Genomic DNA, 259,098 nt, shown 5'->3' with positions numbered 1-259,098 from the left:
GACCCACAGTTCTAGACCGCTTGTTTTACCGACTGAAATAAAAAATATTTTTGCCCACACAAATAAATATAAAGAAATTCCCTTTGGGTATCAATAGGGTACTTTTGATTTCAATTTAGCCTGAGGTCTTTATTCAGCAACAGCTATTAAAGCTAATTAAAGCACTGATTGTAATAGTTTAGAGATTTAGTGCACCCCGATACCAAACAGTTTGAAAGTTTATTACATTAAACTACTAAATAGTAATAAATGCTTTATACTTACAGAGAAAAGTGTATTATGTAATGATGTATACATGAAAATATTCACATGCTTCAGGTGACAGCAGGAAAGTCAAGTCCTGAGAGGTCAGAAATTCAGCAAACCATTTTAATAATACATGTATACCGATCTATTACAGTACATGTATACACATCTATTAGATGTAGAGACATCCACAGCTAATACAAGTCCTGATGAACTTTGTATTATAATAACATCATGACTTCATGAAATTCAAACATGACAAACATGTGTCCCAGATGGATTCAGAGGGAGGTTATGGCGAGAATGATCAATCTCAGGTCATCTGTTTCATGGCACCTTGATGGATCAGAACATGGTGGTAGACGGCTCCTCTCTGTTCAGTGCAGGAAAGAGAGATTTGAAGATCATTCAGCCAAAATGTGCCTGAGTAAATTCAAACAGAATCAGGATCAATCTGGTTTGAGATTATATTGGCTAATATGGAAATGCTTATTTGAGTGGATATTTAATTAGGAAAAAATTAGGCAGAAATGTAATTTCCATGTGGATAAGTCTCTATTGACACATGGTCCTGGTCAAAGCATTTTGAAATGATCAGAGTCCCTGATCAAACTCAGCTATACAGTAAGCTTAATTACTCAATAAAACATCGGCATCATTTTTGTTACCTTTTCAAACTTTTTTCACAACAGACATTTTGACTTGTCACAGCATGGAAAGCAAAGATGTAATAAATGATAATAACATAAGCTGAGTTCCCTTTAGTGTTCTGATAAACCATGAAAATGAACCAGCGTGAACAAAAGCAGGACCTTCCTTGCATGTTTAATGAAACGATCATCAGTACGCCCGTTTATTTCCACTGCTGTGACATTTCTACTGTAAAAGACATATCCATTATGCCAAGTTAGGAGTTTGAGACGCAATGTGCTGGTTTAACTCAATCATCCTGACAAAGAGTGAAGTCCAAAACAATAAAGTCCTTCAAGTACTTCATAATCCGAGTTCGATGTCTTGCATATCCCTAAAACTTCACAATTTGTCATGTTATAACCACATAATTCAGTGAGTTTTATGAGAATGTATTGTGATAGACCAACACAGTGGTTTATAATTTTATAATGAAAGGAAAAACATAAGTTTTAAAAATATGTTCAATAAATCAAAAATCTTAAAGATAACGACATTACACTTTGTGGTTGTAATGTGCAAAATGTGAACACGTACAAGAAGTAAGAAAACGTTTACAAGGCATTGCAATAAAACGTAAACAGAGAATATTTAATTTTACCTCTGGGTAATTTAGCCTGTTTTACTATTTTTCAAAGCATTTAGCTTGATTCAGAATAAACCTTTACAACCCCTATCTAAGGCAGATTATACATTTCCAGTGAGCCTTTAGTTTGTCCAGTGGCAGTAATGATTAAGTATGATAATTTCAGTACAGATTTATTTAATGATTAGGTAATGCTAAGGCTTTGTCTCTGAAATAGATGCGTCTGATGCTGGTGAAAACAACACTGAGAGCAGTGAGTGTATGTTTAGCTAGGGGAATCTGTAGCCTGGGCTCCATAGTGAGCTGTAAAGATGCTTAGAGAAAGGTGGGGCAGAATATTTCTCATTCAGTCATAAATATTCTTGAACATATATTTCCACAATGTCATTTAAAGGTGATTGGAGTACTGATTATATGACAGTGTTGTTTAAGAGAGCATTGTAATGTAATATGTGTACTTTAGATAAAATATAAGACTATATATCTTACATATTTAAGCGACATTGTAAAAAATGCCTTGAAAACAAAACTATTCATTATATGATGCAAAGAAAACAGAAAATGAATGAAACAAAAATAATTACAAACAAACAAGAATACCAAGAACTACAGATGCACCAATCGATTGGCAAGTAATTGAAACGGAAGAATTTATAGTTTATTGGCTTTGTCTCACAGTCTGAAAATTCTGACTTTTTCCCCTCTTTTCTTTCAACACATCAAAACTAATAACTCAGACAAAAAATGTTGTCACTGTTGCCTACTGTCATCCACTGCTGCCCCTGTTGACCACTAGTGCCACTGTTACCACTGTCGCCAACTGTTACCACAATCGTCCACTGTTGCCATTGTCACCCACTGTTACCACTGTGGCTCACTGTGGTCCACTGTTGCCACTGTCGCCCACTGTCGCCCACTGTGGCCCACTGTGGCCAACTGTTATCATTGTCACCCACTGTCATCCACTGTTGCCACTGTCGCCACTATTGCCCATACTACTTTAGTTGGTAAACACACCCACCCATGCACGTTGATGTACAGGTCCTTCTCAAAATATTAGCATATTGTGATAAAGTTCATTATTTTCCATAATGTCATGATGAAAATTTAACATTCATATATTTTAGATTCATTGCACACTAACTGAAATATTTCAGGTCTTTTATTGTCTTAATACGGATGATTTTGGCATACAGCTCATGAAAACCCAAAATTCCTATCTCACAAAATTAGCATATCATTAAAAGGGTCTCTAAACGAGCTATGAACCTAATCATCTGTTGGGAGTATGATTATTGATTGAATAATCTTGATCAATAATTATAATTACAAATCATAATCTGACAAAATCAATTTCTTAACCATAAATCCTCATTTACGAATCGAGACCAGAGATATTTCTGGTGTTGTAATTGTGGCTCAACACCTCTGACAATTACAACCGTTGAATACTCCGTAATAGTTAATAACTATTGCCGGAGATGTCACTGTTTAATCGACCGTTTCTGCCGAAACGTGTGGAACTTGAACCTTATTTTGACTGACACATCACTTTTTGCACACAATGAAACACCAAACGCTCTCTCTTTATCTATGTGAATATTTATTAATTTTCACCTACTCAACATGCAAAATTCTACATACACAGGGGTAAACACATCTAAATAAGCAAAATCAACAAACGGTAGTGGGTATGTATGGAGTCAACCAGCAGTTTATGGCACAACAGAGGAAAGGAGAGGATATGAAAAGGGGGGTGTGGTGATGACTGGTGGGGGGTTGGAGCGCAGCTTAGAGTGTCTTTTATGATCTTCTGATCATAAAACTTCCCCCCTTTACTCCTGAAACATAGGATTGATAACTTTTGGCGGCAAGCTAGCACAGTGAGATTGAAGACAAAGGTAAAATGGAGAATTTTACCATGAGGTCGTTTTAACAGTCCAGTTTTGCAACGCACCTGCGTTCAGATAGTAAACACAGACAGCTCTGGGGAACACGGCGGATCCCGATATTACATAACACATCAAAGTTTCAACAAGCAAGGTTACATGCACATATTATTCAGAACACATGAGATCCTAACCAGCGATTCTGATCGCTTCTACAACCTCTGACCCTGCCCAGGACTTGAATAAAGAAATAAAAAAAAAGAAATGGGTTTTACTTGTGTCGTCTTCTTCCAAGTGAGGGAATTCAAGCGAGGAAAAGTGGGGTTAAGTTAATGTGCGTCCACAATTAACTTCAGGGGAACAGTCAGTCTTTGTCCTTTGGTCTTCTTGACAAAAAGGAAAAATATGATCTGACCATCAAAGTCGACTTGAAAATGAAACACGGTAGCGGTTCGTCTCTCCAAAACTCCGTGTCTCCAGTTACGTGTTAACTCACGTCTTCGATCGGCAAAAGTGAAATCTCTGGCCTTCTTAGTCCAAAAACTTCAGTTATGAATAGTTCGTTGTCCAACGAGAGAGAATGAATGAAACTCTTCACAGAGTTCTTCTCTTAAAGTGACGCGCTTCAATCACCAGATCTGGTTTCCAGCGGAAGGCAGTTTTTCAAACATGAGCACCTCCTATATAGCATCCTGTGACGTCAGACTGGGGACGCCCAGTCATATCAGTCGCAATGCTTGATGGGATATGTAGGAGCGGGCTGTCCTGGGTACAAAATGGCCGATGCCATTGGAGGGGCACAGTGACGTCCAACAACGGGCAGATAATCCAATACTCAGCAAACAAGTGGTCCAACACATCTGAATCAACGGGTTAACTCTAAACACCGGCAAAAGATTCCTGAGGCCTTTAAAACTCCCAGCCTGGTTCATCACTCAAAACCCCAATCATGGGTAAGACTGCCGACCTGACTGCTGTCCAGAAGGCCACTATTGACAACCTCAAGCAAGAGGGTAAGACACAGAAAGAAATTTCTGAACGAATAGGTTGTTCCCAGAGTGCTGTATCAAGGCACCTCAGTGGGAAGTCTGTGGGAAGGAAAAAGTGTTGCAGAAAACGCTGTACAACGAGAAGAGGTGACCGGACCCTGAGGAAGATTGTGGAGAAGGGCCGATTCCAGCCCTTGGGGGACCTGCGGAAGCCGTGGACTGAGTCTGGAGTAGAAACATCCAGAGCCACCGTGCACAGGTGTGTGCAGGAAATGGGCTACAGGTGCCGCATTCCCCAGGTCAAGCCACTTTTGAACCAGAAACAGCGGCAGAAGCGCATGACCTGGGCTACAGAGAAGCAGCACTGGACTGTTGCTCAGTGGTCCAAAGTACTTTTTTCGGATGAAAGCAAATTCTGCATGTCATTTGGAAATCAAGGTGCCAGAGTCTGGAGGAAGACTGGGGAGAAGGAAATGCCAAAATCCCAGAAGTCCAGTGTCAAGTACCCACAGTCAGTGATGGTCTGGGGTGCCGTGTCAGCTGCTGGTGTTGGTCCACTGTGTTTTATCAAGGGCACGGTCAATGCAGCTAGCTATCAGAAGATTTTGGAGCACTTCATGCTTCCATCTGCTGAAAAGCTTTATGGAGATGAAGATTTCATTTTTCAGCACGACCTGGCACCTGCTCACAGTGCCAAAACCACTGACCATGGTATCACTGTGCTCAATTGGCCTGCCAACTCTCCTGACCTGAACCCCATAGAGAATCTGTGGGATATTGTGAAGAGAACGTTGAGAGACTCAAGACCCAACACTCTGGATGAGCTAAAGGCAGCTATCGAAGCATCCTGGGCCTCCATAAGACCTCAGCAGTGCCACAGGCTGATTGCCTCCATGCCACGCCGCATTGAAGCAGTCATTTCTGCAAAAGGATTCCCGACCAAGTATTGAGTGCATAACTGTACATGATTATTTGAAGGTTGACGTTTTTTGTATTAAAAACACTTTTCTTTTTTTGGTCGGATGAAATATGCTAATTTTGTGAGATAGGAATTTTGGGGATTCATGAGCTGTATGCCAAAATCATCCGTATTAAGACAATAAAAGACCTGAAATATTTCAGTTAGTGTGCAATGAATCTAAAATATATGAATGTTAAATTTTCATCATGACATTATGGAAAATAATGAACTTTATCACAATATGCTAATATTTTGAGAAGGACCTGTAGTTTTCTGAGTTCCATTAGATTTAGATAAAGGTTGGGGACATATGCTTTGATTTTGTAGTATCAGAATTGATTTTGGCACATCTCTATATTATTACATTTTCTGTTAAATTTGTTATGGACTACTGGTTTGTTGCTGGAGCAATGTGCAGACAAGGGTGTGGCAATCACATGATGAGTAGAAACATCTTTTAATAATATTAACTGGCTAATCAGGTGAAATGTGGAGCAGTTGGTGGCAGGGAGAATGCAGAGCAACTGAAAGGGGGGGAAATAATTCACACCGACGAGCAGGAATACAGAAAAGTACAAGGAAGTAACATGAATACCTAAACACAAGAATGAACCATGAACCTAATCTAATAGGAATAACTGAAATAACAGCAACTAAACAGGGAAGTGCTGAGAAACAGACAAGAAACTCAAAACTCAAACACCTAACACATTAATGTGATCTAGACAGGATTTAAATCTTCTACTTTTAACAAATAACCTTGCTCACATTTTGTCACTCTCCTTTCACGTTATAGTGAAAAAAAAAGAAGAAAAATTGGTCAAACAAATTGGAAATCAGGATTGGCCAGAAAATGCCTGATTGGTGCATCTCTACCAAGAGTTACTGTTACTTTCCAGCTGAAGACATTTACTTCATTAGGTACATTAGATTCTGCTCACAGAACAAGAGAAGTGATTAGTAGAAAAGGCTTTTTCTTGATGGATTACAGCAACGACTGAGACAAGATGTTTAGGGTTCCGGTAACAGCTACCGGCAGGCTCTCATTTGAAACAGGCTTGACAGCTATTCTCTCTATTCCTTCGTGGCTCCAGCATTCACCTTCCGGAAATCCAACAGACCAGTGGCAGGATACATTGATACTGATCTAATAAATTAAACTCAATTAATTACCATGTTTAACATCATTCTTGAGTTTAGCGGGGCCTTTTGTGGTGGATGTATGCCTTGCAACAATAATTCATTTTGATGAGCAGGGATTATAAATTAGGCAATTAACACACTGTCAGGCTGGAAGGGAAAGGGCTCCACTGCTCATTCTCAGAATCCATTTTTTTTTTTCACTGAAACCCCAGAGTTGCTACAGCTGGTGTTGGCTGTTAAACAGGGAGGACTGAAGGTCAGCCACTTGCTGGAGTGACCAGGGCAGTAGTGGATGTTCGCCCCATTAAAAACAAAGCGTTTCAGTTAACAAAAGAAGCTGCATCTTTCCCTCTTCTCAGGTTAACCGGATTTAGCACAATAACACACGTGAAAACACAAATGCTCAGACACATCCAGACTCATGCACACGCTGCCAGCAAGTTAAGTCCCCAGGCGAGAACTGGGGCTGCAGAAAGGGGGAACACATTAGCCTAATAAGGGCCATCTGGTGGCCATTCATTAACTTGCCCATCCTTGAAGTCCCCGACCATAAATGTCATTTTTCACTTTGCTGACGAATCTGTTAGGTGTTGAGATGAACTCGGGCCAAATTACCCAAAGATGGAAAACGGGAGGGAGGCGAGAAGACGAAAAAGAGAGGTGGAAGTGAGAGAAAGGAGACTGGGTAGGAGTGGGGCTCGGAAAGGAAGGTAATTAGCTGACAGTGTGTACACTGAGGGCCTGTCCAAACCCCAACACTGTTCTTACCACAGTACTGGGGGAAAATGTTCAAAAATTTTTTATCCTTTTATTATTGTGAGTTTTCTTAGTTAAACATAAACATGTGTGGTATTCACAGAGATGTTAGAATCTTGGCGAAAAGCTAATATAACCATTTCTACAAACACCAAACAAAACTCGGTCTCAGCCAGTGACATGCAGTGGGCTTCATGACTGGTGAGCCACAGACTCCTCAAGATGTACAAATATATGAACCCAAAATAGAGGCTTATATTTAAATTTTTACCTAAATTGAAACATTTAATTATTTTAAAAGCGTTTAATTATTCAATTCAAAATTCAGTTCAAAAGTACTTTATTAATCCCAAAGGGAAATTAAATGTTATTGTAGCTCATATTATGCAGATTTCTTCAAAGAGCCGTTGTAGATGCTGATGGCTGTGGGCAGGAAGGATCTCCTGTGGCGCTCCGTCTTACAGCAGATCTGAAGAAGCCTCTGACTGAAGACACTCTGTTGTTGTAGGACAGTCTCATGAAGAGGATGCTCAGGGTTCTCCATAATGTTCTTCATTTTATGAAGAATCCTTCTTTGTACAATGATCTCCAGAGGTTCCAGAGGAGTCCCCAGAACAGATCCAGCCTTTTTTATCAGCTTGTTGAGCTTTTTTAGTCCCTGGCTCTGATGCTGCTTCCCCAGCAGATGATGGTAGAAGAGATCACACTCTCCATAACAGACTTATAGAAGATATGCAGCATCTTGCTGCAAACACCAAAGGACCTAAGCTTTCTCAATAAGTACAGTCTGCTCTGTCCCTTCTTGTAGATGGCTTCACAGTTGCATCTCCACTCTAGTCTGTTGTCCAGGTGAACACCGAGGTATTTATACTCCTCCACCACCTCCACCTCTTCTTCCATGATGGAAATAGTTTTTGACTTATTCCTGTTTCTCTTCAAATCTACAATCATCTCTTTTGTTTTAGTCACGTTCAAAATAAGATGATTGTTTCCACACCATGCCACAAAGCGGTCCACCACCTTCCTGTACTCAGCTTCTTGTCCATCTCTGATCCACCCCACAACTGCAGAATCATCTGAGTATTTCTGCAGATGACAGAAGTATGTCTTGTACTGGAAGTCTGAGGTGTACAGAGTGAAAAGGAATGGTGAGAGTACAGTCCCCTGTGGTGCTCCTGTGCTGCTGACTACCTGGTTAGACTCACAACCCTTCAGTCTCACAAACTGTGGTCTGTTTGTCAGGTAGTCTTTGATCCAGAAGATTGTTGAGGCCTCCACCTGAGTCTTCTGGAGTTTCTGACATAGCAAATCAGGTTGGATTGTATTAAATGCACTGGATAAATCAAAGAACATGATCCTCACAGTCCTACTGCATTTGTCCAGATGACAGTGGGTTTGTCGAAGCAGGTGTATGATGGCATCTTCAACTCCAACTCCACAGCGATAAGCAAACTGAAGGAGGTCCTGATGGTTTACTGTTTGCTTACTCAGGTGGGCCAACAGGAGTCTCTCTAGGACCTTCATGATGTGAGATGTCAGGGCAACAGGTCTATAGTCATTGAGGACTCATGGGTGAGTTTTCTTTGGTACCAGAACAAGACAGGAGGTCTTCCACAAGACAGGAACCTTCTTCTGGTCCAGGCTAAGATTGAAGAGGTGCTGCAGAATCCCACAGAGCTGCCATGCACAGGCCTTCAAGACTCTAGGGCTGACATGATCTGGACCTGCAGCCTTATTCCTATTCAGTCTCTCCAGTTGTCTCTTCACCTGACTTCTTGAGACACACAGGTGGAAGGGGGAAGCAAAGGAAGCATCAGCATCTTCTGATATGGTTGAAGGTAAACATGTAGAAGCAGAAGGGTCTAGGGCTGAGGTGGAAGATAAAAAATTTGAGGTGTTACTGGACAGCTGTGGGCCCTGTGGGTCAAAGGAGGGTGAGATGTCTGTTTGGCTGTGAGCAGGAGAGGAGGATGCTGAGCTTGTTTCTGAACTGAACCTATATCTTAATGGAAGGATTAACAAAAAGATGTTCCAATAAATACAATTTTGGTCCATCCTAGACTTGAATTGACACTTATTTACTGTGATAAGTACTTTCTTAATGAAGGTATCCCTGCACTTGTGAGCAGCTACGCTTTCATACAACACGGGGTCTTCAAGGGCTGAATCACACTGTCACATTACACGCTTGCACTTAAAATAGGCTCTCTTTCACATAAAAACATACTCCACAAGGTCATATGCAAATACATCTCTGTTCAAGTGTTCATGTGAGAGATTTGCATATTTATTTTCAGTTATTCCAAGTCATTATTTTCCTCTGCAAACTAAGTATTTTTATTGCAAACACTCACCGGTATTAGTGTTCAAGGTTGCTCTTGTACAGGCGGTAACAAAGTGTAGGACAGGGCTACATCAAAAACATAAACTACAAAAACTCTTCGCAAGAAAAAATGGTTAATGTTTTTTTTTCTCTGAGACCACTCCAGCATGTGGGAACACGCTATCCTTCAATCTGTCCTAAGATAATTGTTTTAAAACATAGCAGATGTTAGACTGAATCTGACAGGGTTAGTTTAATATTTTCTTGTGGAAGTTTAGATGCTAATTAGGACAAAGCAGTCCTGGTAATGGTTACCAGGATAATTACAGTCTTAGAAAGTCTGAAATTTTATTTTTTTGTATTATTTCACCTGTCTGGAAAAATATGGAAAATAAATGGAGAATGAAAAAAGCTTTCCAGTGTTTGTTCCTGATTCCAAATATTTTGAAGATAACAGGGAATTTCTGAAAAAAAGGCATTTAACATTGTTATTTATATTTAGATAATGTCCTTTATCTTTGTTGTCGCTGTATCAAAACCTTTGTACAATTCATTGATCCTTTTAGTGTTCGTGTTTTAGTGTTTTTCCTCCTTTTTCAAAATTGAAAATGCGATTTTGCTTCATTTTGGTCTCTGGACCAGATATCATCAGTGTTTCAAACTCCACATGTGGACATGTATTTAATGTAGATGACCATTACAGATTTTAAAACAGTGCCAATCTACATTTGACCAGATGCAATAAAGCTGTGAAACAACCCTTTACTACTTCACCGACTCTGAAGGCAGCCTCAAATTTGTGTCTTTTTTTGGTTTTTGGAAAAAAAGATGAAAACTTAAGTAATCAAATGGTTTATATGGAAATCCGTAAAGTTAGAAATAACTGGACAGTTCTAGAAATGTGTTTAAAAAGTATTGAAGTATAAAGTATATTAGAGTTTCGAAATATAAAGTTTTTAGGAATCCTGAACCATAGATTATGGGGTAAAATGCTTACATGCAGCAGTTCAGTTAGAGTTCACAAGAAACAAATAGGCATTGTTGTCCCTTACACTGTCCAAATGCAAGATCCTCAACATTTATCTGGCTCTGAGAAAATATCATTCAATGTTTTGAAGAAGACTGAATTGTCTTTCTAAAGACCATAAAGAAATATATGGTCAAGCAGTCAGCAGGATCGGTTCTAGCTAGCTGGTTAGCCTACTTTATCAATTGTAAGGCAGTTTAAAAGGTGTATTTGGAACATAAGTAGGTCCTATTTCATTATTCCACCTACTTTGTGTAATGCACATGTACCACTGGCAGAAAAACAGATCCTCAGCATAATGTTACCACCAACATGCTTAAAAACTGGTGAAGTATCCTTAGGTTTGAAAGCTTCACCTTGATACCTCCAAATGCACCTCTTGTGGCCACATAAAATCAATCATTGTGTTATCTGACATTAAAAGAGGTACAAAAATCGGTTTTTAGAAGGTAGTCTGTTTATGTGCGAAGCTGCTGTTCTGCTGCTGCTTGAAAGTGTAAATTTTGCAACAGGAGCATCTTACTTGGTCTGTAACACCTCAGTCCAAGATTGTCAATGTGGACAGTAGCACTAATTTTGAAGTAGTTTCCAGTTTATGGTAGGCTTGGGCCTTGGTGGTTCTTGGAAGAGGGGGAGCCCTGAACTGGGCCCCCAACTATCAAACAGTATGAAGATAGCTAAGGTCATACCGAGGTCAAGTCTGGCAGCAAGCAACATTTAACCAACTATAGACCGGTATCCGTATTACCACAATTTTCAACAATATTAGGAAAACTTTACTGCAATAGACTGGATACATTTGTGGAAAATATAAATTATTACATGAAAGTCAGCATGGTTTCAGGGCAAACAGGTCTACAACAGATGCTTTAATGGACTGTGTTAAGAAGTTACAAACAGTATTGATAAAAAAATAACTGTTGGGCTGTTTGTAGATTTAAAAAAAGCATTTGATACAATAAATCATAACGTATTAATAGAAATATTGGAAAGAGACAGGATAAGGGGTAGTAAGGGGTATTGCATTACAATGGATAAGAAATTATTTACAAAATAGGAAACAGCTTGTAACACTTAAACATTGTTGTTCTTCATATGTGGAGATTGCTGGAGGCATCACCAGGGGGGAGCAGTGGGGCCAAATTACTTATTTTACATATTAATGACCCGTGCTATGTTTGTTCAGTCTTCTCAAGTCTCATAGTGTTGTTTGCTGATAATACGAATTGTTTTGCACGAGTCACAACCTAAACGAATTAAGAAACAACATTAAAATTAGTAAATTAACACAGTGACTCACTCAAAATAAATTATCATTAAATTTAAATAAAACAAAAATAATGCTTTTTTGAAAACTCTATAGAGGCAAATGACGTAAACTTAAAATACAGGGTGTTGATATTGAAAGAATAAGAGAAAATTAATTTCTTGGAGTCATAATTGATGAAAAACCAAATTGGATGTCAAGATCTGGGTTGTGTTTGTGTTTTGTGCTTGCTACATGTGTTCAGTGTTTTCAGATGGTGCTGGAGTTCTCAGGTGTGCTGGGTGACAGGTGCGACTTATTCTACTGATTACTTTGAGGAGTACTTAAGCAGGAGGCTGCCAGCACTTCGATGCCAGAGTGTTTTGCCCTCAGTGGTAAGAAGCTCTGCCAAACACAAGTCTATGCTTTGTTCTTTGACCTCGTGTAACTTTGTTTATGCTCCTTTGCAGGCTAGGTAAACCTGAATCCAGAATCTATGTCACTAAATACTGACTACGTGTCCGGAGTTCTTTCTAGATGATCAAGACTATCTATGTTCTGAGGATTTCATCTCCTCTCTACCGTCTTCGTTTGGATTCGAATCTAGCTGGCAGTTTTCCTGCTACCTTCGCCTCCTGGACCAAGACGTAAGCGTACCCTAGCCACCCTCCAACGTAAACATCTCCACACCAAACTCATTCCTGTTTGCTCCGAGCTCACACTGAACAGCACCTAAAGAACCTTCTACAAACCTGGATCCTGAATGCCTCTTCCCCTGGCGACCTGACCACACCTATTTAGTGAGCTGTTCTCTTGATTGCATTAATTTATTGTTCTTAGTTCAAAATCATTCAGTTCCCTATTTTCACCAGTTCTCTTCCTTTCTTCCCAACAGTTGGAAAATCATCCGTTCCTGATTATCTTTGTCACAATAAACATCCTTTACATATTCTGTTCTCCGGAGTGTTCTCTGTATGTGGGTCAGATCTATTGCAAACAAAATGACAATGGAAAAGTTATAGAAAACATATACAAAATAAAGTATCAAAAAGCTTGGCGATTTTATACAAAGTAAAAATATTTATTGGATCAAAAATCACTACATACATTATACTGCTCATTAATATTAAAACATTTGAATTACTGTGTGAAGGTTTGGGGGAATTACAAAACTACTCTAAATCCAATAGTCAGCTTGTAAAAAAAAAAAAAAAAGGCAATAAGAATAATTAATGCTGGATATTGAGTTCACACCAACCCACTATTCAATCAACAATGCAAAAAAAAAAAAAAAATCACAATTTGTTGGACTTTCAAACACTGCAAATTCTATTCAAGGCCAGAAAGAAACAATTACCTGCAAATATAAAAAAATAGTTTAACTCCAAGATTATTGTGTTTTCAAATCAAAAAAGGTTGTACAACATTAACCCTTGTGTGGTGTTCGGGTCTGTGGGACCCATTTTCATTATTTACTCAAGAAGAAATTATACAATTAATGTGAAGTAATTGTAAATTTGTTTCCACTCATGTCATGATTTTTATTAAATGTTTGTGGCATTAAAAATCACAAAATGCAACAGGTCCACTAGACCCAGAAACATTGGCTGAGTAAAAACAATATAAACACCACACAAAGGTTAAAAAGCTTTTGTGTTAGTGGAGTAAAGAAATGGAACAACTTGGATCAAGAACTAAAACAATGTGAAACAATTCACCAGCTCAAAAAGATATACAAAGAAATGATTTTTGCAAAATATGTGAGCGATAAGAATTCAAAAATCTGAGGTTCATACACACAAATTATTTATTTAGGTTTTTGAGTGCAGCCTTTGAAGGAAGCTGATATTTGTGTATTGAGGACAGAGTTGTATGAAGGGGTGGGATTATATAAGTTATTTACTTCTACCCACCTCTATTCGGATATGTATTTTTGTTGATTTTGTACATTGGCGCAATGGATGTATGTATGTTATTAATATCTGACTAAACTGAACTAAACAAAAATATGGGCAAATACTTTTATTTTTCAAAGCGCAGCTGTTTACGAAGGAAAGATAAGGACTCAGTTCATTACGCCGCTTGTTTCGGGTAAAAATGTTTCACGTCTTGTTAAATTGTTTTCTGAAATGTGAATTTGTCTTATGCTCTGTAAAAGTGTTTCAGATTTTGTAATGTTGGTTTGTACCTCCTGTTCACCGTAGCTACAGGCATAAAGAGGAAAATCCACAGCTTAAATCTGTCCCTCCGCTCTGGGTCAAGCATCTGCTCCATTACTTTGGTATAAAGAAATGTTGACGTGGCTGTCACCTGAGTGACACTCCTCAAGCCAAGGTACAGCCTACCGCTGGTTTGCTCTCCAATCCACTCTGCTCTAATGGCAGTAACAAACTCAACAGTTTCTGTTCAGACATACTGTGTATTTTTGCTAGTGGAAGTTATAATTAGAAGAGGTGGGATGTGTTCTGTTTAAAAGCAGTGAACGTGAAAGGCTGAGATGTTTGGTAATTTGCTCTGGATTGACGTTGCTACCAGGCATGTTCTCACTGCTGCACACAGGTTCTGGACTGGAGGTAAGTGGCAACAAATGGGATGAAGCTACCGCTGTAGAACGTCAACTGCTAAAGGAAGGTTCAGCCTAGCCTTTGGAGCTCAAATGTACGTTACACAAGCAGAAGCCTAAAACACGAAGAATTTGGACCACCCAGCATAAATAGCAAGCCAAGAATGTCACAGTTCAATAAAGTCCAGAAATTCATATTTATACATGGGAAAATTTAACATTTTAAATCTAGAGATGCATGCATCCAATGAATTTATGTCTCTTTATCCTAAATAAAAAAAGGCAAAAAAAATTATTTTTTAACGTATTAGTTATTATTTGATAAATATGTTACTTAATGGTGCTGCATCACGTCGTAAATTATTTAATCTCAGCCTTACAAATCAAAATCACTTAAAAGTGCAATGGAAAAGGTGATTGATTTGCAGCTGAGTTGCTGTGCAGATTAACCAATCAGATGTAAGAGTTTGTTAACACATACTAGCAGTTTAAATTATTTCATGCAAAAAAGCTATGTAAAAAATGTTTTTATTTATGATTTTAACATATATTTGAATAAAATTGTACTTAGATTTCCAAATTTTGTTACTTCTTAAAGTAGGAATTATACCTTTAAAATATATTGAACATTATGTATATACTTATGTGATCTATCTATTTCTGTTTGATTCAAATGATAAAATATAACAATGCATTTTTTTACTTTTTAATGTTGGGGAATTTGTGGAAAGGAAAACTGAATAAAGATCAAGTTTGGAGCAGATAGGAGATGAATGGAGGGATGGATGGATTCTAAATATAAATCTAAACTCAACATGTTCAATTTGAATATGGATGGCACAAGTACAGTGGCACAACTAGTAATACCTTTATAGGTAAATTTTAAGCACACAAACACACAATCCTGGTCTAGTTGCCACTTTCAGACACTGAAACCTAAAAAAACAAAGTCACTAAAGTTGCGTGAAACCAAAGCCATGTGGACAGTTATTGTGCAAATGTAGCAAAGCACAGTTACTTTGCACCTTTATGTGTCCTTGGGGATCCACACACTAATGAATTTCCTCCTAGGCAACAACCTGGGTCGCTGAATGCATTTGCTCATCAGTGGAAACCATGGGAGGGTGAGATTCTTGGGTGGTTGGACTTGAGTTTCAGGAAAAAGAAACAAACAGTAATGAGGCATTTTCCACTATTTTCAAAGGCAACTTCAAAGATAACAGTGTCACTCCTTTCATATTTTGTGTCTAATCTAAGTTTCATGCTGATACTTTCAACATCTTATTTTGTGTTAAGTTATGACCTTGTAAATACAGCAGATATTTGCATAGTAGCTGGGTCTATCGCTGTAAAACTTTAAGTTTTGCTGCAAAACATCTGCCGTTTTGCAGGTCGGCAGATGTTTTGCAGCGATAGACCCAGCTACTATGCTGGACAGTCCTGTCATGTCCACAGGTCTGTGTGCCGGTTAGTGTTTGTGTGTGTGTGTCTACCTCCTCTGATTGCAGGGTGTGACCGGCAGGTGCATCCTCACAGCTGGAGCTCGTCAAGCCCAATCAGGAGGAGGGGATTCCCAGAGGCAGATGGCAGATTGTTTTGCTCCATGAGTGGTAATAAGACCTTCTACACCTCAGTTCCTGTGGTTTTTGGCATTTCTGTGCTTACCTCTTTGTTGTCCTCCTTTCAGGAAACCAGTTTTCCCATTTACATTCTGTGCTTGGATTCCAGTGCTCTGCCTCCTTGCTCTCAGAGTTAATTGGAGAGCTCACCTCAAGAGTCACTCTGTGAATCTCCTCACAGCTCCTCTTGCTGCTCCCCTGTTTCATGCTGTCAGGGCCCCTCAACTACAATCCGCCAATACTCACCTGTCTCTCCACCCTTCACAGATCCACTTGGAAGAAAGAACAAAGAAATCATCACCATCAAGCTCAATCACCACATGTGAATCTCAGCCTCTGTAGGTATACTCGTCTTCCTCCCTTGGAACTCCATCATCTCTTCAGCAGTAAGCTAACAGTCTCACCCATCATATCTGAACCATATTCCACTTCTCACAACAATAATAGGTTCCCTAGTGCTTTAGACGCTCCACTATCACCCTGGTTCACAAGAAATGCACCACCATAGGATTAAATGAATACAGGCCTGTTGCTGTGACGTCTGTGGTCATAAAATCCTTTGAGTGACTGGTGTTGAAGCATCTGAAGGACATAACAGGTCCCCTGCTGGACCCCTGTAGTTTGCTTACCAGAAGAACAGGTCAGAAGATGATTCAGTCAATTTGGGACTACCAGCACTGCCATCATTCAGTCTGTTATGTGTTTTTTTTAAGTGTATTTTAGCTCATCCACAAAACAACACAGGTTCAGACTGCAATGAACAATTAGATTTGCAGAGAGGACCACCGAGGCCGACCTTCGCCTTATCCAAGACTTGTGCTGGTCTAGGGTCAGGAAAAGAGCAACATGTTACCAGTGGGGTCGTAAGGTGCTGTTTTTTCTTAATATGCAAATTTCAGTGTGCAGGTGCCTATCCGTGATTGATGGATCCAGAAGACCGATGAACGTCGATTGGTTACCTGGATGGAGATGACGCATAAAAAGACACTGCTGCGGTGCCCATCATTCATCATCTGCTTATCCCAACCAGCCACACCTTTGTCTGTGCACCTGTGTATCCATGTGAATACTTTAAATCTTTGTTGTATTGGAGTGAGCTGCCATTTTAGTTTGTTCTCTGTTTTCTCCCATTTATGTTAGTTTGGGAGGTAATTGTCATGTTTTTTTTAAATATTAATTAGGTCAGTTTGGGTTAATATTTTAGATTAGTTTCATTTTGTTTGTTGTGAAGCTCACCCGGAAGTTAAACCCAGCTCCTTCTCTTTATGTAAAAAACCTGAAACAAAATAACACATTGTAAATAAATCATTTCATACTTTGTCCTGTGGCTTGCTTGAGGTCTGTTGAAGATGAATCACCTTCATGTTGTGATCTGGCCACCCCTAGACAGGTCATAATATTACATCTCCATAGACCCCACACATCCTGGACACATAATTTTTAGACTTTTACCTTCAGGTACGCGCTATAGAGCAATATTTTCGAAGATCAGTCACCACAGAGACAAGTTCTTCCCCCAGACTGTCTCTCTGATGATCATAATTAACCTCTTTTAACTGGAGTTGTCAGCTACTCTGCTCAGAAAGAAAGTAGGCAAATTTGCACTACCACAACTTTCCTTTCTTTATGTATTATAAAATGGCTGTACATGCACAAACATATACATACTGTTCCTATATCTTATTTTAGTTTATGTATTTTAAATGTCTCTACACTGTAAGCACTTGAAACTGAAGTCAAATTCATTAATTGTACACACACTCTTGGCCAATAAAGCTGATTTTGATTCTTACCTCTCCTGCTTAGTGCTGTCCTGGATTTCTCCCATTAATTCCCTTAGTGTCGATAATTGTAGCCTGCACGGGGGTCTCAAACAAAACCAACATGACAGTGAGAGGAAGGTCTCCATTTACCACTCCTAGCTGGCGAGCTTAGCTGCCAAACAACACAGTGCTATCCAAATCCTAGAGGCTTTGCTCCAGATGCCAGGTTCACGGACTTTTAGTCGCGTGTGCCTTTACTTGCCAATAAACAGTTTTTTTTTCAGCCAGAGACGTAGCAGAGTCACATCTTTTAGTAGAGCTGGATCACAATGCAGCTGATTATTTTTTCCTCATTAAAGCTGCAGAGATGGCACCACCGGAGAGAAAAAACTGCATTTGCAGCACCAGAGAGAGAATTTTGTTCTTCCCATTAAAAGGAACAAGCAAGCATGTTGGTCAGAAGCACTAAAAAATATCTCCGTCTCCGCCTCATTTGTAAAAACCACAGTGACTTGCAAAAGTATTCACACCTTTAAACTTTTTCACGTTTTGCCACCTTACAGCCACAGACTACAATGTATTTTGCTTGAATTTAGTATGATGGACAGATAAAGTAATGCATAATTGTGAAATTAAAACAATAGCGATGTGTTTTTCATAAGTGTGACATTTGTTTAACCTCTTAATTCTTGTTACCCTTAAGAAAATATTATGAAATGTATTTGCATTTTTGCATTGTGAACATGAAGTTTAATGTCTTGTGACAGAATCTGCATTGGATTTAGGTCTGAACATCAAATGAGCTATAACACATAAAGTGCTTTGACCTAAACCATTCCATTGTAGCTCTGGCTGTATGTTTTAGGATGTGGTCTTGCTGGTAGATTAATCTTTGTTACAGCCTCAAATGTTGGGCAGCCTCTTTCAGGTTTTTGTTTCAGGATCGCCCTGTAGCTCCATCCAATCAACTCTGATCAGCTTCATTTTTCCTGCTAAAAAAACATCCCCACAGCATGTTGCTGACACTGCTATGTTTTGCTCTGGGAATGACATGTTCGGTGCAGAGAATGTGTGAAGACATGTTGCCCTTTAACACCAGGCACTGTGCATGTTTGCAAAAAGCTTAATTTTGGTCCTGTCTGACCCCAGCATCTTTTTCTACATATTTGCAGCACTCCCTACTAGGCTTGTGACAAACTGCAAATGAAACCTCTTATGCTTTCTAACAACAGTGGCTTTCTTGATGCCATTTTTTCTTAAAGGTCAGATTTGTGGTAGTTGTCCTGTTGACAGTTTCACCCATATGAGCTGTGAAGTCTGCATTTCCTCTACAGTTACCATGTGGTCAGTCTAGGTGGATGACTGTCTTGGTAGGTTTGTAGTTGTTCTATGCTGTTTCCATTTTCAGATGATGAATTGAACATTGTTCAGTGAGATGTTGAAAGCTTGTTTAATTTCCTAACCCTGCTTTAAAATGATCACTGACCTGTCTGCTGTGTATTCATGATGCTAGTTGTTCACTAAAAAACAAAACAATCTAATTAAGTGACCTCTGAAGGCCATTGGTTGCACTTGGTTTTGCTTAGGGTTATAGAGTAATGAAGAATGAACACAAATGCATGCTGCAATTCTTTAGATGTTTACTTGTTAGATAAATCTAAACTTCGTGTCATTTTTCGGCCTCTTCTATTATGTGTTGGTCTATCAATAAAACACACGGAACTTTGTGGTTGTCGTGTCACAAAATGTGAAAAACTTCACGGGGTGTGGATACTTTTGTTTATCACTATATAGCACAAAAGACATCATTCTCTCCTTTAAAATGTCAACCTCCTAAACCCATCATTTTTTTCTACACGCTGCTGCTGCAGTAACATCAAAGACATGTAGGAGTTAGCAGGCCTTTTAGAAGTGAACAATGCAAGAATGATGCTAATTCCTTAACCCCTAGCTCGGCATCTTAAAAGTGACAGAAACTTCAGATGAACATTTCAGAATCTGTCACGCATGACCTCATTTCTCTCAGAACCCAGAAAAACAAACAGTAAAGGAGGGAAGTGTGCAGTTTGTGTGCCTCTGAAACAAGAAGAGGCCAAAACAGGACTGATGGTGTCTCTGGCTGATTCACAAAAACAAACAGCAAGTCCAGATGTTGCTTTTGTTCCGCAGATAGAGGCTAATATAGATAAAGCTGCGCGTCTCACATGTCAGAACATGTTTTGCACATCAGGTGTCTTGCTGCAGGCATGTTGCAGAATCAGTTCTATTTCTGACCCAACGGACACCTCTGGCCTTATTAGTGCAACAGAGAGAACATCATTAGCAACGGCTTGTGGAGAGAATGTGTGAAGACCTGTTGCACTTACAAATCATATCGAAAAATTAAGTGGCAGTGCAGTCAATAACATTTTGTCACATTAAAATCACAAGCTTCAGTATATTTTTATGAGATTTCATGTGACAGACCAACACAAACTAGTGCATAAGTGAGGTGTGTGTATATACAGGTCCTTCTCAAAATATTAGCATATTGTGATAAAGTTCATTATTTTCCATAATGTAATGATGAAAATTTAACATTCATATATTTTAGATTCATTGCACACTAACTGAAATATTTCAGGTCTTTTATTGTCTTAATACGGATGATTGTGGCATACAGCTCATGAAAACCCAAAATTCCTATCTCACGAAATTAGCATATTTCATCCGACCAATAAAAGAAAAGTGTTTTTAATACAAAAAACGTCAACCTTCAAATAATCATGTACAGTTATGCACTCAATACTTGGTCGGGAATCCTTTTGCAGAAATGACTGCTTCAATGCGGCGTGGCATGGAGGCAATCAGCCTGTGGCACTGCTGAGGTCTTATGGAGGCCCAGGATGCTTCGATAGCGGCCTTTAGCTCATCCAGAGTGTTGGGTCTTGAGTCTCTCAACGTTCTCTTCACAATATCCCACAGATTCTCTATGGGGTTCAGGTCAGGAGAGTTGGCAGGCCAATTGAGCACAGTGATACCATGGTCAGTAAACCATTTACCAGTGGTTTTGGCACTGTAAGCAGGTGCCAGGTCATGCTGAAAAATTAAATCTTCATCTCCATAAAGCTTTTCAGCAGATGGAAGCATGAAGTGCTCCAAAATCTCCTGATAGCTAGCTGCATTGACCCTGCCCTTGATAAAACACAGTGGACCAACACCAGCAGCTGACACGGCACCCCAGACCATCACTGACTGTGGGTACTTGACACTGGACTTCTGGCATTTTGGCATTTCCTTCTCCCCAGTCTTCCTCCAGACGCTGGCACCTTGATTTCCGAATGACATGCAGAATTTGCTTTCATCCGAAAAAAGTACTTCGGACCACGGAGCAACAGTCCAGTGCTGCTTTTCTGTAGCCCAGGTCAGGCGCTTCTGCCGCTGTTTCTAGTTCAAAAGTGGCTTGACCTGGGGAATGCGGCACCTGTAGCCTATTTCCTGCACACGCCTGTGCACGGTGGCTCTGGATGTTTCTACTCCAGACTCAGTCCACTGCTTCCGCAGGTCCCCCAAGGGCTGGAATCGGCCCTTCTCCACAATCTTCCTCAGGGTCCGGTCACCTCTTCTCGTTGTGCAGTGTTTTCTGCCACACTTTTTCCTTCCCACAGACTTCCCACTGAGGTGCCTTGATACAGCACTCTGGGAACAGTCTATTCGTTCAGAAATTTATTTCTGTGTCTTACCCTCTTGCTTGAGCGTGTCAATAGTGGCCTTCTGGACAGCTGTCAAGTCGACAGTCTTACCCATGATTGGGGTTTTGAGTGATGAACCAGGCTGGGAGTTTTAAAGGCCTCAGGAATCTTTTGCAGGTGTTTAGAGTTAACTCGTTGATTCAGATGATTAGGTTCATAGCTCGTTTAGAGACCCTTTTAATGATATGCAAATTTTGTGAGATAGGAATTTTGGGTTTTCATGAGCTGTATGCCAAAATCATCCGTATTAAGACAATAAAAGACCTGAAATATTTCAGTTAGTGTGCAATGAATCTAAAATATATGAATGTTAAATTTTCATCATGACATTATGGAAAATAATGAACGTTATCACAATATGCTAATATTTTGAGAAGGACCTGTACACTGCTCAAAAAAATAAAGGGAACACTTAAACAACACAATATAACTCCAAGTAAATCAAACTTCTGTGAAATCAAACTGTCCACTTAGGAAGCAACACTGATTGACAATCAATTTCACATGTTGTTGTTCAAATGGAATAGACAACATCTTTGGCGATTATCAAGACACACTCAATAAAGGAGTGGTTCTGCAGGTGTGGACCACAGACCACTTCTCAGTACCTATGCTTTCTGGCTGATGTTTTGGTCACTTTTGAATGTTGGTGGTGCTTTCAAACTCGTGGTAGCATGAGACGGACTCTACAACCCACACAAGTGGCTCAGGTAGTGCAGCTCATCCAGGATGGCACATCAATGTGAGCTGTGGCAAGAAGGTTTGCTGTGTCGGTCAGCAGTGTCCAGAGCCTGGAGGCGCTACCAGGAGACAGGCCAGTACACCAGGAGACGTGGAGGAGGCCGTAGGAGGGCAACAACCCAGCAGCAGGATCACTACCTCCGTTTTTGTGCAAGGAGGAACAGGAGGAGAACTGCCAGAGCCCTGCAAAATGACCTCCAGCAGGCCACAACTGTGCATGTGTCTGCACAAACGGTTAGAAACCCACTCCATGAGGATGGTATGAGGGCCCGACATCCACAAATGGGGGTTGTGCTCACAGCCCAACACCGTGCAGGACTCTTGGCATTTGCCAGAGAACACCAGGATTGGCAAATTCGCCACTGGCGCCCTGTGCTCTTCACAGATGAAAGCAGGCTCACACTGAGCAGATGTGACAGACGTGACAGAGTCTGGAGACACCGTGGAGAGCGATCTGCTGCCTGCAATATTCTTCAGCATGACCGGTTTGGCAGTGGGTCAGTAATGGTGTGGGGTGGCATTTCTTTGGAGGGGCGCACGGCCCTCCATGTGCCCGCCAGAGGTAGCCTGACTGCCATTAGGTACCAAGATGAGATCCTCAGACCCCTTGTGAGACCATATGCTGGTGCAGTTGGCCCTGGGTTCCTCCTAATGCAGGACAATGCTAGACCTCATGTGGCTGGAGTGTGTCAGCAGTTCCTGCAAGATGAAGACATTGAAGCTATGGACTGGCCCGCCCGTTCCCCAGATGTGAATCCGATTGAGCACATCTGGGACATCATGTCTCGCTCCATCCACCAACGTCATGTTACACCACAGACTGTCCAGGAGTTGGCGGATGCTTTAGTCCAGGTCTGGGAGGAGATCCCTCAGGAGACCATTCGCCGTCTCATCAGGAGCATGCCCAGGCGTTGTAGGGAGGTCATACAGGCACGTGGAGGCCACACACAATACTGAGCCTCATTTTGACTTGTTTTAAGGACATTACATCAAAGTTGGATCAGCCTGTAGTGTGTTTTTTTAGAGTATTACAGAACAGTTGATGAAAGCAAATGTTAAGGTTTCAAGAAGGTTTAGGTTATAAAAAATATTTTCAAGCTTTAAATATCTCACAGAGCACTGCTCAAACCATCATCATCCAGAAATGATAAGATGTGAGCCTTCTAAAAACAACTGCAGGCCAGAAAAGGAGAGCATTATTCAGAGAAGCAGCCATGAGTCCCATGGTAACTCTGGAGGATCTGCAGCATTCCACCGCTCAGGTGGAAGAATCTCTTACCAGTACAACTATTAGTCATTGGTCATACGCCAAAACACTGCCTTAATGGCAGAGTAACAAGAAGAAAGCTATTGTTGAAAGGAAGCGCTGAGACGTCCTGTTTTTAAAGCTTGCCTCAAGCCATGTAGAGACACAGCAAACATGTGGAAGATGTTGCTTTTTGCCCTTCTTTCAAATCACTATGACCCTCATGTATCAAACATTTGTACAGAGAAAAAATGGGTATGTTGGTATTTTTAGCCTTATGTTTTGGGATTTATCAATATGGGCATAAGGATAGGATATGCTGAAATTACATCAGGTCTCTCTCAGATCTCTTAGGCCTATAACCACGTTTACAATGGCGAGGACTTGTAATTGGACAAAGGAAATCAAGCTGTGTATTAGTAGTCCATAGTGAAAAATTATGTTTAGCAGTGCAAGATTTCAGAGAAAATTTATATTGTGAGTTTTATTTGGTTACTGATTTTTATTAACCAATTTAATTAGAAGAGAACAGAGACTGTTCAAGAAAAAATTAATAAATTAAAATAACATGTACATTATGAAATAGATAATATTTTAAAAGCTTTGATTTCAGGATTTCTCATGAGGAAGGCTGTTTTACTCATGGACTGTATGTTGACAGTTTGAACAGAACATTTGATTGCTGTGATACAAAATCATGACTACCTTGTAAGGAGGTGTGGCGTTTGCAGTTTACATAAGTGATGGATTGACATGTTTTCATTGAATAAGGAGATAGGGAGTCTTTTGTCCGAATGATAAACAGATCTCAAACTGCTTCTAGGAGACCTAACCCTTTGCAATAACACAGGAAATCTTGAGGTCCCAAGTTTGACCTTGGCAGGATTATATTTGTCTGAGCAAGGAGCGGATGTCTGACTGCACATGGAGATTATGGGTCTTTGTGACAACACTTCCTGGGGCACATGGTGGACCCGGGCATTCCAACTCAGGCACTGTCTCCTGAGTGATAATAAAGAATGGATGTAGGAGACATATGTATTATCCAGAATGTTTATAAGAAAGGGGCTGTGCCACACTTTTCAGTTTAATTCAGTTCAATCTTTAAATAATGTTTAATGTATCATTTTCCTTCCACCTCACAATCATGTTGGTCTATCACATAAAATAACACAAAAATATACAGAAGAAGGTTGTAACATGCCAAAATGTGGAACACAAAAAAGTGAGACACAATACAATTCAGTTGGAGAAGTTGTTTTTATTCTTAGCAAAGAAGCTTTGTGACTTTTTTGACCCTTCATTTGTTCAGTTTGTCAGCAGAGAGTGTTCACATTGAGATTGCACATGCTGTTTGTCCATAGCACACACTACATCTGTGGAAAACAGCCAGTGTGTACTCAGGTTGATACTATACACTCTGCGGAGAGAAGCGAGACAGAGTTAACAAATATGTAACTCCAAATCTCTGCAATCCTATATTCAGAGCATTTGATTTAGTTTTAAATTTGACATGCAGCTGAGGTGAAGCATGACAGGAGATTTTTATCTCCAGAGCAGGTTTGACAAAGCATTTGGAGCACCGAAAGTTAGAAAAATTCCTTTGATGAGCCGGGCTGTGAATACAGTATGTGATACTCTGGAGAATCACATACATTGACCGTGTGTACTGTACTGATTATGATTGTTGCTCCAAACTGGCTTGTATATTGCTTCTGAGTGGTTTTCAAAGGGGAACTGTAAATGCAGAGTAGCTCTATAGAATATATAAAAGGCTCAACAATATTCAGGAGAACAAATTTACCATTGCCCTGCGATGGACTGGCGACCTGTCCAGGTTGTACCCGCCTCCCACCCATAGACTGCTGGAGATAGGCACCAGCTTCCCTGCGACTCACTATGGAAGAAGCAGTATAGAAAATGACTGACTGATTGACATTTACCATTGGCTGAACTCTGTTAGTCCAGTATTTCTTTCCCTTATTGCATTATGCAGATACTATTCTAGAGAGTTTATTCTGAACTACTCTTTCAGAGCAACAAGAAGCATTAGACAAAGTCTGCACCTATTTCTCCAGATACTGTAGGATTTGCATGTGAATGTCAGGAGAATAAGGTGTGTGTAAGTGACTCCTTAATGGCTTTTCCCCTAACAGTGTGAGGACATATGCTTGACTGACATTTCCCTTACTCTCCTGTTACACATGATGTCACACTTGGGTCTTAGCACTGGGACACTGGGACAGCTCTGTCTAACTCCCCCACTCAGGGTTTCACAACCTGCTACTCTGGTCCTTTATTCAAGTGTTTCCTGCAACCTCCTGTCCTGAATGTTTTAGAAATCATGCCGTTAGGAGCTCAATTTGACATTTGTGAGGTTACAAATACACATCTTTGTCCTGTTCTGTCACGCCAGTACTGTGGCTACCAAACAATATTTCTTCGACTTTCCACCTCACTCACCAACACTTTGTTGGTATCACTCTGCGATAGAGTGAAGCTATTCAGTCAGTACAGCTATTTCTTGTACTTTTTTCAGAGTCAGAGATGTATATACAAAATAACTTTGTGAATTTGCCCGTAAGGCGTTTCACACCATTACCCAAGGTTCTCACTCAGACGAGAAGTGAACCTAATCTATTGCGCAGCAAATGTTTCACACTGAAACATGGAATTATTCACACTTAAAATAAAACATCTTAACAATGAATTGACATTAAAAGAATGTGAAGAAACTTTGAGAAGAAGACGAAAACATGTCAAGTATAGTAAAAAAAGAAAGATGTTGAGAACTGACAAGAATTATAGCAGAAAGACCTTAATGGTCGAATTGAAGCACAAACCAGGAGACCTACAAAGAAAACTTTGTGAAAATTAGGTAACAAGGACCAGATGTGATGTGAGAACAGTGAGCGCCTCTAAATGACACAAACCAGAGAAGAAAATTGCTAATTTATATATGAAAGAAAACTACAATGATATAAAAACAAATCTTAGCAAGCAGAAATATAATATGCGACTAAAAAAGAGCATTACCATGTTGTCTCATTTTAACATCTTTCCATGGTTCGCTCTTTTTACCGTATTTCCCTCCTACGTGAAGACCAGTTCCAAATATTGTCTTCAATCTCTTTACTCTTAAACTGCACACTTATTTGAGATTCAAAGGATAGCCAGATGTAAAATGGGAGGTGGAGCCCTCAAAAATCTTTTCCTCTTCTGTGGAACTAGGTCACACTGTTGGTTTAGAGAATAACTTTCATAAACATTTTTTTAATAAAAGTCTTGTCAAGACCAGCCTGGGCAACCCTGAGGCCGACAGTTATACTGCTATGGAAAACATGTCTACACGCACCATTGGTGTGTAGAAATTTTTTCCATCCATGTGCCAGTTTTTGAAAACAATTAGGCCACAAGGAATCATTTCAGGAACACTTTATTGCCAGGCACCATTAAAACGAAACATTACTAGGAAATTTCTGTGGTGAACACAAAACACAAAGGGTGTCAGCTGAGGGTAGGTTGAGCCACTGTTCATAGCTGTTACACCCGAGAAGGTTTAGAATTGGTTGATGTTAATTTCTATCAAGAAGAGAGATGTCAAACTGTCCTCTAGGGGTAGTGTCGTTAGATACATCCATTGTCCAATGCATCTGAATCAAATGGCTGAATTGCATTCTCAACATGAAATTAAGTTCGACAAAGTCTTGCTTGTGAGCTAATGACTAGAGCAAGCCTCCTTTAACATCTCATTGACTTTTCTTTAAGTCACTGGATTTGATGCTGCCACCCTCCGAGTAAGACTCAAACAAGCCAAGTGCAGTTCCAGAAAGACTGACCCAGATCTCCAGTTGCTCCAGTAATATACCATGATCAACAGTGTCGAATGCTACGCAAAGGTCCAATAATACCAGCACTGTAATTCTTCCACATTCTGCATTTATGCAGATGTCATTGAACACCTTGACAAGGGCAGTATCGGTACCATGATGAGTATGGAAAAATGCCTGGGAAAACACTTGACAAGAGGAAGTCCGTTATTTGAATAAAATAAGACGCTATGACGTTATTAAAAAAGCTGTTGGTAAAATATAGAAGCACCAGGTAGAGAAGCTTAGTTGATGTTTAGTTGCTTCTGAATTTTTGTAGTTGATTTGGTGGAATTGTGTCATTTTGTCAAAATGTTTTCGGTTAGACAGAGCATTGGTGCTGAACTTGATATTGATGTACAGACTACTCTAATCTTTGGAGGTTTCTCAGGAAAGAAATGAGCAAATTCATTGCAGGCCTTGTTAGAGTGGATTTCAGATGGTTACAGACACAAGATGGTTTGATAACTTGTCAACCATAGCAAACAAGGCACGCACATCCTTCATGGTTTTGTTGATGATTTCAGAAAAGAAAGATTATGGGGAAGATAACTGTCAAAAAAACGTATGCGTAGGTGTCGAAATTTGTAAATGTAAGTAAAAAAACATGAATAGATTTAAGATTTGTATTTGTACCTTGTTGTCAACTTATATATACATGTGACATCAGATGTTTCATCTGTTAGAATACAAGTTTAGAAGTTACGAATACAACAACTTGCAAAGTTACTACTTTGCAACAATACAAGTACAAATCAAAAATGTATGTGTATGAATTACAAATAACAAGTAAGAATCAAAAATCTCTGATAAAGCTGTTACACTCCTTACCAATTGGTGGCAGTTGTTGGTGGTAAAGAGAGCGTTTTGACACACCTTTTTTTCACTTCTCACAGGTGGAGCATTTCTCCACTGAGATTTCTTCTTACCAGAGACAACCTTAATGGGAGCAATAGAATCAATGATGTCTGAAATTTGTGAATGGAAATTATCTACCAGCTCATTTACTGAGTCACAGGTCAAAGTGGAAAAGGAAGAGTAAACATGGTTAAAGGTTATAGTTGCATTGTCCTTAAGCGTTTTCTTATAATATCTCTTTGGCTAATTGAGTCAATGGAAATTATACTGTCATAGGTAACAGAAAAGTGGTCAGATAGGGCAACATCAGTGACAAAAGACCTTGGAAATGTTTAAACACTTACTGATGATTAAGTCAATGTCTGTTGGCTGTGTAACAGATAGAGTCAAACCAAAATGTTTAAGTGTATCACAAAGTTTTTTTGCCCATTTGTCTTGAGTATTGTTAAAATGAACGTTGATGTCTCTCACAATGATTAAACAGTCATAAGTAACACATAACACAGAAATGAGGTAATTGAAAACACTGAAATAGTTTGCTTTGGATTTCGGAAGTGTGTAAATGTTCATCAACATAGCTTGAGCAGGGGCCCTTTGCCTCAGATATTCAAAAGAGTCAAATTTGCCCAGGAACACCTTTTAACACTTTTGTGAATAATGTAAGAAGGTGGTCACCCCTCCTCTTCTCTTATGCTCCCTGCTCTCACTTAGAAAATTGTAATTGGGAGGCACTGACTCTGTCAGGGTACGTGTCTCATTATTTTCATCTAACTGCGGTTCTGTTAAAACATCAAGATTTTTATCAGTAAGTGATTAAAAATGATCTATCAATGTGTTTCTGGAACATCATAAACACAAACAGGCTTGCTATCCTTGAAATGCAGAAGAGACTGATTGGGAGGGCTGGCCAACTTTTGGTAGAACCTCGACGATGATGGGGGTTTTGGGGAGAAAATGTCAGATTTGGGCGTGAAGTAAGTTGCATTACAATCTTGACAAGATTTTTAATGTTTTCAGTTAAATCCAGGCGAGGGGAGTCTGGGCTAAATGTAGACAAGTGTTGGACCACTTGTTGCTGAATATTGGACTACTTGCACAGACACCAGGCCTCCTGATGCTTTCGGCCATTTTGTATCCAGGACAGTCCGCTCCTCCATATCCCGTCAAGCATCACGACTGATATGATGGGGCGTCCCAAGTCTGACGTCACAAGATGCTATATAGGAAGGCGGACATTTTTGAAAACTCGCTTTCAGCTGGGAATCCTGACACGGTTACCACGCAACTGGAGCATCCTCTGGAGAAGAAGAGATCCCACGTGGAGTCTTCATTTATTTCTCTCTCTCGTTGGCCAACGAACAATTCATAACTGAGGTTTCTGGACTAGGAAGGCCAGAAATTTCACTTTGCCGATCAAAGACGTGAGTTTAACACGTAACTAAAAACACGGAGTTCGAGGAAACGAACAGCCATCGTGTTTCATCCCTAGTCGACTGCTGATGGTCAAATCCTATTTTTTCCTTTTTGTCAAGAAGACCAAAGGACGGGACTGACCGCTGTCTTGGAGTGTAACTGCGGATGCGCAAAACGCTTCAACCCCCCCCCCCCCGTTTTCCCTCTCACTCGCTGCCCCAGAAGGAAACTTCAACAAGTAAGACCCATCTTTTATTTAATCTTTTATTTCTTTATTAGAAGGCCTGGGCAGGGTCAGAGGTGTAGAGCGATCAGAATCGCTGGTTAGGATCTCATGTGCTCTGAATGATATGTGCATGTAACTTTGTTATTGAAACTTTGATGTGTTGATGTCTGGAGCCGCTGTGTTCCTAGTTTTGTGCGTGTTTCACCATCTGAGAGTCAACGCAACCCAAGACTGGACTGTTAAAATAACCTCGTGGTGAATTTGACCATTTTCCTTTGTCTTCAACCTCACTGTGCTAGCTTGCCGCCAAAAGTTAGAATCCTTTGTACTCAGGAGTTGGGGGGAAGTTTTATGATCGGACATCACTGAGTACAGTCGGAGCTGTGCTATGGAACAAAATTAAATAAATAAATGAAACATTATGAAATAAGTATCTACATCAATAAATAATAGATAAACATATAATGTGAAAATGAAATTGTGAAGGAACTGAATGCATATTAAATTCTCAGTTCATTATTGTGAAATATATTTCATTTTCCATTGAGAAACATCGTTATAATATAAAAGAACTTTCATATAAAATGTTTGCCTAATAATTGAAATGATTGCTGAGGCTATTTTTATGTAATTCCAGCAGTTTTTTATTTTTATTTCAAAATGTCCTTTTTTTATAAGTCAGCTTTTATTTACCTTATGGTAACCAAGGTGAAAGAATGGGATGGCAGCAACATAGTGTGGGGATGCTGGTCAGATTACATTGGATTACATTGGAAAGGGATAAAGCTAAATAGTAGACAATCCTAGAAGAAAACCTGATCAAAGCATATTCATGTCTTAGAATGGCCTAGTTAATTCCTAAATCCAATAAACAAATGATGTGGTAATATTTAATAATTGATGCTACCACTGAACATGAGAACCTGAGATACAGTACAAACAAGGATGGGAATAAATTAGAGTTTCTAGATATGCAAAGCTGGTAGAGAGAAACCCTGGAAGGCTTGCAGCAGTAGTTGCAGCAAAGTTTAACTCTAGGTGACTAAACAGAAATTAACTCCACACTTTCAGATTTTTGTTTGTAATACCAGTTACAAACAATGTATTTTATTAGTTTAATTGAAATTCAATTCAAAAAGCCTTTTGCGTCTTCCACTACTGCCCTGTATTTATCTCTGTTCATCTTCTCATCAACTCTAACTAGTTTCACTGACCTCGCTAAAAAAAGCATCCCCATGGCATGATGGTGCCACCGCCGTCAGTCTAATTGTGGTTTCATTTTGGCCAGAACATCTTCTTCCAAATGTTTACTGTGTTCTCTATGTGTCTTGTGGTAAACTACAAACAGGAATACATATGGCTTTTTAAAAAGAGAAAATGTTTAAAGCCATTAATCAATTTCTTCCTATTTTACAATTCATTAGTGCCCTGTGTTTTTCTATCACAAAATAAATACCAATAAAATACATTGAAGCTTGTGTTTTGTTAAAGGACATTTAATAGGTATGAATATTTTGTCAAAGCAAAATACTTTTTTTTTTTTTTACAGTTTTTAATGAATTAGATCTCAATCTGAAAACTTAAAAAGAAAGTTATCATCTCATGATTTCTGAGCAAAAGCATTTACAAAAAGATAGTACTGTGTACTGATACTGTGTTGTTAAAATCATACTTAGAGGCCATGTTTCTGAGCTGAGCTCTAAGTCTGAAAAATAGACTAGAACATCCGCTGAAGTCAGAATCCCAGCATTTCAAGTTGAAGCTTCATCAAGCCCACCCCTAAAATCAATATGGCTGCCACATGTATAAAAAGTACTTATAAGTGTGGTAATAAACTATATTTTTGGACTCCTGATGGTTTATATGTTAATAAATCAGTCACCTCCACATCCTTTAGTTGTAAACTGATTGCTACAGTGTGTTAGCATATCCACTACATACATTTCTTTTGCATCTTATGGATGCAGAACAAAATTTTTTGGGGATGTAGAAAGCAGAAGATTAGTCAACTGATTCAAAATTGCACTTCTTAGAAATCCAAATAGTAACTGTGCTGAAAACACAGCTTGGTTTTAAAGGCACTTGTACAGTTCTGTACACAAATAAGACATAAAGGCTTGCTCACTGAGTGACAGTTTACATGTCTGGGTTTCTTGTTAATCAAATCACACTTCAAAAAATATTGCCTATATTACAAAAATGTCTTTGATGAGTTACTGAGTCCCCACATGAAGATTCCACACTGTTGTTTGTTAAAAACACACCAACCCATTGTGCCTTTTAACACTCTAGACCAGTCATTTCTGCTAAGCACATTATACAGGGGAAAATCCAGAGGCGAGAAATGGTTTGTTCCAAGGAATTCTGGTGATGCTTCACGACTGGGTCATCCAACAGCTGCTCAGGGTGAAATATCTTGGATGCAGTCCTCTCCCCAAACGAGAAAACTCTATTTTAATTCACCATGCAGCATGGTGCATTGCCACCTGAGCTGAGCACATGGTTAAAATTGGGGCCACTATAGGGGACCTTGACAAACAAGTGACTTTGACTGAATTTATCAGGCTGTCCCTGGAGTAACATGCTTCACACACAAACACAACAGTGTTTGAAAAAACTTTGGTTTGTGTTATCTTTATGGCTCAATTCAGATATTTGTCCAATATTTGTCTTATTCTTAATTGGCCTCATTTGACTTCATGTGGATATGATTACATGAATACATTTAATAAATCCCAGCCTCAAATTTAGACATTGAAATTTGTTAAATTCAGAGACCTCAGACTCTAAGTCTGTACAGGATTTCTGAGAGGCTATCACTTTAAATTAAATTTTGAGCTTTAAGTTAATTTAGTGTCTCAGCCTCTGAGACAAACAATATGAAAGATCTTCTTCAATTGATTTGGCATGTATGAGTCAATGTGGCAGAAAACAGGAGTTTTCTTATTTTTCCTGAGGCATTAGGGGTTTTATGAATAGTCTTTCCCATGAGTTACTATCCTCTGATGGAATCATAAAAAATATATCAAAGAATGAAGGCTGGAGCTAGGAGTAAATATTTCAGGTTATGAATGACCAACCTGTTAACTGTCTAACAAGACACACTACGTCTGCATCTAAGTGAATTATTACTTAAAAGTTCATTTCTTTCAGTAATTCAATCTAAAAAGTGAGGAAAATATTTTATTTAGATTTATTACACACAGAATAATATATTTCAATCATGCAGTACAGACCAAAAGCTTGGACACACCTTCTCATTCAAAGAGTTGTCTTTATTTTTGATAGGTATTATTTAGTCAACTCAGAGGTAAGGAAACGACACAGTCAGTTATACTTGCGGCAAGGGTTGGTCACACTCTTCAGTGCAAAACTACAAAGTGTGGGCACCCATCTCTCTTTATTTATACATGCTTGGTCTCACACAGTTCAACAAACATTCAGGGTGGGTGTGTGTGTGTGTGTGGGGTCAGAAAGGTTAGGGTTCATTTGTCTTGATTATAAACAAACAGAGGAAGTGGGAAGTGGGCACCTGGTGTATAGCCCCCAGATGCTGCTAGTAAAATAATAAAATAATAAAATAATAAAAGCATAACTCATTCTTGTGACCATCTCCCTTCCTGCAACATGTAAGGAGGGAAAAGCACTTAGATGAGTGATGAACAATACAAAAAGTCATAAAAACCCAAACAGTTCCCCCCTGTTTTATCACGAATAAGTCATGAGTAAATACATGTAAAATGAAACACTCTGTGTAAGCACAAACCCACAGGACGGAAACAGATTATTTTGTGGGCAACACTTACACGGTTCCTCTGCCCCTAGGCAACCACCAATCATGGCAGAGTGAAACAATATAATAAAGCAAAGAAACAAAATGTAATAATACAAAATAAAAGAATTAAAACAAGCCTCGTTCATATCATCATTGCACTTTTTCTCATTTCACTTAAACAGCAACTTCTTTCGATTTTCTGCTATAAGGTCATTTTATGAAGTACAAGTATGAATACACTCAGGCATTGAAGATATATTCATTTACAACATGTCATCATAATCATCTGCTTTTTGGGTCCAGTGTCCATCTTGTCCATCTCTTCTTGTGTGATGTTACATCCTGTGGATCCTGTCTTAAACAGAGAAAGAGCCCTGCTACCAGGTTTAAGCTCAGGCTTATCAGTCCTGTCCACACGTTACAAAAAGCCATGCTAAATTGGGCACAGGTCAGTTGTTTTCTTCGCCGGTTTGAGATGTTGGACCATATGGATCAAACCCCTTTGTATCCGGTCATTCCCCTGTTACCCCGTCGGTTGGTTTGGCTCCTGTAACGGTGATATTAGCTTACAGTGGCTCTTGTGGATCCAGGATGGTCTCTCTGCGATTTTCAGAGCTGTCGGTGTGGTCAGGAGAACACGGTATGGCCCTTTCCAGCAGGGGGTGCTCCAGTCCTTTCTGTGAAGTGTCTTAATCAGGACCAGGTCCCCAGGCCTCAGGTTGTTCTGTGAAATCGGAGCAGAATTTACTGGCAGACTACTGGACAACTGTACTTCTTTTGTTTGTAACATCTTATTCATCCATTCAGCTAATGATGTTTCCTGCTGTGCTTTTCCTATGTCATCCATTTCTGATGGCAATGGAAAAGGTCTGCCATGTACTATTTCAAATGGATTGAGACCAGTTTGATTTGGAGTTATTCTCATCCATAATTTAACCAGAGATAGACATTCAGGCCATGGTCTCTGTTTCTTCCATTGTTTTCCTTAATCTATTTCTTATTGTTCCATTTGTTCGTTCAACCAGCCCAGCAGATTGTGGGTGGTAAGAACAATGGTTTTTTAACTGAAACCCTAATGCTTTAGAGCACAGTTCTATTACATTATTTACAAAATGAGTCCCATTATCTGATCTTATGATTTGTGGGATACCATATGTAGGGAAGTAATGTGTCACTAAACTCTTCACCACTGTGAGCGCATCAGTGTTTTGCAGGGTACATTTCTACCCACTTTGAAAATGCATCTATAACCACTAAACAATATTTATTTCCCTCTGACCATTATAACTCTATGAAATCTATGTGTATCGTGTGAAAGGGATGAATTGCTGCTGGGAACTGGCCTCTTTTGGGTCTCATGTTCCCCTGTGGATTATGTTTGCAGCAAATAATACATGATCTACAAATGTTTCTTGCATGTCAGAAAAATTTATGGTATGGAAATGTAGATTTACTAAGTGTATCATTCCCCCTCTCGACACACGGGAAACCCCGTGTGTCGCATGGGCCGCCGTCTTGTATAAATTCTTTGGTAATATTAGCTAATTTCCCAAATGATAAATGTCATCTTTCTTTATGGCCCCTCTATTCAGCCAAGATTTAACTTCTGCAGCTGGTGCAGATTGTTGTGAATCTTTCAGCACATCTGTATCTATAAATAAGAGATCTGACATTTTCAAAGTGAGGGGAAGTCTCGAAGCTATTTTAGCAGAAATATCAGCAAAGGTGTTCCCCTTCGTTTCCATGGTTTCATCAGGTTGATGCGCTTTACATTTACAAAGTGCTATCTTTGCTGGTAGCTGGATAGCTAACAGCAGTCGTTTTAACAAATTAAAATGTGTCAATTCTGTTCCAGCTGATGTTTTAAACCCTCTATTTTCCCATATTTTAGCAAAATGGTGAACAGAACCGAATACATATTGGCTGTCTGTATAAATGGTTAGGATTTTTCCTTCATATAGTTCACACGCTCTGATAACAGCATACAGCTCTGCAGTCTGTGCTGAGCATGTATAGGGTAGGGCCTGTGATTCCATAATTTTAGTTTCAGTGGTTACTGCATAACCAACTCTGTTTATTCCATATTCATCTTTTGATGCTGATCCATCTACAAAGATTATTTGTGAGTTTTCCAGAGGTGTCTGAGAGATATCTTGCCTAGGTTTTGTATCTTCCTCTACCTTTGTTTTGCAAGAATGTGGTTTCCCATCTTCTGCTGTTGGAATTAGTGTGCTAGGGTTCAGTGGACCACATCTTTGCAAAGTTATATTTGGTTGTGAGAGTAACAATGAGGTCAACGTAATATTCCTTGCATGAGTCAAGAAAGGAAGTGAAGTTTGTAGCAATATAAGTGACACTGAATGAGGAACTTTCAGTGTGAGCGGGTGGCACAACACAATTTCAGCTGTCTGCTCCACAGCTTCTGCTGCTGCGATGCAGCTCTGCAGACAATTTGGAAATCCAGATGCCACAGAGTCCAATTTTTTAGAATAAAATGCTAAAGGTCTGTTTTTGGAGCCAAATGGTTGGATTAATACAACTTTCATATAACCCTTACATGCATCTACACAAAGTGTGAAAGGCTGGCTATAATCCGGCAGAGCTAAGGTGACTGTTGTTTGAAGCAGATTTTTTAGCTCTGTGAATGCTACTTCTCCTTCCTTAGTCCATATGATTTTGTCTTTTAATGTCATGTCTTTGCCATAGATCATAGATTGCAAGGCTTGTACAATGGCTGCATAGTCTGGTAGCCATTCTCTGCAAAAATTACACAGTCCCAGAAAGGACATCATTTGTTGTTTAGTTCGTGGTTTTGGGGCTTCTTGTATGGCTGTTTTTCTACTACTTAGGAGGGAACGACCATGTTGTGATAACATATGTCCCAAAAAAATCACTTTCTCCTTGCAAAACTGCAGTTTATCCCTAGAGGCTTTGTGCCCCGTCTGGTAGAGATGTTTCAAAACTGTTATAGTAGCTTCCTCACAGTGTTGTTGAGTGTCTGAAGCTATAAGAATATCATCTACATACAACAGGACTTGACTATGTTCAGGCACCTCACAGGTGCTCATAGAGTATCTTAAGGCATGTGGACTTTCACTGAAGCCTTGTGGTAGTCTGGTGTAAGTGTATTTTTTCCCTTTAAACTGAAAACCAAATAAATGCTGTGACTCTTCATGCAGTGGTACTGTAAAGAAAGCATTGCTAAGATCTACCACTGTGAAATATTTTGCATCTGGAGTTAATGAATGCAGTAATGTATGTGGATTCGAGACGTTTGGAGCCATATGTTCCACAATTTTATTTATTGGTCTGAGATCCTGGACCATCCTCCACTTTCCTGTGCTGGCTTTCTGCACTGGAAAGATAGGTGTGTTGCATTTAGCATCAGGTGCTTCCCTTAATATTCCTGACTTCAACATATCCTGTATTACTGGCTTAATACCCTCTTCAGCTTCTGGTTTCAAGGGATATTGGCGAACTACTGGCCGTTCTTCAGATATTAATTTAACCTTATATGGTGGAAACCCCTTTATAAGTCCTACATCAGTCGATGATTGGGACCACAGTTCAGGTGGGACAGCAGCTAAGGCAGGGTGCCTGTTGCTCTCTTTGCTTTCAGCTAGGCCCTGTATTTGTCACTTTGCCTCATCCAAATGTGTCTTTGGATGAACTTTGACTATCCACCCTAGAGTGAGTTTCCAGATTCCTGTGTTAGGATCTACTTTCCAGTCAGAGCTTGTTAATGCCTCATATCTCCCTCTTTCAGCACGCTGTATAAAGTTTTCTAATTCTTCCCACTGACCCCCCACAGGTTTAGTTAATGACAGATGAGGTGTACTGCCTTTAAACTGTTGAAGCTGTCTTCTTGACATTATGATTGAGGTGGAAGATTTCCCTGTTCTGGGGTCAACATACAGATGCTGTATGGTAACAGATTATTTTCTCTGTGAAAAACAGTATCATACTGATAATCTGGCCCTGCAGTATTTTTATATTTCATGGTTACATGGAGCTCAGTATCTGGCATGTACTGTGCCCCCTGGGAAGTTTGTTTTTCTCTGGTTCTCCTCAACAGTTCTCGAGCTGTTGGTGTGGGGCCTAGATTGTGGGACCAGTAATAATGCAGCTGTGATAGTTCATTTAGGACTAGGACCCCTTCTTCCACTACAGCTTTCATACCTGTTTCTGTTGATACTATATTTATATGCAACTTTTGCATAAGATCTCTTCCCAACAGGTTTACTGGACATTTTTGACTTATCAGAACGGGAGCCTGACAAGTAAGTTTTGTTAAAGGTTCTGTTATTGTTACTGGTGCACTTAGGTAATGTACCTCTGATGTGCCAGCTGCTGATCTAACATCCACTGTGGTGTTAGAATATTTTACTCCGGGTGGAGGTTTAGTTAGCACAGTTCTACATGGCCCTGTATCACACAAACAGCTATATACTTTGCCAATTATTATTATGTTTTTATATGGCAAATCTTGTGTCCTACTTAGTGCTATAAGTTCTAATGCTGCTTGTATGTCAACTTCCTCCATTTCATTACTGTTTTTCTCTGCTAGTGGGGGAGGAGGTGGGGGCTGGGGCTGTAATTGTCAATTCTGGGTAAAGTTGGGGTTATACACCCGCTTTTCATTACATTCTCTTGCAAAATGTCCTGGCTCATTGCAGATCCAGCAGTTTTCATCTCTTGCGCCAGGATTTTGTAAAATTGTCCTACATTCTCTAGCATAATGCCCTATTTTTCCACACCTCAGACACACATTGCTCTGTGTGTAGGTGTGTCGTGGCCCTCCTCCTCCTCCTCTGTGACCTCTAAATCCCCTCCGTCCTCTTTGCCCGCTTGCCCCTGAGCGATGCAAAGCCATTAAACTGTCTTGCATTCCAAACGTATCTGTCTTCCTATCTCTCTGTGTTTTATGAGTGTGCTCCGCGTATTCCAAAGCTTGTGTAACAGTTCCTGTATTTTGATGAACCCAGTGTTTATCTATATACCATCTGAGTTCAATTTTAAGGCCTTGCAAAAAGGCTCTCTTCAACTGTTGCTGATAGGCTCCTGCCTCTGCTTCATCATATGGTATAGCAGAGTTTGCTCTAAAAACACGTCTCATCCTATCCAAGAAATCTTGTGGCTCCTCCTCCTCCTTCTGTCTGTATATAAACTCTTCGAATTCTTTCAAAGAGTAAGCGTAAGGCGTCCCTTAAATCTCGTGAATTATGTGCTAGTATGTCACCATTATCATCGCATCCAGTGAAACCTCCTGCTACTCTGCACCAGCGATGACCAAACAGCTGGGTAAAACACTGGAGCATCTCTCTGCCATTAAGATGAAAGCTTCCTCTGAGTTCTGTAATAGCGTCTAGAAATTCTTCAACGCCTTCTTGTATCTGTGGAATACCTTTTAAAGCAGCAGTTCTGTTTTCCTGTGTCCATGGTCTACATACCAGAATAGTTGGCGGCTGTCAGTGATTAGCGTCACCTATGTTTGGATTTGCTACCTCAACTAGAGGGAATGTGTCTCCCTCTAAATCTATTTCAGATGGATGAAATTTCTGTTCGTGAGCCATTAACGCTTCGCCTGCGTATATGCTGGGGGTAATTTTCTTATTTTTACTCCTAGTTCGCACTCCTGTGTCCCACCAGGAATTAGGAGACCAGGGCTCACTAGAAGAGCTCTGTTCTTCTGTTTTAGAAGGATTACTTAATTTTTCTTGCTTACTTATAGGAGTTGTAGGAACTGCTTCTTCTATCTCTCCTCCAATTTGCTGTGCTCCAGCTGCCTGCCCTGCAGCTGTCTGCACGGCAGGGGACTGAACACCTCGCTGTCTGGATGCGACCACTGTTTCCTCATGTGGGTGCACCAAGACTGCAGCTGTCAGCTTCTCCTGTCGCTTCTCCTCCTTATCTTGCCTCTGAATGTTTCTTAATTTACTTTGTTCCAGCAATTTGTCTGAGAATTTATACTCGACCTTTCTCTTTTCCTTTTTAGTTGGTTTCTTGGTTTTTATTATTTATAATTTTAAATCCCTTTGCAATTTTAAGATATTGTTAATATTTAGTTTACCCAAGAAACCATGTTTTTTGTTCCATCTATGACAGATCATACCTGCTCCTTTTACATAATTCTCCATAAACTTTACATCCCCTTCTAAGTTAATTAGTTTACTTTGTTTCTTCCCCATGATGTTTAATTTTAGTTCACAATACTATAAATGTCCCAGATAGAAGTTCCCTGGCATGAGATTCAAGGAAAGGACATTAACACGCCCTTCTACTGCGACTAATTCGCAGCGGTGTTAATTTTCTGGGATTAAACCCGACCTTTATCTCCAAGAATCACCAATACGTCTTTCTATTCTGGGCAAAAGAAAACACAAGACCAGCAAAATGCTTAGTCTTCCATACACACACAAAACAACACTCACACAGTTAGTATTTTAACATATTTATGTCCCTTCAGCAATATGTATGGTCGACCTAGTTTAGTTTATGAGCTCTCTTTATTATTTAACACTTAATTTCATTCCCTTCCGGCGGAATGTTACCAACCAAATTATCCAGTTCATTTTACGGCGCCTAGTCGTTTTTAATCTCTTTACGGCGAGATAACTACCTAAATTTATCACTATTTCTTAGCGGCGAAATAAAACCTTTCCAATGCAGTGTCCTTTCGGCGAGACACTACCAAACGACTTGTAAATACTTTTCTTCTTTCATTTATATAGCGCTTACTCTTATCTCATGTACTGTCGGACCTCCAGAGTCACCCGGCGCCGAGTAAGACAATAATCCACCGGCCAGATGCGAACGTCACACACCGGGACTTTCAGCCACCAGGCCCAATTGCGACTGTACGGCAGCGCTTAACTCGACGTCAGGCGGTTCCCGGAGATGCACCAGTCACTGCAAAGAAAGATAAAATCAGTTTAGTTCTTATAATATCCAGCTCGAAGGACCAAATTAATGATAAGTATTATTTAGTCAACTCAGAGGTAAGGAAACGACACAGTCAGTTATACTTGCGGCAAGGGTAGGTCACACTCTGCAGTGCAAAACTACAAAGTGTTGGCACCCATCTCTCTTTATTTATACATGCTTGGTCACACACAGTTCAACAAACATTCAGGGTGGGTGTGTGTGTGTGTGTGTGTGTGTGTGTGTGTGTGTGGGATCAGAAAGGTTAGGGTTCATTTGTCTTGATTATAAACAAACAGAAGAAGTGGGAAGTGGGCACCTGGTGTATAGCCCCCAGATGCTGCTAGTAAAATAATAAAATAACAAAAGAATAAAAGCATAACTCATTCTTGTGACCATCTCCCTTCCTTCAACATGTAAGGAGGGAAAAGCACTTAGATGAGTGATAAACAATACAAAAAGTCATAAAAACCCTAACAATTTTCATGACTATGAATATTGTAGCTTCACACTGAAGGCATCCAAACTATGAATTGACACATGTGGAATTATATACTGAACAAAAAAGTGTGAAAATATGTCTTATATTCTAGGTTCTTCAGAGTAGCCACCTTTTACTTTGATTACTGCTACGCACACTCTTGGTATTCTGTTGATGAGCTTCAAGAAGTAGTCACCAGAAATGGTTTTCCAACAGTCTTGAAGGAGTTCCCAGAGATGCTTAGCACTTGTTGGCCCTTTTGCCTTCACTCTGCGGTCCAGCTCACCCCAAACCATCTCGATTGGGTTCAGGTCCGGTGACTGTGGAGGCCAGGTCATCTGGCGCAGCACCCCATCACTCTCCTTCTTGGTCAAATAGCCCTTACACAGCCTGGAGGTGTGTTTGGTGTCATTGTCCTGTTGAAAAATAAATGATGGTCCAACTAAACACAAACCGGATGGAATAGCATGCCACTGCAAGATGCTGTGGTAGCCATGCTGGTTCAGTATGCCTTCAATTTTGAATAAATCCCCAACAGCGTCACCAGTAAAGCACCCCCACACCATCACACCTCCTCCTCCATGCTTCACGGTGGGAACAAGGCATGTAGAGTCCATCCGTTCACCTCTTTTGCGCCGCACAAAGACACGGTGGTTGGAACCAAAGATCTCAAACTTGGACTCATCAGACCGAAGCACAGATTTCCACTGGTCTAATGTCCATTCCTTTTGTTCTTTAGCCTAAACAAGTCTCTTCTGCTTGTTGCCTGTCCTCAACAGTGGTTTCCTAGCAGCTATTTTACCATGAAGGCCTGATTCACACAGTCTCCTCTTAACAGTTGTTCTAGAGATGTGTCTGCTGCTAGAACTCTGTGTGGCATTGACCTGTTCTCTAATCTGAGCTGCTGTTAACCTGCGATTTCTGAGGCTGGTGACTCGGATGAACTTATCGTCCGCAGCAGAGGTGACTCTTGGTCTTCCTTTCCTGGGGCGGTCCTCATGTGAGCCAGTTTCTTTGTAGCGCTTGATGGTTTTTGCGACTGCACTTGGGGACACTTTCAAAGTTTTCCCAATTGTTCGGACTGACTGACCTTCATTTTTTAAAGTAATGATGGCCACTCGTTTTTCTTTACTTAGCTGCTTTTTTCTTGCCATAATACAAATTCTAACATTCTATTCAGTAGGACTATCAGCTGTGTACTGTATCAACCTCCTGCACAACACAACTGATGGTCTCAACCCCATTTATAAGGCTTGAAATCCCACTTATTAAACCTGACACGGCAGACCTGTGAAGTGAAAACCATTTCAGGTGACTACCTCTTGAAGCTCATCAACAGAATGCCAAGAGTGTGTGGAGCAGTAATCAAAGCAAAAGGTGGCTACTTTGAAGAACCTAGAATATAAGACACATTTTCAGTTGTTTCACACTTTTTTGTTCAGTATATAATTCCACATGTGTTAATTCATAGTTTTGATGCCTTCAGTTTGAAGGTACAATATTCATAGTCATGAAAATAAAGACAACTCTTTGAATGACAAGGTGTGTCCAAACCTTTGGTCTGTACTGTATATTTACCTCTGTTCATCTTGAACAGAAGTAAACATATGATTGAACACACAAAAGCATTACCCAGAATCAGAACCAAACATCGAGAAGCAGCATTCAGTTATTATGCACCACTAATCCGAAACGAACCTCCAGAAAACTGCAAAGAAAACTGAATCCGTAAGTTATTTTAAATCGACGTAAAAACAAATTCATTCAGAGTTGCCGCTGACTGTGCTTTTTAAACTGTTAACTGAAACATTATTAAGTATATAGACAAAAAACTTTCTTTACTTGCTTTTATCATGCCACTGCCATGTACTGTTTTCATCATGTAAAGCACTTTGAATTATCTTGTTGCTGAAATGTACTACACAAATAAACTGGCCTTGCCCCAATTTTTATGGTTTAGTGCTACAGTTTCCTAAAAACATGATTATTGCATGGCTCCAATGAAAAATAATTTTTTAATACAGAAAAGTTATGGTAATGTTATAGTCTACACAATCCTTGGGAAGCTTGCTGATCGGACCAGTTGTCCATCAGACAGTCACTGATACTCTCCACAAGGTGGGCGATCCACAATAGATCATTGGTAAAGAAACTGGCTGTTCACATTGTTCGGCTCATTCATGGGAGGAGACAATGACTGAACCACACACAGAGAACAAAAGAGACTTGTAAAAACTCTGAATCCCAGAATGCAAAGTAATAACCTATTTTTCATGACAGCTGCCAGGGAGGAGGCATAACAGCTGGAATCCCTGTGACGTCATAGAGCTACAAAACTCTAGGCGCATCAGCTTTCTTTCTTCCCTCTTTCTTTTTCCGCAGCAGCCTTCAGGTCACCTGCATTGATGGGTCTGGGGTATCTCATCTTCCTCTTGACATTGGGGTTCAGGACAGTCGCTGATGGGAGTACAAACAGGACAATTGTTGCTGACCCAGGGTAGAGGGGGCCTGAACTGGATAATAAAAAAATAAACAATAAATTATGGTCAAGATTATAATTTATTTTTTCAAAATAGGCCTGTCTGCGAATAAAACTATGGGATAATTATTCAAGTTACATGAAACCTTAATTATTTATTCATTCATTTTTTCTTCCTACTTGCCATTGCCGTAGTGGGGTAGAACCTTTCCATCCCTAAGACAAAGTTGGTTTGACTGCTGGCAGACCTTCTTTATCAAGTTTATTAAGACGCTCCAGTAAAATATATAAGTGTTTGGGCCGCTACAGGCAGAGAGGGAAAAAAAGCAGCTGTCTCTTCACTCTGGGTCAGGCAGCTGCTCTTTCACTTTGATATAAAGAAATTATATGGTTTCTGTCACCTGAGAAACATACTGCAAGCAGCAGGTATAGGCTACCTTCAGTTAAATGTTAATGCCTGCACTGTTTTGTAACTTGCTCTAGATTGAAGTTACTACCAGGCATGTTCTCAATGCTCCACACAGGATCTGGGCCGGAGGTGAGAGGCCATGAATGAAATGAAGAAAGTGCTGCAGAACCTCAACTACGAAAGGAAATAGTATTTAAAGCTCAGATCTAAACATGTAACACATGAAGCAGCCTAAAATAATAGAAAAAGATAGAGAATAAATAGCCTGTATGGAAAGCCAGAAGTGCCACAATTTAATACATTTAAAAGTCCAAACAATTGATATTTCTAAATGTAAAAACTGGAGATGTATGAGTCCCATAGATTCCCTCTCCTTATTTTAAATACATAATTAAATAAATGCGGACATTATTTTTTTATTTAAATTATTACAGAGGAAGCAAAACAGTAATACAGTATAACAGTTGCTTTCTCAAAGCGCTATTTGTTGTCTTTATGTGCTGTTTTACATGCATCTGTTTTACATGCACTGTTGGTAGCACTGCTGACTTGCAGAAAGGAGGTCCTGGGTTCGAATCCTGGCCGGGGGTCTTTCAGCATGGAGTTTGCATGTTCTTCCTGTGCATGTGTGGGTTCTCTCCGGGTACTCTGGCTTTGTCCCACGGTCCTAAAACATGACTGTTAGGTTAATTGGTCTCTCTAAGTTGCCCTTAAATGTATGAATGAGTGTGTGCATGGTTGTTTGTGTGTTGCCCTGCGATGGACTGACAACCTGTCCAGGGTGTACCCCGCCTCCCGCCCATAGACTGCTGGAGATAGCCACCGACTTCCCTGCGACCCACTATGGAAGAAGTTGTTTAGATGACTGACTACATACTGGTCCTTCTCAAAATATTAGCATATTGTGAAAAAGTTCATTATTTTCCATAATGCAATGATGTAAATTTAACATTCATATATTTTAGATTCATTGCACACTAACTGAAATATTTCAGGTCTTTTATTGTCTTAATACGGATGATTTTGGCATACAGCTCATGAAAACCCAAAATTCCTATCTCACAAAATTAGCATATTTCATCCGACCAATAAAAGAAAAGTGTTTTTAATACAAAAAACGTCAACCTTCAAATAATCATGTACAGTTATGCACTCAATACTTGGTCGGGAATCCTTTGGCAGAAATGACTGCTTCAATGCGGCGTGGCATGGAGGCAATCAGCCTGTGGCACTGCTGAGGTCTTATGGAGGCCCAGGATGCTTCGATAGCGGCCTTTAGCTCATCCAGAGCGTTGGGTCTTGAGTCTCTCAATGTTCTCTTCACAATATCCCACAGATTCTCTATGGGGTTCAGGTCAGGAGAGTTGGCAGGCCAATTGAGCACAGTGATACCATGGTCAGTAAACCATTTACCAGTGGTTTTGGCACTGTGAGCAGGTGCCAGGTCGTGATGAAAAATGAAATCTTCATCTCCATAAAGCTTTTCAGCAGATGGAAGCGTGAAGTGCTCCAAAATCTCCTGATAGCTAGCTGCATTGACCCTGCCCTTGATAAAACACAGTGGACCAACACCAGCAGCTGACACGGCACCCCAGACCATCACTGACTGTGGGTACTTGACACTGGACTTCTAGCATTTTGGCATTTCCTTCTCCCCAGTCTTCCTCCAGACTCTGGCACTTTGATTTCCAAATGACATGCAGAATTTGCTTTCATCCAAAAAAAGTACTTTGGACCACTTAGCAACAGTCCAGTGCTGCTTCTCTGTAGCCCAGGTCAGGCGTTTCTGCCGCTGTTTCTGGTTCAAAAGTGGCTTGACCAGGGGAATGCGGCACCTGTAGCCCATTTCCTGCACACGCCTGTGCACGGTGGCTCTGGATGTTTCTACTCCAGACTCAGTCCACTGCTTCCGCAGGTCCCCCAAGGTCTGGAATCGGCCCTTCTCCACAATCTTCCTCAGGGTCCGGTCACCTCTTCTCGTTGTGCAGCGTTTTCTGCCACACTTTTTCCTTCCCACAGACTTCCCACTGAGGTGCCTTGATACAGCACTCTGGGAACAGCCTATTCGTTCAGAAATTTATTTCTGTGTCTTACCCTCTTGCTTGAGGGTGTCAATAGTGGCCTTCTGGACAGCAGTCAGGTCGGCAGTCTTACCCATGATTGGGGTTTTGAGTGATGAACCAGGCTGGGAGTTTTAAAGGCCTCAGGAATCTTTTGCAGGTGTTTAGAGTTAACTCGTTGATTCAGATGATTAGGTTCATAGCTCGTTTAGAGACCCTTTTAATGATATGCTAATTTTGTGAGATAGGAATTTTGGGTTTTCATGAGCTGTATGCCAAAATCATCCATATTAAGACAATAAAAGACCTGAAATATTTCAGTTAGTGTGCAATGAATCTAAAATATATGAATGTTAAATTTTCATCATTACATTATGGAAAATAATGAACTTTATCACAATATGCTAATATTTTGAGAAGGACCTGTATATATATTTACACACACACGCACAATTTTAATCATCTAAATTTTGGCACTGTTCTTCTACAGAAAGAACATTATCTGGTACCTGATAGTATAGTTCAGGTCAGGCCAGTTTTCTGGCCAATCAAGTACAGTAACACCATGGTCCTTAAACCAGTGTTTTGGTACCTTTGGCAGTGTGGGCAGGTGCCAAGTCCTGCTGAAAAAGCAGAAGCATGAAGTTCTCTAAAATTTTCTGGTAGATGGCTGACTGTGGACTTCAGAAAACAGTGTGCCAACACCAACAAAAGATAAGGCACCCCAAATCACTGACTGTGGAAACTTCCTATTAGACTTCAGCAATGCGGGTTATGTGCCTCTCCACTTTTCCTGCAGACTCTGGGATCTTGATTTCCAAATGAAATGCAAATTTCTCTTTACTTTGAAATAAGGACTTTGGACCTCTGAGCAACAGTCTTGTTCTTTTTTTTTTCTTAGCCCAAACAACATTGTCTCTGGTTTAAGAGTGGGTTATTGTGCCATAATTATTTTTAGGTTTGGTTACTGAATAGTTAACCAAACAACTTTCGGCCTGTTAGAAATGGTCCTGTGAATACCAGCCCAATATGGCTGTGATGTTAGAACAATAGATAAAAGAGTGATTTGAGCTCTGGCATTCTCAAAACAGTACACTCTGCAGACATATGGAACAAATTCACAACAACCTCTCTTCAAAATAGAAGAATTTATTAACCCAAATAATTCAACTCCAAGGTAAAATACTTCAGTTAGCAAAATCTTTAACTAGGCTACAAACAATTCAACTAAAGCCACCATGCAAAATGAAGGAATGAGGAAAACTGATGAACTATATACAAATAATATACAAATAAAAGGCAAAAAGGGACCAATAAAAATTATGCAATGATACCACAGTTCAGTGCAGATATTTTTGTTTGAGAACCAAGGTTTATTTTGCAAGAATTTGGAAATGAGGTTGAATTAGCCTTAAAATAAATTTAGGAAACATTATTTTAATAGGAGAATGATTTGCTGAATCAGAAATCAATAACCCTTTTGGACAATTTAGTCTAAATGTTGTTTTAATTAGCCACCTTAATTTTAGCAAAATAATATATAAATGTTTTTTATTAGAAATCAATAATCTTTTGGACAGTGGAGGTACTAGCCATCACATGGAGTAATAGACTAAAATGGCAGAGAGGAATGTCTATGGACTCTCACAAGATGGCAACGAGCTGGACATAAATATTTGACCTTCTTGGCACAGTTAATGATTTTAGCTAACAAAGGCAAGCTTATAGCTTATTCACAACTTTTTTTAAGTCACACATACCTTTAACTACTATTAATATAACTAACAATATGCATAGATGCACTGGCAGCGTGTTACGGGCAATCTATGTTTATGTGTTTATACCACTCTTTAATATTTAATATTTAATTAAGTAACCATTCGGTCTGTTACGTGTTGTCCTGTGAATACCAACCCAATATGGCGGCGGTATTAGAGGACAATAGATAAAAGGGTGAATCGAGCTCTGGCATTACTGAACAGCAAAACTGCACAGACATTAAATAAATTCACACAATTCCTAAAGTACAAAAATGTATAGGTGATGGTGGAAGGGGTTTTTCCTGTAAACAATGGGTTTCCGGTTTGAACCCCCCTTGTTGTGTCCTCGGGCAAGACACTTCACCCACCTTGCCTGCTGATGGTAGAAAGAGGGCTTGGTGGCGCCAATTGTATGGCAGCCTCACTTCTGTCAGTCTGCCCCAGGGCAGCTCTGGCTACAATGTAGCGTACCACTGTCAGTGTGTGAATGTGTGTCTGACATATTGTAGTGTAAATCGCTTTGGGGTCCTCAGACTTGATATAGCGCTATACAATGCAGGCCATTTAATGTTTACTACGGTAGAAAAATTCAACTGAAAGTTCCAAGCAAAATGAAGGAACAATGAACTATATAAAAACGAAGGAACAAGGGAATCAAACCATGACCAATACAATGACGCAATATTACAATACAGTGTTAGCTATATTTAAGAATCAAGGTTTATCTTTAGGAAGCTGGAAAGGAGGTTAAGTCAGTCTGAGAACTAACAAAGAACAATAATTGGTTTACCTCCAAACAACCATTCACATTGCAGAGTAGATTAAACATTATTTTAATAAAATAATATTTCAAAGAATCATTTGCTGAATAAAAGAACAACCTTCTAGATAATTAATCCATAATGTTAGTTAATGAGCTGTCTTTGTTTAGTGAAATTATATTTAAGGAGATATTATCTGGAATGGGAATCAATAACCTTTCTGGATAAGTGATTTTTTTTTTTTTTGTTGTGGCACTAGAGGGCTTTATTTAATTAAATTTTTTTTTTTTTTCGATGACAAGGCGGACAGGAAATAGGGGGAGAGAGAGGGGGAAGACATTCGGCAAAGGTCTCTGGGTTTGGGACTCCTGGGACCCCGGACGGCCGCTTTGAGGACTGTAGCCTCTATACATGGGTTGCGTGCTTAAGCCCTACACCACCACCGCCACACCCAGGATAACTGATTCTTAATGATGTTCACATAGCTATCACATATAGTAAAATAACATTGAAGGAAATATTATTTTCTAGATTGTAAGCTCAAACCCGTGTTATAATATTTGTTTAAAACCACATACTGGCCTTCAATTGTGTACAGTACAGTTCATGTTCCATCCATGTTTTTATCCATGGCTGGGGCCCAACACACTCAAATGGTATAGCTGTTAGCGCCACGAAAAAAGCAATACATTATGATATAAACTAATTTTCTCTGCCAAGACAATACCTCTTATGTTAACCATTCTGATGCACGGGAATGAAGAAAGGGTGTTGGGTTGAGTGGAGAAGGTGATGAACAAAGAATTTGCTCTCTGTAGCAGCTTGGTGCAGCAACTACTCCCCAGAAGGGCATGTAGGAAGGCGTGCAATGCCAGCAGTTCCTATACTGTCCACCCTCAGTGCAGTGGAAGAAGAAATCTGCTTTACAATGTGATAAGAGACACTGTCACATCTCTGTGAATTTCTGGTACAGATTATTTTCTGCTGAAGCTCAGAGAGAGAGGTTTAAGACAGCTTGTCTTAATTACCACTGATCACTAGCTACACAAACAGCAGATCATTACTTAACCTTTGGTTGTTCTTTGATCGATGGATGCACAAATATCAAATCATAGTCAACTTTGGATCCAAGGATTCTTCAAAGTGGAGTCTTACTCACCAGCAACTTTGAAAGACATTCAGGTAGTCACGCGCTGCCCCTCTGATGAGGTCAGGTGTGCTGCCATGGGTAAAAATGAAAGAGTTTTGCCTGGGAGAAGTGTTTTGTTAGTGGCTCAATGACATCACAAGGATTCCAGCTGTAACTCCTCCTTTCTGGGCTGTACTAAAAGTAGGTTAATATGGTGCATTTAGGGATTCAGAGTTTTTACCAGTCTCTTTGTGTGCAGTTCTGTCTATGTTTCATCCCATGGCTGGGGCACAACTGGGCTGACATGAGCAATGTGACATTTATAGTCCTTGTGTATGACTCATCTGTGCATAGTGGCTCTTGATGCACAGACTCCAGCCTCAGCCAACTCCTTGTGAAGCTCCCCCAAATTTTTTTATGAATTTTGCCTGGCAATCCTCTCAAGGCTGCTAATACCCCTGTGCACTCTTTCCTATCACTTTCTTTCTGGAATGAAACTTTATGAATATGCTTGGATACAGCACTCAGTGAACAACCAGCTTCTTTAGCAATGACCTTTTGTGGCTGATCATCCTTATGGAGGGTGTCAATGTCTGTCTTCTAGACATCTGTCAAGCAGCAATCTTCCCTATGCTTTGTACTGTAATATTCCAATTTTCTGACACACTGAATTTGGGTTTCATTATGTGTAAGGCATAATCAACAAAATTACAAAAAATAAAGGCCTGAAATATTTTGCTCTAAATGCTTACATACATAATATATGGGTTTCACTTTCTGAAATGACAATATTGCATAAAAAATAAGATAAAGGTTTAGTTTTAAACTAGATGATACTCAAGGCACAGCATATTATGGCCTTTCTGTTGTGCTTAGCTTCTAAGTACTTAAAATAGTGGCTGACCGAGTGATCTTAGTTAAAACAATTAGACATGACAGTTGCCTGGGTAATATGCTTGCAGTAAGATATTTTATTTAACCTAAACTAACTAGGAAACTGAAGCTTTTTCATGTTTTTTATTAAATAGAGAGTTGGGTGGCAGCCTTCTGGCACACAAGGCATGACTGACAGTTTTTTGCTATTGAGATTCTATTTAAGGTATTTCTTCTTTCTAGCAGAGATTAAGCCTGGACATGCCTTACTACTGTTAAACTCACCTTTCCAAAAAATGTTTTAATCACAGGTATTTAATTATTTTTTCATGCATCCCACATCCCAACACCGAGCAATGGGGGCAGGGGGGTTAGTGCAGTTATATTTTCACAAAAGGGTGTGACATAAACAAACAACAGTCTTTAAATTTGGATCTTCATTCCTATGGAGGTAAATTTATCTCAGTATTATTCAATCAAACCAAAAACTAATCTCAATCAAAAAAAACAAAAAAACTAATCTCAATAAAAAAAACTAAACTAATCTCAATCAAAAAAATAAATTGAGGTCAAAACGTTTGGAATATTGAATAAAAAAAAAACATCTCAATCAAACTTTTCAGAGTTGTAACAATTTTTTTTTTAATGGAATATTTTATTTTTGGGGAGAAAAAAAATTGTTTGGAAAAACTTTTTTTGATTAAAATGACTAATTTTTTCTCACAAAGAGGAAAAACGTTATTTACAACACATAAACTTTTATTTACGCATGTCAAAAATCTTTGGTTATGACTCTCGCCCTTTTGTTTTTTTATGCTCTCTGTTTTTGGTTGAACTAAAATAATTTTGAGTGCTGGGAACATGAACATCTTGGATGGGGTCTAAGGATGAATGATGTAAGACGTTTCCCTATTGGCTAGCGCTGACTATCATTTCCATAATTTCCCATGATTTATTGCGGGTCGAAGCAGATTGGTCAAGCAGGGGCAGCCATGGCGGACCACAGCGGCAATAGCTGTGATTAAATTGTGAAAAATTACACTTTCTGTGACACAAATGAACTTCTACAATGTTTTTAGTGTGGGAATATAACTGTGTAGACGTGAAATATCTGCCTGATTTATCTAGACATCGCTTAATTTTAAATGTGCTCCGACTAGTTCGGAGTTTTTCGCTCCCGCCGTAGTAACTTCCATCTTGCCTCGCCAGCCTTCCCAGCGGTGGGGCTAGACCATCCCAATCCGCAGCTGCTCACTTCCGGCCTCTGTGGTTTTAGCGTTCGATGAAGGACCCAGCCCACATTGACCGGGTCCTTCGAAGGATGCAGGCCCTGAATTGAGACATACCCTAGAGTCTGCTGCTTTAGTAAGCGCTAACCAATAGGGAAACGTCTTACATCATTCATCCATGTTCCCAGCACTCAAAATTATTTTAGTTCAACCAAAAACAGAGAGTCTTAAAATCAAAAGGGCGGGAGTTGTAACCAAATATTTTTGACATGTGCAAATAAAAGTCTGTTTTACAAATTACTTTTTCCTCTTCATGAGAAAAAATTAGTAATTTTAATCAAAAAAAAGTTTTTTCAAACAATTTTTTTCTCCCCAAAATAAAATATTCCATGAAAAAACAAAATTGTTACAACTCTGAAAGTTTTGATCACAACTTAATATTTTTTGATTGAGATTAGTGTTTTTGATTGAATATTCCAAACGTTTTGACCACAATTTATTATTTTGATTGAGATTATCTTTTTTTTGATTGAGATTAGTTTTTGGTTTGATTGAATAATATTGAGACAAATTTACCTCCATACATTCCTAGTTATATTTTGTGGTTCATAACAGATTTTGGCAGGTTTGGTGCTTTGATCTGAATTTTTTCATCAAAAACATATTTAAAATGTTGAACTTTAAGTGTCAGCAGTAAGCCAGAACAGCCAGTATGGCTGTGTATCAAAGACTTTTGAAGTGTGATACTGTCAATGAAATCACTATATGCAAGTCATATAAATTTAAATTTCAACACTGGTAAATTCAGATTCAGGACTTGCATGATGCAGTCAATGTAAACATAACCATTGTTATGTGAAAATATTTCAAAAGCCTGATTACATGAAGTAGGAAAACATTAGAAACAGGGACCATTGCAACTTCAAAAAACACTTGGAAAACACGAGGCAATTGAAAAACATTCAAGATAATAAAATGTTTTACACAATGAAAACCAACTAATCAATGATCAACACAGTTTAGTTTTAGACTTTTATTCACTTAAATTTTCAAGTGTTAAAGCAAGAACAAAACATTTATAATGTCCTTTGGTGGGATTTTAATACACTTTATTAATACTGTATATGTAAACTAATATTCTTTGATGCCAGCACGTTGCCAATACAAAGGGAAATCAACTGCACAACTAAATTAAAATAAATTAATGATTAATAAAAAAATTAAATAAAAAGAGAAGAATACAATTGCTTCTGCATTTGGATGTCTTAAATAGATACATTAAAGGTTGCTTTTTTTCAATCACAGTTTGGCAGAGATACAAAAAGGACTACATGACTCTTTTTTTTCTGTCAAGAAAAAGAACTTGCAAATACACTGATGGTTCTCTATGCATTTCTTGTCTGCTCGGGGTAAAACCTACCCTCTGTCCACAATTGCAGGGAGCGAGGTGGCTCTAAGAAAGAGGAGTTGGACAGCTTTACTGAATTATCTTTTTGGAAGTAGAGGAAAGGATGAGAGGGGCCGGGGGCGCTTCTTACACATGTGCATCACTAACATTGGACAAAAGACTCTTTCAACCAACGAGGGTTTACAGAGTAACGTTCACGAATGCACAGGTCAGTGGCAGCATGGCATGGGGATGTAGGTGGAGGGAGGGGGATTTGGGGTGTTGGGTTTAGAGGTTAGAGGGCAGAACAGGAGAGAAGATGAGACAGTTGAGGCTTGGGTTAGCATGGGTAAAGTTTTTGCATTACAAAGAGACAGTCTGGACAGATTTCCTTCTATCCACAATGCACTGACAGCAAAGAATGTTTTTTTTTTTTTCAGCTCTCGCCGTTCGACATTGCCTTGAAGTGTAACAATTTTGTCTCTGAGGACCGTCCTCTTCGCTGCTTGGCAAGGATGGTTTTTTTTTTTCTTCTTCGCCATTGTCAGTCCAGCAAACATTAACTCACAGATACATCCCAAGGGGGGAGGCTGGAATCATCGGGCCACCTTCAGCTTGTGCAAGAGCTGATTGGCTGCAGCTGTGGTTGCCGTGGCAATAAGAAAGGCGTTGAACAAGTCTGTCATCTTGAGTTGTTCCTCTTCAAACTGGAAGGATCTCATGTACCTGGTATGGCTTAGAGGGTAGGTGGAAGGGTGGGGGTAGACTGAGGGGGTGGGGGTGGGGGTGGGGGGGGGGTGGGTGGTTTCACCATTCTTTGATTTTTCAGGCAAATGCTGAGTTACTCATACTTTAATTAATGCTTTTTTTATTTTAGATGTATACTCTTTACTTTTATATATTCTTTGAAATTAAATTAAAGTTTTTGCTTAAGTCTGGCACATTCCCTTCATTGTCAGCAACGAGTCTGGCAGCGGAGAAACTCAATATGTCACAGTCCAGAAAGCTAATGCTTGTTCATTTTTTTAATGGTTGTTGGTTATCTGTAAGGGAAGGGTTGAGAGGACTAAGGTGGAGGCGGTGGGATTGAGTGTCGTTCCCACTCAGGAACAGGTCACTTCAGAGCATTGTGGACCAGCAGGGGGTTTCTCTCAGCATTGCCACACCCAGCAGCAGCAGTGTCAGCAAATTGTAGAGCGAAGGAGGCTTCAGGGGTCCCTGGCCTGAATTGGCCCCCTTGCAACCCCCCAGCTCGGACTCGCAGCTGGGCTTCTCGCACAGCAGGCCTGTGTGGGAGTGGGGACAGCTACAGCGGTTGTTCACACACTCCCCACCATTTTGGCAGCGCAGGAGTTCGTTGTCACACACCCGGGCTGTGGTGAGAGGAATGTTAAGAGAGAAAGGAAAGGTCAGAATCTCATACACACAAGCACTGGATGACAGTTTACTTGAAGGTACATGGTGGTCATGATACTGCAACATATTAAATTATATTTTTTGAACATGTATAAAAGTTTTAAAAATTACTAAGTTGCCTTCAAGTAGACTCTCACCACAATTTATCAGACATAATACTTAGCATTTTAAATGAGTGTTTTTTAAACATGCTTATTTATTATTTTGCATATACTACAGAATGCTAAGTTAGTATATGTATCTGACTAATTAGTACCCCACAGTTTTGCCAAAAAGGCTTGCATTAGGAATCAGTATCGAAGTGCCTGCAAACGCATTCGACTTTTCACATTTTTGTCATGTTGAAGCTACAAACCCCAATATACAGTATGTTGTGGAAATTTTATGTCATAGACCAACACAGATTATGTGCCGTGTTAGTTCTCTTTCACACATAGTGTTTTGCATGTAGACGGAAATATTCAATTTTTAAGTCATCTCAATCACATGTTTGCTGTGTTCCCTTCATGGTCTGTAATAAACTGCAAACGGGACTTCTCAAGGCTTCACAATGACTTTCTTCTTGCTATTTGTACAGATTTTTCCCCCACCTGAGCTCTGGTCTGGCCTGTCAGGACCATGATGTGGTAGGTTTTCAGTTGTGCTATAATCCTGACCTGTCTGCTTTGTTTGTTGGTCTATATGATGCTTTTTGTTAACTAATGTTCTCTAACAAACCTCTGAGGGCTTCACAGAACAGCTTAGATTTACTAGTCAAATGACTTCTAAAGGCAACTTGTATTAGAGAAGGGGTGTTAATCTGTTCCTGGTCCACGCACCTAAATCAAATGGCCAATTTTACCTTAGCATACAGTCAGTTCTACCGAATCCTGCTAATGACCTAATTATTTTATTCAGGTGTGTTACAGAAGAGACACACCTAAAAGTTGCAGAAAGTCGGTGGAGGACTGGAGTTTGACACCAATGAGTTAGAGATATTAGAGAGAAGGGGGCCAAATACATGAGAACACCCCACTTTTCATATTTATATGTAGAAAAAAATTAAAAACCAAGTCTCAATTTTCTGCCACAAAGTTGGTCTATCAAACAAAATTCCAACAAAATACACAAATGTTTGGGTTTGTAATGTGACAAATTGTGTGGAAAAGTTTAAGAAGTTCAAATACTTTTGCGAGGCACTGAATCTGAGATTCAGTTTCACCTAAAGTTAATTTGTGAAGGTACATAACACAGAGATGACCAATCCATTTTAAAGAGATTGACCAGTTTACTTGACTGGTGCAAATACTATAGATACATTATAGATGAACATTTTAATTTGACTTTAACAGTAAAAAAGATGAATGTAACTTTCTTAAACTATTACCTAAGCTAGCAAATCCTTTAGAAATTCTTCAATTCTTAAAATATGGGAACCTCTCTCTCCAGTTTCACCATCTATCTTGTCCAGTAAATAACTGAGCCAGTCATAAAACTGCAGCAAGTTCTGGGTGAACCCTTAGGCCTAATTCTAGTGGGTAATGCCGATAACATTTCCTTAGGAAATGTCCAGAAGGCATTCTTCCCAGATGCCCAAACTCCTCCAGCCTCTTCTATTGGCTGGAGGAGCAGCCAATGATGGTGATACGTTCACCATGCCCCTAAGAACATTCGGCTACTTCAACTTTTTTTATCTAATATATTTGGTATAGCTAATGATGATAGATAAAGACGGATCGAATGTTAATTTGATAGCCTTTTTGTCTGTTCAAACCAGCACTGCACACTCTCCCTCAGTCTCCAGCTTTGTTTTTTTTTTGCTCACAAACAACATACCAAGATGCTTGAATCGCATCTCTCTTGCGCGGCAGCTCAGTCTTAAATAGAATTGGCACTAAAGTATTTTGTGATTGAGGAAAATAACTTAATGTGAACTGCTCTTCAGTTAATTAACACTCATCTGCTCCATTGTCTAATGGAGGTCTCTGCTCAATACAGACAACAGAATCGCATCATCTACAGCTCAGATGCGATACAAAGCCAGCCTAACCAAGAACCCTCTGCTCTCTGGCTGCTTTCAAAAAAAGTATTTGCCAAAGGGGAGTCATGTCACTTTCTAAACCCACTGGAAACAAGGTAGACTACAGCTCTTATTTTGATCATATAGGGACCTCATGGTACAGAGTACATGGTCTTACACGTGAAGCACAACACTTTGAGAGCCGTGGTTGTTAGTCCACAACACTGAAGGACTAGTTAGGTAAAATGCTGACACTCTCTCAAAACCCTCGCCCTTCTCCAGAGGTAAAAGAATAAAAGTTTTTTTTATGGGTAAGAAACACTTGGCCCATCAAGTCACTGGCAGTATATGCTCACCCACATTCCCAAGGTACAAAACAGCTGATTGTTATTTTACAAAGGCCTCGTTCATTGAACTGTAAGATGCTTGTATGCACATCGTTTGACACTTTTCAAAAGAGCCTGCTTTGTTTTTATTAATTACAGCATTTGTGCATGTGACATGTGCAGCATTAATGTAAAGGTACTGTTTTGAAAGCCTTAAGCTGACATTTGGCCTTCACATCTTTTACCTTTGGGAACTGTAGTGTAAATGACACTAACAATGCATAACTTTAAGTCAAATCACAATGTTCATGGGCTATTCATTGGTGCCACTCCAGGTACCATTTAGAATGCATGTTATTACGTTAGGTTTTAGAGATGTACCAAGAGATATTACGACAGTTCTGATTTTCTAATTATGTAAAAGGTAGCAAAAAATATTTTGCTGTTATTTATTGTTTCAGAGGATAAATCCTAATTTGCTACAATCTGCATCGAAAGGTCAGAGCTTTTGCAAAATAGGTAATCATAAATAGGCCATGAATTGTCTGATTGGTGTGTCTCTTAATAGTTTGCTGTTCTATGGCAACAACTGTAAGGCACTGAGATGAAAATTATTTTTAAACATTAAGTGATCCACTGCAGTCATTTTGGACAATAAGTTTTTAAAAAGGTTATGTTGTAATTGGTATCCCAGAGTCTTGGCTCTAATAAAAATACGTTTTGAGTAATGATAAGGTTTTATCACTCTTGACCTTCAAATTTACAGTATTTGTTTTTAATTATGATTTAGAAAATGTATGCAATTGTTCCATTTTGGCTTTTTTTCCCAATAAAATTGACAAAAAAATAACATGACAGTTAGACTGACAGCCAAGCATCTAAAGTTTATACAAAAAAAATCCGAACATTTTCAAGTTTAAATGTGAGTGTCCAACAACAAGCATGTCCATTTAACTACATGTCTCTAACTAAACTTTCACTAAATTGGTTCCATTACGACACAGAAAAATCCACAATCTCCTCAATGCCTTCAAGGGCTCTCCTGGACAGTGCTGACTTTAAACAAACTGAACATTAGGTGAAAATTGGTGTATATTTAGAGCTGGGACACCGAGGCCACTCTATTCCCAGTGGAGGCAAGCTGTCAAGCAAGCTGGAGGCAAACAAAGCTGCACAGCACAAACTAATAAACCAACAGAGACACATAAACAGTGATAAACAAAAGGGCCACTTCTGCCCATTTCAGTTGGTTTATGGTAGTGGAAAACAATGCGGTGTCTAATATATGAAGTCTGCGGACCATAAATATCACAATAACAAATATAAGATCTCTCTCCTAATACTCAGATGTGGGTGCCTGCCATCTCCCAGGAATAGCCAAATAGAGCTTTGATGAAAACCTTTTTATAGAGTCTCTTTATAATGCATGACGCATATTTGTGTATCTTGAAGGACAGAAAAGAGGTGCTGCATGGCTCAGAAAGTTAATATTACTGTTGTTTCAGAGATAAGGTCAGATCAATAAAGCCTCTCTGATGAAAGGAGAGTAAAAAGCTATTAAGAAAATAATCAATCATTAATGCAAAGCCTTCTATGAAAAACTTTTTTTTAGCTGGCTTTACTTCTTTTGATAATAACAGCATGATTATGTAAATATAGTGTCTACTTTAAAATGATTACATAGACCCTACTCATGTAATAAAGATGAATGATGAGGAAATAAATAATACTACTTTATTTAGCCTCATTTTAACCATTTTAATCTTCCTTTCTGATAAAATACAAATGAGTATAAGCTACAAAAATACTTGGATCAAAATATTTCAGGAATTCCCAATGAGAACACGAGAAGCCTAAAAAGGAATCCTTACATGAAATTAAGAATGTGAAGCATCTTGACATGAGGAAGATTAATGATTACACAAATAAAGCAGATTTTGTCAATGTTTCACTCTAAAGGAATGAGTGGTGCTAATCTTAAACCTGTTATTAATGTTCAGAGGCTAATATTCTCCTTCAGCGTCTTGTCACATTACAACCACAGGTTTCACTAGAAATACAGCTGAAAGTGTATAGGGTATGCCACTTTCAGCTTTCAATCTCACCATAGATTCTTAATTGGATTTAGGACAGGACTGTGACTGGGCCATTTTAACACAAGAATATGCCTTGAATTAAACATTTCCTTTGTAGCTCTGGTAGTAATGACCAAGGTCGTTGTCCTGATAAAAGGTTAACCTCCATCCCAATTTTACGTTTTTTTTTTTTTCTGCCACAGGTAAAATTATCTTTACAAATAGAAATGTACACTGCAGATTTCTGGCTTTAATTTCCCAAAAAAAAAGCAATATACGCTTTTCCTTCCTCTTTACAACTACAGTACAGACCAAAAGTTTGGACACACCTTCCCATTCAAAGAGCTTTTTTTATTTTCATGACTATGAATATTGTAGCTTCACACTGGAGGCATCAAAACTATGAATTAACACCTGTGGAATTATATAATGAATCATATACTAAACAAAAAAGCTATATATTGAACAAAAAAGTGTGAAAATATGTCTTATTTTCAAGGTTTTTCAAAGTAGCCACCTTTTGCTTTGATTACTGCTCTGCACACTCTTGGCATTCTGTTGATGAGCTTCAAGAGGTAGTCACCTGGAATGGTTTTCCAACAGTCTTGAAGGAGTTCCCAGAGATGCTTAGCACTTGTTGGCCCTTTTTCCTTCACTCTGCGGTCCAGCTCACCCCAAACCATCTCGATTGGGTTCAGGTCCGGTGACTGTGGAGGCCAGGTCATCTGGCGCAGCACCCCATCACTCTCCTTCTTGGTCAAATAGCCCTAACACAGCCTGGAGGTGTGTTTGGGGTCATTGTCCTGTTGAAAAATAAATGATGATCCAACTAAACGCAAACCGGATGGAATAGCATGCCGCTGCAAGATGCTGTGGTAGCCATGCTGGTTCAGTATGCCTTCAATTTTGAATAAATCCCCAACAGTGTCACCAGCAAAGCACCCCCACACCATCACACCTCCTCCTCCATGCTTCACGGTGGGAACCAGGCATGTAGAGTCCATCCATTCACCTCTTCTGCGCCGCACAAAGACACGGTGGTTGGAACCAAAGATCTCAAACTTGGACCCATCAGACCAAAGCACAGATTTCCACTGTTCTAATGTCCATTCCTTGTGTTCTTTAGCCCAAACAAGTCTCTTCTACTTGTTGCCTGTCCTCAGCAGTCGTTTCCCAGCAGCTATTTTACCATGAAGGCCTGATTTACACAGTCTCCTCTTAACAGTTGTTCTAGAGATGTGTCTGCTGCTAGAACTCTGTGTGGCATTGACCTGTTCTCTAATCTGAGCTGCTGTTAACCTGCGATTTCTGAGGCTGGTGACTCGGATGAACTTATCGTCCGCAGCAGAGGTGACTCTTGGTCTTCCTTTCCTGGGGCGGTCCTCATGTGAGCCAGTTTCTTTGTACCGCTTGATGGTTTTTGCGACTGCACTTGGGGACACTTTCAAAGTTTTCCCAATTGTTCGGACTGACTGACCTTCATTTCTTAAAGTAATGATGGCCACTTGTTTTTCTTTACTTAGCTGCTTTTTTCTTGCCATAATACAAATTCTAACAGTCTATTCAGTAGGACTATCAGCAGTGTACTGTATCCACCTCCTGCACAACACAACTGATGGTCCCAACCCCATTTATAAGGCTTGAAATCCCACTTATTAAACCTGACAGGGCACATCTGTGAAGTGAAAACCATTTCAGGTGACTACCTCTTGAAGCTCATCAACAGAATGCCAAGAGTGTGCGGAGCAGTAATCAAAGCAAAAGGTGGCTACTTTGAAGAACCTAGAATATAAGACATATTTTCAGTTGTTTCACACTTTTTTGTTCAGTATATAATTCCACATGTGTTAATTCATAGTTTTGATGCCTTCAGTGTGAAGCTACAATATTCATAGTCATGAAAATAAAGAAAACTCTTTGAATGAGAAGGTGTGTCCAAACCTTTGGTCTGTACTGTATGTGCTTATTTCTGTTGGTCCGTCACATCAAATGTTATTGAAATACATTGAAGACTGTGGCTGAAATGTGACAAAATGCAAAAACCACAGGTATGAATTTTTGGCACATCACTGTATTAAGGGTAAGAACACTGCAACAAAGCAGTGTTCATATTTGTGCGATTTCCACCGACATGTCAATGTTCATTTACAAAGCTGTGAGCTAAAACCCTTTTTTAGATCACTTTTTTGAAAATAAATAAATAAAAAAGGGACCCATTTACCCAATTTCTCTCATTTTAGTGTACTAGAGCATGAAGACAAGTTTTAATCAACAGCAGAGAGGCATGTCAGCACAGTTTCCCAGTCTATAATAAGATTTTCAGTCAGTCTTTAAGTTTTGTTCTGGCATTAATTTACACAATTTGCAGCCAAGCACATTAATCTCTGAGTAACCGAAACTGTCTTTTTTTATTTATTTAAATTTTAGCAGTTTGTTTAGGGTGTACCTCCATTTCACTTAAATGTTGTAAATTCAGGCATCTAGCAAGTAGAAATAATTTTGGTAATCCTACCTGAATTTAGTCTGATTTATTGTCAGATATGGATAAAAATGCTGTTATGTAATTTTCATTGCAAATTAATAAAGATGTTATAATTAATTTTCTTTTTAAGTATTACCCTGTTAAAAAATAATTTAGCGTGAGGCTTGAGGCTGAACAGCAAGTTCAGCTGAATTCAAAGGTAGGTCCTGGTAATGACCATCCCCTGCAGGCAGAGTGCTTCATCGCCTACCAATTAAGCAGAGCCAGAATCTAACATGAAACACAAGTATTGATTATTTGAAAACGAGCGTCAATAACCAGTTGTGTCAGACATGTAAGTTCAGTAAGATTAAAGGTGCTGTAGCACCAATGTAGCCTCAGAACTCAGCTTCTTTCAGAGCTCTGTGGCTTTATCTGCTTTCAATCTCCTCACATCGACTACTTTGCATTACTGCCGGTAAACAAAGCCGGCACAGGCAGTAAATGACAAGATTTGTTGTGTTTGCTTTTGATATGAGTGATAATATTTAGAGAAGGAACCAGTGAACTAGGTGTGCGTGTCTGGGAAAATTATGTGTTTGCGGAGACATTTAAGTTTTAATTGCATTTTTCAGTCTGACTGCAGATTGAATCTTGGTCATGAACAGAAATACTGCATCAACAAAGACAAAAAACGACCAAGACTGAAAAGCTTTCCAACTCTCACTTGCAGCTAGCTTGTTACTGTAGTGCTTGCCACCAAAAGAAACACCCTCGATTTACTTTAAAACTATTACAGTGGCTTTCAGAAGTGTACAAAAATTAAAGATTGGATTTTATTATGCTACTGCAATAAAAATGTAGTTTATTTTTAGACTTTTGTCACATATTTGCCAGGATTGCCAATAACCATGGAAGGTGCTGTACATGTTATAGCAGTGGTTCACAAAGAAGGAGTCTAGATCGTACTGTGAGTCATAAGGAACTAAAGGTGGGGTCTTGAGATCTTGATCTCCTGTCATCAAACAAAATATATAAATTATTTTTAATAAAACAGAGAAGAACATAATTCTGACACAGCTCCATGACAAAGGATGCAACTGATCTGCTGCCTAGTTTCTAGCTATTGCTAAGTTTCAACTCTTGTCCCTCCTTGAGCTTTTACATATTTAACAAAATAAGATGTAGACAACTAACTAGGTAAAACTACAATAAACTCAATAATAAAATACATATACATTCATAGCAGATTTTGGTCTGTTATTATGGCCTTCTTTAATTAGCTGTTTTTAACAGTGTTTAACTCTTCAGCCAACTATAGTTGGGTAACAAGTCTCTGTCAATATTATGTGGGCTGGAAGCCATATGGGAAACTATGGTGTAGTGGTGCAATCTAAATCATAAAGGTAGCTGAACATCAGGTGATTATTTGTGAATAGTCATTATGATATGTCCATTTCTATCCTTTGAGTGTAAAATTCTGATATAAATAGAGTTTTTTGGGATATGAAGTAAAGGAAATCTCAACCTACTGAAACAGGAGATTCAGCTAATACTGTACAACATTGGTTATTAGTGTGTGATTATTGCCTTGATACTAATCCGTCTAAACAAAAACTTAAGAAATTCTACCAAGTAGTGCATTAGGATTTGTACATGAATTCACCCTAGGAGGGCATGAGGTGCAAGCTATGCTTGCTTCTCCTTTTCAAATGTCCCTTTGTTTAGAAACAGATGTGCACGCTGACAATGTGTGCATACTCTGTGCACACTGAATATATTAGCAGCCACCAACAAGTTGCAGTGGAAAACAGTGCATTTTAATGAAGACCCATCTGTGCCAAAATGACAAAAATAACCCAGTGTATTTTGTACTGAATATAAATCATAATGCAGCAGGTTTTTGCTTTTTTTAAATCTCGCAGATAGCAAAAAGGTATCATTAGATTGCAGTAAGTTTTGCATTATCTTTTTTTGTATTCAGCTATGAGTGTTGACCTATGAATGACCTTCCATGTCACATCTGCCTCCACAATAATTCCATTGATAAAGGGACGTCTTGATGTATGGTGCTGTATTAGAACTAATAATGTTCAGGAGAAGTTCTTGCCTCACCGATGTGCCTGTTAAGCTTATGCAGAGTAGTGTGCAGATTAACTATTAAAAATGTTCACTTTTTTTGCAAGAAGTTTAACATTTTACTGTGTGTTTTTATTTTAAGGACTGTAAGACCCAGTTCTTTATAGGGGTGTCCCAGTAATGATTAATTTGCCAATATAGAGAAACAGTCCAATACCTGCATCTTTACAGCAATGACTTCAACACTATATCCCACAGGTACAATAAATAGATAATATTAAACAAGCATCAGGAATTGCTCTTGTCCCTCTACATAGGTTAAAGATGGCTAAAATGACCGACAAGCTTCAACTCATTTGCCACTGTTTCTCTGATGCTCCTCTATGAAATGTAACACATATCAGCAGTCTAAGACAAGAAAAAAATAATGATTTAATGTGAAATTATTTAATATTAAAAACAGCACTGGCAGCATATTCTTTAAGGCCATTACTGTGAGAGGTGGTGACCAGCAATCTTTTCGAAACTGTTCTATGGAGAAGTGATAATGCTTCTGTTAAAACTGTCCATGCCTAAAGGGAGTAATCTTTTGTGAAGTTGCAGACTGATGCAGGTCTACTGATGTGATTAACCACAATGCCCCTGATGTATGTTCCCTGTTGTGCAAACCTACCTAAAGAAGTCTATGCTCCGCCTTTCTGTCATCCATCCCTTTAGTGTGTTTTTTGTTTTTTGCAATAACAGGTAAAATGACATTTTAAAGCTCTTAGTAGTTTTCTGATCTGTTTACAATCATAATGATGATTGCTTGGATGCTCTGCAGGATAAGATCCAGGAATTACCTGAGTATAGAGCACAAGACCTGATCAATGAATAATCCATCCAGTTTGCTGTGAGGCTAAGTAGTGACACTGGGCAAACCTCTGAACTTCAAACGTCTATTATAAAGCCAGTAGCTGTCACAGGAGATAACACTCCATAGGCGACATACAGTAGATCTTATTTTTCCAGCCTGCACTGTGATGTGTTGGTTGTATCTCGTCGTGAACAAACTAAATTATTTGGCTTCAGCAGCTCACAATGGTGTAAGACACACACAGATTTTTTTTAACACATTTCACCCAAATTGGTGATGTCTGGTCAACACCGTCCCTTTTGAACCTGTTTCTTTCAGTAGCGCTAAGACTTTTTATAAAACTTTCAGAATCAGAATCAGAATCAGAAAAGCTTTATTGCTAAGTACGTTTTTGGACATACAAGGAATTTGTTTTGGCGTAGTGCAATACAATACAAATTAAACAGTATAAACATATCTACAATATAATATAAATATATGTGCACAGTTTTAAGTGAGTGAGAGTAAATATAGAGCATTATTGGATGTCAGAGCAATACAACAGTGCAGGCGATCATTGTGCAAGTGTGGCAGTGCAAGTAAAGCAAGAGTCCAAGCTGAGCGTTAATGTAACGCATAGAGTTACAAGTTACAAGTGTCCTGTCAGCAAAAAAGGGGGGGTGAAGACCAGTGATCTGTTCTATCTTAGTGCATTTCAGCATGATGCATCATTTATGTTGCTAATGGTGTCTACTGACACATGTCTATTGAAATGGTGCATCATAGTGCACCTCATGTGCATCCTCCCACTACATTTTGCCTTAGAAATACATACCCACTCTTTAGAGTTAAATCTTAAAGTGTTAGGCTTATCTAACCTGTAATCTAAATTACCTTTAAGAACTTGCTGTAGTCGGCCATGTATCTCTTTCACTGACCCCTAAAAGAAAAACCCTGAAATCCTAAGTTTTCTATTTTAATTTCTGTTTTAAAGAAGATTCAAACTACACACAATTTTTTGGTTACTAACCATTTTTGGCTCATTTTGTCTTGTAGCTTGCAGGCGACAGCAAGTTCTCTGTAGTCAGTACGGATCACTCAAACATGTTGGATCAGGATCAGATACTTGGAATTGAATCAGGACATCCCTAGTTTTTATTTTTATTTATTGTAGCTCTTGCTACAATAAATTATTTATTGTAGCTCTTGCCTCATACATTCTTTCCTCATACAACTCTTTTTATTCTGTAAACAATGTTTTAAAAAAAAGCTTTGATAATTCTAAAAACCAGAAGGAAAGTAAAAATAAGAACTTAATAACCATCTCATACCTGGAGCATAATCAGAGCAGGCATTGTCTTCCATCTTTAAATTAGATCTGTAAGTTTAAATTCACTTCCCACTTGAAGTACACATCTTTCTCTCTACCTGTAGGTTTGTCACTGAAAGATTGGCTTAATGAAAACAATGAAAAATGGGTGGCATTTGGAGAAAAAAACAAAGACTTTGTGGGGCATGCTTGTAAAATGACTGGAGGAGATATAAATGCCAGAGTATAATGGATGTGTTGGACCTGAAAATGACCTGTATTCCCCTATAAAAAAAAACAAATGTTAGTGTTGGACGTCATTGTCCTGTTGTGTGTTGGCACAGAGGATCGCAGGCAGCCTGTCAAGCAGTTAATATTGACTCAGCTGTTGTGTTGATTGTGTGCAACACGCCTCTGTGACTAAGTTACAGATCAGCATGCATCCGGCCATGCCATTGCTTCTTTTTCCTGTTTGAGGCCATAACAGGCACCTACTGATCCTACATTAGTAATGCAGCCATTGAACGGGTGAAATGGAGGTTCCGGTAATGGCACTGAAAAGTATGAGGGGCATCTGTCTCAACAGTGATGTCGCACATGTGCAGCACATTCCTCCAGCCAAAGCTTGGGATCACACAGTGAGAGCAAACATCGGAGAAAGACAGCAGAAGGACATAGAGCTCAGGAGGGAGAACAGTCGGGCAGTTTGGACATAGGGAGAGTGGTGGTTCTACTTACATTTGCAGCCATTTTCCCACAAATAGCCGGGTAGACACTCCTGACACTTGGGGCCCGTAGTGCCCTCCTTACATATACAATATCCTGTGCCATTACAGCGATCACTGACTGAGCCAGAAGGATTACAATTACACTCTGAAAAAACAAGACACACACACACACACACAGGCTGGAGAACAGGGTGGTGCTTTGACTGCCCGGCACACGTCTAGGATTCTCACATTTTGAGTTCACATCTCGAGTTTCGTTAGCGGCTTCAGTAAATTAGAATATCATAGAAAACTGAGTTTATTTCATTAAATCAATTCAAATGGTCAAGACTCAAAGATAAATTCATTACACACAGAGGAATATAATTCAATGATTTATTTATGTTAAATTTGGATAATTCTGTCTCAGAAGTAAGGAAAATGAAAATTCTTTTTCCAATAAAAAATGACTTTAATACAGGAAACCTATGTTATGATCATGCTACAGACTAAACAATCAGGGGCACAGCTCATGACAGTTGTCCAGCAGAGATTCATTGACACCCTCCACAAGGAGTGTCAGTCACTAAAAGTTATTGCTAGAGAAGGTTGTAGTTCATAGATTAAGCGCAAGAAAGTTCATGGAAAGTTAAGTGAAAGAAAAAAGTGAGGCACAAAATGTCCACAAGCAACAGGGATAACAACATCCCCAAAGGAATTGTGAAGAAAAGCCCTTCAAGAATTTTTGCTCTGATCTCCAAGGTTTGAACTGCAGCTGGAGTCAGAACTTCAAGAACAACCACACACAGATGTATCCAGGACAAGAGCTAATACGTTTCTTTCTTAGTGTTAAACAACTCCTGAAGCAGAGACTACATCAGAAGCATGTTACTTGGAACGAAGACAAAAGGTCGTATTTTCAAAAGTCAAATAAATTTGGCAATTAAATTGGAAATCAAGGTCCTGGAGTCTGGGGGGGGAAGAGTGGAGAGGAACAGAATCCAAGCTTCTTGATAATTTGAGAAGACATGTCATCTGCTGGTGTTGGTTTATTGTGTCTTCTCAAGTCCAAAGTTAGCACAGGCATCTGGCAAGAAGTTTCAGATCACATTATGCTTCCCTCTCCTTATAAGCTTTATAAAGATGCAAATTTCCCTTTCTAGCAGGACTTCCCACCTGCCCACACAGGTGAAAGCTTCAATACCTGCTTTAATGACCATGGTATCACTGTGCTGGATTGTCCAGCAAACTAACCTGACCTAAACCTCCATAGGGAATTGATGGAGTACTCCTTAGAAGAAGACGAAAGACACCAGAGCCAACAGTGTAGACGAGCTAAAGGCTGTTATTAAAGCAACCTGGGTTTCCCTAACCCCTCAGCAGAGCCACAAGCTGATATCCTCCATGGCATGCTGCACCGATGCAGTCATTTGTCCAAAAGGAGGCCCAAACATGTAATGACTGCAGATATTGTATAGTACATAGACAAAGCCTTTCAGTAGCCTAAAATTTCCATTTTAAAATCCTTTAGTTTCTTTAGGTCTTATGTAATGTTCCTATTTTAGGAACATATTTGTTTTGGCTTTCATTAAATAAAGCATATCTCTCTGTGTGTAATCAATCTAATATATGAATAGCAGTTTTTAAATTTAACTACCTAAATAAATTACCTTTTCTATGATATTCTAATAAATGGAAACATCTGTATTTTAACTGATAAAAAAGTATTTCTAGATAGACAGAGAAAAATGCTACCATTTCAACGGTAATGAGAATAGAGAAAATGAGCAGAGTGAAGTTGATTTTAAATGCATGAAACCTTTATACACATTACAACATATTTGTAATTAATATTTTAATGGTTTAGCCATTATATGAGAACCTAGCATGCAATGAGCCTTTATGCAAAGCAATATCGGTAGATCTGATTTCAGATAGACTAAGAGAGCTTTTGTAAGCATGCTTCTGTAAAATCAGAATCATTCATACAGAGATAAAGATGGACAGATAGAAGATGGATGGTGGTGTGAAACAAATGAATAATTTAGAATGAGAGAACAGTAGATTGAAATGGGCATTGTTGTAATAAATTATTTAATTCAAAAAATTTGAAAATGCTTCTAAATTTGTATGTCTCTCCTTCTGAGGTTAACAGGGAAGAGTGGTCTTACTTACCACTTTAAACTGAAAATAAAATAAATAACCTGTAATGTCTCTTTTGACCTACACTTGATTGACCTTTCCACAGAAAATAGAACACTCTGCAGTCAAAATATCACCTATTTTGACAGTCCCTGACTATAACATTGCACCTTATGTATCTGCGTTGCATGTGGCTTCACCTGACTGAGATCCAGGGGTCAGGCAAGAGGAGAGAGGTGACGGCACATGACAAACTGGGGGGTTCACAGAGAAACACAGTCAGGGTGACGGCGAGCTCAACACTCAATAACGCCTCTGTGACTCTTAATGCCAAGTGACGGGCTTCAGCTGCTCCTCCTGAGGCTATTTCATGTATATGACATATGCACTCGACTGGCATCTTTCACTGCCTGTGTGACTTCTCTGGAAAAATTTCTCTCAGAACTCCTGTTACCTGTCAGTCTTCCCCCTCAGGACGTACAAATGCACCTGACACTCAGAGCTGTGAATTCATCCTCGATATGCTAGGAAAATATTTCAGAAGGGAACCAAACTATTACCTTGGGAGTTACACGAGTTGTAGTACACAAGGAAAAAACAGATGTTGTTTAAAAATGCTTGCATATGAGTCATGACAAAAATAGAAATACTAGGTGTTGATGGCCCTTTTTTATGTTGTGTACTACAAAAAAGTGAGCATTGAATATAACCAAGTGAAGTTCAGAAATAGTTTGTTTTTACTACCTATGGTTATATCATACAGCTTGTGTAGCTGCTACTATGGTACACAACCCCAGGTTAAATGTGGTATTCCTGCTAACAAGTGCAAACTGCTTGATTAACTACAATCTTGGCATCCCAGGACAAAAGCTGTACTAAAGATTTTCTTATCTTCAGTCCATTGGAAAATCAATACATTGGAAATTTGGAGTGTTTGGATGAGTTTAAGACAAACAACTGGCAAATATTCAGCAAAATGAGCAAACATTTTAAATTTAGCTACAGGTCCTTCTCAAAATATTAGCATATTGTGATAAAGTTCATTATTTTCCATAATGTTATGATGAAAATGTAACATTCATATATTTTAGATTCATTGCACACTAACTGAAATATTTCAGGTCTTTTATTGTCTTAATACGGATGATTTTGGCATACAGCTCATGAAAACCCAAAATTCCTATCTCACAAAATTAGCATATTTCATCCGACCAATAAAAGAAAAGTGTTTTTAATACAAAAAACGTCAACCTTCAAATAATCATGTACAGTTATGCACTCAATACTTGGTCGGGAATCCTTTTGCAGAAATGACTGCTTCAATGCGGCGTGGCCGCATTGAAGCAGGTGCTTCTGCCGCTGTTTCTGGTTCAAAAGTGGCTTGACCTGGGGAATGCGGCACCTGTAGCCCATTTCCTGCACACGCCTGTGCACGGTGGCTCTGGATGTTTCTACTACAGACTCAGTCTACTGCTTCCGCAGGTCCCCCAAGGTCTGGAATGTGCCCTTCTCCACAATCTTCCTCAGGGTCCGGTCACCTCTTCTCGTTGTGCAGCGTTTTCTGCCACACTTTTTCCTTTCCACAGACTTCCCACTGAGGTGCCTTGATACAGCACTCTGGGAACAGCCTATTTGTTCAGAAATTTATTTCTGTGTCTTACCCTCTTGCTTGAGGGTGTCAATAGTGGCCTTCTGGACAGCAGTCAGGTCGGCAGTCTTACCCATGATGGGGGTTTTGAGTGATGAACCAGGCTGGGAGTTTTAAAGGCCTCAGGAATCTTTTGCAGGTGTTTAGAGTTAACTCGTTGATTCAGATGATTAGGTTCATAGCTTGTTTAGAGACCCTTTTAATGATATGCTAATTTTGTGAGATAGGAATTTTGGGTTTTCATGAGCTGTATGCCAAAATCATCCGTATTAAGACTTTAAAAGACCTGAAATATTTCAGTTATTCTGCAATGAATCTAAAATATATGAATGTTAAATTTTCATCATGACATTATGGAAAATAATGAACTTTATCACAATATGCTAATATTTTGAGAAGGACCTGTATATTCTCTAGGAAGCTACTGTGAGTGATACGGTATAGCTATCATATTTATTTAGAAAAGTGTTTCTTTTCTAAATATTGTACCTAGTTTATTTCATACCCTTTGATTACAAGCTAACATCTTAAGTGTAATTGAGCATACTTACCTAGCAACTAAATGTAATGTGAATCTGTGCTTACTTTTTTAATCCATGAAAGAAATTAAAATCACTTCAACATAATTATTGTAATTGTAATTCTGATCCTTGTAATGACACTGTAGTGCTTAAGGAGAGGAGAATAACAGAAGGGGGAGAACAACTCTGGAACATGAGGACAGGACAATGTACTTGGATGACTAACTGGTGTAGCATGGAGTGACACTACCTTTTCTGAGGAGTCAAAGACACGAAGTGAGGTGGAAAACATGTATAAGCGTGGTGGCAGTGAAGAGGGCCAGGTGGGGAACTAACCTATGCACACATTTTCATCGTCCAGTTCTGCTGAGGCATTGCGGTAGTAGCCCAGCTTGCACAGCTGGCAGTGCTGGCCCCTAGTGTTGTGCTTGCAGCTCACGCAAATGACGGTGTTTAGCACCTCGATGTAGCTACATCGGTTGGAGTGGCCGAAGCATTCGCAGTCTTGCGAGAAGAGAGGAAGTGTGGAGGGAAGAGACGGGTAAAAGAGGGTTGAGATGTTCGTGCTGCAAGTGCTACAGCGGAAGGATAAGCAAAGGTCTGAGCGAGGCGCCATGGCATGCGAGGTGAAAATGCTGATGCTGCATGTTGGAGATGTTGGTAGATCATGGTCAGTCTGGCAAAGGTACAGCCAGAGTTAGAAACACACAATCACAAAGAAATACCATTGTTAGTAGGATTTGAGAGGTCACATTACTTCAAGCACATCACAGCACAGGGCGACAAAGATGGTACAGAGATATGATTACAACTGAACACCACAAAGCATAAGGCAGGTCAAACCATGAATGCAATGGATTTTCAACTACTTGCTAGTAGTAGGAACTTTTGTTTTCCTTTAATGGACACGTTAATTAGCTCTGAGCAGATACGTTCACAAGTTTTTCTTTCCAGGCACAACTCAAGTTTGAACTATTTAGGGGCAAGTCCAAGTCAATGTTCAAGTCTTTCACCTCAAGTTTAAGTCGAGTCTCTAGTCCCTAATAACTGAAATTACAAGATGCATGCATAGTCTACTCAATTCTCCAAAATTCAACAAATTCAGGATATGAAAACAAATTAATAACTTATAGCCTATTATTATACTCCATTATGTAGGGTATACAGACTTTATTTTTCCTTACATTGAGTTGGAGATTGTGCCAGATTATTAGAAAAACCATGTTCTCATTTTGCATTTAAAACACTTGGTTTTTACATCTAAACACTAAACAAGACAGAGCTGGGCCCGATGTAGTGAGTGGTAGTGAAAGAATGTTGAATTTTCAGAATAAACATCAGGAGAAAGAATGAAATGCCAAAGGTAAGTTACGTTCATTCTGTTCTAAAATGCAACAAACTTGTTTTTCTGGCACGTACTGTTGCAGACATCGATGTACATGCTGTGCTTAACATTGCCATGACAACCAGTCATTTGGTCCACCCAATAGAAACTCAGAGGGAGCAACATTAATCAATAAAATGAGGAAAAGTATAAAATGAAGTCTCGAGTGTTTAAAGCATGAGTCCAAGTCAAGTCTAAAATTGTAGTTTTTGTGATTTTTGGTAATTTTTGCAATTTAAGTTTGACTTCATTTAAGTCTCAGACCTGAGTTCTCATCTCTGCTTCAGAGTAACTAAAAAGTAAAGAAACAATTCAATACCACCTAATACCTCAGTCTTTATTAGTGCTGCTCATATATTAATAACTAAGAAATACTTAATTCACAGGGTCAGCTGAGAATGTTCAAAACCTAAAAGGATATTTTCTAAGCACAATAACACAAGTTAAATAAAGAAGTATGTAGTGATGCTATGCAGTATTATGTCATGTTCAACATTAAGTATGAAGCTGGTTTGCAGACCGGGGTCACTCTATGTAACTTTATGGCGCTGCTGCCTAAGGCACGGCAGTTGGTCGGAGAGCAACCCCAGCTAAACACTCTTCAAGTGAGGTTCAGTTTGTCACACTGAGTGACCACTGGCACCATGTGGCACAGCTCAGACAGATGTGACCCTTAAGCCTTGTTGGCAACCGAGTGGACTGACAGCCTACTCAAAGTTCCAGAACAGGGGGGTAAGCAGATGGAGCGTTCTTCCAAGGGATTTCTGTTATTAAGAATCTGTATTAAGGTCAGTTCTCTCAGTTCAACCAATACCAACCTGACAAGGCTTGAAAAACAAAAGGAGCAGAAAGTCAAGTCCATTCTACCTCTTGACTAAATCAGCCAGTCCAATCTGAGTGTGAGCTAAAGCCTTCCACACTACATCTCTCACTCCTTCAGACATAGTTTCAGAAGACAAATATTCTCTCTTTGCTAGAAATAGGCTAAGGTCATAAATCATGCACACGTTTCCCCAAAAATAGTTGTAGCAGAAACAGCCATTTTATATGTGCTGAAAAGAAATGACTCCTTTTATAGTGTTTAGAATCCATTCTCTACAACAATGAGCCCTTCATGTGCTGTTTACCCTGAAAGCCATCAGTCCAGCACTGAGCTGAAAATACAGATGATAGCTTTGGAGCTCTCTGCCACTGTGATATGAGGATCAGAGAGGTTACAAGTCAACATAAACATCAGTGCACACAGGGGAAAGGCTTGGGTATCATCTGGGGACGATGATGAATTCCAGAGCTCCTACCTCGCTTGCTGTTCGCAGCATGGACAGAAGGGGCAGTGGACAATGCAACTTGAGGAGCTACTAGACAAATTAAAAGAAGAAACAAACAAATGAAAGAAAACATATTGCAATCAAATATAACACATGTAAGGTCAGAGAAATGAAAAAAAAAAAATGGTATTGTGCCCAATGACGTTAAATAATGATACGAAAGCAACATATTTAATGATGACAATGACAAATAAGGAGATGTGCCAGGTGGAGCTGAATGTTACAAATGCCTTAGATCAAGAACAATGAAAATCTCATTGTTCCTTTTCAGTACTTCATTTAATCACTAATCCTTTTATGTGTATGTTTCTCCAGACAGAAAGTATCCCTTCACAAAACTACTCTATAGTAAGGGGTAAGGAAACCAGGAATGCTTAGCATTTACATTTGTGAATAGTAGCCGGAAGTAGCGGTAAAGAAACTGGCCAGAAGTGAATACATTTATCCACTGATTTCTTCAGGTGAGAAAAATAACCATAGATAAAACTAATGCTAAGACGAACCTCTGCTTTTGTATTTGGTGACATAAAGCCTCAACATATACTCTTCATGAGTTTATTCATAGCCATAGAAACAGAGAACAGAGTGTGCTCGCTCTGTGCAAGGTTGAGCCTGCACTATGAAAAAGTGTTTGCCCCTTACAGATTTAATCTGTTTTTGCTTTTTTTGTCACAGATAAATGTACCAGATCATTAAAGCAAATTTATTTTCTGAAAAATGTTACTTGGGTAAAGACAGAAAGCTTTTTTCATGAAGTCATATATTGAAGGAAAAAAATAACTATCCTAATGAACCTGGCCATATGTAAAAAGTAATTACAACCCCAAACTCCTTAAAAATCATGATTAAATTGTGATCAACCACAAGTTTGGGAAAACTGAGTTAGTTTCATTAATTAGACCCAGACCTGATTACTGCCTGACCTGTGAAATACAGTTAACCCCAAAAGCATTCATTCATATCTTTTTTCCACATGCCATATTTTTTAGAAGATTTTATTGGAAACAGTTTCTTGAAACCCTTTTTACATTAATTAATCATCAATGTAATTCCTATGCAATTCCTATCAGCAACAAACTCCTTCTGCCAGGGCTGTGAACAATTTTGAACTAAATTGTGAAACTTCTCTGGCAATATGAAGTAGGCTGAAAGATCTCAAAATGCAACACATCAATGAACCAATGAACCACATTAAAAACCATTATCTAAAAATGGAGAAATCATGTAACAGGTGTGACCTGTCTCGGGATTTACTGGCAAACCAAAAATATTCCAAGAGAGCTGCATAGGAGGTCACAAAAGAACCTAGAAAACTTGCACCAGTAGACATAATTCAACACTAAGAAGGAAACAAGGTATAGAGGCATAAATGGGAGATTTTTGTGGCCAGATCCACTGCTGACAACAAAGATCCACCTCAAATTTACCAAAAAAACAATCTTGATGATTCCCAAGACTTTTGGAAAAATATACTGTAGATTAGAAAGACAAGCAGGTCATGTTTGTCCTATTAGATCTGGTGTAAAACTAACACAGCCTTTAAAAAGAAAAACATGCTGACAGTCAAACATGTTGGCAGTAATTTGATGATGTGGAGTTAGTGAGGTTCTGAACCTGGACCACTTGAATTCTGCTTTCAATCTGAAAATCTAGACAATCAATGTTCACCTCTTAATGGCTAAAAATAAGCAAATTTTAAAAATCTAAAATTTGGAGTGGCCTATTCAAAGTCTGGGATGAATTTTATTTGAGATACTGTGGCAGGAGTTTCAACAGGCTGGTAATTCTCAAAAATCCCTCCTATGTGGCTGGACTAAAGGAATTTGAAAAGAAGAGTGGGAGATGATTCAGAGCCATGTGGAAGACTCATTGCAAACAACTGATGGCAGTTGTTGCGAAGGGTGGAACAAATAGTTATTAGGTTTGGAGGGTAAAAACATTTTCACACAGGGCCAGGTTTTTTTGGGCAGCTTTTCTACCTTGATAAATAACATATTAATTTGAAAACTGGATTTTGTATTATATTGCATTATCTTTGTTGATAAAAAATTGTTTACTGAAACATTTAGGCTTGACAAACAACAGAAGAAAGCAGAAAGGAAGCACATATTTTTTATCAAGACACTGCACATGATGGATTAAACAAAGATGAGCCTGTCATCTGCATAGAACATCAGTGAAACCCCTTCGGTTTTTTTCAACTAAATAGCTGGTTGTCTCTTAGATTCTCTAAACCTAATGTATACATGTACAGTGCAAACACTGAAGGCTAGAGAGAATAAAGCATCATCGTGTACCATACTGAATCCACAACTCTCTTTAAAATCTTCTTCATATTCAGCAAAAGCCGCAGATAAAGATCTTTTAGTTTATCTTGAAGCCCAAAAAGATGGAACACAGTACTCCAGGAAAGTTTTGGCTACCGAGAGCCAGTCTTTAATTATCATACAAAGATCTAAAATAAATGAATCCGTGGAAAAGATAACTGTGTCATAATCTTAAATGCCTACCTTCTTTTCGGTTAGCAACACCTAGAGACGAGACATTCGGCCGTACTGCGTGCAATTAGAAGAAATCAGGAGTTATTCATTAATCTTTGTGTGATGCACTTAACAGATTGTCTACGGGAAAGGGGGGGGGGGGGGGGGGGGGACTACGTGGTTGTTGACACAGACAACTGGAGACATGAAGATATCCGGCGTGACTCAGTAGGTCAGAAATCTGCAAATACAATGGGTCAGGGCTGACATGGACGAGCAAGAAGAATGTATCCAAAGACCCTTTAAAAGGACATTGGAAAAACGTTGTATGTAATTGGTAACTTCCATGGGCTTGTTGTGTATGTGTATGCTTGTAGACATGACAAAAATGAGAACAGAACAAAAGAAACAAAGATAAAATTCTCATAAACGTAATATTTCATACATGATTTATGCAAGGAATTTGATACTACATATAGCAATTGAAGGCGTTAGGGGGCATTTTGTTTAATTCATCACATTGACTTTGTAATCAATATCTAATTATGGCGTATTTCTGGTGGAGGAATAACAATGAATAAATAATGGCAGGTGCTGGCACTTGGAATGATGGACTGCTGTGGGTAGCATAACCTCATAATTACATACAAGTCAGTATTTCCGTGTCAGGGAAATACTTTGCGGTTGGAAATGGAGAGGACTCAGCCAAGCTGGAGGAATCTGGATATCTTTCCTCATTGTGCCCCTTTTTCTCTTCACTTGATCTTTCCGTCCTTTTGCTATCGACTCCATGAATCATGCAATCTTTGCCAATTAACATCCAGCGGTGTCTTGGCAAGAAGTCTATTTCCCTAACTATGCATGCAAAGAGTATGTGAGAGCTGTTCATGAGGTGGTATTTCAATAAATTATTTATTTATTAATGATGCAGGACCTTGCCAAAGTATTTTTACTGCTGAAACCTTTTCACATTTTGTCATATTATAATCACAAACTTTTATGGATTTTATTGATATTTTCTTTGACACTAAAACAAAGTAATACGTAATGCAGTCAAAGAATAATTACATTTTTCAACATTTTTTTAACTTCAGGTTTGCCATAAATTCCCAATTTAGGTTTAGGCTCTTCTAATTCATGAACATGCTTTGATATAATCCCTTCCATTGTAGCTCTGGCTGTATGTTTCAGGTCAGTGTTCTACTGGTAGGTAAACCTCTGCCTCATACTCCAGTCGAGGGGTCTATGGAACCATTTTTGCCCTCAGTCCAGGCCATTAAAGCTCATTTAGAGGCCCAAATTTGACATGACCTTTTGAAAAAAGACAAGCTCTATTTGATAAATATCTATCTATAATAAAAAATGCGTTGTCTTTAAAAAAAAACCACATTTTTAATTTTCAAAAGGAATGTGGGAAATAATGTAAAAAAAAGCACTTAGTTTCCAACATAACAACAAGAAAAATAGATCTGAAGAAATATTACCACCATGTTTCACTGTGGGGATAGTATGTTCAGGAGGATGTGCAAACCTTAATAACCTAACTCTGCTTTAAATATTTCTACAACTTTATTCCTGAGCTGTCTGTTGCTGTCACGATGCCGTTCGTTCACTTATGTCCTCCTACAAACATATGCGACCTTCACACAACAGGAGGATTTATTATACTGATACAGACAGGTGCACGCAGTTTACCAACTTCCAAAGGCCACTGGTTGCGCTGGATTTTATTTAGTGCTATCAGATAAAAAAAAAACTGATTACAAATGCACAGCACAGATTTTCCACACTGCATTTGTTGGTCTACCATAATAATATACCACTAAAATATACTGAGGTTTGTAGTTGTAACATGACAAAATGTGAAAATGTTCAAGGGCTATGAATGTTTTTCAAAGGCATTGTGAGCTTGGTATGTCTACACACAGTCATGTTTGAAGTACCTCAGAATTACTAGTTATTGATTCTGAATCTGCTTATTAAGTACAATGTTCTAATCCCTTTTTTTTCTTTTAAAAAATATTAAAAGCCATGCCTACATGGAGAGCCTGGTATCACTGCTTACTGCGACATCTCCAGGGGTTTAAAGTCATGTAAGTTGCCAGATGAGAAGCTCTTTGAAATGACAGATTAACAAATAAAGAGCTTAAAAAGCAGGGCATGCCTCATCACCACTCAAACTCAGGTCTTATATCTTACAAAATGTGAAGTGCCCTGTTTTTTTTTTCATTGCTTGCATTTGTATCCATTGTCGCTCTGTTGAGCACATCTCGCTGAAACTGCTTCCTTAGACTTGCAAGGAAACTGAGGAACAAAAATACACATGGGAAAGCTGCATGCTTCAGTTGGACTTGATAAAGCCAGCTAATTTTGTGTTTGCAATTGACTGAATGTAATACACATCTGGGTCCCATTAATTATTTGGCTATGGAGAATATGCAGGTAAGGCGAGTTAAATGAGTGGTGACGGATTTTAATCAATTCCATACTCATAATGAAATGCAATCTAGCAGGACCAGGATTGTTTTTAAAATATTAATTTCACTTTAATGGTCCGCATTAGGCAATTCTGCCCGGCTTAATAAACTTGAAATAGAATTGAGAAAAGTCAATAAGGAATTCAATTACCTTCAACCAACAACATGAAAAGCGTATTGCTCCGTTTTTCCCCCAATGCACGCTCCGCCTCGAGTCCTTTCAACAACCTCAAGGACGTCATAACCTTTTCCCTCCCCCCCGCTGCTTTGTTAACAATGCCGACATAAACTTGATATTTGTTTGCGCTCAAAACACCTTCATCCTCTTCAATGTGTTTTAGAAAAGAAAGGCAGTCAGCATGTTTAGATTTTACTGTTAGCCCCCGTTCTGTGGGGGGGGGCTGCTGCGACAAAACAGCTAGTTGTGAGAAATCCTAATCCCCCCCCCGGGGTGCCAATCTTCTGGATGAGAAATGAAGACTTTGGGTATGTGTCCAATCTATGTCACCCACCCTCCAGACTCACACACACAGATCAGGTTGGACACTCTCCATGGGAAGGATTTGAGGACAACAGTTGGACATGGTGTGGCCTGGCATATTGGATGTGCATGTGCAAGCATGTATGAAGACCATCCACACACACATACGCACACATCCTACACACACACATAAACACACACACATAAACACACATACAAAGCTCTAGTCCTGCCATGTGCAGAGAAGAGGAGTAACTTCTACAGATGTGATGATGGAGGCAAGCAGTGGAAGTTTGTTAGATGGGGGTGGGGGCTGTGTGTCCATTTCTGACTCTTCTAATAGCATCGCACTTCAAAGTAGTGTTCTCGTCCTGCGTAAGCCTGATTAAAAAACCTCCTGGGAACAATCCGTTTCCATCTTTACTTTGAGACAAACATGCTTAGAGAAACTGTCCAAATGCTCATCTTAGCTCGGGAATAAAGAAAAACAAGCTGCATGTATGCTTTAGAAAACCTTAAGTTGTTAACTTTGCATTAATTGAAGCACCCTCTACATTTACAGGCACCCTTGGTAAAGATCTATAAAAAGTCTTTAACTAAAATGATCTTTTACTGCGGTTGCCTAGTCTGATGAGGTTTGAAAACATTTCTATCTCCTTAACAATCCTCCTTACGGTATATAGTGGGAAGACAAACTCAGGTCGTCATCCAGCCTTGTTTGTCACAGTTTCTAGTGGCTATTTTCCTGTAGCCATTTCCTGACTTCTAAGGATCAACAGACCTCTGTCTTACAAGAATGGCATGTTCTAGATTAGATTAAAGAAACGGGCTACTGTTTCATGTCATATTTACATCCAAAGGAAACAGGATATTTGCTCCTTTGGGATGTGTAAAACATTTTAACTATATATATATATATATATATATATATATATATATATATATATATATATGTACATATATATGAAACACAAATTTGATACTTATTCAATCACTGTTTATCAAAATTTCACATGATCATTTGCAACAATTTAGAGAGATTGTACACGCCTCTTTAATCAGCCAGTCAATAACGGCAAAGAATCAGGCAGGGAAGAAGCAAATTACTAATCAATCTGGGAATAGAGAATACTTGCTAAGAATCTGGGAATAAAGAAGATTAAGGAGACTTGAGTCTGGCAGTGGATGCACTTTGGCTTGTTCAATACAGTCATATGGTTCCTTGCATCACGTAGCCTTCCAGGCAGCGGTAACATGAGACATGGCACCTCTTTTCTTGCTCCATCCTCCTCAGGGGCTACTGCTTGACAAAGATAATACCAGCCAAGGCGTTTGAGGCTTATATTAAAATGACCCCTCGTGACATTATACTGCCAGAGAGGTCTCGGCACTTTAATAAAGTCTAGATGCCATTTATTTATAATGCATGGGAGGGTTGGGGGGGGGGATGACATTGGGCATGCAGAGCTGGGCAAGTGCTATCTGGTTGCGTCTGAATGAAGTAAATTAATATGCCCGCTTCATGACAATATAGCCTACAGCTATTGCTTACCACCTCACGCCAGCCCCCACCAACAAAAATGTTAGTCAATAGTTGTCGAGAGACTTTTTGCAGGGAGATTTGAATCAGAAATGAACACTTGGCACCACAGTTAGGGATGTTCGATGAAGGTCGGAACAACAAGCAAAGCAAAGCAAAGCCAAGCAAAGCATCAAGCATTTATATAGTGCCTTTTTAGTATTAATAATATTCTGATGCTGTTTACTTACTAACTGGACCAATGTTATTAGGAACACCTGCAACAGAAGAAAAGAAAAAAACAACTTAAATGACAACATATCATTGACTTAAAGTCAGCACAACCAACATATTTCTTAAATTCTTGAAGTTAAGCTTAAAATCTTCCTGAGCCTCTAATCTTTACAATGTGAATTGTGTACACCTGAGTTAACATATATAATATATTTTAAACACTGCTAAAAGTCAACCCTTTAAACAGTCTGTCTTGTAAACTTTAGTGCTCTTGTATCTTCCATTTTCTCTCCCTTGGTGACCCTGTGATGACCCTGTCAATGGTCAATGTTCTCATCAGCCAAGTAAAAAACTGAAACTCTGCAGCCACAATCCCAGCCCTGCTGAAAAAAGACCTATTTCAGTGACTGCATCATGCTGATTTGTGTCTGGCATTAGAGTACAAAATTAGCCTCTGAGTCAGTACTTTTTTAAAGCCTCCCTTTGTCCCAACAACAACTGCAAGTCATTGCAACATCTAGAGATGTCTTCTTTTCAAAATAGGTCAAGCTCTGCCAGATTTGAAGGACAGTAGTTGTGGACATCCATTTTCCAGTCTTGCCACAGATTATAATTTGGATCTAGGTCTGGGCTTTGACTTGGGCATTCCAAATATGCTTTGATCTAAACCATTTCACTGTAACCCCTGCTGTATGTTAACGGTCAGTGTTTTTTGGATGTCTCTAGACTTCTTACAGGATTCCCCTGTGGTCAGCTTCATCCATCCTTCCACCAACACTGACCAGCTTTCTTGACGCTGCTGTAGAAAATCCTCCCCACAGCATGATGTTGTCATCAACATGTTTTACCAGTAAGAAAGAGTGATTTGCAGTGTGTGTTTTTCACCACAAATTGTGTTTTGTATGTAGGCTTGTTGGGACCCCAGCCATGGGTTACAACATAAAAAGCCAGTAAGGCTTTTTTTGGAACTTTCAAAATAAATCACATTAACCTACTTCCAGTCAGGAACAGGAACAAGAAAGGTAACAGCGGACTTCCCATGACATCACTGTTGGAATAAAAACCCCGCGGTCCAACGAACAGATTTCTTTCCATTTGGATTCCAGACGGGAACTTGACAGGAGAGGCACCAAACAGCAGTTATGTTTCCTTGCTGGCAAGCAGACATAACTCTACAAACTGGATTCAAGAGTGTCATATGATCATGCGATCATATGCAACAAAGTTAAGTAATGATTTGTTGTTTGAGGATCCGGCATTCATTCATATAAAGGTTGTAATGAGACAAGCTTGACTTGGCTTTTCTTTTGAGGCCTCCAGAAGCAGTTCTAATTGAAGCGGATTTCCACACGGTCAGGAAAAGAAGGCCCGGACCGCATAGCATGCTTCCTGTGTGCATGTCCTGGTAACGAGACCTACCCCGCCACATCGTGGTCACTCAAGGAGCCGAATGTGCCTTGTCGTACAGTTCAGCCGGGCCAGCAAAAAGCCCTTCCCCACAGCTACGGAGGTCCGCTGCAAGCTAACCCTTTGTTTACCCACACGTGGATGTTTTCCTCAACGCCCAGGACAACTCCTCCTCAGCACGGTTCACGTAAGAGGTAGTGTTTGGGCAGAGAAGATTAGTTTGGAGTTCAAAAATCTAAATAATGTTCATTTAATGACGTTTGTTTTGTTTGTGTTGAGAAACTCAGCTACAATAAGTTGTAGCAGAGTAGCACTCAGCTAATGATGTGTTCTGTGTTGTGTTTTTAAAGTTAAGACAAACTTTATTTATTTATTTTATTTTGGTTTTAAATACAGAAGACCGGCCATAACTAATTAAACACCATTAAGACCCAATTATCCAGAATTTTTGGCTCTTATTCAAAAAAATATTTCCTTAAATATTATTTAAATCCTGTAGAGACTCACAATAAGAAACACGAAAAGCAATTAGAGAAGTTACACAACGGATGTTGTTTGGTGCTCAGACCCCAGAGGAAGACATGAATGCTGAGAATGACATGAACTTGAATTAACGTCTTAGAGTTAGAATTAGAATTGTCTTCCCCCCGGGATCCGACACTGGTGATGGAGTGGAGGCCTGATGATAAGATAACTGGAGAAGCTGAGAATCCCATGGAGGCGATGGGGTGGAGGAGGGTTGAAGTTCTGCTGACAGCTGGGAGATCCATGAATGGGAAACTTTAAATGCGGAGCCTTGAAGGATCATTGGCTGAGGATTACTGCAGACTTGAGACTTGATGCTGATTGGTTGGAGCGGAGACACACGGAGGAGCCATTGGATGAAGCTGGAGGAGTGGGTGAGTCTCCCAGATTGAATTTTCGTTATCACTCCATTTTAATAAATAAAGGCAGCTAATTAAACACCGTTGATAATTAGTCATCCAGAAGGTTGGTTTTATTCAGCAAATCATTCTTTAAAATGTTATTTTATTAAAATAATCTTTTATCTGATCTTGCATTACTGCCTAAATTGGTTCCAAGATTAACTTAACTTCATTTCCAGATTCTTCAAGATAATCCTTGGTTCTCAAACATAAATAACATTGGTAATATTGCATCACTCTTTTTGCCATAGTTTTCAACCATCTTTGATTCACTTGTTTATATTTTACATAGCCCATTAGTCTTCCTTATTCTTTCATTCTGCTTGGTAGTTTAGTTGGGTTGTTTCAGCATAGCAAAGAGTTTATTGATTGAAATATGTTTGATTGTGAGTTGACTTATATTTGTTAATAAATACTAATGTTAATAAATTGTGTGAATTCATTCTGTTTGTGTACAGAGTTTTGCTGTTCAATAATTCCAGAGCTTGGCTCATCCCTTTCAATTTTGTCCTAATACCACTGTCTTATTGGGCTGGTATTCACAGGACAACCCTTAACAGACCGAAATATTATTTAATAAAATATTAAAGTATTAATACTAAATATTAAATAATATATTCATATTCATAATCACGGCAGGCTAAAAAGCTACATTTTGGTTTTATCCGACCAGAGCAATTTCTTCTACATCTTTGCTGTGGTTCACAACTAGTGGCCATGGGACTTCTTCTGGTTTTCTTTTGGCCACTCTTCTAAAAACTCCTTATTTTTGGGAAACTCTGTTTAATAATTTAATTACTTCTCTAGACAATTAATTCCACTGAAGTTTATTTAGGGGTATAGGAGTAAAAGAGGATGAGTAAAGTATAATTTTTCTACCACGTTACAATTGTGCACTACACTATGTTGGCACATCAAATAAAATATGATTGAAAAATATTGAAAGTTTGCAGTTGTAACGTGACAATATGTGATTCAGTTCAAAGGGGTATGAAGAGTTTTGCAAGGCCCTGTATCAAATAGTGTCATTAATGCCAAACTATGGCTTTGACACCCAGACAGGACATGTCTCATTCTGCTGCCTGCTCGTCCACCCCTCCATCGAGCAATCTCTTGAGCCAGGCAGCCACTGAGCAGATAATGCAGTCTGTCTCATCCCCATGGTGACCAGATCTCTCCCACACCAGGACCTTGGCTGGCTGTAGATCTGAGGACACTAAAGACATTAATGCATCCGTAACTCCGATTGTTTCCCCAATCTGAACCAACCATGGACATCTTGGTTTGGTTTTTAATTAGCACTGTAAATGCACGCGTTCACAGTTGTGACAGCATCAGACACAAACCACAAAAGATAAGCTGTTTTTCCCACCTCAGGTTTAAATTCCTCAAAGGTGTGTGAACATGCCAGCTGTGCATATTTTTTCGGTCAGCTCTGGTCTACAGGGGGATTTTCTGTGAGGACATCAATACCAGCTCGAGTTTTTTCTAATCGTCCCTTTTAGATGGAAGCCCTGCCTCTCATTCACCATGTCTCCATTCCTTCAATGAGGCAGCGTGCCCACCAAAAACAAACAACCTCCTCTCCATGGGAAGGGAAGCATGCTGAGCAACTGGAGACATGCTTTCACATTCCTTTCAAGCTGGAGGAGATGAGATGAAATACAAAGAGAGCCCTCTCTGCTCTGTAACTCAGATCTCTCATGTCATCCTCGTGCTAACACACCTAAAGCAGAGCAGGCATGTGTGCGGGATCTTCAGTGTGGCCTGTTTTCATGTGATGGAGCCGTCTCCAAATCTCTCCAGGATCTTAAGGGGGAAACATGAGAATTTCATGAGTGTGTGTGTTTATCTACGTGGACTTTGATCCTGCTGCTGTCATTCAGTCATTCTTCCTTTGATCTGTGCCTACCAGTTATGTTTAGGAGCCAAATATGTAAACTGTGTGAAAGCTGTGTAGTGCAGGTTGCCACAATGACATACGGATCTCAAACCCTCACGGGGGTGGGCAGATGCTCAGCCGGGGACAGGAAGGACAGGGCAAGGATAATTGCAATCACGCTCTGTGACACACCGGAACAACAGGACAGTGTCAGTGCAGAGGAGTAACAAGCGTGTTTTCAAACAATTGAACTGCATTATGGTCCGTGGTGTCCAGGAAATCCATTTTGACAAGACAGAGACAATATTCAAATTTGATGTGCAATAATATGCATGACATATCTATCTGTGTTACAGTATTCATCATTTTAATTTATTTACACAATACAAAAATACTGAATACATTACAATATCATGCAGTATTACAAACGTAACAATCAATGATTCATTATAATGAGAATTAACATAGGCATATGACAATAAATTAGAACATCATCAAAAAGTAAATGTATTTCAGTAATTTCATTCAAAAATTGTATGTCATTTATTATATAAAGTCAGTGTAAGCAGCGTGATACATTTCAAGCATTTATTTATTTATTTAATTATTGCAACTTGCAAGGTCATGGTGAAGTGTTAAGGAAGACCAACGTAATTACTAGTTGCCTTCAGTTTGTCTGCAATTGATGAATCTGATGTCTCTCATCTTAAATGAGGCCAGTTTGCTGACCAATCTAGCACAGTAACACCAAGGTAATTAAAGGAGGCAATGATACTTTTGTCAGTATGGTCAAGTGCCAAGCACTGCTGTAAAATGAAATCAGCATCTCTAAATAGCTTAAGTTGATGTGTGTACTAGAATTTCCAGGTAAATGGATGTGCTGACATTGAAGTTGAGAAAACAAAATATGACATTTTCTTTAGCAATTGCATTTGTGGTGTCAGTTATTATCTACTGCACAACTTACAAGATAATAGTCTTCCGCATTATTGTATACGCTGTAACAGAGCTTTGCCGCATTAACATAAAACATTTTGGCTCTTATATATTGTTCTGATTCTGTGAGAAACCAAATTTCTGGATTTCATGAGCTGTAAGCAATAACCATAAACATTTACAAAAATAAAGGTTTTTAATATATCACTCATATACTACATGCATTTGAGTTTTTGTTTATTATTTACTGAAGAAAGTATCTTTTTGAGGACATATCTCACTTTGTAGAGTTGTACCTGTACTTATTGTAAATAAAGAATAAAACAGCCAACCATTTAAAGCCTTCCTCAACTAAACTGATCTCTGCTTAGCTACTCTGCTTGAGAAGCATAGTTACATTTTTGTTTGGCCAAGAAAATATAGAAAATAAATAAACTTTAAATATTATTGACAAAGATTAGTGCCTCTCAAACATTCTATACCAAGCAGGACAGCAGTCAGTACTAGGTTTTCCAAGTAGCACCATATCTACAGACATTATAAATAAAACAAGACTTGACACTTTTCAATTTGTTTTGTGATAAACATAAAGAAAAGATTAAAAAGGGTCATTCTCATCCATTGGCTCTGCATGACTGGATGAAAGTTGCAGTTTTATTATATGCTCCGTTTTTCTTGAGAAGTTGAAAAAAATTAGCAAAATGTCAGATGAAGTTGAAACTCCAAGTGGTAAAACCAAGTGTTTCCTATCAACCCTGACCTCAAAATCCAATTTGGTTGCCAAGCATATAGTAGGTGGAGTAAAAGAAAAAAGATTACTTTTAATTTGATTAGTTATATAAATAATAAGTCTTTAACACACAGTACTATGCAATCATTTTTGGGGAAGATGTCGCTACAGTATTTAAAAATACCAATGTGGAGAAATACATTGTTATCAGAAAATCAATTAGTAATTACTACTGGCTTTGAAGAAGTAACTGAAACAAGGAAAAGTTCTGTTTGAGGTCATTCCTTGATCTAGTTTAATGATTCAGAGGTAACTAGAATACTGTATAAGTTGTCAAAAGTACTTGTTCCTGGTTCACTGTTGTCTTCTTCGAGTTGTAGAGGGAGTTTTTGACATATCTTCAACTACGTCTGCCTTTAGATATGTTTCTGGTGAAGCAAAAATATATGTGCTTGAACCATTAATCCTTTTGACTCTCTGTGTTTATTAGCTGTACTTCACAGTTAGTTCTTTACCTTGCAGCCAGGTAGCGCAAGTACGGCTGGTGCCAGCTACATCTCAATAAACACTGGCTGTCATAACTGTACAGGATTGCACTTTATTTTGCCTCTTTTTTTTTACATTGTTACAGAGTGCTTAACAAAAGAGAAGTTGCCAGAATCTTTGAGTTTTTGTTTGGTTTTAAACAACTAAAAATAATGACTTTTGGTTTATTTTTCTCTTTAAGCACACAGAAATAAAATGCTACCAATTGTCCATGAGCCTTCCCTGGCATGACAGAGACGTATCAGATCCTTGCAGATCAATACTCCTGTTTTGGATTTTCTGGAATACCAGCTTTTAAAGAATTTAACAGCCACTATTTTTTTCATTATATGCTTTTGTCAGGGTGTGACATCCTAGACTTTGTTTTATGGTCTCTTGTGATGGTTTATTTTGTCTAGATGTCTCTATTTTGGTTTTTGTATCACGTTTATTAGTTTTTTTTTTTCTCCCTCTACCGCCTCCTGGTGTTTTGTTGTTTTCTTCCCTTAGGTTTCCTTTATGGTTGTTTCCTTGTTACTTTGTATGGTTCTCTTATCATTATTATTATTATTATTATCATTATTGACTGTACCCCGACTCTTGCCCAATGACAGCTGCACCAGCCCTCAACCCCCGGCGACCCTGCAAGGACAAGCGGGTATAGATGATGGCAAGATGCAGCAGACAAGCAAGCAAACAATTCAACTCAGATAGCTTACGAAGTAAACAATAAAGTGCCAGTAATGTAATGATTGCAGTAATGTTTCTATGCTAACCTTTGTTGCTTGGCATCACCTTCTTTAGTTACTATTAACTAAGCTTGTGTTTGGAAATATACTTCATGACGTGTTGCCATTGTAGACACCCAAATCTTTTTCGCCAAGGCACTTCGATGAACCAAATTAAACAACAAGAAAGAGAAGCCCTCTGCAACACAGTACTTAGAAGGGTCTTGTTAGGCATCTGATAGAGCAATAACAAACAAAAGCTATCTACATCTAGTTTGGAAGATTAGCAGGGGACCGACTACATTAAGTGGAGGAGCATATAAGAATAGAAAAACAAATATGACTCTGGTTATTGAACCAATTACTTACATTAGTGTGCAATAAGAAACAGTTTAGGTTCACAGTTTGAGCAGGGATGTTCTTCATAACAAGGTTTTGCAGAGAAAACATTCACAATGTACTGCTGGTCTACCAGCTGCACAAAAATAAAGCTTTGATTCAACAAATTTGCAGTTACAAACATAACTGGAGAACTGTTTAGTCTTACATCCAACAATGTGCTGTATATATAATGAATAAAGAATGGCAAAATGTTTTAATATGTATATCACAACAGAGGTGTTAATCTGGTTATATTCTTGATGAAATGCAGTGTGTTGGGACACTTTTCCACCATTTTCTCCGTAAATATAATCATCTGTTTTACAAACAAGTGTTTGTCGAATTGACTCTTCATCTGTCAATTCGCTGTCGCTGAGTGAAGTTTAACCTTTGCTTCCAGTGGCACCAGTGGCCTGTCAGTGCAATTATCCACTGCTTTATGAACAACCTGCAGGGCACGAGCACATCCGCGGATCCCATGTCGGGGTCATTCGATTAATTTTCAATCACCGTCAATTTCAATCCTCTTCACCTACCCGGCCATGCCATTACGGGCCACGGCAGCAATCTAATTCCGTCCTATCGCACAGGAAGAGCATTAGGAGCTGCTTATGTTGACGGTGTGCTCCATTGATTTCTTTTTTTTTGCATGCTGAGCAGAGATCAGGACGGCAAGCTGCTGGGTAGCAAACATGATCTCTGAGGGTTGTACGCTTCGCCTCATATGACATCTGCATGTGCTGGGTCAGCACAAGCCACACACAGACACGTGTACAATTGAAGGCACTAAAATAAACTATAGCTTGAGCAAAAACGGCCATCAACTCATTTTTAACAAACCTCAACGCATAAAGCAGAGTGGTAAAAGGTCTCAGAGCCTGTGACCTATATTCATACCTCTCAATGTATTTTATTTGTTTTAATGATAGCAGAACAATAAACAATAAACCAGGGAATTTTATAATATAATTTATTAATAGTTTTTTAATTACAAAATTAGACACAATCTAACATGTTCATCAAACATTTTTGCCTACATTCAAAACATTGTGTTTTGAAAAACTGACACTGCACATCACCTAGGACCTATCACCCCCGTAGTAACACATAGTGAAGGCAGCGTCATGCTGTGAGGATGCTTTCCTTCAGCAGGGGCAGACTGATTTTGACTCTGGGGCCAAGAAAAGCCCATAAAAGCTCCATCTTTCCTTTAATATGTGTGGAGGTCTTCTGTCCCCCTTTGTGCAACCAACATATTCATCAGCACAGGTTTCCACACTACATGGTTTAATTTGATTATTTATTTCATTGTAAGTTAAATAATCTTTATTTCAAGTATCTTTACCCATGCCTCTCTATCTTTTTTTATGGTTTTTGAGCCATGTCGTGACAAAGCGGGGGACTCTTTCCATTCTTTCTTGGTCCATTTAAACACAGTAAATTGTTTAAATTAACAGTGATTGTTTTGCCTCTTTCTAATTTGTAAATGACGTTTCATCACATTACATCATTTGAGGATTCCCTGGGCAATTCCTTAAGATCTCTATTCTATTTAACGTTGATTGTGTCTCTCAATCTTGTGACATGCCTGTTGAGCCAGGTCGTGACAGATGGGAAGATAAATGGAGATAAATGCAGGGCAGAAACCCTTTTGGAAGAAACCCTGTCAGAGGTGGCAGCTGATTTTAGACTGAGGTGGAAGCTCATCTTTCAGCAGAAAAATAACCCTAAACATACAACCAGATAAACAATGAGATGGCCAAGGTCAGACCTTGAAAGAATTATGCTCCATCACCCTGAGTATAGTGTGCTTCCAAGTGGTGTAGGATGGTGGTAGTCATGGGAATGCCTATATCCAACAGAGAACCCATGGCAAGACTTGTGAATTAAGATTGAGTAAAAACTAACACTCCACATCACTCTAACTACAGCCTCCCGCTGCTAAAAGATGGTGGTGTTTGAAATATTAAACTAAGAATATGTAGCAAGACTTGAAATTTGATCTCTGCAGTCCGATAATAAAAACTGGTAGAGAAATAAAGCACAAGATACTTCAGCAGGATTCTACAAATTATTGACATGGCTGAATACGAATGAATGACACAGTTCATATTTTTATTGAAAACCTTATATTAAAAAAACACTTTCTGTATACTTAGCAAATATGCACTACATTGTGTTATTTTATCAAATAAAATCCTAATTAAACACAACAAGGTTAGTTATAGTAATGAAATTGAAAATTTGACAAATCTTCAAGCAGGGGTACTGTTGCAAAACAGTGTACACAAATATTGGCATTAGAATAAACTTAAGCTTGAGTCATCAATGATATCCACTGAATTTAATTAAAGCTTAGTTTCCACAGCAGAGCAATAAGAGAGCCCAGAATCTAGTGATTATTATTCAACAAATCATTTCCAGGTTACAGTAAAACATCTCTTTCGAAAAATACACCATTGTATCTACATTCTGTTTCCCCTCTGAACAGTTAATCACTCCTAATGTGTCTCTACCTGTGCAGAATGAATAGACCTATTGGTTAAATTCACCACATTCTCAATGTCAATAACATTTGGTTGTTGACATGAAAGTTGGATTGCAGCTGTATGACTGTGGGTGTCATTACATTGTTTCTGTCAGTATTCATTCCTCTCTGACCTTCACCTGTTTGCTTTGGCGCCGCAGTTCGAGTGCTGTGGAAAAGAGGCTTATCTGCTGAATTTCTACCCCAGGCAAAGTTAGTAATTACTTTCCCCTAGCCGGCCTTATTTCATAGCAATCCATCATCATCTGGACCTTTTTGGCTATATAGAGCTCGGTGATGGTGACAGGCATTGCTAACTGGTTAGCAGCAGCAGTGGCTGCCAAAACACAAGCACACAGTAGCGCACAGGCTGTTTGAATTCCTCAGGAGCAAAATTACGGCTTTGCCTTGCTGGAGTGCCAGGCTCGCCGGCTCCGACTCGACGTGTAGATGTGAATTAAAAGTGGCAAGCCTTAAAGTGCCCAGGAGCTAAGTTGGAAGAAAGACAGCTTAAGATTTAAAGGAGGAGAAGAGGTGTACGCTGGTGGTGTCTGCAACACGGGTAGAAAATCTAAAGATGGAAAAAAAATTATATTTGAAAGAAAGATTAGCGTCACAGCTGCACAAAGCTGGAACGTGGAAAAGAAAGTGTAAACAAGCTTGCTCTCTGGGGTAGCTGGGGGTGTTGTGGAAGGGGGGAGAGAATAAGAGCTTGAGAAATAAAAAAGTGCCAGAATGGGTAGAGGTAGAGGTAGAGGTGGATAATGGGGAAGAGCAGCAGTAGGAGGAGCAGAATGACAAGATGCAAAAAAACAAGTGCCACTGAGTTTTACAGAGAAACAGAATTGGGGTAAAAAGACCTAAATAATGGTGAAGGAAAGAGTAAAAGCAAAAACTAAGTGGGTGTGTTGAAACACAATGAAACACAACCATGTGTGTATGGCTCCACTTGTACGCAACTTAAAACTGTAAGTTTGATGATCATAGCTTATTTTTACCACAGAGAATTCAGGTCTACAGTGACTAGTCTTCTAAAGTTTAAAAAAGCAACAACCCTTAAATGAAACCAGAAAAGCACCAATCAGTCAGCCAGAAATTCGAAACAGGCAAATTTCCCATGATCAGCAGGTCAAAAACTACAAGATCAGATTTTTTAACAATTTAATGCATCCTTCAAAATTTATAAAACACCCACTATTATCTGTCTGTAAACACACTAAGCAACAACCTGTGCTTTGATGCACAGTTTGAGCTTCATGAAATAATTAATAATAAAAGTTAAGCACAATTGCTTTGGGAAGCAGGTACACATTGGATACAAACTGTGTCCTACAAACGTTTGCAGATTGCAGATCACTCCAAATGGCCTCCTAGGAACATAGATTTAGTCAAAGCAAACTCTTATCCATGTGGATGGTGAAGAACCATGCAGAATAATATGAAGAGGCCATGACTCTCCTGGCCTGTTTTCACCAGCTTGTTCGTCGGAATGGCTGATAGCACATAAAATGAGACAGAGCAATGAGTTTATGAAGGGTAATCATCTTATTTGGTTGAATTTAGAAATCCATAAAGCTTTAAAGTAATCCACAATGAATCATACATTTAAAGGCTGCTGGTCAAATGTTACAAACTTGTATAACTCAATGTGAAGGTTTTTTTTATTCTTTAAAATAATTACATGCCTTTAATTAGGATTTATCTTGCAATGTATTAACTGTATCAACGAATCTGTGTCATATTTTTTCTCTTTTATTTGTTTTGAGTATTGAGCAAAAAAAAACTTGTTTTGACTGAAACAAATTGGTTTCAGTCAAAATTGAAATTAGCAGGTCAGAGCTCAAAGAAAACCAAAAATCAGTTTTAGCCGGGAAAATGTTTGCATCTCTAAATTAAAAATTTAAGATGAAATTCAAATTTAAATGTCTTGATTTTAAGTTATTGAAAAGGAAAGGTAAAAAAATATAGATTTTCCCTCTTAACCCTCTTGCTTGAGTTTTTCTTTTTAATAACTGTTCAGTCAGGACATTTGCTGACACAAGTAATCACATTAGTGTTTATTAGTGCCGTAAAGGCAGTTTGTCATAGTTTTTTGTGCCAAACTGAAAGGCTTTACACTAACCTGAATGTTAACATAAAAGACATATTTTTTCTACCCTTGAAATTTCCATTCCTATGGCAACTCATATAACTATTGAAATTCTTCCTTCAAATAATAAGATCAACACCTCCGATTTGGACAAAAGAAGAGATAATCAGATTCTAGACCCTGGAAGCTTTTCATTAACATGCTCTCACAAGACAAAAATGCTATTTGGCAGCTGTATTATATTTCACTTTTTGTTGTATCTGCCATCTTTTGACGTGTCAGCGCTCCTCCTTATAATGCTCGTAGGACTGTAGCGGAAAGCAGGTAAAGGATGATGATAATGGTTATGTGGCTGCATTTTATGTGCAGGAGATCAATTAATCAAGATAAACCCAATGCATGCTTGTGGCCTTCACTGCTTGTATCAATACAGATCCATAAACTCCTAGCATGGTGTGAGCTACATCGTAACAAGTTTCTCTTAACCCTGCACTGACAAGGTAACCTACTCGTTTAGTCAGGGTGCAGACACACAAGGACTTAACGCTCAGAAATGTAGTGCCAAATTATGTAGACCTGTAATTTTCTGTTTTCTTTTTGCCTCTTTTGGTGGTCCCTTATAAGCCCAATGATTGCACATGTCTGGAGGCAGTTGCTGCTTTCATAAATAATATGATTCAAAAACTGATTGCTTACAGAGCTTTGATTTTGCAGCAAAGTCTAATTCCCTTCATATGAGGTTGTAGGTTAAGAGAGGTCACATCATGTAACCGTTTCTTTCATTTCTGTTATTTGAACCTTTCTTTGTTTATCTAAGAAGGATGACTAAATACATATTTAAATGATACATGTTTGAGTCATAGGGGTGTAACAGTACACAAAAATGAAAGAGCACAGAGGACACAGACATGTTTTGATATGGGCAGCCCAGGGCGAAATAACAAACTTCTCTTTTGCACTTTTGCATGTACAGTCAATGAGCAGTTAATGTCTCATGCTTCCTGCTGATAATAGGGAGACTATTTTTCCTGCTTTGTGCAGGACAACATTTAATTCTATCCTGCCTCAGAATTTGGATGATTTACTGCATTTTGACATCTGCTATTGATCTCACTACTGATTATACCGCTAATCTAAATACAAGAGCAGAGGTATATTTCATATTCTGAAATGAACTATAATGATGCTATGTATTTGTTGTTTAAATTTACCAATTTGTTTGAAAACATTTATTTTGAAATAGAAAAGCTCCGCCTCATGCTTTCTTCATGGATGAAAAAGGTATAACATAAATACTTTTGTTTCTTCCTTAATGAAACCGTACCAAACATATATCAAACTATGATTTCAATACCAAGGTACTTGCTAAAACCTTTGTGTACTGTTAAACCCCTTATGGATGGATGGATGGATGGATGGATGGATGACCATTAGATGGGTGATTAATTATTTATTTCCCCATATCAGAATATTTTTCTTAAACAGCAACATTTTTCAGGTCAGCTTTAAGTATCATTAAATACAGTCATGGTAAAATAATGTACCACCTGTATCATTTCTACAGTTTTAAGATGGATGTTACAGTATCTGTTCTTTATCAGGCTCTGAAATCTTTACAATCTAACCTTGAGCTTTCAAAACCACACACCACAGATTTTTCCATGGCCTTATTTATTAAGTAAATATGTAAAAATTTGTAAATGATTAGGTAAACCCCATAAAGCACTGAAATGTAAGAAATACATAATATTCTAAAGTTTAAAGAGGATTTACTCTCTTTTTAATCTTAACTGTACATTTTAATCACAAACAAGGCCTGATTTATTAAAATGTCATTGGAGCTGAATGTTTATAGTTTAGCTTATAAAACGTTTTTTTTGTTGTAAATGATCTATATCAAAAGAAGAAAAATTTCAGACTAATTTAAGGATCTTGACAAAAGCCATGTTAAACAAAAAAGCTGTTTAAGGGGAACACAGATAATTACATACATTTGTTTTTCTTATTGGACGACATTAAATCGGACAGAATGTTTCCTGTTTTAGGCAGGTTAGGATGAACAAAATAGTTTGTATTTGTTAAATCAAGGAATAATGACAGAAACGTTTTTTTATTTCTTTTTTTCAGATTCAGAAGTCTACGTACACTAAGAATATGATGCTGATGGTTTGATAAAACCAAAATCCAACTCTTTAGTCATAATGACATTGTCACATTTGGAGGAAAAATGATTAAGCTTGCAAGCCTGCAAACACCACACCTGGAGTTTGGAGGTGGCAGCATCATGTTGAGGTGTTTTTGCTACAGGAGGGACTGGTGCACTTTATGAAATAGATGGTATAATAAGAAAAAAGCCTTAAGTGGAAATATTGAAGCAACATCTCAGGACATCAGCCAGGATGTTATACCACCAAATTAGCTACAAAGTGGCTTAAGTAAAGCCCTGATCTAAGGCTCAAACAAATTCTGTGCACAGAGCTGAAATGGTGCAAGCAGAGCAGCCTACAAACTGACTCAGTCAAACCAGATCTGTCAGGAGGAATGGGCCTCAATTCCAGTGAATGTGGAAAGCCTGGAAAGATCTGACTCAAAACAGGAAATGTTTAGTCTGATTAAATGCTAGACAGTAGGAAATAAAAGTAATGTATCTTCTTATAACATGTATGTAAATATCTGGTTTCAACTGTATGTGATGTCATTTCACTCTGTATAAAAAGAGAATAAAAACAAAAATAATTCTCAACATTAGCTGAATCAGTTCAATTGAACATTGTTTGGCTTTAAGGTAAGGTCCAGGACAAAATTTACCAACAGAAATAAAGATTTTTAAGGTGAAGAGTTACTTCTCTCCCCAACGCCAGCTTCTGTTTACCTCAGTTTCCTTCAGTTGTACAGTGAAATGAACTGCCATGGTTAATTCTGCAACTGATCCCTCTCCTTCTGTCTCTCCAGAGGAAGGAAGCGAGAATGAGCCAGGATGAGAGGAGGGTGGGCGTGTGTGCCTGGTGTGGGCAAGCAATATAAACGGAGAGAATGGAAAGAGACAGAGACAGAGCCCCCACCCCAGTAGGCCGAGTTAGCTGTGACATAGAGTGATGCCCGCCTCCCCTCCTTCCGTCTTTGCTATCCATTTCTTTCCTTGTCACTCTTTAAATCCCCGTTTATTTCTCTGCACTACAAACACAGCCCCATTATGAGGCGACACATTAACACCCTCAGCACCACACCCCCTTCCAGATGATGATTCATTGACCTCCTTGTCTCGTCAGATGATATGATGGGCATAGTAAGAAGAAATTAAATCTTAATTGCGTTTTCATATTTGACAAATTTGCCTCGGCGGAGATGCCATATGTTCACTCAGTTTTAGCGCAAACACTGAGAGACATTCGGAGATGTCAGCTCAACACAGGGTACAGTTTTCTGTCAGCTTTGTGTGTTTTCTTCTCTATTCAGCAGGGAAACCTTGCATTCCTATAGATTTTTCACAGCGTTATTACATTATGGATTTTTCCTCCTCCAAGACAAAGTATAATAATGCGCTTTATACTGGGACTGTTTTCATCACCAGCAGGGCCAAAGGAGTTTGTGTGTGCGCCTCTTGTGTGGATAGATATGAAGGTGTGTGCATGTGCTGTAAGGAGGTCTGGATGAGCACTTGTGTTTTTATGTGTGTCTCTCACCTTTTTTAATAATGTACTGTCAATCCAGGCTTTGGGAATGGCTATTTCACTAACCCTTCCTAAGTCTCATAACGTGGATCCTTGGGGAGGCAGAATAAGTCATCAGTGGCCAGTGGCCAAGCTGCGAGTCCCCAGGCAGGAAGGCAGAAATCGCAGTAATAAAGAGACAGGGTGGGTGGGATGAAAGTTGGGAGCATATTTGAACCTAAAGCTGTGTCATTTTGTTAGCTGAATAAGGGAAGAATGCTGATTGTTTTTGAGCTTCTGCTTGATGGATTTTGTAAGATGATAAAAAAGGTAAAAAAGGGATACATAAGTGCAGGTATAATGATGTTAAAATGCCACAATGTTTGTATTGTATAGTAGACAAATGTCATATTGTAGAAAGTTTTTAGGAACTTTTTTAGCTGTTTTTTGCTATTTAAAAAAACTCAAACTGACTCAAACGTTTGTCGTCATGTTTGTTCTGTTTTTTAGCCAAACAACTTCTTGACTCCACACAGAGCGTTTCCATTACTGTTTTTTGCCGTACCGGTGCCTACTTTTTCGGTCCCTGCTACTGAGCAGGTCCTACCGGGGCTGATTTGGGACCACATGTTAACAGACTCCTGTTCACTGATTGGCAACGGGACCAGGAGAATGAGAAGATTTTTACTGAGGTAGAGCAGCGAAATGTTAATACAACTCAAGAGAGACTACAATAATATTAAGTAACACAATGGCCAGAGCGGGTCCTACCGAAATGTAATTTTACTGTTTACTAATTATAAACCATGCCTGAAAGCTGAAAGAAAAGAAAAATGACATTCTGAATTAAATGCAGACAGGGCACTGTATTTAATAACATCCTAAACCAGCTGATCACATATAAAATCAGCTGTTAAGACGCACAAAATCTTCCCCCAAACCACACAAAACAATACCACCATGAAACATTGCTTTGATCAAACGGGAGGAATTCTCCGCTGAATCTGTGGAGCACGAATACCTAATATCCAACCTAAAACTAACTTCACTGTGGATAAAAGTCAGCAGTTTCGCACTTTAAAGTCCTTGTCCTTGTTATTGACATGGCTTAGGCAAAAACGTCCTCATAAAGCTAAAAATTGTAACTTCTTCAGTCAAACTTCACCAGTCCAGACAGCAGCGACTCACCTCTCTGCTTCTCCTGCCGCGCCCTCCTCATATCCATCCATCCATCCATCCATCCATCCATCCATCCATCCATCCATCCATCCATCCATCCATCCATCCATCCATCCATCCATCCATCCATCCATCCATCCATCCATCCATCCATCCCTCCATCCATCCATCCCTCCATCCATCCATCCATCCATGAATTTTTTAAGCCAATCCTTCCATATTGGGTCGCGGGGGAGCTGGTAGCTATCTCCAGCAGTCTACAGGTTGGAGGCAGGGTACACCCTGGAAAGGTCACCAGTCTATTATTCCAGTGGATCATTTTATACATGAAAAAACATATATAAGACATTCTTGCAAATACAATAATACAAACATCATTATTTTTTTATTTATTTTTGTTTTTAATTTCTGTTTATTTTTTGTATTATTTTACTCAGATTAGTTTAATGTGACAATGTCACACAGTAATGTTAATAGCGGCAGTACTCTACTGGAGGTGGAGCTTCAACAGCCATAGTTGGGATCATTTTCAAACATCTGGAAAAGCTATGAAGTGTACTATTTTTGTACAAACACCAGCCTGTCGCAGAAACCAAAGGTTACATCTCTCTTGGCAGGCTTAGAGCGACTGGTAAGTTGCTGCTAATGATATGGCTTGACATGTGAATGCATGTAGTCAGATGCTGATCAGCTGAATAAAGAGTGGCAAACTGCAACAGTCTTTTGTGAATGTGTAGATGTTCAATGTCCTACAATATAGTGTTTCACCTCACTGTATAATATCAATAAAAAAATTATTTTCAGTTTGAGTTTGTTTTTAATTGAGAAAACAGCCTCCAGACTGACTAGCTGTTCTCTCCTTTTCCAAACCCACAGCAATGTCATATTTCTAGAACCGGTAATGATAGTAGTTCCACAGAAACCTCTCCTACAATAATCCAAACTTCCCTTTAAGCTTGACTCCCTATATCTATGTTGAGACTCTTATTTAAAGAAAAGAAAGGAAATATTTCCTAAGTTGTGTCCCTGTTTTGTTGAAATAGGTGGTAAATACAGACTTGTAATCTGTCTGGCTAACAACACTTGGTTACAAAAGCATTAAGGAAGCCTCCACAACTCATCAATTGTGTGGCAGCATTATGGGTATTCGGTAGAAAACAAACTGTCAGACAAGATAAGAATAATTTGCAAACACTGTGAGAATACAATAATGACTAACAGTTAGTCGCTAATGAAGCTAAAGTTGGCATTTGCGTCGTAGCTTCCTAATGGTGCTAAACCAAAGGCTATTTAACCGTTTCTAATGAGTCTGGAATGCATTTTATCATCTTTCATTCAAAATCGAAAATAATTAGATAACAAACTTGAACCTGATAAACCACTGAACAGAGACTGTTTAAAAACAGGTTGAGACTGAATAAACCTTTATTCAGTTACTGAAAACGCAAAAGGAAATTGTTCTTTTGTCATTATGAGGTATAGTCCAATTGAACTTGGACAGAATTAATTTATGCTGATACAGATTCTTTAAAACAATATCACCACTGACTTCACACTGGACTTCAAGCAACGTGGATTCTGTGTCTCTTCACTCTTCCTCCACTCTGGGACCTTGACCTCCAACTGAAATGCAAACTTTGCTTTTATCTGAAAATAGGACTTTGGACCTCTGAACAACAGCTAAGTTATTTTTTTCTCCTTAGCCCTAGGTAAGACGTTTCTGGTGTGGTCTCTAGTTCAGAGGTGACTTGACACAAGGAATGGGACATTTGCGGCCCATGTGTAGGATTCATTTGTCCCTAGTGAATCTTGATATGCTCACTCCACACTTTGTAAAGCTCCCCAAAATTCCTGAATATAATTGCTTGATGATCTTCCTAAGGCTATATTTATCCTTGTTGTTTGTCTACCTTTTTCTATCAAACATTTTTCTGCCCCTTATCTATCCATTGATATGCTTGGTTAAGCCAGCTTCTTTAGCAATGACCTATTGTGGATTACCCTTCCTGTGGAGGGTGTTAGTGACGGTCTGTTGGACAACTGGCAAGGCAGCAAACTTCCAAACAATTGTGTAGGCCATAATATGGAATTTCTGGATTAAAATAATATCCTTTATCAATGAAATATATCTAATATTCTGACTCACTGAATCTTTAGGTTTTTTGGTAAGCCATAATCATCAAAATTACAATAAATAAAATGCTTGAAATATTTCACTCTCTGCGTAATGGTTCTATATAATATAAAAGTTTCACTTTCTGACAGAAAACACTTTCTACAATATCCTTATTTTTGGAGCCGTAGTTGTATTTATCCTCTGACCAAAAAGCCACACAGGACAAAATCTCTGTGCTGTGACTAAGAAGCAGGGCATCTATTAATCAGTGTTTGCACCAAGACCATAATTACCCTAATTTGTGACTGACAGAAAAAGCTCTTTACGTAAGTACTTATAAAGTGGTCTCCCTTCACTTTAGCAGCACCAAACTACTGGATGTGGAGAATGTGGTCTGACGCTGCGTCCTGGCTCTGTTTGCATCGACAAAAGAGCAAATAATATTTTTCTCTGAGGGAAAAGAGCAGAAGACAGCAAAAGCTCCATGGAGTAAAAAAAGGAAATAGAGATCATTACACCATAATTTTGTCATGCCGGTAAAAAGTTCACATTCCCTCCTCCATATCAGGATGAATTTTTCTCAGAAACAGCAAGTCACATATCAGAACAACTTTGTCGTTTTGTACTTTAACTGTGGCTTGCAAGAACAATTTAAGGATTTGGCAAACATATTTCCAATATATCCTTATTCTTTTGGTTGTTTAAAGGCAAATTATTCAGATTCTAAAGATTCAACATAATCAGTTTATTTAGTTGTCATAAACACAAACCTAATATTTCTTATTTAGTTTGGATTTGTTTGAATTCAACAAAAACTTTAGTATCATCATTAAAAATGTTTTCCATTTAAAGGAACACTGGATAACATTCTAGACCCAGAGTAACCTTTGTGGCCAAAAATTACAAATGTTTTTATTTTCCCTTCTCTCTTCTTCTTTTACTTCCACCACTAATTAAACATGGGAGAAACAAAAAAAAAAGTACTTTTACCTTAACTTTGCATCTTCGTTTTGCAACCAGATGATCCCTTTTGGAACATCGTCCTTTGACACCATTACTCAGTGGGATATATGCAGTAGATGTGTTTAAGTCGACTTCCTTGCACCTTTATTTCATGCCATTTAGATGGGAAGCAACAGTGTCTATTCCATGCAGATTTCATCAAGAGGGTTGCTGTTTCTAAAAGACTTCTTGTTAGAACCATTTTACGAAAAATAAGGAAAATATCATAAGCTCGTTAAGCTTTTATTGCTGCTGATCAAGTTTTTCCTATAAGATTTAAAAGTAGACTTCACGCTTAAATTAAAACAACATAGCCAGGTTTTGAAACAGCTTTGTCATATCACAACATTTGGTAGCAAGAAAATCTGGATTGATCTTTCAGTTTAACAGTATAATTACAGATATTGCATTATAGAGCCCATATATATGTTAATAAGCTAACATGTTTCTGGATTTATTTTGATGCATGTGTGTTTGTACTCACAGATATTAGCCGTGCCCTTGGGAATGGGCAGGTAGGAGCCGGCACTCCACGTTCGCCCTTGGTAGTTCCTCTTACAGCGCCCGCAGTCGGGCCCGGTGGTGTTGTGCTCGCACTCGCAGCTCAACTTCTCTTTGTCAAACACGCAGCTGTTGGCATGAAGGTTGCACTTGCACCTGTCAAAGAGAAAGAGTAGCTGTTCAGGATGGGGATGAAAGAGAACAACTACACCAATGGAGGGAAAATTTTGCATCTCCGAATGAAGAGCGGTTTTATTTATTTTGTCGGACAGTGGGGCTGAAAGGCAGAGCGTCCTTGACAAAGAGGTGGCGCTGGAACAAACAGCAGCTACTTCAAGAGATGCTAGTTCAAAAAGAGAAGGGCAACTGCACAAACAAATCTAACATCATTATTTCCTCGATCCCTTTGTTTCTCTTCTCCTTTTCACCGGGGAAGCCAGCTCCTTTTTAATTGTCCCACAGGAGGATGCATAATTGTCACAGTCAAAAGGAAAGGGAACAGGGTGCGGGAGAAAAACAACCACGGCAGATCGAGGTGGAGACGGAGAAAAACAAGGCAATGTAAATTGTGGAACAAGCTTTCAGAGAATGAAGGCCTGTAGCCATACGAGACAATGAATAGTTTAGAATAAGCCAGAGGGCTGCAGGGAGTAACAGTGAGAATACCTCCTCTGTGACAAATTAACATGAGAGGAGATCTCACATGCATATTTTCAGTATGGGAGGAGGGACTCCCTTAAGGTGCACTAAATTCTCCCTCACATCCTATTTCACTGGAGGCTCTGATTAACAGTAAACTCTGGAGAGTCAGCTGTCGCCGTTGCTAGATGATTCTGAGGGGATATCTGTCTGCTCCATTAATTTATGAGGCTCGTGCTTCATGAAGTGCTTGTTGGCGATCGGGACACTTTGAGGCAGCAGTTAGATGACAACATTAATGAGTGTTGCAAAAGAATTAAAATAAAATAATACAACACAAAAGTTTGTAAAATGAAGTTTGAAAAGTCTTTTTTTCTACTGGTTTTATGCATAATTAGAAGTAGAGGAATAATGGTATTACTGTCTTAATTTGTGAGTAATTCATTGTGGACATTGTGTTCACATTAAAATGCCCATTTGTTATCTGTTAGATTTTATTTCAGATGTCTTGATTTTACCTGTTGAACATCACTGCCTAATACCATCCTGTGCGCTCACACCACATGTAGTCTCCTTTTGGGCACTTCATGATAATACATTTTTAGCCACATAGTAGGACGACTACTAGGTAAATGCAGCTTTATAATGTTTAATTTCTTCAAAATTGGTAGCATGTTTTATTATTTTTATATTAATTTTCTTTTTTATATTCCATTCCACAGTACCACCACAAACTTCTATGTATTTCACTGAGATTTTTTGTAATAAAACAGCATAAATGTTGAAGTGGAAATTGAGTTTTTAATTTATGTGATTTCATCCCCACGTTGCTCCACTTTGGTACCACTAAATAAAATCCAGCACAGTTGATTTGCCTCAGAAGTGACCGGTGTGAAATTTATTCTCAGTATGAATCAAAATGTTGATGGCCTCAAAAGGTTTGTTAAACAGCATTAGTGAACAAACAGCATCATATAGACCAAGGAACACAGCAGACAGGACAGAGATAAAGCTGTGGAGGATTTAATCAGGGTTAAGTTACAAACCAATACAAATGCTACCTTTGAATGTCTCACAGAACCATTTTCAATCTATTATCCTAAAACCGAGTGTAAAAGACAAGTTGTAGCCTTGGAGGAGCTGTAGAAATCCACAGCTCAGGTGGGAGAAACTGTTGATGGGTCAGCTTTTAGTTGTGCACTCCCACAATCTGAGCTTTAAGGAAGAGTTGCAAGAAGTACATTATTGAAAGAAAGTCATGCTAAATTCTGTTTTGAGTCACATTTTATGTAGGGGAAGCACCAAGCTCATGGAAGAAGATACTCTGGTCAGATGAGACCAACATTGAACTGTGGCAAAATGCAATGTGTGGTTTGAAAGTAACAATGCAAATCAACTTGAACACACAGGGCACACATCAAAACAGGAGGTGGTATCATCATCCTTTGTTGGTACCTTTGCCCAGCAGGGATAGGAAAACTGGTCTGAGTCTTTGTAGCTAAATACAGGGACGTTCTGGAGGAACACCTGCTAGAGACGGCAAAAGACTTTAGACTGGGACTGACATTCATCTTCCAACAGGACATTGACCACCAACATACTGCAAGAGTTGTAATGGAATGATAAACTTCAAATCATATTCATGTGTTAGAATTGCCCACTCAATGTCAAGACCTAAATACAATTGGGAATATGTAGCAAGACTAGAAATTGCAGTTTTGACATTTTCCATCCAATCTGACTTAAATTTCTTCCATTTTACAAAGCACAATGGGTAGAAATGTCACTCTTTAGATGTACAAATCGAGTAGGGAGATACCCTACAAGGCAGCAGCAATTGCAGTAGGAGTTAGTTCTACAAAGTATTGACTCACATATGCATGCAATCATTTTCTGATTTTTATTTGTGAAATAGTTTTGTGAGCCATGTTCTCACAATTTTGAAGTACTACAGAATTTCAGCATTTTGGCATCTTCTACTTTTAAGTCCTACTTTCAGGTTTTATTGTGTAGTTTGTGAGAAACGGCTCTGTTTCTTGAGTTTTATTTAAAACTTCAGTAAACTGAGCCCAGCTGGAATTGAGGAGGCAACAGGAAAGGACTCAGATTTGATGAGATGCAATCCAACCTAAAGCTGACCAATACTGCCAGAACGATGCAAATATATTGGCTCTGACACTGACTGCAACGCTTCTAATGTTACTGCCACTCTTTGCAAAGCTCAAAAGTCCTTTCCCCGATCCATAATAATAAAATCACAGTTTCACCAAAGGTAAACAGATACAGAAAGCAGGCTGTCACATTATTTCAGCTGTCCGCCTTTGTCTTCTGACTTCTTGAGATTTCTAACTTGTCTATATAAAAATATTGGAGCTCACATATTTGTAGACATTTGATAGGATTGTTGTGATTCGATGTTATGTACCCACTAATGTCACAGCTTTTTTTTATTATACACTTCTCAGTTTTTTTTATTAAATGTAGATTCTGGGACTTGGTTGGTTAAATAATGACCTAAGGAAGTGGGCTCACTCTTAGATCATACTCGCCCTTTTGGAGTCCCCTGTCGAAGGTCACCTTGACTGTGACAGTCTTAGGTTCTGCTGGATTATAGCCCCAGCATCTTTCAAAGAATTTTCTGCTGAGACATAGTGGGCATCATTGAAATGAAAGTTACTCAGGTTGGCCAGATAAAGTCAAGGCGAGATGAGCATCCCTTCCCACACGGCTATCACTGGGTTTTTTCCTCTGTTGTAGAAGTCAGATTTTGTGAAAACGCAAGTGCAGATGGCTGCACATGCACCCTTTGTGTTTGACCTTCAGCTTCTTTCAACATCGGCAACATTTTAATCAGCGTCCAGAAATGATAGCGCCGTCGGCATAATGATGGAGTCTGGCAGTGTGGCCCCGCAGGGTCTCATAGCCACCAGCGCAGTTATGTTTCCAATCACGCAGCCGCTTCCTGAACACACCTGCGGGGTGAGGCCAGCAGTGCTTCCAGAGGAGGGGACAGAGCAGACGACTACTTAACAGTATTTCAACAGCCAGTTCCCCGCAGGGCTTCGAATGCTACGTCTTCACCTTCTCTTTAAAAGAGAGCCACTGCACTGCCGTTGCCGTTTGTATCTTACTCCTCATGTCTCTTCTCTCTATTCACCTTTTAGTCTGCCTTTTAAACTCTGCTTCTGCATTTCCAGTTCATGAATATTCATGTTGCTGAGATGTCTTTGTTTTTCTGCGGTGCCCTCAAAGTGAAATTGCTCAAGGCATTACAGCCACCAGTGAGCTAAAGATCCTGATATGTATTCATGAAACTCCCCATGAGGTAGGGAGCTCAAATTGCACAACTAGCAGAATAATAATGGTAATAACAATAGTGGTATTAAAAAGACTTCACAGAAGTTTATAGTCATTTAAAGTTTTCAAAGAGATGTGATGAACAGCTGCCAATGTATTATTTGTTTTGTGTTGGTTGAGCAGTGCTGCTCACTGAGAATTTCCACACCTGGACGAGTTTGTGTATGACCTCTCCAGTAATGGGATTCTGACGGATACGCAGCTGGAGACAACTGCTTCTCCTTCTTACTGATTTGAAGTTAGCATCAGCAAACAAAAATGAGCCAACACAAAGTTTTTCATAACCCCAAGCTGAGGTAATTTCCTGGCACTGGGAGTATGTCCATAAATGATACACTTACATCCCACTAAGTGGCAGGAAGACCCATGAGAACGATCACAGACTGGATAAGCAACTTTGAAACACAAAAATGGTTCCCCAATTTGGTATTGAGGTGTTTTCCTTCCTACTTCCATTTATAACCCATGTGTTTTTTTTAGTTATGTGCCCATGTACTTAATCATTAGAAATGTTTTCATGAGTTGGAGTGATTAATATCCATGTAGTGCTGTGAACATTGTATAAATCAGAATATGGCTTCAGACGAGGCTCATTTTTCAGATTAAAAGCACCCTTTGAAAATTACAACCATTAAGCAGGTATTATATATGTTCTTAATTAAGGCCATGTTTCTGTATTAAAATTGTATTTGTTTATTGGTCCGATGTAACATTCTGATCTTAAATGTCATGTTTTTATGAAAATCATCATAATTAACAGAAATAAAGGCTTGAAAACATCACTCTGTGTGGAATTAATATGTATAATGTGTTTCATTTAGAGAATTTAGTTACTGAAATTAATGAATTTTTCAATAATATTTAATATGACTGTATAGTGCACTAAATACATAAAAACCAACCCAGATCAACCTTGACCTGTGAACCAAATAATTGCCTGCCAGCATTTGTGGCTTTAACTGCCATCAAGTGTTTCGAAAACTGCCAATTAGTCTTTTACATTACTGTAGAAGTGTTTTGGCCTACTCCTCTTTGAAGAAACGATTTGATCCAGCCACACTGAAGGCTTTTGTTCAGCATAAATGACCGTCTTGATGTCATGCCAGAACATGTAAGTCCGAAATTTGACTAGGCCACTAGATGCCCTTGAATTTTAGCTTTGCTATCAAGATTTTATCATATCAAGCTACACAGGATGACACAATGAAGACCCGTATGGGTCTGAGATCACACAATATAAAATAAATGTGGTGAAAAAGTTGACAAATTTATATTTTTTTCAAAGTAAGGCTAACCAAACCTTTGTTTAGGACAAATTTGAAAAGGACATACATGGAAGGAAGTCTAATTTCTATTATACATGGGATAAATAATGACAGTGACCCCATAAGACCCCATTACATTGCCATAAACAAGATGTGCAAGACAGCTTTTCTTTTTTCTGTTTATTTTGTGGCACTAGTGGCCTTTATGTTGTAAGTTGACCAACAGGAAATTGGGTGGAGAGAGAGAGGGGAAGGCATGCAGCAAAGGTCAACAGGCTGGGACTCAGACCCATGACAGCTGTGTCGAGGACTATAGCGTACATGGGTCGCATGCTTTACCCCTGTGCCACCGCCGTGCCCTAGACTGCTTTTCTAAGAGTTGTATATTTACACCATCCTCACTGGAACATTGAGAAAAGAATTGAAAATTTTTGCAAAGGCTGTATGTTTATCCCTGCATTTTCAATATAGTTCAAAAATATTCCAAAATAAATAACTTTTCACTTTGACTCCATGTCTGGAGCATCACTTGAACAGTGCTTGAAAGGATCTAAAAGTGCTCCAAGTGACCTATTTCTATTTCAGCAACTTAATTCAGAGAAATTCCTTCTTTTTGCTCAGAGCAACATCAAAACCAAATGTACAAACCACTAATTAATAATAATTACCCTCAATGCCAGATTACAATGTAACTGATGAGCCGAGCCGCTGATCGCAACAAATTGAGCAGACTAAAGTCAACATGGTCCTTAAGTGTGTCAAGTAAGTGAAGCAATTACATTTCCGTGTAACGCCCAGGTATTTTCATACACAAGCCAATTGGGTCAAATTGTGGGCTAATAGGCCATTTTTGCACGTGTCTGTATTCAGCGTGCGTGTAAAATGCATTGGGAATGCGAGAGGCAGGAGAGTGGGAGGGGGTGAAGAGCAGCTGGTTCAGAGGTATTTACAGCTTAATTATCCATGAAAAAATAAAACAGGAAGAGAGTAGTGACTGGAAAAAGTAGAGTAAATTCTTGTTTACATAATGAATAATTACATACAAGGAGAACTGTCTCCTATCTTTTTTAAAAATGCAACTCTTCAACCTGCACTGCTTTCTTCCTCTCCACTGAGGTGCAGCTTGCAGCTCTGTAGTGACTTGAAGGGAAACAGTATGCTTGCTAACATGTTGTCTGCTAATTGCCTTCTCTACCTCTTGCCACCTGGCCCTAAGTGCATCCAGGTCAGGGAAAGGTGTAGGATCTCAACTCCAGCTCTCCAGGGATAGATCTTAGCATCTAACTTTTTCCCAATTAAACCCGTCATCCCCATTTCTCCATGTAGTCTTCCTTGATAGAAATGGCAGTTTTGCCGAAGTACTCCTTCATTAAATATCAACCTGTGATTCATTTGGTATAAATGTAAATTTAAGATTAAAGATGATGGATATAGATTACTTCAGAAATAGAACTGCAGGAGGAAAACTAACACTGCCCATGGCTCTGGACACAACATCTCCGTGCTGGCGCATTGTGGTGACAGCGTCATTCTGTGGAGATGCTCTTCTTCAGCAGCAACAGAAAAACTGGTCAGAGTCGATGGGAAGATGGATGATCTAAATCAACTCTAGCCTTCACCACGCTCTGAATCATGAATACAGGCTGCTACCATCAGGTCAAAGATACAGGGTTCCACAGTTTAATTAGGTTTAACTGAAAAATGCTTTTGTACATCAGTCAATCCTGAAATTAAACATGAACCATAAACCACTGTGGAAAACCATAATCTTCTCAGCTTATAATGTGTACTTTTGATTCTGGCAGTGTCTGAGTATGTATAAACAGTATGTCTGTAAACAATAGTGCTGTGATACAAGACTTGATCTGCCAATAAAGGAATATCGTATCATAAATAAAGGGAAAGAAAACCTGTTAGAGGCTGTAAAAGACTTGAGGCAGGGTTGGATGTTTACCCTACATACAGCTGGAGATATAATGGAATGGTTCAGATCAAGCGATATTTATGTGTGAAAATGGCCCAGTCAAAGTCCAAACCTAAATCTCATTAGGGATCTGAGGCAAGATTTTGATGTTCATATAAGTCTTCCATCCAAACTAACTGAACTCATGCTTTTTTCCCCAAAAAATTCTCAAATAAGTCAGACTCTAGATGTGCAAAGCTACTACACACATACCCCAAAAGACTAACAGCTATATTTGCAGCTAAAGGTAGTTCTACAAACCATTGACCTAGTGGGGCTGAACTTAACTGCCCACCACACCTTTCAGATTTTTGTTTGTGGAAATGTTTTTTTTTTTCCTTTTTTTGTACTTTACATGCATGGCATTGTTTGTGTTGATCAATCACCCAAAATAAAATACACAGATTTCTGTAATGTGACAAAATGTAAAAGCACCAAGTAAAGTGCAAATACTTTTACAAGGCACTGTATTTGTGAAAACACACAAAAGATGAAATTCTGAGTTTTTCCAAAAATATCAATATCTGCTTGTGCCTATTTCTCATGAAGATAATAGTACATATTGTCTTGTTTTGTAATGCTGACATATCATCTAGCCTTTTTACAAAGTCCTAGGTCTGCAATCTCCACCTTTTTGAATATTTCTTTTACTTAACATAGCCTCCTGCTCTGCTCTGCGTAATTCGTTTGCACAGTTGGTCAGTGGGGAAAAAAAGATGCAGCATATTATGCTTTGGGGCTAGAAAATGACCTCCAAAATGTACTCCATGCCGTGGAAAGTTTCTCCAAACAAGCGTCTACCCCCTGTTTCGCTGTAATGCCCGACTGCATTCCTGTTAACAATAGTGGATATTGGGAGCAACATATTTAGGCTACCAATTAGGGATTTAAATTGTGGCACCCAATAGAGACCCACCTGCTTAACTATGCATGCAAACTTGACATTTAATGATACATGAATACATTAAATAAAAGTAAGAATAAGTGCAACACTTTGCTAAAATAAAACACTGACTGAATGGCACTGACTGAATGGCAACCTCTAACCACCTTCTTTTAAGTTCACTTCTTCTCCAGTTCTATACACAGTGGTAAATGTGCCTCCTGCTTGCATCAATCTGTCTGAGCCATCTATCTATTGAACCCTCAGCATTACTAATGTATGCAGTTGGACATGCTATCCAAGCAGGAGTCAATCAAGAGGTCTTTACCGACTGTGACACGCCAAGCCGGTTCAATAGAATCGACAGGCCGGACCTTACTGATGCTGCTCTTAGGTACAGAGAGATGCCTGAAAGGGCAGCGTGTAAAAAGTGGGCTGCTGAGGTTTGGGAGAGCTCCATCACTAGGAGAACAGTGCTGTGTGAACCTAAAGGCATTTGCAGCCTTTAACCAAAGAAGACCAGAGTTCTCAAAGAGGATGCAGTATTGATGGTGCAAGGGGGCTATGTTTTACTACTGAATTTGTTTGTGCATAAGAGATAGTGTGTATGGTCAATATCTACCAAATTGAACTGATTTCATTCTCATTTATTAATTTGACATTTCATTATAAGGCCTAAGAGACAGGAAGCTGCCACATTAGGTCATGAAAAACATAAAATCTTTCGAATTGTCTTCATGATGCCTTGAAGTGTCACTAACCATTGAGGCTTGGCAACCTTCTCCAGTGTAACCTAATCCCAGTGTCTAAAGCAGGCGTTTTGCATTCCTTTACCCACTGAGGCCCTCCATCTGAAACCAGGGTGAGACCCAAAGAGCAGGTGTAATTACAGAAAATGTTGGCAGTTTCCCAGCTAGCCGAGGGGTTACTGTTGGAAACATTTAGATATCTCTTTTTTCACTTAAACCCAGGGCGAAGGTCATTAGTAGCTCAGGTGGCTACTGTGTTCACTGTTTTGGTGATAACAAGATCCCCTGGTAAACCCAATGTTTTCACTGAATAAAATAAGAGTCTGTGTGACCTCCTGCTGATTAATGACTATCATGAGATGTAAGAAATACCTTTGAGTGGGTACAGCTGTGTGTAAAAGGGAAAAAGAAGGAGGAAATAGGCTCATTATTTTGGAGAACAAACAGGTTTTCATATTATTTGGCCTTGGTGGGATTATAACAATTTAAAGACAGAGATTAGTCAAGTCTACTACAGAATAATTTCATTAGGCAAAAGAAAAATAGAACCATGTTGCATTAATATGTGAAAACTTTATTGTTCTAACAATATATTTTAATGTGAAGAATATGTCAGGTTATTGCAATATTCATATTTATCACGTTACAAGAAAAAACTTTTTGTGTTCTCACAATGTAATATTTATATTGTTTGAACATGATCATTTATTGTGCAAACGTCAAAAAGATATTGTTAGAACAATATGTTTTCTTGTTATGACATAAAACATTTCATGTTCAGAAATGCCATCAATCGCTACATCTATACATATTCAAAAGGGTTCAGTTTGCCATAGGAGTCAAGTAGCCTCCATAATTTGAGGTAATTTTTGGCCAGTTTTGAATTTGGAAAAGCCCTGTATGGGTCCGTGAGAACACAGCCCACCTGGATGCAGGTCAGGGGTGTAGTTTGTATCTATGGAGCTTCTCATGCCCCTCTAGTTGATCAATAAGAAATGTTGCCATTTCAGTCAGATCAGACTCATTCTCCCCCCCAGTACTGCCCCATGTGTTAACAGCAAAATATCCCCATTACTCCAAGTATGAAATAGAACTTAATCAGTTCCAGTAGAGGAGACATTTTCTTAACCCACTTATCTGTACCGTCATCAACATCATTACGTTATAAGGTAAATATATCTTATGTTCTAACAATGAGGAGCATGATTTTTTCACGTGAATACCTTATTGCTCAAAGAATATCATTTTCATGTCCATGCATTATATTATCATGGTAGTACAATAAAAAAATTACATTGTAAGAAATTTTAATAATGTGATATTATATTGTAGATACAAGTTTTCTGGGGCTGCACGGTGGCGCAGTTGGTAACAGCCAGGGGTCTTTCTGCATGGTGTTTGCATGTTCTCCCCGTGCATGCGTGGGTTCTCACCGTGTGCTCCGGCTTCATCCCGCAGTCCAAAAACATGACTGTTAGGTTAATTGCTTTCTCTAAATTGCCCTTAGGTGTGTAAATGAGTGTGTGCATGGTTGTTTGTGTGTTGCCCTGCGATGGACTGGCGACCTGTCCAGGGTGTACCATGCCTCCCGCCCATAGACTGTTGGAGATAGGCACCAGCTTCCCCGCAACCCACTATGGAAGGAGCGGTATAGAAAATGACTGACAAGTTTTCAGGTTATAAAGTGATATATCTCTATTTTTCTTTTCCATGATTTTTTTTTTGCTGCCTTAGTGGACTTTATTTTATGTTGTTTGAAAGTAGGCAGACAGGAAGTGGACTGAAGAGAAGGTGAAGGCATGCAGCACAGGTCTCTGGGTTCGGGACTCAGACCAGGGACAACTGCGATGAGGATTAAAGCCTCTGTAAATCGGTCGCGCACTTTACCGCTACCACGCCGTGCCCCTCTATTTTTCTTTTTTAGGGTCTCAGTTCTACCTTTGTGTACAAAGAGACAAACTATGATTGTTATTGTGATTCTTATTTTAAGTGGACAAAATGACACATTATACTGTATCACTCATAACTGCACATATGCTTGGATGTAAATTAGGTTGACAGAATATTTGAAAGCAAAACGAAAATGTGTGCTAATTCTCAGTTGTGACTTTGATGTGTAATTATAACTAAACCACTGTGATTTGTGAAGTTTACTTTTGGGACAACATCTGGAAAAATCATCATTGTGTGCAAAGTGCAGACCTAAAAATCTCTAATAACCAAATGTATAGCACTGTGGGAACGTTAAAGGATTGCTTAAAGTCTGTCTTATAGAGATCTAAATATCTGGGTATATGTATTCAAAAAGGTCTGATAAAACCTGAATGTAACTGTCATAAAACAATATAATATAGTAAAATATACGAAATATATTTGTAATATTCTATAACTGCAATTAATATTCAGTGTATGTAGTCACCTAATTGTCATAAAGTGGGTTTTTGCTGGACCAAAACACAGGTTTTCAGGTAAGATGAGTCTTTATTATCCATGGCAGGACACAGACAGGGTAGCCAACACACGAGATCGCACGAACACATAACATAAGGAACCAGCGGAGAACAAAAAAACCAAACCAAAACAACCCGACCAGGGTGGGCCTTGGAAGGAGGGCAAGAGTTCAGTCGGACGGCCTGGAATTCAGAGTTCAGGCGGCTGGCCCGGAGGCCATCCCCGGTAGATCTAGAGTTCAGGTGGACAGACCGGTGGCCGTCCCCGGCAGATCCGGCGATCAGTAGGCCGGCAACGTAGGGGCAGGCGATCAGCAAGCCAGCGACGTAGGCGCAGAAACCGCTGGGGCCTTCGACAAGGCTGTGGAGATCTGCGGCGGAGCCGCCGAGGCACAGCGGGCGGAGAGGGTGCGCCCTCGCACCCCTCAGGTACAGAAACAGGAAGTGGAGACAGCTCATCCACGAACTCCTTCGGAATGGGAACCAGGGATGGAGGCAGTTCGTCCTCGGAGCCCTCCAGGACAGGACTGGCAGCAGGAAGTGGAGGCAGTGCATGTGAGGGGCCCTAACGAACAGGAATAGAGTCTGAGGGCGGCTCGGCTTGGGACCCCTCCGGAACAGAACTAGGAACAGGATTGGGGTGTGGAAGTGGTTAATCCATGAACCTCTCCGGAACTGGACCAGGAACAGGAATAGGATTGGGGTGTGGAGGCGATTCATCCATGAACCCCTCCGGAAAGGAACCAGGAACAGGATCGGGGTGTGGAGGCGGTCCATCCATGAACCCCTCTGGAACTGGACCAGGAACAGGATTGAGTCTGGAGGCGGTCAATCCATGAACCCCTCCGGAACTGGTCCATAAACAGGATTAGGAGTCGGAAGCAGCAGCGATGGCTGATCAGGAGCCGGAAAGCCGCTTCCAGCTTCAGTGGAGAGGCGAGCGGAGAAGGGGGCAGGAGGCCTCCTCATTGAAGCGACGATTTCTCCCAGGGCCCTTTTTCGCTCGGCCTCAATGATATATTGAATCTGGGGATCAGGAAAAAAAATATTTTTTGCCTCGAGCCAGTCTTGGAGGCTGCCAGCTATCTCCAGCCTCCTCCATGGGGAGCTGGGAGAGGTAGCAAGGTGGGAAAACAATTTGACCAGAATCTCACCCCTCTTGAATTCCCTCACCATTCCTCCCGCTTGGTCCCGTTGGCTGGTTCCTTCTGTCATAAAGTGGGTTTTTGCTGGACCAAAATGCAGGGAAGAACTCCTGAAGCTTGAGGTTTTCACGTAAGATGAGTCTTTATTATCCATGGCAGGACACAGACAGGGTAGCCAACACAAGAGATCGCATGTACACATAACATAAGGAACCAGCGGGGAACAAAGAAAACAAACGGGCTTAAATACAAAAACTGGACAGCAGGGGAAACCTGACAAGACAATCAAGGGAAAATACAGATCAGGTGTGGGCTTGGGGTGCAGGGAGACAGAAAACAAAGGACTAGACCAGGTAATATAACAAAAACACAAGCAGGTATGACAATAATATACAGTAAGCTATGTGTTTTCAAGCTGTAATGAGACCATAAGGTAGTGCTGGTTGGTGGGCGAGTGTGCTGTCAGTTCTGGCAATTTAGTAAATAAATGATCTGCTCTTTATCAGCTTCTGAAAATATTTAAGTATACCCTCAGGTTTGCAATACCACAGACCACAGTAGCAAGAATGAAAAGGTTTGTACAAAAAAAAGGTACTTACAATCCAAAACCTTAGATATAAAAAAAAAACAATCACTGAAAAATATTTAAAAGGGTTGTAAATATCATAGAAAAATAATTTAAAATAAGACTTGACTCTTGAATTCTTGCATCATTTCAGCTGTTAAATGAACAATTAACCAGTAGTTAAGACAGAAACTGTTGTTTCTTAACTCCGATGATCTCTGTTATGTTACAGAAAATAGTTTTGTATCTCAATACTAACTAAGAAGACCAAAATGTATGCTGCCCTGGTTAAAGTTAACATTGTTGAACATTGTCCACTCACTGTAGTCATCTTCATATACAAAATCCTTCCCATCATCATCCTCAGTTAAGACCCTGACCCCTTGTGCTCCATTAAGTTTCTTTCACCTTGAACATGAAGCGATGGTCTGCAGAATTTCTATGCATCAATTTTTCTTTGTTTGATTGTATTTTCCTCCATCTTTGTCAGCCACCACTCTATTGAAGGATCCTGCTTGAAGGCTAAATCACCATTAGATGGCCATACACAATAAATGCCTGGAAGCAAAGGCCTCCGCAAATAATAACTCGCTTTTCATGACTCAAAAGAACCAATTATCGAGGAGCTTTCACCATCACTTTCTGTCGTCCTCGGATTAGAATCAAATATCTCGCTCGAGAGGATGGAGCATCTTGTCACATCAGAGCTATTGCTGTGACATACAGCGTACAGCAATAGCTCCAATTACACAAACACTGTGGTGACGTTGTTAACACCTTTCTGTCTGATAGAGATTCTGTAACTGCTTCAGTATGTGAGAAGGATATACCGCCATATGGTGTTTTCTTCTCCGACGAGGCTGTCTTCTCATGTCGCCCATACCAATATGGCTTTTTCAGTGGGACACATGAATAATGACTGGATGTCTTTTTAGCATATCAGACTGCAGACCTGCGTGCGAAGAATTAATCATAATTTAAAAATATGCATTTCTACTCTGTGTGGCAAATACTGTGATAGCTCATCACCTTTTACTGGTTTAGCACGCCACCTTCTAGCTGTAGGTAACAACGCTAGTCAAGTCAGGTCAAGTCAACTTTATTTATATAGTGCTATTCAGCAACAAAGGTGCTGTACATACAGAAAAACATTACAGTGATACAGAAAATCAAACAACAGAGGTAATTTAAAAATAAAAATAAAATAAAGAGAATAGAATGATGGATAAGAAAATTAAAGGAAAATTGGACTGAAAATGTAACTAATAATGTTTAGATAGCACAGTCAAAGGCCACACTAAATAAATAGGTATTTAATTCTGATTTAAAGCAACTTAGGGTTTCGGCACTTCTACAGTTTTCTGGGAGTTTATTCTAGATTAGTGGAGCATAAGAACTAAAAACTGCTTCTCCATGTTTGGTTCTGGTTCTGTGTATGCAGAGTAGATTTGAGCCAGAAGACCTGAGAGGTCTGGGTGGTTGATACACTGACAACAAGTCTGTAATGTATTTTAGTGCTAAGCCATTCAATGATTTATAGACTAACAGAAGTATTTTACAGTCTATTCTCTGAGCTACAAGGAGCCAGTGTAGGGACTTTAGAACCGGGGTGATGTTCTCCACTTTCTTAGTTCTAGTGAAGATGCGGGCAGCAGCGTTCTGGATCAACTGCAGCTGTCTGATCAACTTTTTAGGCAGACCTGTGAAGACACCATTGCAGTAATCAATTTTACTAAATATGAACGCATTAATTAGTTTTTCAAGGTCCTGCTGAGACATTAGTCCTTTAATCCTGGAGATGTTCTTTAGGTGATAGAAGGCCGACCTAGTTACTACCTTTATGTGCCTCTGAAGGTTCAGGTCTGAGTCCATCACTACACCCAGATTTCGAACCTGATTGGTGGTTTCCAGCTGTATTAACTAAAGCTGTGTGCTAACTTTTAAATGCTCTTCTTTTGGTCCAAAGATTATTACTTCAGTTTTGTTTTGATTCAGCTGAAGAAAATTTAGGCCCATCCATGCATTGATTTCTTCTAAGCATTTACCCAGCGCTTGAATGGGTTCAAAGTCACCTGGTGACATCGTAATGTATAGCTGTGTGTCGTCTGCATAGTTATGATAACTTACGTTGTTGTTTATTAAAATCTGAGTTAGGGGGAGCATGTAGATATTGAATAGAAGAGGCCCTAAGATGGACCCTTGAGGAACGCCACATGTGATTTTTGTAGTCTCTGATGTAAAGTTACCTACTGACACAAAAAAGTCCCTGTCCTTCAAGTAGGATTTAAACTAATTGAGTGCTGTACCAGAAAGGCCGACCTAGTTTTCCAGGCGCTCTAATAAAATGGAGTGATCAACAGTGTCCAACGCTGCACTAAGGTCCAATAATTCCAGCACTGTGGTTCTTCCACAGTCTGCATTTATACGGATGTCATTGAACACCTTGACAAGAGCAGTCTCTGTACTGTGGTGAGCAGGAAGCCTGACTGAAAGACATCGAAGCGGCTGGTCATTGTTAGGAAGTTGTTTAACTGCTGAAACACAGCTTTTTCAATAATCTTACTGATGAAGGGGAGGTTTGATATAGGCCTGTAGTTCTGTAGTAGCAGCTTGTCCAAGTTGCTCTTTTTCAATAGAGGTTTGATAATTGCTGTTTTCAGGGCTTGGGGGAAAACACCTGACAAAAGGGACGTGTTTATTATTTGTGTTAAATCAGATGTTATTACAGGCAAAGTTTTCTTAAGAAAAGCTGCGGGTAAAAGATCGAGACAGCAGGAAGAAGAGCTTAGTTGGTGTACGATTTCTTCTAAGTTTTTGTAGTTTATTTGGTGAAATTGGGAAATTTTGTCAAAATCAGTTCTAGTTGGAGACAACATTGGTACTGGAATTGATGTGGATGTGCCGACTGCCTCTCTGATCCTTTGGGTTTTTTCAGTAAATAATTTAGCAAATTCATTGCAGGCCCTGGTAGAGTGGAGTTCAGATGCTACAGTTACAGGAGGGTTTGTTAGCCTGTCGACCGTGGCAAATAATGCACGAGCATTGTTAATGTTTTTTGCTGATGATCTCAGAAAAGAAAGATTCCCTTGCTAGAATGGCAATATTCAAAGTCAGTGTTGCTATGGTACCCAAAATGTCACCATCATCTCTTGACATCTTTCTTGGATAATATGTCGATCCATCCACCAATTCAGACACTTTGGAACTTGCAGGTCTAACAGTCAACATCTTTAGCCTCATAGCATAATTGGCAAAGCCATTTTTGAACATTTTGAAAAACAAACAAAAAAAACAAATTTTTCAGCAAGCACCTTATATTTTTATTGATATTGTAACAGGTAGCCAAAATATGACTTGGTTAATTAGGCTATGAGGGTAACAATATGCATGAGAACCTGAAATGTACAAGAATGGATTAAGGTGGTTCTTGCATAAATGTAATCCTGTAAGTGTTTCACCCCCTACATATGCTAAATTGGGTAAACTTAATTGTAAAAAAAGTAGTCTTTTTTTTTCTGCTTTAAGATTTTTTTGTATTTTTTTGCTCATGTGTTAAAAACAGCAAGTTCAAGTGAAAAAATAATGATTCGATCATAAAGGGGAAGTTATGCTAAGAAGAGATGTCCAACATGTGAATGGTGTTATCTGAAAGCAAAAATCATCTGCAAAAACAGTCAAAATAGGCTCGAACCCCAAAGGGTTTTAAACAGCTATGTTCCAGTAAGGAACATGCTTTAATGTGAAAAATACACATTAATTCAATACAAAAGTAAAGATGCTGGCTGAACCTGGAATGAAAGAGTTAATGTCCTGAGTGAAATGAGTCCTGTGCTGACATGGTCTGAAAGGCCACTTGATAGGAAGAAGCCATTAGTCTATAAACAACATAAAATCTTACAGTTTACAAACGCTTGCAGGAGCAAAGACTTTCATATTTTGGGGGCAACTCCTGTGTTGAAAGTGAAACTGAATTGTTTGACCATAACTACCATTGTCACATTCAGATGAAGAAGGGTAGGTTTGCAAGCCTCCTATTTGTGAACTACAGCGGTACAGCATCAGTTAAGTTATAGCTTTCTGGACAGAAAAAAAAAAAGAATTCATGACGACTAAGTCTGAAGCCAGCACTTTATACCCTCACGTACTTATAGATCAACCTCATTGCTGTGTTGACCAGTTTGGTAAAGAATATCAGCATTGGTCATGAGCTCATGCAATGAGTTATGCATTATGAATATTTCCAAGAAATGAAAGATTACAACAAAATCTGTCTGAATTAGCACAAATAAATCCACATTTTGCCGGGTTATTTGCCGATGATGAAAGGCAAACAGACCTTCACAGAGCAATGAAAATCCTTAAAGGCAAAATGCACTATATTTACATTCCTGTGCACTAAAATTTGTTACAATCAAATTATGATGATATTTTAAAATGCTATGCACTGCTTAATTCTTGCCAGCTACCCCTAACCATTCAAACTCAGTACTGAAGTATCCATGTGGCAATGAGGATTCTACGGACGAATATGGTGTCAGCCAGTGGCTTACACATAAAAACCTTGACAGGAGGGCCCATTATAACAATGGTTGCGGTCACAGCAGACGGGGGGAGTTCCATTGAATAAAAGTGCTTCTCCAATAATGAAATAAGTCACCACATGAATGTTGAATTTGCTCCATGGACAGTGAGGGAAAGATAAACACTTCTGATATACCAGATCTCTGTGCCTAAGAGCATTTCTACAGAAAAACTAGTGACCTTGGTGAGCTGGTAGAAATAATTTATGGGATATCAGATGGAAAAATTGCTCATTGTACACATTGACAGTGTGATGATTTGATGCAGTTCTAGTAAACAGCCACATGTTATGTGCTATTAATAGGAAATTATCAGAATAATCAGAAATGCAGCAAGTGCATGTTATTAATACAAAGACTAGTTTCTGCCAATTATAGCTGTCAAAGTACTGTGCTATAAAAATGTATTTGTCCTCTTCCCTGACAAATTTGTTCTTCTGTTTTTGCTTTTATGTGGTTAAATGGGAATTGTTAATTTTGGGTTTCTCACTGTGAAAAGCCTGTTTAAGGTCAAACCACAGCATCACATTTAGATATACAGGGGTTGGACAATGAAAGTGAAACACCTGTCATTTTAGTGTGGGAGGTTTCTTGGCTAAATTGGACCAGCTTGGTAGCCAGTCTTCATTGATTGCACATTGCACCAGTAAGAGCAGAGTATGAAGGTTAAATTAGCAGGGTAAGAGCACAGTTTTGCTCAAAATATTGAAATGCACACAACATTATGGGTGACATACCAGAGTTCAAAAGAGGACAAATTGTTGGTGCACGTCTTGCTGGCGCATCTGTGACCAAGACAGCAAGTCTTTGTGATGTATCAAGAGCCACGGTATCCAGGGTAATGTCAGCATACCACCAAGAAGGACGAACCACATCCAACAGGATTAACTGTGGACGCAAGAGGAAACTGTCTGAAAGGGATGTTCGGGTGCTAACCCGGATTATATCCATAAAACATAAAAGCACGGTTGCCCAAATCATGGCAGAATTAAATGTGCACCTCAACTCTCCTGTTTCCACCAGAACTGTCCGTCAGGAGCTCCAGAGGGTCAATATACACGGCCGGGCTGCTATAGCCAAACCTTTGGTCACTCATGCCAATGCCAAACGTTGGTTTCAATGGTGCAAGGAGCGCAAATCTTGGGCTGTGGACAATGTGAAATGTGTATTGTTGTCTGATGAGTCCACCTTTACTGTTTTCCCCACATCTGGGAGAGTTACTGTGTGGAGAAGCCCCAAATAAGCATACCACCCAGACTGTTGCATGCCCAGAGTGAAGCATGGGGGTGGATCAGTGATGGTTTGGGCAGCCATATCATGGCATTCCCTTGGCCAAATACTTGTGCTAGAGGGACACGTCACTGCCAAGGACTACCGAACCATTCTTGAGGACCATGTGCATCCAATGGTTCAAACATTGTATCCTGAAGGTGGTGTCGTGTATCAGGATGACAATGCACCAATACACACAGCAAGACTGGTGAACATCTCCCATGGCCTGCACAGTCACCAGATCTAAATATTATTGAGCCACTTTGGGGTGTTTTGGAGGATCGAGTCAGGAAACATTTTCCTCCACCAGTATCACATAGTGACCTGGTCACTATCCTGCAAGAAGAATGGCTTAAAATCCCTTTGACCACTGCGCAGTACTTGTATATGTCATTCCCAAGACGAATTGACGCTGTATTGGCCGCAAATGGAGGCCCTACACCATACTAATAAATTATTGTGATCTAAAACCAGGTGTTTCAGTTTCATTGTCCAACGCCTGTAATTCTAGATTTGACTAGGCCACCACAAAACCTTCATTTCCGTTTCTTTTTTTGACCGATTCAGATGTGGACTTGCTGTTGGGCTTTACATCATTTACTTAAAGCATGTGTGCTTGAGCTTAAGGTCGTAAATTCATATGCAGAAATTCTTCCTCAGGATTTTCTGGTGGAGAGCAGAATTCATGGTCCCATCAATACCATCACGTCATCCAGGTCTCAACGAAGCACAGCACCAAAGCAACCAAGACGTTTTTTGGGAATAAATGCGATGGGCATTTGTGTTCTTTCAGCTCAGTAGTGGTTTTCACATTAAAACTCTCCAATTAAATCCATTTTTGCCCACATGTGATACTTGTTTGATGATCTGAATTTAAGCGTGAGAGAAAGCAAAAACATAAAACATCAATAAAAAGAACTACCTCATTCAGAGGATTTAAAAAGCTGTGGTTAAAAGAAAGTTTACCAAATTTTTCAGTCATACCATTCCTATTGCATTTTTAATGGAACGGCAGAGAATGTTCTGGAGTGATTGGAATTCTCTCTTCACTCCACCAGTCAACAGGCTGAAGAAGGCTATTACACTTATATCAAACATACTAATACAGGTTAAGCTGTTTGGAAATATTTCCATTCTCAAAACAACTGAGAGTCAGGCCAAAGGAAAAACACCAGTTAGTCTGTTTAATGTTGTCTGTTTCATAGATTAGTTCTGTTAAAGTAACATTCTAATTATATATTTATAAATAAATACTGTTAATAAGGTCATGCTGTTTTAAATAGGTGTTTAAATCACTCCACGCATTTTATTTAAAATGTCTGTGGCAATACTGTGATATATCATGGTATTTTTACTCAAAGTGATCATATGCTGAGATTCCCATCCTTATCATGCGTATTAGAGACCAAAAGGAGGGTCCTTAAAACATTAAAAAGTTGATGCTTGACTGCTGGATTTAGTGTCAGAAATAGGGGATATAGGTTGGTAATGGTGCTTCCAGTTCACGCCTATTGAAAAGCAGAAATGTGCACAGGTGGATAGGCGTATAGGAGTTTAAGGTTTGAATCCATCCAAAACAGATTTGGATTTATTGAACCAGCGTGGTACAAATATTGTCTGGTGGAAAGGTTTTCAAGAAATGTTCATGCACACATTAACAATATTCTGCGTCTGGATGTCTAGGCACTCTTTATTCAGGAGAGTGCCTAGACATTCAAACACAGTGCCATACGCCAATGAAGCATGAAGTGCCTTGTCTTGCGGGTCAAATCTGAGATGCTTTGTTCCGGTCTGAAACATTAAATTCGTTGTCACTGCTGACTTCTAATAATGGTAAACTCAGTGGGGGAGAAATCTAAGCAAAGAACACGAGATATGCTATATCACCAATGTATCACTCAAAAAAAGTGGGCAGTTGTGCATCAAGTTAAGCTGCAAACTTAATCTTTCAAACTAAAAAAAGATAACGACAAGGAGTGTTGCTTCAAATCCCGAGAAAGAGAAAGTGATTTGTTGAGATCATGCTCCTCCCTGCTGCTCTGCTGATAAAATCTTTTATATCAGTTGTGACTTTGCTTCTCATACCTCTGTCGGACCTGTAAAAAACAGGGAGGGATATCTTGTACATTTTCTGTGGATTCATCTGCAGTGGCATGGTGTCTTATCCCTTGACTTTGCTTGTATATAAACCCCCAAATATGTTTGGAACAATGTATTTCTGCATTATTTAAACCCTGTCAGAGCTTTTTTTGCTTCTGTGAAAGACAAAAAACATCAGTTGTTTTTACAGTAAATGTTTTATTTTGAATTATTTTATTAACAGTTGCATCTTAATGAATTATAATACCATTAAAAGGGTAATTTATTCATTTTAAAAAGCAAAAAAAAACTAATATGAAATGAAATGAAATGAAATGAAATGGCAAGGTCAAGGAGAAGTACTGTACCCAGTGATGATGCAGCAGAACACTATTAATTTCACTACTATGATCTCACTACACATGCTATTTAGAATGGCAATGTGAATGTGGATGGTTTAAATGTACATCTACATTTTGCATGTAGTTAAAGATATGATGTCACATCTTTAACTGTGTTTCTGGACAGTAAAAAGTATCAACTGTAGAAGCAAATCTACAGAATTACAAGACGTCTACACAAAAATGTCATATTAGGTATTTTTGTGAAAATAAATTAAAACATTTTGAATTTCCTTCCAGTTGTGATGTAATGTTATTTTATTCAACAAACAAAAAAAGCATCTTTGGTTTCCTTACCAGTCAAACAGTGTTCAGTTCTTTTTTCCCCCACAGGAAAAGTCAGTTCTCTAGATATAACCCACTATCTGCTCTATGATCAATAGGGTTGTATCGCATTGTAAAACAGCAACAAAAGGACTTTAATCACAGTTTTCACTATTTCTCTGTATGCACCTATGTTTGCAACAAATTACCAAGAAAAAATAAATTCTGTCATCTTGCTGACATCCCTTCCTGAAATTCTTAAATTTTTCTCTTTTGTTTAAATAGCAATACATAATTTAAAATGTAGGTAAACAGTGTACATTGAAGTACACACCACCCCATGCAATTGCTATGTGAATTCAGGAAAGCAGTATGATGATGTGGCTGCACTTTGTGTGCAGGGGATCATTTATTCCAGATAAACCCGCAGCATGTTCATAGCCTTTACTGCTTTGATCAAAAGAAATCCATAAACTCAGAGGCTGGCTTCAGCTACATCGGAACAAGTGCCTCCTAATCCTGCTCTGACAAGGTAATCTACTCATTTAGTCAGGATGCAGACATACAAGGACTAAATGCTCAGAAATAGTGTGTATAATTAGGTAAATGTGTTATTTTCTAAGGTCTTCTGACTACTAAAGAATCTGAACATTTTCACTAAAGACTTCTCTAAAGGTCCCTCGTTAGTTCAAAGCCTATTTAAGCAAAATGTAAGGGCAACTGCAGATGTCTGGAGGTGTACATAGCCGTGTGATGCATAATTTAATCTAAAATCCAAATGCATAAAAAGTGAGGTCACAGCAATTCAACTTTTCATTTGTCTCATATGAGGACATAGCCAACATCTTTCTAGGTGCAATTGATCAATGAATACACTTATGCAAGTGCTATGCAAACATCATAGGAATAACTCCGTAATGTTACTTCACCGCATATGCTTAAAATGGCCAACATGCAAAGGCAGTTCTTCTAATGCGCTGCCTACAGCCAAGCACTCACCCACTCACCTAATAAACCCAATTTGGCCAAAAAGTATGGACAGACGACTGACAATTTTGTTTCCCCTCTTAGAACACCCTGTGATGTGCCGCCGTGGGCAGAAAGCCATATCTTTCATTTTAAAACCAAAACTGCCAATATATGGAAGAGCATTCCGCCATAATTAAGAATATATACAGAAATAAATAAATGCTCTCTAAATAAATAAGCAAACGATTAAATACGGTATGTCGCAATGGAGGACCAATCCTCCATTGCGACATACCAGGAGACTATTACCTAATTTCTGATTTAGTCAGCATTTGGGGGCATTTATAGACTGTGTGTAGTGCATTAAAACTTGAGTATAGATAAGCCAATATATGTAGGATATAGAAACCGAGATACAGCAGCTTAGGAGTCCATGCCATAATAGTTAAGCTATTCATATTTTTGCAACCTTATATGCTTCCCGTTCGACATTCTGCATATGTTTTTATTTATTTTGTTCAAATGGACATACTTTAAATTAATTCATTTTTGTCAGAATTTTCACCAGCTTTCCCTTAGATATTTACACATTAAATAAAAGCTGTTGATATTGAAGAGTGAAGACTGTTTTTCTGTGATATCTTTTTAACAGGCAACACTCCAGTATTTTTCATTTTCCTATTTGCCAACATGTTCAGCTTCAATGACCAGATGCTAAATTGCCAGGTTTTATACATTCACCCCAAAATACACCAGCAGGGATTTCTTAAGGCAATCATCTACTTGAGTTGCACTAGATTCATTCAGAAGGGGAAAAACACTAACATGGTATTGTTTGTGTGAGGCATATTTAAAAGAAAATGAAATAGAAGGGGATTTTATGAAAGCATAGTACAATACATTTAAGCTGGATTGTCTTAGAAAAGGGGCAATTCAGCAAACAGAGACTCAGTAGTAGAAATCCATCCTTCTTTCATCCCGTTATTTGTATGTGAGTGGTAGGCAGAGTGGGGAAAGAAACAGGGGCTTTAAAGGGCTGTGGGAAAAAATACAAAAAAAGGGTAGTTAATACCTGAAACAAACAGGAACTCAACTCTCACACTCACCTTCTTTAGACAAACAGGTTGAATACAATATGCCATTAACAGTATGTACTTTAACACTAACTGTTTTTAAACAGCAAACATTTAGATTTCTTTGAGAAAGTTAATTAATATGTTACTTCTTTGTTATTTTTGAGATTTCTGCACTAATAAAAACATTATGATAGTATTTTTAATCACAATTGTTTCCAAATGCTATTCCCTGTTATTTGAGACTGGTCTTAGTCCTAAGGCAGGTCCTGACAACACTCGAGGACTTGGTCTCACCTCCCTCTCACTCTTGGTTAGGGTCTTGTCTTTGTCACAAGCTAGGTGGTCTTTACTATAATGCTACTAACTGTGTGCCATTCGAGTTCAAATGTGATTGCTTGAGTAAACACAGTATAACCCATTGTTACTCATATCCCAGGAGGAATTAGATTTAAAGTAATCTTTTAATTTTACCAATGTGTTTCTTCTGACTGGAAATATTTAGCCTATTAATGTTTTGGAGTGGCCCAGTCAGAGTCTTGACTTGAATCTGACAAAGAATGTGTGGAGGAAATAAAGATTAGGTTAATGCAAATCAGGCCTCCCAACCTCAAAGTCTTCATCATCAAAGATAAATTGTCAAAATACCAGTTAAAAAGTTGGTCAGTAATTATAAAAACTGGTTAATTGCTGTAAGGCCAATAAAGATTTTTCCAATGGTTATGGAGACGAGAATGAACAATTTTTTAAATTACCATTTTTAAAATAAAATATAAGTTATTGCATCATTACTCAATGGAAGTCATTGCAGTGTTTATTTCTTATACTTATTTTTCTAACTTCATGTATAGCTAGCTGTCCTAGAGTGCCAATAGTCAAATGTGTTTCATGAAATAGAGTGCCATAAACAACATATAAAATAATCTACATTCAACTCCAATATTAGGCATGGGTGCCATTCAGTGTATACATGTACATTTTAAAAAGTTAATCCCTACATTTATTCTGTGATACATGGTTATATGAGATGTCTTAATTGACATCTATGAGATAATTCAGTCATGACCACCAAGAGCCAAGCATCTCCTTTAAGAAATTATGACAAAAACATGACTAAAACTGTATCCACTTTTTAAAATCAAAGATAATTAAGCATTTCACCCAATGACTGATTGACAAAACTGTCATCACATAAAACATCCAGGAAAATACTCTGCCTTTGTCTGCTGACATAGAGGACACAGACAAGGCGACAAGTCTGATGCTGTGAGCAGAGAAATGCAGATAAACCCGTACAGGCAGCTGTGGCTTCTAAATATATTTGAAGAGTTAGTTAAAGCAGTTACTGTGGGGGAAATTAATCTGTAATCTGATTTTACGAATTTGCTCACTTATTAAGAAATGAAATGCCTCTTATTTGTATTGGAGCTTCATTTAAATGAAGAGAAATAGAACACCACTGGTAACACACTACAGCAAAATGTATTTAAATCGCATGCCCCCTACTAGAGAAGTCACACGTACAGTGTTGTTTTGAGTTTGTCTTGGGAGAAAGTGCTGTGGTCAGATGAGAACACAACTGGGGGGGTGGGGGGGGGGGGGGGGGGGGGGGGTGGGGGGGTTGTATCAACTTTACCTGCTGTGTTTGGAAGAAGAGAAATGTTGAGTATGAGCAAAGAACGACATCAGCACAGTCAGCAAAAGTTTTGTTTTTTAGTTAAAGATACAGGATGACTCACTCCGCAAAAAAATAAATAAATGCACACACAAAGCATAAAAGGTGCAAAAGAGGTGCAGACCGCCCCATTTAAATGAGAAAATTGCGTGTGCTACTGGCTGGCTGTTACTGCCCCCAGCGGATCGGGAGGAGAAGCGAATAGATTCTCTCAGCTGTGTTGCTTGAAACATTCAGTGTTGCGCTGCATCATTATGAATGATCCAGTTGCTGATTTTTTCCTTCTGTTCTGTTCTACTCCTGCTTTTCTGGACTGTTACAGTTTGTTAACGTTTGTCATCGCTATTCACAGCAGCAGGTTAGTCATCACAGCCTCTGACCTGATGAGATTATTTCTCCTCTCTGTTCATTTGCGGTGGGCGCCTCTGAGTGTGTAATGCAGAAGGTTGAGTTTGAAGTTGTTCTGTGAGCAGATGCTTCGTGTTTGTTGTCCGGACCGACCCAGTGAGGCAAAGACTACATCCTGCTTCACCTGCTTAATTCAAAATATTGGATTACAGGCTATTGCACATAAGGGCAGTGCTGTGTCCAGGGTGGTGCGCGCCCTCCGCCATTGTTGCGCACACAGGGCAGCTGGTCAGTGCTGCATCTAGGCTGACAACACCATAGGAGCGTGTACAGCTTGTTCATTGTGTTGCTGGACATAACTGGGAACGTTGCAGCATACAAATTGGCCAGTCAATATTAACAATAAAAAAGACAAACATGCCTGTCAATTAATTTATTACAGGTTTGTCTCCCTTGAACTTCTCATTCTTTTGCAGACTTACCGTGTTCTTTGTTTTTGAGAGTATATAGTTTGAAGAGTTTAGAGTTTATCATAAACAGCCATATTATTTAAGCCTGAACGTAATATTAGCAACATAAAATAGTTTGTTGTAGGAGTTGGCAATCTGTATATTATTGTGTTGCTAATTTTAAAACATACCTTCACATTACTGTCCTGCAGAAAATTTAAATTGAACATTTATGTACATAAAAATTATTTATTTTCCAATTATTTTACTGAATTCATTTTGTTTGTTTTGCCAATATTTTATCATGTTTTTGATTGTTTCAATTGTTTTTTGGTGACATGAAATATTTTTTTACAGTATAAAACTCCCCTGGCATATGTACGACCTGATACAACTTCAATTGCTCTGCAATGACACAATGTTACTGTCAATAATGCAATTTGCTTTGTTTAGCGACAAGGTTAAAGCATACACTCTTTTCCACCACATGGAAACGCCACCTTAATATGGTGATTTTTTACCTGCTAAAGGGGATTTTAGCATCCATTTAATCTGCCGTATGTCTTTATTTATTTCCAATTATATTATCAACATCAAAGCATAATAGGTCCTTTGCATGATGTGCAATTACAGTTACAGAGTGTGCGCTTTTCTCTGGCAGATGATCAGGTTTGTGCGCATTTCGCAATGATCAAGTTTGTGCTTCAGCAGCAGATGATCTCACTAACAGCAATGATACGCTGATTATGATCCAGATGCAAGAAAAAAAGGTCTTGCAAGGAGTTTTATCATAGAAGAAATGTCAGGACTTCTGTTTGTGATTGGCTCCAAATCAGACCAGATCAGATTAGATAATCCTACATAGAATCCTCTATTCTTATCTATTTTTTTATTTTTAATTGTGACAGTTCAAATCTGTTGACACATGTACAGAAGACTTTCTCTCTCCGTCATCTGTCATTCTATCTATGTTCCAGTTAGTACCTGCATTTCAAACATGCAAAATCTAGACACTTAAACAGCACCCACAATCCGTCTCTGGTTTGATAAATTGCATAGCGAGTGGTAAGGAATTACATTTTAATTTCCCCTTCCCATAAACTTGATCCGTCTGGATCATTATCATATGTTTTGCATATTCATAAAGGCCAACACGCTAAAAAGTTTGTGTCTGCTGATTTTTCACATGCAATCTATTTAGCACCTCGTTTACAAATCAGCTTTGCAGTTTGTGGTTTTGTACAGGCAAACTATTTGAAGATCTGGCCCTAAGAGTCCAATGGACAGCAAAATGTACCGTAAAATCTTGGACAAGGACTTTCTTGTTGAAGATCTTTACTGAGATCTTCAACAAGTCATTGGAGCTGTGTGAGTTTCTCTCCAGCTTCCAACGCTCCACCATCACCCCGTACCCAAGAAACCCAGCATCACAGGATTAAATGGCTTCTTTCTGTGGTCAAATCCTTTGAGTGACTGGTGTTGAAGGACCTGAAGGACAGCACAGGCCCCCTGCTGAATCCCCTGCAGTTTGCCTACTGGGCAAACATGTCGACAGATTATGCATTCAACTTGGGACTACACTTCATCCTGCAACACCTCAACCACCCAGGGATGTATGCCAGGATCCTGTTCATGGACTTCAGCTTGGCCTTCAACACTATCAACCCTATATCCTCCACCAGAAGCTCATTCAGCTCAAAGTCCTGGCCTCCACCTGTCAGTGGATCACCAGCTTCCTGAAGGACCGGCACCAGCAGGCAAGGCTGGGGAGCATCTTCTCCCGCACAAGAACCATCAGCACCGGCGCCCCACAGGGGTGTGTTCTATCCCCACTCTTCTTCTCCCTCTACACAAATAACTGCACCTCAGCGGAACTGTCTGTGAAACTCCTGAAGTTTGTAGAAGACACCACTATTATTGGACAGGTCCAGGACAGTGATGAGTACAAATATGACAATGAAGCTGATTCTGATTCTTCTCAGTCCTACAGAAAATCTGTAGAAGGGGCAGATATTTTAAGTTTTCCTTTGACAGTCAAAAAACCTGAAGGATTTAAGTACCTGGTGACTGACTATAAGAATAATCTTAATGCTGTTCTAGTTCTAGTTTGTGTTCAAATTCTTATTTCACTCAGTAAGGTGGAAATCAAGTTTTTAACTTTTTTGTCATCTTTATTTCTGGAATTTTAGTTCATGTACTGTCTCCTCTTATTAGAAATAAACTGCCATGATTCATGATTCATGTATTGCTTATTTCTTTACAAGTGAGCAAACCTACAAAATCAGCAGATGATGAAAACAAAGATTTTCCAAAAGTACTTTTTTACTATGATTTTTCTACAAGAGTGATGGTGACAAATCACTGAATGAACCCTCAGAAATTACAGTCACAATACTTTTAATTCAAAGCTGTTTTGGTAAAGAAAACATAATTTCACCAAGAATGTTTAATCATTTTGCAATGAAATAGGATGCAGATTAACGGGAGTGTGATGGAAGCACTATTAATAGATCTAAAAAAATTTTAAAATACTTAATCACACTGAAGTTAAAGTAATCAGCTTTCAATGATTTAAAAAATACCAGATACTCAGCTAGCTGTGGTCACAAAAACATTTCCAACTGCGCTGTACTCTAACTATGGCTACGTTCACGCTGCAAGTCTTAATACTCAAATCCGATTTTTGGATGCGGAGACACAGCTCAGCAATGATGGGGTAGGGATGTTATCAACTTTACAGAAACTGAGTCAGAACTTTATCACGTTGAGGGCAACTTTTAATCATATATGTCAGCTCCTCTCCTCTCAACTCCATAGGCAGAAGACCTGATGCAATAAAAATGTATCAGACTGCGGCAGGGGGCAGATGATCACATGCTCGTTAACCTCGATAAGGTCTCTAAGCTCTAAGGTCTCGCTGTCTCTCCACTGTGCAGTACTATTCTAGCCCCCCGTCTGTTTTGCTAACTGCTACCGTTTCCTGCTGGGCGGCGCAAAATTGTGACGAATGCGGTGGAAAGTGACATCAAAGTCACATCTAATGCCCCGTGGTCGCTGGAGTCACATTCCAAAAGATCAGAGTCGGATTCAGGACCACATATGAATATGGCTCAAATTTGACTTGAAAAAGTCCGATACAGGCCAGATATGAGCGTTCACACTTGTTCTAAAATGTCTGACCTGGTCACGTGACCCCCAAAAAATCTGATTTTGGGCCACATTTGCCTGCAGTGTTAATGAGGCCAATAACCTTGCACCTGGCAGTCTGTACATTCCATTTAACTCTGCCTTTTCCTTCACAGTTCACACATTCAAATCTTGGGGTTAGTTTTGCAGTTAATTAATCTAGTTAATCTAGTTAGGCTGCATGGTTTCGCAGTTGGTAGCACTGTTACCTTGCAGCAAGAAGGTCCTGGGTTCGATTCCCAACCGGGGGTCTTTCTGCATGGAGTTTGCATGTTCTCCCCGTGCATGCGTGGGTTCTCAACGGGTACTCCGGCTTCCTCCCACAGTCCAAAGACATGCCTGTTAGGTTAATTGGTCACTCTAAATTGCCCTTAGGTGTATGAATGAGTGTGTGCATGGTTGTTTGTGTGTTGCCCTGCGATGGACTGGTGACCTGTCCAGGGTGTACCCTGCCTCTCACCCATAGACTGCTGGAGATAGGCACCAGCTCCCCCGTGACCCACTATGGAATAAGCGGTAGAAAATGACTAATCTAGTTAATTATTTGGCATGTGTCAGTTTTTACAATAATCTCACTCAACAGCAACACCTCCACAAAATGTGGCTTACATTGAGGTAGTGGACTCTTAGAAGTACCTGGGTTTTCAGATGAACAATAAACTGGATTGAAATTACAACACTGATGCTCTTTACAGGAAGGGTCAGGGATTAATACCTGTTAAGGAGACTGAGATCTTTTGGAGTACAGAGGGTGCTCCTGAAGATCTTTTGTGACTCTGTGGTGGCATCAGCCATCTTCTGGTGTAGTATGTTGGAGCAGCAGCGTATCTACAGCTGAGAAGAAGCGGTTAGATAAGCTCATCCGGAAGGCCAGCTCTTTCCTAGGATGCCCCCTCGACCCGGTGCAGGTGGTGGGAGACAGAAAGACTAGCAAAAAGGAAGCTAGGGGAAGCATGAAGCATGAAGCTGTTGCAGAACTGTAAAGCTCCCTTAGTGACAGACTACTACATCTAGGATGCACAAAGAAACATTATCGCTGGTCCTTCCTCCCAGCAGCTAAGACTTTATTACTATCATTGCTCCCAACAAACTCATCCCTGCCATTATTTGCACAGTTATTTCATTTTTTTGTAAATATTCTGTTGTTTTTTACACACAAACACCCATGCACAATTTGTATGTTTTCAAAATCACCCTACTCAGTTGCACATTTCTTTTAATTTGAGTATGCCATGTTCAATAACTGTGCAGTATGTTTTTCTCATGTTGTACTTTTTGGTTTTTATATTTTTTACCTTTGCGTGTATTTGCATGCTTCTTTTTGCATTTTACTTTGCTGTTGGTACACTTGAATTGCCCTAGTGTGGGGCAATAAAGGATATTTCTATTCTATTCTATTCTATTCTATTCTATTTTATTTCTTTCTAAATGCTTCTAAGTGCTATATAATCAAGTCACTGAAAAAAAACAACATTTTAAACATTTAGGTCAAAACATTAAATAACAATGAGGGGGGTTGTTGTGTTTTGCTGACATTACTTCAGATGACACATAGAGAAGACAAATCATATTAAAATTGTTTTCATGTGAGGGCTTTCTCTCTTTGCTGGCTTGCTCCAGCTTCTGTGCTGCTGGAAGATGGTTTTGCAAACTCTTCAGAGGATCTGTAGTCCTGACAGCTGTAAATCTAGTGTCCACACTTCGCAGAGATCTGATAGCCTTATGAAATCGTCTCCTTCTGCACACATGATCTGGAAAAAGTTTCTGCACCAACTGATTAAAATTTCTTTTGAGCTACTCAAGCTGGCAGACCCCATGAAGGTATGCCGTTAGTTTGAGACGGACTGAGAGAGGAGGATCAAAAGTGAACAGATGGAAAGAGGTGAGAAATGACATTTGATGTGTCTGCTCATGGAACATGGAAGAAGGAAACTGTGCTAATAGAAAGACAACCAAGGCTGCAGGACTGGTAGGTGAGGACAGATGCAAAAGTTCAAGAAAGGCTTATTCAAGCAAATAAATAAAGATCAATAACAGGTCAAAAGCAGAACATCAATCAATCAAGCTCCAATCCAAACAGAAGAAGAATAGCTAACTTCTGTTGAATATACCTGACTTCAGGTCGTTTAATCTGGAACTCCAAGGCATGAAAATAATTTACTCCTGGCTTTAGTACATTTATCATGTTTCTAAGAATAAATATACAGCTGAACTGGTCTAAAACTTTTACCTTTAGATCTAGTTAAACCATTTCAGTCTAGATGTCTATGGACTATTTAGATGCCTTTTATATCTATTTTGAACTGGCAATCACTCAACAGACACGCCAATCTACCTAGAATGTAAAATTTAAGTAATTCATACATATAGGAATGTAAACAATAAGTACTTTGATAGAGTAGAACCCAGTCTAAGAATTTGACATGCCTTGAAGCTAGCCTCCAGTGGCTATATTAGGAACTGTGGTTTTAAGATTTCTAATCTAGTGTTCCTGGAGGTTTCTCCCAGATTGTTACTTGAGTGTACATCGGTACATCCAGCTCATGAGACAAAATGGCATAGAGATCCTGAGAATGAGACACGATGAGATTTGGTAGAAACTAACAGAGTTTTGAAAAATTTGTCTAATCATTGTGCAATATTCCAATTCAGGCTTCACTAACACATATAATTGTAGTTCTTATGTCTGTCTCATTCTCATGCAAAAAGTTCTGCTTTGTGTGTTTTCACAAATTTACATGTGCACCTGAAAAAATTCAAATATTATAAAAAAGATTCATATTTTTTGTCACTCATTTCACCAAGTGAAACATATATATTTTATAGCTTTATTACACATACAGGAACATATTTCAAGCCTTTATTGATTGTAGTTTTAATGATTATGACTTTCAGAAAATGAAAACCTAAAATTAGTGTCTCAGAAAATGGGAATATTTTGAAAAAGATTAATACTGTGTTATGATCAAAGACTGCATGGAAGCTGTGGCAAAAACACTTTTAGATGGAAAAGGACAACAACTTAAGGAAATATTAAGCAAACTGCCATGCTTGCCACAAGCACAAGGAGAGCAGAATTGTTCGACCAAGATGTACTGACCCAGCTCACTTGAACCATTCAAAGTGGGTTTAATATTGTTACTTAAATTGGATTGCACTTGTTCAGCAGATGACGTTATGGGCATGTGAATAATTGATCAGTAGCTAAAAAACAAAAACTCTAGTGTTAATTAAATGTAAAAAAAAAAATGAAAGAAAATATTTTTGTCAGTTTTAAAATGTTCGGACCCCAGAGGTTTGGATTATAGAGGTAGTGGACCTCCTGCTATTTTAGTTGGGGACCCCTGGGCTACGCCATCATGGGGAACATTGCTGACTGGAAGAATGTCCAGAAGACAGTCATTGACACCCTCCACAAGGAAGATAAGCCAAAAAAGGTCACTGCTAAAGAAGCTGGTTTTTGAGCGTGCTGTAACCCAGCAAATTTATAGAAAGTAGAGTGAAAGTGTGGTAGTAAAAAGTTCACCAGCAACATAGCAACAGGGATAATCACAGCCTTGAAAGGATTGTCAAGCAAAATCCGTTTGATCTAGTTCACAAGAGGCTGAGACTGCACCAAGAACCACTAGGCACAGACAAATCCTACATATGGCCTACAAGTGTCTTAGCTGGTCTGAGGAGAAAAATAACTGGACAGTTGCTCAGAGGTCCAAAGTTCTCTCTTTTCAGATGAAAGTAAAGTCAGAAACTTAAGTCCTCAGAATGTGGAGGAAGAAAGGAGAGGCAGGCGATACAATCCTGGCCGGTTCACCTTTGATGCATGTCTTCGCTTCCATCTCCGAACAATTTCCTGTAGGTCAACTTTCAAAATAAAGGTCACCAGTGCCATAAGAAAATTAAATGAACATACATGCCTTACATTTTTGTTAAAATGTCCTTTTATATTGATCTCATATAGTATTTTAATTTTCTGAAACGCAAAATTTTGGGTATCCAGTATCTGTAAGCCATAATTATCAAAATTACAGTAAATAAAAGCTTGATATATGTGTGTAAAACATCTTTGTAATATATTAGCTTTACTTTCTGAAATGAGTAACAAAAGAGATATACATTTTTTTTTAGATATACCTCAAATGAAGGTTGCCTGTGTAATTTTCTTTACCTTTGTTCCTTTATTTTACTGGAAAGCACTCTAAATTACCTTATGCATCAGTGGTGCTATACAAAAACCCTGCCCCTGTCAGGATCTGCCATTTTGTTCTTTGTTTTTGTTTACTTTGCCATTAAAGATTTTCCCTGTTCCTTTGATTAGTAGTTTACTTGGTTTAGTTTATATTTGCTTAGATTCTTGTTTAGCTTCTATGTTTAGCTTCTATGTTTAGCTTATGTTTAATGTTTTTATTGGTTTAAAAGCTGTGTTTATTGATTCCTTCTTTTTACTTTGTTCTGCCTTTACTCTTTGCTGTTCCCCTAGTAGTTCCTCCTCTTGTTCTTAGATCCCCTTCAGTTATTATTTACTCATTGTCCATTTTCCTTTTATATTAGCAATTCTCCCCAGCCTTATTTCTAGTATAGTTCTCCGTATTAGTCTTTACTGTTTAAGTTCCTTCCAACAGGTTATAGTTTCTAGTTATTTGTTTCCTCACTAGGCTTAGTTCCACTTATTGTTTACGTTTTACTTTATAGTAATTCTAGGTGTTCGTTTCCCTGCTCTTCCTTATCCGATTTTCTTATAGTTTAGTTCCCTCGTGTCCCTGTGTTTCCTAGTTCTTGTAGTCATAGTAACCATCCATTCCCTCACTCTCCACAGCCAGTTCCCGCACCTGCTTCCACTGCTCTTCTGATTAACCTAGCTTCTCCCTCATTGGTCCACTCTCCTTCTCTCCCTTGTAATGGAAATTCTTTTATTAAGTGTTTCAAAGTGTATGACCTTTAGGTTACCTCACTCCTCAGAACATGCTTTAGGGTGATGCCTCAGGAAGAGCAGATGGGTCTGTTCGTAGATAACTTTGTTACCTCTGATCCGAGGAGGGTCTAGGGCCATAAAACACAGACTCTTTGAAGTTGAGATAACACTGTCATGTTTGGTATAAATACTGTGTGTAAATGTTGATCGGGGCTCTGCTTCACTGACTAACCTCAGTGACAGGGTCTTCAAACGCTGAAATGCCTTTGTATAAAATTTATAAAGACAAAGTCCGGATTTTCTCTTGTTGTGAGTCAATTTCTCTCACACTTTGATAAGGAAATTCCACTACACCCTGCTTATATACCCGGTTCCTCTAATTATTCTTCGCTGGTTCCTCATTTCATGTATACCATGTTTGTCACGTCTCTCCCCGAACTCTGGATTATGCTTCTTGTGAATTCTCTTCTCTGAATCTCCTACGACCTTGTAAGTGCTGATCTCCGAGCCTTAATAAAAGAAGATCTGCTTTCAACATGCTGAGCTCAAGCGACTGTTTGCATTTTGGTCCAAAACAACCTCAGACCGTGATAGTAGGAACCAGCCAAACTCAGGACCAAGCAGACAGGGCGGCCGACCTACTTGGGTGGATACAGCAGCAGGAGGAAAGACTGAGGGAAATGTATGGGAAGAAGGTCTAGATCCTACCTTCTCCCCTGCTGCTACAAGGGATGGATGAGGTGTTTGAAGGTTCCAAATTGGCACAAGCTCCTCCAGGGTTTGAACCAGGCCAGAACTGCACCACTGCCACTCCTTCTGCTCCAGTGTCTTCCTCCTCGCGCCATAGGCGCATCGTCACCTGCCGTCTACACCTGCAGCGGCCACTGCCCAGCTCTCTTCGCCCGCAGCGCACGCTGCTCAGCTCTCCTCGATCGCAGCGTTCGCTGCTCAGCCATCCAGGTCTGCAGCGTCTTCAGCCGAGACATCCACATACGCATCGGCTTCAGCCGAGCCATCCATATCCGTGGCAGCCCCAGCCGCGCCATCCACGTCCGCGCCAGCTCCAGCTGCACTATCCATGTCCACAGCGGCCCCTGCCGAGCCATCCACGTCCACGGCAGCCCCTGTCGAGCCATCCACGTCCGCAGCAGCCTCAGCCATCGCTGAATTTCCCAGTCCTATTACGCCTTATTCCTTGGCATTCATGATGCGGGTGTTAAAAAAAGGCAAGGTCCTCACGGACTTAGCTATTCATCTACTGACATCGCAGAACTCACCAAAGCAAACACTAGAAGTTCTCGATCAATTAAGGGGCTGGAAGGCGCAATGGGGACGCTACTGTATCAGCCTCCTCAGAAGCTCATCTCGACGCCTCAGCCATAGACCAACTTGGCTCTCCTGCAGCATCTCAGGACTCAAGCGGATTCTGCACAGCTTCCATGGACTCTAGCGGTTTCTGCACCGCTTCCCTGGACTAGCGGTTTCTGCACCGCTTCCCTGGACTCTAGCGGTTTCTGCACTGCTTCCCAGGGTGACTTTGAGTTTAAGTCTCCTGAGTCTCAGCCAGCAGCCACGCCTTCAGTGTCTCAGCCAGCAGCCACCTCTTCAGTGTCTCAGCTGGCATCCGCGTCTTCAGTGACTCAGCCGGCTGCTAAGCCTCCGTCCCGAGTTCCGAGAGTGGTTCAAGGAAGAACCGCCTCTAGCCAAGCCTCCTGAGCCGCAGCCCGCAGCTAAACTTCCTGAGCTGCAGCCTGCAGCTAAAACTGGCTTAAGACTCGACTTTGACCCAGGCTCTAAGTCTTCTGATTTAAAGACCGACTTCAAACCCCGAGACTTTACGACTGACAACAGGCCAGAGTCCCAGTCTTCTGACTCACGGTCTTCAGGGAGTGACCCTGACTTCAAGTCTCAAGACTCTCAGCCCGACTCCAAGTCTCCGGACTCTCAGCCTGACTCCAAGCCTGACTCCAAGCCTCCTGAGTTCCTGCTTGACCTCAGACCTCCTAACCAAGGGTCTCCTACTCGACTCAGTCGACCTCCTGACCGAGGGCCCTCTACTCGGCTTGGCCGATCTCCCAGACGCCGGTCTCCCAATAACCATCTTCATGGGTACCCCTGGTCTAGGCGCCGACCTCCCAGACTTCTGCTCAGCCGCCGCCGGGCACCCAGTCTCCTGCTTCGAGGATCCTCTACTCTGCTCAGCCGATTTCCTGACCAAGGGTCCTCTACTATGCTCGGCCGACCTCCTGACTGAGGGTCCTCTACTCTGCTCGACCCCCACTGGTCGTCCAGGTTACTGCCTGGTCGTCGCCGGCCTCCAGACCGCCAGCTCCTTCGTCGCCGGCCTCCAGACCGTCAGCTCCTTTGTCGCCGGCCTCCAGACCGTCAGCTCCATCGGCGCTGGCCTCCAGGCGGCATGCTCCTATGTCACCGTCCTCCTTCGTTGCCGGCCTCCTAATGTAGGAGCCGGCAATCAGGAGGCCGGCTTCTTCTCTGAATCTCCTATGACCTTGTAAGCGCTGATCTCCGAGCCTTAATAAAAGAAGATCTGTTTTCAATATGCTGAGCCCAAGCGACTGTTTGCATTTTGGTCCAAAACAACCTCAACTGTCATAGCTTTGCCTTATCTTTAAATTCTGAACTGTAATTTACAATATCTCCTCTTAGCTAAGAAAAATTTATCCAGTTTAGGTTTGATCAGATTTTAAACTAGAAACAAAAATGAGCACAAGGCTCCTTTTTGTAGGGGAATGTCCAGCTATCAGACTGTCAAGAAAGGAGATTGTTTCTGTGTCCCACAGACAAGCATCTTTTGGTGCAAAATTGTGTGAATCAACCACAGAATAAAATGTTTTAAATCCTTTTGATGAGGAAGATTAAGCTGATAAGAAAATATCATTATCCATGGTGAAATGGTTACCAAGATAAGAAGATACCATTCCTCTAAAAGCACGGAAGTTAAATCTTTGGCACAAAAGAGGAAGAGGAGGAAGTCAAAAGGAATGCCTGAGTGCATGTCTGAGACCTAACAAACGAGCACTCTGCAGGTGTTTAAAAGCATTCTGTTGAATCCATTGTGCTTATAATTCTCTACTGTAGTAATTAACATATAATAACATTCTGTCAGCATTTAGGTAGACAGCATTTCTCCTCCAACTTTGAACAACATTAGACTTCTAATGTGTAGGTATGTGCCAGCAAGTGACTCCCAACATTTCCCACAAGTTCTTTATTTGAGTATGCTATGCAATAATTGTAAAAGTTTTTATATTCTCCATATAATCAGTTCATGTTGTACTTATGAGAATGTAAATACACTACACTAAAGTGGTTTAGCTTAGCTGAATATTTAGGAAGGCCATTTGTGGCGATAATTATTGATTTCATACAATCTGTAAACATAAGCAAACAGTTTGTAATTTCAGAGGTACAATAAAATGCAAATCTGCTGTAAAAGAAAGCAAAGATATTATCCTCAAAGATAATTGTGGCCTCCTCTTAGCATGGGTCCCTCCCTGCTCAGCTATCTGGAACTGTGGTACAAACTGTGCGGTGTCCTACTCTTTCATATTTGTAAGCTTCCCTTAAATCCAAGTAAGCAGTTGTTTTATGATCATTGGTGAAAACGGTTTCCAAGGAGGAGATTTGAAAGAGACATATATCCTTCCTACCTGAGTTTACTTCCAATGACCATGTCAATATTCCTGGCATAGATTTTGTTTGTTGCAAAAGTGCTCACCTTTTCTGGATCGTCAATAAGCAAACATATATCAGTTTGATAGATTCCTGATGAAAAGTACTCATTTTTTTTTTATCAATAAAATGTTTTCTGTCTACAGGCTCCTAGATTGGACCATCATGGACACAACATCTTCATCCATATATGCAAGTGCTTCCTGTTTATAGTAAACCTGACACAAAGTCCTCCTTTTGTTTCAGAAAAATGCTTTTACAATTACCTATCCACTTTGAAACACAATAAAAAGGCAGATTGTGATTTAGTTATGATTCATAGTTTAAATATTTATAGGGTTTTATGGCTCTTAAATATGATAATTTATGCTTCTTAATTTACATCACTATTTATGCATGAATCAAACTGTATGTGGAAATAGTGAAAATGATTTGATGGCCTAATGTTAATGACTGAATATGACCAATAATTACAGCCACTTACCGCATTGTGGCATTGGTCTCATTTCCAGTACTTTTTCTTTTAAGGGTGGATCATCACATTGTCATGCACAAGAAAAAAAAACATTGGACATCTTGAGTTTCAGCCTCACTGACCATTTAAATCCCCCTTTTAGCTCCTTTTTTGCTGAACAAACAAAAGGTTGTTGAAGCGTTTGGTTGCGAACTAACATGTGGCATGGATGTTAACAGATGGTCCGAGGTATTTGGCACGGTTGCTTTTACTGTCCCACAAACACAGCACTCTCCCACACAATTCAGTGGACTGATTAAAAAAGAAAAAAAAAAAAAGGGAAGAGGCTAAAATGCAAAGCACAGCACAAGGTAAATAGATGCTTATGGTTGCACATAGGCGGGGAGAGAGTCAGAAAACAGAGGCAGCATGAGACTAAGGAAGGTGGACAAGTGAAATGACTTATTCAAGGAGGAAGTGGGCAGAAAGAAACATGAAATTAGCACAAATAGATTATCTGTCAACTACAGGCAGGCCAGAGAGCAAGCCAAGCAGTGTGGAGGGAGAGGAGAAAAAAAAATACATCGACCTCTTGTTTGTTCCTCCCTTAGGGGAGTTCCAATGGAGACATTACTCGCCAAATTGCTGATCTGTATTTGGAGCAGCTGTATCCAAAATCACACATGCTCTGAACTACATGGTAATTAGAAAGCACCAGTAAGGGGAGCCGTGCAACATGAGTTATAAGAGAATCTAATGCCTTAAAGAGGTTTTTGCATGCTGTAAAAATGATGTACTTTGGACTGCAAACATTTTGTGGAACTGTAGCCTGAACCAAAAATATTAGAGAAAGATTTGTTGTGGCTGTTATTAAACATATCAGTGAGAGCTTTCACTGATTTTATTGAATGACATGCAATAATTCCAACATATGGGCTAAAAAGTGAAAATAAAGCACACAGTACTGGTCATGTGCTTTAAATAAATCCATAATTTTCACCTGATTTGATGTATCATGAGTATCTATCCTTATCTGTATGACATGTCTAACAAAACAAGATCAATCCATAACCAATAACGGAAGGTTTTGTGGTTAAATCCATCAAAAGAATCTAACCCCCTATGTACAGAAACACACAACAGATCAAGCACTGTCACTATTTATCAAAGATAAGGCCACAATGGAAAGTCTGTCTGAAAAACTAAGTACACTCCATTAGCACCTCACTTTAGAGGATGTGGCTTGTAGGCTAAAGACAGTTTTTAGCTTCTTACCCACATGTTTCTTTTACAAAGCAAACCTCAAGTTAAAGCTTTTTGGGGGTTTTCCATGTAAACATTTTTTTTTTCTTGATGTATTTTTGTTTTCTAAAAGGTTTCTTATAAACATGCCATTATTTCTATAAATATCTTTATATATCCAATTAAACAATATATAGTTTATTGCAACGATACAATATTGCACCACCTGTATGCGGTGATGTATTGAGGTCATTGAAACAAATAAAAAAACAAAAGTAAAGATAGATGCTTATGAGTTGGCCTTGAAGAAACTTGAACCAGTCATTTTCTTTGTAACTATATAACTCATACCACATTACTTCAGTTCATTGAGGTTTACACATATTCACTTCTACACAGCTGGCTACACAGCCCAAATCATGACCCCTCCACTGCCGTGTTTGACAGTTGGAATGAGATATCTGTGCTGATATAATGATTTGTTTTCCTCAAATGGTACTGTGCATTATCGTCAAGCACTCCTACTTTGGGCTTACCTGTCCAGTGACAGAATAGAGGGTTTATTTTGGCAACCCTTCCAAACAAACAGAACTTGTTTCCTTTGGAGTTTCTAAGCATTGCACTTTTGACCTTGGATAATTTGCAGGTATGTCAACTAAAATGTTTTCTCACTGCAGAAAGACAAATAATTATCTTTTATAACATTACCTGCCACTGCCTTCGGCAGGCATTTCGGCTTTGATATCCTTAGCACTTCATAGCATTGTGAATTCTGTTGTGTGTTTTTGTACACTTCAGAATCAGAATCAGAATCAGAAAAGCTTTATTGCCAAGTACGTTTTTGGACATACAAGGAATTTGTTTTGGCGAAGTCGGTGCAATACAATACAAATTAAACAGTATAAACATATCTACAATATAATATTAATATATGTGCACAGTTTTAAGTGAGTGAGAGTAAGTATAGAGCAGTATAAGATGCAAGAGCAATACAACAGTGCAGGTGATCATTGTGCAAGTATGGCAGTGCAAGTAAAGCAGGAGTCCATGCTGAGCGTTAATGTAACGCATAGAGTTGCAGGTTACAGGTGTCCTGTCAGCAAAAACAGGGGGGATGTGGGGGAAAGGGAGAGTGTCAGGGTGGTTTCCGGGCTTTGTTAACCAGGCTGGTGGCAGATGGGAAAAAACTGTTCTTGTGGCGTGAGGTTTTGGTCCGGATGGACCGCAGCTTCCTGCCAGAGGGGAGAGTCTCAAAGAGTCTGTGACTAGGGTGGGAGGGATCAGCCAGAATCTTCCCTGCCCGCTTCAGGGTCCTGGAGGTGTACAGTTCCTGGAGCGACAGTAGACTGCAGCCAATCACCTTCTCAGCAGACCGAATGACACGCTGCAGCCTGCCCTTATCCTTGGCTGTAGCAGCGGCGTACCAGATGGTGATGGAGGAGGTGAGGATGGACTCAATGATGGCTGTGTAGAAGTGCACCATCATAGTCTTTGGCAGGTTGAATTTCTTCAGCTGCCGCAGGAAGAACATCCTCTGCTGGGCTTTCTTGATGAGGGAGCTGATGTTTGGCTCCCACCTGAGATCCTGGGAGATGATGGTTCCCAGGAAGCGGAAAGATTCCACAGTGTCAATTGTGGAGTCACAGAGGGTGATGGGGGCAGGTGGGGCTGGGTTCTGCCTGAAGTCCACAACCATCTCCACTGTCTTTAGAGCTTTGAGCTCAAGGTTGTTCTGGCTGCACCAGTCCAACAGATGGTCCACCTCCCATCTGTACGCAGACTCGTCACCATCAGAGATTAGTCCGATCAGGGTGGTGTCGTCCGCAAACTTCAGAAGCTTGACAGACTGGTGACTGGAGGTGCAGCTGTTGGTGTACAGGGAGAAGAGCAGAGGAGAGAGAACACAGCCTTGGGGGGAACCGGTGCTGATGGTCAGGGAGTCAGAGACGTGCTTCCCCAGCCTCACGCGCTGCTTCCTGTCAGACAGGAAGTCAGTGATCCACCTGCAGGTGGAGTCGGGCACACTCAGCTGGGAGAGCTTCTCCTGTAGCAGAACTGGGACGATGGTGTTGAAGGCAGAGCTGAAATCCACAAACAGGATCCTGGCATAGGTTCCTGTGGAGTCCAGGTGCCGGAGGAGGAAGTGAAGGGCTAGGTTGACTGCATCATCTACAGACCTGTTGGCTCTGTAGGCAAACTGCAGGGGGTCCAGGAGGGGGTCGGTGATGTCTTTGAGGTGTGAGAGCACAAGGCGCTCAAAGGACTTCATCACCACAGAGGTCAGGGCGACGGGTCTGAAGTCATTAAGCCCTGTGGTCCTTGGCTTCTTGGGAACAGGGACGATGGTGGAGGACTTGAAGCAGGCTGGCACATGACATGTCTCCAGTGAGGTGTTAAAAATGTCTGTGAAGACTGGAGACAGCTGATCAGCGCAGTGCTTCAGGCTGGCTGGTGAGACAGAATCCGGACCAGCAGCTTTCCGGGGGTTCTGTCTCCTGAAGAGTTTGTTGACGTCCCTCTCCTGGATGGAAAGAGCCGTCCTCGGCGTGGGTAGGGGGCTGGTGGGGGGGAACTTCAGGGTGGGGGTTGGAGGTGCCAAGGCCCCTCTTGAGGTTAGGGAGGTGGGGGTTTTGGATTGTGGCTACAGCTGTTGGGGGGCATCGTGGGGGATGGTTGGGGACTATCCCTTTGTCTTTCAAAGCGGCAGTAGAACTTGTTCAGGTCGTTGGCGAGGCGTCGGTCGTTGATGGAGTGGGGGGCTTTCGGCTTGTAGTTGGTGATTTGCTTGAGCCCTTTCCAGACAGACGCAGAGTCGTTGGCTGAGAACTGGATTTGGAGCTTCTCAGAGTACAGTCGTTTGGCCTCTTTCACTGCCTTGCCAAACTTGTACTTCGCCTCTCTGTATATGTCTTTGTCCCCACTCCTGAAGGCCTCTTCCTTATCCAGTCTTAACCTTCTGAGTTTAGCTGTGAACCAGGGTTTGTCGTTGTTGAAACTCACCCTGCTGCATGATGGTACACAGCTGTCCTCACAGAAGCTGATGTAGGAAGTCACAGCCTCTGTGTACTCGTCCAGACTGTTGGTAGTAGTCCTGAACACATCCCAGTCTGTACAGCCTAAACACGCCTGGAGATTCTCCACAGCTTCACTGCTCCACTTCCTTGTCGTCCTCACAACAGGTTTGCAGAGCTTTAGTTTCTGCCTGTATGCAGGAATCAGGTGGACCATGATGTGGTCGGATTGGCCCAGTGCAGCACGTGGGACGGCGTGATAAGCGTCTCTGATGGTGGTGTAACAGTGATCCAGAATGTTGTCCTCTCTGGTCGGACATTTAATAAACTGTCTATATTTGGGGAGTTCGTGGGTGAGATTACCTTTGTTAAAGTCACCAACGACGATTACTAAGGAGTCCGGGTTGGTCCGCTCCACACTCAGTATCTGGTCGGCGAGCATGCACTGTGCGACCTGCACGTTCACTTGCGGCGGGATGTAAACACTGACCAGGATGAACGAAGCGAACTCACGGGGGGAATAGAAAGGCTTACAGTTTATGATGAAGGATTCCAGGTCTGGAGAACAGTGCTGCTGAATCACTGTCACATCGTTGCACCAACCACTGTTGAGGTAAAAACAGATTCCTCCACCTTTCGCTTTGCCGGAGAGTTCCGTGTCTCTGTCCGCTCTGTAGAGCTGGAATCCTGCCAGCTGCAGCGCAGAGTCCGGTATTAATCCACACAGCCACGTCTCCGTGAAGCACAAAACTGCCGATGAATAAAAGTCCCTGTTTTTCCCCAACAGCAGTTGTAGTTCCTCAATTTTGTTGGGAAGTGAGCGCACGTTAGAGAGAAATATTCCAGGTAACGGTGTTCGTAGTCCACGCTGGCGAAGACATACCAGCACCCCAGCCCATTTCCCTCTCTTCCAGCGTTTCACCGCGTGAACAGAGGTGAGCGCACCCTTGACCAGAATGTCCAAAAATTCCAGAGCAGTAGGCAGAAAAGTGGGAAATAACTCCTCTGGTGTAGTAGCCCTGATGTTCATGAGTTCTTCTCTGGTGAGAGAGCTCCGGGTACCATCACAGAAGACCGTTTTAAAGCAAAAAACAAAACAAAACAATGCGCACCAACACGCCGAGGCGACCATCTGCGGCGCCATCTATATATACTTGTGGGTATATATAGATCATTTTAGAATCAGGTAACAGTATTTATACTGTTTGAGCTTTTTCACATTTTACATCCATCCATCCATCCATTTTCTGTACCCACTGCTTCCATACAGGGTCGAGGGACGAGAGACGGGGTACACCCTGGACTGGTCACCATTCACATTTTACAACCAGTAACTTACATTTATTTTATTTTGATTTTTTTTTGTAATTGACCAACGCAAAGGATTGTATGTTTGATAAACGGAAAGAAAATGTTGCATGGCTTTTAAACTATAAATAAAAATCAGCCCTCTTTAGTCTGATACATCTATTCAAAATTTTGTGAAACTAATAGCCGTTAGTAGCTACCAACAATGAACTTTGTGGCTGTAATGTGACAAAAAAGTTTTTCATTTACTCGAAATCATTATCTGACATAGCATGTCTAATGAAGTCAACATTTAAAATTTTCAAAAGGAGCTGGAGGGCAAGGATCTTCATCAACTTTTACCAGAAAGTTTGAAACAAAAGTGATGCAACCCTGGATAATGAATATTGAGTTTAAATTGCTAATTCACCAAGACTGTACCGTCTGCACGGAGATGAAACAGACTTCAAGACAAAAGCAATACTCACAACAAGCAGAGAGAATGAGGTAAGCTAAATGTTGCCAGTTTAATGAACAAAAACAATGCAGGTAATCAGGAAACTCAGAATGCAAAGAAGAAATTTCCAATGCAAGGTTTACGTCATCTTTCGGGCACTGACAGACAAAAAGGTCTTGAAACTTGCTAAGATTTTCGTTTTTTTTGGTTTCATTAGTTATTTTTTCTATTATAGTTCATCTCTCCAGGGGTAAGACAGGGACGGGGCAAGGGGCAAGGTCTTTCTTGCCTCAAGACCAGAACCCCCCAAGGAGCATGGCGAGAGAAGAAATAAAGCGAGACAAGAAGGGTGGACAGAGAAACCGAAAGCCCGAAAGAGATCCCTTAGTAGCCTGGATCTCCTCCAGCTTTAATTACACCATATTGATCACAGGCAGGAGGAAGGAAAAAAGGGAAGGGGGGGGGGGGGCAGCGTGAAGAGAGAGAGAGAGACACCAGGTGAAACTGCAGGCTGTAGTTACTGTAAATCTTAAAAAAGAAAAGAGCCAGAGCAATTATTCCAGTCATTCAGCAGATTATTAGAAAATCGTCTCCTGAACCCTCCAGGCTTTCTTTCTCTCTCTCCACCTGCCTATTTAGTGCTGCTGATACAAAGAAAATGCCAGGGTGTCAAATTTACAACTAACTCACAAGCTACAACATTGTTTGCATCCATTTTTCAGCTCTATGGCATGTTTAATTTGAAATTCTAGGAATCAATTTTTTTAATCCTGAGAGCCTTCAGTGCAGTCCTTGCTTGTAATCATCTATCATAGAACAATCAGTCCTGACACTTCTGACTTTCATGCAATAATTTCAGCTACAATGCTGTGAGAAAGTATTTGCTTTTTTGGTCACACTCAAACTTTATAATCAAAGAAATGTTAATATCACACAAACATAAACTGGGTAAATACCATGAACTTAAATGAAAATTTCAGTAATTAAGGTGAAAAAAACTAACCCTCACCCTAACCTGGTCCTATGTGAAAAAGTAAATGCCCTCTAAACCTAATAACTGATTGTGCCCCACTTGGCAGCAACAACTGTCACAACTGTCTGCAATACCTAGTATTTAATTATTTACATCTTTGTGAAAAAATTTTTTGCTCACTCTTGTTTGCAGAAATGTTTTAATTTAACCCCATTGTAGAGTTATCAAGTGTGAACGTCCTGGTTAAAGCCATGCCACAGCATCTCAATTGAATCAAATCCGACCTTTACTAGGCCACTCCAAAGAACACATTTTGTTTTTCTGGAGCCAGTCAAAGGTGGACTTGCTGCTGTGTTTCAGATCATTGTCTTGCTGCATAACCCAAGTGTGCCACAGCTTAAGGTCACAAACTGATTTCCAGACAGGTTTTTCTAGTAGTGAGCAGAATTCATAGTTCCATCAATTATTACATGTCATAAAACGTATAAACATAAAGCATAAAGCTGGTTCTAAAGCATCAAAGCAGCCCAAGACCATCCTGCCACCATGTTTGACTTGATAATGTTCATTTTCTGAAGAGCAGTTAGTTTTACACCAGATGTACCAGGACGTAGACCTTCCATAAAGTTCCTCTTTTGTCTCATTAGTCTATTTTCTCTAACGGTGTTGGGAGGAAGGCTGGGTTGGAGGCAATTCTTTTTTCACATAGAACCAGATTTGTTTGGATAGTTTGTTTTTAATCTTTTCAAATTATAAATAAAATCACTAATTTGAGAACTAATTTTACTTTACTCAAGTTGTCTGTTTCTGATATTAAATTTATATATGATCTCACAAAATTAAGTATGACCAAAAAAAAGTGAAAGCAGAATAAAATTTGTAAGGGAGGCAAATACTTTTTCACAGTCCTGTATATGCTATAGGTGCAGTAGAGGTACTTTTGACAGATGAAATTTTAGCTTTTTCTTTCTGTCCTAAGTTGACCTACTTTGTCAATAAAGAAAAAGGAAAGCTTTGTTTCACAGAATGTTGTGGAAAAGGTAGAAAATGTCCAAGTTCTCCAAACTGTACTTCCCTCCACACCCACTCTTACTCCTGATCCAGGCGGATGCAGGTTCAGTCCAGCACATGGAGAACTGTTTTCTGGGGTTAAGAAGCTTACGCCTGATACTTGACGTGCAGAGAAAGGCATTGAGCTGAGATTTGCCTCACAAGGGGTTGGAGAGAGGAGAACGAAGCCTCTCTGTGTTGAATGTGTCTCATTATTGTTGAACTGTGAGTTACCTGTGGTAAACAGTGGGAAACATTTCTCAGGCAAGCCTTACGCTAAAACCAGCAGGCCAGTAAACAACTGCAGGCCCCCGATGCCGGTTCAACAAAATCATTGCTCAAACACAAACTATACAGGGAACCATGAGTCTGGTCATGATTAGTCAGAAGGAATAAATAATCTGTGCTTGCAACAGCCCCATTCAACTCTTTTGTTAGTAAATTCCCCCTAGTTATTTTTGTTGAATGACCTTCTCAATCACAGGAACAGTCAGAAATTCAATTTCTGAGCGAGGCATTCATTATCATAGCCTTCTTCAGCTCAGGGCTACCTCCCTATTTACTGTGCATTAAAGATAGGTGTGGAGTGGTTGTGCTTAAAATAATGGCATGCTAGTAAAATCAATAAATCAGAGGTTAATTAAAAGCCTTTAAGGCATTTGACAATATTAATGTAAATAATGTCCCAGGAGCAGAGACATTGAACACCATAAGAGTGACATCATTATGTTAACTCTTACACTTCGGTTTAGTTTTTCACGCAACTAGAGTACCTTAATTTTTCAAATTACTATTACAAACTTAATTGTGATTTATTGTGATTTCCTGTGACAGACCAACACAAAGCGGGGATTAATGGTGAAGCAAAAAGGAAAATAAACATGTTTTTCAGAGATTTATTACAAATACAAATCTGAATAGTGTAGCATGAATGTGTATTCATACCCTTTTAAGCTGACACGCTTAAATAAATTGCAAAAGGAATGAACAAAGCTTAATGAAGACTAAGGAACACACCAAGCAGTGTTGTACAGAAGTATATCCATCATTTAGAGCTAGGCAAGGGGAGCATTGATCAGATAATCAGCCAATAGGACCATGGTAACTCTGGAGAAGCAAGAGAGATACACAACTCAGGTGGAAGAATCAACCATGAAACACAGTGGTGGCAAAATCATGCTGTGGGGAAGCTTTTCTTTAAGAGGGACAGGCTGATCAGTGTGAATGGGCTAAAGGCAGGAAAATTCTAGAAAAAGCTCTATTGGAGGCCGCAAAAGACCTCTAGAAAGACAATTACCCTAAACATATAGCTATAGGTGAAATGGAATGGTTTGGAATCAAGTATATCCGTGTGTTACAATGGCTCAGTCAAAGTACAGACCTAAATTAACCTGAGAACCTACGATGACACTGAGGGGTGAATACAAATCGATGCCACGCTTTTATAATTTTCAATTGTAAAACCGATTCGTAAACCGTGTATCATTTTCTTTCCAATTTTCAAATATGTGCTACTTAGTGTTTATTGTGTGTGATAAATAAAACCAAACATTGAAGTTCCTGGTTGTAATGTGACAAAATATGAAAAAGTTCAAGTGGTGTGAATACTTTGTAAGTCACTGCCCATATGCAAAGTAAGCTCTTGCTTGCTACGCCGAAACAAGACACTTCTACAACTCATCATCCCCCTGAGTATTTTTTTTAAAGCCGAGGCACACTTCGACACCACCCTAGACTGGCAGCCTGATTCCAGCACTTTTACCCGTTTCCTTGAATTGTTGTGACGTTCCGCCACGCTCCGCGTTTCCATGCTGTGAGTCTCTTATGTGTGAAGAGTAAAACAAGGGTAATTAAATCTTCATCCCTTCAACCCCACAACTGCATCTGTTGAACTGAAAAGCCCCACTGTGTAAAACAGATCCACTTAAGCTTAGTGACTCCTGAAGTAGCGCCAAGGAGCCTGGAAGGCTTTTGTCGGTCTTCCTGCAAAGAGCATAATGGCGTCTTGTTTTCCTGTCACATGACCCTCTATAGATTCATTAAATCAAGCACTAATTACGGCGTGCAGTGACCTGATGGTTAAAATGCTACATCTGATGTCTTCAACAAGCTTAACAGGCAGCTGAGTAAATTTGCTGTCCGAAGTGGAGTGCTTCAGCAAACCGTAAGCAGTTTGCTTGATTAAGGCATGCTGACATCTTGTGAACTCTGCACAACATAATGGATTCACTGCTTAATTAGAAAGAATGGTTACCAGTCAACAAATTTCCTTTCTTACAACAGGGATCAACAGTTAAAAAAAACACTCAATGATCCATCTAACAATCATCCCCTCTGATTAACCCTAAAACATGCAACAAAAGCACCTTTTAGTTTTTTTGTCACCTAAATGTTTCAGCTCATCAAACAAATTTCAAAATTAGACAAAGATAACCTAAATACACACAAAAAGAAGTTTCCAAAAGCAGATTTTATTTAATAGAGGGAAAAACAACATCCTAACCAATATGGTCGTGTGTGGACAAAGTAATTGTTCCTCTTGATCCATCACATGTTAACTGTGATTAACCACACTTTTTGGTTTAATTTTACTAGCCTTATTACTGCCAGACCTGTAAAATCAAGAAATCACTCAAATTGAACCTGCATGACAACATGAAACAGACTAAAAGATCTCTAAAAGCAACACATCATACCCCAATCCAAAAAAACCTTAAGAAAAGACATCAAGTCATTGACATCTATCAGTCTGCAAAACCATTTCTAAGACGTTGGGACTTAATTAAACCACAGTTAGACCCATTATCCACAAATAGTGAAAACATGGAGCAGTGGTAAACCTTACCAGGATCAACTGGCTAAACAAAATTAATCCAAGACATCAAGGACTCCTGCAGGAGGTCATAAAAGATCCCAGAACAATAACTTTAATACTGCAGACCTCACGTGCCTCAATTAAGTTTGGTGTTCATGATTTCATAATGAGGAGACTGGGTGGACTGGTATCCATGGGAGAATCCCAAGGCCACAACTACTGGTCACCAAAAACAACACACGATTACACATTTCCCCAAAACATCCTGATGATTCCAAAGAGTTTTGGGAAAATATTATGTATACTGATCAGTCAAAAGTTGAACTTTGACTGATCTTCGGAAGGTTTACGTCCTGGCACAAAACTAGCAGCATTTGTGTAAGACAACATTATACCAAAGGTAAAACATATTAGTGGTATAATGGTCCGGGTTTGCTTTGCTGTTACAAGACCTGGATTACTTGCGGTAACTGATAAAACCATAAATTCTGCTCTCGAGCAGAAAATCTTGAAAAAGAATGTCCAGGCTTCAGTTTATGACTTTTAACTCAAGTGCTTAAGCAGCACAATGATCTGAAGCACACCAGAGACCCAACTCTGAATGTCTCAAAAAAGGTTTAGGAGTGGCCCTGTCAAAGTCTGCACTAGAATTCAATTGAGATGCTGTGACATGCCCTTAAACAGGTCATTTATGCTCAAAAACCCTCCAATGTGGCTACATTTAAACAATTCTTCAAAGAAAAGTGAGCCAAAATTCATTCACAGCAGCCTAAAAGACTGTCAGTTATTGCAAACACTGGGTAACAGTGACACCAAGGGAGGGACAAGCAGGTATTTGTTTTAGGAACCAATTACCTTTTGACACAGGGCCTGGTTGGATTGGATTGCTTTTTACCCTTAATAAAGGAAATCATGTGAAAACAACATTTAGTATAGTAGGTACGATTTAAAACATTTAAGTGTGACAAAATTGCTAAACCATAAGACCTCTGTAAGAGGGTAAATACCTTTTCATGGCATCGTGTAGAAGTTATTCTTACCTGCCCTGAACTTTGATGTCAGAAATGGCATAGAAGTATCTTGACAGGCTGCTCTCATCCACCATCGTAGCTCCAGTGGCAGGCCGAAGCAGCCGAATTCTCAGATCAGTGATGGTGAAGAAGTCCCTCAGGTTCTTGGTTGTGTCCAGCTGCCCATAAAGCGAGGCCATGTTGTGCAGCCTGGGCCCAGCAAACAGTGCAAACCGGTCCTTGATTTCAAAGCGTACAGTTTTGTCATACTTCCACACGTACCCTCGTGAGTAATCCTCTGTGCAGATGATGTCTAGCAGGGTATGCTGGGACAGGTCCTGCACTGTTTTGGGCTCCATAGTAAAGGCATCCAGGCAGTCGGTGGCGTAAAACTGGTAGGGTTGCCAGGTTCGCCCATAATCTAGAGATTTCTCCAGGACCATCTGCTCAGGCCGGCCTGACTCAAAAGTGATGACGATGTCGTCAGTCAGCTCGATGGTTTTGTTCCAAGATAACGTGATGTTGACCAAAAGGGGCTTTGGGTATTTCTTCCAAGTCGTGGACTGCCAGAAAGTTGTAGGGTTACGGCCCTCGATGTCAAACATCAGCTCTGGAGGGTGAGCAAGTTCCTCAGTGCTGGCATCACATTCATTATTGCACATGTAAGGATTCTCCTGCAATGGAGAGAAAATGGAGGAGATAAGGAAAAATCACAGAACAGTTGAAAGTTATGCTGAAAAATAACATCATTATGTTTTTACGCTTTGTGTCTTCCTCCACCTGTTACAGTGTTTATGTATCATTAGCACGGACCTTCATAATACCTTCAAAATGGCCTTATGAAAGAGTGGAAGGGAAAAAAAAACAAGAAAATTATGTTTCATTTTTTACAAATAAAAACCCAAAAAATGTATGGATTTGTATTTTTTACCTCTGAGTCAATCCCACATACAATATCATTAGCTGTCTTGGTGGAAGGTGAACCTCCATCCCAGACATATTTTGCAGCATCTAACAGCTTTTCTTCCAGAACCTTATTTGGGTCCATTTATCCTTCATGAACTGACAAGCTTCCCTGATTCTGCTGAAGAAACCCGTAGTATGATGCTGCGACCACCATGTTTTATGTTGGGGGATGGTGGGTTTATGTTGAACGGCACATAACATGCAGGTCACAAAGTTTTGTTTTGGTCTCTTCTGAGCAGGGCACCTTCTTCTACAGTTTTGCTTTCTGCAGCTGCTCCAGAAATATTATAGGTCTTATGGCTGCCGTTTAGGTGGATAGCCATGTCGTGGTAAGGTGGCAGCTGTATCATACTCTTTCCATTTTTGGAGGATATATTGAAAAGATCTCTGTGAGATTTTCAAAGCTTGGAATATTGTTTTATATGTGTTTGCTGCGTTCCTTAGTCTTCATGATGTTGTTTCTTTAATAATGTTCTCTAACAAATCTCTGAGACCCTCACAGAACAGCCAGATTTGCTAAATATGTGACATCTGATGGTTGCATTAGATTTATTTTAATTTTTTCAGATTTTTATTTATAAAATATGTTGAAAATAATGTATTATTTTCCAACCACTTCACAGTTATGCATGTCCCGATAAAATACATTGAGATTTCTGGCGTTATTGTGACATAAATGAGGCTGTTTTCAATTTGTGTATTTCTTATTTTACCATGTAAAAAATTCTAATCTTCCCCATCAACGTAAGTGTATGAAATAGATCCTTGTGTTGTTTGTCACTCAAGCCTGAATTAGACATGCGGTTTGGAGAGTTTCTCCCCCAATTTTAATTCATCAAGCACTTTGCTGGAAAGAAGTCTTTCTGAAAACATTTGTCCAATTCACCACAAATCATTACAAGGCAATGTTCTCTCCTCTCACTCCCTGGGGGCTTGAACTAGCTGTTAGGAGGAGACGGCACTCCTCCAAGAGGACCTTTCAAGTGCTACAAGCTCCAATTTATCAGGACAAGATAATCCACTACTTGATTAGGTGGGAGATGTCACCCTGTGTGTGTGTGTGTGTGTGTGTGTTTTTGTGTGTGTGTGTGTGTGTGTGTGTGGAAGTGAGTTTGGCGACATGGTGAGGAAACAGGGAGAGCAGCTAGACTCTGATGTAAGACGGTGTAATGAAGCAGCGAGGCAGAGATTGAGTAAGTTAGTGGGAGAAACAGCTCCATTCGGTTAATAAGCTTCGCAAGTTTTTCCTCGTCCTCCAAGGCAAGGTGACAATGAAACACGGTACTGTCAGGCCCTCTGACTGTTGGAGGACCCAATTAATATCCTGTCTGAACCGTCCCCTGCAGGTTTCCCTAAGTACTGGACAGCAGTGGAGCTCGGAGGAGAGGCTTGAGTGGGACGGCAGCGTAACAGCAAAAAATTCCACTGTGGGTTCTTCATGTACCGTCTCATGGTATGAGGTTAGGTGTGCCATTAACTGCGGCATCTGGTGCACCTTAAAATATACAGACAGATGCGTAATAACTCATAAGCGACAGTTATGTGTGCTTAGAGGCTGTGGGCAGTCTCTAAAAAAACCTACTTGGTATGCACTGTGGATGTCTGCGATGTAGAGAATATGGATTCACAGAGGCACACCTTGTCACAACTTTATGGATGTGAAGGGAGGGAAAAAACGTTAGTTATTTCATGTGGATTATACTGAACAAAACAAGCTTTGCAAAAGTATTTATCTAAAAATATACTTTGTATTCTTTCCATTATATTTGAGTTATTTTGTTTGTAATTTCACATAAAAAATCAGTATAAACATGAAAACCAGATAAATGTGAGTGTTACATTGATGCTTAAGCAACTGCCTCCTATGTACAACAGTTATGTTGTGCATGTGAAGCAGTCATGTTGTATTGATGTATGCCTTAGTAAGGCCGAGGATAACCACGTGTCAAAACTTCTAAATCCATGTAAAAAATTATACATGCACTATATTACAAGACAGATAACCTGTTTTCTCACTTTCTGACATTAAATCACGCTGAATTCTTCCAGTTTTAGGTCAAAAGGGATTAAGAAAATTAATTCGGTTTGCTAAATGCCAGAACAATGTTTGTTTGTTTTTTTACTGCTAAGGTTTGTATACATTCCCTTAATATTTAGTAGAATAGACTTTTAAGCTTTATGACTTGGTTCAAAGGTTTTGAGTATCACTCCACATTTTTCTAACTACAATTTGCTGGAACAAACTACAGAACTGGAATAACTGACTCAGGTTTGTAGGGCTTCGTGCTATGAGACACCTTTTCAATTCTGCCCTCAAGATCAGGTATTTGACTGTGCTGTCCTTAAGCTACTTTGTAAGTAATTTGGGAGTATGCTTCAGGTCATTGTCCATTTAGAAGACACATTTTCGCCCAGCCATTTGCTTCCTGGCTGATGTCTTGAGCTCTTGCTTCATTATTTCTACATATTGTTCTTTGTTATGATGCCATTTATTTTCTGAAGTGTACCAGTCCCTACTAGAGCAAAACACCCCCACAACATGATGCTGCAATTCCTGTACTACACAGTTGGGATGTGTCATAAAGGACATCAAAGTGTATACTGTATAAGGTTTTTATTCTGGCCTTTGGCGAATATATTCTATCTTATTAATACTAAATCACTTTAAACATGATGGTTTAGTCTGATTTATAGTCAGACATTGAGAGAAAACATGGTTTGTCTCTTTGTATTTTATTTTTTATGAAGAGTATGTGAACATCTGGTTTCACCTGTAAATGAGGACAAGAGACAACCACCTGACAAATGTAAAGGCATAGAAACATGTACACGTGAAGCATTTCAGGGTCTTTTTTTCAAGCCAAATCATGATTTTATGCTGTTGGAACAGAAGTTAGGTAGCTTTAACAAAACATTGGGTCATATTCTTTGACCCAGTGTGTGGGTTAAAAAAGAGACTAAAAAAGAAGCCTCGTCCATTTTAAATAATAAAATAACCTTATCGGACTTTACTAAACTTTTTCTTATAGATGAAATAAGAAATTGTAAAATGGTCAAATTTTGATAAATAATGTTAAAGTCAGTGGGTTGGATTTACAATTTGTGTTTAAACTGGACAAGATTGGCCACTTGAGCTATCATTAGCCTTAAATACAGTACTCAGAGTCATGGGTTTGGGATCGGAGCTCGTTGGGGGGTTGGGACTGCTCCGTCCTGGGGCGGCTCCGGTTGGCGGGTTGCTTTGGGCCATGTGGATCCCTCTTTTGTACATAGCCCCCTCTCCGGAGGTGGATGGGGGTTGTTGGGGACTGGGTTCGGGGCGGGGGGCGGGAGCCGGGCCGGGAACCGGGCCGGGGTCACCCGGGTCTGGGCAGTACCGGCGCTGTCTGCCTGTCTCTGCCCCAGGAGGGAAGGGGACCACCTCCTGGGTCCGAGGGCTGGTTGCCCCTAGGGGGTACCGGCGCCTGGACATGGGAGTATAGAGTATGCATGGGGAGTGTGAGTGAGTGTATGACGTCCATTGTTGTTTATCCTTACATTGGGTGTGAGTGGGTGATTGTGACTGTGTGCCTGGTTTTTTTTTTTTTTTTTGCGACAGGTTGGGTCTTGGACTGCTCCCTCTCCTGGATCAGCTTCCTTCCCGTCACACCGCCTGCTGATGGTTGGAGTCTCTGCTCGCTGGTGTACTTGTGGTTCTCGGTGTCCGGGGCTGGGTGCTTTGGTGTGAGCTGGCTCACTCCCGGTGGCTGCTTGCCGGGGCCTGGCCCCGTGGGTTCTGTCGGGCCTCTGCTTGGGGGATGGTGTGTCCTGGGGTCTTGGGCCTCTGGGTCCATGGCTGGATCTGCTCGGGCGTGGACGGCTGCCGGTGGGGCCTGTGGGCTCGTCGCTGCGGCTCCCTGGGGCTTCTGCACTGTCGCTGCTGGGTGGTTCCCCTGGGACTCTCCACTGCTCTTCTCTGGGGGGATTGTGGTAGTCCCGGCGGTGGTTCTCCTGGGGTTCCTGTGCTTTGGGGGGCCTTTAGATGTCTGTGGCTCGGATCTCCTCAATGTCCGTCCAGGGACCATGGGGCAGGCCTGTGGGTCCTCACACCCGCTATTGCATATTTTTGTGGAGAAACCTTGTATACAAAAGCGCGTCCTCACCCATACTCACAGGTGTTAAGCTTCAGATGTTGACAGATACACAGATGTTCTATATTGGGCTGCACCTCTCACTAAGTACATTTTATATTCAGAATTACCGTGTACTATTTTGTTAAAAAAAAAAAAAACAGCTGCAGGTATATAAGCAAGCAGGGTGTAATCTTGTATTCTCTTCATCCTTCTTTCTCTCCTCCACTGTTTCCTCCTTTTCTCCCCTTTTCCCCCCATCTCTCTCTTTTTTGAGCTTTTTTTTTCCTTTTCATTTCAGTCTCCTTGTACGTAACAATTTAAATATTCCCAAAGAAGTTTATAATAAAGTTTCTTTTATAAATATCAAGCAGAGCTTTAAAGCACTAGCTGTGATGCTCTGCTTGTGAAAGTAAATCTGTTGGGTAATTTATTGGCACTCAAACAACAATTCTGAGCGATACTCTGCCGCACAGGACACGGTAAAAAAAAAAAAAAAAAAGAAAAATATTTTGGCAATGTTCTATTAATAATTTTGGAATCCCGTCGAAAAATGCGTTCTGCGAGCCGAATGAGACGACATGCTTTGCATGCCCTGTCCCTCAACATGCAGGTAGCAGCATTGCTAAACAACATACAGCTGATCAGGTATGATTTCAGTACAGCGTACACCTTTGCTACCAGCTACGGTGGCTTGTTAAGTCCAAAGAGATGTATGTTTTCTGTAGTTGAGTCAGATTGGGGCCGGTTTGCATTCACACCATAATCGAACCGCCCCAGAATTTGTTTGGAGGTGGACCAACAGGACCTCAAAAAGTGGGTCTCGGCCCAGATGTTTGGTTTGCACCAGGATTTGCTTGAGTGTATTCACACCTGCACAAAAGGTCCGGATAAAGGGGGGAAAAGAACTATGGTCCATTTAAAGCAGACCAAAAATGGCAGGTGTGAATACACCCTGATTGTAGTTTAAAGTGTTTGGAGTCCTCAGACTTCATGAAGCGTTATACAAGTGCAGGCGGTTTACCATTTATTAGCATGGCATTTTATGAGTAATATAATTACTATCAAAACTTTTGGAAAATTATAAAATGGCAGCCTTTCAGAGTAGTAGTTCACATTAAGTCTGGATGTCAATATATACAGGTCCTTCTCAAAAAATTTGCATATTGTGATAAAGTTCATTATTTTCTATGATGTAATGATGAAAATTTAACATTCATATATTTTAGATTCATTGCACACTAACTGAAATATTTCAGGTCTTTTATTGTCTTAATACGGATGATTGTGGCATACAGCTCATGAAAACCCAAAATTCCTATCTCACAAAATTAGCATATTTCATCAGACCAATAAAAGAAAAGTGTTTTTAATACAAAAAACGTCAACCTTCAAATAATCATGTACAGTTATGCACTCAATACTTGGTCGGGAATCCTTTTGCAGAAATGACTGCTTCAATGCGGCGTGGCATGGAGGCAATCAGCCTGTGGCACTGCTGAGGTCTTATGGAGGCCCAGGATGCTTCGATAGCGGCCTTTAGCTCATCCAGAGTGTTGGGTCTTGAGTCTCTCAATGTTCTCTTCACAATATCCCACAGATTCTCTATGGGGTTCAGGTCAGGAGAGTTGGCAGGCCAATTGAGCACAGTGATACCATGGTCAGTAAACCATTTACCAGTGGTTTTGGCACTGTGAGCAGGTGCCAGGTCGTGCTGAAAAATGAAATCTTCATCTCCATAAAGCTTTTCAGCAGATGGAAGCATGAAGTTCTCCAAAATCTCCTGATAGCTAGCTGCATTGACCCTGCCCTTGATAAAACACAGTGGACCAACACCAGCAGCTGACACGGCACCCCAGACCATCACTGACTGTGGGTACTTGACACTGGACTTCTGGCATTTTGGCATTTCCTTCTCCCCAGTCTTCCTCCAGACTCTGGCACCTTGATTTCCGAATGACATGCAGAATTTGCTTTCATCCGAAAAAAGTACTTTGGACCACTGAGCAACAGTCCAGTGCTGCTTCTCTGTAGCCCAGGTCAGGCACTTCTGCCGCTGTTTCTGGTTCAAAAGTGGCTTTACCTGGGGAATGCGGCACTTGTAGCCCATTTCCTGCACACGCCTTTGCACGGTGGCTCTGGATGTTTCTACTCCAGACTCAGTCCACTGCTTCCACAGGTCCCCCAAGGTCTGGAATCGGCCCTTCTCCACAATCTTCCTCAGGGTCCGGTCACCTCTGGTTGTGCAGTGTTTTCTGCCACACTTTTTCCTTCCCACAGACTTCCCACTGAGGTGCCTTGATACAGCACTCTGGGAACAGCCTATTCGTTCAGAAATTTCTTTCTGTGTCTTACCCTCTTGCTTGAGGGTGTCAATACTGGCCTTCTGGACAGCAGTCAGGTCGGCAGTCTTACCCATGATTGGGGTTTGAGTGATGAACCAGGCTGGGAGTTTTAAAGGCCTCAGGAATCTTTTGCAGGTGTTTAGAGTTAACTCGTTGATTCAGATGATTAGGTTCATAGCTCGTTTAGAGACCCTTTTAATGATATGCTAATTTTGTGAGATAGGAATTTTGGGTTTTCATGAGCTGTATGCCAAAATCATCCGTATTAAGACAATAAAAGACCTAAAATATTTCAGTTAGTGTGCAATGAATCTAAAATATATGAATGTTAAATTTTCATCATGACATTATGGAAAATAATGCACTTTATCACAATATGCTAATATTTTGAGAAGGACCTGTATGTGTGCAATGAATCTAAAATATATGAATGTTAAATTTTTATCATTACATTATGGAAAATAATGAACTTTATCACAATATGCTAATATTTTGAGAAGGACCTGTATTTCTTTTGGTTCAAATTAGAGTGGTAATTCCACATTTTTAAAATGTGATTCTGAGGGAACAGAATGAGCTGTTCAAGTCGGAGTAGACATCTTTCTTGATGGCTTCACTTTGGACTCAATGAATGAACCACAATCTAGAGAGCCTCAGAAAGAGAGACTCATAGAGGTTATTTGGATGCATAAACATTTCATTGATGTTCCATTTATATTAGAAGGTTGTTTACACTGAAGTCATCATTATTTACTTTGAAGACCATGTTGGTTCACTGTTTCTTAGACATGGACTTCCATGTTAAATGTGCCACAAAATGCAAAGTTTTTTGGTGTACCCAACCAGAGTAACAATCTGATAGCAATCTGCTTTAATAGTTCCAATTTTTCTTTTCACTGCATTATTTTCCTGTTACATAGATCAAGTTTATAAGGTAAATAGCCAAACATTTCTATGAAAGTTCCCATCGATGGAAATGTGATGGCAGTTTAAAGATATTCAAACAGGTAGAAATCCAGTTCTCCCCGCTGCTCGGACTAGCCTCTATGTGTGCGGTCTCAGCTTCATTTATTCAGTCTGTGACAGCATTCAGTGCTAAATGTACTAAAGTAATATTGTCAATTACTGGTTTGAAACTCCCCCAAAAAGATGTGGTTGGCTGATAAGGTCAAGTGCCTTGCAAAAGTATACATATCCTTTCACGTTTTCCACATTGTCACTTTATAACTTTAAACATGTATTTATTCAATTCAATTTAAATCAGTTTTATTCATAAAGCAGCAATTTACAACACGTCATCTCTTTATTTTAGTTGGTTTTTATTTGAAAGATTGACAACAAAGTAGAGAATAAATGTGAAGTTGAAGAAAAATGCTGAATAGTTTTAAAAATTCTTTAGAAACCAAAAGCTTTAAAGTGTGGCATGCATTCATTTTGCCACACTTTTGCCGTATTCAGCAAAATCTGGTCTTTAAGGAAAAGTTGCATAGAAAAAAATATTGTTCTGTCTTGTTTGCAGTTTGCTATAAGTCATGTAGGAGGATATGTGGAAGAACGTGCTCTGGTCAGGTGAGACAAAAGTTGAACTTTTTGCCGTTGAGGAAACCCAACCCTGCACATCCCCCAGTAAATGACATCCCCTGGTGAAACACGATGGTGGCAGCATTATGCAATGGGAATGTTTTCTTTTTTCTTTTTTAGAAAGACAGAGAAGCTGATCAGAGTTGATGAGAATATGACTGCATAACACACTTTTCAGATTTTTATTTGCAAAAACATTTCCCTTTCCATTTAAGAATTATGCATTATTTTCATTTGGAATATGACTTAAAATTCTAATGTATTAATTAAAGTTTGTGGTTTTAATGTAACAAAATGTAATTTAATATAAAGATATGAATATGTTTACAATACACTTTAGGTTAGTTTTTGCTAAATAAATAAAAACACTGTTTAACTGTTCCCCAATTTAAACAGTGGATCTTTAATTTTGTCTTTTTGACCTAAAATTAACAAGGCTAAGCAAATAGAACTTCAAAATGCATATGATTGATACCTCAAAATGCAGGTAAACTAAAGTACAAAGTGATGCCTGCATCTAACTTCCCAACAGTACGTAATGTGCCCCTGCAGGTCTTGAAACATTGCATCCAAAGTTCCCTCTACTATCTCAAAGGTAAGTTTAATGTCTTAATGTTTTGCCATAAAAGCAAATGGCAGAAAACCTATTTGGACCTTTTTTTTAATAAGGTATATTCATTATTAACACTGAAACACCCACATGTGACTAACACACACGCAGAAAGTCCACACACACGTTGCTCCCTTCGCCAGCACATCTCTCTAATCAGACAGAGATGTATCCCTATCGATCCCTGAGGTTGCGCAGCTGAAAACTGCTGCGTGTAGCACCTGGCAGCCCTGACCACTGGCCCAGTGAGCCACCCACCTCCCATCTCCCCGAACACACAGGGTAAAACCTTTCATTAGTGTCTCCTCCGCTTCACGCTTGACGACAAAATACTGCCTTTATGGAGATCAATAACCTCACCAGGCTGCAAGGAAAGACCGTGGAGATAAAAAATGCTGCGTCCTGAAAATCAATAGCAGATTTTTGGTTTTTTTACTCTGGAGCCCTCCACGAATGAATTAATGGCCTTGTAGACATTAAAACAATTGATGGCACCCGGCATGACAACAGCAGCATTTCTGTAATTCCTGAAGATGTTTCTATTAATCCAAACGTGATGATAAGTGGGCAGGACAGGGGCAAGTGAAGCCTTTAGAGATTACAAAGCTGGCGGTGGGGTAACTCTGGTGAATAGGTCACACCAAATCAGTACTAATAGAGATGTCGCCAACCCACCCAAAACACAGCAGCTTAATCCGATTATTAGCCCTGTGATGCACTGCGATGGAGGCAAATTCTCAGAGGGTGCGGGCCTACTGTTGGTGTTCATTTACTAGCAAGGAAGGTGTTTGTGGGTGGATTTCATCAGCTATCAAGAAGCTGCTCGAAATTCCTTCAGCACAGTCCCTGTTATTCTCAGGGTAATTTAACCGACCAACTGGAGGAATAAAAACAAACTGTGCTGGAACATAGCAGGTAATGATTGGAACTGATCTCACTCAGCTGCACGCTACAGACCAGTTTTGTCTGCAACGATAGGCTTTAAGGCACACAACTTCGTGGTAACAATCTACGCTGCTATTCTGAAGTCAGCAAACGTTTCAACTCTTTTTCATACTGTTTGTCCTGAATATATGAATAAATATTGTACATTTTTAAAAAGTGCAGCACTCATTCTTATGCAGGTTCACATTATGTCAAGATGACAAGATTTGTTTTTTGTCTGGTGTTTTCCCAACACGCCATCACCTTTAACCTTTCTGTGAAAAAGAAAAAAAAAAAACATACACAAAAAAAATGAGTTTTCCTCAACGGTTTATCGACTTGCATCACCAGGAAAAGATACAGGAGCTACAGCTGGGTTTCCTGATGAGCAGATGTAGTAACATGTATGCACAGAAGAAGAGGTGAGCCATTAAGGTTACCAAGGTCCTGCCTGCGTCTGGTTATCAAATAAGATATGGCTGTAGGGCTTACAGCCTTGGCCCAGCCACAGTGTAGCGACTGATGGAGGATGGGACCGGCGGGAATATAAATTTACTAACTGCAGACAAGCCATCCAGATAGATGGGCTTGCACCAATCAAACCCATCCATTTGTGAGACAGACGCTTCAGAGGTGGAACCGAGACAGCAAAGTGAGTCCACACTGTATCGTTTCTACTGTCTGCCTTACACCTGTACTTTTAGATATGAGCAGAGGTTCACCTTCTACTAGGATTACAACCTTAAAGTTACAACCACAGCTACAATGTAGTGGTTTAGATCAAAGCTTATTCATCTGTTAGAATGGCCCACTAAAGGTTCAGACCTATATCCTACTGAAAATCTGTGGTAAAACTTGAAATTTGTTGTTTACAGATGCTCTCTGTCCGATCTGACTGAGCTTGAATTATTTTGCAAAGAAGAATGATAGGAAATGTCAGTGTCTAGATGTGGAAAGCTGTCAAGGTAAGAAACAGCAAACGGTAACAATAATTTTGCATGTCATCAAGTCATTCTCTTCCTTTGGTTTGTCCTTTAATTACTATTTCCAAAGCATAATAACATTCTAATAAATATCATTTTGAACTATTTGCATATGGTTTTTAATTCATCCATTCATTTAATGTTTGCAGCTAAGATCCAGGATCACTTGGGAATTAATATTATACTGGAAAATATGAATCACCCATCCTAACAATATTGGTGGGTCCCTTACATGACCAATAAAAACACATGAGCATTTCATTCCTGATCTGACACCAATCCTAACATAGCTGTGCCCAAAAACACCTGTTCAGTATGTGCAGAGCTCCTGTAGTTCATGTCGGCTGTAAAAATTTTACAACATGGGTGTTTTATTGCACCAGCTGTGTGAAATTTCTCTCCATCCTCTCCCTAGAAACATAATTTCTGTTTTTGTTTGCTTTCCTTGATGTTTCTACCACTTTTTCCATTGGACAGGTGAGTTTGCAGCACTGGGGGTTAGGGGGTTAAAGCTATCCCTGTGCCAATAATGAGACCTTGTGTTCCCCAATAGATTCCTTCAGCCCGATCCAGGGGCTTGACTGTAGCAGTCCTCTCTCAATTTCAAAACCTCCCCCTCTCTCTCCAGAGTCATGCTAGTGCCATTACTGGATCCCCTCCCTTCCCCCATGGCGATGGGTGATGCAGACCGAAAGAGGGGCTTAACCTGGACGTGGAATGAATACATCATGCCAGTGTGACAGATTACAGTGGTAATAGACACCCTGGCCAAATCCTGACAAGGATTACAATCATATTTTCAAATGGCTCAGGGTTGGTTGAAGGTTGCCTGGCCTGCACCATGTCAACAAAGCAGACAGGGACCTGAAATTACTAACACAAACCTAACACACTTTCTAATGTCTTCTGTGTAAAGGACCAATAATTAATCAAGCAAATACACTTGTTTCTGAGTTTTAATGCAGCCTTTTAAAAAATTTGTGAAATTTTGAAAAAGATGACGCATTTTGTGCAATAATATCACAAATTTTCTTTTTTCTTTTTACACTTAAAGGCTTTTGCACACAATAAGCATGTAAATCAGAATTTGCGCGTCATCCTAATAATCAAACTACATGTAAAGAAAAATCGGCTCCTTCTCCTGGCTCTATAGCCAGCAAATACTATCTCTCTGCACTAATGCAGTTTATACATAATTAAAGGAGACAATATTTATGCATTTATAGGGACTGAATGAGGAGGAGGTGGTGAGCGAAGGCATAGCCACCACCTTGCGATTGAAACCAGACGTTTTTTGTTTAGGAATCAAAATGAACAAAATACGTGTTTCTTTTTTCCTTCTGATAATATATATGTGTGTGCCCTGTATATATTTGTATCACTTCATTGTTCCTTACAATTAGAAGTGGTGCATTAAAAATCTTCCCATGGGTTTTTATCATAGAAACACCATTCTGAACTGATTCTTCCACAATATACCGTAGTCAAATCTTCTTTCTAAGGTTTTAAGGAGTACCTCATCAGATAACAACCTAGAGATCTATGTTAATTAAAATAAAAACTTTAATAAGGGAAATATTTTTCTGTCTCTTTAATGACTTTGTGCACCTGCTGTGTTTTTGGCTAAGGCAAGTACAGCTCTGAACTGAGCAAAATCAGCAGCAACTTTTTCACATCTGACAAATGTGATTGGTGTTTGCATTTACTGTATTTAGTGAAATCTGTGCTGTGAATCTGTGAATTCATTTTATAATTCAGTTTATAAAAGTTTATAATTCAGTTTAGAAAAACTGAAATCTGGTGCCTAAAACAAAAGTTGCCTCCCACCGGCACTAAACCTGTGATACTAAAGAGTTGCATACAAATCAAATATAGTCAGAAAGCAAAAATGAAAATTGGGAAATTTTGAAAATAGTGGCACTGAGAATAAATATTTTACTGGAAAAAAAGTTTTTTGGGCTTTCAGAACCAGATGCTTGATTAAATCTGGCCTACATCTGACTTAGAAGACTGAACAAATTCAGACCACTGGTAAAAAGTCTAGAGTTTAGGCTAACAGTGTGCCAGCGTTTCATGTATATTTTTATGTAATTTACTACTCTTTTGTGTCACTCTGGAGAGGTCACCAGTTTATGCAGTTGAGACGTTACAGCATAACTGTTCCTGAATGTAACGTCGAGTCATTAGTTAAGCTAATATGAATGTTTTGGGCAATGAAAGAGTAACTGGAGCACCCTGAGAAAACCCATGACTGCACAACAACAATAAACCCTTTCAAAACAGTTAAAATAATTCTATGTCAAAACCCTGAAAGCTTCACATAGCCACAAACTACCACCCAAAAGTTTTAAAAGCTTAAATGTGTTTCCTGTAGAACCACTGGGGGATATTAAACAAACATCCAATGTATAGATCTGCACCATTTGGCCACCTCAAGCACCACAGTGTCCAGTCAACTAAGCGGAGGTTATGAGGCGAGACAATGTAAAAACGTCACCGTGTGGAGGTTCTCGTCATTACTGGCATCGACTTAGAGGGTTCATGAGCCTTAAAACAATAGCAGGGGAAGTCTGTAGCTTGTGGCCTCTGCACATTCAGAGGATATAAAAACTATTTTATATTCCATTATCTTTTATTTGGCGATGGAGGCCCCATTGAGCACTGCTGTGATATGCTTTGGAAGATGATGTCCCCTGCTTAGGTAATGGTATATTTGTAAGTGTAAGTGCTGCTATCATGGACTGTTTGATGGCTGAGAGTATGCCTTTAGAAAAGGTGGTTATCTTGGCAGGTAAGTGATCTGCTATTGTACAGTGGCACAGCTCTGTGAAGCAATGATTCATTCTTTCAACAATGTGTCTATAATTTACTTTTTATTACATCCATGCCAGATGACAATTTAATTTATATCATATTATGTTATATACAGACTTTAGTCCAAAGATTAAATAAAACCAAATAGGGGCACTTTTTTCCATCTATTTTGACCTAGTTGCAGATTTTATGGGTTATTAATTATGCTTGTTGTGTAATATAATTATCTACACATAAACTTTGCTTCCAGCGTTTTTTTTCTAAATCAACTGTCAATACTTTAAACTCCGCACTGCTGCTCAAAACAACTTAGAACTGGATGACGGTTATTTTCCACTGTTTTAAACTGTCATCCATCTTTTATTAAGATGACATTTCAGAGGTGAGCTAATACACTAGGGCACAATCGATCTTACAGCTGCAGCAGAGCAACATCTCTCAGCCAAACTGTCCAGTCAGATAAACTGAAGTCTTTGAATGTCTTCACAGTACATTAGGACTATACACGCTTCGCTTGATGGCATAACCACATAAAATCTTTAAGTTGTGATAGTTCTCCAACATTATACCACCACTTCTATCATCGGCACTCTTTTCTTTCACCACATCCTAATCTGCTGCTATTGTAACAGTATAATTAAGTTAGACACTCTTCCCTTACATGACACAGAGATTAGTATCACCTTGACTAACCATAAAGCCTGATCTCATTATGTTGATGCTGCCATAGTTTCATCTCAGTCGACGCAAACACCTAGCGCTAAAGTCTACCTAAAAGTAATCGCAGATTCTTTGCTTTGTTTATGGTCCAAGGAAAAAACAGTGGGAAACACAGAAAAATAATCAAACAGCAAACAGCAGTGGAAGCAAATCACTGCATCAGACTGACAGATATGTAGAAAAAACAAGACTTGTGCTTTTTTTTTGATCATCGATATCAATGACTTAGATCTTCTGTTGGTTTTCAAAAAGGAGCTGAATGTTTGGAATAATTGTGGGGGGAAGCACTTGTTTCTGTCGACTTAAATGTAGTGTAGCTGTGTACCATTCTCTGCCAAACTACTTACTGTAGGTGATTTTTTGACCTTTGACACCTAATTGTTTTTTGAACATAAGGTATTTATAAAAACTTCATTTTTGTTTTGTTCACTTATAACAGCATTGTTTTGTAATTTCTGTGAAGGTTTTTCTATTGCAGTATTAGCAGTATTTTAGCTAATTACTAAGTAACTGTATTAGCTAATTAGCAAGATATGAATCAAAACATTTTGACATTTTATGTGGCTGGCTAAGGTGCAAGCAATGGTTCAAATACCAACATGTATGTGAATTAAAACTGTATAAAGTAGTTACTAGTAGCTGCAAGGCCAGATCTGTTGGCTGCTTACAATAAGTAGATTTGTTTTGTTAAGCTAAAACAAAGAATGTTGCTGATCAACTGCTTTGCTCTGTTTGTTTTCACCTCCAAATACGCTGCTTCAAGGTGCAAGTTCCCAATTACTATTGTGATCAATAAGTTAACTTTTTCTTTATATGTCTTGTTGTAAATATATGCATGGAATGTGGTGTGCTTGAGACGGACACTGATCAGCAAAGTCATTAGCCTTGCACCAGTTAGAGTTAACGTCCAGACAAGTACTTAACGTTTTCTGCTAATATTCCAGCCTTCGGATAACAGGATGGATTATTAACATCTGCAATTACAGATGCATTATAAAAGCCCACAAGTGGCAGTCTGCTGTGTTTTGGTTTTTGACTCTCTCTATAGCAATCTTTCTGTTTGGACATGCTAGTGGTGCTGGTTGCTCACATCAATTGGTCTGTTTCTATATCTGTATCCTGATGCTATCGAAAATAACTTATTTCAGACTCAATGCAGTAATGAAAGTAAGGAGGATTCCCACTGCTAATAGGCAAAACAATAGTTTGTTACAATGGAGACTGAAAATAGACATCCTTGGTGACCAAGGGATTACACTGATTTCTCAACTTTTGTTTGGATGTCAGGAAATGTGACAGGTGTGCTCCACATCAAATGTTTTTTTGATCTCTTACACCTGGAGGAAGACCCTGCTTTATTTATATCCCCAGACAATAAAAATGCAATTTTGTTTCATTAATATGGTATATATAATATGATAATTAATTAATTACCTGTCACTTGTTTGATATTTAATTGAAATTTTCTCAATGAGAGTTATAGCCTTCATCCTTTGATAAACAGCCCTTCACATCAATTGCTAGATCAAAATAGCTGAATCCCTGTTTTTTATTTTCTTACATTTGCATCCAGTCTTTCAGTGTCCTGCACTGGTCTTAAATTTTATAGTAACTCTAGGCATATTCCTAAAAGCAGCTTATTTTATTTGAGGCATTTTTACAGCACCCAGGAACTGACATGGGGAAAACAAAAATATATATATTAAATATAAAAAAATATATTGCGTCTTCCCGTGAAATACAAACTTTTGCCCATGAATTAATTATTCGTGTATGTATAGAGTGCATCTTACTTCGTTCAGTACTTCGAATCAGTACTTTGTTACCACTCAGTAGGCATCTTATTTTTGGCGGCTACTTCATATCCTATTTCAATGTTTATATATTCCTTGCGATGCCGGGCTTGTAGCTCATCCCCAACATAAAATAAAACTCGATCAGACTATCCCTGTCCATCCTGTTGTTTTGTCCCTCCGTATGTTTAGAAAGTGCGCTGTATATTACAATTATGTTTTAGTATTTCGTGCGCATGTTATACCTATTTTGTGGTCAGAAATAAGTACTTTGTGGGAACGAAGTAGTATTTCATGGGCACATATATATTTCGCAGCCACACATTAATATTTTGTGGGCACAAATTGGTATTTTGTGGGAACAAATTAGTATTTAGTGGGAAAGAAATAGTATTTTGTGCTCACGCTATATATTTTTTTCCTCCCATGTCAGTTCCCGGGGGCTGTACATTGTATTTAACAATATAAAATTTAAATTCTATTGAAAGGTTCTTTCGCTTAATTTCAGTTTTTTTCAATTGTGTATTTTTAACGTAATTTATGTGAAATGTATAAAATAGACTTAAAACAACTCAAAATCTCACTGGCAACTGAGATCCTTTTTGGTCTTCAATGGTAGAAATTCCTTAGTTTGAAGAATAACCGATTAGGAACATCAACATAACAGCATCCTTTGAAAGAAATGATCTAGCTGATCATTCCAGTAACAACACACCCTGGAGAAATGAACAGGATTGATAATATGGAATGTTACCTCTGACTGTTTTATTGTTGTGCTGGTAAACAAGATATAAATCTTTGTCTGTCCAACCTTCTGTCAGTTTTGAACCTTTACCTGCTATGTGTTTTTTATACCACCATTGCTAAAAACACTGTCAGTCATTCATCCATCGGTTTAGCTTAGACTAGCAAGAAGATCAGTGCATTCAGTTTGTTGAGATCACATTAAGACCTTTTCAGTCCTTCATTGAATGAGGAATCTTAATGCCAAATGTATCACTAATACTTAGTAAAGAAACCTTATATTTTCTTTTAACCCCATAGCCTCCATTTTCCACCAATAAGTGGAGTGCTTTACAGCTCCATATTTTCCACCAGTAACTATGCGTTCGTGTAGACCATGAACTGTTTTACAGTATCTGCTGATCAACCATTTACACATATTGTTGAAGGAGACCAAAATAAGGACAGATGTCTGACATAATGTGTCACAGAGAGAAAATTTCCTTAGCTACTTTTAAAATAGGACTATGGGAAAATGACCTTCAAATAAGAAAGGCATAGACAGTGACATAAACAAATTGCTAAAAAAATACTTTTCAACTGACCTTGCCCTTATCTACAATCAGGAAAAAAATTAAACAGGTAAAACAACAGAAACTGACAAATAAGGCTGAAGAAGGACAGTAAAGGAGGAAAATAGGAAACACAATGTGTGGCAGAAAACTAACACTGCATATTTAATTGAACACGCCATCTCCACAGTGAAATGTGGTGGTGGCTGGATCATGCTGTTGGTATGCTTTTCTTCCATGGGTACAGAGAAGCTGGTCAGACGCAATGGGGAAATGGATGGAACCAAAACATGGTGATCCTGCAGCAAAATCTGAAAGAGGCTGCAAAAAATCAAAATCAAACTTGTATAAAGTGTTAAATCTAAATATGCTGCTTATATTTTGAAAAGACAAGCTTTTATTTTGAAGATGACATCTAGTGATTTCTCCATAAGCACCCTTATAGTCTTCCAGCAGTGCACCAAAATAAGCCAGCTCTGGACCGATAAATGGATGCAAGCTACTTTAAATTGTCCACTTATGATAAACAAAAGCAAGACTGACACATAATATTGAGTTTTTAATGAAACGTGGACCCAAGTAGATATTTACACAAATTAATCTGTAAAAAACAGAGTCAGACAGGAATTATAACTTGAATTTAGTGATCATGGTAAATATCCAATAAAATACAAGCCTTCACTAACCATTCACAACAGTTCATTTTTAAAAATCATTTTTTAGAGTAAACACATATAAAGTTTTTGATGTTTGTGGACTCTCTCCATCTAAGAAGAATGTGCAAAAAATGGTAGACACATACCAGAACACACCTGCACCTGTATTTGCATTGAAAACTATCACTTTATATTTATGCATTACTTTGTGTAAAATGTGAAAATGTTAAGGGGATGTGCATACTGGACAGAGGACCTTTGGGTTGCCTCCTGTAAGTACCTGTTCTGCTAAAGCTCTAAGGATAAAAGTGGATGAAGGGGAAACATGAGGGGAAAGATCGGTACACTGTAGTTTGTAGACTGATACTAATGACCTCTCTGACATTGAGGCCAATGGTGAGAAATATTGCCTTTTTTTTCTTGGAGAGTTGCAACAGCTTTCACATGTTTTTAAATTTATAACAACTGAGAACATGATATTTCCTTAAACTAGCATGTTGATGTGGGAACTGATTAAAAAAACAAAACATCAGGGGCCAATGCCATTATCCCAAACCAGCTGCTACTGGAGAATAAAGAGAGCAGCATGCTGTCCAATGCGATTTTTGCCCAGGAAAGTCTCAATGTCACATGAGTGGACCTAAATTTCACTCCTGCAGTGAAGCCCTTTCAATCAAGCTCCTGTCATCAAGCTTTGGCCCTCATTAGTTTCTCTAGAGACTGCCATGAGAACATCAGGATCCTGCTCCTGCTAATAAGCGCTTCTGTGCCTTGGTCAGCAGCAGTCAGACTGGGTTTAAATTTAGAAGCTAATTATTGTCTCAGACAGGGGCTGAGAATGGTTGAGTTATAAAAAACAAATAAAAAAAGATGCCATCTGTCACATTTAAAATTCTGTTTTTGTTATCCATTTTCTTTTCTCCTATATGAGGTTTTTAAATTTTTTTTCCCAAACGTTTTCAAAGGATGATTAAAATCATCCTTTGAAAATGCGTGGCAAACCTCAGCATTCCCAGTCGGGATTTTTATGGGAGCAGAACACAGTTGGGATGCAGAACCATCCTTCTCTGTTCGGCCGCTGAAGATCAATTTAGTCATTCTATGGGGAGGCTTTCTTCTTCTTTTCTCCCTATATCTTTGTCTCCAACCCTTTTCTCATTTTTTCCTTAGCCCTGAATCTGATAAAATGATTGGCAGATGACTCCTGGGAAAAAGAGACTAGGCGTTTTCCTCCCTTGCAGCTCGCAGGATCACAACACTAAAACACATAGACAAGCAAAGTGGCTGCACATACACACAAGTTCTTTATAAAGGCAAGTCACATAGAATACTGAGGGAAAAAGGAGCACACAGAAGGACCCACATGGACACCTTCCTTTCTTTGACAGCTGTGTACATTTACAAAAGACTGAAGATGCTCTTAAACTTGTTCTAAAACTTGACTTTTTGGGCATCTTCATTTCAAATGTAATGTGAAAGAAGCAGTATTTTGACAAGATGAGATTTGAAGCTGCATTAAAATATCAATGAACACACAAAAGTCTTAAGGCTTGACTGTTGGGGCCCAAACCAGGGTTATGTTTGGGTGATGGTCTGTCCTACCACTCTTTGAGGTCAAGAATTTGTTGGTTGAATTTGTTTGTCTTTTATAGCAGTTCAAACTGTTCCCCGCACAAGTTCATAGATTTTGGCTCTACACCCTAACTGGGATCTGTGTCATCCAGTAGACAATCTCCTTAGCATAACTCAATTGGTCTCCAACACCCGTTGGTCAGTAATCTTGGCATGGAAGTCGTCTTCTTCATCCAGAAAAAAAGAGTACAGTGTAGCAGAGTGAAGTCATAACTGTGTAAGGATTATGATTATTGATTAATTAATATTTATCAAAAATTATAATAAAAAATCATAATTTAGAGAAAAAAAAATCTTAATAATTACAATTATTTAATTACCATTAATAATTGATAATTATTAACCAAAACCATGTTGGTTTACTGTTTATTCAACTGCTTTACCGAAGGTGGGGGAATTTTACTTTATTTTTATAGATAAATCACTCTTGCATGAAATAAACACAAACACTTCTCTTATATATATATATATATATATATATATATACATATATATATATATATATATATATATATATACATATATAGTCAGTACTCTGGCTTCCTCCCACAGTCCAAAGACATGCCTGTTAGGTTAATTGGTCACTCTAAATTCCCCTTAGGTGTATGAATGAGTGTGTGCCTGGTTGTTTGTGTGTTGCCCTGTGATGGACTGGCGACCTGTCCAGGGTGTACCCCGCCTCTTGCCCATAGACTGCTGGAGATAGGCACCAGCTCTCCCGCAACCCACTATGGAATAAGCGGTAGAAAATGACTGACTGACTGACTGACTATATATATATATATACAAATATATATATATGTGAAAATTAATTGAAACCATATAGCCCTGATATAATTACTACTCTGGTCCAAACTTTCACCTAACTAACAAGCACTATTGTACTCAAAGGGGATGAGAATGACTACCTAACAATAATAATAAAATAAAATATATGCACATTGTCTATAGAGATCAAACCAGCAGTTTCTTTGTACAGAATGTGCAATTTGGGTTAACTTAGAAGGAGAAGCCTTCCTGGTGTGCTGATGTCTCCATTTTCGGCGATCAGCTGGTAGACGGTGGGCTGCGCCCTTAGCCACTAGCAGCTGATTGCCCCAATTCTAGAACAAAGGTTCATAAAACTCTGAGGCGAGAACTCAGTGGAAAAACTTCAGTAATAAAACTGGGACAAAGGAGTGGTCAGGCGAAACCCAGCTGCTTTGAATGGAAAACTTTTATAATTCCAACTTTTAACTTCTGGCTGATTTGGGATCAGCCGGATAAAACACACTCTGCACGATTCAACACACTTGCACAGCAAATCAAACACTCAGCATTATACACTTCCAGCAGTACTGCATGCAACAAGTTAATACATGGATTAACTACTGGTGATTCTAAATCATCTTAACTATGCCTCATCCTGCCCAGACCTCTAAATACACCTATCCAATTTAATAAAAAGAACAAAATTACTTTGATTTCTTCTCTTCTCCATTTGAGAATGGGTCACAGGTCTGAAAAAGAAAAACGGGGGGGACAACCAGAGTGACACACGTCCATGATCAACTCAACAACGGTAAACTTCTCATCCGTCCAAACAGGGAAAATATGAAGAACCATTGCAGTCGACTGAATCAACAAAGGGTCTCCTTGGAAATAAATGCGCTGTGGGTTTTCACCTGGACAGGAGAGTCAACGGAGTCTTCCATCGGTATATGAATCTTCTGACCTTCTTGTATCAGACAATTCCAGCTGGGCTGCGCATGTCGAACTGCGCAGCCCAGCTGGTCTATTCCCCCAAAATGGATGACCCCAACAACTGCTACATGACTATGCCGACTGTGGCCAATAGGCTCAAAGGTGAAGCAAAAAATGCTACATGCTATTCAGGTCAGAACTTCCTCCATCCAAAGTGCTATTGACTGATGAAACATCAAACAAATAAATGCACTTCCAAAATGACACAATATTTTAACATAAATTAGTTATTTTAATTGCCTTCTGAGGTGGGCAACGAGTTGTGTGTTGGCTTAAATCAGACTGCCTGACCTTTCATTTGTGACCTTCAGTTTAAGTGCACTTGGGTTATGCAGCAGGACAATGATCTGAAGTACATGAGCAAGTCCACCTCTGAATAATAGAGAAAAACAAGATTTTTGAGTGGTCTCAAACCAAGGAGTGGACTCAGAATCAGATGATGTGACATGACTCTAAACAGGTTGTTTATGCTCAAAAATGCTCAAATGTGGCTGAATTAAAACAATTCTGCAAACCAATATTCATTCACATATTCTTGATGGCAATTCTTGCCATCAACAGTAAGGCAATCATTTAGTTGGGTTCAGTCTCCAAACTTTTGGAAATTTTACTTTTTGAAAATTTCATTTGAACTCAGCAATCCAAGAAAATTGGTTAATCACAAATAATTCATAATTTAACATAGGGGTAAATACCTTTCTAAAGCAATTTCAAGTGACCTGCAAAAACTGGCTTCTGTAGGTGCTTACATTCTGTAGGTGTGCTTCAGAATGTGGTTCACAGCTACAGAAAATATTCATAAACTGTCACAGATAAGGTCAGCTAGAAAACAAATCAAATGCTGAGTAATACAATTTTGCTTTCTCATACATCATTATAATGACACAAATCACACTACCTGCATAAGTGGATACACTTCATACATCAGTTTTCTGAAAAGTTGTCATTCACTTCCCTTCATCACCATGCTTTAAAAAGTTATGAAACAACTATAGGAAGAAATCCAATATCAAGCAGCCAGAAACTGTGAAACACAAGTGGATCCACTTGATTCCACGACAATAACTTTAAGCATCTGCCACCATTGTAATCATAACTCTGAGAGGGAGTCAAGGGTGCTCTGCCAGCTGAGCTCCTGATGAGCCACCATTAGGAAAAAATGAGATAGAAACTGTAGAGGGTGAAGGAGTTAGAAACAGAAAGGATACAGAAAAAAGAAAAAAATGAAATCAAAAACTTTAACGGGGCCAGAGGGAATTGCTACACTAATCAACTCCACTCTACTGAAATTAGGGATAAATGAAGCTCTCTAGCAGTGATTAATTAAACCAAGACATTCAAACTAATGAGACCACACAGAGCAATGTGTATACAGACATTTGAGGGTTCGTGCTGCAGGGCAGCCTGTGCAAATTTCTGAACAAGCATGTTTAAAGATGCTTTGGTTGATTTTCAGACCTCTGCACAGAAGTGCTCATGTGCTCCAAGACAGTGAAGTGCAACACCAGTGTGTTTTAATGTAAAATTTCATATAAATGCAAATATTTAATACCCATATCTTGCTGGCTAGGGAACAACGACTCCCCGCAGGAAGTAACAAAGCAGCAGGTGATTATGTGCCTATGAAAGGAGTTTAACTGTTTGCTGGGGGTGGGGGGGTGAAAAGAAGTAGACTTTAATTTACTTTTATGTGAATGCTCAACATGCTTTTCACATCTCTGTGCATCTGCTTTTGGGATCTTGCAAACAAATGTGGTAGCATTCATTTTCTTTTTAAGTCAATTTGAGTAAATGAGCTCCCTCACAATGTTTTCCGCTAAAGTTGTTCTTTTACTTTGGTGGAGCTGTCAAATGGGAGGTTTGTAAAATGAAACAGGAAAACAAACAACCAAAAAATAGGGGGTCCACACAGTGATCTGTTTAAAAAACTGGTGGGCAGTTGGATGAAAGTACAAATTAAGGATGCACATTGATTTTCAAACATTCAAAAAGGCATTCCGATGCATGAATTTAACTAGTTTTTCAAAGATGCACTACAAATGGGCTTGTAGTAAAGCATCTTATGCTAGAAATACAGGTCCTTCTCAAAATATTAGCATATTGTGATAAAGTTCATTATTTTCCATAATGTCATGATGAAAATTTAACATTCATATATTTTAGATTCATTGCACACTAACTGAAATATTTCAGGTCTTTTATTGTCTTAATACGGATGATTGTGGCATACAGCTCATGAAAACCCAAAATTCCTATCTCACAAAATTAGCATATTTCATCTGACCAATAAAAGAAAAGTGTTTTTAATACAATAAACGTCAACTTTCAAATAATCATGTACAGTTATGCACTCAATACTTGGTCGGGAATCCTTTGGCAGAAATGACTGCTTCAATGCGGCGTGGCATGGAGGCAATCAGCCTGTGGCACTGCTGAGGTCTTATGGAGGCCCAGGATGCTTCGATAGCGGCCTTTAGCTCATCCAGAGTGTTGGGTCTTGAGCGTCTCAACGTTGTCTTATCAATATCCCACAGATTCTCTATGGGGTTCAGGTCAGGAGAGTTGACAGGCCAATTGAGCACAGTGATACGATGGTCAGTATACCATTTACCAGTGGTTTTGGCACTGTGAGCAGGTGCCAGGTCGTGCTGAAAAATGAAATCTTCATCTCCATAAAGCTTTTCAGCAGATGGAAGCATGAAGTGCTCCAAAATCTCCTGATAGCTAGCTGCATTGACCCTGCCCTTGATAAAATACAATGGACCAACACCAGCAGCTGACACGGCACCCCAGACCATCACTGACTGTGGGTACTTGACACTGGACTTCTGGCATTTTGGCATTTCCTTCTCCCCAGTCTTCCTCCAGACTCTGGTGCCTTGATTTCCGAATGACATGCAGAATTTGCTTTCATCCGAAAAAAGTACTTTGGACCACTGAGCAACAGTCCAGTGCTGCTTCTCTGTAGCCCAGGTCAGGCGCTTCTGCCGCTGTTTCTGGTTCAAAAGTGGCTTGACCTGGGGAATGCGGCACCTGTAGCCCATTTCCTGCACACACCTGTGCACGGTGGCTCTGGATGTTTCTACTCCAGACTTAGTCCACTGCTTCCGCAGGTCCCCCAAGGTCTGGAATCGGCCCTTCTCCACAATCTTCCTCAGGGTCCGGTCACCTCTTCTTGTTGTGCAGCGTTTTCTGCCACACTTTTTCCTTCCCATAGACTTCCCACTGAGGTGCCTTGATACAGCACTCTGGGAACAGCCTATTCGTTTAGAAATTTCTTTCTGTGTCTTACCCTCTTGCTTGAGGGTGTCAATAGTGGCCTTCTGGACAGCAGTCAGGTCGGCAGTCTTACCCATGATTGGGGTTTTGAGTGATGAACCAGGCTGGGAGTTTTAAAGGCCTCAGGAATCTTTTGCAGGTGTTTAGAGTTAACTCGTTGATTCAGATGATTAGGTTCATAGCTCGTTTAGAGACCCTTTTAATGATATGCTAATTTTGTGAGATAGGAATTTTGGGTTTTCATGAGCTGTATGCCAAAATCATCCGTATTAAGACAATAAAAGACCTGAAATATTTCAGTTAGTGTGCAATGAATCTAAAATATATGAATGTTAGATTTTCATCATTACATTATGAAAAATAATGAACTTTATCACAATATGCTAATATTTTGAGAAGGACCTGTATGTATGTTAAGGTTTGTATCAGATAACACTCCCAGTCTCACGTTCTCAAAAACATGCACACCCGACACAACTGACTAACTGATGTTCACGTGCCATATTTGATCAATTATTCTTGGTTAAACTTAATTTTATTTAATAAAACAAATTAACCAGCCGATGACTCTGTTAATCTCCTCCTTTATAATATAGAAGGAGGAACCAAGTAAAGACGAAACACCAAAGGTATACATGTGTAGACCCACAATCTCTACACCATAAAAGATATGGTTTGGAGATGTAGTTGTATGTTTTAGTGGCAAAACTTTGACCTAAATAAGCTATATTTACTTAAATTATTTAAAGGATTGTTTTTAAAATAAAAAAATCTCAGCTCTTTATATGATTATCATGATAAATTAAAGCTGCAGTAGGGATTTCTAAGAAAACCGTGGTCTTTGCCTGAAAATTTGAAGAAGCACACCTTACAGATTTGTCCCCTTTTGCTCTCCATTGTACTACAGCCTTCCCTCCACAGTTCATCCCACACAGCAGTCTCCTTCTGTTTATCTTTTATTTTCTGAGCTTGGGAAATTGGCAGTTTTCCTGTAACGTTAAGTTGTTTCTCTGCCATTAGCACAGTTGCAGCACGCCAGCAACCTTGAGCTTGAACCATGGTACGTGCTCTGCAGGGGAGGGGTGTGAGCAGCACGTACACAAGCATGATTGACACTGATAAAACATTCCTTCAGGCTATGATTGGTTGTTTCTGACTATTAGCGGTGTATTTCTTTTGGTTTTTTTTAACCGTGTCATGTCCGCCAGAGTAGCGTTCAGAATTGTTGTCTGAGTGCCAAGAAAAAGCCCAACAGATTTACTTTCAAAAGTGGAGCATTACAGCTAACACTTTAAAGCTCTGCTTGTTATTTATGAAATAAACTTTATTAGAAACTGCTTTGGGATTATTTCTGTTGTTATGGACATGAAGACAGAAATGAAAAGGAAGCAAATAAGAAGCATGAAAGAGAGAGAGAGGTGGGGATCTGAGCTATAGACATCCAAAGGCTCCCCAGAGCACAGGAGCCCTGGGAGAACCATTGCCTGGACTACTGCAACCCCCCCAGAGAAGAGCAGGGGAAAGTCCCAGGGGAACCACCCAGCAGTCACAGTGCAGAAGCTCCAGGGATCTGCAGTGACGAGCCCGCAGGCCCCAACGGCAGCCGTCTACACCTGAGCAGATCCAGCCATGGACCCAGAGACCCAAGACCCTGGGACATATCACTCCCCAAGCAGAGGCCCGACAGAGCCCAGGGGTCCAGGCCCCAGCAAGCAGCCACCGGGAGTGAGCCAGCACAAACCAAAGCACCCAGCCCCGGACACCGAGAACCACAAGTACACTAGCGGGCAGAGACACCAACCACCGGCAGGTAGTGTGGCAGGGAGGAAATAGGCCCCACATTTGATTGGGGGCCTAAACTGATCCAGGAGAGGAAGCAGCCCAAGACCCAACCTGACACCAAAAACTGACACATAAAGTCACAATCATACATTCCCACCCTCATGCGTACACATAAAAACCCTCACACTCACGCACCCAACTTAAAGACAAACAACAATGGAGGTCGTATACTCACTCACACTCCCCATACATACTCTACACTCCCAGGTCCAGGTGCCTATACCCCATAGGGGCAACCAACCCCTGGACCCAGGAGATGGTCCCCTTCCCTCCAGGGGTGGAGACAGGCAGACCGCCCCAGCTCTTGAACCAGGGCTGGGCTAGCCTGGACTGGTGCCTGAACCTGGGCTTGGCTATCCTGGGCTGATGCCTGAACCTGAGCGGCCCCGGCCCGGCACCTGACTCCCCGCCCCGAACCATTCCCCAACGACACCCATCCTCATCCGGAGAGGGGGCCATGTACAAAAGAGGGGTCTACATGGTCCAAAATACCCCGCCAACCAGAGCTGCCACAGGATGAAACAGGCTCAACCCCCAATGAATTCCGATCCTCACCCCACGCGTCCCCAACCCACAATGAACTCCAACATGAATTTCCCCATAGGGGCACCCACAAGCAGGACACAGATATCGAACACATGCCCCCGAACCCAAACGCCAGCGGTGTATTTCTGCAAATGGCAAAGGACCACCGGGAGGAGCCAGAGGAGCTTGCTTTTTTCACAGATTATCTGTCTCATATTCTACTGGCAGAACCTAGTGACAAATTTAACTAATAAAAAAATGAAAAAGAATATTTTTACAAAAGTTACCTACTGCTGCTTTAATGTTCAGGTCAATATTACCTTTCCTCAGATATGTTCAAAACTTCTGTGTACAGAGATATAATAGCAATGTAAGAAACAGTTTCTGAGCTAAATTAATTTGCATTGTACAAGTAAATGGCTAAAAGGTTATGAAATCTAGAACAAATTTGTTGAGATATTTAAGAAATATCAAGGGACAGGGTTTTTCCATGAGCATTTTAGCTTGAAATACCCTTGTACAGATTTACAACAATGATCACACATGTGGACATTCAACTTTCAGATAGTGCAGATTACATCTGACACATGTACTTCAAAACAATCTTAACAGACAGTGGAATACCTCATAAAATCATGTTTAGATTAAACTTTTTGGTTCTCTTTCAAAGTTTAAAAAGTTAAAATCAAAAGAAGGATTTTAGAATCAGAATTTCTGGGGAGGTTTGCCCTATAGAATAGCTGATATAAAACTAGTACCAGCACCAATTCTTTTTCTTTTTTTGTTTCAGACTCTTGATACACTGATGCTACTAACTAATGTGTTGTCTTCTTGCACGGAACAAAATGATCTGGGACACAGAGTCATTCCAGCTGGAGCTGGCTCCCTTTGTATGCAGAGGTGTTAGATGTTGGTTTTTGTAGAACCGATCTGTAAAATGATAAAACAGTGCTGACTGCAGGTTGCATGTCCTATTTTAGTGCTTTACTATTTATGTGCCTCTACAGGGATACATGCAATCGAAAGTGAATCTGTGCAAGAGAGTTCACTTTAAATATTAGACTCTAAGGAAGATTTGCTCATTAATGAACACACTTTCGTTTAGCCAAATACATTTGCTTGCATGTGGTGTACTTTCATTGTTTACATCATGGCATCACAAGCTGTATAAATAATGCAGATGAATCGTAAATTACATTTGTTGCTGCAATCATAAATTGAGATACTAATTAGTGTAATCAAAAAGAACTAAAAGTCAGCAATGAGGCATCAATCGTCAATCATTCAATAACTTTAGGCTGTAGCGTAAACCAACAAAGTGCTAATGGCTTCAAATTGGGGAAATAAACCCTTTAGCTTTGCACCAATAGGACAAGCAGATAACTCAATAACTTAGTAACACTTTTTAGTCAGTGTTACTAAGTTATTGACTTTGCTGCTGTATTAACAACAGCAGGACAGCTGACAGTCTTGCCCTGATCCAGGACAAGATAATCTTAGATGGGCCCCCATCCACAGTATTATGTAACTATTAAAAAATTCATTCATAGTTCTTTATATTTAAAGATATGATGATATTGCAGTCTGTCTACACCTTTCCTTCCATTTTCTCCCTTACTCTCCTCTTATGTCCTCCTCCTATCTGTTCCATACTTTGGATTTTTTTGTTTTTCTTCTAAGAACAGATTCCAGATAATACTCCTAAAAAAGGCAGTGACACAAATCCCCAAAATTAAATATATATATATATATATATATATATTATTGCATTGATATATTGGATTTTTACAGTGAAATTGGAAATATATAAATCAAATAAATACCAGTTTTTCCAAAAATAATTTAATGGTCTCAATTTATAACTTTATGAAGTAATTTAGTTGGAAAATATTTAAAGATTTTTAATTAAATACATATTAAAATCATACATCATGAAAATGTACACTAATATCTGATTGGTTAACCTGCACAGCAACTCAAGTACAGACCAATCACATTTCTATAGTACTGTTAGCTCTGCTGAGTGGCTTTGATTTGTAATTTATAAAATAATTACTAACAATTTATATAAAGAATTTACATTTATTTATTTTTTATAAAATGTATTAATTTATTTAACACATACAGCTCACACAGTGAAACAATTTTTACATTTATAAATATATATTTTGGAACTTTGTACTGATTTGTGGCACTTTTGGCTTTCCATACTTGCTAGTTGTTCTAAATCTTTCTTTTTTTTTTGAACCATTGCTTGTGTTACATGTTTAGATTTGAGCCCTGAATAACATGGTCCTTTCTTTAGCAGTCAGGCTTCTAGAGCAGTATCTTCATTTCAATTACGGTCGCTGAACTGCAGTCCAGATCCTGTGTGCTGCGATGTGGACATGCCTGGTAGAAACTTCAATCTAGAGCAAGTTGGAATCAACTAATCATTAATGTTTACCAGCCTCCAAATGTTACCTTGTTACCTGGGGCCTGTGGTAATTATAACTTGCACTAGTAAAAATACAAAGTAGGTCGCTGACAGAAACTGCTGAGTTTGTTAGCTCCATTAGAACAGAGGAGCAAACTGAAGGTAGCATATACCTGCAACTTAGAACATGTTTCTCAGATGAAAAACAGGGTACAGTTTTTTATATCAAACTGATGAAGCTGGTGCCTGACCCAAAGGGGAGGAACAGATTCAAGCTGCCATGCCCCCTCTCTGCCTGCAGGGCATTGAGCATTTTATACTTTACTGAAACAGCTTAACAAACTCAAAGTCAGAAGTTGTGTCAGCAGCCAAAACATTTTTGTGTGTGGGATGGAGGGTTCTGACCACCACTACAAGGATAAGAAGGAAAAAAATATATACATAAAAATGTTTTATTTAACTTAAATGTGAATCTTACATTTTTATTCACAGACATCCCTATTTTGGGAAAAAACAAAACAAACAAACTTGACCATAATTTAATGGCTGGAGGTCCTAGTTCTGGCCCCCCTCTACCCTAGGCCTGGGGCAGTTGTCTGGATTTCCCTTCCTGTCAGTGGCCATGAGCACCAGATTTACAGCTACAATGTTTTTTTTTTGTTTGTTTTTTTTCGTGCCTAGCTACAAATGTAGCAACAGTCCCTCACACATAGAGTTGCCAACCGTCCCTTGAAAAACGGAATCGTCCCGTATTTAGAATAAAAAGTACGGGACGCACGTAGTTCCGTATTATTAGGTGGATCAAAAATCTTCACTAAAATGTCAATAGAATTAATAAATGATGGGGTGCTTTATATTTAACATTACGGTAAATTCATTACCAGCCATATCCTGCTCTGTGACCAATGAGCTGACAGAATATTTCGGCTCATCTCATTGGCCAGCAGGTACCGTTGCTAAGGATAGATACAGGTGTTACGTCGATTCGCGTTTTCCCATCAGATACAGTTTCCCCAGCGTCTCCTCGCCGCTTACGCGACAATAAAGGCCCGTGTTTGATAGATAGATAGATAGATAGATAGATAGATAGATAGATAGATAGATAGATAGATAGATAGATAGATAGATAGATAGATAGATAGATAGATAGATAGATAGATAGATAGATAGATAGATAGATAGATAGATAGATAGATAGATAGATAGATAGATAGATAGATAGATAGATAGATAGATAGATAGATAGATAGATAGATAGATAGATAGATAGATAGATAGATAGATAGATAGATAGATAGATAGATAGATAGATAGGCTATTGTACCCTTTGTCCTCAGCATCCCTTCTTCTAGTGGGTTTGTGGAAAATATTTTCTCCATCATGAAAAATAAGTGGACTGATGTGAGGAACAAATGTTCTACAAAATTAATGAGAAGTGAGCTAATTGTCGTCTAATTAATGAAATGTCCTGCTCAGAGTTTTACTCGGTAGTCCTGAAAAGCAAACAACTCCTTGCAGCAGCCAAGAGCTCAAATGAAATATAAATGGAAAAAATAAGTTGTTTCTACATAATTCAGCACTGCAGTTTTTAGTTCACTAGTTCAATATTTTTTTCACCACAACTGTACAGTCATGGCCTTTAAGGCACAAGTGTTTATGTTTACAACTTTTCTGCAGACTTTTTGTTTGCACTAAATGCATTATTAAGAAAATGTTTTGCATTATACTGTTATGCTTTTTTATGTAGTTTTAAGTTAAGTAGGACGGAGGGCTTTTCAATAGTGGTTTATTTATTTTAGAAGGATATTTGTTTTTGTCTAGTAATTTTATTTTGCAAAAAGAATAAATTATTTTATAAATTGCTGAATAATTATTTTTCCATGGATATTTGTATCACTCAAAAACATGCATCAAATTAAACTTGGGTTCGAGTCCAATGTTTCCAAAGTCATTTCACACAAAGAAAAAGGGTGAAAAAAATCACCAGGCCGCTTGAGGTGCAGACAGTGGAGTTGGATAGCCCTACCAGGAGGTGTCCCTTATTTATTTATCAAGGAGTTGGCAACCCTACTCACACAGCAGTGGGCACATTTCCTAAAAATTAGCCAATAGACATCGTGGAAAAACAAGAAGCTGGTGTGTTGCCAACTAGTAAAATGTTTAGAATTACAAGTGAGTCTCTTTACACATTCTTTTGAAAAATGTTTACTTTTGGTTTTATAGTTTAGTTTTCTTAACTTTGGTTTGGTTTTTGAAATTTCTGGCCCTCTTAGGAACCCACAAGTCAAAGTAAATATTAGTAGCACTTTTTGTAATACAGTCTACATCAGTGGTCCCCAACCTTAGTACCCTGACTCACTGTTCTGCATGTTTTAGATGCATCCCTGCTACAGCACAACTGATTCAGGCAATCACATTGGCAATCTAAATGGACAGAACGGTAATCAAGCAGCTTCATGCATACACAATCAAGTAACAGTCTGGACGGAGAGGGAGTGGCTTTACCTGCAGCTGGGAGGGACTGTTGCCTGGGGATCTGGCCACCTATCAATGCATTAAGATTGGAAAGGGCCCTACGGCAGCACCCACATCTTGTTGAGGGGAGTGAGACCAATACATGCTATCACAAGTCACCAACACAATGAGAAAAAGTCACCTAGAAAAGCCAGTTGTTTATTTGAAAAAGTCTCTAGAAGCCTCTGAAAACATAGTAAATATAGCGACAAAGTAACTATGTTTGCAGAACTGATGGTGTGGGAAGAGACCTCCTGTTAAATGGACACCCAAGCATTAGCTGGCAGGACAAAATGACCAGTCAGACCAATCCAAACTTATTAGGCCGTCAACCGTTGACAATGTAAATGTGCAATGATAAAATATAAACTATAAAGGATCACACACACACACACACACACACACACAGCCATTTATCACCCAGAGATTTCTTTACCTGGTGATAAATTGTGTGTACCCACTCACAGCAGATGTTCACCCTCATGTTAAGCTGCTGTAACCCTGTTATATGTGTCTAAATATAAGAGAACAAAGTGGTTTTTGATGAATATTGAGTCCTGTCATCTCATTGAAGTATGTGTGCCGCATTTAATGCAATGCCGATCTAAATATTGCATGTATACTGGGATCAATGACGTGGAATTCAAACTGTTGTGCTCGTAATGAAAGGATGTGTTAGGTTTTTGTGACATCATGTCTCTGCTCCTATTTTACAGCATCCAATACAATTACAAGCACACTCACAGTAATGCAAAGTAGGTGTTAAGATCATTTATTGATCTGGGCAGGAAAAAGCTACTTTATAAACTAAGTCTTTGGCAAGACTGACAAGAAGTCTTGTTTAGTTGATTCTGTTTACAGAACAGGGCAAATCAAGAACAACTTCATTCCTTTCTTTAAAATAAAAGTGTAAACAGGTATCAACCTCAAATGCTTCAATTTCATATCAGATGCTCAAAATAATAGCTTCTCTTACATATCCAGGTAACAGCAACTAGACAGCACTTTGCTTTAAAAAGAAATATTGTGTGGTTTAAACACACTGCAATAGTTGGCATTTTTACTGTTATATTTAGCTTTGTATGTTATACTAAGTTTTCTTTTTACTTAAGTGTTAGGCTTCTTAACTGGGAACTGACTGAGTTTTGTACCTTAACATGTAAATGTGAGCTGGTATGACAATAAAGGTTCCTTGAATTAACTTGATTAACTGTGACTTTTTCTGATTTGTGAGATTGCTGTTTGTTTCTTTAACCGTGACTGTATATTGCATAACACTGAGGTGTGGAGGTGGTTACGTACACAAGTATGACTGTAAACATAGTCAGAGGGTGAGAATAACCAGTGAGATTTATTTTAACTCTATATATGTTTTTTTTTCCATCTCTGGTGTCTGACAGAAACCAGACTTTTTACTTGAGATGCAGCCTTGCAAGAAATGGACTAAAATTCTGTTTCTTTTTTTCTTTCTGTTTCAGGTCATGGTGACCAGTTTTGATTGACTTTTTATTTTTAAAACCAATACTTATATTTCAGTTAGGATTATTGTTTTATATCCTAAGTTGCTTTTTCCTTTTACTCCAGGATACTTGCTTATGCATCATCTACCACCCTCTCTATCTAACCTGGAGGCTAGCCAAGGCTGGGCTGGTTTTTTATTTTATATATTTTTTGTGACTGACAGCGTTTGCAATAATTCATGAAACTAAGTTGCACTGACTGTGTTTTAAACCCCACCAACATCTCAAAACTCTCCTTGTCAAGCAGAAAAAAGATCTTGCGCTTACTCCCATGTTAGCCTCCCCCTTTGCCTCCATTTCTATTCACCTCTTCTTTTGCTTCTCCTCCCTGGAAGCTGATTTCATCTGACGTGACAGAGCTGTGGAAGCCATTGGTGGAGGTGCTACAAATACTCTGTCACAACGCCGAACATGGCAGGAAACGTACGCCTCGACAGTTCTCAGATGCAGCCTGGAAAAGCGGTGACGACGCTCAGAATCGCTGCCGCCTGTTTGACTTCAGCCTACATCTCTCATTTGAACTACAGCAACAAACTGCTCTGTGCCGCCTCAGCTCAGGTAGCCTACTTTTGACACTGGTAGGGGAGAACGTGCTGGCAGGGAAGAAGGAGAACGGATGCTGAGGGGGGAAATTTGAAGTTCAATTATTCAAAATACAAAAGAAAGAGTTCTGATTATTTGAACAAATTATTTGTCTGCTTGATGTAATATTGTAAAAAAGCAGTCTTTAGATCAGACAAATAATCAGACACTTTGAAAATAACAGCCTTTTATAATGAAATGCCAATACCACTCAGACTGACATTTTATTTCAATGTAAATTAGCACATGAGCTGGGGTGGAAAACCATATGCTGTAACATTTCATTGATCAACAATAGACTTCTTTCTGTATAAAACTTCACAATAAAAGCAAAAATGGCATCTGACTGTGCGTTATACATTAGATTTAATATTACCTTAGAGGAATGGGGCATGTGTTTGATTTCTAAAACAACATGTCAATTCTGAGATGTCAGTTAAGATGGGGAACCTGGGAATGTAATACATCCAGGCCTGAACCATATTACATATGGCATAATCTTGCCTGGGTTTAACAAGTCTACGTGCTTTAGTGTTGTTTTTTTATTGTTAGAGATTATCTAATTAAGATCAGATTCAGGTGAAAGGGAGAAATAGGGCTTTACGCATCTGCCAAACTGAAGAGTGGGATAGGAATCCAGATGTCATAGTTTTGGTTACCTAGCAAAACAGTTCTGAACTGTTGTTAGCACAACCCAGAGCTAAAGCGCCAAGGAGAACTATTGCACAAAAAAAAATCTATAATTAAATCATTTAAAACTGCACAATTTTCAACAAATATTGATTTTCTTGGGGACAAGACCCAAATTTAGATGACATAATAACCACAAATGTTTTATGTAAATACCTATTTTTGGCTGATGGTAAATGAATATTTAAGGTTCTTCAACCCTTACCTTTTTTCCAGAAAAAAACAGAAAAAGTTGTACATTTTTACCCCGTACAAGGTCACGCTTGGTAAGTAAGTTTATTCAACCCCAACAACCTTGTAAGCACTATTAGAAATCAAGAGACGCCCAAATGAGGACGTCTTTTTACCTTTCACGTTTCAAACTTTGCACTGTTAAAATAGAAGACAGTGTCTAATCAACTACATTTTTGCATGTGGGTGGGGTGCTTGTCATTTCAACGCTTCACCATTTTGTATGTTTTCACCTTCCACCTTTTTCTCAAAGACCTTTTAGTTTTTGAAATGTGCTACATGCCACTAGACATTTGAGTCATGCTAAACATGCTTTGACAGCCAATGATTTAAAGTAATTTTATAATCTATTCAAATTTTACTGGATGAAAATTTGGTTATGTTAAATTTAATAAATGTTATTTACCAGCAGCTGATCAGATCATAACTGGTCCAAATGGTGATCTGAACCTCAATGATTGCTTGTCCGACTAACAATGTTTTCATGTGACACAGTTTGCTTAAGTGCTAGGCTAATGTTGACATGCTCCCCTCCCCTTTTTTTGATATGACCTGTTAATAATTTAGTTTTTAACATGTTTTAGTGCAATTCCAATTAACTCTGTATGGCCATACTTGCTGTACAGGTTTTTCTTTACAGATGAACTGGAAAATGTAACATCCAATACAGTTTCTCTTTCACTGTGAGTGTCATTTCATTTCAGGGAATGAAAACCATTTGATGAGATTGTTAGCATCAACCCAGTTTGGTCAAGAAATTGCATCTGTACAGTTTCGCTAAAGAAATAAAGAAATGACAGACAGAAGAACAAGACCACATTAGCTCAGAATAGTCAACACCTAAATTAAAAGTGAGATTTCAAAAGTTAAGTAAAAATTTGGCACCAGCTACACTATTCGGGATATTGGTTAAATGGATACTTCAGCCTCCATTGGACATTGTAATACATATGCTAACCCAGCAGGTGGCGATAATGTCAACATTAACATTTAATGTACGCTTTAGAAAAAAGAAGATTCTAAACACAGCCTAGAAGTGCTAAGTGCTAGGCTAAGAATCTCCCCCCAAAATTGTGGCTTACATTTTAGGTAAAAAAACCCCACAAAAAAAAAAAAAACAAACAAAAAAAAAAAACAGCTCCATCGTTGTTTCTAACATAGAAAGTAATCATGAATATTAATTAACGGGGCCTATATGTCTTAGTTGCTAAGTCTCTTGAAATCCAGTCTTACATATCTCTACTATAGAAAACATGTTTAAAAATATCTTTTAAAAGTATCTTTTAAAAATATCGGAATGGCAACGGCTTAGTATGAGGTGGGGACACGAATTGGCAAAAGAGTTGATAGATCTGAAGCCATGGAACAGAAAAGGCTAGAGAAAAACAACTACCGGAATTTAAAAACCATGTCACCTAAAGCCAATCAAAACATGGCAGACATTTTCTAAATATTACCCAGACAGAGTTTTTGTGGATGGTGAAGAACAGATCTGCTGCAAAGGCTTTGTCTTTCTCTTTGTCAAGTTGATGGTACATGTTTGAGAGTCATAGCCTGGTACCTCCACCATTCTTGTATGCTTTTCAAACAGTTTTGCTCCAGAATAATTTGTAAATAAATATTGCAGAAAAGCTTATTGAGTAATACTTTCACTGCTGGATTGCAAAGAATTTAATGTAATCTTCAAAAATGAGCGACATGTTAAACATGCAAATATTTAAGGAACTATAATGAATCAGTTCACATAAATAAACCAGAATTACTGTTTAATGTCCTGCCTTCAAAGCCTGGAATAAAACTAATCCTCTTCAGTTGCATAATTCACACCCTTAGTATTAAAGTCCACTGTTTTGTAAGTATCGTACTGCAGTCCTCTTCTCCCTTGATTTGTTTTTATTCTTTTTTTCTCGTGGCTCTTGATACATCACAAAGACTTGCTGTCTTGGTCACAGATGCGCCAGCAAGACGTGCACCAACAATTTGTCCTCTTTTGAACTCTGGTATGTCACCCATAATGTTGTGTGCATTTCAATATTTTGAGAAAAACTGTGCTCTTACCCTGCTAATTGAACATTCACACTCTGCTCTTACTGGTGTAATGTGCAATCAATGAAGACTGGCTACCAGGCTGGTCCAATTTAGCCATGAAACCTCCCACACTAAAATGACAGGTGTTTCAGTTTCATTGTCCAACCCCTGTAAGCATTACATGATGTAATCATGATTAAAGATCTTATAGTGTAAACTATGAAAAAATCTTTAGTTCAACAAAGACCAAGCAATGTGCCAAAAACACAGAGATTAGAAAGCTGAAAATAAAGTCCCACAGAATAAAACCTAATAAATGATTAAACAAAATGGCTAAAACAAACTGAAAAACAGAGAAGATTCACCTTTCACATTTCAAAAGCACTATAAAAAATCACATGTCCACATACTGTTTTTTAATCTATTGTGCCCATTTTCATGCAGACATCCTTCTGCACAGCAAACTTACTGGCAGGTTGGAACTGGCAGCATTTTAGTTTCTTCATTTGTGTGTTTAGAAAATGTTTTTCAACTGTCTAAATTTTAAACCCGGGTAATGTGCGCACTGAGAATAACATTAGACTTTTTTCAAATAAAAATTAATCAGGCAATCATTTATACAATCCAGAATGGAATATGGGAGTTCCTTTAATCCACAAAAGCAGAGGGGGTTATTTGGACTGACGCATGCAGTCAAAGCTGTCTTTTTTCACTGCCTCTACATTGTGAGTCTGTGCAATGGTTTCAGGCTTAAACCACTGGAGAGAGTCTGTTGGCAGAAAGATGATTCGGGCCTGCCAAATCTCTTCTCAGTGTTAGCCTCATATTAGGGATGTAGCAGCCAGTCTATCTGATTTAATAAACCTCTAAATAGCACATAGCCCATATAAACAAGCTCTTTGAGACATTTGAAAATGTAACACCATAATATTAAATTGCAAATATCAACTTAGCATGAAGATCCAGCAGTGCAGTTAACAGTGTAGCGTCAGCTTGTGTTTGTGTGTGATTTTCTTGTTCCATCAGTAATGTTGAATCATCATGCTGTGTTCAGGTGCCGGTCAGACAGTAACATATTTAAGGCTCCTGAATGGCAAGCCAGTTTCCCATGCATCCTTTATTTGCTTTAAACTAACAAGAGAGGGAACAAAGTTTTAAACAACAAAATATGGTGACTTCTTTTGTTTCCGATGACAAATGATGCATTTAAAAAAAAAATCATATTTTGAGGATGTCAATAAAAAAATATTGAAGTCTTAAAATCACTTCTTTTATTTGGCACTACAACAATCTAAAACGTATAAATTCGTAGCTGAAAGACCCTGAGATGACCCTTTTTAGGTTTTCCTGAAATTGCCAACAGATTTTTATTTAAAATATAGATTAAGGTGTACTTTAACAAGTTCCCCATGCCATGCACTCATTGGAAAGAAAATCAGACTCACAGCATGATAGATTCTCCACCATATTTAGCAACAATCATAGGCTGCTTTTCCCCATATTTATTCACCATTCCTACCTGGAGCCAAATAGTTAAATCTCATCTGACCAAAGGACCCAAATCCAATTTAGGTCCATTTGCACTAAGCAAACTATATATTTGGTTTTGTGACAGTTAATACAGAAAGTGTTGTCCAGGTATGCCTCCCAGACAAGCAGTTTGTATTTAAGATAATCACCTCTTCACTCTGCACGGTGACTTCGGTCCTCATCCAGCCACAGTTCCAGGTGTTTTAAACTATTTAAATATTGGTCCGAAAGTCTATATGGACCAGTCTATGCAAGTAGAAAGTTTCTTAAATACATTTCCTCACTTATATAAACTGACACACATCTGCCTTATCTGAATTGCATGTTCTGTTGTCTTTCCTGTTTTGATGTGGGCTAAGAGAAATAGGCCTCTGCAACATCATATTTACATCCTGTAACAATAGAATTATGAATAGCAAGTTCCTGAAAACACCAAACAATCAATATTTGATGTGAGTTTTTTCAATCACTGAAAAAATGAAATCACATTCATGACTGTTTTCTACGGCAATAAATCATTTTTACATTTTTTGCACTTCTTCACCAGTGGTGCCAATTAATGTGGAAGGAATATTGCATTGTTTAGGAAATCTACTTAAGCCATCAATAGCATATCACAGCTGATCCAGATGGACAACAAAAAATTACAAATCCTGCAACTTCATCACTTTTAATATGTCAGATTTAGTCTGATATATGTGCAACCATATTATATATTTTCAAGCCCACAAACTGAACAATAGGTCAACAGTGTCCACCTTTTACAGAGGTGAACTTTGGCTTGCAGTGTTGTGCAGCTTCAGCGTTTCTACAAGGGTTGATCTGTTGTCCACCTAGCTAATGAAAGGTTGTGTTCTTGTGCTCTGGAAGAACCTTGATGGAAGTTAAATGTAAGACAGCAATGGAAATAAAAGATACAGTAAGACAGAGAGAGAGAGGAAGATGAAGTGAAATACTTCAACTGTAGCAGGCATCAAGAAGCACAGCCTCCATTTACCCATGCCAGTGGTTGAATAAAAAAATCTGTCTTCATAGTGGAAGCACATTGCAAATACTAACCTCCATGTGTGGAATATATCTAAATAAATTACCCAGAATGCTAAAATCAGATAAGCTCAGTAATTTTTTATTTGAGAAACACTAAGCTAAAAAAAGATATACAGAGGAAGACAGAGGGGCTTGTGTTTACACATAGACAGGCATGAAGCTCATTGCAGCAGGATCTTTCCACCAGGGGAGGAGGAAGGGTGTGATCAGCAGCCGGAGCTAGTTTTCAATAATTCAGGCAGGTCTGCTCCTCACCTCAGTCTGTGCTTCACAGAAAGCATCTCACTTCCAAATCTCAGCGTTAACTCCTGTACCTCCACCAGCAGACACGGCGGGACAGCGTAAGAGCCTTTTAGCCTTTGTTAGCGCCACAAAGTCACAGCTCAGGGACGCTGTCTAAGCTATGGTTAGGAGCTCCGGCTCAAGGTAACGGGAGAGGAGAGTGATTCACAGATTGACATGCCTCTGCCCTCCGGCTCTGTCAGCCAATTTAAAATTACGGTTTGTTGGTTTCAGAACATTAGCTGATTACTCCACCGGCTCCACTTAAGCCATGTTTTATAGCCAGCAATAAGTCTAAATCATTGACATAATGCTGTTCTAATTTCAAGTGCTGATTGTTTTGCATGTAGCTGAAGTCTGCACGCATTCTGATTTTTAACACACACAGATGTGACATGAGCAATAGCCACTCTGACAGCTCAGCTTCAATTAGAATAGATTCACTTTTTTAAACTGTTGAAGCAAAAATTACACCTATACTGAATTGCAGAAATATTGACATCTCTTGAACCTTAACGCTTTTTGTCACGATACAAACAACGTCAACGTTTTTTAATGGGATTTTATGTGATAGACCAACAGAAAGTGGTGCTTAACTCTGAGCAGAAGAACGTGTAAGGAAAAGATTACATGGTTTTCCATATTTTTCTCCCAAAAAATATCTGGAAAGAAGATTTTCATTTGTAGTTGTCGAACCATCTTTCACACAGTTGTAGCTCCAGGTCTTTTGGATGCCCTTAGCAGCTTTACACAAGTAGACAGACATTTCTGGCACATTTTTCAGGGAAAAATAGTTCAAGCTCACTCAGATAAAATAGGTAACATCTCTGAACAAATATTTTTACTTTTTGTTAGAGAATCTGAATTAAGTCTGGAGTTAGATTGGACATTTTTCATGCTTTGATATAAAGCATTCCATTGTAGCTTTGGCCTATGCATGATGCTGCCACCACCATGTTTCAGAGTTGGGATAGTGTGTTCAGGATTATGTACCATGTTAGTTTTCTGAAACACAAAATGTTTTGTCTGTAGATCAGCACACTCCCCCACCCCCCCATGAGCTGCTGTGTCACCTATCATGACTTGTTGCAAACTCTAAACTGGACATCTCATAAATTTCCCTAATTAAGGGTTTTCTTCTTGTTTGCTCTCCTATTCAGATCAAATTAGTAAAGTGCACAATTTATATAACCAGATCCTTCTACCTGAGCTGTGGACCTCTGCAGCTTCTCCAAAGTCACCAAAGTTACCATGGACCAGCTGATAGCTTCTTTGATTAACATCTTGTCACCAAATCGCTCAAACTACCCAATGCCCATGAATGCCTGTTGATGCCTATTCCACTCATCCCAGTGATCAAATTCGAAGCACTTTGTTGTAGTCTGGTTGTTTTTGTTATGCCAAATAGTGTCTTACTTTGCTATTTTACAAACTGAATACCCACATTTATTTCTGTTGTAAGCGCTATATGCAAATTACAAACATCCATCCATTTTCTATACCTGCTTCTTCTGTACAGGTTCGTGGGTGAGTTGGTGCCTATCTCCAGCGGTCTATGGGCGAGATACAGCCTGGACAGGTCGCCAGTCCATCGCAGAGCAACACAGGACAAACAATGCAGAAAGACCCCTGGCCGGGAGTCAAATCCAGGACCTTCAACAGTGCTACCACCTGCGCCACTGTGCAGCCCAAACTTAAAACAGAATAAATGTATTTTTTATATAACTGTAAATACATTTAGGCAGTAACCAGTTTGTACTCTAATATACTCTATTTACTAATTAGATGACTTCTGAAGGTGATTGGTTCCACTGTAGTGTGCTTAAGGGTATGAAAGAAAAGGTGACTGAATATAAATGTAAACCATACCTTTCAGATTTTGAAAGCCAAAGGGTGTAAAACCGCTGCAAGATACTGTACTGGAAAAACTCTGAAGAAAATAATCAACAATTCAGGAGTTTCTGCATATGTAATAAAAAATTGTGCTCTCTAAATTTAGTGCCTTGCCAGCAACTGAATAACTGGAGAATACAAAGCTTTGTTTGTACAGAGTACCAGATTAATTAATATACAACAGCTGGGACTTTACACAATGTACAGCAAACAAAGCAGATTAAGCAGCGTGAGGGTCTAACTGACAAATTCCAAATCGAAACTCTCAGAACTTCCATATTTGTTGCGGCAAATGTCAAATCAGACCGCCTGTCAGTTTTTAGCAACATGAGCACAACTTGCTGCCTGGTTTAGTTCCCTGCGGGTGTATTTTTCTCCCCCTTTTCAGGAGACGAAAAACAAAAACCACTGTGAGAATATCCACTTGCTAATTTAAAAAACAAACCAAACAGCGAACACGGCTGACTTGATGACAGCTGTCAGTGTAACAAGAGGTATTATCAGGTGGGATTTAAATGGCTGTGCACGAGGCAGCCAGGCGGTGTCCAGAAGGGATTTAGAGTGTGGGGGGGCTGGGTGTGTTTTGAGTGGCTGTCACTCAATGTTCCAGACTTCTGCCAGGCCTTTATGCTTTCTGTGCTGGATATTAATAATGTTAAACTTATGACATTCTTCAAAAACATAAAGGAAAACACAGCAATTATGCCACAAGTAATTATATGGCAGGGAGAAAACAATGGATCATGGCACAGCTGCAAAAGAGCTTCATATTTAAATGTACATCTCCTTATGTGGATGACAGCTTTAAAGAGCATTGGGATTAAAGAGGAGCAACTGAATTTGTTCATTTGATGAGTGCTTTAAATTTGACATGTTAAACCAGAAGAGTAACAATAGGGGTACTCCATCTGAAGATATCCTATATTTAGCAACACTCTCTGATCTAGTTAGCTTCATCGTGTACCCTTTATGCCACTCTTAAAAGCTCTGGGTGAACCTTTTGTAAAGTCAGCTGATCTGCAGATGTATCTTGTCAGCAGATCGGCGAAGTCCCAGACTGAAGGGTCAAATTCGTCAACGGACTTAGAAGACCTAGACATGTGGTTGAATTTGTTGGGAAAAATGAAACAAATTACTGGAAAACTGTAGTTTTTGTTTAATTAATCTTTATAAAATTCACTTAGTGAAAGGAGTTACTGAAATTAATGGCCTTTTTAAATAATTAAACATTTTTCTTTTTATGTATGACTGTATATTGATCTTTTTTATAGTCACATAGTCTGCCATCAAAAAACTTAACAATACAACCTTTAATTTGATTACATTTACTTGGTGGAGGAAAAAAAATCCAAAGTAAGAAATGTATTCTTTTAACAAAATCACTGATGGCATTGTTGGTACTTGTGTGAAATCTTTGGTACCCCTGCTGTCACTACTGTGTCCAACTCAGCATAGGGGCAGAGAGGGCAGATTTTGAACTATTCTTCTTTCCATAATCTCTTTAGAGCATTTAGGTCCCTAGATTAGTCCTGGGTTCTCTCATATGCTCTGTTTCCTTGATGTTTTCTACTGGATTTAGGTCTGGGAACTCAGATGGCTGTGACCATGGAAGAAGGTGGTTTTTTTGTGTCTTGCGAAATATCTTTGTGTTGATGTGGCCATATGTTTTGGATCATTATGAAAGACCCAATGATGACTCACTTCCACTTTTCAGTGTGGACGTCACCACAATATCAGATGATATTTCAAGAAGTTTATTATGACAAGTTCTCTTATCGAGATTCTCTGTTCTTCTGGGGGATAAATGGCCACAAAGCATCACACATCCTACACCTTACTTTACTGGGCATTAGAGGCTTGGTTAATTCTTTGTCTATTGTTTAATGTCAAACCCAAAATATCTAAATTTTATTTTCTTCTCACTAAAGCACAGGATTTAGGTTAAAGGTTCAGTAGCATCTAGCAAACTCCACATTTTTACATTTGGGATAAAAGGACAGAAAAGTTATTCCCTGGCATACCTTTCAAAGAACCGGTTGGGATGTCTGTAACATGTCATGGTTTTAGGGTTGTTTGTGATCCCAAGATTCAACTCTTTGCTGCAGTTCTTTAAGCTATCGCCTTCACTGCACTTTGTGGCAAGAAAACTTCGGTCCTCATCCAGCCTTCTTTGTCAGAGTTTCAGTTGTTTTAAACCTTTTATTTATGGCAATTTTCAGCAAATAGCTGTTTTTGCAGCCATGTCCTCATTTAAAAGGAACAGCACACATCTGCCCCTCAATTTATTGTCTTTCCCATTTTGAGAAGTGAATAATGGAAATATGTAATTGGCAGGAAACAAGTTTCTACACACTGTGATCAACATAAAATGTAAAGTTTAAATAAAAAAAATGCTTAATTTACATTAACTTTATAGGATTTGTTAGCGGTGTGAATAAATGTGACTCATTCAATGGCTGAAGAGCAAAGCATATTTTATAAAAATAGGTGCTTGTTTTGCTTCAACTCGGTCCCAGTGAATCTGAATGTTTCAGGTTCCTTTTTGGTTACAAAGAAAGCTGGTACTTTCTTGCAAACAAGCAATCTGAAAATGGTGCAAATAGGACATTTTGCACTTTAGGCATGACTTTGATTTTGTTAAAAACGATTGTTTTAAAAATCCATCCATCCATTTTCCATACCAGCTTCTTCCGTACAGGGTCAGGGGGTAGCTGCTGCCTACAGTATCTCCAGCAGTCTACGGGCATGAGGCGGGGTACACCCTGGACAGGTCACCAGTCCATTGCAGGGCAACACACAGGACCAACAACCTGTGTGCTGCCACACAGGACACACCCATTCACACCTAAGGGCAATTTAGAGGGATTAGTTAACAGTCATAGTTTTGGGAAGTGGGAGGAAGTCGGAGTACCCCGGAGAACCCATGCATGCACAGGGAGAACATGCAAACTCCATGTAGAAAGACCCCTGGCTGGAACTTGAACTGAGGACAGTGCTGCCAACTGCACCACCATGTAGCCCTCTTTTAAAGTTCACTTAATTCAGTTAGTTAAGTGATTTCTTCCCCCACGGAGAGTCATTAAAGGTGGATATTTTCATAAAAATCAGTGATAACATGGTATGGCAATAAAATAATAGTTTAAATAGTTTTTAAAGCATTTATAGGTCTTTACCAAGGTGGCAGTACTGGTGGACCAATGCTTTATATACCAGTGGCAAAGGACCAGCGTGGAACTAGAAAAAAATAACTACATTTAATTTTATTTATATTAATTACATTTTTCTTAAAAAATTTAATAATCTGATTCTTCCTTTTTTGTGTTATATGTTGCTATTTTTCGCCTGCAATGTGGTGCAGTTGGTAGCATTGTTTCCTTGCAACAAGAAGGGCCTGTGTTCGACTCCCACCCGGGGGTCTTTGTGCATGGAGTTTGCATGTTCTCCCTGTGCATGCCTGGGTTCTCCTGGGTACATGGCTGTTAGGTTAAATGGTCTCTCTAAATTGACCTTTGGTGTGAATGAGTGTGGGTTGTTTGTGTGTTGCCCTGCGATGGACTGGCGACTTGTCTGCGGTGTACCCTGCCTCCTGCCCATAGACGGCTGGAGATAGGCACCTGCTTCCCTGCGACCCACTACAGAAAAGGCGATATAGAAAATGACTGACTGTTGATTATTATTTGTCAACCTTTACATACATCTTTGTTTCAGATGGCCCTTAATGTAAACTAAATGTGCATTGTTTTCCCCAATATCTACAGTCACCAATTAAAGCTCAACTTGAATTTATTTACCATAATCCTGTAAATGACCAGCATGACAGTGTAATCTTAGTATGCCCTCTGCCTTGCAGCATAATTATCCAAATTACCACTATAGAACAGGATTATCTTGAGCCAAGACAGCCAAAACAGGGGTAAGCGCTGTTGAGGCGAAAACATCTAAGCGCCATCAAGCATATGCCAGCCTCCACCTACACTTCCCAGCAGGCACTGCCCTATTGTTTCAGTCTTGCCTAATGACTGCTGCCAACATTTCACTGGCAAAAACCTTATGTAAGGAATACATCCAATCAGCACAACAGTCTAACACATTAACTCCAGCCTCATTTCCATTCACGTTACAGTGTGAACTGATCTGAAATGTGAGATTAAAGGATATTTCTTTTCTGACTGTGGTGTAATGATGCAAAGTGCTTATAATTCAGCTCCTTGCATAATCAAATCAGATCTTCCAGCGTCCACGTACGGCATATAAAGTCAACAAAAAGCTCTGCTAGAAAGGCCATATTAGAAAGAACAGTGACTCCAGCAAGAAGATTCTGAGGTGGGATCCAGTAGGCTGACACAGCGAGCAGCTTACGCTGTGTTCTTATCTTTTGGCAGAACAAAACCGAGTTGCTCTGTGTCACATGGCACCTGGATACACAGCGAGGTGCAGTCCCACACAACAAACACGCAGACACACTGGTTTTTATGATCTATTCTCTGGTGCACACGCAAAGGTTCAAAAGAGTTAGGGGCTGGAGACATATATAATTAACATAAGAATAAAGCTGGAAATGAGGATTTTAATTTGCTTTTTTCCCCTATGTCCTAATTTTAGAGAAGAAAACTGAAAGATCTTTAGGAGGCTAGAGTGGCTATAGTACATGGTTATATCTTTGGTGTTCCAGAGCAGCTTTCTGAAACCAAAGATAGTGCTTTGATTCCAGTTTATCATCTGGAGATTTTGCATGGTAACAATCAAACTAACCACATAAAAGGTTAAGCTCCTCGATTTATCTTGTGTGTATGGAATAAGAATGAATTTTATACATTTAGCACCAAAGCCTAAATTGTAATGTAGACAAAAAGATGAAAACAAGAAGTTCAGAAAGAAGCCAGTAGTTTACATTCATCTTCCCATCCTTGTGGCCACATTCTCGGCACAATGTGAAGTTTATTCCCAGCACAAACTGGACTCCTCTAGGCCTGCCCTGACACAGATTCTGATATTGTTGGACCGGATCTGGTGTCGTAGTGATGGAAAGAAGGGTGTCTGGTTCAGGAACCACAGGGTCTTATCTTTTCTGTTTGCAGATTTTGCTGTTCTTTTGAAATCTTCCACTATGACGATCAAGGTGGTTTGATTTGTAGCTGTGAAGTGGTTGCAATGCGTTTCCGATTTATCCAAAAATCTCCTCAAAGGTTAAAATGTAACTTGTCACTACATGGAAGCAACAAGCAGCAGTTATTTGGTACTCATAACAAACACAGCAGTTAAAATATTGAGTAAAGAGGTAATAGCAAGAGTATTATTTGCTATTTTAACAGTAGCTACAAGTCTTTATCAGTCAGATGGACAGCATAGGGGTTGTAAATGGACTGACTGAATTTATATAGCACCTTTCCAGTCATACAGACTGCTCAAAGCACTTTACACTAGAGCCACAATCACCCAATCACACTCACTAACACCCACTCATTCATACTCCAATACACAGATCAGTAGGCAACCTGAGGTTAAGTGCCTTGCCCAGGGGCTCATCAACATACAGCAGGAGGAAGCTGGAATCGAACCCATAACCTTCCGATTGCAAGACTACTACTCTTCCTACTGAACCACAGTCGCCTCATGACAAGACTGGACTGTTTGAAACTGCACATTACATAAAATGTTAAGAGGGAGTGCCTGGACTATTAGAGGAGTTCATTAGGATTATTAGTTGACACATACAGTACATTAAACTATGCATTGTAGAGAAAAATATATGGATGCAGATTTAAAGAAACAATAGCTGTTTACATGCACAAAATGCAATGTTCGGATTCAAATAAATCAGAATAAACCGTTTATATGAGCGCAAAATTAAATAATCTGATCATGACGTCTTTACATGCACCATGCTTTATTTATAAAGGAGGCCTTTCACAAGGGCAGAGTTGCCGGAGTTCCCTAAACCAACCACAGAAGAAGTAGTACTTCCGCCTGTGCTGTAAAATAAGCAGAAGTGTAGTGGTTCTGAGTGTTCTTAGTGTCCAGAATGGAGCAGCGCTAGGTTCTAAGAACGGTTGAGGCATTAATTCTTTCCATAATTCAGCTACAGGCTTAATTTGGCAGCAGACCATTGTTTCCCCATGATTAATGACATGATCTGAACAATTGTTTACATGCCTACCATTTGGATTGATCGGAATAAACCACCCTTCTCATTTGGAATACAATTTCATTCTGATTGAGCCGATTCTATTCAGAATATTCCGCATTTACATGACGCATTCTTATTCTGATCGGCCCTCTATACTGAACGCGTTCATGTAAACATGGCCATTGACCACTAAAACTGTTGAAGAGAAGCAAGTGAATGAACTTCTACCTTCATTTCAAAGATAATTTCATCTCAAGTATTTGTAAAGATTATTTTTATTATTACCAAGAAAGTTCAAATAGCAATTAAAGCTGCAAGCAGTGTTGGGCAACCCTCGCAGCCTGCGTCGCAAACACGGGGAGCTGCACAGTCACCTCCATGCCCCCTACAGCCCACCGCAGCATTCTACGTGATGCCAGTAGGCAGTACCGTGAGCAAGGTTCGACATTATTTTCCGTCGGGCTGAGTTCTGCTCCGGCGACAAATCTTTAAAATTAGGCTGAAATCCAACATTCCTGATGGAACTAAATAATTTGTCTGCAGTTCAAAAGGCAAAATGCTGATCAAACTTGTTGTGGATTGTTCTACACAGAAAAGAGAGTATTTTAAACACAGTTTGGGATTTAATCTTTTATTCTATTTATGAAAACACAAAAAGTTATATTTTTGGTGAAGTCCAGGGGACCAGGGGATGCAGAGGGAGGAGCTGGCCTACGGCCTGATTTATTTAGAAACCACTGCTGGTCGAACTACATGAATGTGATTAAACGTGGCTCCCTTACTGTTAGTATCCAGGAGCCTCCTGAGGGTGTTAATTCTGTTTTTGGTTGCATATACAGTCATATTCAATAAATTTGAATAATATTGAAAAGTTTATTAATTTCAGTAACTGAATTCTGTAACTGAAACCCATTATAAATATTAATTCAATGCACACTGATGTTTTCAAGCCTTTATTTCTGTTATTTTGAGGATTTTCTGCTTGCAGCTCACAAAAACATGACATTTAACATTATAATATTATACCAGACCAATGAAAAAATAAATTTTTAATACAGAAACATGGGCCTAATGAAGAATATATATAATACCTACTTAATGGTTGTTATTTTCAAAGGGTGTTTCAGCCTCGTCTGAACCTACAGTATATTCTAGTTTATTGAATATGACTGTATGTATGTATTTTGTTTGACACTGTAGTATTTTTACCTACGTAACCTAAGTTAAAATAACCAGTTTCCAGTATTTCATTATTGTTAGGAGTCTTTTTCACTGTCAGTCCAAACCATGACAAAGTTCTCTCTAGTGATATTCTTATTAGCTTTACAAAAGGCCTTTACATCAGAGTTTAAACTTTGTATCATAGCTACACAATATTTTTCCACTTTCCATCACAGAAATGAAGTGGTGGTTTTTGAAAACCAACAGTTCCCATGCCCGTGCATTTTGACAAAAAAATCTTATCTTTTTAAAAAATCTCTTCCATAAATCATCTTGATTTACACCTGCACATCACAATGATGTGACTGATTATATTTGTGACGGCCCATTTTCATTATTTACAACAATTGTGCCCATAAATCAATGAAGGTCATACATGCAAGAAAAAATCTGTTGCTGTGGAAGAATATAATGCTGCATGTCTTTATAGATGAATGCAGAACAGGTCAGGAGTTTATATACACTTATCATTTGACATAGTTGTAGTAATTTCAAGCTTTAAATTATGTATTTGAGGATAGTAAGAGAGTACAACAAATAACTTTGAAACCATGAACTCAGTGCACACGTTTGAATGTATTTTGGATATTTTCAAATCCACACATGGTCAATATTTTGTTAAAGGTCTCTTAGCCTATTGCAGAGAAACCTTGTGCCTTTTGTAGCCCTCACCAAGATCCTTTTGCTTGAATATTTGAACACTACTCATCTGAAATTTTAAAGCTCATTTAAATTGGTTAGTTACCTGGCATATATCCTTCTTTTGGGTGTAGTCCTTAAATTTTGAATAGGGTTGAGTTTGGGGCCATTCCAGAAGTTTATTTTTAGCCTGCTTTTTCCTCCTTTATTCTAAATGAGTTTTTTTGTTAGACCAACCTATTCTGTCCAGGTTTTTACCATTTATCTGTTTATTTGAGGTAAAGTTAAAGCATTCTCCCATTTACACTACTATTACATGTATCAGTAAAATTATCTGCAAAACAGTCCCTCAGCATGATGGTACCACTGCCACGCTTGAAGGATGATCCAGTTCTTTTGTCCTTTGGTTTGAAAGCCTCCCATGAACACTGTAAACATTCTTCTTGTCATTGTGGCTAAACAGCTCAATCTGTCTCATGCGACCATAAAACAGCTCTCTAGGAGACATTTGGCTTGTCCATGTGGGTAGCTAAAAATCTAAAGCGAGGTCATGTCAGGCCCTTTTGTGGCCGTTATTAGGCCCGAGCAGGAAGGCCTGCAAGGGCCTATTGTAATCGTAGGATTTCTTCTTAATATTATTCCGTTGCCTCGTTGAGGGGCAATTTGGGGACTTTGCCAAGCCCCTAGATGCGCACGATTTTACCCTAAATTGTCCCCTGCGTGAAATTTTGTTCTTTAATGTCGTTGTCACTGGGCGTGGTCAAACCTCTTAGACATGCCCCCAAACATGACATAGGCCAAACCGTAAGTTGTACAGATCTTAAATTTGGTACACTGGTAGAGCTCCTCAGACCAAGAAAAAAAGTATTTTGGGTGTATGCCCTAAAAGGCACAGGAAGTTGGCCATTTTGGATTACAATCTAATTTTTGACCGTTTTTCACTTTTACTCACCTCGAACTTTAACGAACTCCTCCTAGGGATTTTGAACTATCGGCTTCATATTTGGTCAATATGCAGTTAAGGCATGGGGGATTAAACGTTATCAAAATCGTGAGTTTTCTGCCATGTTTAGAGGGCGTGGCCAGGGCCCACAAATGGCGTTCTCACTGAAAGTGAAAAAAGTTCCACAGACATCAACTGATCTGCACCAAATTCAATGTGATTGATCCTAGTCCAGTCCCCAACAGAGATCTGATGAGATATTTAGTGGGCATGGCCTAATTCTTCCACAGTGCCCCCTAGAAAATTTTAAAAAATCAGCCACAAGCCATGCTTGGACCGAGGATTCTGAAATTTGGTAAACATATGCAACTTCTCAAGACCTACAAAAAAGTCTCTTGGAGCAATGGTCCAAACCCCACAGGAAGTCGGCCATTTTGGATTGAATTTGCCATTTTGACTCCGGTTTTGCCATTTCTAGCCCGACATCTGAGCGAACTCCTCCTTGACTTAGACATTTGAAAATCACTCAGTATACTCTTAAGGCACTGGGGATCAAAAGTTATCAAAAGCTTTTTGATACATGAAAGCTTGTGGGCGTGGCCATGCCTCAAAATATGACTACTCGCCATTAAAACACGAAATTGAAATAGCTCCTACAAGGAAAGTCACAGAGACATTAAACCTTCTAATACTGATCTGCCTCTGGGCCTTAACAATATTCACTGATCAGATGCTGACATCATCAAAGCCCCGCCCCCTGAGAACAGGAAGTGCCATGTCTTCCTTTAGATCATCATCGGATCCACTTCAAATGTAATATACATCATCAAGGATCATGTTGAACATGTTGGCATGGGCAATTCATGACATCGTTTTATCCCCGCCCACTAATTAACAAGGGACTGCAGCTTCCATCTGGAAGGTCCGATTTACTCCAAATTTTGAAAGCTTCTCGCCAGACCACAACTTTGAATGACCGAAGATAATATGACATGTTGCTCACAGTGCCACCTAGTGGCGACGTGTGGAAGTGAAGCGGTGTCATTGTTTGTGGCGTGTAGGCGATGATGCCAGGCTCCCATGGTCGCTGCACAGGACGAGGTGCACTGAGCTGCAAGGGCCTTCAATGCTGCTTGCAGCTTTAATTCGCGTTGATGTTACAAAGGTTTCTCTATGAAAGTGACACTTGTGTTTCAGCTGTTTCTTGTTTATGACAGGCTTGAGCTTCAGGGTTTTCTGAGTTGATCTTGAAAATCCAAACCTTTTTCATATTATCTAAGAGTGGTAGTCCTTGTCAGATGGATGAAACCTGGAGCGGTTCAAAGAGGACAGTGATTGCAAGCACACATCAAAACTGGTTCTGGAATGGGTAAAGTAGGCTAACATTGGGCATCATGCCTCAGACTAAAACCCTAATTAAAATATTTAAGCATAAAAGCCAGATCAATGCCAAAACCAAATTATTTTAAGTTAGCTCTATCAATTCGGATAAGGGTGGTTAAATATTCATCTAGTTTGCTAAGAAACATATTAGAGTCTATATGTAGACCCTGACCATGCTTTCAAATCCAAAATATTTTCTTATGAATCTAATACTTGTTTTTACAATTTTCTGATGTTGCATTCTGTATAATCAGTCCATGTCAAAAGAAAACAGTTCAAATGCATCAATAAAATCTCAAAATGAATAACCCATTTATGATGATGATAAATGTATGGAAACTTCTGACCTAGACTGCACGTCTAAAATTAACTTTCACATCGCACAATGCAAGCTAAGAAAAGTGACATGTGACATGAAAGCAGTTGGCAAGTGGTCTAAAATGATTTGCCTCTCAGTGTTCCTCATGTATTTTCTAGAAGACTGAGAGCCAGCTTATGGTATAAAGTAAAGAAAGGTGTTAACGGGATCCAGAGAAATCCAGATGAGCTATGTGCCACAGAGCTTTAGCAGCTTGGTATGCTGCCTTTGTGTTTGTCATGAGGAAACAATTTCAGACCATCCTGAATGTCGCTGACAATGAGCCTTCAATGCTTGTCATTGAGAATTAGCTATTGCCTAGCAGCTCTAATGAAATAATTTCAGTTTGAGCCTCTGATAGGCAGACGGATGTATTTTCCATGCCAAGCTTCTCAATTCGTCACTGTCCTGAACATAATGAACAGATTACCTTCTGCACCCTTGTCACATCATTCTTCTCTAACAACTGCCTTGCACCTTTCAAGAGACATTTGGCATGTACAGTATGTCCTCACAGCCCAGAGAGCTAAGCATTATAAAAAGGACTAAAAACCAGTGTAGCACCAATAAGAAAAAAATATCTCACTAATTAGAGGAGCAATAGACTCAGGCATACCAAGAGTCTGTATCCCTGGATTAATAGGCCAAAGCCAATCCGACGAAGCAAGTCCACATTCAGTTTGGTAGGTGCTCTCTCTATCTAGGTTTGAGATGATAAAGTGCAAACTACCGCAACATCCATGAAGACATTCCACTAACTATCTCCCCTCTAGGTAGATTCAGCATATCATATCCCTTTTCCCTTCCACCAGAAAGAGAATCCTGCATTGGCTTAATCAGAAGGCCTGCTTATTAAGGAAAAGCTCCTGGGTACATCCTAAATTGGGGGGAAGGCAGTCTCCCCAGTGCGATAACTGCAGATTTATGCCAGAGTTAGGTGTAAATAGCTGCAGCGTTTATTCCCCTTCTTTAATTAAGACAGCACTTTTTCCAGGTCTTGTGTCTTGTGCGCTGACTGTCCAGTTACCTCTGTGGGCTGGATGCAAGCTTACAAAGCAGTTCAGCCATGTGTAGGACAGAGCACCGAGGACCCAATTTAATGTAGATATACAGGTCCTTCTCAAAATATTAGCATATTGTGATAAAGTTCATTATTTTCCATAATGTCATGATGAAAATTTAACATTCATATATTTTAGATTCATTGCACACTAACTGAAATATTTCAGGTCTTTTATTGTCTTAATACGGATGATTTTGGCATACAGCTCATGAAAACCCAAAATTCCTATCTCACAAAATTAGCATATTTCATCCGACCAATAAAAGAAAAGTGTTTTTAATACAAAAAACGTCAACTTTCAAATAATCATGTACAGTTATGCACTCAATACTTGGTCGGGAATCCTTTGGCAGAAATGACTGCTTCAATGCGGCGTGGCATGGAGGCAATCAGCCTGTGGCACTGCTGAGGTCTTATGGAGGCCCAGGATGCTTCGATAGCGGCCTTTAGCTCATCCAGAGTGTTGGGTCTTGAGTCTCTCAACGTTCTCTTCACAATATCCCACAGATTCTCTATGGGGTTCAGGTCAGGAGAGTTGACAGGCCAATTGAGCACAGTGATACCATGGTCAGTAAACCATTTACCAATGGTTTTGGCACTGTAAGCAGGTGCCAGGTCCTGCTGAAAAATGAAATCTTCATCTCCATAAAGCTTTTCAGCAGATGGAAGCATGAAGTGCTCCAAAATCTCCTGATAGCTAGCTGCATTGACCCTGCCCTTGATAAAACACAGTGGACCAACACTAGCAGCTGACACGGCACCCCAGACCATCACTGACTGTGGGTACTTGACACTGGACTTCTAGCATTTTGGCATTTCCTTCTCCCCAGTCTTCCTCCAGACTCTGGCACCTTGATTTCCGAATGACATGCAGAATTTGCTTTCATCCCAAAAAAGTACTTTGGACCACTGAGCAACAGTCCTGTGCTTTTTCTCTGTAGCACAGGTCAGGCGCTTCTGTACCTGTAGCCCATTTCCTGCACACGCCTGTGCACGGTGGCTCTGGATGTTTCTACTCCAGACTCAGTCCACTGCTTTCGCAGGTCCCCCAAGGTCTGGAATCGGCCCTTCTCCACAATCTTCCTCAGGGTCCGGTCACCTCTTCTCGTTGTGCAGTGTTTTCTGCCACACTTTTTCCTTCCCACAGACTTCCCACTGAGGTGCCTTGATACAGCAATCTGGGAACATCCTATTCGTTCAAAAATGTCTTTCTGTGTCTTACCCTCTTGCTTGAGGGTGTCAATAGTGGCCTTCTGGACAGCAGTCAGGTTGGCAGTCTTACCCATGATTGGAGTTTGAGTGATGAACCGGGCTGGGAGTTTTAAAGGCCTCAGGAATCTTTTGCAGGTGTTTAGAGTTAACTCATTGATTCAGATTATTAGGTTCATAGCTCGTTTAGAGACCCTTTTAATGATATGCTAATTTTGTGAGATAGGAATTTTGGGTTTTCATGAGCTGTATGCCAAAATCATCCGTATTAAGACAATAAAAGACCTGAAATATTTCAGTTAGTGTGCAATGAATCTAAAATTTATGAATGTTAAATTTTCATCATGACATTATGGAAAATAATGAACTTCATCACAATATGCTAATATTTTGAGAAGGACCTGTATACAATGTCCTTTCCATCCCTGTGTGTGTTTGAAGACGAATCATAGCAGGAAATGTCGCTTCATTTTACATGTTTTGTTATGTGCTGTCGCTTTGAACTAGTGATACTTCCCATTTGGCACTTTCAATGAGGAGTCATCTAAGATGATGTTTGGTAGTAAAAGTCAAATCGCTTCTCAGTGTCAGATCAAGCTGAGTGCACGGGAGCATAAAAAGGTTCTGCGAGTGTTATATCACTTTAAAAGACTGCCGACTATGTGCTTTGAAGACAATTCCATCTGTGGGCCCCTCATCTCTCTCGCTTTCATCTCACTGACAATTTTTGAGGCTCCATTTTTATGCACATCCAAACAAACTTTACTCTCTTAGCCATGGCTGTTCAAATATCTGCCAGGCAGTAAACTACCCAAGATAAGCTATAGAAAAATGCTCCTATATGTTTCATAAGAGGGTTCTCAGATTCTGCATTCAGTTTCCATCAGTGATAGCATTGCTATTGATTCTGAGTTTGCCCTGTGCTCAGTGTAGAACTGACAAAACAGATCGTATAGTTTGGGATCTGTCAGTCAAGGCAGCCCATGACTCATTCACAGTCTGTCAGGGTTAGGTGGACAGTTTCACGTTTCCCTCAAACAAGAATAACAGAACTGACCTGAGGCACATTATGTTCCCAAAAATATTTGCCTGTCTACTTTTAAATATACATGAATTTTGATGACATTCTATTCTTAATCTATGTAGTTCAATTAGTTGATGGACCCACCATTGCCAACAACAGCAACTTTAATTATTCTGTAAACATCTTCAGCAAGGTTTAGGAGTGTGTTCAAAGTTGGATAAGAAAACCAGAATTGCAGCTTCAAGAAGTTCAGGACTGTCAAGTTGTTTGTGCAGGCCAGTCAAGTTTCTCCACACCAAACTTTATACACCTGCAGCCATGAAAGTGATTGTAACACCGGAATTTATGATTGTATTTAATAGATGTTCATGACATAGAAAATCCACATAGCAAGGCCAGGAGCATCTGACTTCTATGTTGGATTTTCAAACAATTTTCAAGTATACTGATCTTACTGCGTGAATTAACACTAACAAGACTTTTGTATCTTCTTCCAGATGTGCTATTATCACAATGAATATTCAGTTGGCAACATTACTCTGGCTTGTTTTTGTTGAAATGTGTCATATGTGTATTTGCTATTTAAATGTTCCTAAAGAATTACTTTTCTGAGCACAGGCAGTTGATTATCATGGAAACAAGACAATGCATCCCCCCGTTAAAAGTCCTTGTCGAATGAGATCTGTAATCTACAGATGTTTCAAATGGCTTTCTTCATGAAATAATGTGTGATCAGTTAGTGAAGGAAACAAGGAAGATTATAACAGTGATACATTTTTCATAGAAAAATAACATGTGGTGGGGTTGCTCTTGCACACTAACCAAAGCAAAAAGAGAATGAAATCCATAAAACCCTAACCCATATCAGATCATGATGTATAGTGGTTGAAAAGCATTTCATCACAGAGTTACATGCTACCAGGTAGAGAAATAGAGTAATTAAATCACATTTAATCCCTAATTGTGATACAACAGTTTCGACCATAAATATTACCCAAGATGTTGTCAGACTGCATTGATTTTGTTGTCATGGTTATTTATAGGTTTAAACAATGATCAGCAGACTGAAGTTGTGGAAAGCAAGATTGTTTTTGTTGTATCATTTTTATACTGTACAATCCTAATGTCAACTAACACTAATGCTAATGTATTTTCGGATGCACCTGCATCTGCATAAAACTGTCATTTCTTGCATATGATGCTTAAATCATTCAGAAAAGATCTTCCTCTGCAGCCAATGTAGCTATTTGTATTCCACTTCAATACAGCTATATTTGTGTAATGGCAGACCCAATTGTATTAACAGTCCAAATTAGGTTAGAATAACCAGATTCAGACATGCTGCAGACATGCTGTGCTGTCTTATGGATCTGTTTTTTAACAAATCCCAATTATGGCCCATACTGTGGCTTAGATCCTAAAATAGAAGTGAACACTCACCTGAAACAGTAAGATGTGAATGCCAGTTCAGGATTCATGAAAGCCCATGGTATGACTGTACAAGCAGACACAAATAGAAGCAGACGGTGTGGCAGACGCAAGCAGAAAATCATCCCAAAGCAGGTACTGTATTTATTGTACTGGTCTGGGATGAGAAGCTCTGCTGCTTCGCAACGCTGAACACATGATGGAGAGCCTCTGCCATGGCTGTTATAGCAGCTGACCCCCCACTATTGACAAAAATGAGAGATGGGATCCCTGAGATCGCTTTGTTCATAGAAAATCCACTTACCATGTGCAATTAACATTACATTCCCCCTGCACAAATAAATGAAACCCTAAGCACATCTCAATATGAACACCTTGCTGTGCCTGGCTTTTTGAGCTATCTAGGTTCTGTCCGTGCTGACTAATCTTTGCTACCTATATCCCAACGAGGGACTGGTGTATTTGGAAAAAACAGTGTTTAGCCATGTGAGCTCTAAGGGGGAAATCCACCTGCAAGGTTCAAAGAGCAATTAAAGTCAACGGATCTCTCCAGAAGTCCCACTGCAGCATCTCTATCTATTCTCCGAGCCTCATCCATGGGTATGGACCATCATTTTCACAAGTGATGAAGTGTGAAATGCAACAAAAAACCCCATTACTGCATGAGGGATTTAGTGCCCACAGAACAATGGAAAAGAAAGGGGGTTGAGGAAGAGATGCCTTTGTTAAGTAAAATATTTCTGAGAAATAAAAAAAAATCCCTGCATAAGAGGTCAGACTGTAAAGCCCCAAATGGTTGGTTCATATTCTGCATGTGCCCTGTGTGCTAATGATAATAAAGCAATGACGTATTCCTGGGGGAATTGTAGTCAGTAGCAAAAATTGTTGAGAAACTCTGCAGTGCTGCTAAATTATTCATTATTAATGTCTCTATTACATTTGGCTTAACTGAAACATGGCAGTGGCAGCATCATGCCGTGATGGTTGTCTTCAGCTTCAGCTTTCTCCTCAGCACATCTTGAGAACAATGCACTCTTTCACAATTAGATACTACTGATTTGATCTATCACATAAAATCCCAATAAAATGCCATAAAGTTACATTAAAGAAAATTAGTTATTCGAGGTACAGGGATATTTTTCCAAGCCCCTGTAAATCTGATTTTGATCGATCATTGCTTCTTCGTATATGTTCAATACATATTTTAATGGAATTTCTTATGTGAGATATCAAAACCACAAGCAAATGAAATTGTCATGCTATAAAAAGTACAAGTATTTGATACACTGCAGATTTCGCATGTTTTCTCATTTGCAAAGCATGTAGAAGTCTTTCATTTTTATCATAGGTACTCTTCAACTGTGAGTGATGGAATCTAAAACAAAAGTCCAGAGAATCACATTGCGTGATTTTTAATTAATTTGCATTCTGTTGCATGACATAAGTTTGTGATACATCAGAAAAACAAAACTTAATATTTGGTACAGAAACCTTTGTTTGCAATTTCACATATCAGACATTTCCTGTAGTTCTTGATGGGGTTTGCACACACTGCAGCAGGGATTTTGGACTCCTCCATTCAGATCTTCTCCAGATCCTTCAGGTTTCTGGGCTGTCGCTGGGCAATACGAACTTTCAGCTCCCTCCAAAGATTTTAGATTGGGTTCCGGTGTGAAGACTGGCTGGGCCACTCCAGGACCTTGAGATGCTTCTTACGAAGCCACTCCTTAGTTGCCCTGGCTGTGTGCATCGGATCGTTGTCGTGCTGGAAGACCCAGCCACGACCCATCTTCAGTGCCCTTTCTGAGGGAGGTTGTTGGCTAAGATCTCCTGATGCATGGCCCTATCCATCCTCACCCAAATATGGTGCAGCCATTCTGTCCCCTTCGCAGAAAAGCATCCCCAGAGAATGATGTTTCCATCTTCATGCTTTACGGTAGGGATGGTGTTCTTGGGGTTGAACTCATCCTTCTTCTTCCTCCAAACACGGTGAATGAAGTTTAGACCAAAAAGCTCTATTTTTGTCTCATCAGACCACATGACCTTCTCCCATTCCTCCTCTGGATCATCCAGATGGTCATTGGCAAACTTCAGACGGGTCTGGACATGCGCTGGCTTGAGCAGGGGGACCTTGCATGCGCTGCAGGATTTTAATCCATGGCGTCGTAGTGTGTTACTAATGGTCTTCTTTGAGACTCTGGTCCCAGCTCTCTTCAGGTCATCAACTAAGTCCTGCTGTGTAGTTATGGGCTGATTCCTCACCTTCCTTATGTTCATTGATGTCCCACGAGGTGAGATCTTGCATGGAGCCCCAGACCGAAGGAGATTGACCGTCATCTTGAACAGGTGCAGTTAATACACGTAACGAGTGGAGAACAGGAGGGCTTCTTAAAGAATGCCTGAGAGAGCCAGATTTCTTACTGGTTGTTAGGTTAATTAATTTTGTCATGCAATCAAATTCAAATTAATTACTTAAAAATCACAAAATTAGATTTTTTGGATTTTTGTTTTAGATACCGAGACTCACAGTTGAAGAGCACCTATGATAAAAATTAAAGACTTTCGGCAGTGTATCATATGCATGTTCTGCCCACCATATATTTTTTCTGTTTTTCGTCACACTTTAATGTTTCTGATCATGAAACACATGTTAGTTAGTATGGTATTAGCGTAATGGTCTGGAGCTGCTATGCCGGTTCAGGACCTGGACGACAATTGATTGAACCATGAATTCTGCTCTCTAACATCTGGCCGTCAGTTAGTGATCATAAGCTCAGGGACACCTGGGTTGTGCAGAGGGACAATGATGTGGAACAAAATAACCTCAAAGAATTTGTTTTGATTTTTTAGCAGCTCAATGATGTTATTATCGGTAATAAAAGATATCATAACATTGCGAGCTTGTTGGAAAGTAAATAAATCCTTAGAGTGGTGAAAGGCTAGTAGGTTAGTCAAATGGACTTTAGCATTTTAATACAACTCAAACTGAATATGTTCATATGAGTGGAATACATTGCAATTAAGAGTCTTCATTTTCACAAGAGACAGTTGTTACATTTGGTGCTGTCTTGTCAAGGTGACAAATGCCTGTATTCCAATCTAGAGTTGCGTTGGTTGAGCCTGTCAAATATATCTATACACCAGATCAGCTGCGACTTGTCATTCTGCTCTAGCTCCACCCTATTCAGGCTAAAAGAGCTTCCAATATGGCTAAATTAAAACAATTCTGCAAAGAAGACTGGACCAAAATTCCTCAACAGCTGTATAAAAACTCATTTCCAGTTATTGTAAATGCTTGACAGCATCTGTTGCCACCAAGAGTGGCACCACCAACGATTAGTTTTAGAGCTCAATTGCTAATTCAAATAGGTACTGGTTAGTTTCTGTAACCATTTTAGACCTAATTATAAATTAAGTCATCATTCAAAAGTTAATTTTGTATTAACTCTGCTTACTTTTAAATCTGTAAAGGGGTAAAAGCTTGTTCACAGGATTGTGGGAAATGAAATATTGTCCTGTTCAAAAAGACTCAGTTCTTTCATGGAAATATTTTCCACTACAAATTCCGTCAACATGTGGTTTAGAAGGGAACAAGTATTTCCTGAATTCCAAGTTATCCTCCATAGTTTATGGCAAAGAAGAAAATGTTTTGCTGAAAACTTTGGGAAAAAAAGAACTGTCAGCAGCAAAGCCTGTGGGAGGCTGGAGTCAAGAGGGCCCCTTGTTATCTTGTTATGGCAGTGTAAACGGCAAGGCAGCACCAAACGCCTTGATGGAGCCCAGATAGACGAGTCACACACACACAGCAACATCACAGAGTTACTCCTGATGTTGTCTGCATACCAACTCCTCACCAACTTCACTTTTGTAAACTTTTTTTTCCTTTTTGGGGAGGAAACATTTCCTTCTGTTTGCACTTAAAAAAATCCTCTCATTCGCATTGCTACCCTAATCAGACTCAATCACATGATGATAATTATGAGGTGGTAATCAAAGGAGGTGATAAGGATGACGTAGGGATTCCAAAACTGGAAACAAAGCAGGTAAAAAAAATTACCTTCCCTTAGTAACTGTTGTCAGGTATGTCAAAGCAAAGCTAAAATAAATACATTTAAAAGCAGCCTCACCAACAGAACAGAATTTGATAAAAGAAAAATAATTTAGCTGGATGTTCCTCAGACATCACAAAAGCCACGTCTCAACATGTCAATTATCAGGAGGTGTGGGATTTTTTTTTATTCTAACAATTATATATCTGACTTCCGCTGAGCCTGCCATGGCTTGGCTTAGAAAAACTGGGTTTGTTTAGATTTTGAGGGTTCTCAGGAAGAGCACTTTGAGGAAGTATGACAATAATAAAAATTCAGACTGTGCCCGACACTCATGCAAACTTTATGACATAGGACGTGCTGGGGAGAATGTGATGAGATTCTCCTGTGGCTGCAGTAAACTATAACCTTCATCATGGTCAGAAAGGTACTGTAAAAGCCTCGCAGAGGTTTGCCATGTTAGCTGGTATTCTACTTGTATTCCCATTGCAAGCGTAGAGTTTAAGGCAAATCCTGCAAAGTGAAAGCTTATAATTAGGCTTGGTTCAGATAGGGGGCACATAGATGTTAAGAATATGAGCACAGACCAGGTCAAGCCAGGTTTTTAGAGTCAACCTAATACAATTACAACGGAACTGGCATATTTGTTTCACAAAATTATTATCTCATCTGGCAATGAACACTGTTTCTGTTCATAATGATAAAAATACTTATAATGCTCAAGGACCATATTTGAGCATATCTGATACTGTGGCACAAGCATCCATACCCAGAATTGCCATGTATACCGTACATATCGGCATCTGCCATGGAATTTATCCTAGTGCTACTTAAATGTTGCAAGAATGATCATAGCTCCACAATAAACACACAACCACCAATCCTCCCAGTGTGGATCACTATGTTCTTTTACATCATACAAGGAGGGCACCGAAATCATGGTCAGTGTAAGCTTTCAGAGCATGCAGCTGGGGTTGCAAAACCCCAGGGATGCAGTTTACATCTTGCACCCTTAATTTGCAGTAGATTCCGCTAGGGCACAACTCTGTGTCATAATCCTCATGCAAGAAATCCAAACTTTAACTGTTCCTCATCAGAGTCTGCTGTATGTCTCAGATAAGATGAACACTGGAGGTTAGGACTTTTACGCATCCTGAAATCCAGTATTACTCCTTAAAGTTCATAGTGGTTACAAGTTTATTAATATCTCCCTAGATGGATCAGTGCCTGTAGCATTATTAGCTGAAAAACTTTGGATTAAATATGTAACATGTAACAGGAAAGCATCATAAGTGACACACAGTCTTGTCAGACATATAAATGAGGTGTGTTTTACAAAATATGTCATTTCTTCACATTTAGGTCCATATAATGGTGTCAAATGTTTTGATACACCAATACATTTTTTATTTTTTTGTGGTGATTCCTTTTGAGTGGACCTGCTCAGAATCATCACTAAACATGGCAGCCAAGATTAAATGGATAGCAGAAATCTAGAATAGCAAGAACAGTGGTGCACTTTGCTTCATCGTTGTGAAACACACATGCACACACACACACACGCACACACACACACACACACACACACACACACAAATGTGTTTGGAAGTGGTGCGCTGGAATCACCGACTCCTCTGTGCAAGGAGCCATATTTTCCTTTCAGTCCCCCCCAAAAAAAATCAATGAAATCACTGTGCTCTCAAAATAAGATATTTATATGGCCTTGTGCTGAGCACAAATGGTTTATCAGGCACCATATTCTTTTCTTAGCAATTTTGTGGAGTACATTTAGCTAATTTGAAGGTTCATGGCAGAGAGCACTGTTAAGAATGCTTGCATAACCAAAAGACACAAACTATCTATAGTGTGAAGTAGTAAATGAGTAGTAAATTGTCAGTAAAAGCGGAAAGAGCTCCTTCAGGAGACACAGCTTCCTTTTTCTTGTGCTTTTCTTTTCTTCCTTATTTCTAGCAGAGTGAGTGATTTTTAGCTCTAGACAGCTGCATCATCATAGCTGATAGCACATTTAAACCAATATGCTATGCTGTCAGCTAAGACACTAACTTTTGATGTGATGCGCACACTGCTGCAAGCTCCAGGATTTGGAGATCTTTAGAAAAGAATATTAAGGAGACCACAGAGCAGGTAGTGAAGGATTTCACACGATAGATATTTCTTAGTTTTTCTTACATATGTTTGACAACATGTTTGACTTTAATGAGTATGGCTTACAGCTAATGAAAGCCCCAAATTATTTGTCAGAAAATTTCAATAGTGCATAGGTTTATGACAGAGGCAATCGGTTTGTGGTCCTGCTTACCTCACAGATATGGATTTTAGGTCAAAAGAGTTTGCTAGCCAATCAACCACAGGGATTCAATGGTCATTAAATCAGGTACTGGCAATTATATTAGCATCTCTGGCCTGGATATGTCTGTGTGTGGTCCGTTGTTAATCTCACTCAAACTCTTGAATGTTCTTTGCTTCACACACCTCTCAAAGCAGCAGCTATTCCTGTTGTTTGTGCATCTTTTTCTATCACTCTTTTTTCCTTTGACTAAACTTTCCATTGATATGCTTGGATATAGTACTCTGTTAACAGCCAGCTTCTATGACAATGACCTTTTGTGGCTTACTCTCCTTGTAGAGAGTGTCAATGACTGTCTGCTAGGCAATTGTTAAGTCACCCGTCTTCCTCCTCCTTATTGTGTAGGCCATAAAATAGCCATTACATGTCATTTTTATAATAAAATCAATAATTTTATGTAATATTTTCAATTTTTGAGAAACATAATTTTGTGTTTTTAAATGTGGAAACCCACAATCATGAAATTTTAAAGAAATTACATGTTGAAATATGTCACTTTGTGAATAATGGATCCATACAATAAATATGCATTTTACAGTTTGAATCGAACTATAAAAATACATAAACTTGTCAAAGATATTCTAAATTATTGAGATGCAATGTGCATTATTACTGACCAGCCTATAGGTTTATTTGTAATGCAATCTTTGTGAAACATGACAAAACAACAGATTAAGCAACTGCACCATGTCTTAAATACTAAGAAATATGTGTCATCCCTGGCTATTAGACCGTGAAGTATTCTACCAATAAAACAGAGTGAGTTATCTGTCAAACCAAGTAGAATCATGAATGTACAATGCAGCATGGGCAACCTCGGCTTTAACTTATTGCTGCTGAGAGTTGATTAGGCTAATTAAATCACATAAAGGAGACAGTATTCCCTTGAGCACTAGATGAAAAATACAGTGTAAAAAAATCAGTCAAGTCCTAAACGCTGCATCTTGGTAAATTATGCAGAAACAACAAGTGCACCTTTGTTCAGGACTCCAGATAGCTATCATTAATCATCCAAAGAGGGAAAAAAGGAGTTGAGAATGACTCTGATTTGTCTCATTTTAAATTTGTTTTGGTTCATGTCCCTTGCCTCAGTCACAAACCTCAAAAAACCTTTGATTTTGTTTGGTCTGGCTAAGATGAAAGACAAAAAAGCTCATGCTGAGTTTCGCCGCAGACGTTTAACAATTGTATTAATTAATAGTTTATTTGCAACAATGTTAGAGAATTCAGATCATATCGTTTTTATACAGCAAACTCTAGATGGAAAGTAGATTTTAGGCTCATGTTTTTCTAAGAAGTAAGATACTTAAATAAAAAGTCACCATAAACAGGTTTGCCAGAAAGTCACAGACAAAACTATAGCCCTGTAAAAATAAGCTCTCTTTTCATTTTTCTCCATCTCATCCTCCTGCAGCCCTCACACTGACTGAGTGTTGCTGCATGAAATGAGACCTATTGCTACTGACGGCTCATTCATTTCTCAAGGAAATGTCAACGTGTAGCTTGTTGAGAGGTGGCACATTGTGTAAGACCAGGATAGAGGAGGTATGAGGGGGGAGTGCAAATGCTTTGTCTGTCTGAAACCTCTAATCAGGATCCGCTTAGAGAAAGGTCAGATTTTAATACCACAACGTAAATCCAAAGGAGCTCCCAGGACCCTGATTCACAAACCGAGAAAAGCCTCTGTATGGAAGGATTGAGCTGCTTACAAAAACAATAAATAAATATTTCCAAAGCTCATCATCACAAAAATTGGAAGCCTTTTATATAAAAATGTTTTTTCTGTGTATTCTGATTAGCTAGATGCACCTGTCTAAAATTACTTATGTACCTATGTACCAGTCACATCGGCACAGATCTAAAAACAATCAAAAATGAATGACCTTATTCATTGGAAAGCAATAATAAATAAAAATCACTAAAGATGCAGTGAAAAATTGGTAGATGACAGGAATTGGCTTAATTTCAACTTAATCCCACCAGACCGACGGCCGACCTTTTTTCGATCAGTGAATGCACCATGCCAAGTACAATTAGGTTGCGGTAACAACAACATTCCTTTGTGTGGAAATAGTTTCTGTAAATAAAACCTCAAACTTAAAAAGACATAAGACATATTTGTGGTAAACTCAAGTGGTGAGAGAGCTAAACTTTGAAACAATAACAGCAAGGCTGAACATATTGCAGCTCAGCTGCTCTCTTTCTTAGTTTGAGTTTGAATCTATTTTTATATCTTCTTAAATTATAGTTTTAAGGAAAGATCATAGCTGACTAAAACTGGAATTAGCAGTAAAAAATAGAGATCAGAAATCAGCCACAAAATTCTGATTGGCACATCTCAAAATAGCTCAATAGCCCAATGACCAAGAAACAGTTGAGCTTTTCTTTCACTAAATGGAGGCCTCAGAGGCCTAAGGTCACACTGCATGGGTTGAATGCTCCAAGGTAGGAAATACATTTTGGATTCTCCACTTTAGTGGAATATCTACTCGTCTCAGGTCTAAGTTGCTCCCAGCTGAGACGTAAGCAAGAGAAACAATGAAGAGACGCAGAGACAAAGGAGTCAAATGACAATAAATACTGTAAGAAGGTGATGTGACATAGCTGCATCATTTGGCCGTTTATTGTAAACGTGTGAGTTTATGTGTCAGCATAAACAATATGCAATATGAACATTAATATGTATTTACAAACAATGTGTGCCGCAATTATCAGCACCTCAGTAAAAGATGTGTCCAAACATTTCCCCAGATTCAAACTTAAGAAGTAGAAATTATAGTTGAAAAGTGTAAGCTGATGGCATGTCAACATAAAGAAGTCTAATGATATCTAAATGTGGTACAAATTTGTTTGAGGTTGGTTAACTGGGCTAACCACACCTGACTTTTGTTAAGGCTGAATTTGAAAGAGAGTTTTCAACTCACTGCTAAGAGCTCAATAAAAACAAGAACTAAATAACCATTGAAAAGATATTCATTGGTGTCCATTCAAAGAAGGAAATGGTTAATTTTGTAGCTGCACACTGAAAAATGTAACACAGTTTCATCAGCAGTTAACTGGAGATTTTCTGTTCCCTCCCTTACCATCCTCCTCACTGAGGTGTTGACAAGATGGACCTGGGTCCTTAGCTTTTGTAACTTTGCAACTATGACATTTTCAATTTTACTCATAACCAAATCATTTTGTTATTTTTCATTATCATATTCAAAGCAAAACCTTATTTAAGCATAAAATAACTCTGCATAAATGTTACCAGGCACAACAGCAAGTCGAAATGATTCAAATTACGTTTGAGAGAAGGAAATGGCCTCGGCCTGAACAGAAGAAAAACAGACATTTCACAGTTTTGTTGAACTTTGCTAATGCATTTTATTAAGCTTGCATTATAAGCTTTATAAGGAGTGTGGGGGTGTGGGGGAGCAATGTGTTTAATGCTGTCTTCCTTTATCTGTGACCCCGGGATAGAGGCTGCAACCTGAGCTTGCCGTGCACACATAAGCACCACGCCCTCTAGCCTCTTCATCCTGCTCTGCTTCTCTCGCTCTCTCTCTTACTCCTGTCAGGCCGTGGTGTCTGTTACCTTCAGCTCTCCAGGAAGTAGAAGCCAGTCTTGAAAATACAACCTCCTTTGCGAGTGCAAAAAATCAATTAGCCGAGAGATGATTTTCACTGATAACGCCGGTGTACTATAATTACCCCGAATCTGCAACAATCTGATTTATGATACAAATGCTATTGACACTGCAGTGGTGGATTGGCGTGCTCAGCGGCTGAAATATCAATGATAATTGTTGCCATGTTGATCTGAAGCCTGTCACTGCTTGAGGTAAAAATAAAACAATCGCAGAGAATTGGACTTTATGGCAAAGCAGCAAAGAGGTCATATTTCACTGATGTTTGTATGATTTGTGATCCGTGGAGTACAACAGAGAGAGGAAATGGCTTTGTAAGAGCCAAACGCTGCTGGTTAATTGAGGCCCTCCAATCACACTGACTGCCAGAGACATGAGGGCAGCAGCGCAGCGCAAACTGCTGCTAATTCAATAAGCCGTCATCAGACTTTTAAAAGACTGGCAGAAATAATTGTTAACCTAGTTTCAGCTGTTTCCTGAAATAGGAATCTAATGGCTGCCGATGTTTATCCAGGATTTTGATCATTTGGCTACTGCAAAGCAAATGTGAAACCAGGGTTCCTATGTATTTATCAAGTGAAAATTATAGCGTTCTCTTGGAATTAGGCCATTAGGTTCATTTCAAAATATGAAATACTGAAGTTCACTGTCAATTTATGGTAGTCATTTTTACAGTGTTCATGCTTTAAATATGGAACCTGGAAAAAACAGAATTTGAAAGGATTGAGGGTAGGAAGGAAGGAAGGCAAGATGGGAAGAAAGGCAAGAAGGAAGAAAGGCCGTAAGAAAGGAAATAAGAAGTGACACACTGATTATAGAAGGGAGGGAAAGGGGAAAGGACACCATTAAGGAGGACATGAAGCAAGAAAAAGGGACTTAAGGAATTAAAGAAAAGGGGAAAGAATGAAGGACACCATGAAGAAGAAAAATAAGGAAGGAATGACAAAAGAAGGAAGGATAGGATTAAAGGAAAAAAACGAAGCAAGGAATTAAAGATGGAAAAAAGAGGGATAGAAAGAAAGACAAAAGGACACAAGAAACAGAAATGAAAGGATAGAAGGGTTAGAGGAAAAGAAGGAAGGGCACAAGACAGAAAAGGAGGAATGACACAAGAAAGGAAGGAAGGAAACATGTAGGTACACACCGAAGGAAGGAAGGAAGAAAGGACAACTTTTAGACAATTGGTGAGGCATTAATATCTGGAAATATGAATAAATATTTTCATAATCTTATTATTTTTCATTTACATTTCCAGACCTGGTAAATATTAAAATCCAATTCCACGATTTTCCAGGCTTGTCCAGACTCCTTAAGAACTCTGTCAAATACTTCAGGCTCTTGATATCAATCAAATGTTGGGGATAGAGTCACAAACAGAGGGTGACAATCAGCTGCCCCAACTCACTCTTACCCGCTTTGCCTTCAACCAACCCTGCAGTCACGGGAGTCAGCATTTTTGAGAAGTGCCTCTGAGGTGTCGTGCTGAATAATGTGTCCTATGAATAAAACACATTAGCTACAAAACATGTTGAATTATTCACATTTCAGAGCCTGCATCCCTCCTCCCTGCATAGGAGATATTAGTTTTTCAGTCATCCTATGCTTTGCACAGAGTCCTCTGAGCCTTTGTCTCCCTTATGTATGCTCCTTCTTTGTGATCTGTGTTTTGTTAACCCCTTTTTGTTCCTCTATCTTCCTTCTCAGCTGAATTTGTGCTGATGGTGATGCTCTATTTATACGCCTCAAGTTACTACTTTTCCCTGAAACATCTTCTGATTTATCTAAAAGGGCTCTCAAAGCTGTTGAGTAGTGCATTTGTTCTTAAAGAACCTTTGATGACGTGGTAACATGCTGCGGCGCAAAATGGATTTATCATTTAGGATTAATCTAAAGCGACCAGCTGTGATTTTCAAGGGCAAAATACTTGACCTAATATGATTTCCTTTGCTTATTTTGTGATTCTAAAGAAATGTGTTCAATTTAACATTTCAAACAAAGCTGCATAATGTAACTATAATCACGGAATTTATCTTATTTCAAACGTTGTGTAGATATTGTCATGAATGCCCGAGTCATATCGTAAGTGTCACATCAGGGTCCTGATCAAGGAATTTTTATATGAACTCCTGATACCCCTTTTCAGTTTACTGTCCGTGATTTCACGTCAGCTGCACCCATGGTGTTAGCCATTAAGCCATGTGGATCTGTTTTGCACAAACAATTTTTTCACACATAATCAAAAATGTTTTTGTCTGGTTTACAAAGCTGCAATATAGGCCAGGCACATTATTTTGTTGTCCTAATGTTCCCAAACAATCAAAGTGTTCTTCAGCTTTTACTATGACGGTCACAGTGAAGGAAAGATTGTATTGGTTGTTGCACCCCAAGTAACCCGCATTGCATGCTGTGCTCTGATAGATGTCTGCATTAGGAAGAGCTACACAGAGAGGAGCTGAAACATTGTTTAACAAATGATACGTTTAAAGAAACATGCCAAGTTTATAAAACAGGCAAACAAGCCTTTTTTGTAAGTTCTGTCTGCACACAGATAATTGGAATTGCTCTGAAATATGTTGAAGGAGCTGAATTATCATATCAAAACAGAGAGTACACATGCCATCATTAGCCAAAGCAAACAGCTCCATAAGAAAACATTGTCTGCAGGTGCAAATCATGTTAGTTAACCCTGTGTTGACCCTGTGTTCAGTAACTGAAGTTAGGATGAAGTTTGGAAAAACAGATGTAACCTCCAGGACATCATTGATGAGTGAGTTAGGTGGGACACAATAGCAATACTGATGTAGGCCATGTAATACTGATGAAATGTAGTTTATTATTTCACAGTACTTTGAAGCTGAGTTTTCAGGAATATATACATACCATTGGTTTTTATTTCAGTTTAATTAAATATCCAACTGGGACTCAGTACCCTCTAATGGCTATCATTAAATGACTTGGATCAGTATCGCCGACAAAAAGTCCCGATTAGGGCAGACCTGATTCGAGAATGTTTTCCCACAGTAAAATTCACAAACTGAACTAATCATAAATAGCCACATAGACTAATAAACAAGGATGACACTCATGATTTACTGTTGTGTTCTCAGACAGGAAGCAAAATAAAAAAAGCACACAGGATAGATTTGTTTCATGATATGTGTATGTGTGAACGAGGTGACTGAAGCATGTGTTTGATTTTTCAAGTGGTAAAGTCACATTTTCTAGGGTTTTCAGCAGCATTGCCCCAACATCAGATTGTGTTTGTTCGGCATACTGAGACAGCTCTCAAACAGCAGAACATGACGTCAATGGGCACCAGCCTCAATTCCTTCAGCCACAGCCACATATCTGAGTCACGCAGGCTTTTGTTTGTCATGGCTGTGGGGTCAGAACATGCCAAGTAGATACACAATACTTATGAACTGATAAGAAAGCTGTTTTGGTATCCCCTTTTTCCCTACTCCTTTTTTGACAGTAGGCTTTTAGTTTCTCAATGTACTCACCAGGGCACAGTATGTCTCTGGAGGGTCTCCACATGTGATGTTGGGGGGATCCAGGGTAACCTTCAGGAACTGGGTCATGTCTGCTGCCTCCGGTTGGCAGGCCATGTAGTCCCAGGTTAAACCTTCATCTGAGTACACCTGGGACTTGCAGACATCATAGTGGCCCCACGCTGCAGGGTAGTGTTGCATGGCTGTATGGCACAAGCCAGTCCATATCGCCTGGAGGGTCAGTGCAAACTGAAACCTCATGACTGCTCCTCTCTCAGCTCCTTCCAATGGAGCTGTGTCTCCTTCTAAAGATGTACAAACCAAGGATTATAATATTCTTCTTCCAATGACTCAAATGGAGTGAGGAGGCATGTCAAGCTCCCTTCCAGGGGTGGGGGGTGTCGGGAGGGGGGCACAGCTTGATTTAGAAGTGTTTTTTAGGTTTCCAGTGAAGCAAAAGACTGTGAGGTTACAGGGCCAAAGATAAGAAGAGAAGACCGCAGAGGAATAAGAGGGCTAGACGAGCAGATGATAGCCCCTCTGACACGTTGATAGCCAATTGAGTGGCAGGTCTCCTCAGCTTCCCCGGCTGCCAATCATAGTCCGCTTCCACCTGACGATCTGGTGCTGCGGAGAAACAGAAGAAGAGCGAATGTGAGCAAATCCCACTTATGGGATTTAATTTTTGACACTGAGACAACATTAGCTCTGCCCACAGCATGGGAGGAAGGGTGTACGTGTAAAAAGAAAGTCGGAATGGTGTGAGAGAGAGGTGCAGCAATGGTGTTTGTTGTCTATCAAAACATGGTAGAATCGGTAATTGAGGCCATCAGGGTAAACAGGATCCTGCAGCTTTCACACCAAACCTTCATCACACTCAGCGGTACCAAACCTACAATGTTACGGCTTTCTCCAGCCTCCGCAGCCCTGACAATCTTCTCACTTCCACACAAAGAAACACAATGTTGCATGTGTTAATAGAAGCTTTTTCACAGTGCTTTCTTTAACATAAAGAATAAAAGCAGTATAAGCAAAACAAAAGAAAGCAACAAAATTATTCATTGACTCTACTTGAACCATTAGACTGATATACCAAATTTACAGAAGTATTCAGACTGTCTGTGACAACTGAGCCTGGATGCATCTGACTTCTACATGAGTCGTTAACACGCTTCCACAACCCGACTGCATTCCAAGCTCTTTGCACAAAGTCTAACAGTTAATGATGCATGTTAGAAAGAAAACCGAGCCAGGTTAACAGAAATGTCCTTATGACGGCAAGACAGAATTGTGCTGAGGAGCAGGTTTGGGAATATCTTTCAACTTTAAACATTCCCTGTGTTTAATATGCAAACATACTCAGCAGCTTCTATAACGTACATATGGAGCTGGCATGCATCAAGCCAATTGTTCCAATAAACAGATTTCAATGTTCTTCCTTTTTGGGTGGACAGGAGTATCTATTATGGTGTTTCATCTATCTGGTCATTTGAAATCCAGCTCTAGGCATGGGCCTGGTTACCATTAATAGGGTATACCAAGGTTTTTAAAAGCTTTAAAATCTTCAAACTGCAATTTTTTTCCATCACAAAGCTCCTACTGTGTGAAGGCCTTTAAAAACTCAAAGAAACTGGCCCATAAAGTAATGCCGGAAAGGCCATCCCCCATGTTTTGCTGCACACTGCCGGTCAGCTGACTAATAGAATACTACTACATTTTCCACTTGCTTACAAAAAGACTCATTGTGGTGTTTATAAACATTTCAAACTGTGAAAAACACAGACAGTTATGGTGTAGAAACTAAAGCAGCACCACTCACCACTCTTTTTAAAATAACACTGTTTTAAAACTACAGTTTCAAGCAATGAGTGCCACGCCTGTTAAGAAATTGACTGCAGGCTGTATCTAAGATATAAGTTAGATAGCCTGACTAATTGCCCAGCTGTAGCCCCACTATTTACCCAGCTAATGCATGTCCTTATACTTATGTTACTTTATGAAATTAAAGACCAAAAGCATAATCACATTGTGACCTCAAATAGCACTTTTCTTCAAGCTAAATCTCATTATCATAACAAAAAAAATCAGTTTAACTCAAGATGATTTCAGGGAAATTATTTTATTATCTTGAGAAAACGATGATATTTTTTCATTATCTCAGCAAAACCACTTAAAAAAAATTTTATACTTGGAAAGGCCTTTCTTTGCCTCCGTACATGTATTTTGTAAGACTGTCTTTCCTTCATAAACCCACAGTCGGTCGCAACAGATGGCTGCTCATACTAAGCAGGATTCTGCTGGAAGTTTTTTTCCTGATAAAAGGGAGTTGTTTCCCTCCACTGTGTACACATTCATGGTCATCATGAAAAATTGCTGCAAAGTCAAAGACTAAACGCAATTGCCTGAGTTTTCTTACATAGGAAACTTCTTTACCAATTGGCATATTAAACTAAACTTTACTGCGTTTTAACTACGATCACACTGGATGTATGTAATTGAATGTAAAGCTGTCTATATGAATGGTTTTATATTTCTGCATATAACTGGCACTAAATAAATTGAATTGAATTGAACATTGACCCTTATCAGCTGTTGGGATCTTGAGATTTTATATTTTCACTAAAAGAACAAATGACTTTTACCTGGGATATATTGCTATGTACATTTTCCATCTTACAGAATAGAGACATAATTTATTGAACTACAAATTACTGTTGTTAAATTCATTCTCATTCCACACTACCACAAAGACAATTGGAGATGATTATTGTTAATTATTTATTAATTTTCTCTCATAAAGCATTTAAAAGGTCAGTAACACAACTATTAACATATTATTGTTAAAAAAGGAAACAAACCCTAACAAGGCATCAATGTGAAGTTGACCAGCTTACGCTAAGACACATTTTTGCATGAGGTTGCATAGATATGATCGTATGATGTGTCATCGGTACTTACACATGCATAGGAACATGCGCCACCCATTCTGACACATGTTCACATCCTTTGACCACAGTTTGATAACACGTTTTAATAACAACATTGACCTATTTTTCCTTTTAAAGCTGTGGTGCCAAAGGTTTGCTTCTTTTAACTTACAATGAAGGAAATGCAACTGATATTTAAGAGTTGTGTTTATTTACATCTACAAATACATGACTTGCAGAAGCACAATGTGTGGCATGCATTTACACTTCCCTTGCTTTACTCTGATACCCCTAAATAAAATCTAGTACCTTCAGATTGCACAGAATTAGTAATTAGAATCTACTGGTGTGTAATTTAATCTTAGTATAGAACAATATCTTTGGAAATCTCAAAGAGATCTGTTTGACTCATCACTCAAAAATTTAAAGAGTATGGCAAAATCGCAAACCTACCAATATATGGTCATCCACGTAAACTGGCAGGGCTACATTTACAATTCGATATAAGGAGGAAAGCTAACACCACACATTACCCTAAACACAATATTTAAACACTGAAACATGTTGGTGGAAGCATCATGCTGTGGGGATGTTTTTCTTCACAAAAGGGAGAGGGAAGCTTGTTAGAGTTGATGGGAAGATGGATGGAGCTAAACACAAAGCCAAACTGGAAGAAAACCTGTTAGAACTTCAGAAGACTTGGGACAGGAGAGAAGGTTGACCTTCTACCAGTACAACAACCTTAAACATAAAATACGAGATTCAGTGGGATGATTTCAATCTCTAGGAGTTACAATCAGCAAGTCACAGCCCAGACATAAATCTAATTAAGAATTTTTATGATATTTACATGCCAAACATTTAAAAACCATATAACATTTTCCTTCCACTTCTTAATTATTCAGATTCAAAAATACATTATGAATCCCAAAGGGAAATTAATTGCTTTTGTAACTCATATTATCCAAGTTTATTCAATCATTATTACTTTGGTGTGTCCATTACATGTCCTTCACAAGTTTGTGGTTATAACATGTCATATGGAAAGGTTCAAGGGGTATAAACACTTATTTAAGAAAATATATCAAAATGTTTATTCTATTACAGTTTTTCTGCTGAACGCATGATAGAGTGGAAACTTTACCTTTGCAAAATGGAGTGGTTATTTTGTCTCTACACTGTCCCGTAGTGCACATCAGTGGGAAGTCCTATATTAACAGGTTGTGACTACATTCAATTGCTGAAGCGGTGTAAGTGGTGGATCTGCCAATAAGAAGAGTCTCCATACTATATCATACACTGTGATTTATTTCATATGCAGCAACACATCCATTTATAACTCCCAACCAAGCAAGGCCACAGCCCACAGTGGTCATTGCACTGCTTTTCCTATTTGTCAGCCTTTGCTTCTTTTAAATGCCATCTTAAACACAACATTAATAATGTCCTTCCCTTTGGAATAGCTTCATTAATTGGTCTTCTTATGTTTAGTTTTGGAGCTGACCTTTTAAATGAATTTCTCTGCTGCCCTGATCTGTCAGCAGTGAGCTGCAGTGAACCAGATAGCCAAGGCCATGGCTGGAGTTATGTGAAGCTCTGTTATGAAACATGGACCTGACTCAGAGTGAAATATAGCTAGAGACTGAAGAGAAAAATACGTGAAGGAAAAGGTGCAGAATCTTCTTCTTGCAGTTCAGTCCCTCAGCTTGCATCTAAGCAAAACAAACTGTTAAAATGTTGACCAAGTGTTGCTGATACAGGACGCTGTGTGGATGGATGGCAAAAATATAGTTTAAACTATGATTGGATTAGATTAGATTAGATTAGATTAGATTAGATTAGATTAGATTAGATTAGATTGAAAAGTATTTAGTCTTTGCACTTTGTTTCTCATCTGCTCTTTAATTTCTTTTCATTGAGTGTTGCAGTTCAATGTCTTTCAGCCTACTTTATGTGGCTGAACAGGTTCTATTCTAATGATTTCTATATTCTACAGGTCTGTTAGCAAAGTGTGGCTGGTGAAATTGAGCTAAATTGTCCATAAAATGTGGTTAATCACAATTTAACAAAGGGCGTGAATTGTTTTTTACATAGGTTGATTCGGATAGTTTTTTTCAATAGAGTGTCAAAAATCATTATTTTGAAACAGCTTTTCGTATTTACTCGGGTTATCTTTGTCTAGTAATAAAATTAGTTTGGTAATCTAAAACATTTAAATTTGACATAAAAGCAAAAACATCAGAAATGAATAAGGGGGCACATACGTTTCCACATTACTGTGGAATATTCCAGAGTAGACTGAGCCTAAAACAGAAATAAACAAAACAGAACAGAAACAACTGAATTATCTCAACAAAGCCTGTTGATGGGGTTGAGGGTGAAGTACATAATTTGAGTTTTTTAGTCACAGTTTGGTCAGGGCTCTATAAAGAGGGAAAATGAACAAATGTTAGGCAGAAAATAAGCCCCATAAAACTGCAGAAAAACAAAACCACCTTTGCTAACGAGGAGGCTCTAAAACAAAAGGCTATGGTACAGTAAGGAAGGATTTGTCTTCTAGTAACTTCACTTTAAAATTAAAGAGTAAAAAAAACAATGGGTGTAGTTAAGGGAAATTGGACTAAATCAAGAGCCGTATAACCTTTTGAAATGTAAAAATAAAAACAAAAACAAATAAAATGTTAAGCCTGAAATTAGCTTAAAAGCCTGTTGTATCTATGTTTGAGACTCTTATTTTGCAGTTAAGGGCAGTACTTCCTGCTTTGCTGAATTGTATTGACCCAGGCTGCTTAGTGGTTTTGAGCTGCCACTCATAACAAAAGCATTGCAGAAGACCAGATGGTTCCACCATCTTAAAAGTGTTTCTCTGGCAGCATTTTGGCTACAAGGATGGAGTGACAGATAAGACATGAATCACTGTGAGAACTATGACTGGCCAACCACTGACATTTTTATTGAAGTAGGACAGCATTTAAACCACTCTAGTTTAAAGCCATATTTGTCACTGACACCTTAAACTGTTTTATACAAACAAAAACCTCCGCGGTGTTGATGAAAACACAAAAGCAATAATTTTTTATAATTTTCTAGCATGATGACCGCCTTGGAATTAGACAAACATAAGAACTTCAATAACTTATCAAAACTGGGGCAAGTTATTTTACACTGATTACAGATTCTTTACAACAGAGATAGTAATTGGTAAAAAAAAAAAAAAAAAAAAAAAATATATATATATATATATATATATATGCGAATAAAATATAGATATTCTTTCTATTCTAAAAACTAATTGATATTATTTTTATCTCTTTCTCCTAAACCCAAAGTCATGTAACGTCTCATTACCTGAGCTGGTCATATTTTCACACCCTTAGTCCTGACACTGTATGAATTCTATGTGGTGCTTAGTTAAGCACTCTCTGTTGTTTATTTAATTTTCGTAGATGCTTATTAAATGCTGTTTGATGTATATAAAAGCATTTATCAGATTACATTTATTAGAAGAGTCGCAAAGCACATACTACATCTTCCCCTACATCTGCCACTTACGCTTCACTGATGTTATACTACCAGAAAACTTTCACAATGCAGAGTGAAATGAGGCTCATATTCAAGCTTCTGCATGTCATCATTACTTGGCATTCTTGCACTGCTTTGGGAGAGAGGGCAGAGATGCTCACATTCTTTCTTTCCAAGGCCAGATGAAATCTATGAGGGACATGCCCTACTTGAGTCTCAGAGAGTCAAATCCTAGAGTCAAGTCTCAGATCTGAGGGTCAAGTTCACAGGGTTACAGAGTTGGATCCAAATTAGGATTCAAGTCTCTTAGGGTCAAATCCAGTTCAAAGTCCAGTGTTTGAGGGGCAAGTCCAAGTCCAAGTCATGCGTCTTTCATGACTGAAAGTAACTTTCCCGCTTTAGTATATGCTATCTAGCCTGGCTATAAAAATGTATTGCTGTAGGTTATGGATTCAAGTCCTACACATGAACATTTAACAATTATGTTATTCTGAACATTTAGTTTGGCATTCAAAATAACTGCTATAAATTTTTATAGGATGTTTAGAAAATTGCAAAGACATAAAATATATCCTATTAGGAATAGATTAAAACTGAAATGGGCTAACATCATTTAAAGGTGATGAGATTAATGAATAAAAAAGGAAGTAGTTTTATTTTGAGGCATTCACTACACCGGGAGGAGGCCCAGGGGATGGCCCAGGACATGCTGGAAGGACTATGTCTCTCAGCTGGCCTGGGAACGCCTTGGGCTCCCCCTGGAGGAGCTGGAGGAGGTGTCTGGAGAGAGGGACGTCTGGGCGTCTCTGCTGAGTCTGCTGCCTCCGCGACCCGGTCCCGGATAAGCGGAACATGACGAGTACAAGTACAAGTACGAGCATTCACTACATAGGACTTAGAGGCTTTTCTTCTACTCACTCTGAGTCAGAAGTTTTGCAACATTGAAAAACTATGCGCTAAATCTATATTTAAGAGGATTCTTCTCAAGTCTAAACAGTAAACATTTTTATGTAGGTTTTAAATGAAACAAGTAAAGAGCAAGGCACAATATAATGCATAAAAAAGAAAGGGTGTCCATTTTTTTGGTGAACAGCACGGAAGATGCTTTTCCATTTATAAAAGGGGAAAATGCATTTGTTCATAAGAAGGGTAGCAATACAGCAAGAAAATAAAAAGCCAGAGGTGGGTAAAGATGATTTTGGCTGAAAGTCATTTAAATACAATGTCCAGTTTGAGAAACATCTGTGTGGTCATTCTTATAGATGTTAAAGCTAACATGAACAGATTGTTAAAAGCAGCTGTCAGCAACGGTCCAGAAACGTCCCTGGCTGATAAATGAAGCACACAATTTCACAGAAAACACTCAGCTGTCAGAACTGAGATCTATGGCTTGCAAATCACCTCGCCTTAGCTTTTTATTACATTAGATACAGTCTTCATGAGACTCGCACCCCAGACCTTGGAGTTTGAGTCACATCTAGAGTCTTTAGAACACTAGTCTAAGTAAGGTCTGGAGTCTTTGTTTTTGTGACTTAAGTGCCAGTCAAGTGTAAGTGTTGAGTATTCATATCTGACATTGAGTGCTTTAGATGGTATCTTTATCAACTTACAGCCCATTCTGTCAGGACACTTTACAAAAAAACACACGTGCCTCCTGTTTTTTATATGTACCTCTCCACGCCCGTTTTTCATAAATGACTTTAGAATCACTCTTTTCATGCACACCTTCCTAACACACAACAGTCTGCTTGAAATGATTCATTATTAATAAATCAGACATAATGAGCAATGCTGCATATTAAAACAAACATTACATGTAAAAAATGCAAAAGCATATTATTTATACATAGGAAGATGCATTTGATTTCAATCTGGTGGTATAAAAGTCATTCTAACGAATGGCCAAGGTCATTGGGAAAGCCTCAGTTGCATACTGATCCACAGAGTGCAATGTTACAAAGGCACAATGGGGAAACTCATCAACTGATGTTGCCGGAAACAAGAAGTCGGTCAGTAGAACTTTGAAAAGATGTGAGATTTAAGATAAGATTAAAAAAGTTCCTTCAAATATTCTCAAATTGCCTCTTATTGCATAAGTCCTGCTCAAATGAAATGAAAGAATTTCAGCACATTTATTCTCGCTCACAAGAAAAGTCCATCACATGAATCACAATGAGCATTCTGCACGGCTTTCATCAAGAGCTGGGATTAAATTTAGCACAAGATGACAATGTAGAATCAGTCTAAAAGGAAAAAAAAATGTATGTGTAAGTATTGTAAGTCAGAGGACAGAGTGAGGGGAAAAAGAGGTTAAGGTGGGGAGGAGAAATGAAGCACCTTAGATGTAAAATGTAAGAATGTCAATGGGGGAGATGTCGGCAGGTGAGGAAGCAGCCAATTATCCAGAGGAACTCTTGGCACAGAGCTCCCTGTTCCCATTAAGAGACATAATATTACTGTGGTAAGACGGAGACTAAAGAAATGTACGGATTGTGCGTGCGTGTGTGAGTGGATGTGTGTGCGAGTGAGTGTGAGCACATTAGGGTGTGGGCAAGTACCTCACATGCAACCTCTGGATAAGAAGCAGTTCAAGTCACGGGTAATGAGACAACAAGCGCTGGCAAAGACTTCGATAACAAGCAACGCAATCACAAAAGCTGGGTTGTAACTACTGCACCATCCTGGCCACAGCATCCCCTTCCCCTCATTACTCCCCTGCTTATAACACTCTGTCGCTCCGAGGAGACGAGGTAAGGGGGAAAAAAAGGAGAGCAGATGGATGAAGTGTGGACGTGCATTTTAAGTGAGAAAAAGGGTTTATTTTATTCTGGGCCTCTTCCTCGGACCATCGATCAAGGTCTCGGAACATCAGAGGATGCGAGAATGGAGGAAGACAGGAGTACTTCCATGCACAAAATATATATGGCAGAAAAATGTTCCATTAAAAGCTTGAAAAACGTATGTTTCTTGTCACTTATATTGAATAACTATGCCTATAAGGAACAGTATATCATCTTTTTAGGTCATGAATACATATTAATTTGAACTTTCTGTCTTGAAATGTGGGGGAAAAATTAACATTTAAAAAGATTAATAGAAATTTGTAAAAGAAATATGGTTTCTCCTTTTGTTTGAATGTGCTATGAATAACTTGGTGAAGGCAAAATATTTCAATGGTGTTTAAGAAACTGTTGACACTGTAATATGCAAAATATTCTGTTAAGAACAAGGGTGAAAAATTATACAAAGAAATATACTATTTCACAAAAATAGTATATGTCTTCAAGTATAATTATTTGAAAATAACTTGGATTAAGGAAGTCATATTTGTCTAGTTAAAATTACAACAAATTTGAAAAAATAGTATTTATCTTGCAAAAAAAGTATATTAAAAACTTAAATTTTTCTACAACAAATATTTTGAAAAAAATAGGTATTTGGTCTTTTGGACAAAATGTTTTCATTGCTCTGTTTTGCTAAATTAAAATAAAATGATGAACAAGGTGTTGCATTTCATCCAAGTTTTAATCGTGTAGATAAGAAAAGAATCAATTGCATTGTGAGGAAAAACATCTATTTTGATGCACATGCAGTCAAGGGACTCCAGGGTTGGTTGCCTTGTCAACAATCAAGTTGAGCATTTATGAGGGGAGCCTCAGAGAGATCGCTGCGGTGTGCAGACCCCTGGAAAGACACAAAACTAAAAGAGGCCACCTGCAATGCACGAAAACATCCAGGCGGGAACTAATGAAACTGTGGAACAAAGTTCTATGAGGTGAGGAAACAGGCAAAAACAAATTTTATTTAATTAGTAGGAGGGAAAAAGTGGAGGGACAACCATAAAAAGGAAAGGCTCGTCAATCACAGCACATTCTGTACCTCTCAAACATGACACTTCTGTTATGTCTGCCATGTTTCTTAGCCAGATGGAAGTGTAGAGTAACATTTATTGTGAGTTTTGATTTACATAAAAGCAACATGATTATTGTAGAAATGCTTAAACTTTGCAATTTAAAAACTCTATGTGCGGTGAGCAGGCACGTAGCTAGACCTGGGCTTCCGGGGCGGAAGCCCCGGACGTTTTTTGAATAGCCCCGGACTTCTTGATAGAAGAAATTTAGAAGTATTAAAAAGATGCAAACACAAAATCGTATTGGACTTCACATTTTTATTTAAAAACAATCAGATTTTTTCAATTGTATTCCATATAATCACGTCCCGCTCCACCTAACCTGACAATGAGTTAAAAGGAGAAGACAAAAAATAGCTATTTGCGCACTCGCAGCACCGCTAATGCGCAACTACGCGCAGAGCCAGAGACGGACTCTATTCTGGAGAAGTCCAGAACAGCAGTTTACTCCAGGTCGAACTGCCTCCTTCATTACTTGAAAAGTTACACTGAGTGCCTCAAACAGGGCTCATTTCAGAGCAACCACGGAGCCAACCGAAAGGTGGAAGCCTGGTGGGTGTGTGTTCAGGAACAGGTGGACGCTGAGCGGTATAACCCAGACGAAGGTAGCGGTAAAACCTGAATGCTGACTCGGAATGGGCTGACTGTAAGTTACAGATAATCACTGATTCACCCAGCAAGACATGAGGTGGAGGTTCACTCTAATGAGCATTATCAGGGTCATGATAAGGAACTTTCACCTGAGCTACAGGTGAAGTTAAATGATCTGTGATAGAAAACAGTAGCAACCTTCTCTGTGAGCTTCTAGCCGGATTTACATCATAATGTGAAAATATCTGGTCCTTTACTTCAGTCAAAATAAAAGCCTTTAATCCCAACGTAGCTGAACACTATAAAAGGTCCATTAGATCATCAAATTGATCTCATTGCTGCAGCCGGTCTTATGGTCTAGTTCTACAGACAGAAAAAAGTGTTGCTCATTAAACCAGGAAAATATCTCCTGGTTCCAGTAAGACATATTAGAAAGAGCAAAAGTAAGGCTCCCTCTTTTCTTTCATATCTTCTGTGCTGATTCTAAACATAAAGCTCTGGCTTTAAAGATGCAGTATAATTAAGAAATAAATCATAGAAATTAATCACAGGTGGACCATTGATTAGTTAACTATTTTATTTTTTCTGAATTAAACATGTAATATTATATAAACTAAACTGATTAAACAAATATAGAGTTTTACTGAAGGTGAGACATACATACCATATGTATACAGTTATTAATAACTGTAATATTAGTACTGATAATGTCCAGGATGAGGCTCTATGCTATATTTTAAACACCACAACTTAACAACTTTTCCTCTGAAAGTGTTTAATAGTAAGAACTGCACTAATGTCTCACATGCTCAGTGCAGAACAAAAAACTGTGTTGAAAAATTTTTCTTTTATTATTTTTGGCAGGCCAAATTTCTTCAGAAGTGGAATGAAGGGCTGAAAAGATGGCAGTAAAAGAGAACAAGTTAATAAAAGAAGGAACAATTTTAATAAAATGTTTTGAAAGCTCTTGGCATAATAAAATAAATGTGTTTTAGGATTTTTCCATTGGACTAAGATTTAGGAAAATCAACCTTATTCTACTTTCATTTTTTGAAATATAAGAATAAAGACAATGGAGCCACAGGAGTGGAACACTTTGATGAGAATGTAAAGTTTAAAAAGGTAATTTATATAGATGACAAAAGAAGCACATTTATCTGGTCCATAGTAAACATCTCTGAGTGTAAGAAAAACATTTGTCAGCAAAAATTCAGATTAAGTTCTTTTCGAAATACCTCAAAATGTGTCATTATTTGCTTCAGCAAAATGGTTTATCATCAAGCCTAAACTCTGTTTCTCCTTATCCTTCATTCAGCTTCTAACAAAAATTAAAAGTAAAATTATTGCAAACCTTTTTTGTTTGATTCACAATAATTTACATTAAGTCTAAAACCAGCTGAGACAGAGAACTGGTGCAATATGTCCTATATTATTAAAAATTTAATTACCTATAAATTGTCTTATTGAAATCTAAATATTTTGGATTTGGGCTAAAACCCTCAATGTTTTGAGACCCTAAAAACGCCCCTGGCGGTGAGTATGTATATGTGCATGTGTGTGCATGCATTGGTTTCAGTGCGCAGTCAATCAACTTCAGCTTCAACTTCAGCTTTGTGTGTGCAAACAGAGCGAGTGCGGTTGGGGTTGGAATTGATAAAGATGACGGTCCGAGGAAGTTTAGCTGGCAACAGTCTCTGTACCATGTGATCAATGTGTAGTACAATTATTTAAGCCCTCATCTCTTCAGTATCCCGGCACCTTCGTTATTTTCCAAGTACCTCACCCTCCTAAAATGAAAGTGAATGTAGCTAACCCCAAAGAAGACAACAACTTCAAGCCTGGAGGAAGCATCTCCCCTGTGTCTCCCTGTAACAGTCAGGGGACTGAAGCAGGAAGGGTTAACACTTCATTCTCCCAACAACCACCTAAGCCAAGTCTACACACAGTTTGGACTTCTTCCCAGCAGGGATCCCTATTCTACCTCTGTGATATTTTTGGTGGAAGCCAGAGAAGTGTTGTGACGGAGTGTGCATAAAAATTGCGGGGCCAAGTGCAGAGCCACAGTATAATTTGCTCGGATTTCTACCAGCGTTTGTAGGAAACAAATGTGGCTAATGTGTTTTTGTATGAAACATGACATGTATTGTTTCATTCCACTGTGCCACAACCACTTCAAAGTGAAAGCGTGATGCAAAACAAAAAAACTTAACCCAATACCATGTACTCTAGGGACATATGCGTTGATGCATGAATGTGGATAATCCTGTAATAATTGTCATTTATTTTGAGTTAGGAGCTGGACCAAAACACTCCCTGTAACTGGGGATGAGAATGGTGAAGATAATAAGAAAATTAAAGAACTTATGGCAGGGAGCCAGGAGAACAGGACAAGGAGCAGGGGCAGAGAAACAGGTGTGGAAACTGGAAGAAAAACGAGCATGGTAAGGGAACAATCCTGCTATGAACAAATTAAAATCAGAAGCTTTAAATACTGAGGGGTTGTGGAGAATGACATTGGATCTAGGTGAGTAAACCAGAGGATATGTGGAGCAGCTGGGGGAGGGAGACTAATTAACAGAGAAGGAGCTGACCAAAGACACAAAGAAACTACTTAACCAAGGGGAAAAGACTAATGGAGATCTAAGAGAAATAAATCCAAAAACCCAAAGAACAGAAAGCAAGAATAAAGTAAGAAACTAAACACAAAGGAATTAACTAATGTGGAAACTATTTACTGACTCTAATGAACCAAAATAAATTGACAACATTAAATGTGGCAAGACCATTTAGAACATAATAGAAAATATGGATATGGTAAAAAAACAGACATAAAAGAAAACAGAAACTCAAACAACTAAGGATCATAACATTCCTTTTCTGTTGGACTTAAAACACATTTTTTCCATTATAATTCATCTGAGGATCTTTAAACTGCCACTTATATGGTAAGCCCAGAAGACCTCTTCAAGTACATGTAAAAACAATACACCTTCGGGCTGATTTTTAACCTTGCAAGCAGTCTTTATCCAGTGTGAAGGGACCAGTTGTTTCTGTTTCCATTATGAAAATTACAAACTGTGGCACCAAAAATACCTTTTGTCTCAAGTCTAACACAGAGTGTGATTTGTGGAACTTCAGTTATTTTGTAAAATTTTATTTATGTTCTCTAGAACCCAATACATTGTATTTTCATACTAAATCTGTTTTTTCAGTGCAAATCTAATAAAACATGTACCATGTGTGTTTTACTTTTAAAAAGATTAAAAGTGATCTTGTTATGTAGGGGGGTGTTCTGTGTTAAGAATGAATTCATCTTTTGATTCCTCAATTTTCTCATGGATTTAAAACCACATCTTTTCGGTTTAATTTTTTATGATCCTTAAAACAAAAACAAAGTCAAACTTGGAAATTGAAAATTAGACGTTAAAAATGCGTAAAACAATATTGGCCAGAGAATGACTGAGAATCTTTACAAATTATGGAAAAATATTGTTTTGCATGCACACAGGGTCTTTTAATGCTTAGACATCACAGCCAGTCGTCCATCGAGCACACACTCACAGCCTGAAACAACTGGGGACTGGAGGTACCCAGGCTGCCAGTGCTGCAACCTGCAACTTTTTATATTTAAACATATGAATGTTTTAGAGGCCCAGGTGGAGCTGGGCTGGGGTTGTCGGGCTGGTGAGGTTGCTGTTCACCCACACAACCAGACTCTGCAGCAGTCCGCTCTGCTTGCCTCCAGGGCTAAGCTACCCCTGGCGTCTCCTTTCATTTCATCCCCGAGGCCACTCGAGCATGACCGAGCGTTTTCCCAAATCTTAAGAATAGTTGCTCTTTCCAACAGGATTTAAAGAAGCTAACAAGGTGGCACATCCTTTATTTTTTGCTTTGTGCTTCCTCCATTTTTTTTATCACTTAAACATTAAAATGTAATAAAAATTTGCTTGATTTTCTTTCTGACCCGCAGCTGTCGTTAATGTTCTCTCCCGGTGTTGGCTGTGTAGTGCGAACTGTTAGACCGATTTTCAGTCATTCTCCAAATAAGAGGTCATTTTATTTTTTTTATTTAAAAAAACAGAGTTACCTGTGAAACGATAATATCCATCAGATCAGCTTTGGTTACCCAGAGGAAGCAACACCTACCTGTCGCATTCCTTCCCAACAAATCCCTGAGCTGTAAAAGCTGCCATCTTTAACTTTAAAAAGGAGTGTGCTTAAGTCAGAGTAAGGTAGATTAATTACATGGCTACCTCCAGTATCACTGCCAATTTTGCCCATTTCTTTTTTAATTTCACATATTTTTATGTGCTTTCAAGGGCAATCTCTGAACTTGTTTCTGTTCTGTCTCTTCTCACTTTCATCTTCTCTGAATCCACCTGTTTCATATTCCCCACCAGCGTCTCACTAAAAGAGCAACAAGAGCGCGGGGGGAGTGGAGGGGAGGGAGACAGGAGGGCAGACAGTCAGAAACAGATGAAAGCTCGATAAAGATAGAAGCTGCTCGGCCAGCTCTCTTTGGTTTATTCACCAGATTCTGCATGGCTCCAGAATTCCTAATCTTGCTTCTTAACAACTTGTCAATGCTAGACGTCCTTGTGAATGAACATTCAGGCTAACAATGCAGAGGAATGAATAGAACACCTATAATGCTTCTTTGGGGTTTGTCTCTGAGCCAACTCAGAGTTTAGCCTTCTTCCCCACTTCTGAAAATGATGCCGCAGATCTGTGATCTTTTAATGATGGTGATAGGTTTAAAAAAATGTGCGGGGAGGGGGGACTGGTGGCTGGCAAAGAGGCTGTGTCAAGGAAGGATGAGCTAAATTAAGAGACATCAAAATAGTAAGTCTGTACTTCAGGGTTCTTATGTTTTTCAAATCAAAATTCCCAGACTATTTAAGACTCAAACTTCAAAAGTTATTGGTCCTTTTAGTCCATTTTCAAAGCATACATCTAGAAATTCAGCATATATCAATGGCAGGTACTCTATTTGGTTTTCTCTATTTATCCAGAGCTGGAAAATACTTAAAATTGAATTCAATAATTTTACACACTGGTTGAGAACCACTGGGTTGTAAAACAAGCTGACAGGTCTAGCCTCACATTAGGGGTTTTCTTATCACCTTTAAAAGATGGTGGAAATTTGAGACCTCAACAAGTTTCTCACTTTGAATTTCAATATCTTAGACTTTTAATTCCATCTTCCTCGGAAAAAAAAGGCCATAGCCTGTAGTCCCCAGGAGATCTATGCATACATCAGCCTCCCCTCAGACAACTCGGGCCTCAGAATTCATGCGAGTCCTTGACTGCTGAAGTCGTGCCTGCTCAACTCAATTCCACCAGCTGTATCCTCCACAACTCTCTGTCACTCCCTCCTTCCACCACCACCCTGTGTGCACTCTGTGTCTGTGAGGGCAGCACTTCTGACAGGGTGACTAAGATTCCGCAGCCCTGAGTCGAGCTGAATACCCCCAGGGGTCTCAGTTATTCCAACCCCTGCACATATAGCAGCACAAGCACGGGGAGAGCAACCAATGAAACAGTGAGGCAGGACCTACCCATCCCTTCACAACCCCCCTTCTGGCTCTCCTCACCACCAAGCATGTCTCTCTGTGCGACATAGCAACATCTTATGCATTATTAAAAGACACTTTTCCTAAAAGGCTGCCAGCACATTATTCTGCAACCACGGTTACATATCTGGAGACTGAAAATGTCCGCACACTGGCCCTTAAGGATATGATCACCCAGGTAGCTCCCACAAGCTGACAGCATTGTAAAAAGACAAGCCGCAGGATTTAAAGTGACACATGTTTACTTGTTATTATTCTGAAACAGAAAGCAGCAACACTTGAGTAAGCTGCATTTAGAGCCTTAAATGGGTCTTAGTTGAACTGTTTAAATGGTAAATGGCCTGAACTTGTATAGTTCTTTATCAAGTTCCCAGAGACCCCAAACAGGTTTACACTACAACCAGTCATCCAACAATTCATACAGACATTCACACACTGACAATGGGGAGCTACATTGTAGCCACAGCTGCCCTGGGGCAGACTGACAGAAGTGAGGCTGCCATACAATTGCCGCCACCGGGCCCTCTAACCACCATCAGCAGACAAGGCCGGTGAAGTGTCTTGCTCAAGGACACAACGACTGAGACAGACATAGCGGTGTTTGGACTGGTAACCCACCGGTTACAGGACGAATCCCCTACTACATGTCCACCGTCGTGTTTATGCTGTTCTTCCTGTACACTGATAGAACAAACTTAGAATCTGATCAATAAAATCGGGGTTTCACTTTGGAATGTATTCATTATTTTGAGTGTAAATTGAATAAGTCCAACAGCAAATGACAACAAAAAAATATGTTAAACTAAAACAAATTGTTAAAGAAATAATACAAAAATTGTTACTTAGCTAAGTTTCTTAAATTCTAATAAATTCTAGTAAAATGATTTTGCTGATCTGGTTTCTCCTCTGTGGTAAAACGAAACCAAAACATAAGAATAAGTTTTCGATTGGGACATAAAACGTAACTGAATAGTAATACACTTTTGAATCTATTCTAACAATGTGGCGTGTAAACGTTTCCCCCGATAATCACAGTTAAGACATGCTGTTAACTGGCAACAATTGCCTCAGGTTTAAGAAGCTTAGCTTGCTAGCAAGCTTGACTGTAGCTTTTGCCTTGCACGAAACAAGCTGCAGCTGGATTTCAAATTTAATTCTTACAACACTTCTTTCTTAATTGATAATACATCCCATATAAACATGCACTATTAAAATGCACTGCAAAGAATATTAAAGATACATGTATTTTAATTTTAATCAAGGATATTTGTTTGTAAAGGTAATGAATAATAATTGTTCTGTTTTCACATTTGTTTTCCTTATTTTGAAAAAGAAAACAACATCATTTTATAATGTAATTGTAATCTGAGAATGTTGGTTAGCCATAACCATCGCCATTTGTTGTTTCCATTGTCCAGCACAGAATAGAAAGCCTAAGATTTTTATGTGGGATGTCTCATGAATATATGAACTTACTGAAAGTTAAGACCAGTTGTTGAGAAAGTTTCTGTGCTGGAACACAAGTTTTAATCTGTATCCCGCTTTAGGGTATGTCCCAATTCAGGGGCTGGATCTTCCGAAGGCTGTATTTGTAGGCCGATTACATCATCTTTACCCGATTTGAAGGATGGGTCGTGAGTATCCTTCGCGATCCATCATTTCCCATGATTCATTGGGGGTCGAAGCGGATTGGTCAAGCAGGGGCGGCCATGGCGGACCACAGTGGCAATAGCTGTGATTAAATTGTGAAAAATTACACTTTCTGTGACACAAATGAACTTCTACAATGTTTTTAGAAATATAACTGTGTAGACGTGAAATATCTTCTTGATTTATGAAGACATCGCTTAATTTCAAACCTGCTCCGACGTTTTCGGAGTTTTCTTTTTTTTCTTTTTTTTTTGCCGTGTCCTGTCTGGCAGAGTATCGCTCAGAATTGTTGTCTGAGTGCCAATAAATTGCCCAACAGATTTACTTTCACAAGCAGAGCATCACAGCTAGTGCTTTAAAGCTCTGCTTGATATTTATAAAAGAAACTTTATTATAAACTTCTTTGGGAATATTTCAACTGTTACGGACATGGAGACTGAAATGAAAAGGAAAAAAGAAGCTCAAAAAAGAGAGAAATGGGGAAAAAGGGGAGAAAAGGAGGAAAGAGTGGAGGAGAGAAAGAAGGATGAAGAGAATACAAGATTACACCCTGCTTGCTTATACACCTGCAGCTGTTTTGTTTTTTTAACAAAATAGTACACGTAATTCTGAATGTAAAATGTACTTAGTGAGAGGTGCAGCCCGATATAGAACATCTGTGTATCTGTCAACACCTGAAGCTTAACACCTGTGAGTATGGGTGAGGACGCGCTTTTATATACAAGGTTTCTCCACAAAAATATGCAATAGCAAATGTGAGGACCCACAGGCCCGCCCCATGGTCCCTGGACGGACACTGAGGAGATCCGAGCCACAGATATCTAAAGGCCCCCCAAAGCACAGGAACCCCAGAAGAACCACCGCCGGGACTACCGCAACCCCCCCAGAGAAGAGCAGTGGAGAGTCCCAGGGGAACCACCCAGCAGCGACAGTGCAGAAGCCCCAGGGAGCCGCAGCGACGAGCCCACAGGCCCCGCCGGCAGCCGTCCACGCCCGAGCAGATCCAGCCATGGACCCAGAGGCCCAAGACCCGGGACACACCACCCCCCAAGCAGAGGCCCGACAGAGCCCAGGGGGCCAGGCCCCGGCAAGCAGCCACCGGGAGTGAGCCAGCACACACCAAAGCACCCGGCCCCGGACACCGAGAACCACAAGTACACCAGCGGGCAGAGACTCCGACCACCGGCTGGTGGTGTGGCGGGGAGGAAGCTGATCCAGGAGAGGGAGCAGTCCAAGACCCAACCTGTCGCGAAAAAAAAAAGAAAAAAAAGAAAAACAGGCACACACAGTCACAATTACCCACTCCCACCCTCATGCATACACATACAATCACTCACACCTATCGTAAGGATAAACAACAATGGACGTCATACACTCACTCACACTCCCCATGCATACTCTATACTCCCAGGTCCAGGCGCTGGTACCCCTTAGGGGCAACCAGCCCCCAGACCCAGGAGGTGGTCCCCTTCCCTCCTGGGGCAGCGGCAGGCAAACTACGCCGGTTAGTGCCCAGACCCGGGTGACCCCGGCCCAGCTCCTGCCCCGAACCCAGTCCCCAACAACCCCCATCCACCTCCGGAGAGGGGGCTATGTACAAAAGAGGGGTCCACATGGCCCAAAGCAACCCGCCAACCGGAGCCACCCCAGGACGGAGCAGTCCCGACCCCCCAACGAGCTCCGATCCCAACCCCATGAGTCTCCCACCCCCAGTGAACCCCAACAAGAACCTCCCCAAGGGGCCACTCTCAACAAGGACACAGATATCGAACACATCCCCCCAAACCCAAACACCACGAATCCCCACCCCCGCAGTTTTCGGAGTTTTGTGCTCCAGCCGTAGTAACTGAAGGCTTGCCTCGCCAGCCTTCCCGGCGGTGAGGCTAGACTGTCCCAATCCGCAGCTGCTCACTTCCGGCCTCTGTGGTTTTAGCGGTCAATGAAGGACCCAGCCCACATAGACTAGGCACATAGACTAGGTCCTTCGAAGGACGCAGCCCCTGAATTGGGATATACTCTTAGCTAGTTTAGCAAGATTGCTTATGCTAGTCAAAATAGCTTGCAAGCTGAACTTCTCAACCATTCTTAACCATTCAATGTAGATGAGTGGCATGCCTTAGCTGTGATGTCAGCGAAAAGCTCTACAAAAAAAAGAAATTGCTTGTTTCTAGCTTTAAATAATCTACTGACACCACTACTATAAAAGTCAAACATGCTAACAAGCGGAGCTTCCTTACCCTGAGCAAATGATTGCCAATGAACAGCACTTAGCTGTTTGTGTCGAGGAAATAAAAGATATTGCTAGCTTATAACTATAGTTTTCACATTTTAACTCTCTTACTTTCTTTTTATCATGGTAACAGGTGGACAAAATTATCTTGACATATTAATAATTTAACAAATTTAGATTTAAAAAGGTGGTTTGAATTCAACAAGGTTAAAATAATCCAATTTCTACTTAGAAGTTTTACTTAAAATCTACCGAACAAAATGTGTGCAAATTATTATTTCAAAATATAACAGTTTGTTTTATTAGTGTATTAGCCTTACTCTTCCCTGTCGGAAATGACACACAACCAGAGAGAATAATGGCTGACTACACCAACATCTTCACTTCAATTCTAATCAAAATATTTAGGCAGGATTTGTGAATGGGGTAAAATAGCTAATGTAGTTAAAATGTCATCATAATTTAACAATGCATTTACAAACTAGCATGGCTTGTTATAATTTACGTGAAATACTGATTTATTCTGATACCCTCCACGAATTCTGTTTCTTCTACTTCCACCTCTCTGCCTGCTCAGATGCTTTTCTCCTAAGCTCCCTGCTTGCTTGCATTCTTTTACTCCTAACTTTTTATCTCTTAGCCAAAATTAAGGAAATATTGGACTAAAACTACTTCTTACAAGCGACTCCCAAGGATTATTATTATTTCTTTTTGTCTAAAGGATTTTGACACCAGCTAATCAGCACAAAATGCCTCCCTTCACCACAAAGAACTTCGACAAACTTTTACAGAAATTGGCTGTTTTGGAGATGAACATCCATCGACTAGAAATGAATGTGGAGGTGAATATGGGGTACACCGATGATTCAACTCTGCCTGTGATCCCAAACAGTGACAGCCAGCTCAACAACTCAGCCAGCAATCAGAACACTGAGAATAAACCTACCAGCAGACCCACCTGGCATGTTTTAGGGGCATGCCCAAAAAATAAAGGTGTACGACTCACTGGAAGATCTCAGCAATTAAATAAATTAGAATGGCCAGAATTACAGAGAAATGACCCCGTTTCCCCTGGGAAAAGGAGACTTCGACAGCGAACTGCTGTCACAACAACTGATAGGAGTGAGACAGCTGGAAATAATGGAATTCCCCTCCAAAACAGATTTGCCCCACTACAGAATGAAAACCAGCAAAACGATTCATCTTCTGAGATCAATAAAAAGTTTGAGAACAACCTTCATTCTAAACAGTCTTCTCCTAAGCTGACAGAGAAAAAGTGCCCCACCAGACCAAGAACCTTAATAGTGGGCAACACAGCTGTGGATGGGATTAAAAACTTCTGCAACAAGAAAAACACAGAAGTTATGATTAGTACTAGTAACGTGGTGTCCAATATCTCAGAGAATATTCTTGCAATCACAGAAAAGCGCCCGTCTCTAGAAAACCTTATTATATACTGTGGAGCCATGGATGACGTGGCTAAGTAAAAATATGAGGGATTGAAGGAGGATTTCACTCGTCTTCTGAATATTGCTGGATGTCTCAATTTCAAGGTGTTTCTCAGTGGACCCTTTGCACCGATTTTTTTGATACTTCTGATGATTAATAAGTAGTTGAAAACAACATGTGTTACTACATCTGTGAACTTCATTGACAACTTTAATATTTTTTGGGAAGAAAGACAACTCTTCAAGCAAGATGGTTTCTGTTTGAAAAGCCGGGAGCCAGACGTCTCACATCTAATCTCTTCTATTCATTAAATAATCCGCCAGCGGCTTCAACCTTCAGTAGAGAACATGGAGTATCAACAACAATGATAACGCTGCCTCCAACAGCTCCAGCAGAAACAACCGGCCAGTTGGCATAGAAAGAGAGGTCTTCACAAAAGGTCTCCCCGTCGAAAATCCACAGGATAGGTGGACCCCCTCCCCCCCACCTTCAAATCACTTCTCTGTGATACAGTCTGGGCCCCAGTGGTAACTCTATCAGAAATGAGCATGTCCAGGAAAAACTTGGGCCCCTAAAAGGAGATAGTTGTAAAATCTCTGTGCTTATACGTGACAGAAAGTACAAAGCCAAAAGGATAAGAGACAGTAATAAACAATCAAAAAAAGCCATAAACTGTCAGGTACAACCAGACACAGAGTTATTATCAGCAACTAAATCATATAAACTGGCTTTATTGAACATTAGATCTCTGTCAGGAAAATCAGTTTTAATCAATGATTTTATTACTGACCACGATATTGATGTTATGTTTTTAACAGAAACATGGTTACATGAATTTAATGAAGCTACCATTCTGATAGAGTCGATGCCTCTGAACTACAATTTTCTTTGTGGGAGCAGACAGCAAAGAAAAGGTGGAGGGGCGGCCACTTTGTTTAAAGATTTACTAAAGTGTAAAAAAGTATTTCTGAGCAAATTTGACTCTTTGACTCTCTGAATATTTGGCTCTCCAGGTAAAGATCCCGGTCCGAACCATGTTCTTGAATATTTACAGGCCTCCTAAGTCCAAAACAAACTTTTTCAGTGATTTTAATGAGCTTTTATCTGTGATATGTGTTGATTATGACTGTTTAATTATTGTGGGAGACTTCAACATTCACATGGACAATCCTGAAGGCAGAAGTACAATAGATCTATGTGACACTCTTAGAATTTTTGGTTTGACTCAACATGTTAAACAGCAAACGCACAGAGACATATTTTGGACTTGATCATCACTAAGGGTCTAAACATTTCCAAGGTGTCTGTAACTGATGTTGCTCTATCTGACCACTTTTCTGTTAATTTTGAAAGCCTCATCTGCAATGATTCAATTACCCAAAGAGACATTATAAGAAAACGCATCTTTAAGGACGGTGCTCCTGAAACCTTTGACGAGATTTACTTTTCTACCTCCACTTTGCCCTGTAACACTGTAGATGAGCTGGTAGAAAACTTTCATTCTAAAATCTCGGACATCATTGATTCAATTGCTCCAATTAAAGTGAAAGTCGTTTCTGGGAAGAAAATGTCTCCATGGAGAAGTGCTGCACCAGTCAGAAGTGAAAAAAAGGAGTGTCGAAAAGCTGAACGCAGGTGGCAAAAGACTGGACTCCAGGTTCACTGTATTATCTATAAAGAGAGACTATACAGATATAACCTACAACTGAAAAATGCAAGGGAATCCTTCTTTTCTGAGATCATCAGCAAAAACATAAACAATGCTCGTGCATTATTTGCCACGGTCGACAGGTTAACAAACCCTCCTGTAACTGTAGCATTTGAACTCCACTCTACCAGGGCCTGCAATGAATTTGCTAAATTCTTTACTGAAAAAACCCAAAAGATCAGAGGGGCAGTCAGCACATTCACATCAACTCCAGTACCAAAGTTGTCTCCAACTAGAACTGATTTTGACAACATTTCCCAATTTCACCAAATAAACTACAAAAACTTAGAAGAAATCGTACACCAACTAAGATCTTCTTCCTGCTGTCTCGATCTTTTACCCACAGCTTTCCTGAAGAAAGCTTTGCCCGTAATAACATCTGATTTAACACAAATAATAAACACGTCCTTTTTGAAAGGTGTTTTCCCCCAGGCCCTGAAAACAGCTATTATCAAACCTCTTTTGAAAAAAAGCAACTTGGACAAGCTGCTACTACAGAACCACAGGCCTATGTCAAACTTCCCCTTCATCAGCAAGATTATTGAAAAGGGTGTGTTTCAACAGTTAAACAACTTCCTAACAATGACCAGCCGCTTCGATGTCTTCCAGTCAGGCTTCCTGCTCACCACAGTACACACTGCTCTTGTCAAGGTGTTCAATGACATCCGTATAAATGCAGACTGTGGAAGAACCACAGTGCTGGTATTATTGGACCTTAGTGCAGCATTCCACACTGTTGATCACTCCATTTTATTAGAGCACCTGGAAAACTGGGTCAGCCTTTCTGGTACAGCACTCAATTGGTTTAAATCCTACTTGAAGGACAGGGACTTTTGTGTCAGTAGGTAACTTTACATCAGAGACCACAAAAATCACATGTGGCGTTCCCCAAGGGTCCATCTTAGGGCCCCTCCTATTCAATATCTACATGCTCCCCCTAACTCAGATTTTAATAAACAACAAGTAATCATAACTATGCAGACGACACACAGCTATACATTACGATGTCACCAGGTGACTTTGAAACCATTGCTGCGTAAATGCTTAGAAGAAATCAATGCATGGATGGGCCAAAATGTTCTTCAGCTGAATCAAAACAAAACTGAAGTAATAATCTTTGGACCAAAGGAAGAGTGTTTAAAAGTTATCACACAGCTTCAGTTAATACAGCTAGAAACCACCAGTCGGGCTTGAAACCTGGGTGGAGTGATGGACTCAGACCTGAACCTTCAGAAGCACATGAAGACAGTAACAAGTTCGGCCTTCTATCACCTAAAGAACATCTCCAGGATTAAAGGACTAATGTCTCAGCAGGAACTTGAAAAACTAGTTCATGCGTTCATCTTTAGTATAATTGATTACTACAACGGTGTCTTCCCAGGTCTGCCTAAAATGTTGATCAGACAACTGCAGTTGATCCAGAACGCTGCTGCCCGCATCCTCACTAGAACTAAGAAAGTGGAGAACATCACCCCGGTTCTAAAGTCCCTACACTGGCTCCCTGTAGCTCAGAGAATAGACTGTAAAATACTTCTGTTAGTCTATAAATCATTGAATGGCTTAGCACCAAAATACATTACAGACTTGTTGTCAGTGTATCAACAACCCAGACCTCTCAGGTCTTCACGCTCAAACCTACTCTGCATACCCAGAACCAGAACCAAACATGGAGAAGCAGCTTTTAGTTCTTATGCTCCACTAATCTGGAATAAACTCCCAGAAACCTGTAAAAGCGCTGATAAAAAACTTATTTGTTTAGAGCAGTCTTTGAATGTGTTATCTAAACATTAATAGTTAAGTTTTCAGTTCAATATTCTCTTTTTTTTTATTACCTCTGTTGTTTGATTTTCTGTATAATTGTAATGTTTTTCCTTGTGTACAGCGCCTTGAGCGCCTTGTTGCTGAAAAGCGCTATATAAATAAACTTGACTTGACTTGACTTAAAGTGTATCAGCTGCTATGATGTACAGGGCTTGGACATTGAAACTGAAACACCTGTCATTTTAGTGTGGGAGGTTTCATGGCTAAATTGGACCAGCCTGGTAGCCAGTCTTCATTGATTGCACATTGCACGAGTAAGAGCAGAGTGTGAAGGTTCAATTAGCAGGGTAAGAGCAGAGTTTTGCTCAAAATATTGAAATGCACACAACATTATGGGTGACATACCAGAGTTCAAAAGAGGACAAATTGTTGGTGCACGTCTTGCTGGCGCATCTGTGACCAAGACAGCAAGTCTTTGTGATGTATCAAGAGCCACGGTATCCAGGGTAATGTCAGCATACCACCAAGAAGGACGAACCACATCCAACAGGATTAACTGTGGACGCAAGAGGAAGCTGTCTGAAAGGGATGTTCGGGTGCTAACCCGGATTGTATCCAAAAAACATAAAACAACGGCTGCCCAAATCACGGCAGAATTAAATGTGCACCTCAACTCCTGTTTCCACCAGAACTGTCTGTCGGGAGCTCCACAGGGTCAATATACACGGCCGGGCTGCTATAGCCAAACCTTTGGTCACTGATGCCAATGCCAAACGTCGGTTTCAATGGTGCAAGGAGCGCAAATCTTGGGCTGTGGACAATGTGAAACGTGTATTGTTCTCTGATGAGTCCACCTTTACTGTTTTCCCCACATCCGGGAGAGTTACGGTGTGGAGAAGCCCCAAAGAAGCGTACCATCCAGACTGTTGCATGCCCAGAGTGAAGCATGGGGGTGGATCAGTGATGGTTTGGGCTGCCATATTATGGCATTCCCTTGGCACCAATACTTGTGCTAGATGGGCGCGTCACTGCCAAAGACTACCGAACCATTCTTGAGGACCATGTGCATCCAATGGTTCAAACATTGTATCCTGAAGGCGGTGCCGTGTATCAGGATGACAATGCACCAATACACACAGCAAGACTGGTGAAAGATTGGTTTGATGAACATGAAAGTGAAGTTGAACATCTCCCATGGCCTGCACAGTCACCAGATCTAAATATTATTGAGCCACTTTGGGGTGTTTTGGAGGAGCGAGTCGGGAAACGTTTTCCTCCACCAGGATCACGTAGTGACCTGGCCACTATCCTGCTAGAAGAATGGCTTAAAATCCCTCTGACCACTGTGCAGGACTTGTATATGTCATTCCCAAGACAAATTGACACTGTATTGGCCGCGAAAGGAGGCCCTACACCATACTAATAAATTATTGTAGTCTAAATCCAGGTGTTTCAGTTTTATTGTCCAACCCCTGTACGTATCATAACATTAATTTGACACTTTTGACCTCTTTGTTGGGCTTAACCGAGAGCACCAGAAGAGAATATACTTTAACAGTAGAAGGGATGTCCTAGATAAAAAAAAAAAAACGTATTGAATATTTGCCAGAGATCATCTTGATTTATTAATAAAACTAACCATATTTAACGTTAATTTTGAAAGAATTATAGTGTTTAAAAAAACTGATCTTAAAATGTACATTCAAATAAGCCATTAAATGTGTGACAAAAATATAGTTATATATTATGACTCTAGTAAGCAGCGATGTGGTCAGAGGCTCCTCAAGGGGGCACATCCTAAAATGTCCAGAAGACATGCATTTGAGGACACTTGATTTCCATCTCCATCAGTGTTTGTCCCCTAAATAATCTCCTCATTGGTGGAGAATAAAATAAGCAAAGATACTTCTATTTTATTTCATCATTGGAGTACCTATGTGATGGAGCTACAATATTGTTTTTGAAGAAAACAAACATCCAAAACTTATTTCTATAGTGTAGTACATCAGTGGCCGTCTGTTTTTCACATAAACTGGACTCTTTCTCTCTCCAGCTTAGCTCTGAGCACCAGACGCAAGATTTTTTTTTTTTTTTTTTATGACAGTAGAAGGCACACCCTTAAAAAGTAACAGTTAGATATAATCTGACTCAAGGCTGAAATAAAAGGAATGCATAACTATTTCTGCTCAGTTCAGTATCTGCCTGAAGTCAGGCAATAAAACCAAGCATATTTGATTTAATTGATTTTTAAAGAGGCTTGAAACATTGTATGCTGCCAAAACAAAACAGGTTATATCAGGCAGTTCTTATGACACATTGGAGATAGGCTAATAACCTTGGCAGAAAAGTAATTATGCATTATAGATGTGGTTAAAGGCTCCACAAGGAGTCCTTTAATGTTCAGAAGATGTCCATTTAAGGATTACAAATTTATACCAATCTCTATACATTTCCTTAATTATTTGCTCATTGATGGTGAGGAATAAAACCGAGAAACTTCACTTTCCTTAATTGTGACAGAACCAATATGTTGTAACTATACATTTCAAAAGATTTATTTTGAATTATTGATTTTAATGGCAAATATTTAATATGCATCACTTTATAGCATCAGCTGGAATCTGCTTTGAAAATAAATTAAACAGAAATGTGTTTTTATATAAAAATGTAAGTACTTTTATTGGATATTTAATTTCCTTCAAAATTAATGTTGAGTTTTGAATGTCAGTTTGCATTTGTTTTTAGCATAAGCTTTCAGCCTCCAGAAATGGAGGCTAAAACATTTTGGAGACCAGAAACAGTAATTTTATGATAATATTAAAGTGAATGTTTTCTTGGACGAGGCTAAAACCAAAATGACGTATTATGATGTAGTAAATACCGATGTGGACACAGCCTCCACAAGGGGGCGCATCGTTAAATGTGTGGAGGTAACATTTAATTTCTAAATGAAATGCATCCTACAAGTATTTGTCCCTTTAGTAATGAGTTTATTGGTAAGGAAGAAATAAACTTTATTTTAAGTGTAACATGGGAGCTCTTTTGTGATGTAGCATGAATTAAAAAAGATCTTAAAATGTTTAGAAATTAAATGGTTAAAATGTAATTCTTTCCAAAATTCATTTTTAAAGTGAAGCAGATTGATTTTAGCGTGAATTAGACACTTTTAGCCTCCAGTTTTTCCTCAATCGTGAGTACCAGCAGCAAGCGCTTTCGTGATAACAGTGGAAGGCTTGTCTCTTTAAAAAGTAATAGTTATTATCCCATTCAAGGCCAAAAAAACGGGTATGCATTAATAGCTTCTGCTGAGGTAAGTATCTGCCTCAGGTCTAATTTAGTTGCACTTCAGAGCAAAGCATGTTTGACTTAATTCGTTTTTTAAACACTGGACAAGGCTGAAACACTGTGTGTATAGTTGTTTTTATAAATACGCATTAGCGACAAGCTTGTTACCAGTGCAATTGTGAATATAGTAAATACCGATGTGGTCACAGCTTCCACAAGGGGGCGCATCCTAAAATGCCCCAAGGAAACGCTTGATTTCCAATTTTATGCCGATCTCCTCGAGTATTTGTCCCGTAAATATTCTGCTCATTGGTGAAGGGAGAAATGCAGCCAAGCCTGCGCATATTAACTCCTTATCACTCCGCCTCCGTGATGTTGCTATGATTTAATACAAACTTCACGAACAAAATGAGAACTTACATTTTTCGCGTCTCCAGGTTTATGTCCTTTCTCTAGAGCCGCTCAACAAGTTCAGAGCAGCGGGAATGAGCAATGAAAGGAGAAAGAGGCTCTTCTCTTTAAGGTGCGCTCCTCGGCGGGAATGTGGTGAGTGCGCACGTCGGTCTCCGAGGAATCGCTGCGCACAACATTCCCAGCTCACTCTTTTCGTTTTAATCTTTTTTCCTCCCCCTGCCACTTCAAAACAAATGAGCGATCACCGTCCTGAGGATTCGGTCAGCAGCGCGCCTTGTTCTGGAGACGGAGCGATTTCTGGACGAGAGCTGCAGGTGCCAAAGTGTCCATCATCCTCTCTCTCCCAAGTGGCGCTCCATCACAGCGTCAGAAAAAAAAAAGAAGTAAAGAAATCCCACTACAGAGGGAAAAACTTTGACCTGCCGATGTGAAAATCCTCCTATTTTCGTTCTACGGATAGGTTTCAGCCACTCAGCTGAGTGAGACATGAATCCCTCCAGTTAGTCTCCTTTGCTGTGGAGATCCGCATCTTCTCCGGGTCGCGTCTCCGTGGCACACCGAGCGCCCAGATAATGCGCTCCCGGGCTCACGCTCAGCACACTCAGCTTTTTCCTTCTCGTTCACACACACGCACACACCTAAATGATGTTTCTCCGCCACCTCCTCCAGCTCGTCTTCAAAGTGCAGCCACCACCAAGCCGCTCACAATCAACATCAGCACCATCATCCTCCGCCGGGACCGTGTTGAAACTCTGAAGGGAGGAGTTGAACATCTTTTGAGTTTACAAGATACGTTAAATCCCCCATAGGTGCGCGCCCCAGCAGCATCAAATGAACCAGATTGCTTCCAGAAAAAAATAGCAGATAATATGAGAAAGTCTGGAGAAATTATAGTACCATCTAAGAAAATGAGTGTCTGAGCCACATTGGTGAACTAAAACGGGTTGTTAATGTTTCAAGACTGCAAATATTTGTGTTTTTCTAAGAAGAAGACAGACAGAAAGAGATGTACCAATCAGTTGGCCCACATTCGGATAACTAGTTCAATCTGTGATCGGCAGGTAAAATACAGATTCAATAAATGCATCAAAGCAAAGTGTTCCCACTAATTTCACTCTACAAACACTTCAAACCCATCGGACCACAGAAAGAAAAGCCGAATTGGCCAAGCCTTCAAATCTGCCTAACATTAAAGAATGCTGCATCCAAGTTTTTGTTTTAACAGAAAATTACGTGGAAGGACAAAATGAGGTTGGAAAACCACAAACAACAAGGAACAGCCACAACATGGCCAAAGCATATCATTTTTGTTTTAAAATATTTTATTGGTCTTAAGTAATACTGTAATTTTCTAAGAAACTGAAAATTTGTATTTTTATTAGCTGTAAGCTATAGTCACCCAAGTTCACTGAAATAAATGCTTTAAATATATCACTCGGTGTGTAATGAATATATGGAATGTATAAGTTTAGCTATTTTTTTTACTGAAACATATTAACTTTTCAGTAAATTTCTAACTTATTGAGATTCCCTTGTAAGAGAGGAAAGGACAAGCTTTCTAATTGGTACAGTTATCTCTTTATATTAATATGCTCTCTGGTCTTTGTCCTTGATATTGCCCCTTTTTGGATGTCACTCTGTCACTCCTAGACCAGCCTTCAAATTATATCAGGATTACATGTTTAGGACCAAATTTTGGATAGTAGCAGCCCTTCAAAATTATGTATGCTAAATTTTATAGAGACCTAGTAAAACATGCCATTACCCGTTACCTGATTTTTGGTACAATATAGGTGTATATATGAACTTTACATGTTTTTCATTTGATCATGTGATAACATGGGAAATTCTTGTTGTCATGTTCCACGTGATAACAACAAAAAGCACAGGTAAGAAAAATTACATCAAAATGTGTAATGTAAAAAACACATTTTCCATTTGGGTAAATTTCAATGTGTTTCACACGTAATGTTCTAATTTCTACACGAGTAACACGTGAGATTATGTATCCCATGTTTCTGTTCTATAAAATATTTTATAGGTGTTTAACATTTCACTACTTTATATAATTTCTACATGTAGAACATTTTCCCACCTTTCACATGTTGATACATGGCATAATTTATATATTCCACATATGGATTGTTTCCCCAAATTTTTCACATGTTTCTAAATAGCAGAACGATAGGGTAAAATGTTCCACATGTGGATTTATTCCCATATCTCCAATATATTCACAGGTGAAAACCTTTTATGTGAAAACATTTTCCACTTGTAGAAGGTTTTCCTGCACTACTTTATATAATTCCCACATGTGAAACACATGCTGAAAAAAACATTTCACATGTGGAATTTACATGGGCATCATGCTATGTCATACGTTTCCCATGAACACCACATGTATTCCCATTGATTTCACATGGGAATTTTTGTTTCCCAAATTATGCCATTGAAATATTCCAAATCCATGTTTCCCAGGTTCCATACACGGGTTTTAAAAATGTCACATATCTCACATGTGAGACATTTCACATGTAGTTAATCACATACACATGTGATCATGATGTCACGTGTGGCTTGGCACATGTGAAATTCAAGTCTTTTTTTCTGTAGTCCACATTATTACATCGCTAAAAAAAATCTGGAGGGTGATCTGAGTTAATAACTTGCCACCATAGCAACATATATAAATAGAAACTCTTTAAATTATGTTCCTTCTTTGATTTTGGTGGCACTCCAAGATTATGTGTGGCCACTGCTTATAAAACCTTGTGGAAGCGCCCCTGCAGACTGATGCGTCGTGTTCATCTTAATTAGACTTCTTCTCCAGCTTCTGTGGCTCTCCACACAGTCGATCTTTAACTTATTATTACAGAGAGTGAGGGGGTCGTGCCAAGATGACTGGGGTCATGACACTTGGCGCACGGGTTACAGCCTGACAACTCTCCTACAGCCCAGTGTGTCGGAGGTGTCCCGTAAGGTGCTCACTGTGTGTTAAATGCAGGTCAAAAGACGTGCAGAACTCTCATCTGTGCAGGACTCATAACACAGACATTAAAGAAAGACAGAAAAGTGTACACTGAAAGGAAAGTTCTGCATGATACCGGTCAGGGGGGACTGCTGTGCGCACCGATTGCACTCATGTGCGTCCTAAAACTAAATCTCCAGAGGTGAGCAATGTAAAATAAATAAATAAAACATTTTTTTGTTCAAATGTTGTGTCGAGCTGGTCTTCCAGCTCGAGCGTCAAGACCGAATCTGATTTCTTACTTAACATCCAAGGTGATGATTGCGTTGATTCTCAGCACTGGAAAGGTGCGACCCCAAAAGAAATCACACAAATAGATAAAGAGCAAAGCCAAACAGATAGGCTTGCTCTTGAATCTTACTTTGTCTAATCACGACGCACTATTTTTGGCCACCTACTCGGCGTGCGTCATAGCAGAGCTTCAAAAACTTTACGCGCCCCAGCCGTGTGCTCGGGGATTAATAACATAATAATAGTATTAACAATTGGGCAGTTTGAGCCTCTCACCTTGTTTTTTTTTTTTCAGTGCTTCAATCCGTCTGGATCAGCCCCGTCGTGTGGCCGGCTGCAGCCCAGTAAATCCGCTTTAAAACGGGTCATGTTTGCGCGGCGAGGTGCGTCGAAAAGGGGGGCTTGTGTCCGTCGCTCTCGGGGAATTGTAAAGAGCTCCCGGTGCCTGCTGGCAGAACACACAGGTGTAGAAAATCCTACAGTGTAATGTCTCTTTTTTAACACGATAAAAACACGAAGCTGGGTAAAACAGAAATAAAGAGTCCGGGTGGTTTCCTTGAAAGTGCCTCAGACACAGCAGAGAGTGACCAGACTCGCTGCTCTCAGACACAATGAGGCGCTAAGGCTTTGACAATTGACTTTCACCTGAAGTCTAATTCTTCGCGGAAGCCCGTCCTCGGCAGCTGAATGCAACCATGAACACAAACATGAAGTTGAAACTAATTATGAATGAGGTTATTGGCGTTTCGTGTGATTCTCATCGTCGTTTTAATATGATCACATTTAAGAGCCTCAAACGGCAGCAGAACCCCAACACAGGTTATTTCAAGAAGCTTTTGGATGAAGGTTTGGTCAGGTTTGAACAAGATATAGAAAACTATCATTTTACTGAGACAACTAAACTTGTGGTGTATATAGGGTGCCGAAATGTTTGGGTTTTGAGCTGCTTGTTCAGTGAGGACCTTGACTGAACCAGATAATACAAAGCAACTCACATCTCTTAAGGTCTTTCACGTTGTCATGCAATCACCTCAACCATCTGTGGATTTTTTTTTTAGCAATGTTACGTGATTGAACAAAATAAAAAATGCATGATTCTCAAGTGGAAGGAGAAAGAAAACCGTTTTTCAATATTTTTTTTTTTTTGCAAATAAAATTTTTGATAGTGTTGCATGCATTATTATTTAACCACCTAATACCCCTAAATAAACTCAAATGCAACCAGTTCCATTGAAAAGTCACCTAGTTAGTAACTTTAGTCCACAGGCGATTCTTGATAGGGGCCAACAGGGGCCAGTGCCCCTGTAGAACTGGTCCTGATCCCCGTTATGGTCCCTGTACTGAAGACATAATACTAAATCAGTTTCTTATGATGATATGCACTGGCACAGAAACCATAACTGGTTGGTCCCTTGGACCAATTTCATTTTTTACCTTTACAGTTTTACTTTAACAATGAATTAAAAACTAAGGCTTCAGCCGTATTTAGATAGGATCACAGTTTTCATCTGCTTGATCAGGGGTCTGCATCCTGCAGCTCCAGAGCTGCAAGTGGCTCTTTGGCTCACTTAATTTATTAAATGGTGAAATAATGCCCCGTTTTTTTTTTTATTGTTTTGTTCTGTGCCCTCATGAAAAAACACTGGCCCACCCTGGCCTCCCTGGTAATTTTGGTCTACAACTACCACTGCTTTAGTCCACCTGTGTGTAATTCAGCAGCGTAAATTATTTTTCAGCAATAATCTTTCAACATAAATCCAGCTGTTTTGTGAAGGTCCCACAGGTTTTTAAAGCCATGTTTATACTTGACGCATTTAACAGGGCGCGAGGGGGCAAGCGCAAAAGATGGCGCATTAGCGCCGTCCCTGCCCCTTCACGGGGATCCTGCACGGCTGTCGTGGTGCCTGGTCATTCACCTCCAAATTTTTGTAACTTGCCGCACAGTTTGCGGCAAGTTACATAACAGAAAAACAACAAACAATATGTATGCTTTAACGTTTAAAGTTTTTATAGCTTTTTTATTATTAAGAGTGCAAATTTGTATCAAGGTACAGTTTTAGATCCTTTACAAAGAGGTCAAAAAGCGGTTTCCTCATCATTATTTTACTTTTATAAATCTGAAACTTTGCAAGAAACAAAATCACGTTGATAAGAAATGTCTTCAATAGAGCAAACAGCCATTTTTGGTGTTAAGTGAATATTTTTACATTGACGAAATGTACTGATTATTAAATAGTTAATAAAATACATTTTAAAAAGTGGTTTCTTTAAAAAATTTTTAGCATCATCTGTGGGTTTGCAAAAGGAGGTCCCCGCCCAGAAGCTAATGCAGTTTGGGCCTCTATGGTAAGGAAAAATTTGCGAATCCCTTAGCATACTCCCCCCTTTATTTGCAGAGAATTATAAATGCCTACAGCACTTGTCCAGGCTCGTGCGCCGTCAGCGAGGTCCTGCGCGACTTTAACTGAGCCTTTAGAAACGTTAATGAACAATAAAGACCTAGAACACACCAGACAGCCTTAAAGCAGATGTTTAAAGCAGGGTTAGCTTATAAAACAACATCCCAAGCTTTGAGCATCTCATGGAGCACTGTTCAATCCATTATCTGAAAATGGAAGTAGTCTACAACTGCAAACTACTAAAGACATGGTTGTCCATTTAAACTAAAGGATAACATTAATCAGAGAAGCAGCCGAGAAGCCTACCATAACTATGGAGGAGCCACAGAGATCTAGAGCTCAGTTTAGAGGGTCTTTTTACAGGACAACTATTAGTGGTACACTCAACAAATCTGAAATTTAAGGAGTGGCAAGAAGAAAGCCATTGTTGAAAGAAAGTTGTGAGAAGTCCTGCTTATCTTTGCCATAAGCCATGTAGAGGACACAACAATCATGTGGAAAAAGGTGCTCTGGACAGATGAGACCTAATTTAAACTTTATGGCCTACATTCAAAGTGTTATGTGTTTTGACAACTAACACTGCACATAATTCTGAACATATTATTCCCAAAATGAAGAATATGAGAAGAAGGATGGAGCCACGTACATAGCAATACTGGAAAAAAAAAGAATTTGTGGCAAACCTTCAGGCCTTTCAAATTACTGAATAAGGGGGCTGAATGCATGTCACACCTTTTAGATTTTTACCAGTAAAGAAAATTTAAAACCATGTATTCTTTTCTTCCCCCTTTACAGTGATGCACTACTTTCCGTTGGCGTGTCAAATAAAATCCCTGTAGGATCTTTCTTAAGGCTAATTTGTCCAAATTGACAAATTATTGTTCAATAAATTTGCTACCTTTATGGGTACAAAATGAAATACATGACTTTCATCAGTCTTTGCAGCAAACGAGCCGTGGCTTGAAGAAAATATTTTTTTAAATAGGCAAATCTGGAAATGAATCTAAAAAAAACAGAGCTTTTCTAAAACTTATGTCAGTTTCTTATGTGTGGCGAGGTGAAGACTGCAGCAACACTTCACATACTAGGAAACAACTTTATTAGCAGTCCAAAAGCATTTTGGCTTGTGGCCTTTTAACTTCTCGTTTGTGCCTACTTTTTTGTTTGACAGATAGGCTTTTTAAAGCAACATGTGGGCCTCAAGAGGGGTCAGAACACAAGATGATTTATTGTCACCAATCAGAGAGCCAACTACGCCAATGACGTCTCCTTGTTTTATAGCAGAGTCTCACCTAATTCATCTACAGTGCTACCGCTGTTTTGGTGGAAAGGCTGAGGGAAAAGGGAGCAGACAACCTCATCCGAGGAGACGGCTCCTCACACAGCTGCCGCTCTCGTTTTCCTCTCTCCTCTCTGAGCCCAAGGGCAACTCGCCTGGCATGAACCTCTTTTTCTAATTTCCTCAGCGACAAGAAAGGGGAGAGCGCAACACAAGGCTACCAAAGAGCTCATTTAATCCCCCTTTTATTGACTCGACACAAAGACACCCTGTAAAGCATTCACTCACAATACA

General features: G+C 39.4%; 1 protein-coding gene and 1 long non-coding RNA gene across 10 annotated transcripts; one reads left to right on the top strand and one right to left on the bottom strand.

Moving 5' to 3' along the window:
* Positions 1-15,929: 15,929 nt before the first annotated feature.
* On the top strand, positions 15,930-17,358 carry LOC124858432. The gene is made up of 3 exons (XR_007035835.1): positions 15,930-16,029; positions 16,107-16,376; positions 16,486-17,358. It is a non-coding gene; the product is annotated as an uncharacterized LOC124858432 (long non-coding RNA).
* Positions 17,359-52,780: 35,422 nt separating this feature from the next.
* ntng1a (netrin g1a) lies at positions 52,781-255,746 on the bottom strand. 9 transcript variants are annotated; one of them, XM_047350452.1, is made up of 10 exons: positions 251,874-252,695; positions 222,860-223,474; positions 151,393-152,036; positions 101,133-101,305; positions 80,588-80,614; positions 75,890-75,934; positions 73,350-73,409; positions 71,004-71,171; positions 66,388-66,522; positions 52,781-54,522 (listed from the first exon to the last, which is right to left on the bottom strand). In XM_047350452.1, the coding sequence occupies exons 2-10, from the start codon at positions 223,106-223,108 to the stop codon at positions 54,269-54,271; spliced, it is 1,755 nt and encodes a 584-aa protein (XP_047206408.1). In that variant the 5' UTR covers positions 223,109-223,474; positions 251,874-252,695; the 3' UTR covers positions 52,781-54,268. The 9 variants fall into 9 exon arrangements, with proteins under 9 accessions (XP_047206408.1, XP_047206401.1, XP_047206400.1 ...); XM_047350445.1 differs by lacking the exons at positions 73,350-73,409; positions 75,890-75,934; positions 251,874-252,695 and adding an exon at positions 255,403-255,746; XM_047350444.1 differs by lacking the exons at positions 73,350-73,409; positions 75,890-75,934 and having other exon boundaries at positions 251,874-252,693.
* Between the last annotated feature and the right edge of the window lie 3,352 nt (positions 255,747-259,098).

The sequence above is a fragment of the Girardinichthys multiradiatus genome, chromosome 21 (genome assembly GCF_021462225.1).
Source record: "Girardinichthys multiradiatus isolate DD_20200921_A chromosome 21, DD_fGirMul_XY1, whole genome shotgun sequence".
In the NCBI taxonomy this organism is placed as follows: Eukaryota; Metazoa; Chordata; class Actinopteri; order Cyprinodontiformes; family Goodeidae; genus Girardinichthys; species Girardinichthys multiradiatus.
This window is presented reverse-complemented; position numbering and strand designations above follow the sequence as displayed.

What these genes read in the sequence shown, in the direction of transcription:
- ntng1a (XM_047350452.1), bottom strand. Translation starts at nt 223,108, where the DNA reads ATGAGGTTTCAGTTTGCACTGACCCTCCAGGCGATATGGACTGGCTTG. An exon ending in CAAGGGCACGGCTAATATCT is followed by an intron (nt 80,615 to 101,132) that starts GTGAGTACAAAC and finishes CTTCTGTTGCAG; the next exon opens with GTGTTCCTAATAACATTGGT. An exon ending in TGTTGCTAACCGAAAAGAAG is followed by an intron (nt 73,410 to 75,889) that starts GTAGGCATTTAA and finishes TAATTTGTCTAG; the next exon opens with TAGCTCCTCAAGTTGCATTG.